The sequence below is a fragment of the Mesoplodon densirostris genome, unplaced genomic scaffold, assembly GCF_025265405.1.
Source record: "Mesoplodon densirostris isolate mMesDen1 unplaced genomic scaffold, mMesDen1 primary haplotype scaffold_35, whole genome shotgun sequence".
NCBI lineage: Eukaryota > Metazoa > Chordata > Mammalia > Artiodactyla > Ziphiidae > Mesoplodon > Mesoplodon densirostris.
In genome coordinates, this window is record NW_026778195.1 from 3,031,162 (window position 1) to 3,319,519 (window position 288,358).

Below are 288,358 nucleotides of genomic sequence, written 5' to 3' on the forward strand. Positions count from 1 at the left end.
ATTTTGATTTCACTGTGATGACAATAGCCTGAAGCATTATGATGATGGGCATGGTGCATTGTTATGACAGTGTTCATGGAGCATTGAGATGAAAAGGGGCATGGAGCATTGTGATTACAGGGGTCTTGGAGCATTGTGATGACAAGGGCATGGAGCATTGTGATGAGAAGTGCATGGAACATTCTGATGATATGCATCATGGAGCTTTGTGATGACAAGGGCAAGGAGCATTATGATTACAGTGGTCTTGGAGAACTGTGATGAAAAGGGCATGGATCATTGTGATGAAAAAGGCATGGAGCCTTGTCATGACAGAGTTCATGGAGCATACTGACGACAAGTGTCAGGGAGCATTGTGATGAAAAGAGTATTGAGAATTGTGATGACAAAGGTCATGGAGCCTTGTGATGAGAAGACCATGGATAATTGTGATGATGAGCGTCATGGGGTTTTGTGATGATAAGTGTTATGCAACATTGTGATCACCAGGGTTTGGAGCATTGTGATGACAGAGGTCATGGAGCATTTTGATTTCACTGTGATGACAATAGCCTGAAGCATTATGATGATGGGCATGGTGCATTGTTATGACAGTGTTCATGGAGCATTGAGATGAAAAGGGGCATGGAGCATTGTGATTACAGGGGTCTTGGAGCATTGTGATGACAAGGGCATGGAGCATTGTGATGAGAAGTGCATGGAACATTCTGATGATATGCATCATGGAGCTTTGTGATGACAAGGGCAAGGAGCATTATGATTACAGTGGTCTTGGAGCACTGTGATGAAAAGGGCATGGATCATTGTGATGAAAAAGGCATGGAGTCGTGTCATGACAGAGTTCATGGAGCATACTGACGACAAGTGTCAGGGAGCATTGTGATGAAAAGAGTATTGAGAATTGTGATGACAAAGTCATGGAGCCTAGCGATGAGAAGACCATGGATAATAGTGATGATTAGCGTCATGGGGTTTTGTGATGATAAGTGTTATGCAACATTGTGATCACCAGGGTTTGGAGCATTGTGATGACAGAGGTCATGGAGCATTTTGATTTCATTGTGATGACAATAGCCTGAAGCATTATGATGATGGGCATGGTTCATTGTGATGACAGGGTTCATGGAGCATTGTGATGAAAAGTGGCATGGAGCATTGTGATTACAGGAGTTTGGAGCATTGTGATGAGAAGGGTCATGGAGCCTTGTGATGACAGGGGTCATGGAGCATTGTGATGACCAGGGAATGGAGCATGGTGATGACAAGGTCTTGGAGCATTGTGATGAGTTGACCATGGAGACTTGTGATGAGAAATATCATGGAGCCTTCTGATGAAAAGGGGCATGGAGCATTGTGATTACGAGTGTCTTGGAGCATTGTGATGACAAGGGCAAGGAGCATTGTGAGGAGATGGCCATGGAACATTCTGATGACATGTGTCATGGAGGTTTGTGATGACAAGGGCATGGAGCATTGTGATTACATGGGTCTTGGAGCATTGTGATGACAATGGTCATGGAGCCTTGTGATCACAAGGCCGTGGAACATTGTGATGGCAGGGGGCATGGAGCATTGTTGATAGAGGTAATGGAGCATTTTGATGAGAAGGGCATTGAGCATTGGTCTGAAATGTTTCATGGATTATTGTGATGAGAGTGGGCTTGGAGCATTGTGATGACAAGGGCACGGTACACTGTGATACATGGGTCATGGAGGATTGTAATGACAAGGACATCGAGCATTATAATGAGAAGGGCATCGAGCATTGTGATGACAAGTGTCATGGAGATTTGTGATGACAAGGGCATGGAGCAATGTGAAGAGATTTTTCATGGAGCATTGTGATGACAATGACATGGAGCATTGTGATGCCAAGGGTCATGGAGCTTTGTGATGACAAAGGTCATGGAGCATTTTGATGACCAGCGTGTGGTGCATTGTTATGAGTAGGGCAGGGAGCATTTTGATGACAGGGTCATGCAGCAATTTGATGAAAAGTGCAATGGAACATTTTGATGACAGGGGTTATAGAACACTGTGATTCCAGGGGTCATGGAGCTTTGGGATGAAAAGGGTCATGGAGCATTTTGATGACAGTGGTTATGGAACATTGTGATGTCAGGGGTCATGGAACATTGTGCTGATAAGGGGATGTAGCATTGTGATAACAGGGGTCATGGAACATTGTGATAACAGGGTTGAGGGAGGAATGTGATGACTAGTGATGGAACATTGTGATATCTCATGTGAGAGAGCATTTGGATGAGAAGTGCATGGAGCATTGTGATTGCAGGGGTCTTGGAGCATTGCGATGAAAAGGCATGGATCATTGTGATGATAAAGGCATGGAGCCTTGTCATGACAGGGTTCATGGAGCATACTGACGACAAGTGTCAGGGAGCATTGTGATGAAAAGTGTATTGAGCATCGTGATGACAAAGATTATGGAGCATTGTGATGATAAAACCATGGATAATTGTGATGATGAGCGTCATGGGGTGCTGTGATGATAAGTTTTATGGAACATTGTGATCACAAGGGTTTGTAGCATTATGATGTCAGAGGTCATGGAGAATATTAATTTCATTGTGATGACAATAGACTGAAGTGTTATGATGATGGGCATCGTGCACTGTGATGACAGGGTTCAGGGAGCATTGAGATGAAAAGGGGCATGGAGCATTGTGATGACCAGGGTCATGGAACATTGTGCTGAGAAAGGCATAGAGCATTGTGATGACAAGGGTCAAAGAGCATTGTGATGAAAAGTTCATGGAGCATTGGGGTTAAAAATGTCACAGAGACTGTTGATGGTGAGGGCATGGACCACTGTGATGACAAAGTTCATGAAGCATTGTGATGACTGGAGTAACGGAGCATTGTGATGACAGGGGTCATGGAGCATTGTGATAACAAGGGCATGGAGCATTGTGATGACAAGGGCATGGAACATTGGTCTAATCACTTTCATGGATTGTTGCGATGACAGTTGGAATGGCCTATTGTGATGACAAGGGCATGGAGCATTGTGATGACCAGGTCATGCAGTATTGTGAAGATAAGTGTCAGGGAGCATTGTGATGACATATGTAATGGCCCATTGTGATGACAATGGCATGTAGCACTGTGATGCCAAGTGTCATGGAGGATTCTGATGAGAAAGGTAATGGAGCATTGTGATGACAAGGGTCCGGGAGCATTCTGATGACAAGCTTGTGGAGTATTTTGATGACAATGGTATGGAACATTGTGATGAAAATGGCATGGGACATTGTGATGAAAAAAGCATGGAGCCTTTTCGTGATGGGTTTCAAGGAGCATTCTGATGACAAGTGTCAGGGAGCATTGTGATCACAAGTGTATTGAGAATTGTGATGACAAAGGTCATGGAACATTGTGATGAAAAGGGCATGGAGTATTGTGATGACAGGCATCATGGAGCGTTGTGATGACAAGTGTTATGGAACAATGTGATCACAAGGGTTTGGAGCATTGTGATGACAGAGGTCATGGATCATTTTGATTTCAAGGAGCATGGAGCATTGTGATGACAAGGGCATGAAGCAATGTGATCCCAAAGTTGATGGAGGATTGTGATGACAATGGAAATGGAGTATTGTGATGACAAGTGCATAGAGGATTGTAATGACAAGGTCATTTAGCATTTTGCTGACAAAGACATGGAGCATTGTGATGAAAATGGCATGGAGCATTGTGATGCCAAGTGTCATGGAGGATTCTGATGACAATTGTAATGGAGCATTGTGATGACAATGGCTTGGAGCATTGTGATGACAAGGGTCAGGGAGCATTGTGCTGACAAGTGCATGGAGAATTGTGATGACAAGGGTCATGGAGCATTCTGATGACAAGCTTGTGTAGTATTTTGATGACAATGGCATGGAGCTTTGGGATGAAAACAGCATTGGGCTTTGTGATGAAAAAGGCATGGAGCCTTTTCGTCACAGGGTTCAAGGTGCATTCTGACGACAAGTGTCAGGGAGCATTGTGATGACAAGTGTATTGAGAATTGTGATGACAAAGGTCATGGAGCCTTGTGATGAGAAGACCATGGATAATTGTGATGATGAGCGTCATGGGGTATTGTGATGATAAGTGTTTTGCAACATTGTGATCACCAGGGTTTGGAGCATTGTGATGACAGAGGTCATGGAGCATTTTGATTTCACTGTGATGACAATAGCCTGAAGCATTATGATGATGGGCATGGTGCATTGTTATGACAGTGTTCATGGAGCATTGAGATGAAAAGGGGCATGGAGCATTGTGATTACAGGGGTCTTGGAGCATTGTGATGACAAGGGCATGGAGCATTGTGATGAGAAGTGCATGGAACATTCTGATGATATGCATCATGGAGCTTTGTGATGACAAGGGCATGGAGCATTATGATTACAGTGGTCTTGGAGCACTGTGATGAAAAGGGCATGGATCATTGTGATGAAAAAGGCATGGAGCCTTGTCATGACAGAGTTCATGGAGCATACTGACGACAAGTGTCAGGGAGCATTGTGATGAAAAGAGTATTGAGAATTGTGATGACAAAGGTCATGGAGCCTTGTGATGAGAAGACCATGGATAATAGTGATGATTAGCGTCATGGGGTTTTGTGATGATAAGTGTTATGCAGCATTGTGATCACCAGGGTTTGGAGCATTGTGATGACAGAGGTCATGGAGCATTTTGATTTCATTGTGATGACAATAGCCTGAAGCATTATGATGATGGGCATGGTTCATTGTGATGACAGGGTTCATGGAGCATTGTGATGAAAAGGGGCATGGAGCATTGTGATTACAGGGGTTTGGAGCATTGTGATGAGAAGGGTCATGGAGCCTTGTGATGACAGGGGTCATGGAGCATTGTGATGACCAGGGAATGGAGCATGGTGATGACAAGGTCTTGGAGCATTGCGATGAGATGACCATGGAGACTTGTGATGACAAGTCTCATGGAGCATTCTGATGAAAAGGGGCATGGAGCATTGTGATTACAAGGGTATGGAGCATTGTGATGACAAGGGCATCGAGCATTGTGAGGAGAAGGCCATGGAACATTCTGATGACATGTGTCATGGAGCTTTGTGATGACAAGGGCATGGAGCATTATGATTACAGTGGTCTTGGAGCACTGTGATGAAAAGGGCATGGATCATTGTGATGAAAAAGGCATGGAGTCGTGTCATGACAGAGTTCATGGAGCATACTGACGACAAGTGTCAGGGAGCATTGTGATGAAAAGAGTATTGAGAATTGTGATGACAAAGGTCATGGAGCCTAGCGATGAGAAGACCATGGATAATAGTGATGATTAGCGTCATGGGGTTTTGTGATGATAAGTGTTATGCAACATTGTGATCACCAGGGTTTGGAGCATTGTGATGACAGAGGTCATGGAGCATTTTGATTTCATTGTGATGACAATAGCCTGAAGCATTATGATGATGGGCATGGTTCATTGTGATGACAGGGTTCATGGAGCATTGTGATGAAAAGTGGCATGGAGCATTGTGATTACAGGAGTTTGGAGCATTGTGATGAGAAGGGTCATGGAGCCTTGTGATGACAGGGGTCATGGAGCATTGTGATGACCAGGGAATGGAGCATGGTGATGACAAGGTCTTGGAGCATTGTGATGAGTTGACCATGGAGACTTGTGATGAGAAATATCATGGAGCCTTCTGATGAAAAGGGGCATGGAGCATTGTGATTACGAGTGTCTTGGAGCATTGTGATGACAAGGGCAAGGAGCATTGTGAGGAGATGGCCATGGAACATTCTGATGACATGTGTCATGGAGGTTTGTGATGACAAGGGCATGGAGCATTGTGATTACATGGGTCTTGGAGCATTGTGATGACAATGGTCATGGAGCCTTGTGATCACAAGGCCGTGGAACATTGTGATGGCAGGGGGCATGGAGCATTGTTGATAGAGGTAATGGAGCATTTTGATGAGAAGGGCATTGAGCATTGGTCTGAAATGTTTCATGGATTATTGTGATGAGAGTGGGCTTGGAGCATTGTGATGACAAGGGCACGGTACACTGTGATACATGGGTCATGGAGGATTGTAATGACAAGGACATCGAGCATTATAATGAGAAGGGCATCGAGCATTGTGATGACAAGTGTCATGGAGATTTGTGATGACAAGGGCATGGAGCAATGTGAAGAGAGTTTTCATGGAGCATTGTGATGACAATGACATGGAGCATTGTGATGCCAAGGGTCATGGAGCTTTGTGATGACAAAGGTCATGGAGCATTTTGATGACCAGCGTGTGGTGCATTGTTATGAGTAGGGCAGGGAGCATTTTGATGACAGGGTCATGCAGCAATTTGATGAAAAGTGCAATGGAACATTTTGATGACAGGGGTTATAGAACACTGTGATTCCAGGGGTCATGGAGCTTTGGGATGAAAAGGGTCATGGAGCATTTTGATGACAGTGGTTATGGAACATTGTGATGTCAGGGGTCATGGAACATTGTGCTGATAAGGGGATGTAGCATTGTGATAACAGGGGTCATGGAACATTGTGATAACAGGGTTGAGGGAGGAATGTGATGACTAGTGATGGAACATTGTGATATCTCATGTGAGAGAGCATTTGGATGAGAAGTGCATGGAGCATTGTGATTGCAGGGGTCTTGGAGCATTGCGATGAAAAGGCATGGATCATTGTGATGATAAAGGCATGGAGCCTTGTCATGACAGGGTTCATGGAGCATACTGACGACAAGTGTCAGGGAGCATTGTGATGAAAAGTGTATTGAGCATCGTGATGACAAAGATTATGGAGCATTGTGATGATAAAACCATGGATAATTGTGATGATGAGCGTCATGGGGTGCTGTGATGATAAGTTTTATGGAACATTGTGATCACAAGGGTTTGTAGCATTATGATGTCAGAGGTCATGGAGAATATTAATTTCATTGTGATGACAATAGACTGAAGTGTTATGATGATGGGCATCGTGCACTGTGATGACAGGGTTCAGGGAGCATTGAGATGAAAAGGGGCATGGAGCATTGTGATGACCAGGGTCATGGAACATTGTGCTGAGAAAGGCATAGAGCATTGTGATGACAAGGGTCAAAGAGCATTGTGATGAAAAGTTCATGGAGCATTGGGGTTAAAAATGTCACAGAGACTGTTGATGGTGAGGGCATGGACCACTGTGATGACAAAGTTCATGAAGCATTGTGATGACTGGAGTAACGGAGCATTGTGATGACAGGGGTCATGGAGCATTGTGATAACAAGGGCATGGAGCATTGTGATGACAAGGGCATGGAACATTGGTCTAATCACTTTCATGGATTGTTGCGATGACAGTTGGAATGGCCTATTGTGATGACAAGGGCATGGAGCATTGTGATGACCAGGTCATGCAGTATTGTGAAGATAAGTGTCAGGGAGCATTGTGATGACATATGTAATGGCCCATTGTGATGACAATGGCATGTAGCACTGTGATGCCAAGTGTCATGGAGGATTCTGATGAGAAAGGTAATGGAGCATTGTGATGACAAGGGTCCGGGAGCATTCTGATGACAAGCTTGTGGAGTATTTTGATGACAATGGTATGGAACATTGTGATGAAAATGGCATGGGACATTGTGATGAAAAAAGCATGGAGCCTTTTCGTGATGGGTTTCAAGGAGCATTCTGATGACAAGTGTCAGGGAGCATTGTGATCACAAGTGTATTGAGAATTGTGATGACAAAGGTCATGGAACATTGTGATGAAAAGGGCATGGAGTATTGTGATGACAGGCATCATGGAGCGTTGTGATGACAAGTGTTATGGAACAATGTGATCACAAGGGTTTGGAGCATTGTGATGACAGAGGTCATGGATCATTTTGATTTCAAGGAGCATGGAGCATTGTGATGACAAGGGCATGAAGCAATGTGATCCCAAAGTTGATGGAGGATTGTGATGACAATGGAAATGGAGTATTGTGATGACAAGTGCATAGAGGATTGTAATGACAAGGTCATTTAGCATTTTGCTGACAAAGACATGGAGCATTGTGATGACAATGGCATGGAGCATTGTGATGCCAAGTGTCATGGAGGATTCTGATGACAATTGTAATGGAGCATTGTGATGACAATGGCTTGGAGCATTGTGATGACAAGGGTCAGGGAGCATTGTGCTGACAAGTGCATGGAGAATTGTGATGACAAGGGTCATGGAGCATTCTGATGACAAGCTTGTGTAGTATTTTGATGACAATGGCATGGAGCTTTGGGATGAAAACAGCATTGGGCTTTGTGATGAAAAAGGCATGGAGCCTTTTCGTCACAGGGTTCAAGGTGCATTCTGACGACAAGTGTCAGGGAGCATTGTGATGACAAGTGTATTGAGAATTGTGATGACAAAGGTCATGGAGCCTTGTGATGAGAAGACCATGGATAATTGTGATGATGAGCGTCATGGGGTATTGTGATGATAAGTGTTTTGCAACATTGTGATCACCAGGGTTTGGAGCATTGTGATGACAGAGGTCATGGAGCATTTTGATTTCACTGTGATGACAATAGCCTGAAGCATTATGATGATGGGCATGGTGCATTGTTATGACAGTGTTCATGGAGCATTGAGATGAAAAGGGGCATGGAGCATTGTGATTACAGGGGTCTTGGAGCATTGTGATGACAAGGGCATGGAGCATTGTGATGAGAAGTGCATGGAACATTCTGATGATATGCATCATGGAGCTTTGTGATGACAAGGGCATGGAGCATTATGATTACAGTGGTCTTGGAGCACTGTGATGAAAAGGGCATGGATCATTGTGATGAAAAAGGCATGGAGCCTTGTCATGACAGAGTTCATGGAGCATACTGACGACAAGTGTCAGGGAGCATTGTGATGAAAAGAGTATTGAGAATTGTGATGACAAAGGTCATGGAGCCTTGTGATGAGAAGACCATGGATAATAGTGATGATTAGCGTCATGGGGTTTTGTGATGATAAGTGTTATGCAGCATTGTGATCACCAGGGTTTGGAGCATTGTGATGACAGAGGTCATGGAGCATTTTGATTTCATTGTGATGACAATAGCCTGAAGCATTATGATGATGGGCATGGTTCATTGTGATGACAGGGTTCATGGAGCATTGTGATGAAAAGGGGCATGGAGCATTGTGATTACAGGGGTTTGGAGCATTGTGATGAGAAGGGTCATGGAGCCTTGTGATGACAGGGGTCATGGAGCATTGTGATGACCAGGGAATGGAGCATGGTGATGACAAGGTCTTGGAGCATTGCGATGAGATGACCATGGAGACTTGTGATGACAAGTCTCATGGAGCATTCTGATGAAAAGGGGCATGGAGCATTGTGATTACAAGGGTATGGAGCATTGTGATGACAAGGGCATCGAGCATTGTGAGGAGAAGGCCATGGAACATTCTGATGACATGTGTCATGGAGCTTTGTGATGACAAGGGCATGGAGCATTATGATTACAGTGGTCTTGGAGCACTGTGATGAAAAGGGCATGGATCATTGTGATGAAAAAGGCATGGAGTCGTGTCATGACACAGTTCATGGAGCATACTGACGACAAGTGTCAGGGAGCATTGTGATGAAAAGAGTATTGAGAATTGTGATGACAAAGGTCATGGAGCCTAGCGATGAGAAGACCATGGATAATAGTGATGATTAGCGTCATGGGGTTTTGTGATGATAAGTGTTATGCAACATTGTGATCACCAGGGTTTGGAGCATTGTGATGACAGAGGTCATGGAGCATTTTGATTTCATTGTGATGACAATAGCCTGAAGCATTATGATGATGGGCATGGTTCATTGTGATGACAGGGTTCATGGAGCATTGTGATGAAAAGTGGCATGGAGCATTGTGATTACAGGAGTTTGGAGCATTGTGATGAGAAGGGTCATGGAGCCTTGTGATGACAGGGGTCATGGAGCATTGTGATGACCAGGGAATGGAGCATGGTGATGACAAGGTCTTGGAGCATTGTGATGAGTTGACCATGGAGACTTGTGATGAGAAATATCATGGAGCCTTCTGATGAAAAGGGGCATGGAGCATTGTGATTACGAGTGTCTTGGAGCATTGTGATGACAAGGGCAAGGAGCATTGTGAGGAGATGGCCATGGAACATTCTGATGACATGTGTCATGGAGGTTTGTGATGACAAGGGCATGGAGCATTGTGATTACATGGGTCTTGGAGCATTGTGATGACAATGGTCATGGAGCCTTGTGATCACAAGGCCGTGGAACATTGTGATGGCAGGGGGCATGGAGCATTGTTGATAGAGGTAATGGAGCATTTTGATGAGAAGGGCATTGAGCATTGGTCTGAAATGTTTCATGGATTATTGTGATGAGAGTGGGCTTGGAGCATTGTGATGACAAGGGCACGGTACACTGTGATACATGGGTCATGGAGGATTGTAATGACAAGGACATCGAGCATTATAATGAGAAGGGCATCGAGCATTGTGATGACAAGTGTCATGGAGATTTGTGATGACAAGGGCATGGAGCAATGTGAAGAGAGTTTTCATGGAGCATTGTGATGACAATGACATGGAGCATTGTGATGCCAAGGGTCATGGAGCTTTGTGATGACAAAGGTCATGGAGCATTTTGATGACCAGCGTGTGGTGCATTGTTATGAGTAGGGCAGGGAGCATTTTGATGACAGGGTCATGCAGCAATTTGATGAAAAGTGCAATGGAACATTTTGATGACAGGGGTTATAGAACACTGTGATTCCAGGGGTCATGGAGCTTTGGGATGAAAAGGGTCATGGAGCATTTTGATGACAGTGGTTATGGAACATTGTGATGTCAGGGGTCATGGAACATTGTGCTGATAAGGGGATGTAGCATTGTGATAACAGGGGTCATGGAACATTGTGATAACAGGGTTGAGGGAGGAATGTGATGACTAGTGATGGAACATTGTGATATCTCATGTGAGAGAGCATTTGGATGAGAAGTGCATGGAGCATTGTGATTGCAGGGGTCTTGGAGCATTGCGATGAAAAGGCATGGATCATTGTGATGATAAAGGCATGGAGCCTTGTCATGACAGGGTTCATGGAGCATACTGACGACAAGTGTCAGGGAGCATTGTGATGAAAAGTGTATTGAGCATCGTGATGACAAAGATTATGGAGCATTGTGATGATAAAACCATGGATAATTGTGATGATGAGCGTCATGGGGTGCTGTGATGATAAGTTTTATGGAACATTGTGATCACAAGGGTTTGTAGCATTATGATGTCAGAGGTCATGGAGAATATTAATTTCATTGTGATGACAATAGACTGAAGTGTTATGATGATGGGCATCGTGCACTGTGATGACAGGGTTCAGGGAGCATTGAGATGAAAAGGGGCATGGAGCATTGTGATGACCAGGGTCATGGAACATTGTGCTGAGAAAGGCATAGAGCATTGTGATGACAAGGGTCAAAGAGCATTGTGATGAAAAGTTCATGGAGCATTGGGGTTAAAAATGTCACAGAGACTGTTGATGGTGAGGGCATGGACCACTGTGATGACAAAGTTCATGAAGCATTGTGATGACTGGAGTAACGGAGCATTGTGATGACAGGGGTCATGGAGCATTGTGATAACAAGGGCATGGAGCATTGTGATGACAAGGGCATGGAACATTGGTCTAATCACTTTCATGGATTGTTGCGATGACAGTTGGAATGGCCTATTGTGATGACAAGGGCATGGAGCATTGTGATGACCAGGTCATGCAGTATTGTGAAGATAAGTGTCAGGGAGCATTGTGATGACATATGTAATGGCCCATTGTGATGACAATGGCATGTAGCACTGTGATGCCAAGTGTCATGGAGGATTCTGATGAGAAAGGTAATGGAGCATTGTGATGACAAGGGTCCGGGAGCATTCTGATGACAAGCTTGTGGAGTATTTTGATGACAATGGTATGGAACATTGTGATGAAAATGGCATGGGACATTGTGATGAAAAAAGCATGGAGCCTTTTCGTGATGGGTTTCAAGGAGCATACTGACGACAAGTGTCAGGGAGCATTGTGATGAAAAGAGTATTGAGAATTGTGATGACAAAGGTCATGGAGCCTTGTGATGAGAAGACCATGGATAATAGTGATGATTAGCGTCATGGGGTTTTGTGATGATAAGTGTTATGCAGCATTGTGATCACCAGGGTTTGGAGCATTGTGATGACAGAGGTCATGGAGCATTTTGATTTCATTGTGATGACAATAGCCTGAAGCATTATGATGATGGGCATGGTTCATTGTGATGACAGGGTTCATGGAGCATTGTGATGAAAAGGGGCATGGAGCATTGTGATTACAGGGGTTTGGAGCATTGTGATGAGAAGGGTCATGGAGCCTTGTGATGACAGGGGTCATGGAGCATTGTGATGACCAGGGAATGGAGCATGGTGATGACAAGGTCTTGGAGCATTGCGATGAGATGACCATGGAGACTTGTGATGACAAGTCTCATGGAGCATTCTGATGAAAAGGGGCATGGAGCATTGTGATTACAAGGGTATGGAGCATTGTGATGACAAGGGCATCGAGCATTGTGAGGAGAAGGCCATGGAACATTCTGATGACATGTGTCATGGAGCTTTGTGATGACAAGGGCATGGAGCATTATGATTACAGTGGTCTTGGAGCACTGTGATGAAAAGGGCATGGATCATTGTGATGAAAAAGGCATGGAGTCGTGTCATGACAGAGTTCATGGAGCATACTGACGACAAGTGTCAGGGAGCATTGTGATGAAAAGAGTATTGAGAATTGTGATGACAAAGGTCATGGAGCCTAGCGATGAGAAGACCATGGATAATAGTGATGATTAGCGTCATGGGGTTTTGTGATGATAAGTGTTATGCAACATTGTGATCACCAGGGTTTGGAGCATTGTGATGACAGAGGTCATGGAGCATTTTGATTTCATTGTGATGACAATAGCCTGAAGCATTATGATGATGGGCATGGTTCATTGTGATGACAGGGTTCATGGAGCATTGTGATGAAAAGTGGCATGGAGCATTGTGATTACAGGAGTTTGGAGCATTGTGATGAGAAGGGTCATGGAGCCTTGTGATGACAGGGGTCATGGAGCATTGTGATGACCAGGGAATGGAGCATGGTGATGACAAGGTCTTGGAGCATTGTGATGAGTTGACCATGGAGACTTGTGATGAGAAATATCATGGAGCCTTCTGATGAAAAGGGGCATGGAGCATTGTGATTACGAGTGTCTTGGAGCATTGTGATGACAAGGGCAAGGAGCATTGTGAGGAGATGGCCATGGAACATTCTGATGACATGTGTCATGGAGGTTTGTGATGACAAGGGCATGGAGCATTGTGATTACATGGGTCTTGGAGCATTGTGATGACAATGGTCATGGAGCCTTGTGATCACAAGGCCGTGGAACATTGTGATGGCAGGGGGCATGGAGCATTGTTGATAGAGGTAATGGAGCATTTTGATGAGAAGGGCATTGAGCATTGGTCTGAAATGTTTCATGGATTATTGTGATGAGAGTGGGCTTGGAGCATTGTGATGACAAGGGCACGGTACACTGTGATACATGGGTCATGGAGGATTGTAATGACAAGGACATCGAGCATTATAATGAGAAGGGCATCGAGCATTGTGATGACAAGTGTCATGGAGATTTGTGATGACAAGGGCATGGAGCAATGTGAAGAGAGTTTTCATGGAGCATTGTGATGACAATGACATGGAGCATTGTGATGCCAAGGGTCATGGAGCTTTGTGATGACAAAGGTCATGGAGCATTTTGATGACCAGCGTGTGGTGCATTGTTATGAGTAGGGCAGGGAGCATTTTGATGACAGGGTCATGCAGCAATTTGATGAAAAGTGCAATGGAACATTTTGATGACAGGGGTTATAGAACACTGTGATTCCAGGGGTCATGGAGCTTTGGGATGAAAAGGGTCATGGAGCATTTTGATGACAGTGGTTATGGAACATTGTGATGTCAGGGGTCATGGAACATTGTGCTGATAAGGGGATGTAGCATTGTGATAACAGGGGTCATGGAACATTGTGATAACAGGGTTGAGGGAGGAATGTGATGACTAGTGATGGAACATTGTGATATCTCATGTGAGAGAGCATTTGGATGAGAAGTGCATGGAGCATTGTGATTGCAGGGGTCTTGGAGCATTGCGATGAAAAGGCATGGATCATTGTGATGATAAAGGCATGGAGCCTTGTCATGACAGGGTTCATGGAGCATACTGACGACAAGTGTCAGGGAGCATTGTGATGAAAAGTGTATTGAGCATCGTGATGACAAAGATTATGGAGCATTGTGATGATGAAACCATGGATAATTGTGATGATGAGCGTCATGGGGTGCTGTGATGATAAGTTTTATGGAACATTGTGATCACAAGGGTTTGTAGCATTATGATGTCAGAGGTCATGGAGAATATTAATTTCATTGTGATGACAATAGACTGAAGTGTTATGATGATGGGCATCGTGCACTGTGATGACAGGGTTCAGGGAGCATTGAGATGAAAAGGGGCATGGAGCATTGTGATGACCAGGGTCATGGAACATTGTGCTGAGAAAGGCATAGAGCATTGTGATGACAAGGGTCAAAGAGCATTGTGATGAAAAGTTCATGGAGCATTGGGGTTAAAAATGTCACAGAGACTGTTGATGGTGAGGGCATGGACCACTGTGATGACAAAGTTCATGAAGCATTGTGATGACTGGAGTAACGGAGCATTGTGATGACAGGGGTCATGGAGCATTGTGATAACAAGGGCATGGAGCATTGTGATGACAAGGGCATGGAACATTGGTCTAATCACTTTCATGGATTGTTGCGATGACAGTTGGAATGGCCTATTGTGATGACAAGGGCATGGAGCATTGTGATGACCAGGTCATGCAGTATTGTGAAGATAAGTGTCAGGGAGCATTGTGATGACATATGTAATGGCCCATTGTGATGACAATGGCATGTAGCACTGTGATGCCAAGTGTCATGGAGGATTCTGATGAGAAAGGTAATGGAGCATTGTGATGACAAGGGTCCGGGAGCATTCTGATGACAAGCTTGTGGAGTATTTTGATGACAATGGTATGGAACATTGTGATGAAAATGGCATGGGACATTGTGATGAAAAAAGCATGGAGCCTTTTCGTGATGGGTTTCAAGGAGCATTCTGATGACAAGTGTCAGGGAGCATTGTGATCACAAGTGTATTGAGAATTGTGATGACAAAGGTCATGGAACATTGTGATGAAAAGGGCATGGAGTATTGTGATGACAGGCATCATGGAGCGTTGTGATGACAAGTGTTATGGAACAATGTGATCACAAGGGTTTGGAGCATTGTGATGACAGAGGTCATGGATCATTTTGATTTCAAGGAGCATGGAGCATTGTGATGACAAGGGCATGAAGCAATGTGATCCCAAAGTTGATGGAGGATTGTGATGACAATGGAAATGGAGTATTGTGATGACAAGTGCATAGAGGATTGTAATGACAAGGTCATTTAGCATTTTGCTGACAAAGACATGGAGCATTGTGATGACAATGGCATGGAGCATTGTGATGCCAAGTGTCATGGAGGATTCTGATGACAATTGTAATGGAGCATTGTGATGACAATGGCTTGGAGCATTGTGATGACAAGGGTCAGGGAGCATTGTGCTGACAAGTGCATGGAGAATTGTGATGACAAGGGTCATGGAGCATTCTGATGACAAGCTTGTGTAGTATTTTGATGACAATGGCATGGAGCTTTGGGATGAAAACAGCATTGGGCTTTGTGATGAAAAAGGCATGGAGCCTTTTCGTCACAGGGTTCAAGGTGCATTCTGACGACAAGTGTCAGGGAGCATTGTGATGACAAGTGTATTGAGAATTGTGATGACAAAGGTCATGGAGCCTTGTGATGAGAAGACCATGGATAATTGTGATGATGAGCGTCATGGGGTGTTGTGATGATAAGTGTTTTGCAACATTGTGATCACCAGGGTTTGGAGCATTGTGATGACAGAGGTCATGGAGCATTTTGATTTCACTGTGATGACAATAGCCTGAAGCATTATGATGATGGGCATGGTGCATTGTTATGACAGTGTTCATGGAGCATTGAGATGAAAAGGGGCATGGAGCATTGTGATTACAGGGGTCTTGGAGCATTGTGATGACAAGGGCATGGAGCATTGTGATGAGAAGTGCATGGAACATTCTGATGATATGCATCATGGAGCTTTGTGATGACAAGGGCATGGAGCATTATGATTACAGTGGTCTTGGAGCACTGTGATGAAAAGGGCATGGATCATTGTGATGAAAAAGGCATGGAGCCTTGTCATGACAGAGTTCATGGAGCATACTGACGACAAGTGTCAGGGAGCATTGTGATGAAAAGAGTATTGAGAATTGTGATGACAAAGGTCATGGAGCCTTGTGATGAGAAGACCATGGATAATAGTGATGATTAGCGTCAAGGGGTTTTGTGATGATAAGTGTTATGCAGCATTGTGATCACCAGGGTTTGGAGCATTGTGATGACAGAGGTCATGGAGCATTTTGATTTCATTGTGATGACAATAGCCTGAAGCATTATGATGATGGGCATGGTTCATTGTGATGACAGGGTTCATGGAGCATTGTGATGAAAAGGGGCATGGAGCATTGTGATTACAGGGGTTTGGAGCATTGTGATGAGAAGGGTCATGGAGCCTTGTGATGACAGGGGTCATGGAGCATTGTGATGACCAGGGAATGGAGCATGGTGATGACAAGGTCTTGGAGCATTGCGATGAGATGACCATGGAGACTTGTGATGACAAGTCTCATGGAGCATTCTGATGAAAAGGGGCATGGAGCATTGTGATTACAAGGGTATGGAGCATTGTGATGACAAGGGCATCGAGCATTGTGAGGAGAAGGCCATGGAACATTCTGATGACATGTGTCATGGAGCTTTGTGATGACAAGGGCATGGAGCATTATGATTACAGTGGTCTTGGAGCACTGTGATGAAAAGGGCATGGATCATTGTGATGAAAAAGGCATGGAGTCGTGTCATGACAGAGTTCATGGAGCATACTGACGACAAGTGTCAGGGAGCATTGTGATGAAAAGAGTATTGAGAATTGTGATGACAAAGGTCATGGAGCCTAGCGATGAGAAGACCATGGATAATAGTGATGATTAGCGTCATGGGGTTTTGTGATGATAAGTGTTATGCAACATTGTGATCACCAGGGTTTGGAGCATTGTGATGACAGAGGTCATGGAGCATTTTGATTTCATTGTGATGACAATAGCCTGAAGCATTATGATGATGGGCATGGTTCATTGTGATGACAGGGTTCATGGAGCATTGTGATGAAAAGTGGCATGGAGCATTGTGATTACAGGAGTTTGGAGCATTGTGATGAGAAGGGTCATGGAGCCTTGTGATGACAGGGGTCATGGAGCATTGTGATGACCAGGGAATGGAGCATGGTGATGACAAGGTCTTGGAGCATTGTGATGAGTTGACCATGGAGACTTGTGATGAGAAATATCATGGAGCCTTCTGATGAAAAGGGGCATGGAGCATTGTGATTACGAGTGTCTTGGAGCATTGTGATGACAAGGGCAAGGAGCATTGTGAGGAGATGGCCATGGAACATTCTGATGACATGTGTCATGGAGGTTTGTGATGACAAGGGCATGGAGCATTGTGATTACATGGGTCTTGGAGCATTGTGATGACAATGGTCATGGAGCCTTGTGATCACAAGGCCGTGGAACATTGTGATGGCAGGGGGCATGGAGCATTGTTGATAGAGGTAATGGAGCATTTTGATGAGAAGGGCATTGAGCATTGGTCTGAAATGTTTCATGGATTATTGTGATGAGAGTGGGCTTGGAGCATTGTGATGACAAGGGCACGGTACACTGTGATACATGGGTCATGGAGGATTGTAATGACAAGGACATCGAGCATTATAATGAGAAGGGCATCGAGCATTGTGATGACAAGTGTCATGGAGATTTGTGATGACAAGGGCATGGAGCAATGTGAAGAGAGTTTTCATGGAGCATTGTGATGACAATGACATGGAGCATTGTGATGCCAAGGGTCATGGAGCTTTGTGATGACAAAGGTCATGGAGCATTTTGATGACCAGCGTGTGGTGCATTGTTATGAGTAGGGCAGGGAGCATTTTGATGACAGGGTCATGCAGCAATTTGATGAAAAGTGTAATGGAACATTTTGATGACAGGGGTTATAGAACACTGTGATTCCAGGGGTCATGGAGCTTTGGGATGAAAAGGGTCATGGAGCATTTTGATGACAGTGGTTATGGAACATTGTGATGTCAGGGGTCATGGAACATTGTGCTGATAAGGGGATGTAGCATTGTGATAACAGGGGTCATGGAACATTGTGATAACAGGGTTGAGGGAGGAATGTGATGACTAGTGATGGAACATTGTGATATCTCATGTGAGAGAGCATTTGGATGAGAAGTGCATGGAGCATTGTGATTGCAGGGGTCTTGGAGCATTGCGATGAAAAGGCATGGATCATTGTGATGATAAAGGCATGGAGCCTTGTCATGACAGGGTTCATGGAGCATACTGACGACAAGTGTCAGGGAGCATTGTGATGAAAAGTGTATTGAGCATCGTGATGACAAAGATTATGGAGCATTGTGATGATGAAACCATGGATAATTGTGATGATGAGCGTCATGGGGTGCTGTGATGATAAGTTTTATGGAACATTGTGATCACAAGGGTTTGTAGCATTATGATGTCAGAGGTCATGGAGAATATTAATTTCATTGTGATGACAATAGACTGAAGTGTTATGATGATGGGCATCGTGCACTGTGATGACAGGGTTCAGGGAGCATTGAGATGAAAAGGGGCATGGAGCATTGTGATGACCAGGGTCATGGAACATTGTGCTGAGAAAGGCATAGAGCATTGTGATGACAAGGGTCAAAGAGCATTGTGATGAAAAGTTCATGGAGCATTGGGGTTAAAAATGTCACAGAGACTGTTGATGGTGAGGGCATGGACCACTGTGATGACAAAGTTCATGAAGCATTGTGATGACTGGAGTAACGGAGCATTGTGATGACAGGGGTCATGGAGCATTGTGATAACAAGGGCATGGAGCATTGTGATGACAAGGGCATGGAACATTGGTCTAATCACTTTCATGGATTGTTGCGATGACAGTTGGAATGGCCTATTGTGATGACAAGGGCATGGAGCATTGTGATGACCAGGTCATGCAGTATTGTGAAGATAAGTGTCAGGGAGCATTGTGATGACATATGTAATGGCCCATTGTGATGACAATGGCATGTAGCACTGTGATGCCAAGTGTCATGGAGGATTCTGATGAGAAAGGTAATGGAGCATTGTGATGACAAGGGTCCGGGAGCATTCTGATGACAAGCTTGTGGAGTATTTTGATGACAATGGTATGGAACATTGTGATGAAAATGGCATGGGACATTGTGATGAAAAAAGCATGGAGCCTTTTCGTGATGGGTTTCAAGGAGCATTCTGATGACAAGTGTCAGGGAGCATTGTGATCACAAGTGTATTGAGAATTGTGATGACAAAGGTCATGGAACATTGTGATGAAAAGGGCATGGAGTATTGTGATGACAGGCATCATGGAGCGTTGTGATGACAAGTGTTATGGAACAATGTGATCACAAGGGTTTGTAGCATTGTGATGACAGAGGTCATGGATCATTTTGATTTCAAGGAGCATGGAGCATTGTGATGACAAGGGCATGAAGCAATGTGATCCCAAAGTTGATGGAGGATTGTGATGACAATGGAAATGGAGTATTGTGATGACAAGTGCATAGAGGATTGTAATGACAAGGTCATTTAGCATTTTGCTGACAAAGACATGGAGCATTGTGATGACAATGGCATGGAGCATTGTGATGCCAAGTGTCATGGAGGATTCTGATGACAATTGTAATGGAGCATTGTGATGACAATGGCTTGGAGCATTGTGATGACAAGGGTCAGGGAGCATTGTGCTGACAAGTGCATGGAGAATTGTGATGACAAGGGTCATGGAGCATTCTGATGACAAGCTTGTGTAGTATTTTGATGACAATGGCATGGAGCTTTGGGATGAAAACAGCATTGGGCTTTGTGATGAAAAAGGCATGGAGCCTTTTCGTCACAGGGTTCAAGGTGCATTCTGACGACAAGTGTCAGGGAGCATTGTGATGACAAGTGTATTGAGAATTGTGATGACAAAGGTCATGGAGCCTTGTGATGAGAAGACCATGGATAATTGTGATGATGAGCGTCATGGGGTATTGTGATGATAAGTGTTTTGCAACATTGTGATCACCAGGGTTTGGAGCATTGTGATGACAGAGGTCATGGAGCATTTTGATTTCACTGTGATGACAATAGCCTGAAGCATTATGATGATGGGCATGGTGCATTGTTATGACAGTGTTCATGGAGCATTGAGATGAAAAGGGGCATGGAGCATTGTGATTACAGGGGTCTTGGAGCATTGTGATGACAAGGGCATGGAGCATTGTGATGAGAAGTGCATGGAACATTCTGATGATATGCATCATGGAGCTTTGTGATGACAAGGGCATGGAGCATTATGATTACAGTGGTCTTGGAGCACTGTGATGAAAAGGGCATGGATCATTGTGATGAAAAAGGCATGGAGCCTTGTCATGACAGAGTTCATGGAGCATACTGACGACAAGTGTCAGGGAGCATTGTGATGAAAAGAGTATTGAGAATTGTGATGACAAAGGTCATGGAGCCTTGTGATGAGAAGACCATGGATAATAGTGATGATTAGCGTCATGGGGTTTTGTGATGATAAGTGTTATGCAGCATTGTGATCACCAGGGTTTGGAGCATTGTGATGACAGAGGTCATGGAGCATTTTGATTTCATTGTGATGACAATAGCCTGAAGCATTATGATGATGGGCATGGTTCATTGTGATGACAGGGTTCATGGAGCATTGTGATGAAAAGGGGCATGGAGCATTGTGATTACAGGGGTTTGGAGCATTGTGATGAGAAGGGTCATGGAGCCTTGTGATGACAGGGGTCATGGAGCATTGTGATGACCAGGGAATGGAGCATGGTGATGACAAGGTCTTGGAGCATTGCGATGAGATGACCATGGAGACTTGTGATGACAAGTCTCATGGAGCATTCTGATGAAAAGGGGCATGGAGCATTGTGATTACAAGGGTATGGAGCATTGTGATGACAAGGGCATCGAGCATTGTGAGGAGAAGGCCATGGAACATTCTGATGACATGTGTCATGGAGCTTTGTGATGACAAGGGCATGGAGCATTATGATTACAGTGGTCTTGGAGCACTGTGATGAAAAGGGCATGGATCATTGTGATGAAAAAGGCATGGAGTCGTGTCATGACAGAGTTCATGGAGCATACTGACGACAAGTGTCAGGGAGCATTGTGATGAAAAGAGTATTGAGAATTGTGATGACAAAGGTCATGGAGCCTAGCGATGAGAAGACCATGGATAATAGTGATGATTAGCGTCATGGGGTTTTGTGATGATAAGTGTTATGCAACATTGTGATCACCAGGGTTTGGAGCATTGTGATGACAGAGGTCATGGAGCATTTTGATTTCATTGTGATGACAATAGCCTGAAGCATTATGATGATGGGCATGGTTCATTGTGATGACAGGGTTCATGGAGCATTGTGATGAAAAGTGGCATGGAGCATTGTGATTACAGGAGTTTGGAGCATTGTGATGAGAAGGGTCATGGAGCCTTGTGATGACAGGGGTCATGGAGCATTGTGATGACCAGGGAATGGAGCATGGTGATGACAAGGTCTTGGAGCATTGTGATGAGTTGACCATGGAGACTTGTGATGAGAAATATCATGGAGCCTTCTGATGAAAAGGGGCATGGAGCATTGTGATTACGAGTGTCTTGGAGCATTGTGATGACAAGGGCAAGGAGCATTGTGAGGAGATGGCCATGGAACATTCTGATGACATGTGTCATGGAGGTTTGTGATGACAAGGGCATGGAGCATTGTGATTACATGGGTCTTGGAGCATTGTGATGACAATGGTCATGGAGCCTTGTGATCACAAGGCCGTGGAACATTGTGATGGCAGGGGGCATGGAGCATTGTTGATAGAGGTAATGGAGCATTTTGATGAGAAGGGCATTGAGCATTGGTCTGAAATGTTTCATGGATTATTGTGATGAGAGTGGGCTTGGAGCATTGTGATGACAAGGGCACGGTACACTGTGATACATGGGTCATGGAGGATTGTAATGACAAGGACATCGAGCATTATAATGAGAAGGGCATCGAGCATTGTGATGACAAGTGTCATGGAGATTTGTGATGACAAGGGCATGGAGCAATGTGAAGAGAGTTTTCATGGAGCATTGTGATGACAATGACATGGAGCATTGTGATGCCAAGGGTCATGGAGCTTTGTGATGACAAAGGTCATGGAGCATTTTGATGACCAGCGTGTGGTGCATTGTTATGAGTAGGGCAGGGAGCATTTTGATGACAGGGTCATGCAGCAATTTGATGAAAAGTGCAATGGAACATTTTGATGACAGGGGTTATAGAACACTGTGATTCCAGGGGTCATGGAGCTTTGGGATGAAAAGGGTCATGGAGCATTTTGATGACAGTGGTTATGGAACATTGTGATGTCAGGGGTCATGGAACATTGTGCTGATAAGGGGATGTAGCATTGTGATAACAGGGGTCATGGAACATTGTGATAACAGGGTTGAGGGAGGAATGTGATGACTAGTGATGGAACATTGTGATATCTCATGTGAGAGAGCATTTGGATGAGAAGTGCATGGAGCATTGTGATTGCAGGGGTCTTGGAGCATTGCGATGAAAAGGCATGGATCATTGTGATGATAAAGGCATGGAGCCTTGTCATGACAGGGTTCATGGAGCATACTGACGACAAGTGTCAGGGAGCATTGTGATGAAAAGTGTATTGAGCATCGTGATGACAAAGATTATGGAGCATTGTGATGATAAAACCATGGATAATTGTGATGATGAGCGTCATGGGGTGCTGTGATGATAAGTTTTATGGAACATTGTGATCACAAGGGTTTGTAGCATTATGATGTCAGAGGTCATGGAGAATATTAATTTCATTGTGATGACAATAGACTGAAGTGTTATGATGATGGGCATCGTGCACTGTGATGACAGGGTTCAGGGAGCATTGAGATGAAAAGGGGCATGGAGCATTGTGATGACCAGGGTCATGGAACATTGTGCTGAGAAAGGCATAGAGCATTGTGATGACAAGGGTCAAAGAGCATTGTGATGAAAAGTTCATGGAGCATTGGGGTTAAAAAGGTCACAGAGACTGTTGATGGTGAGGGCATGGACCACTGTGATGACAAAGTTCATGAAGCATTGTGATGACTGGAGTAACGGAGCATTGTGATGACAGGGGTCATGGAGCATTGTGATAACAAGGGCATGGAGCATTGTGATGACAAGGGCATGGAACATTGGTCTAATCACTTTCATGGATTGTTGCGATGACAGTTGGAATGGCCTATTGTGATGACAAGGGCATGGAGCATTGTGATGACCAGGTCATGCAGTATTGTGAAGATAAGTGTCAGGGAGCATTGTGATGACATATGTAATGGCCCATTGTGATGACAATGGCATGTAGCACTGTGATGCCAAGTGTCATGGAGGATTCTGATGAGAAAGGTAATGGAGCATTGTGATGACAAGGGTCCGGGAGCATTCTGATGACAAGCTTGTGGAGTATTTTGATGACAATGGTATGGAACATTGTGATGAAAATGGCATGGGACATTGTGATGAAAAAAGCATGGAGCCTTTTCGTGATGGGTTTCAAGGAGCATACTGACGACAAGTGTCAGGGAGCATTGTGATGAAAAGAGTATTGAGAATTGTGATGACAAAGGTCATGGAGCCTTGTGATGAGAAGACCATGGATAATAGTGATGATTAGCGTCATGGGGTTTTGTGATGATAAGTGTTATGCAGCATTGTGATCACCAGGGTTTGGAGCATTGTGATGACAGAGGTCATGGAGCATTTTGATTTCATTGTGATGACAATAGCCTGAAGCATTATGATGATGGGCATGGTTCATTGTGATGACAGGGTTCATGGAGCATTGTGATGAAAAGGGGCATGGAGCATTGTGATTACAGGGGTTTGGAGCATTGTGATGAGAAGGGTCATGGAGCCTTGTGATGACAGGGGTCATGGAGCATTGTGATGACCAGGGAATGGAGCATGGTGATGACAAGGTCTTGGAGCATTGCGATGAGATGACCATGGAGACTTGTGATGACAAGTCTCATGGAGCATTCTGATGAAAAGGGGCATGGAGCATTGTGATTACAAGGGTATGGAGCATTGTGATGACAAGGGCATCGAGCATTGTGAGGAGAAGGCCATGGAACATTCTGATGACATGTGTCATGGAGCTTTGTGATGACAAGGGCATGGAGCATTATGATTACAGTGGTCTTGGAGCACTGTGATGAAAAGGGCATGGATCATTGTGATGAAAAAGGCATGGAGTCGTGTCATGACAGAGTTCATGGAGCATACTGACGACAAGTGTCAGGGAGCATTGTGATGAAAAGAGTATTGAGAATTGTGATGACAAAGGTCATGGAGCCTAGCGATGAGAAGACCATGGATAATAGTGATGATTAGCGTCATGGGGTTTTGTGATGATAAGTGTTATGCAACATTGTGATCACCAGGGTTTGGAGCATTGTGATAACAGAGGTCATGGAGCATTTTGATTTCATTGTGATGACAATAGCCTGAAGCATTATGATGATGGGCATGGTTCATTGTGATGACAGGGTTCATGGAGCATTGTGATGAAAAGTGGCATGGAGCATTGTGATTACAGGAGTTTGGAGCATTGTGATGAGAAGGGTCATGGAGCCTTGTGATGACAGGGGTCATGGAGCATTGTGATGACCAGGGAATGGAGCATGGTGATGACAAGGTCTTGGAGCATTGTGATGAGTTGACCATGGAGACTTGTGATGAGAAATATCATGGAGCCTTCTGATGAAAAGGGGCATGGAGCATTGTGATTACGAGTGTCTTGGAGCATTGTGATGACAAGGGCAAGGAGCATTGTGAGGAGATGGCCATGGAACATTCTGATGACATGTGTCATGGAGGTTTGTGATGACAAGGGCATGGAGCATTGTGATTACATGGGTCTTGGAGCATTGTGATGACAATGGTCATGGAGCCTTGTGATCACAAGGCCGTGGAACATTGTGATGGCAGGGGGCATGGAGCATTGTTGATAGAGGTAATGGAGCATTTTGATGAGAAGGGCATTGAGCATTGGTCTGAAATGTTTCATGGATTATTGTGATGAGAGTGGGCTTGGAGCATTGTGATGACAAGGGCACGGTACACTGTGATACATGGGTCATGGAGGATTGTAATGACAAGGACATCGAGCATTATAATGAGAAGGGCATCGAGCATTGTGATGACAAGTGTCATGGAGATTTGTGATGACAAGGGCATGGAGCAATGTGAAGAGAGTTTTCATGGAGCATTGTGATGACAATGACATGGAGCATTGTGATGCCAAGGGTCATGGAGCTTTGTGATGACAAAGGTCATGGAGCATTTTGATGACCAGCGTGTGGTGCATTGTTATGAGTAGGGCAGGGAGCATTTTGATGACAGGGTCATGCAGCAATTTGATGAAAAGTGCAATGGAACATTTTGATGACAGGGGTTATAGAACACTGTGATTCCAGGGGTCATGGAGCTTTGGGATGAAAAGGGTCATGGAGCATTTTGATGACAGTGGTTATGGAACATTGTGATGTCAGGGGTCATGGAACATTGTGCTGATAAGGGGATGTAGCATTGTGATAACAGGGGTCATGGAACATTGTGATAACAGGGTTGAGGGAGGAATGTGATGACTAGTGATGGAACATTGTGATATCTCATGTGAGAGAGCATTTGGATGAGAAGTGCATGGAGCATTGTGATTGCAGGGGTCTTGGAGCATTGCGATGAAAAGGCATGGATCATTGTGATGATAAAGGCATGGAGCCTTGTCATGACAGGGTTCATGGAGCATACTGACGACAAGTGTCAGGGAGCATTGTGATGAAAAGTGTATTGAGCATCGTGATGACAAAGATTATGGAGCATTGTGATGATAAAACCATGGATAATTGTGATGATGAGCGTCATGGGGTGCTGTGATGATAAGTTTTATGGAACATTGTGATCACAAGGGTTTGTAGCATTATGATGTCAGAGGTCATGGAGAATATTAATTTCATTGTGATGACAATAGACTGAAGTGTTATGATGATGGGCATCGTGCACTGTGATGACAGGGTTCAGGGAGCATTGAGATGAAAAGGGGCATGGAGCATTGTGATGACCAGGGTCATGGAACATTGTGCTGAGAAAGGCATAGAGCATTGTGATGACAAGGGTCAAAGAGCATTGTGATGAAAAGTTCATGGAGCATTGGGGTTAAAAATGTCACAGAGACTGTTGATGGTGAGGGCATGGACCACTGTGATGACAAAGTTCATGAAGCATTGTGATGACTGGAGTAACGGAGCATTGTGATGACAGGGGTCATGGAGCATTGTGATAACAAGGGCATGGAGCATTGTGATGACAAGGGCATGGAACATTGGTCTAATCACTTTCATGGATTGTTGCGATGACAGTTGGAATGGCCTATTGTGATGACAAGGGCATGGAGCATTGTGATGACCAGGTCATGCAGTATTGTGAAGATAAGTGTCAGGGAGCATTGTGATGACATATGTAATGGCCCATTGTGATGACAATGGCATGTAGCACTGTGATGCCAAGTGTCATGGAGGATTCTGATGAGAAAGGTAATGGAGCATTGTGATGACAAGGGTCCGGGAGCATTCTGATGACAAGCTTGTGGAGTATTTTGATGACAATGGTATGGAACATTGTGATGAAAATGGCATGGGACATTGTGATGAAAAAAGCATGGAGCCTTTTCGTGATGGGTTTCAAGGAGCATTCTGATGACAAGTGTCAGGGAGCATTGTGATCACAAGTGTATTGAGAATTGTGATGACAAAGGTCATGGAACATTGTGATGAAAAGGGCATGGAGTATTGTGATGACAGGCATCATGGAGCGTTGTGATGACAAGTGTTATGGAACAATGTGATCACAAGGGTTTGGAGCATTGTGATGACAGAGGTCATGGATCATTTTGATTTCAAGGAGCATGGAGCATTGTGATGACAAGGGCATGAAGCAATGTGATCCCAAAGTTGATGGAGGATTGTGATGACAATGGAAATGGAGTATTGTGATGACAAGTGCATAGAGGATTGTAATGACAAGGTCATTTAGCATTTTGCTGACAAAGACATGGAGCATTGTGATGACAATGGCATGGAGCATTGTGATGCCAAGTGTCATGGAGGATTCTGATGACAATTGTAATGGAGCATTGTGATGACAATGGCTTGGAGCATTGTGATGACAAGGGTCAGGGAGCATTGTGCTGACAAGTGCATGGAGAATTGTGATGACAAGGGTCATGGAGCATTCTGATGACAAGCTTGTGTAGTATTTTGATGACAATGGCATGGAGCTTTGGGATGAAAACAGCATTGGGCTTTGTGATGAAAAAGGCATGGAGCCTTTTCGTCACAGGGTTCAAGGTGCATTCTGACGACAAGTGTCAGGGAGCATTGTGATGACAAGTGTATTGAGAATTGTGATGACAAAGGTCATGGAGCCTTGTGATGAGAAGACCATGGATAATTGTGATGATGAGCGTCATGGGGTGTTGTGATGATAAGTGTTTTGCAACATTGTGATCACCAGGGTTTGGAGCATTGTGATGACAGAGGTCATGGAGCATTTTGATTTCACTGTGATGACAATAGCCTGAAGCATTATGATGATGGGCATGGTGCATTGTTATGACAGTGTTCATGGAGCATTGAGATGAAAAGGGGCATGGAGCATTGTGATTACAGGGGTCTTGGAGCATTGTGATGACAAGGGCATGGAGCATTGTGATGAGAAGTGCATGGAACATTCTGATGATATGCATCATGGAGCTTTGTGATGACAAGGGCATGGAGCATTATGATTACAGTGGTCTTGGAGCACTGTGATGAAAAGGGCATGGATCATTGTGATGAAAAAGGCATGGAGCCTTGTCATGACAGAGTTCATGGAGCATACTGACGACAAGTGTCAGGGAGCATTGTGATGAAAAGAGTATTGAGAATTGTGATGACAAAGGTCATGGAGCCTTGTGATGAGAAGACCATGGATAATAGTGATGATTAGCGTCATGGGGTTTTGTGATGATAAGTGTTATGCAGCATTGTGATCACCAGGGTTTGGAGCATTGTGATGACAGAGGTCATGGAGCATTTTGATTTCATTGTGATGACAATAGCCTGAAGCATTATGATGATGGGCATGGTTCATTGTGATGACAGGGTTCATGGAGCATTGTGATGAAAAGGGGCATGGAGCATTGTGATTACAGGGGTTTGGAGCATTGTGATGAGAACGGTCATGGAGCCTTGTGATGACAGGGGTCATGGAGCATTGTGATGACCAGGGAATGGAGCATGGTGATGACAAGGTCTTGGAGCATTGCGATGAGATGACCATGGAGACTTGTGATGACAAGTCTCATGGAGCATTCTGATGAAAAGGGGCATGGAGCATTGTGATTACAAGGGTATGGAGCATTGTGATGACAAGGGCATCGAGCATTGTGAGGAGAAGGCCATGGAACATTCTGATGACATGTGTCATGGAGCTTTGTGATGACAAGGGCATGGAGCATTGTGATTACATGGCTCTTGGAGCATTGTGATGACAATGGTCATGGAGCCTTGTGATCACAAGGCCGTGGAACATTGTGATAGCAGGGGTCATGGAGCATTGTTGATAGAGGTAATGGAGCATTGTGATGAGAAGGGCATTGAGCATTGGTCTGAAATGTTTCATGGATTATTGTGATGAGAGTGGGCATGGAGCATTTTGATGACAAGGGCACGGTACACTGTGATACATGGTTCATGGAGGATTGTAATGACAAGGACATGGAGCATTATGATGAGAAGGGCATCGAGCATTGTGATGACAAGTGTCATGGAGATTTGTGATGACAAGGACATGGAGCAATGTGAAGAGAGGTTTCATGGAGCATTGTGATGACAATGACATGGAGCATTGTGATGCCAAGGGTCATGGAGCTTTGTGATGACAAAGGTCATGGAGCATTTTGATTTCACTGTGATGACAATAGCCTGAAGCATTATGATGATGGGCATGGTGCATTGTTATGACAGTGTTCATGGAGCATTGAGATGAAAAGGGGCATGGAGCATTGTGATTACAGGGGTCTTGGAGCATTGTGATGACAAGGGCATGGAGCATTGTGATGAGAAGTGCATGGAACATTCTGATGATATGCATCATGGAGCTTTGTGATGACAAGGGCAAGGAGCATTATGATTACAGTGGTCTTGGAGCACTGTGATGAAAAGGGCATGGATCATTGTGATGAAAAAGGCATGGAGCCTTGTCATGACAGAGTTCATGGAGCATACTGACGAAAAGTGTCAGGGAGCATTGTGATGAAAAGAGTATTGAGAATTGTGATGACAAAGGTCATGGAGCCTTGTGATGAGAAGACCATGGATAATAGTGATGATTAGCATCATGGGGTTTTGTGATGATAAGTGTTATGCAGCATTGTGATCACCAGGGTTTGGAGCATTGTGATGACAGAGGTCATGGAGCATTTTGATTTCATTGTGATGACAATAGCCTGAAGCATTATGATGATGGGCATGGTTCATTGTGATGACAGGGTTCATGGATCATTGTGATGAAAAGGGGCATGGAGCATTGTGATTACAGGAGTTTGGAGCATTGTGATGAGTTGACCATGGAGACTTGTGATGACAAGTCTCATGGAGCATTCTGATGAAAAGGGGCATGGAGCATTGTGATTACAAGGGTATGGAGAACTGTGATGACAAGGGCATCGAGCATTGTGAGGAGAAGGCCATGGAACATTCTGATGACATGTGTCATGGAGCTTTGTGATGACAAGGGCATGGAGCATTGTGATTACATGGCTCTTGGAGCATTGTGATGACAATGGTCATGGAGCCTTGTGATCACAAGGCCGTGGAACATTGTGATAGCAGGGGTCATGGAGCATTGTTGATAGAGGTAATGGAGCATTGTGATGAGAAGGGCATTGAGCATTGGTCTGAAATGTTTCATGGATTATTGTGATGAGAGTGGGCATGGAGCATTGTGATGACAAGGGCACGGTACACTGTGATACATGGGTCATGGAGGATTGTAATGACAAGGACATGGAGCATTATGATGAGAAGGGCATCGAGCATTGTGATGACAAGTGTCATGGAGATTTGTGATGACAAGGACATGGAGCAATGTGAAGAGAGGTTTCATGGAGCATTGTGATGACAATGACATGGAGCATTGTGATGCCAAGGGTCATGGAGCTTTGTGATGACAAAGGGCATGGAGCATTTTGATTTCACTGTGATGACAATAGCCTGAAGCATTATGATGATGGGCATGGTGCATTGTTATGACAGTGTTCATGGAGCATTGAGATGAAAAGGGGCATGGAGCATTGTGATTACAGGGGTCTTGGAGCATTGTGATGACAAGGGCATGGAGCATTGTGATGAGAAGTGCATGGAACATTCTGATGATATGCATCATGGACCTTTGTGATGACAAGGGCAAGGAGCATTATGATTACAGTGGTCTTGTAGCACTGTGATGAAAAGGGCATGGATCATTGTGATGAAAAAGGCATGGAGCCTTGTCATGACAGAGTTCATGGAGCATACTGACGACAAGTGTCAGGGAGCATTTTGATGACAAGGGAATGGAGCATGGTGATGACAAGGTCTTGGAGCATTGTGATGAGTTGACCATGGAGACTTGTGATGACAAATATCATGGAGCCTTCTGATGAAAAGGGGCATGGAGCATTGTGATTACGAGTGTCTTGGAGCAGTGTGATGACAAGGGCATGGAACATTGTGAGGAGATGGCCATGGAACATTCTGATGACATGTGTCATGGAGCTTTGTGATGACAAGGGCATGGAGCATTGTGATTACATGGGTCTTGGAGCATTGTGATGACAATGGTCATGGAGCCTTGTGATCACAAGGCCGTGGAACATTGTGATGGCAGGGGGCATGGGGCAATGTTGATAGAGGTAATGGAGCATTGTGATGAGAAGGGCATTGAGCATTGGTCTGAAATGTTTCATGGATTATTTTGATGAGAGTGGGCATGGAGCATTGTGATGACAAGGGCACGGTACACTGTGATACATGGGTCATGGAGGATTGTAATGACAAGGACATGGAGCATTATGATGAGAAGGGCATCGAGCATTGTGATGACAAGTGTCATGGAGATTTGTGATGACAAGGGCATGGAGCAATGTGAAGAGAGGTTTCATGGAGCATTGTGATGACAATGACATGGAGCATTGTGATGCCAAGGGTCATGGAGCTTTGTGATGACAAAGTCATGGAGCATTTTGATGACCAGCGTGTGGTGCATTGTTATGAGTAGGGCAGGGAGCATTTTGATGACAGGGTCATGCAGCAATTTGATGAAAAGTGTAAAGGAACATTTTGATGACAGGGGTTATAGAACACTGTGATTCCAGGGGTCATGGAGCTTTGGGATGAAAAGGGTCATGGAGCATTTTGATGACAGTGGTTATGGAACATTGTGATGTCAGGGGTCATGGAACATTGTGCTTATAAGGTGATGTAGCATTGTGATAACAGGGGTCATGGAACATTGTGATAACAGGGTTGAGGGAGGAATGTGATGACTAGTGATGGAACATTGTGATATCTCATGTGAGAGAGCATTTGGATGAGAAGTGCATGGAGCATTGTGATTGCAGGGGTCTTGGAGCATTGCGATGAAAAGGCATGGATCATTGTGATGATAAAGGCATGGAGCCTTGTCATGACAGGGTTCATGGAGCATACTGACGACAAGTGTCAGGGAGCATTGTGATGAAAAGTGTATTGAGCATCGTGATGACAAAGATCATGGAGCATTGTGATGATAAGACCATGGATAATTGTGATGATGAGCGTCATGGGGTGCTGTGATGATAAGTTTTATGGAACATTGTGATCACAAGGGTTTGTAGCATTATGATGTCAGAGGTCATGGAGAATATTAATTTCATTGTGATGACAATAGACTGAAGTATTATGATGATGGGCATCGTGCACTGTGATGACAGGGTTCAGGGAGAATTGAGATGAAAAGGGGCATGGAGCATTGTGATGACCAGGGTCATGGAGCATTTTGCTGAGAAAGGCATAGAGCATTGTGATGACAAGGGTCATGGAGCATTGTGATAACAAGTGCATGGAGCATTGTGATGACAAGGGCATGGAACATTGGTCTAATCACTTTCATGGTTTGTTGCGATGACAGTTGGAATGGCCTATTGTGATGACAAGGGCATGGAGCATTGTGATGACCAGGTCATGCAGTATTGTGAAGATAAGTGTCAGGGAGCATTGTGATGACATATGTAATGGCCCATTGTGATGACAATGGCATGTAGCACTGTGATGCCAAGTGTCATGGAGGATTCTGATGAGAAAGGTAATGGAGCATTGTGATGACAAGGGTCCGGGAGCATTCTGATGACAAGCTTGTGGAGTATTTTGATGACAATGGTATGGAACATTGTGATGAAAATGGCATGGGACATTGTGATGAAAAAAGCATGGAGCCTTTTCGTGATGGGTTTCAAGGAGCATTCTGATGACAAGTGTCAGGGAGCATTGTGATCACAAGTGTATTGAGAATTGTGATGACAAAGGTCATGGAGCATTGTGATGAAAAGGGCATGGAGTATTGTGATGACAGGCATCATGGAGCGTTGTGATGACAAGTGTTATGGAACAATGTGATCACAAGGGTTTGGAGCATTGTGATGACAGAGGTCATGGATAATTTTGATTTCAAGGAGCATGGAGCATTGTGATGACAAGGGCATGAAGCAATGTGATCCCAAGGTTGATGGAGGATTGTGATGACAATGGAAATGGAGTATTGTGATGACAAGCGCATAGAGGATTGTAATGACAAGGTCATTTAGCATTTTGCTGACAAAGACATGGAGCATTGTGATGACAATGGCATGGAGCATTGTGATGCCAAGTGTCATGGAGGATTCTGATGACAATTGTAATGGAGCATTGTGATGACAATGGCTTGGAGCATTGTGATGACAAGGGTCAGGGAGCATTGTGCTGACAAGTGCATGGAGAATTGTGATGACAAGGGTCATGGAGCATTCTGATGACAAGCTTGTGTAGTATTTTGATGACAATGGCATGGAGCTTTGGGATGAAAACAGCATGGGGCTTTGTGATGAAAAAGGCATGGAGCCTTTTCGTCACAGGGTTCAAGGTGCATTCTGACGACAAGTGTCAGGGAGCATTGTGATGACAAGTGTATTGAGAATTGTGATGACAAAGGTCATGGAGCATTGTGATGAGAAGACCATGGATAATTGTGATGATGAGCGTCATGGGGTGTTGTGATGATAAGTGTTTTGCAACATTGTGATCACCAGGGTTTGGAGCATTGTGATGACAGAGGTCATGGAGCATTTTGATTTCACTGTGATGACAATAGCCTGAAGCATTATGATGATGGGCATGGTGCATTGTTATGACAGTGTTCATGGAGCATTGAGATGAAAAGGGGCATGGAGCATTGTGATTACAGGGGTCTTGGAGCATTGTGATGACAAGGGCATGGAGCATTGTGATGAGAAGTGCATGGAACATTCTGATGATATGCATCATGGAGCTTTGTGATGACAAGGGCATGGAGCATTATGATTACAGTGGTCTTGGAGCACTGTGATGAAAAGGGCATGGATCATTGTGATGAAAAAGGCATGGAGCCTTGTCATGACAGAGTTCATGGAGCATACTGACGACAAGTGTCAGGGAGCATTGTGATGAAAAGAGTATTGAGAATTGTGATGACAAAGGTCATGGAGCCTTGTGATGAGAAGACCATGGATAATAGTGATGATTAGCGTCATGGGGTTTTGTGATGATAAGTGTTATGCAGCATTGTGATCACCAGGGTTTGGAGCATTGTGATGACAGAGGTCATGGAGCATTTTGATTTCATTGTGATGACAATAGCCTGAAGCATTATGATGATGGGCATGGTTCATTGTGATGACAGGGTTCATGGAGCATTGTGATGAAAAGGGGCATGGAGCATTGTGATTACAGGGGTTTGGAGCATTGTGATGACCAGGGAATGGAGCATGGTGATGACAAGGTCTTGGAGCATTGTGATGAGATGACCATGGAGACTTGTGATGACAAGTCTCATGGAGCATTCTGATGAAAAGGGGCATGGAGCATTGTGATTACAAGGGTATGGAGCATTGTGATGACAAGGGCATCGAGCATTGTGAGGAGAAGGCCATGGAACATTCTGATGACATGTGTCATGGAGCTTTGTGATGACAAGGGCATGGAGCATTGTGATTACATGGCTCTTGGAGCATTGTGATGACAATGGTCATGGAGCCTTGTGATCACAAGGCCGTGGAACATTGTGATAGCAGGGGTCATGGAGCATTGTTGATAGAGGTAATGGAGCATTGTGATGAGAAGGGCATTGAGCATTGGTCTGAAATGTTTCATGGATTATTGTGATGAGAGTGGGCATGGAGCATTGTGATGACAAGGGCACGGTACACTGTGATACATGGGTCATGGAGGATTGTAATGACAAGGACATGGAGCATTATGATGAGAAGGGCATCGAGCATTGTGATGACAAGTGTCATGGAGATTTGTGATGACAAGGACATGGAGCAATGTGAAGAGAGGTTTCATGGAGCATTGTGATGACAATGACATGGAGCATTGTGATGCCAAGGGTCATGGAGCTTTGTGATGACAAAGGTCATTGAGCATTTTGATTTCACTGTGATGACAATAGCCTGAAGCATTATGATGATGGGCATGGTGCATTGTTATGACAGTGTTCATGGAGCATTGAGATGAAAAGGGGCATGGAGCATTGTGATTACAGGGGTCTTGGAGCATTGTGATGACAAGGGCATGGAGCATTGTGATGAGAAGTGCATGGAACATTCTGATGATATGCATCATGGACCTTTGTGATGACAAGGGCAAGGAGCATTATGATTACAGTGGTCTTGGAGCACTGTGATGAAAAGGGCATGGATCATTGTGATGAAAAAGGCATGGAGCCTTGTCATGACAGAGTTCATGGAGCATACTGACGACAAGTGTCAGGGAGCATTGTGATGAAAAGAGTATTGAGAATTGTGATGACAAAGGTCATGGAGCCTTGGGATGAGAAGACCATGGATAATAGTGATGATTAGCATCATGGGGTTTTGTGATGATAAGTGTTATGCAACATTGTGATCACCAGGTTTTGGAGCATTGTGATGACAGAGGTCATGGAGCATTTTGATTTCATTGTGATGACAATAGCCTGAAGCATTATGATGATGGGCATGGTTCATTGTGATGACAGGGTTCATGGAGCATTGTGATGAAAAGGGGCATGGAGCATTGTGATTACAGGGGTTTGGAGCATTGTGATGAGAAGGGTCATGGAGCCTTGTGATGACAGGGGTCATGGAGCATTGTGATGACCAGGGAATGGAGCATGGTGATGACAAGGTCTTGGAGCATTGTGATGAGATGACCATGGAGACTTGTGATGACAAGTCTCATGGAGCATTCTGATGAAAAGGGGCATGGAGCATTGTGATTACAAGGGTATGGAGCATTGTGATGACAAGGGCATCGAGCATTGTGAGGAGAAGGCCATGGAACATTCTGATGACATGTGTCATGGAGCTTTGTGATGACAAGGGCATGGAGCATTGTGATTACATGGCTCTTGGAGCATTGTGATGACAATGGTCATGGAGCCTTGTGATCACAAGGCCGTGGAACATTGTGATAGCAGGGGTCATGGAGCATTGTTGATAGAGGTAATGGAGCATTGTGATGAGAAGGGCATTGAGCATTGGTCTGAAATGTTTCATGGATTATTGTGATGAGAGTGGGCATGGAGCATTGTGATGACAAGGGCACGGTACACTGTGATACATGGGTCATGGAGGATTGTAATGACAAGGACATGGAGCATTATGATGAGAAGGGCATCGAGCATTGTGATGACAAGTGTCATGGAGATTTGTGATGACAAGGACATGGAGCAATGTGAAGAGAGGTTTCATGGAGCATTGTGATGCCAAGGGTCATGGAGCTTTGTGATGACAAAGGTCATGGAGCATTTTGATTTCACTGTGATGACAATAGCCTGAAGCATTATGATGATGGGCATGGTGCATTGTTATGACAGTGTTCATGGAGCATTGAGATGAAAAGGGGCATGGAGCATTGTGATTACAGGGGTCTTGGAGCATTGTGATGACAACGGCATGGAGCATTGTGATGAGAAGTGCATGGAACATTCTGATGATATGCATCATGGAGCTTTGTGATGACAAGGGCAAGGAGCATTATGATTACAGTGGTCTTGGAGAACTGTGATGAAAAGGGCATGGATCATTGTGATGAAAAAGGCATGGAGCCTTGTCATGACAGAGTTCATGGAGCATACTGACGACAAGTGTCAGGGAGCATTGTGATGATAAGGGAATGGAGCATGGTGATGACAAGGTCTTGGAGCATTGTGATGAGTTGACCATGGAGACTTGTGATGACAAATATCATGGAGCCTTCTGATGAAAAGGGGCATGGAGCATTGTGATTACGAGTGTCTTGGAGCAGTGTGATGACAAGGGCATGGAACATTGTGAGGAGATGGCCATGGAACATTCTGATGACATGTGTCATGGAGCTTTGTGATGACAAGGGCATGGAGCATTGTGATTACATGGGTCTTGGAGCATTGTGATGACAATGGTCATGGAGCCTTGTGATCACAAGGCCGTGGAACATTGTGATGGCAGGGGGCATGGAGCATTGTTGATAGAGGTAATGGAGCATTGTGATGAGAAGGGCATTGAGCATTGGTCTGAAAAGTTTCATGGATTATTTTGATGAGAGTGGGCATGGAGCATTGTGATGACAAGGGCACGGTACACTGTGATACATGGGTCATGGAGGATTGTAATGACAAGGACATGGAGCATTATGATGAGAAGTGCATCGAGCATTGTGATGACAAGTGTCATGGAGATTTGTGATGACAAGGGCATGGAGCAATGTGAAGAGAGGTTTCATGGAGCATTGTGATGACAATGACATGGAGCATTGTGATGCCAAGGGTCATGGAGCTTTGTGATGACAAAGGTCATGGAGCATTTTGATGACCAGCGTGTGGTGCATTGTTATGAGTAGGGCAGGGAGAATTTTGATGACAGGGTCATGCAGCAATTTGATGAAAAGTGCAATGGAACATTTTGATGACAGTGGTTATAGAACACTGTGATTCCAGGGGTCATGGAGCTTTGGGATGAAAAGGGTCATGGAGCATTTTGATGACAGTGGTTATGGAACATTGTGATGTCAGGGGTCATGGAACATTGTGCTGATAAGGGGATGTAGCATTGTGATAACAGGGGTCATGGAACATTGTGATAACAGGGTTGAGGGAGGAATGTGATGACTAGTGATGGAACATTGTGATATCTCATGTGAGAGAGCATTTGGATGAGAAGTGCATGGAGCATTGTGATTGCAGGGGTCTTGGAGCATTGCGATGAAAAGGCATGGATCATTGTGATGATAAAGGCATGGAGCCTTGTCATGACAGGGTTCATGGAGCATACTGACGACAAGTGTCAGGGAGCATTGTGATGAAAAGTGTATTGAGCATCGTGATGACAAAGATCATGGAGCATTGTGATGATAAGACCATGGATAATTGTGATGATGAGCGTCATGGGGTGCTGTGATGATAAGTTTTATGGAACATTGTGATCACAAGAGTTTGTAGCATTATGATGTCAGAGGTCATGGAGGATATTAATTTCATTGTGATGACAATAGACTGAAGTATTATGATGATGGGCATCGTGCACTGTGATGACAGGGTTCAGGGAGCATTGAGATGAAAAGGGGCATGGAGCATTGTGATGACCAGGGTCATGGAGCATTTTGCTGAGAAAGGCATAGAGCATTGTGATGACAAGGGTCAAAGAGCATTGTGATGAAAAGTTCATGGAGCATTGGGGTTAAAAAGGTCACAGAGACTGTTGATGGTGAGGGCATGGACCACTGTGATGACAAAGTTCATGAAGCATTGTGATGACTGGAGTAACGGAGCATTGTGATGACAGGGGTCATGGAGCATTGTGATAACAAGGGCATGGAGCATTGTGATGACAAGGGCAAGGAACATTGGTCTAATCACTTTCATGGTTTGTTGCGATGACAGTTCGAATGGCCTATTGTGATAACAAGGGCATGGAGCATTGTGATGACCAGGTCATGCAGTATTGTGAAGATAAGTGTCAGGGAGCATTGTGATGACATATGTAATGGCCCATTGTGATGACAATGGCATGTAGCACTGTGATGCCAAGTGTAATGGAGGAATCTGATGAGAAAGGTAATGGAGCATTGTGATGACAAGGGTCCGGGAGCATTCTGATGACAAGCCTGTGGAGTATTTTGATGACAATGGTATGGAACATTGTGATGAAAATGGCATGGGGCATTGTGATGAAAAAAGCATGGAGCCTTTTCGTGATGGGTTTCAAGGAGCATTCTGATGACAAGTGTCAGGGAGCATTGTGATCACAAGTGTATTGAGAATTGTGATTACAAAGGTCATGGAGCATTGTGATGAAATGGGCATGGAGTATTGTGATGACAGGCATCATGGAGCGTTGTGATGACAAGTGTTATGGAACAATGTGATCACAAGGGTTTGGAGCATTGTGATGACAGAAGTCATGGATAATTTTGATTTCAAGGAGCATGGAACATTGTGATGACAAGGGCATGAAGCAATGTGATCCCAAGGTTGATGGAGGATTGTGATGACAATGGAAATGGAGTATTGTGATGAAAAGCGCATAGAGGATTGTAATGACAAGGTCATTTAGCATTTTGCTGACAAAGACATGGAGCATTGTGATGACAATGGCATGGAGCATTGTGATGCCAAGTGTCATGGAGGATTCTAATGACAATGGTAATGGAGCATTGTGATGACAATGGCTTGGAGCATTGTGATGACAAGGGTCAGGGAGCATTGTGCTGACAAGTGCATGGAGAATTGTGATGACAAGGGTCATGGAGCATTCTGATGACAAGCTTGTGTAGTATTTTGATGACAATGGCATGGAGCTTTGGGATGAAAACAGCATGGGGCTTTGTGATGAAAAATGCATGGAGCCTTTTCGTCACAGGGTTCAAGGTGCATTCTGACGACAAGTGTCAGGGAGCATTGTGATGACAAGTGTATTGAGAATTGTGATGACAAAGGTCATGGAGCATTGTGATGAGAAGACCATGGATAATTGTGATGATGAGCGTCATGGGGTGTTGTGATGATAAGTGTTTTGCAACATTGTGATCACCAGGGTTTGGAGCATTGTGATGACAGAGGTCATGGAGCATTTTGATTTCACTGTGATGACAATAGCCTGAAGCATTATGATGATGGGCATGGTGCATTGTTATGACAGTGTTCATGGAGCATTGAGATGAAAAGGGGCATGGAGCATTGTGATTACAGGGGTCTTGGAGCATTGTGATGACAAGGGCATGGAGCATTGTGATGAGAAGTGCATGGAACATTCTGAGGATATGCATCATGGAGCTTTGTGATGACAAGGGCAAGGAGCATTATGATTACAGTGGTCTTGGAGCACTGTGATGAAAAGGGCATGGATCATTGTGATGAAAAAGGCATGGAGCCTTGTCATGACAGAGTTCATGGAGCATACTGACGACAAGTGTCAGGGAGCATTGTGATGAAAAGAGTATTGAGAATTGTGATGACAAAGGTCATGGAGCCTTGTGATGAGAAGACCATGGATAATAGTGATGATTAGCGTCATGGGGTTTTGTGATGATAAGTGTTATGCAGCATTGTGATCACCAGGGTTTGGAGCATTGTGATGACAGAGGTCATGGAGCATTTTGATTTCATTGTGATGACAATAGCCTGAAGCATTATGATGATGGGCATGGTTCATTGTGATGACAGGGTTCATGGAGCATTGTGATGAAAAGGGGCATGGAGCATTGTGATTACAGGGGTTTGGAGCATTGTGATGACCAGGGAATGGAGCATGGTGATGACAAGGTCTTGGAGCATTGTGATGAGATGACCATGGAGACTTGTGATGACAAGTCTCATGGAGCATTCTGATGAAAAGGGGCATGGAGCATTGTGATTACAAGGGTATGGAGCATTGTGATGACAAGGGCATCGAGCATTGTGAGGAGAAGGCCATGGAACATTCTGATGACATGTGTCATGGAGCTTTGTGATGACAAGGGCATGGAGCATTGTGATTACATGGCTCTTGGAGCATTGTGATGACAATGGTCATGGAGCCTTGTGATCACAAGGCCGTGGAACATTGTGATAGCAGGGGTCATGGAGCATTTTTGATAGAGGTAATGGAGCATTGTGATGAGAAGGGCATTGAGCATTGGTCTGAAATGTTTCATGGATTATTGTGATGAGAGTGGGCATCGAGCATTGTGATGACAAGGGCAAGGTACACTGTGATACATGGGTCATGGAGGATTGTAATGACAAGGACATGGAGCATTATGATGAGAAGGGCATCGAGCATTGTGATGACAAGGGTCATGGAGATTTGTGATGACAAGGACATGGAGCAATGTGAAGAGAGGTTTCATGGAGCATTGTGATGACAATGACATGGAGCATTGAGATGCCAAGGGTCATGGAGCTTTGTGATGACAAATGTCATGGAGCATTTTGATTTCACTGTGATGACAATAGCCTGAAGCATTATGATGATGGGCATGGTGCATTGTTATGACAGTGTTCATGGAGCATTGAGATGAAAAGGGGCATGGAGCATTGTGATTACAGGGGTCTTGGAGCATTGTGATGACAAGGGCATGGAGCATTGTGATGAGAAGTGCATGGAACATTCTGATGATATGCATCATGGACCTTTGTGATGACAAGGGCAAGGAGCATTATGATTACAGTGGTCTTGGAGCACTGTGATGAAAAGGGCATGGATCATTGTGATGAAAAAGGCATGGAGCCTTGTCATGACAGAGTTCATGGAGCATACTGACGACAAGTGTCAGGGAGCATTGTGATGAAAAGAGTATTGAGAATTGTGATGACAAAGGTCATGGAGCCTTGTGATGAGAAGACCATGGATAATAGTGATGATTAGCATCATGGGGTTTTGTGATGATAAGTGTTATGCAACATTGTGATCACCAGGGTTTGGAGCATTGTGATGACAGAGGTCATGGAGCATTTTGATTTCATTGTGATGACAATAGCCTGAAGCATTATGATGATGGGCATGGTTCATTGTGATGACAGGGTTCATGGAGCATTGTGATGAAAAGGGGCATGGAGCATTGTGATTACATGGCTCTTGGAGCATTGTGATGACAATGGTCATGGAGCCTTGTGATCACAAGGCCGTGGAACATTGTGATAGCAGGGGTCATGGAGCATTTTTGATAGAGGTAATGGAGCATTGTGATGAGAAGGGCATTGAGCATTGGTCTGAAATGTTTCATGGATTATTGTGATGAGAGTGGGCATGGAGCATTGTGATGACAAGGGCACGGTACACTGTGATACATGGGTCATGGAGGATTGTAATGACAAGGACATGGAGCATTATGATGAGAAGGGCATCGAGCATTGTGATGACAAGTGTCATGGAGATTTGTGATGACAAGGACATGGAGCAATGTGAAGAGAGGTTTCATGGAGCATTGTGATGACAATGACATGGAGCATTGTGATGCCAAGGGTCATGGAGCTTTGTGATGACAAAGGTCATGGAGCATTTTGATTTCACTGTGATGACAATAGCCTGAAGCATTATGATGATGGGCATGGTGCATTGTTATGACAGTGTTCATGGAGCATTGAGATGAAAAGGGGCATGGAGCATTGTGATTACAGGGGTCTTGGAGAACTGTGATGAAAAGGGCATGGATCATTGTGATGAAAAAGGCATGGAGCCTTGTCATGACAGAGTTCATGGAGCATACTGACGACAAGTGTCAGGGAGCATTGTGATGACAAGGGAATGGAGCATGGTGATGACAAGGTCTTGGAGCATTGTGATGAGTTGACCATGGAGACTTGTGATGACAAATATCATGGAGCCTTCTGATGAAAAGGGGCATGGAGCATTGTGATTACGAGTGTCTTGGAGCAGTGTGATGACAAGGGCATGGAACATTGTGAGGAGATGGCCATGGAACATTCTGATGACATGTGTCATGGAGCTTTGTGATGACAAGGGCATGGAGCATTGTGATTACATGGGTCTTGGAGCATTGTGATGACAATGGTCATGGAGCCTTGTGATCACAAGGCCGTGGAACATTGTGATGGCAGGGGGCATGGAGCATTGTTGATAGAGGTAATGGAGCATTGTGATGAGAAGGGCATTGAGCATTGGTCTGAAATGTTTCATGGATTATTTTGATGAGAGTGGGCATGGAGCATTGTGATGACAAGGGCACGGTACACTGTGATACATGGGTCATGGAGGATTGTAATGACAAGGACATGGAGCATTATGATGAGAAGTGCATCGAGCATTGTGATGACAAGTGTCATGGAGATTTGTGATGACAAGGGCATGGAGCAATGTGAAGAGAGGTTTCATGGAGAATTGTGATGACAATGACATGGAGCATTGTGATGCCAAGGGTCATGGAGCTTTGTGATGACAAAGGTCATGGAGCATTTTGATGACCAGCGTGTGGTGCATTGTTATGAGTAGGGCAGGGAGAATTTTGATGACAGGGTCATGCAGCAATTTGATGAAAAGTGCAATGGAATATTTTGATGACAGTGGTTATAGAACACTGTGATTCCAGGGGTCATGGAGCTTTGGGATGAAAAGGGTCATGGAGCATTTTGATGACAGTGGTTATGGAACATTGTGATGTCAGGGGTCATGGAACATTGTGCTGATAAGGGGATGTAGCATTGTGATAACAGGGGTCATGGAACATTGTGATAACAGGGTTGAGGGAGGAATGTGATGACTAGTGATGGAACATTGTGATATCTCATGTGAGAGAGCATTTGGATGAGAAGTGCATGGAGCATTGTGATTGCAGGGGTCTTGGAGCATTGCGATGAAAAGGCATGGATCATTGTGATGATAAAGGCATGGAGCCTTGTCATGACAGGGTTCATGGAGCATACTGACGACAAGTGTCAGGGAGCATTGTGATGAAAAGTGTATTGAGCATCGTGATGACAAAGATCATGGAGCATTGTGATGATAAGACCATGGATAATTGTGATTATGAGCGTCATGGGGTTCTGTGATGATAAGTTTTATGGAACATTGTGATCACAAGGGTTTGTAGCATTATGATGTCAGAGGTCATGGAGAATATTAATTTCATTGTGATGACAATAGACTGAAGTATTATGATGATGGGCATCGTGCACTGTGATGACAGGGTTCAGGGTGCATTGAGATGAAAAGGGGCATGGAGCATTGTGATGACCAGGGTCATGGAACATTGTGCTGAGAAAGGCATAGAGCATTGTGATGACAAGGGTCAAAGAGCATTGTGATGAAAAGTTCATGGAGCATTGGGGTTAAAAAGGTCACAGAGACTGTTGATGGTGAGGGCATGGACCACTGTGATGACAAAGTTCATGAAGCATTGTGATGACTGGAGTAATGGAGCATTGTGATGACAGGGGTCATGGAGCATTGTGATAACAAGGGCATGGAGCATTGTGATGACAAGGGCATGGAACATTGGTCTAATCACTTTCATGGTTTGTTGCGATGACAGTTCGAATGGCCTATTGTGATAACAAGGGCATGGAGCATTGTGATGACCAGGTCATGCAGTATTGTGAAGATAAGTGTCAGGGAGCATTGTGATGACATATGTAATGGCCCATTGTGATGACAATGGCATGTAGCACTGTGATGCCAAGTGTCATGGAGGATTCTGATGAGAAAGGTAATGGAGCATTGTGATGACAAGGGTCCGGGAGCATTCTGATGACAAGCCTGTGGAGTATTTTGATGACAATGGTATGGAACATTGTGATGAAAATGGCATGGGGCATTGTGATGAAAAAAGCATGGAGCCTTTTCGTGATGGGTTTCAAGGAGCATTCTGATGACAAGTGTCAGGGAGCATTGTGATCACAAGTGTATTGAGAATTGTGATTACAAAGGTCATGGAGCATTGTGATGAAAAGGGCATGGAGTATTGTGATGACAGGCATCATGGAGCGTTGTGATGACAAGTGTTATGGAACAATGTGATCACAAGGGTTTGGAGCATTGTGATGACAGAAGTCATGGATAATTTTGATTTCAAGGAGCATGGAACATTGTGATGACAAGGGCATGAAGCAATGTGATCCCAAGGTTGATGGAGGATTGTGATGACAATGGAAATGGAGTATTGTGATGACAAGCGCATAGAGGATTGTAATGACAAGGTCATTTAGCATTTTGCTGACAAAGACATGGAGCATTGTGATGACAATGGCATGGAGCATTGTGATGCCAAGTGTCATGGAGGATTCTAATGACAATGGTAATGGAGCATTGTGATGACAATGGCTTGGAGCATTGTGATGACAAGGGTCAGGGAGCATTGTGCTGACAAGTGCATGGAGAATTGTGATGACAAGGGTCATGGAGCATTCTGATGACAAGCTTGTGTAGTATTTTGATGACAATGGCATGGAGCTTTGGGATGAAAACAGCATGGGGCTTTGTGATGAAAAATGCATGGATCCTTTTCGTCACAGGGTTCAAGGTGCATTCTGACGACAAGTGTCAGGGAGCATTGTGATGACAAGTGTATTGAGAATTGTGATGACAAAGGTCATGGAGCATTGTGATGAGAAGACCATGGATAATTGTGATGATGAGCGTCATGGGGTGTTGTGATGATAAGTGTTTTGCAACATTGTGATCACCAGGGTTTGGAGCATTGTGATGACAGAGGTCATGGAGCATTTTGATTTCACTGTGATGACAATAGCCTGAAGCATTATGATGATGGGCATGGTGCATTGTTATGACAGTGTTCATGGAGCATTGAGATGAAAAGGGGCATGGAGCATTGTGATTACAGGGGTCTTGGAGCATTGTGATGACAAGGGCATGGAGCATTGTGATGAGAAGTGCATGGAACATTCTGAGGATATGCATCATGGAGCTTTGTGATGACAAGGGCAAGGAGCATTATGATTACAGTGGTCTTGGAGCACTGTGATGAAAAGGGCATGGATCATTGTGATGAAAAAGGCATGGAGCCTTGTCATGACAGAGTTCATGGAGCATACTGACGACAAGTGTCAGGGAGCATTGTGATGAAAAGAGTATTGAGAATTGTGATGACAAAGGTCATGGAGCCTTGTGATGAGAAGACCATGGATAATAGTGATGATTAGCGTCATGGGGTTTTGTGATGATAAGTGTTATGCAACATTGTGATCACCAGGGTTTGGAGCATTGCGATTACAGAGGTCATGGAGCATTTTGATTTCATTGTGATGACAATAGCCTGAAGCATTATGATGATGGGCATGGTTCATTGTGATGACAGGGTTCATGGAGCATTGTGATGAAAAGTGGCATGGAGCATTTTGATTACAGGGGTTTGGAGCATTGTGATGAAAAGGGTCATGGAGCCTTGTGATGACAGGGGTCATGTAGCATTGTGATGACCAGGGAATGGACCACGGTGATGACAAGGTCTTGGAGCATTGTGATGAGATGACCATGGAGACTAGTGATGACAAGTCTCATGGAGCATTCTGATGAAAAGGGGCATGGAGCATTGTGATTACAAGGGTATGGAGCATTGTGATGACAAGGGCATCGAGCATTGTGAGGAGAAGGCCATGGAACATTCTGATGACATGTGTCATGGAGCTTTGTGATGACAAGGGCATGGAGCATTGTGATTACATGGCTCTTGGAGCATTGTGATGACAATGGTCATGGAGCCTTGTGATCACAAGGCCGTTGTACATTGTGATCAGAGGGGTCATGGAACATTTTTGATAGAGGTAATGGAGCATTGTGAGGAGAAGGGCATTGAGCATTGGTCTGAAATATTTCATGGATTATTGTGATGAGAGTGGGCATGGAGCATTGTTATGACAAGGGCACGGTACACTGTGATACATGGGTCATGGAGGATTGTAATGACAAGGACATGGAGCATTATGATGAGAAGGGCATCGAGTACTGTGATGACAAGTGTCATGGAGATTTGTGATGACAAGGACATGGAGCAATGTGAAGAGAGGTTTCATGGAGCATTGTGATGACAATGACATGAAGCATTGTGATGCCAAGGGTCATGGAGCTTTGTGATGACAAAGGTCATGGAGCATTTTGATTTCACTGTGATGACAATAGCCTGAAGCATTATGATGATGGGCATGGTGCATTGTTATGACAGTGTTCATGGAGCATTGAGATGAAAAGGGGCATGGAGCATTGTGATTACAGGGGTCTTGGAGCATTGTGATGACAAGGGCATGGAGCATTGTGATGAGAAGTGCATGGAACATTCTGATGATATGCATCATTGACCTTTGTGATGACAAGGGCAAGGAGCATTATGATTACAGTGGTCTTGGAGCACTGTGATGAAAAGGGCATGGATCATTGTGATGAAAAAGGCATGGAGCCTTGTCATGACAGAGTTCATGGAGCATACTGACGACAAGTGTCAGGGAGCATTGTGATGACAAGGGAATGGAGCATGGTGATGACAAGGTCTTGGAGCATTGTGATGAGTTGACCATGGAGACTTGTGATGAAAAATATCATGGAGCCTTCTGATGAAAAGGGGCATGGAGCATTGTGATTACGAGTGTCTTGGAGCATTGTGATGACAAGGGCATGGAGCATTGTGAGGAGATGGCCATGGAACATTCTGATGACATGTTTCATGGAGCTTTGTGATGACAAGGGCATGGAGCATTGTGATTTCATGGGTCTTGGAACATTGTGATGACAATGGTCATGGAGCCTTGTGATCACAAGGCCGTGGAACATTGTGATGGCAGGGGGCATGGAGCATTGTTGATAGAGGTAATGGAACATTGTGATGAGAAGGGCATTGAGCATTGGTCTGAAATATTTCATGGATTATTTTGATGAGAGTGGGCATGGAGCATTGTGATGACAAGGGCACGGTACACTGTGATACATGGGTCATGGAGGATTGTAATGACAAGGACATGGAGCATTATGATGAGAAGGGCATCGAACATTGTGATGACAAGTGTCATGGAGATTTGTGATGACAAGGGCATGGAGCAATGTGAAGAGAGGTTTCATGGAGCATTGTGATGACAATGACATGGAGCATTGTGATGCCAAGGGTCATGGAGCTTTGTGATGACAAAGGTCATGGAGCATTTTTATGACCAGCGTGTGATGCATTGTTATGAATAGGGCAGGGAGCATTTTGATGACAGGGTCATGCAGCAATTTGATGAAAAGTGCAATGGAACATTTTGATGACAGTGGTTATAGAACACTGTGATTCCAGGGGTCATGGAGCTTTGGGATGAAAAGGGTCATGGAGCATTTTGATGACAGTGGTTATGGAACATTGTGATGTCAGGGGTCATGGAACATTGTGCTGATAAGGGGATGTAGCATTGTGATAACAGGGGTCATGGAACATTGTGATAACAGGGTTGAGGGAGGAATGTGATGACTAGTGATGGAACATTGTGATATCTCATGTGAGAGAGCATTTGGATGAGAAGTGCATGGAGCATTGTGATTGCAGGGGTCTTGGAGCATTGCGATGAAAAGGCATGGATCATTGTGATGATAAAGGCATGGAGCCTTGTCATGACAGGGTTCATGGATCATACTGACGACAAGTGTCAGGGAGCATTTTGATGAAAAGTGTATTGAGCATCGTGATGACAAAGATCATGGAGCATTGTGATGATAAGACCATGGATAATTGTGATGATGAGCGTCCTGGGGTGCTGTGATGATAAGTTTTATGGAACATTGTGATCACAAGGGTTTGTAGCATTATGATGTCAGAGGTCATGGAGAATATTAATTTCATTGCGATGACAATAGACTGAAGTATTATGATGATGTGCATCGTGCACTGTGATGACAGGGTTCAGGGAGCATTGAGATGAAAAGGGGCATGGAGCATTGTGATGACCAGGGTCATGGAGCATTGTGCTGAGAAAGGCATAGAGCATTGTGATGGCAAGGGTCAAAGAGCATTGTGAAGAAATGTTCATTGAGATAGGGGTTAAAAAGGTCACAGAGACTGTTGATGGTGAGGGCATGGACCACTGTGATGACAAAGTTCATGAAGCATTGTGATGACTGGAGTAACGGAGCATTGTGATGACAGGGGTCATGGAGCATTGTGATAACAAGGGCATGGAGCATTGTGATGACAAGGGCATGGAACATTGGTCTAATCACTTTCATGGTTTGTTGCGATGACAGTTGGAATGGCCTATTGTGATGACAAGGGCATGGAGCATTGTGATGACCAGGTAATGCAGTATTGTGAAGATAAGTGTCAGCGAGCATTGTGATGACATATGTAATGGCCCATTGTGATGACAATGGCATGTAGCACTGTGATGCCAAGTGTCATGCAGGATTCTGATGAGAAAGGTAATGGAGCATTGTGATGACAAGGGTCCGGGAGCATTCTGATGACAAGCTTGTGGAGTATTTTGATGACAATGGTATTGAACATTGTGATGAAAATGGCATGGGCCATTGTGATGAAAAAAGCATGGAGCCTTTTCGTGATGGGTTTCAAGGAGCATTCTGATGACAAGTGTCAGGGAGCATTGTGATCACAAGTGTATTGAGAATTGTGATGACAAAGGTCATGGAGCACTGTGATGAAAAGGGCATGGAGTATTGTGATGACAGGCATCATGGAGCGTTGTGATGACAAGTGTTATGGAACAATGTGATCACAAGGGTTTGGAGCATTGTGATGACAGAGGTCATGGATAATTTTGATTTCAAGGAGCATGGAGCATTGTGATGACAAGGGCATGAAGCAATGTGATCCCAAGGTTGATGGAGGATTGTGATGACAATGGAAATGGAGTATTGTGATGACAAGCGCATAGAGGATTGTAATGACAAGGTCATTTAGCATTTTGCTGACAAAGACATGGAGCATTGTGATGATAATGGCATGGAGCATTGTGATGCCAAGTGTCATGGAGGATTCTGATGACAATGGTAATGGAGCATTGTGATGACAATGGCTTGGAGCATTGTGATGACAAGAGTCAGGGAGCATTGTGCTGACAAGTGCATGGAGAATTGTGATGACAAGGGTCATGGAGCATTCTGATAACAAGCCTGTGGTGTATTTTGATGACAATGGCATGCAGCATTGGGATGAAAACGGCATGTGGCTTTGTGATGAAAAAGACATGGAGCCTTTTTGTGACAGTGTTCAAGGAGCATTCTGACGACAAGTGTCAGCGAGCATTGTGATGACAAGTTTATTGAGAATTTTGATGACAAAGGTCATGGAGCCTTGTGATGAGACGACCATGGATCATTGTGATGATGAGCGTCATGGGGTGTTGTGATGATAAGAGTTATGCAACATTGTGATCACCAGGATTTTGAGCATTATGATGACAGAGGTCATGGAGCACTTTGATTTGATTGTGATGACAATTGCCTGAAGCATTATGATGATGGGCATTGTTCATTGTGCTGACAGGGTTCATAGGAGCATTGAGATGAAAAGGGGCATGGAGCATTGTGATTACAGGGGTCTTAGTGCTTTGTGATGACAAGAGCAGGGAGCATTGTGATGAGAAGTCCATGGAACATTCTGATGACATGAGTCATGGAGCTTTGGATGGCAAGGGCATAGAGCATTGTGATTACAGGGGTCTTGGAGCATTTTGATGAAAAAGGCATGGATCATTGTGATGAAAAAGGCATGGAGCCTTGTCATGACATGGTTCATGGAGCATACTGACGACAAGTGTCAGGGAGCACTGTGATGAAAAGTGTATTGAGAATTGTGATGACAAAGGGCATGGAGAATTGTGAAGAAAAGTGTTTGGAATATTGTGATGACAGGCATCTTGGAGCGTTGTGAGGACAAGTGTTATGGAACATTGTGATCACAAGGGTTTGGAGCATTGTGATGACAGAGGTCATGGATCATTTTGATTTCAAGGAGCATGTAGCATTGTGATGACTAGCCATGAAGCAATGTGATCCCAAGGTTCATGGAGGATTGTGATGACAATGGTAATCGAGTATTGTGATGACAATCGCATAGAGCATTGTAATGACAAGGTCATGTAGCATTTTGCTGACAAAGGCATGGAGCATTGTGATGACAGGTGTCATGGAGCACTGTGATGACAAGCGTCACGGAGCACTGTGAATACAGGGGTCATGGAACATTGGGATGACAAGGGCATGGATCATTGTGATGACAAGGGTCATGGAGCATTGGGCTGAAAATGTTCATGGAGTATTGTGATGACAGGAGTCATGGAGCATTGTGATTACAGGGGTCTTGGAGCATTGTGATGACAAGAGTCCCGGATCATTGTGTTGTCAGGTGTCATGGAGTGTTGTGATGACAGTGGTCATGGAGCATTGTGATGATATTTGTCATGGAGCATTGTGATGATAAGGTCATGGAGCATTGGGCTGAAAATGTTCATGGAGTATTGTGATGACAGGAGTCATGGAGCATTGTGATGACAAGGGAATGGAGCATGGTGATGACAAGGTCTTGGAGCATTGTGATGAGTTGACCATGGAGACTTGTGATGACAAATATCATGGAGCCTTCTGATGAAAAGGGGCATGGAGCATTGTGATTACGAGTGTCTTGGAGCATTGTGATGACAAGGGCATGGAGCATTGTGAGGAGAAGGCCATGGAACATTCTGATGACATGCGTCATGGAGCTCTGTGATGACAAGGGCATGGAGCATTGTGATTACATGGGTCTTGGAGCATTGTGATGACAATGGTCATTTAGTCTTGTGATCACAAGGCCGTGGAACATTGTGATGGCAGGGGTCATGGAGCATTTTTGACAGAGGTAATGGAGCATTGTGATGAGAAGTGCATTAAGCATTGGTCTGAAATGTTTCATGGATTATTGTGATGACAGTGGGCATGGCGCATTGTGATGACAAGGGCACGGTACACTGTGATACATGGGTCATGGAGGATTGTAATGACAAGGACATGGAGCATTGTGATGAGAAGGGCATCGAGCATTGTGATGACAAGTGTCATGGAGCTTTGTGATGACAAGAGCATGGGGCAATGTGATGAGAGGGTTCATGGAGCATTGTGATGTCCATGGCATGGAGCATTGTGATGCCAAGGGTCATGGATCTTAGTGATGACCATGGTCATGGAGCATTTTGATGACAAGTGTGTGGTGCATTGTGATGAGAAGGGCAGGGAGCATTTTGATGACAGGGTCATGCAGCAATTTGATGAAAAGTGTAATGTAATATTTTGATGACAGGAGTTATAGAACATTGTGATGCCAGGCGTCATAGAGCTTTGGGATGAAAATGGTCATGGAGCATTTTGATGAGAGGGGTTATGGAACATTGTGATGTCAGGGGTCATGGAAAATTGTGCTGATAAGGGGATGTAGCATTGTGATGACAGGGGTCATGGAACATTGTGATAACAGGGGTGAGGGAGGATTGTGATGACTAGTGATGGAACATTGTGATATCTCATGTGAGAGAGCATTTGGATGAGAAGTGCATGGAGCATTGTGATTACAAGGTTTATGGAGCATAGCGATGACAAGGTTGTGGCTCATTGTGATGAAAAGCACATGGCACATTGTGATGACAAGGGTCATGGAGCATTGTTCTGAAAAAGGCATGGAGCATTGTGATGACAAGGGTCACGGAGAATTGTGATGAAAAGTTCATGGAGCATTGGGTTACAAAGGTCACAGAGCCTTGCGATGACGCAGGCATGGACCGTTGTGATGACAAACGTTATGAAGCATTGTGATGACTGGAGTCACGGAGCATTGTGATGACAAGGGTCATGGAGCATTGTGATGACAAGGGCATGGAACATTGTGATGACAGGGGAATGGAGCATTGGTCTGACAAGTTTAATAGATTATTGTGATGACATTGGACATGGTGCATTGTGATGACAAGGGCATGGAGCATTGTGATGACAAGGGCATGGAGTATTGTGAAAACAGGTGTAAGGGGGCATTGTGATGACATATGTCATGGTCAATTTCAAAGACAATGGCATGGAGCATTGTGATGCCAAATGTCATGGTCCATTGCGATGACAGGGGCATGAAGCATTGTGATTACATGGGTCTTGGAGCATTAAGATGACAAAGGTCATGGAGCATTGTGATGAGAAATCCATGGAGCCTTCTGATGACATGTCATATGGAGCATTCTGATGAAAAGGGGCATGGAGCATTCTGATTACAGGGGTCTTGGAACATTGTGATAACAAGGGCAAGGAGCATTGGTTTAATAAGTTTCATGGATTATTGTGATGACATATGTAATGGCCCATTGTGATGACAATGACATGGAGCATTGTGATGCCAAGTGTCATGGAGGATTCTGATGACAAAGGTAATGGAGCATTGTGATGACAATGGCTTGGAGCATTGTGATGATAAGGGTCAGTGAGCATTTTGCTGACAAGTGCACGGAGAATTGTGATGACAAGCGTCATGGAGCATTCTGATGACAAGCTTGTGGAGTATTTTGATGACAATGGCATGGAGCACTAGGATGAAAACGGCATGTGGATTTGTGATGAAAATGGCATGGAGCCTTTTCGTGACACAGTTCAAGGAGCATTCTGACGACAAGTGTCAGGGAGCATTTTGATGACAAGTGTATGGAGAATTGTGATGACAAAGTTCATGGAGCATTGTGATGAAAAGGGCATGGAGTATTGTGATGACAGGCATCATGGAGCGTTGTGAGGACAAGTGTTATTGAACATTTTGATCACAAGGGTTTGGAGCATTGTGATGACAGAGATCATGGATCAATTTGATTTCAAGGAGCATGGAGCATTTTGATGACAAGGGCCTGAAGCAATGTGATCCCAAGGTTCCTGGAGGATTGTGATGACAATGGTAATGGAGTATTGTGATGACATGCGCATAGAGCATTGTAATGACAAGGTCATGTAGCATTTTGCTGACAAAGGCATGGAGCACTGTGATGACAGATGTCATGGAGCACTGTGATTACAAGCGTCATGGAACATTGGGATGACAAGTGCATGGATCATTGTGATGACAAGGGTCATGGAGCACTGGGCTGAAAATGTACATGGAGTATTGTGATGACAGGGGTCATGGAGCATTGTGATGACAAGGTCATGGAGCATTGTTATGACAGGGGCATGGAGCATTGGTCTTACAAGTTTCATAGATTATTGTGATGACAGTGGACATGGTGCATTGTGATGACAAGGGCATGGAGCATTGTGATGACAAGGGCATGGAGTATTGTGAAGACAGGTGTCAGGGGGCATTGTGATGAAATATGTCATGGTCCATTGCGATGACAATAGCATGGAGCATAGTGATGCCAAATGCAAGGGAGGATTGTGATGACAAATATAATGGAGCACTGTGATGACTAGGGCTTGGAGCATTATGAAGACAAGGGCCATTGAGAATTTTCATGACAATGTCGTGAACCATTGTGATGACAAGGTCCTGGAGCATTGTGATGAGAAAACCATGGAGCCTTGCGATGACAAGTCTCATGGAGCATACTGATGAAAAGTGGCATGGGGCATTCTGATTACAGGGGTCTTAAACATTGTGATAACAAGAGCATGGAGCAATGTGATGACAAGGGCATGGAGCATTCGTCTAATAAGTTTCATGGATTATTGTGATGACAGTTGGAATGGCGCATTATGAAGACAAGAGCATGGAGCATTGTGATGACCAGATCATGCAGTATTGTGAAGAGAGGTGTCAGGGAGCATTGTGATTACATATGTAATGGCCCATTGTGATGACAATGGCTTGGAGCATTGTGATTCCAAGTGTCATGGAGGATTCTAATGACAAAGGTAATGGAGCATTGTGATGACAATGGCTTGGATCATTGTGATGACAAGGGTCAGGGAGCATTGTGCTGACAAGTGCATGGAGAATTGTGATGACAAGGGTCATGGAGCATTCTGATGACAAGCATGTGTAGTATTTTGATGACAATGGCATGGAGCTTTGGGATGAAAACAGCATGGGGCTTTGTGATGAAAAAGGCATGGAGCCTTTTCGTCACAGGGTTCAAGGTGCATTCTGACGACAAGTGTCAGGGAGCATTGTGATGACAAGTGTATTGAGAATTGTGATGACAAAGGTCATGGAGCATTGTGATGAGAAGACCATGGATAATTGTGATGATGAGTGTCATGGGGTGTTGTGATGATAAGTGTTTTGCAACATTGTGATCACCAGGGTTTGGAGCATTGTGATGACAGAGGTCATGGAGCATTTTGATTTCACTGTGATGACAATAGCCTGAAGCATTATGATGATGGGCATGGTGCATTGTTATGACAGTGTTTATGGAGCATTGAGATGAAAAGGGGCATGGAGCATTGTGATTACAGGGGTCTTGGAGCATTGTGATGACAAGGGCATGGAGCATTGTGATGAGAAGTGCATGGAACATTCTGATGATATGCATCATGGAGCTTTGTGATGACAAGGGCAAGGAGCATTATGATTACAGTGGTCTTGGAGCACTGTGATGAAAAGGGCATGGATCATTGTGATGAAAAAGGCATGGAGCCTTGTCATGACAGAGTTCATGGAGCATACTGACGACAAGTGTCAGGGAGCATTGTGATGAAAAGAGTATTGAGAATTGTGATGACAAAGGTCATGGAGCCTTGTGATGAGAAGACCATGGATAATAGTGATGATTAGCGTCATGGGGTTTTGTGATGATAAGTGTTATGCAACATTGTGATCACCAGGGTTTGGAGCATTGTGATGACAGAGGTCATGGAGCATTTTGATTTAATTGTGATGACAATAGCCTGAAGCATTATGATGATGGGCATGGTTCATTGTGATGACAGGGTTCATGGAGCTTTGTGATGAAAAGGGGCATGGAGCATTGTGATTACAGGGGTTCGGAACATTGTGATGAGAAGGGTCATGGAGCCTTGTGATGACAGGGGTCATGGAGCATTGTGATGACCAGGGAATGGAGCATGGTGATGACAAGGTCTTGGAGCATTGTGATGAGATGACCATGGAGACTTGTGATGACAAGTCTCATGGAGCATTCTGATGAAAAGGGGCATGGAGCATTGTGATTACAAGGGTATGGAGCATTGTGATGACAAGGGCATCGAGCCTTGTGAGGAGAAGGCCATGGAACATTCTGATGACATGTGTCATGGAGCTTTGTGATGACAAGGTCATGGAGCATTGTGATTACATGGCTCTTGGAGCATTGTGATGACAATGGTCATGGAGCCTTGTGATCACAAGGCCGTGGAACATTGTGATGGCAGGGGTCATGGAGCATTGTTGATAGAGGTAATGGAGCATTGTGATGAGAAGGGCATTGAGCATTGGTCTGAAATGTTTCATGGATTATTGTGATGAGAGTGGGCATGGAGCATTTTGATGACAAGGGCACGGTACACTGTGATACATGGGTCATGGAGGATTGTAATGACAAGGACATGGAGCATTATGATGAGAAGGGCATCGAGAAATGTGATGACAAGGGTCATGGAGATTTGTGATGACAAGGACATGGAGCAATGTGAAGAGAGGTTTCATGGAGCATTGTGATGACAATGACATGGAGCATTGTGATGCCAAGGGTCATGGAGCTTTGTGATGACAAAGGTCATGGAGCATTTTGATTTCACTGTGATGACAATAGCCTGAAGCATTATGATGATGGGCATGGTGCATTGTTATGACAGTGTTCATGGAGCATTGAGATGAAAAGGGGCATGGAGCATTGTGATTACAGGGGTCTTGGAGCATTGTGATGACAAGGGCATGGAGCATTGTGATGAGAAGTGCATGGAACATTCTGATGATATGCATCATTGACCTTTGTGATGACAAGGGCAAGGAGCATTATGATTACAGTGGTCTTGGAGCACTGTGATGAAAAGGGCATGGATCATTGTGATGAAAAAGGCATGGAGCCTTGTCATGACAGAGTTCATGGAGCATACTGACGACAAGTGTCAGGGAGCATTGTGATGACAAGGGAATGGAGCATGGTGATGACAAGGTCTTGGAGCATTGTGATGAGTTGACCATGGAGACTTGTGATGAAAAATATCATGGAGCCTTCTGATGAAAAGGGGCATGGAGCATTGTGATTACGAGTGTCTTGGAGCATTGTGATGACAAGGGCATGGAGCATTGTGAGGAGATGGCCATGGAACATTCTGATGACATGTTTCATGGAGCTTTGTGATGACAAGGGCATGGAGCATTGTGATTTCATGGGTCTTGGAACATTGTGATGACAATGGTCATGGAGCCTTGTGATCACAAGGCCGTGGAACATTGTGATGGCAGGGGGCATGGAGCATTGTTGATAGAGGTAATGGAACATTGTGATGAGAAGGGCATTGAGCATTGGTCTGAAATATTTCATGGATTATTTTGATGAGAGTGGGCATGGAGCATTGTGATGACAAGGGCACGGTACACTGTGATACATGGGTCATGGAGGATTGTAATGACAAGGACATGGAGCATTATGATGAGAAGGGCATCGAACATTGTGATGACAAGTGTCATGGAGATTTGTGATGACAAGGGCATGGAGCAATGTGAAGAGAGGTTTCATGGAGCATTGTGATGACAATGACATGGAGCATTGTGATGCCAAGGGTCATGGAGCTTTGTGATGACAAAGGTCATGGAGCATTTTTATGACCAGCGTGTGATGCATTGTTATGAATAGGGCAGGGAGCATTTTGATGACAGGGTCATGCAGCAATTTGATGAAAAGTGCAATGGAACATTTTGATGACAGTGGTTATAGAACACTGTGATTCCAGGGGTCATGGAGCTTTGGGATGAAAAGGGTCATGGAGCATTTTGATGACAGTGGTTATGGAACATTGTGATGTCAGGGGTCATGGAACATTGTGCTGATAAGGGGATGTAGCATTGTGATAACAGGGGTCATGGAACATTGTGATAACAGGGTTGAGGGAGGAATGTGATGACTAGTGATGGAACATTGTGATATCTCATGTGAGAGAGCATTTGGATGAGAAGTGCATGGAGCATTGTGATTGCAGGGGTCTTGGAGCATTGCGATGAAAAGGCATGGATCATTGTGATGATAAAGGCATGGAGCCTTGTCATGACAGGGTTCATGGATCATACTGACGACAAGTGTCAGGGAGCATTTTGATGAAAAGTGTATTGAGCATCGTGATGACAAAGATCATGGAGCATTGTGATGATAAGACCATGGATAATTGTGATGATGAGCGTCCTGGGGTGCTGTGATGATAAGTTTTATGGAACATTGTGATCACAAGGGTTTGTAGCATTATGATGTCAGAGGTCATGGAGAATATTAATTTCATTGCGATGACAATAGACTGAAGTATTATGATGATGTGCATCGTGCACTGTGATGACAGGGTTCAGGGAGCATTGAGATGAAAAGGGGCATGGAGCATTGTGATGACCAGGGTCATGGAGCATTGTGCTGAGAAAGGCATAGAGCATTGTGATGGCAAGGGTCAAAGAGCATTGTGAAGAAATGTTCATTGAGATAGGGGTTAAAAAGGTCACAGAGACTGTTGATGGTGAGGGCATGGACCACTGTGATGACAAAGTTCATGAAGCATTGTGATGACTGGAGTAACGGAGCATTGTGATGACAGGGGTCATGGAGCATTGTGATAACAAGGGCATGGAGCATTGTGATGACAAGGGCATGCAACATTGGTCTAATCACTTTCATGGTTTGTTGCGATGACAGTTGGAATGGCCTATTGTGATGACAAGGGCATGGAGCATTGTGATGACCAGGTAATGCAGTATTGTGAAGATAAGTGTCAGCGAGCATTGTGATGACATATGTAATGGCCCATTGTGATGACAATGGCATGTAGCACTGTGATGCCAAGTGTCATGCAGGATTCTGATGAGAAAGGTAATGGAGCATTGTGATGACAAGGGTCCGGGAGCATTCTGATGACAAGCTTGTGGAGTATTTTGATGACAATGGTATTGAACATTGTGATGAAAATGGCATGGGCCATTGTGATGAAAAAAGCATGGAGCCTTTTCGTGATGGGTTTCAAGGAGCATTCTGATGACAAGTGTCAGGGAGCATTGTGATCACAAGTGTATTGAGAATTGTGATGACAAAGGTCATGGAGCACTGTGATGAAAAGGGCATGGAGTATTGTGATGACAGGCATCATGGAGCGTTGTGATGACAAGTGTTATGGAACAATGTGATCACAAGGGTTTGGAGCATTGTGATGACAGAGGTCATGGATCATTTTGATTTCAAGGAGCATGGAGCATTGTGATGACAAGGGCATGAAGCAATGTGATCCCAAGGTTGATGGAGGATTGTGATGACAATGGAAATGGAGTATTGTGATGACAAGCGCATAGAGGATTGTAATGACAAGGTCATTTAGCATTTTGCTGACAAAGACATGGAGCATTGTGATGATAATGGCATGGAGCATTGTGATGCCAAGTGTCATGGAGGATTCTGATGACAATGGTAATGGAGCATTGTGATGACAATGGCTTGGAGCATTGTGATGACAAGAGTCAGGGAGCATTGTGCTGACAAGTGCATGGAGAATTGTGATGACAAGGGTCATGGAGCATTCTGATAACAAGCCTGTGGTGTATTTTGATGACAATGGCATGCAGCATTGGGATGAAAACGGCATGTGGCTTTGTGATGAAAAAGACATGGAGCCTTTTTGTGACAGTGTTCAAGGAGCATTCTGACGACAAGTGTCAGCGAGCATTGTGATGACAAGTTTATTGAGAATTTTGATGACAAAGGTCATGGAGCCTTGTGATGAGACGACCATGGATCATTGTGATGATGAGCGTCATGGGGTGTTGTGATGATAAGAGTTATGCAACATTGTGATCACCAGGATTTTGAGCATTATGATGACAGAGGTCATGGAGCACTTTGATTTGATTGTGATGACAATTGCCTGAAGCATTATGATGATGGGCATTGTTCATTGTGCTGACAGGGTTCATAGGAGCATTGAGATGAAAAGGGGCATGGAGCATTGTGATTACAGGGGTCTTAGTGCTTTGTGATGACAAGAGCAGGGAGCATTGTGATGAGAAGTCCATGGAACATTCTGATGACATGAGTCATGGAGCTTTGGATGGCAAGGGCATAGAGCATTGTGATTACAGGGGTCTTGGAGCATTTTGATGAAAAAGGCATGGATCATTGTGATGAAAAAGGCATGGAGCCTTGTCATGACATGGTTCATGGAGCATACTGACGACAAGTGTCAGGGAGCACTGTGATGAAAAGTGTATTGAGAATTGTGATGACAAAGGGCATGGAGAATTGTGAAGAAAAGTGTTTGGAATATTGTGATGACAGGCATCTTGGAGCGTTGTGAGGACAAGTGTTATGGAACATTGTGATCACAAGGGTTTGGAGCATTGTGATGACAGAGGTCATGGATCATTTTGATTTCAAGGAGCATGTAGCATTGTGATGACAAGCCATGAAGCAATGTGATCCCAAGGTTCATGGAGGATTGTGATGACAATGGTAATCGAGTATTGTGATGACAATCGCATAGAGCATTGTAATGACAAGGTCATGTAGCATTTTGCTGACAAAGGCATGGAGCATTGTGATGACAGGTGTCATGGAGCACTGTGATGACAAGCGTCACGGAGCACTGTGAATACAGGGGTCATGGAACATTGGGATGACAAGGGCATGGATCATTGTGATGACAAGGGTCATGGAGCATTGGGCTGAAAATGTTCATGGAGTATTGTGATGACAGGAGTCATGGAGCATTGTGATTACAGGGGTCTTGGAGCATTGTGATGACAAGAGTCCCGGATCATTGTGTTGTCAGGTGTCATGGAGTGTTGTGATGACAGTGGTCATGGAGCATTGTGATGATATTTGTCATGGAGCATTGTGATGATAAGGTCATGGAGCATTGGGCTGAAAATGTTCATGGAGTATTGTGATGACAGGAGTCATGGAGCATTGTGATGACAAGGGAATGGAGCATGGTGATGACAAGGTCTTGGAGCATTGTGATGAGTTGACCATGGAGACTTGTGATGACAAATATCATGGAGCCTTCTGATGAAAAGGGGCATGGAGCATTGTGATTACGAGTGTCTTGGAGCATTGTGATGACAAGGGCATGGAGCATTGTGAGGAGAAGGCCATGGAACATTCTGATGACATGCGTCATGGAGCTCTGTGATGACAAGGGCATGGAGCATTGTGATTACATGGGTCTTGGAGCATTGTGATGACAATGGTCATTTAGTCTTGTGATCACAAGGCCGTGGAACATTGTGATGGCAGGGGTCATGGAGCATTTTTGACAGAGGTAATGGAGCATTGTGATGAGAAGTGCATTAAGCATTGGTCTGAAATGTTTCATGGATTATTGTGATGACAGTGGGCATGGCGCATTGTGATGACAAGGGCACGGTACACTGTGATACATGGGTCATGGAGGATTGTAATGACAAGGACATGGAGCATTGTGATGAGAAGGGCATCGAGCATTGTGATGACAAGTGTCATGGAGCTTTGTGATGACAAGAGCATGGGGCAATGTGATGAGAGGGTTCATGGAGCATTGTGATGTCCATGGCATGGAGCATTGTGATGCCAAGGGTCATGGATCTTAGTGATGACCATGGTCATGGAGCATTTTGATGACAAGTGTGTGGTGCATTGTGATGAGAAGGGCAGGGAGCATTTTGATGACAGGGTCATGCAGCAATTTGATGAAAAGTGTAATGTAATATTTTGATGACAGGAGTTATAGAACATTGTGATGCCAGGCGTCATAGAGCTTTGGGATGAAAATGGTCATGGAGCATTTTGATGAGAGGGGTTATGGAACATTGTGATGTCAGGGGTCATGGAAAATTGTGCTGATAAGGGGATGTAGCATTGTGATGACAGGGGTCATGGAACATTGTGATAACAGGGGTGAGGGAGGATTGTGATGACTAGTGATGGAACATTGTGATATCTCATGTGAGAGAGCATTTGGATGAGAAGTGCATGGAGCATTGTGATTACAAGGTTTATGGAGCATAGCGATGACAAGGTTGTGGCTCATTGTGATGAAAAGCACATGGCACATTGTGATGACAAGGGTCATGGAGCATTGTTCTGAAAAAGGCATGGAGCATTGTGATGACAAGGGTCACGGAGAATTGTGATGAAAAGTTCATGGAGCATTGGGTTACAAAGGTCACAGAGCCTTGCGATGACGCAGGCATGGACCGTTGTGATGACAAACGTTATGAAGCATTGTGATGACTGGAGTCACGGAGCATTGTGATGACAAGGGTCATGGAGCATTGTGATGACAAGGGCATGGAACATTGTGATGACAGGGGAATGGAGCATTGGTCTGACAAGTTTAATAGATTATTGTGATGACATTGGACATGGTGCATTGTGATGACAAGGGCATGGAGCATTGTGATGACAAGGGCATGGAGTATTGTGAAAACAGGTGTAAGGGGGCATTGTGATGACATATGTCATGGTCAATTTCAAAGACAATGGCATGGAGCATTGTGATGCCAAATGTCATGGTCCATTGCGATGACAGGGGCATGAAGCATTGTGATTACATGGGTCTTGGAGCATTAAGATGACAAAGGTCATGGAGCATTGTGATGAGAAATCCATGGAGCCTTCTGATGACATGTCATATGGAGCATTCTGATGAAAAGGGGCATGGAGCATTCTGATTACAGGGGTCTTGGAACATTGTGATAACAAGGGCAAGGAGCATTGGTTTAATAAGTTTCATGGATTATTGTGATGACATATGTAATGGCCCATTGTGATGACAATGACATGGAGCATTGTGATGCCAAGTGTCATGGAGGATTCTGATGACAAAGGTAATGGAGCATTGTGATGACAATGGCTTGGAGCATTGTGATGATAAGGGTCAGTGAGCATTTTGCTGACAAGTGCACGGAGAATTGTGATGACAAGCGTCATGGAGCATTCTGATGACAAGCTTGTGGAGTATTTTGATGACAATGGCATGGAGCACTAGGATGAAAACGGCATGTGGATTTGTGATGAAAATGGCATGGAGCCTTTTCGTGACACAGTTCAAGGAGCATTCTGACGACAAGTGTCAGGGAGCATTTTGATGACAAGTGTATGGAGAATTGTGATGACAAAGTTCATGGAGCATTGTGATGAAAAGGGCATGGAGTATTGTGATGACAGGCATCATGGAGCGTTGTGAGGACAAGTGTTATTGAACATTTTGATCACAAGGGTTTGGAGCATTGTGATGACAGAGATCATGGATCAATTTGATTTCAAGGAGCATGGAGCATTTTGATGACAAGGGCCTGAAGCAATGTGATCCCAAGGTTCCTGGAGGATTGTGATGACAATGGTAATGGAGTATTGTGATGACATGCGCATAGAGCATTGTAATGACAAGGTCATGTAGCATTTTGCTGACAAAGGCATGGAGCACTGTGATGACAGATGTCATGGAGCACTGTGATTACAAGCGTCATGGAACATTGGGATGACAAGTGCATGGATCATTGTGATGACAAGGGTCATGGAGCACTGGGCTGAAAATGTACATGGAGTATTGTGATGACAGGGGTCATGGAGCATTGTGATGACAAGGTCATGGAGCATTGTTATGACAGGGGCATGGAGCATTGGTCTTACAAGTTTCATAGATTATTGTGATGACAGTGGACATGGTGCATTGTGATGACAAGGGCATGGAGCATTGTGATGACAAGGGCATGGAGTATTGTGAAGACAGGTGTCAGGGGGCATTGTGATGAAATATGTCATGGTCCATTGCGATGACAATAGCATGGAGCATAGTGATGCCAAATGCAAGGGAGGATTGTGATGACAAATATAATGGAGCACTGTGATGACTAGGGCTTGGAGCATTATGAAGACAAGGGCCATTGAGAATTTTCATGACAATGTCGTGAACCATTGTGATGACAAGGTCCTGGAGCATTGTGATGAGAAAACCATGGAGCCTTGCGATGACAAGTCTCATGGAGCATACTGATGAAAAGTGGCATGGGGCATTCTGATTACAGGGGTCTTAAACATTGTGATAACAAGAGCATGGAGCAATGTGATGACAAGGGCATGGAGCATTCGTCTAATAAGTTTCATGGATTATTGTGATGACAGTTGGAATGGCGCATTATGAAGACAAGAGCATGGAGCATTGTGATGACCAGATCATGCAGTATTGTGAAGAGAGGTGTCAGGGAGCATTGTGATTACATATGTAATGGCCCATTGTGATGACAATGGCTTGGAGCATTGTGATTCCAAGTGTCATGGAGGATTCTAATGACAAAGGTAATGGAGCATTGTGATGACAATGGCTTGGATCATTGTGATGACAAGGGTCAGGGAGCATTGTGCTGACAAGTGCATGGAGAATTGTGATGACAAGGGTCATGGAGCATTCTGATGACAAGCTTGTGTAGTATTTTGATGACAATGGCATGGAGCTTTGGGATGAAAACAGCATGGGGCTTTGTGATGAAAAAGGCATGGAGCCTTTTCGTCACAGGGTTCAAGGTGCATTCTGACGACAAGTGTCAGGGAGCATTGTGATGACAAGTGTATTGAGAATTGTGATGACAAAGGTCATGGAGCATTGTGATGAGAAGACCATGGATAATTGTGATGATGAGTGTCATGGGGTGTTGTGATGATAAGTGTTTTGCAACATTGTGATCACCAGGGTTTGGAGCATTGTGATGACAGAGGTCATGGAGCATTTTGATTTCACTGTGATGACAATAGCCTGAAGCATTATGATGATGGGCATGGTGCATTGTTATGACAGTGTTTATGGAGCATTGAGATGAAAAGGGGCATGGAGCATTGTGATTACAGGGGTCTTGGAGCATTGTGATGACAAGGGCATGGAGCATTGTGATGAGAAGTGCATGGAACATTCTGATGATATGCATCATGGAGCTTTGTGATGACAAGGGCAAGGAGCATTATGATTACAGTGGTCTTGGAGCACTGTGATGAAAAGGGCATGGATCATTGTGATGAAAAAGGCATGGAGCCTTGTCATGACAGAGTTCATGGAGCATACTGACGACAAGTGTCAGGGAGCATTGTGATGAAAAGAGTATTGAGAATTGTGATGACAAAGGTCATGGAGCCTTGTGATGAGAAGACCATGGATAATAGTGATGATTAGCGTCATGGGGTTTTGTGATGATAAGTGTTATGCAACATTGTGATCACCAGGGTTTGGAGCATTGTGATGACAGAGGTCATGGAGCATTTTGATTTAATTGTGATGACAATAGCCTGAAGCATTATGATGATGGGCATGGTTCATTGTGATGACAGGGTTCATGGAGCTTTGTGATGAAAAGGGGCATGGAGCATTGTGATTACAGGGGTTCGGAACATTGTGATGAGAAGGGTCATGGAGCCTTGTGATGACAGGGGTCATGGAGCATTGTGATGACCAGGGAATGGAGCATGGTGATGACAAGGTCTTGGAGCATTGTGATGAGATGACCATGGAGACTTGTGATGACAAGTCTCATGGAGCATTCTGATGAAAAGGGGCATGGAGCATTGTGATTACAAGGGTATGGAGCATTGTGATGACAAGGGCATCGAGCCTTGTGAGGAGAAGGCCATGGAACATTCTGATGACATGTGTCATGGAGCTTTGTGATGACAAGGTCATGGAGCATTGTGATTACATGGCTCTTGGAGCATTGTGATGACAATGGTCATGGAGCCTTGTGATCACAAGGCCGTGGAACATTGTGATGGCAGGGGTCATGGAGCATTGTTGATAGAGGTAATGGAGCATTGTGATGAGAAGGGCATTGAGCATTGGTCTGAAATGTTTCATGGATTATTGTGATGAGAGTGGGCATGGAGCATTTTGATGACAAGGGCACGGTACACTGTGATACATGGGTCATGGAGGATTGTAATGACAAGGACATGGAGCATTATGATGAGAAGGGCATCGAGAAATGTGATGACAAGGGTCATGGAGATTTGTGATGACAAGGACATGGAGCAATGTGAAGAGAGGTTTCATGGAGCATTGTGATGACAATGACATGGAGCATTGTGATGCCAAGGGTCATGGAGCTTTGTGATGACAAAGGTCATGGAGCATTTTGATTTCACTGTGATGACAATAGCCTGAAGCATTATGATGATGGGCATGGTGCATTGTTATGACAGTGTTCATGGAGCATTGAGATGAAAAGGGGCATGGAGCATTGTGATTACAGGGGTCTTGGAGCATTGTGATGACAAGGGCATGGAGCATTGTGATGAGAAGTGCATGGAACATTCTGATGATATGCATCATGGAGCTTTGTGATGACAAGGGCAAGGAGCATTATGATTACAGTGGTCTTGTAGAACTGTGATGAAAAGGGCATGGATCATTGTGATGAAAATGGCATGGAGCCTTGTCATGACAGAGTTCATGGAGCATACTGACGACAAGTGTCAGGGAGCATTGTGATGACAAGGGAATGGAGCATGGTGATGACAAGGTCTTGGAGCATTGTGATGACTTGACCATGGAGACTTGTGATGAAAAATATCATGGAGCCTTCTGATGAAAAGGGGCATGGAGCATTGTGATTACGAGTGTCTTGGAGCATTGTGATGAGAAGGGCATGGAACATTGTGAGGAGATGGCCATGGAACATTCTGATGGCATGTGTCATGGAGCTTTGTGATGACAAGGGCATGGAGCATTGTGATTACATGGGTGTTGGAGCATTGTGATGACAATGGTCATGGAGCCTTGTGATCACAAGGCTGTGGAACATTGTGATGGCAGGGGGCATGGAGCATTGTTGATAGAGGTAATGGAGCATTGTGATGAGAAGGGCATTGAGCATTGGTCTGAAATGTTTCATGGATTATTTTGATGAGAGTGGGCATGGAGCATTGTGATGACAAGGGCACGGTACACTGTGATACATGGGTCATGGAGGATTGTAATGACAAGACATGGAGCATTATGATGAGAAGGGCATCGAGCATTGTGATGACAAGTGTCATGGAGATTTGTGATGACAAGGGCATGGAGCAATGTGAAGAGAGGTTTCATGGAGCATTGTGATGACAATGACATGGAGCATTGTGATGCCAAGGGTCATGGAGCTTTGTGATGACAAAGGTCATGGAGCATTTTGATGACCAGCGTGTGGTGCATTGTTATGAGTAGGGCAGGGAGCATTTTGATGACAGGGTCATGCAGCAATTTGATGAAAAGTGCAATGGAACATTTTGATGACAGTGGTTATAGAACACTGTGATTCCAGGGGTCATGGAGCTTTGGGATGAAAAGGGTCATGGAGCATTTTGATGACAGTGGTTATGGAACATTGTGATGTCAGGAGTCATGGAACATTGTGCTGATATGCGGATGTAGCATTGTGATAACAGGGGTCATGGAACATTGTGATAACGGGGTTGAGGGAGGAATGTGATGACTAGTGATGGAACATTGTGATATCCAATGTGAGAGAGCATTTGGATGAGAAGTGCATGGAGCATTGTGATTGCAGGGGTCTTGGAGCATTGCGATGAAAAGGCATGGATCATTGTGATGATAAAGGCATGGAGCCTTGTCATGACAGGGTTCATGGAGCATACTGACGACAAGTGTCAGGGAGCATTGTGATGAAAAGTGTATTGAGCATCGTGATGACAAAGATCATGGAGCATTGTGATGATAAGACCATGGATAATTGTGATGATGAGCGTCATGGGGTGCTGTGATGATAAGTTTTATGGAACATTGTGATCACAAGGGTTTGTAGCATTATGATGTCAGAGGTCATGGAGAATATTAATTTCATTGTGATGACAATAGACTGATGTATTATGATGATGGGCATCGTGCACTGTGATGACAGGGTACAGGGAGCATTGAGATGAAAAGGGGCATGGAGCATTGTGATGACCAGAGTCATGGAGCATTGTGCTGAGAAAGGCATAGAGCATTGTGATGACAAGGGTCAAAGAGCATTGTGATGAAAAGTTCATGGAGCATAGGGGTTAAAAAGGTCACAGAGACTGTTGATGGTGAGGGCATGGACCACTGTGATGACAAAGTTCATGAAGCATTGTGATGACTGGAGTAATGGAGCATTGTGATGACAGGGGTCATGGAGCATTGTGATAACAAGGGCATGGAGCATTGTGATGACAAGGGCATGGAACATTGGTCTAATCAATTTCATGGTTTGTTGCGATGACAGTTGGAATGGCCTATTGTGATAACAAGGGCATGGAGCATTGTGATGACCAGGTCATGCAGTATTGTGAAGATAAGTGTCAGGGAGCATTGTGATGACATATGTAATGGCCCATTGTGATGACAATGGCATGTAGCACTGTGATGCCAAGTGTCATGGAGGATTCTGATGAGAAAGGTAATGGAGCATTGTGATGACAAGTGTCCGGGAGCATTCTGATGACAAGCTTGTGGAGTATTTTGATGACAATGGTATGGAACATTGTGATGAAAATGGCATGGGGCATTGTGATGAAAAAAGCATGGAGCCTTTTCGTGACGGGTTTCAAGGAGCATTCTGATGACAAGTGTCAGGGAGCATTGTGATCACAAGTGTATTGAGAATTGTGATGACAAAGGTCATGGAGCATTGTGATGAAAAGGGCATGGAGTATTGTGATGACAGGCATCATGGAGCGTTGTGATGACAAGTGTTATGGAACAATGTGATCACAAGGGTTTGGAGCATTGTGATGACAGAGGTCATGGATAATTTTGATTTCAAGGAGCATGGAGCATTGTGATGACAAGGGCATGAAGCAATGTGATCCCAAGGTTGATGGAGGATTGTGATGACAATGGAAATGGAGTATTGTGATGACAAGCGCATAGAGGATTGTAATGACAAGGTCATTTAGCATTTTGCTGACAAAGGCATGGAGCATTGTGATGACAATGGCATGGAGCATTGTGATGACAAGGGTCAGGGAGCATTGTGCTGACAAGTGCATGGAGAATTGTGATGACAAGGGTCATGGAGCATTCTGATAACAAGCCTGTGGTGTATTTTGATGACAATGGCATGCAGCATTGGGATGAAAACGGCATGTGGCTTTGTGATGAAAAAGACATGGAGCCTTTTTGTGACAGGGTTCAAGGAGCATTCTGACGACAAGTGTCAGCGAGCATTGTGATGACAAGTTTATTGAGAATTTTGATGACAAATGTCATGGAGCCTTGTGATGAGACGACCATGGATCATTGTGATGATGAGCGTCATGGGGTGTTGTGATGATAAGAGTTATGCAACATTGTGATCACCAGGATTTTGAGCATTGTGATGACAGAGGTCATGGAGCATTTTGATTTGATTGTGATGACAATTGCCTGAAGCATTATGATGATGGGCATTGTTCATTGTGCTGACAGGGTTCATAGGAGCATTGAGATGAAAAGGGGCATGGAGCATTGTGATTACAGAGGTCTTAGTGCTTTGTGATGACAAGAGCAGGGAGCATTGTGATGAGAAGTCCATGGAACATTCTGATGACATGCGTCATGGAGCTTTGGATGGCAAGGGCATGGAGCATTGTGATTACAGGGCTCTTGGAGCATTGTGATGAAAAGGGCATGGATCATTGTGATGAAAAAGGCATGGAGCCTTGTCATGACAGGGTTCATGGAGCATACTGACGACAAGTGTCAGGGAGCACTGTGATGAAAAGTGTATTGAGAATTGTGATGACAAAGGGCATGGAGAATTGTGATGAAAAGTGTATGGAATATTGTGATGACAGGCATCTTGGAGCGTTGTGAGGACAAGTGTTATGGAACATTGTGATAACAAGGGTTTGGAGCATTGTGATGACAGAGGTCATGGATCATTTTGATTTCAAGGAGCATGTAGCATTGTGATGACAAGGGCATGAAGCAATGTGATACCAAGGTTCATGGAGGATTGTGATGACAATGGTAATTGAGTATTGTGATGACAATCGCATAGAGCATTGTAATGACAAGGTCATGTAGCATTTTGCTGACAAAGGCATGGAGCAATGTGCTGACAGGTGTCATGGAGCACTGTGATGACAAGCGTCATGGAGCACTGTGAATACAGGGGTCATGGAACATTGGGATGACAAGGGCATGGATCATTGTGATGACAAGTGTCATGGATCATTGGGCTGAAAATGTTCATGGAGTATTGTGATGACAGGAGTCATGGAGCATTGTGATTACAGGGGTCTTGGAGCATTGTGATGACAAGAGTCCCGGATCATTGTGTTGTCAGGTGTCATGGAGTGTTGTGATGACAGTGGTCATGGAGCATTGTGATGATATTGGTCATGGAGCATTGTGATGAGAAGGTCATGGAGCATTGGGCTGAAAATGCTCATGGTGTATTGTGATGACAAGAGTCATGGAGCATTGTGATGACAAGGGAATGGAGCATGGTGATGACAAGGTCTTGGAGCATTGTGATGAGTTGACCATGGAGACTTGTGATGACAAATATCATGGAGCCTTCTGATGAAAAGGGGCATGGTGCATTGTGATTACGAGTGTCTTGGAGCATTGTGATGACAAGGGCATGGAGCATTGTGAGGAGAAGGCCATGGGACATTCTGATGACATGCGTCATGGAGCTCTGTGATGACAAGGGCATGGAGCATTGTGATTACATGGGTCTTGGAGCATTGTGATGACAATGGTCATTTAGTCTTTTGATCACAAGGCCGTGGAACATTGTGATGGCAGGGGTCATGGAGCATTGTTCAAAGTGGTAATGGAGTATTGTGATGAGAAGTGCATTGAGCATTGGTCTGAAATGTTTCATGGATTATTGTGATAACAGTGGGCTGGCGCATTGTGATGACAAGGGCACGGTACACTGTGATACATGGGTCATGGAGGATTGTAATGACAAGGACATGGAGCATTATGATGAGAAGTGCATCGAGCATTGTGATGACAAGTGTCATGGAGATTTGTGATGACAAGGGCATGGAGCAATGTGAAGAGAGGTTTCATGGAGCATTGTGATGATAATGACATGGAGCACTGTGATGCCAATGGTCATGGAGCTTTGTGATGACAAAGGTCATGGAGCATTTTGATGACCAGCGTGTGGTGCATTGTTATGAGTAGGGCAGGGAGCATTTTGATGACAGGGTCATGCAGCAATTTGATGAAAAGTGCAATGGAACATTTTGATGACAGTGGTTATAGAACACTGTGATTCCAGGGGTCATGGAGCTTTGGGATGAAAAGGGTCATGGAGCATTTTGATGACAGTGGTTATGGAACATTGTGATGTCATGGGTCATGGAACATTGTGCTGATAAGGGGATGTAGCATTGTGATAACAGGGGTCATGGAACATTGTGATAACAGGGTTGAGGGAGGAATGTGATGACTAGTGATGGAACATTGTGATATCTCATGTGAGAGAGCATTTGGATGAGAAGTGCATGGAGCATTTTGATTGCAGGGGTCTTGGAGCATTGCGATGAAAAGGCATGGATCATTGTGATGATAAAGGCATGGAGCCTTGTCATGACAGGGTTCATGGAGCATACTGATGACAAGTGTCAGGGAGCATTGTGATGAAAAGTGTATTGAGCATCGTGATGACAAAGATCATGGAGCATTGTGATGATAAGACCATGGATAATTGTGATTATGAGCGTCATGGGGTGCTGTGATGATAAGTTTTATGGAACATTGTGATCACAAGGGTTTGTAGCATTATGATGTCAGAGGTCATGGAGAATATTAATTTCATTGTGATGACAATAGACTGATGTATTATGATGATGGGCATCGTGCACTGTGATGACAGGGTTCAGGGAGCATTGAGATGAAAAGGGGCATGGAGCATTGTGATGACCAGGGTCATGGAGCATTGTGCTGAGAAAGGCAGAGAGCATTGTGATGACAAGTGTCAAAGAGCATTGTGATGAAAAGTTCATGGAGCATAGGGGTTAAAAATGTCTCAGAGACTGTTGATGGTGAGGGCATGGACCACTGTGATGACAAAGTTCATGAAGCATTGTGATGACTGGAGTAATGGAGCATTGTGATGACAGGGGTCATGGATCATTGTGATAACAAGGGCATGGAGCATTGTGATGACAAGGGCATGGAACATTGGTCTAATCACTTTCATGGTTTGTTGCGATGACAGTTGGAATGGCCTATTGTGATAACAAGGGCATGGAGCATTGTGATGACCAGGTCATGCAGTATTGTGAAGATAAGTGTCAGGGAGCATTGTGATGACATATGTAATGGCCCATTGTGATGACAATGACATGTAACACTGTGATGCCAAGTGTCATGGAGGATTCTGATGAGAAAGGTAATGGAGCATTGTGATGACAAGGGTCCGGGAGCATTCTGATGACAAGCTTGTGGAGTATTTTGATGACAATGGTATGGAACATTGTGATGAAAATGGCATGGGGCATTGTGATGAAAAAAGCATGGAGCCTTTTCGTGATGGGTTTCAAGGAGCATTCTGATGACAAGTGTCAGGGAGCATTGTGATCACAAGTGTATTGAGAATTGTGATGACAAAGGTCATGGAGCATTGTGATGAAAAGGGCATGGAGTATTGTGATGACAGGCATCATGGAGCGTTGTGATGACAATTGTTATGGAACATGGTGATCAGAAGGGTTTGGAGCATTGTGATGACAGAGGTCATGGATAATTTTTATTTCAAGGAGCATGGAGCATTGTGATGACAAGGGCATGAAGCAATGTGATCCCAAGGTTGATGGAGGATTGTGATGACAATGGAAATGGAGTATTGTGATGACAAGTGCATAGAGGATTGTAATGACAAGGTCATTTAGCATTTTGCTGACAAAGACATAGAGCATTGTGATGACAATGGCATGGAGGATTCTGATGACAATGGTAATGGAGCATTGTGATGACAATGGCTTGGAGCATTGTGATGACAAGGGTCAGGGAGCATTGTGCTGACAAGTGCATGGAGAATTGTGATGACAAGGGTCATGGAGCATTCTGATAACAAACCTGTGGTGTATTTTGATGACAATGGCATGTAGCATTGGGATGAAAACGGCATGTGGCTTTGTGATGAAAAAGTCATGGAGCCTTTTTGTGACAGGGTTCAAGGAGCATTCTGACGACAAGTGTCAGCGAGCATTGTGATGACAAGTGTATTGAGAATTGTGATGACAAAGGTCATGGAGCCTTGTGATGAGACGACCATGGATCATTGTGATGATGAGCGTCATGGGGTGTTGTGATGATAAGAGTTATGCAACATTGTGATCACCAGGATTTTGAGCATTGTGATGACAGAGGTCATGGAGCATTTTGATTTGATTGTGATGACAATTGCCTGAAGCATTATGATGATGGGCATTGTTCATTGTGCTGACAGGGTTCATAGGAGCATTGAGATGAAAAGGGGCATGGAGCATTGTGATTACAGGGGTCTTAGTGCTTTGTGATGACAAGAGCAGGGAGCATTGTGATGAGAAGTCCATGGAACATTCTGATGACATGCGTCATGGAGCTTTGGATGGCAAGGGCATGGAGCATTGTGATTACAGGGCTCTTGGAGCATTGTGATGAAAAGGGCATGGATCATTGTGATGAAAAAGGCATGGAGCCTTGTCATGACAGGGTTCATGGAGCATACTGACGACAAGTGTCAGGGAGCACTGTGATGAAAAGTGTATTGAGAATTGTGATGACAAAGGGCATGGAGAATTGTGATGAAAAGTGTATGGAATATTGTGATGACAGGCATCTTGGAGCGTTGTGAGGACAAGTGTTATGGAACATTGTGATCACAAGAGTTTGGAGCATTGTGATGACAGAGGTCATGGATCATTTTGATTTCAAGGAGCATGTAGCATTGTGATGACAAGGGCATGAAGCAATGTGATCCCAAGGTTCATGGAGGATTGTGATGACAATGGTAATCGAGTATTGTGATGACAATCGCATAGAGCATTGTAATGACAAGGTCATGTAGCATTTTGCTGACAAAGGCATGGAGCATTGTAATGAGAGGTGTCATGGAGCACTGTGATGACAAGCGTCACGGAGCACTGTGAATACAGGGGTAATGGAACATTGGGATGACAAGGGCATGGAGCATTGTGATTACGAGGGTATGGAGCATTGTGATGACAAGGGCATGGAGCATTGTGAGGAGAAGGCCATGGAACATTCTGATGACATGCGTCATGGAGCTCTGTGATGACAAGGGCATGGAGAATTGTGATTACATGGGTCTTGGAGCATTGTGATGACAATGGTCATTTAGTCTTGTGATCACAAGGCCATGGAACATTGTGATGGCAGGGGTCATGGAGCATTGTTGACAGTGGTAATGGAGCATTGTGATGAGAAGTGCATTGAGCATTGGTCTGAAATGTTTCATGGATTATTGTGATGACAGTGGGCATGGCGCATTGTGATGACAAGGGCACGGTACACTGTGATACATGGGTGATGGAGGATTGTAATGACAAGGACATGGAGCATTGTGATGAGAAGGGCATCGAGCATTGTGATGACAATTGTCATGGAGCTTTGTGATGACAAGTGCATGGAGCAATGTGATGAGAGGGTTCATGGAGCACTGTGATGTCCATGGCATGGAGCATTGTGATGCCAAGGGTCATGGAGCTTTGTGATGACCATGGTCATGGAGCATTTTGATGACAAGTGTGTGGTGCATTGTGATGAGAAGGGCAGGGAGCATTTTGATGACAGGGTCATGCAGCAATTTGATGAAAAGTGTAATGTAATATTTTGATGACAGGGGTTATAGAACATTGTGATGCCAGGGGTCATAGAGCTTTGGGATGAATATGGTCATGGAGCATTTTGATGACAGGGGTTATGGAACATTGTGATGTCAGGGGTCATGGAAAATTGTGCTGATAAGGGGATGTAGCATTGTGATGACAGGGGTCATGGAACATTGTGATAACAGGGGTGAGGGAGGATTGTGATGACAAGTGATGGAACATTGTGATATCTCATGTGAGAGAGCATTTGGATGAGAAGTGCACGGAGCATTGTGATTTCAAGGTTTATGGAGCATAGCGATGACAAGGTTGTGGATCATTGTGATGAAAAGCACATGGCACATTGTGATGACAAGGGTCATGGAGCATTGTTCTGAAAAAGGCATGGAGCATTGTGATGACAAGGGTCACGGAGAATTGTGATGAAAAGTTCATGGAGCATTGTGGTTACAAAGGTCACAGAGCCTTGCGATGATGCAGGCATGGACCGTTGTGATGACAAACGTTATGAAGCATTGTGATGACTGGAGTCACGGAGCATTGTGATGACAAGGGTCATGGAGCATTGTGATGACAAGGGCATGGAACATTGTGATGACAGGGGCATGGAGCATTGGTCTGACAAGTTTAATAGATTATTGTGATGACATTGGACATGGTGCATTGTGATGACAAGGGCATGGAGCATTGTGATGACAAGGGCAGGGAGTATTGTGAAAACAGGTGTAAGGGGGCATTGTGATGACATATGTCATGGTCAATTTCAAAGACAATGGCATGGAGTATTGTGATGCCAAATGTCATGGTCCATTGCGATGACAGGGGCATGAAGCATTGTGATTACATGGGTCTTGGAGCATTGTGATGACAAAGGTCATGGAGCATTGTGATGAGAAATCCATGGAGCCTTCTGATGACATGTCATATGGAGCATTCTGATGAAAAGGGGCATGGAGCATTCTGATTACAGGGGTCTTGGAACATTGTGATAACAAGGGCAAGGAGCATTGGTCTAATAAGTTTCATGGATTATTGTGATGAGAGTTGGAATGGCACATTGTGATGACAAGGGCATGGAGCATTGTGATGACCAGGTTATGCAGTATTGTGAAGAGAGGTGTCAGGGAGCATTGTGATGACATATGTAATGGCCCATTGTGATGACAATGGCATGGAGCATTGTGATGCCAAGTGTCATGGAGGATTCTGATGACAAAGGTAATGGAGCATTGTGATGACAATGGCTTGGAGCATTGTGATGATAAGGGTCAGGGAGCATTTTGCTGACAAGTGCACGGAGAATTGTGATGACAAGCGTCATGGAGCATTCTGATGACAAGCTTGTGGAGTATTTTGATGACAATGGCATGGAGCACTGGGATGAAAACGGCATGTGGATTTGTGATGAAAATGGCATGGAGCCTTTTCGTGACACAGTTCAAGGAGCATTCTGACGACAAGTGTCAGGGAGCATTTTGATGACAAGTGTATGGAGAATTGTGATGACAAAGTTCATGGAGCATTGTGATGAAAAGGGCATGGAGTATTGTGATGACAGGCATCATGGAGCGTTGTGAGGACAAGTGTTATTGAACATTTTGATCACAAGGGTTTGGAGCATTGTGATGACAGAGGTCATGGATCATTTTGATTTCAAGGAGCATGGAGCATTTTGATGACAAGGGCCTGAAGCAATGTGATCCCAATGTTCCTGGAGGATTGTGATGACAATGGTAATGGAGTATTGTGATGACATGCACATAGAGCATTGTAATGACAAGGGCATGTAGCATTTTGCTGACAAAGGCATGGAGCACTGTGATGACAGATGTCATGGAGCACTGTGATTACAAGCGTCATGGAACATTGGGATGACAAGTGCATGGATCATTGTGATGACAAGGGTCATGGAGCACTGGGCTGAAAATGTACATGGAGTATTGTGATGACAGGGGTCATGGAGCATTGTGATGACAAGGTCATGGAGCATTGTTATGACAGGGGCATGGAGCATTGGTCTTACAAGTTTCATAGATTATTGTGATGACAGTGGACATGGTGCATTGTGATGACCAGGGCATGGAGCATTGTGATGACAAGGGCATGGAGTATTGTGAAGACAGGTGTCAGGGGGCATTGTGATGAAATATGTCATGGTCCATTGCGATGACAATAGCATGGAGCATAGTGATGCCAAATGCAAGGGAGGATTGTGATGACAAATATAATGGAGCACTGTGATGACTAGGGCTTGGAGCATTATGAAGACAAGGGCCATTGAGAATTTTCATGACAATGTCGTGAACCATTGTGATGACAAGGTCCTGGAGCATTGTGATGAGAAAACCATGGAGCCTTGCGATGACAAGTCTCATGGAGCATACTGATGAAAAGGGGCATGGGGCATTCTGATTACAGGGGTCTTAAACATTGTGATAACAAGAGCATGGAGCAATGTGATGACAAGGGCATGGAGCATTCGTCTAATAAGTTTCATGGATTATTGTGATGACAGTTGGAATGGCACATTATGAAGACAAGAGCATGGAGCATTGTGATGACCAGATCATGCAGTATTGTGAAGAGAGGTGTCAGGGAGCATTGTGATTACATATGTAATGGCCCATTGTGAAGACAATGGCTTGGAGCATTGTGATTCCAATTGTCATGGAGGATTCTAATGACAAAGGTAATGGAGCATTGTGATGACAATGGCTTGGATCATTGTGATGACAAGGGTCAGGGAGCATTGTGCTGACAAGTGCATGGAGAATTGTGATGACAAGGGTCATGGAGCATTCTGATGACAAGCTTGTGTAGTATTTTGATGACAATGGCATGGAGCTTTGGGATGAAAACAGCATGGGGCTTTGTGATGAAAATGGCATGGAGCCTTTTCGTCACAGGGTTCAAGGTGCATTCTGACGACAAGTGTCAGGGAGCATTGTGATGACAAGTGTATTGAGAATTGTGATGACAAAGGTCATGGAGCATTGTGATGAGAAGACCATGGATAATTGTGATGATGAGCGTCATGGGGTGTTGTGATGATAAGTGTTTTGCAACATTGTGATCACCAGGGTTTGGAGCATTGTGATGACAGAGGTCATGGAGCATTTTGATTTCACTGTGATGACAATAGCCTGAAGCATTATGATGATGGGCATGGTGCATTGTTATGACAGTGTTCATGGAGCATTGAGATGAAAAGGGGCATGGAGCATTGTGATTACAGGGGTCTTGGAGCATTGTGATGACAAGGGCATGGAGCATTGTGATGAGAAGTGCATGGAACATTCTGATGATATGCATCATGGAGCTTTGTGATGACAAGGGCAAGGAGCATTATGATTACAGTGGTCTTGGAGCACTGTGATGAAAAGGGCATGGATCATTGTGATGAAAAAGGCATGGAGCCTTGTCATGACAGAGTTCATGGAGCATACTGACGACAAGTGTCAGGGAGCATTGTGATGAAAAGAGTATTGAGAATTGTGATGACAAAGGTCATGGAGCCTTGTGATGAGAAGACCATGGTAATAGTGATGATTAGCGTCATGGGGTTTTGTGATGATAAGTGTTATGCAACATTGTGATCACCAGGGTTTGGAGCATTGTGATGACAGAGGTCATGGAGCATTTTGATTTCATTGTGATGACAATAGCCTGAAGCATTATGATGATGGGCATGGTTCATTGTGATGACAGGGTTCATGGAGCATTGTGATGAAAAGGGGCATGGAGCATTGTGATTACAGGAGTTTGGAGCATTGTGATGAGAAGGGTCACGGAGCCTTGTGATGACAAGTGTCATGGAGCTTTGTGATGACAAGTGCATGGAGCCATGTGATGAGAGGGTTCATGGAGCATTGTGATGTCCATGGCATGGAGCATTGTGATGCCAAGGGTCATGGAGCTTTGTGATGACCATGGTCATGGAGCATTTTGATGACAAGTGTGTGGTGCATTGTGATGAGAAGGGCAAGGAGCATTTTGATGACAGGGTCATGCAGCAATTTGATGAAAAGTGTAATGTAATATTTTGATGACAGTGGTTATAGAACATTGTGATGCCAGGGGTCATAGAGCTTTGGGATGAAAATGGTCATGGAGCATTTTGATGACAGGGGTTATGGAACATTGTGATGTCAGGGGTCATGGAAAATTGTGCTGATAAGGGGATGTAGCATTGTGATGACAGGGGTCATGGAACATTGTGATAACAGGGGTGAGGGAGGATTGTGATGACAAGTGATGGAACATTGTGATATCTCATGTGAGAGAGCATTTGGATGAGAAGTGCACGGAGCATTGTGATTACAAGGTTTATGGAGCATAGCGATGACAAGGTTGTGGATCATTGTGATGAAAAGCACATGGCACATTGTGATGACAAGGGTCATGGAGCATTGTTCTGAAAAAGGCATGGAACATTGTGATGACAAGGGTCACGGAGAATTGTGATGAAAAGTTCATGGAGCATTGTGGTTACAAAGGTCACAGAGCCTTGCGATGACGCAGGCATGGACCGTTGTGATGACAAACGTTATGAAGCATTGTGATGACTGGAGTCACGGAGCATTGTGATGACAAGGGTCATGGAGCATTGTGATGACAAGGGCATGGAACATTGTGATGACAGGGGCATGGAGCATTGGTCTGACAAGTTTAATAGATTATTGTGATGACATTGGACATGGTGCATTGTGATGACAAGGGCATGGAGCATTGTGATGACAAGGGCATGGAGTATTGTGAAAACAGGTGTAAGGGGGCATTGTGATGACATATGTCATGGTCAATTTCAAAGACAATGGCATGGAGTATTGTGATGCCAAATGTCATGGTCCATTGCGATGACAGGGGCATGAAGCATTGTGATTACATGGGTCTTGGAGCATTGTGATGACAAAGGTCATGGAGCATTGTGATGAGAAATCCATGGAGCCTTCTGATGACATGTCATATGGAGCATTCTGATGAAAAGGGGCATGGAGCATTCTGATTACAGGGGTCTTGGAACATTGTGATAACAAGGGCAAGGAGCATTGGTCTAATAAGTTTCATGGATTATTGTGATGAGAGTTGGAATGGCACATTGTGATGACAAGGGCATGGAGCATTGTGATGACCAGGTTATGCAGTATTGTGAAGAGAGGTGTCAGGGAGCATTGTGATGACATATGTAATGGCCCATTGTGATGACAATGGCATGGAGCATTGTGATGCCAAGTGTCATGGAGGATTCTGATGACAAAGGTAATGGAGCATTGTGATGACAATGGCTTGGAGCATTGTGATGACAAGGGTCAGGGAGCATTTTGCTGACAAGTGCACGGAGAATTGTGATGACAAGCGTCATGGAGCATTCTGATGACAAGCTTGTGGAGTATTTTGATGACAATGGCATGGAGCACTGGGATGAAAACGGCATGTGGATTTGTGATGAAAATGGCATGGAGCCTTTTCGTGACACAGTTCAAGGAGCATTCTGACGACAAGTGTCAGGGAGCATTTTGATGACAAGTGTATGGAGAATTGTGATGACAAAGTTCATGGAGCATTGTGATGAAAAGGGCATGGAGTATTGTGATGACAGGCATCATGGAGCGTTGTGAGTACAAGTGTTATTGAACATTTTGATCACAAGGGTTTGGAGCATTGTGATGACAGAGGTCATGGATCATTTTGATTTCAAGGAGCATGGAGCATTTTGATGACAAGGGCCTGAAGCAATGTGATCCCAATGTTCCTGGAGGATTGTGATGACAATGGTAATGGAGTATTGTGATGACATGCGCATAGAGCATTGTAATGACAAGGGCATGTAGCATTTTGCTGACAAAGGCATGGAGCACTGTGATGACAGATGTCATGGAGCACTGTGATTACAAGCGTCATGGAACATTGGGATGACAAGTGCATGGATCATTGTGATGAAAAGGGTCATGGAGCATTGGGCTGAAAATGTACATGGAGTATTGTGATGACAGGGGTCATGGAGCACTGTGATGACAAGGTCATGGAGCATTGTTATGACAGGGGCATGGAGCATTGGTCTTACAAGTTTCATAGATTATTGTGATGACAGTGGACATGGTGCATTGTGATGACCAGGGCATGGAGCATTGTGATGACAAGGGCATGGAGTATTGTGAAGACAGGTGTCAGGGGGCATTGTGATGAAATATGTCATGGTCCATTGCGATGACAATAGCATGGAGCATAGTGATGCCAAATGCAAGGGAGGATTGTGATGACAAATATAATGGAGCACTGTGATGACTAGGGCTTGGAGCATTATGAAGACAAGGGCCATTGAGAATTTTCATGACAATGTCGTGAACCATTGTGATGACAAGGTCCTGGAGCATTGTGATGAGAAAACCATGGAGCCTTGCGATGACAAGTCTCATGGAGCATACTGATGAAAAGGGGCATGGGGCATTCTGATTACAGGGGTCTTAAACATTGTGATAACAAGAGCATGGAGCAATGTGATGACAAGGGCATGGAGCATTCGTCTAATAAGTTTCATGGATTATTGTGATGACAGTTGGAATGGCACATTATGAAGACAAGAGCATGGAGCATTGTGATGACCAGATCATGCAGTATTGTGAAGAGAGGTGTCAGGGAGCATTGTGATTACATATGTAATGGCCCATTGTGAAGACAATGGCTTGGAGCATTGTGATTCCAATTGTCATGGAGGATTCTAATGACAAAGGTAATGGAGCATTGTGATGACAATGGCTTGGATCATTGTGATGACAAGGGTCAGGGAGCATTGTGCTGACAAGTGCATGGAGAATTGTGATGACAAGGGTCATGGAGCATTCTGATGACAAGCTTGTGTAGTATTTTGATGACAATGGCATGGAGCTTTGGGATGAAAACAGCATGGGGCTTTGTGATGAAAATGGCATGGAGCCTTTTCGTCACAGGGTTCAAGGTGCATTCTGACGACAAGTGTCAGGGAGCATTGTGATGACAAGTGTATTGAGAATTGTGATGACAAAGGTCATGGAGCATTGTGATGAGAAGACCATGGATAATTGTGATGATGAGCGTCATGGGGTGTTGTGATGATAAGTGTTTTGCAACATTGTGATCACCAGGGTTTGGAGCATTGTGATGACAGAGGTCATGGAGCATTTTGATTTCACTGTGATGACAATAGCCTGAAGCATTATGATGATGGGCATGGTGCATTGTTATGACAGTGTTCATGGAGCATTGAGATGAAAAGGGGCATGGAGCATTGTGATTACAGGGGTCTTGGAGCATTGTGATGACAAGGGCATGGAGCATTGTGATGAGAAGTGCATGGAACATTCTGATGATATGCATCATGGAGCTTTGTGATGACAAGGGCAAGGAGCATTATGATTACAGTGGTCTTGGAGCACTGTGATGAAAAGGGCATGGATCATTGTGATGAAAAAGGCATGGAGCCTTGTCATGACAGAGTTCATGGAGCATACTGACGACAAGTGTCAGGGAGCATTGTGATGAAAAGAGTATTGAGAATTGTGATGACAAAGGTCATGGAGCCTTGTGATGAGAAGACCATGGTAATAGTGATGATTAGCGTCATGGGGTTTTGTGATGATAAGTGTTATGCAACATTGTGATCACCAGGGTTTGGAGCATTGTGATGACAGAGGTCATGGAGCATTTTGATTTCATTGTGATGACAATAGCCTGAAGCATTATGATGATGGGCATGGTTCATTGTGATGACAGGGTTCATGGAGCATTGTGATGAAAAGGGGCATGGAGCATTGTGATTACAGGAGTTTGGAGCATTGTGATGAGAAGGGTCACGGAGCCTTGTGATGACAAGTGTCATGGAGCTTTGTGATGACAAGTGCATGGAGCCATGTGATGAGAGGGTTCATGGAGCATTGTGATGTCCATGGCATGGAGCATTGTGATGCCAAGGGTCATGGAGCTTTGTGATGACCATGGTCATGGAGCATTTTGATGACAAGTGTGTGGTGCATTGTGATGAGAAGGGCAAGGAGCATTTTGATGACAGGGTCATGCAGCAATTTGATGAAAAGTGTAATGTAATATTTTGATGACAGTGGTTATAGAACATTGTGATGCCAGGGGTCATAGAGCTTTGGGATGAAAATGGTCATGGAGCATTTTGATGACAGGGGTTATGGAACATTGTGATGTCAGGGGTCATGGAAAATTGTGCTGATAAGGGGATGTAGCATTGTGATGACAGGGGTCATGGAACATTGTGATAACAGGGGTGAGGGAGGATTGTGATGACAAGTGATGGAACATTGTGATATCTCATGTGAGAGAGCATTTGGATGAGAAGTGCACGGAGCATTGTGATTACAAGGTTTATGGAGCATAGCGATGACAAGGTTGTGGATCATTGTGATGAAAAGCACATGGCACATTGTGATGACAAGGGTCATGGAGCATTGTTCTGAAAAAGGCATGGAACATTGTGATGACAAGGGTCACGGAGAATTGTGATGAAAAGTTCATGGAGCATTGTGGTTACAAAGGTCACAGAGCCTTGCGATGACGCAGGCATGGACCGTTGTGATGACAAACGTTATGAAGCATTGTGATGACTGGAGTCACGGAGCATTGTGATGACAAGGGTCATGGAGCATTGTGATGACAAGGGCATGGAACATTGTGATGACAGGGGCATGGAGCATTGGTCTGACAAGTTTAATAGATTATTGTGATGACATTGGACATGGTGCATTGTGATGACAAGGGCATGGAGCATTGTGATGACAAGGGCATGGAGTATTGTGAAAACAGGTGTAAGGGGGCATTGTGATGACATATGTCATGGTCAATTTCAAAGACAATGGCATGGAGTATTGTGATGCCAAATGTCATGGTCCATTGCGATGACAGGGGCATGAAGCATTGTGATTACATGGGTCTTGGAGCATTGTGATGACAAAGGTCATGGAGCATTGTGATGAGAAATCCATGGAGCCTTCTGATGACATGTCATATGGAGCATTCTGATGAAAAGGGGCATGGAGCATTCTGATTACAGGGGTCTTGGAACATTGTGATAACAAGGGCAAGGAGCATTGGTCTAATAAGTTTCATGGATTATTGTGATGAGAGTTGGAATGGCACATTGTGATGACAAGGGCATGGAGCATTGTGATGACCAGGTTATGCAGTATTGTGAAGAGAGGTGTCAGGGAGCATTGTGATGACATATGTAATGGCCCATTGTGATGACAATGGCATGGAGCATTGTGATGCCAAGTGTCATGGAGGATTCTGATGACAAAGGTAATGGAGCATTGTGATGACAATGGCTTGGAGCATTGTGATGACAAGGGTCAGGGAGCATTTTGCTGACAAGTGCACAGAGAATTGTGATGACAAGCGTCATGGAGCATTCTGATGACAAGCTTGTGGAGTATTTTGATGACAATGGCATGGAGCACTGGGATGAAAACGGCATGTGGATTTGTGATGAAAATGGCATGGAGCCTTTTCGTGACACAGTTCAAGGAGCATTCTGACGACAAGTGTCAGGGAGCATTTTGATGACAAGTGTATGGAGAATTGTGATGACAAAGTTCATGGAGCATTGTGATGAAAAGGGCATGGAGTATTGTGATGACAGGCATCATGGAGCGTTGTGAGTACAAGTGTTATTGAACATTTTGATCACAAGGGTTTGGAGCATTGTGATGACAGAGGTCATGGATCATTTTGATTTCAAGGAGCATGGAGCATTTTGATGACAAGGGCCTGAAGCAATGTGATCCCAATGTTCCTGGAGGATTGTGATGACAATGGTAATGGAGTATTGTGATGACATGCGCATAGAGCATTGTAATGACAAGGGCATGTAGCATTTTGCTGACAAAGGCATGGAGCACTGTGATGACAGATGTCATGGAGCACTGTGATTACAAGCGTCATGGAACATTGGGATGACAAGTGCATGGATCATTGTGATGAAAAGGGTCATGGAGCATTGGGCTGAAAATGTACATGGAGTATTGTGATGACAGGGGTCATGGAGCACTGTGATGACAAGGTCATGGAGCATTGTTATGACAGGGGCATGGAGCATTGGTCTTACAAGTTTCATAGATTATTGTGATGACAGTGGACATGGTGCATTGTGATGACCAGGGCATGGAGCATTGTGATGACAAGGGCATGGAGTATTGTGAAGACAGGTGTCAGGGGGCATTGTGATGAAATATGTCATGGTCCATTGCGATGACAATAGCATGGAGCATAGTGATGCCAAATGCAAGGGAGGATTGTGATGACAAATATAATGGAGCACTGTGATGACTAGGGCTTGGAGCATTATGAAGACAAGGGCCATTGAGAATTTTCATGACAATGTCGTGAACCATTGTGATGACAAGGTCCTGGAGCATTGTGATGAGAAAACCATGGAGCCTTGCGATGACAAGTCTCATGGAGCATACTGATGAAAAGTGGCATGGGGCATTCTGATTACAGGGGTCTTAAACATTGTGATAACAAGAGCATGGAGCAATGTGATGACAAGGGCATGGAGCATTCGTCTAATAAGTTTCATGGATTATTGTGATGACAGTTGGAATGGCGCATTATGAAGACAAGAGCATGGAGCATTGTGATGACCAGATCATGCAGTATTGTGAAGAGAGGTGTCAGGGAGCATTGTGATTACATATGTAATGGCCCAATGTGATGAAAATGGCTTGGAGCATTGTGATTCCAATTGTCATGGAGGATTCTAATGACAAAGGTAATGGAGCATTGTGATGACAATGGCTTGGATCATTGTGATGACAAGGGTCAGGGAGCATTGTGCTGACAAGTGCATGGAGAATTGTGATGACAAGGGTCATGGAGCATTCTGATGACAAGCTTGTGTAGTATTTTGATGACAATGGCATGGAGCTTTGGGATGAAAACAGCATGTGGCTTTGTGATGAAAATGGCATGGAGCCTTTTCGTCACAGAGTTCAAGGTGCATTCTGACGACAAGTGTCAGGGAGCATTGTGATGACAAGTGTATTGAGAATTGTGATGAGAAAGGTCATGGAGCCTTGTGATGAGAAGACCATGGATAATTGTGATGATGAGCGTCATGGGGTGTTGTGATGATAAGTGTTTTGCAACATTGTGATCACCAGGGTTTGGAGCATTGTGATGACAGAGGTCATGGAGCATTTTGATTTCACTGTGATGACAATAGCCTGAAGCATTATGATGATGGGCATGGTGCATTGTTATGACAGTGTTCATGGAGCATTGAGATGAAAAGGGGCATGGAGCATTGTGATTACAGGGGTCTTGGAGCATTGTGATGACAAGGGCATGGAGCATTGTGATGAGAAGTGCATGGAACATTCTGATGATATGCATCATGGAGCTTTGTGATGACAAGGGCAAGGAGCATTATGATTACAGTGGTCTTGGAGCACTGTGATGAAAAGGGCATGGATCATTGTGATGAAAAAGGCATGGAGCCGTGTCATGACAGAGTTCATGTAGCATACTAACGACAAGTGTCAGGGAGCATTGTGATGAAAAGAGTATTGAGAATTGTGATGACAAAGGTCATGGAGCCTTGTGATGAGAAGACCATGGATAATAGTGATGATTAGCGTCATGGGGTTTTGTGATGATAAGTGTTATGCAACATTGTGATCACCAGGGTTTGGAGCATTGTGATGACAGAGGTCATGGAGCATTTTGATTTCATTGTGATGACAATAGCCTGAAGGATTATGATGATGGGCATGGTAAATTGTGATGACAGGGTTCATGGAGCATTGTGATGAAAAGGGGCATGGAGCATTGTGATTACAGGAGTTTGGAGCATTGTGATGAGAAGGGTCATGGAGCCTTGTGATGACAGGGGTCATGGAGCATTGTGATGACCAGGGAATGGAGCATGGTGATGACAAGGTCTTGGAGTATTGTCATGAGTTGACCATGGAGACTTGTGATGACAAATATCATGGAGCCTTCTGATGAAAAGGGGCATGGAGCATTGTGATTACGAGTGTCTTGGAGCATTGTGATGACAAGGGCAAGGAGCATTTTGAGGAGATGGCCATGGAACATTCTGATGACATGTGTCATGGAGCTTTGTGATGACAAGGGCATGGAGCAATGTGAAGAGAGGTTTCATGGAGCATTGTGATGACAATGACATGGAGCATTGTGATGCCAAGGGTCATGGAGCTTTGTGATGACAAAGGTCATGGAGCATTTTGATGACCAGCGTGTGGTGCATTGTTATGAGTAGGGCAGGGAGCATTTTGATGGCAGGGTCATGCAGCAATTTGATGAAAAGTGCAATGGAACATTTTGATGACAGTGGTTATAGAACACTGTGATTCCAGGGGTCATGGAGCTTTGGGATGAAAAGGGTCATGGAGCATTTTGATGACAGTGGTTATGGAACATTGTGATGTCAGGGGTCATGGAACATTGTGCTGATAAGGGGATGTAGCATTGTGATAACAGGGGTCATGGAACATTGTGATAACAGGGTTGAGGGAGGAATGTGATGACTAGTGATGGAACATTGTGATATCTCATGTGAGAGAGCATTTGGATGAGAAGTGCATGGAGCATTGTGATTGCAGGGGTCTTGGAGCATTGCGATGAAAAGGCATGGATCATTGTGATGATAAAGGCATGGAGCCTTGTCATGACAGGGTTCATGGAGCATACTGACGACAAGTGTCAGGGAGCATTGTGATGAAAAGTGTATTGAGCATCGTGATGACAAAGATCATGGAGCATTGTGATGATAAGACCATGGATAATTGTGATGATGAGCGTCATGGGGTGCTGTGATGATAAGTTTTATGGAACATTGTGATCACAAGGGTTTGTAGCATTATGATGTCAGAGGTCATGGAGAATATTAATTTCATTGTGATGACAATAGACTGATGTATTATGATGATGGGCATCGTGCACTGTGATGACAGGGTTCAGGGAGCATTGAGATGAAAAGGGGCATGGAGCATTGTGATGACCAGGGTCATGGAGCATTGTGCTGAGAAAGGCATAGAGCATTGTGATGACAAGGGTCAAAGAGCATTGTGATGAAAAGTTCATGGAGCATAGGGGTTAAAAAGGTCACAGAGACTGTTGATGGTGAGGGCATGGACCACTGTGATGACAAAGTTCATGAAGCATTGTGATGACTGGAGTAATGGAGCATTGTGATGACAGGGGTCATGGAGCATTGTGATAACAAGGGCATGGAGCATTGTGATGACAAGGGCATGGAACATTGGTCTAAACACTTTCATGGTTTGTTGCGATGACAGTTGGAATGGCCTATTGTGATAACAAGGGCATGGAGCATTGTGATGACCAGGTCATGCAGTATTGTGAAGATAAGTGTCAGGGAGCATTGTGATGACATATGTAATGGCCCATTGTGATGACAATGGCATGTAGCACTGTGATGCCAAGTGTCATGGAGGATTCTGATGAGAAAGGTAATGGAGCATTGTGATGACAAGGGTCCGGGAGCATTCTGATGACAAGCTTGTGGAGTATTTTGATGACAATGGTATGGAACATTGTGATGAAAATGGCATGGGGCATTGTGATGAAAAAAGCATGGAGCCTTTTCGTGATGGGTTTCAAGGAGCATTCTGATGACAAGTGTCAGGGAGCATTGTGATCACAAGTGTATTGAGAATTGTGATGACAAAGGTCATGGAGCATTGTGATGAAAAGGGCATGGAGTATTGTGATGACAGGCATCATGGAGCGTTGTGATGACAAGTGTTATGGAACAATGTGATCACAAGGGTTTGGAGCATTGTGATGACAGAGGTCATGGATAATTTTGATTTCAAGGAGCATGGAGCATTGTGATGACAAGGGCATGAAGCAATGTGATCCCAAGGTTGATGGAGGATTGTGATGACAATGGAAATGGAGTATTGTGATGACAAGCGCATAGAGGATTGTAATGACAAGGTCATTTAGCATTTTGCTGACAAAGGCATGGAGCATTGTGATGACAATGGCATGGAGCATTGTGATGACAAGGGTCAGGGAGCATTGTGCTGACCAGTGCATGGAGAATTGTGATGACAAGGGTCATGGAGCATTCTGATAACAAGCCTGTGGTGTATTTTGATGACAATGGCATGCAGCATTGGGATGAAAACGGCATGTGGCTTTGTGATGAAAAAGACATGGAGCCTTTTTGTGACAGGGTTCAAGGAGCATTCTGACGACAAGTGTCAGCGAGCATTGTGATGACAAGTTTATTGAGAATTTTGATGACAAATGTCATGGAGCCTTGTGATGAGACGACCATGGATCATTGTGATGATGAGCGTCATGGGGTGTTGTGATGATAAGAGTTATGCAACATTGTGATCACCAGGATTTTGAGCATTGTGATGACAGAGGTCATGGAGCATTTTGATTTGATTGTGATGACAATTGCCTGAAGCATTATGATGATGGGCATTGTTCATTGTGCTGACAGGGTTCATAGGAGCATTGAGATGAAAAGGGGCATGGAACATTGTGATTACAGGGGTCTTAGTGCTTTGTGATGACAAGAGCAGGGAGCATTGTGATGAGAAGTCCATGGAACATTCTGATGACATGCGTCATGGAGCTTTGGATGGCAAGGGCATGGAGCATTGTGATTACAGGGCTCTTGGAGCATTGTGATGAAAAGGGCATGGATCATTGTGATGAAAAAGGCATGGAGCCTTGTCATGACAGGGTTCATGGAGCATACTGACGACAAGTGTAAGGGAGCACTGTGATGAAAAGTGTATTGAGAATTGTGATGACAAAGGGCATGGAGAATTGTGATGAAAAGTGTATGGAATATTGTGATGACAGGCATCTTGGAGCGTTGTGAGGACAAGTGTTATGGAACATTGTGATAACAAGGGTTTGGAGCATTGTGATGACAGAGGTCATGGATCATTTTGATTTCAAGGAGCATGTAGCATTGTGATGACAAGGGCATGAAGCAATGTGATCCCAAGGTTCATGGAGGATTGTGATGACAATGGTAATTGAGTATTGTGATGACAATCGCATAGAGCATTGTAATGACAAGGTCATGTAGCATTTTGCTGACAAAGGCATGGAGCATTGTGCTGACAGGTGTCATGGAGCACTGTGATGACAAGCGTCATGGAGCACTGTGAATACAGGGGTCAGGGAACATTGGGATGACAAGGGCATGGATCATTGTAATGACAAGTGTCATGGAGCATTGGGCTGAAAATGTTCATGGAGTATTGTGATGACAGGAGTCATGGAGCATTGTGATTACAGGGGTCTTGGAGCATTGTGATGACAAGAGTCCCGGATCATTGTGTTGTCAGGTGTCATGGAGTGTTGTGATGAGAGTGGTCATGGAGCATTGTGATGATATTGGTCATGGAGCATTGTGATGAGAACTTCATGGAGCATTGGGCTGAAAATGCTCATGGCGTATTATGATGACAAGAGTCATGGAGCATTGTGATGACAAGGGAATGGAGCATGGTGATGACAAGGTCTTGGAGCATTGTGATGAGTTGACCATGGAGACTTGTGATGACAAATATCATGGAGCCTTCTGATGAAAAGGGGCATGGAGCATTGTGATTACGAGTGTCTTGGAGCATTGTGATGACAAGGGCATGGAGCATTGTGAGGAGAAGGCCATGGGACATTCTGATGACATGCGTCATGGAGCTCTGTGATGACAAGGGCATGGAGCATTGTGATTACATGGGTCTTGGAGCATTGTGATGACAATGGTCATTTAGTCTTTTGATCACAAGGCCGTGGAACATTGTGATGGCAGGGGTCATGGAGCATTGTTGACAGTGGTAATGGAGCATTGTGATGAGAAGTGCATTGAGCATTGGTCTGAAATGTTTCATGGATTATTGTGATAACAGTGGGCTGGCGCATTGTGATGACAAGGGCACGGTACACTGTGATACATGGGTCATGGAGGATTGTAATGACAAGGACATGGAGCATTATGATGAGAAGGGCATCGAGCATTGTGATGACAAGTGTCATGGAGCTTTGTGATGACAAGAGCATGGGGCAATGTGATGAGAGGGTTCATGGAGCATTGTGATGTCCATGGCATGGAGCATTGTGATGCCAAGGGTCATGGATCTTAGTGATGACCATGGTCATGGAGCATTTTGATGACAAGTGTGTGGTGCATTGTGATGAGAAGGGCAGGGAGCATTTTGATGACAGGGTCATGCAGCAATTTGATGAAAAGTGTAATGTAATATTTTGATGACAGGAGTTATAGAACATTGTGATGCCAGGCGTCATAGAGCTTTGGGATGAAAATGGTCATGGAGCATTTTGATGAGAGGGGTTATGGAACATTGTGATGTCAGGGGTCATGGAAAATTGTGCTGATAAGGGGATGTAGCATTGTGATGACAGGGGTCATGGAACATTGTGATAACAGGGGTGAGGGAGGATTGTGATGACTAGTGATGGAACATTGTGATATCTCATGTGAGAGAGCATTTGGATGAGAAGTGCATGGAGCATTGTGATTACAAGGTTTATGGAGCATAGCGATGACAAGGTTGTGGATCATTGTGATGAAAAGCACATGGCACATTGTGATGACAAGGGTCATGGAGCATTGTTCTGAAAAAGGCATGGAGCATTGTGATGACAAGGGTCACGGAGAATTGTGATGAAAAGTTCATGGAGCATTGGGTTACAAAGGTCACAGAGCCTTGCGATGACGCAGGCATGGACCGTTGTGATGACAAACGTTATGAAGCATTGTGATGACTGGAGTCACGGAGCATTGTGATGACAAGGGTCATGGAGCATTGTGATGACAAGGGCATGGAACATTGTGATGACAGGGGAATGGAGCATTGGTCTGACAAGTTTAATAGATTATTGTGATGACATTGGACATGGTGCATTGTGATGACAAGGGCATGGAGCATTGTGATGACAAGGGCATGGAGTATTGTGAAAACAGGTGTAAGGGGGCATTGTGATGACATATGTCATGGTCAATTTCAAAGACAATGGCATGGAGCATTGTGATGCCAAATGTCATGGTCCATTGCGATGACAGGGGCATGAAGCATTGTGATTACATGGGTCTTGGAGCATTAAGATGACAAAGGTCATGGAGCATTGTGATGAGAAATCCATGGAGCCTTCTGATGACATGTCATATGGAGCATTCTGATGAAAAGGGGCATGGAGCATTCTGATTACAGGGGTCTTGGAACATTGTGATAACAAGGGCAAGGAGCATTGGTTTAATAAGTTTCATGGATTATTGTGATGACATATGTAATGGCCCATTGTGATGACAATGGCATGGAGCATTGTGATGCCAAGTGTCATGGAGGATTCTGATGACAAAGGTAATGGAGCATTGTGATGACAATGGCTTGGAGCATTGTGATGATAAGGGTCAGGGAGCATTTTGCTGACAAGTGCACGGAGAATTGTGATGACAAGCGTCATGGAGCATTCTGATGACAAGCTTGTGGAGTATTTTGATGACAATGGCATGGAGCACTAGGATGAAAACGGCATGTGGATTTGTGATGAAAATGGCATGGAGCCTTTTCGTGACACAGTTCAAGGAGCATTCTGACGACAAGTGTCAGGGAGCATTTTGATGACAAGTGTATGGAGAATTGTGATGACAAAGTTCATGGAGCATTGTGATGAAAAGGGCATGGAGTATTGTGATGACAGGCATCATGGAGCGTTGTGAGGACAAGTGTTATTGAACATTTTGATCACAAGGGTTTGGAGCATTGTGATGACAGAGATCATGGATCAATTTGATTTCAAGGAGCATGGAGCATTTTGATGACAAGGGCCTGAAGCAATGTGATCCCAATGTTCCTGGAGGATTGTGATGACAATGGTAATGGAGTATTGTGATGACATGCGCATAGAGCATTGTAATGACAAGGTCATGTAGCATTTTGCTGACAAAGGCATGGAGCACTGTGATGACAGATGTCATGGAGCACTGTGATTACAAGCGTCATGGAACATTGGGATGACAAGTGCATGGATCATTGTGATGACAAGGGTCATGGAGCACTGGGCTGAAAATGTACATGGAGTATTGTGATGACAGGGGTCATGGAGCATTGTGATGACAAGGTCATGGAGCATTGTTATGACAGGGGCATGGAGCATTGGTCTTAAAAGTTTCATAGATTATTGTGATGACAGTGGACATGGTGCATTGTGATGACAAGGGCATGGAGCATTGTGATGACAAGGGCATGGAGTATTGTGAAGACAGGTGTCAGGGGGCATTGTGATGAAATATGTCATGGTCCATTGCGATGACAATAGCATGGAGCATAGTGATGCCAAATGCAAGGGAGGATTGTGATGACAAATATAATGGAGCACTGTGATGACTAGGGCTTGGAGCATTATGAAGACAAGGGCCATTGAGAATTTTCATGACAATGTCGTGAACCATTGTGATGACAAGGTCCTGGAGCATTGTGATGAGAAAACCATGGAGCCTTGCGATGACAAGTCTCATGGAGCATACTGATGAAAAGTGGCATGGGGCATTCTGATTACAGGGGTCTTAAACATTGTGATAACAAGAGCATGGAGCAATGTGATGACAAGGGCATGGAGCATTCGTCTAATAAGTTTCATGGATTATTGTGATGACAGTTGGAATGGCGCATTATGAAGACAAGAGCATGGAGCATTGTGATGACCAGATCATGCAGTATTGTGAAGAGAGGTGTCAGGGAGCATTGTGATTACATATGTAATGGCCCATTGTGATGACAATGGCTTGGAGCATTGTGATTCCAAGTGTCATGGAGGATTCTAATGACAAAGGTAATGGAGCATTGTGATGACAATGGCTTGGATCATTGTGATGACAAGGGTCAGGGAGCATTGTGCTGACAAGTGCATGGAGAATTGTGATGACAAGGGTCATGGAGCATTCTGATGACAAGCTTGTGTAGTATTTTGATGACAATGGCATGGAGCTTTGGGATGAAAACAGCATGGGACTTTGTGATGAAAAAGGCATGGAGCCTTTTCGTCACAGGGTTCAAGGTGCATTCTGACGACAAGTGTCAGGGAGCATTGTGATGACAAGTGTATTGAGAATTGTGATGACAAAGGTCATGGAGCATTGTGATGAGAAGACCATGGATAATTGTGATGATGAGTGTCATGGGGTGTTGTGATGATAAGTGTTTTGCAACATTGTGATCACCAGGGTTTGGAGCATTGTGATGACAGAGGTCATGGAGCATTTTGATTTCACTGTGATGACAATAGCCTGAAGCATTATGATGATGGGCATGGTGCATTGTTATGACAGTGTTCATGGAGCATTGAGATGAAAAGGGGCATGGAGCATTGTGATTACAGGGGTCTTGGAGCATTGTGATGACAAGGGCATGGAGCATTGTGATGAGAAGTGCATGGAACATTCTGATGATATGCATCATGGAGCTTTGTGATGACAAGGGCAAGGAGCATTATGATTACAGTGGTCTTGGAGCACTGTGATAAAAAGGGCATGGATCATTGTGATGAAAAAGGCATGGAGCCTTGTCATGACAGAGTTCATGGAGCATACTGACGACAAGTGTCAGGGAGCATTGTGATGAAAAGAGTATTGAGAATTGTGATGACAAAGGTCATGGAGCCTTGTGATGAGAAGACCATGGATAATAGTGATGATTAGCGTCATGGGGTTTTGTGATGATAAGTGTTATGCAACATTGTGATCACCAGGGTTTGGAGCATTGTGATGACAGAGGTCATGGAGCATTTTGATTTAATTGTGATGACAATAGCCTGAAGCATTATGATGATGGGCATGGTTCATTGTGATGACAGGGTTCATGGAGCTTTGTGATGAAAAGGGGCATGGAGCATTGTGATTACAGGGGTTTGGAACATTGTGATGAGAAGGGTCATGGAGCCTTGTGATGACAGGGGTCATGGAGCATTGTGATGACCAGGGAATGGAGCATGGTGATGACAAGGTCTTGGAGCATTGTGATGAGATGACCATGGAGACTTGTGATGACAAGTCTCATGGAGCATTCTGATGAAAAGGGGCATGGAGCATTGTGATTACAAGGGTATGGAGCATTGTGATGACAAGGGCATCGAGCCTTGTGAGGAGAAGGCCATGGAACATTCTGATGACATGTGTCATGGAGCTTTGTGATGACAAGGTCATGGAGCATTGTGATTACATGGCTCTTGGAGCATTGTGATGACAATGGTCATGGAGCCTTGTGATCACAAGGCCGTGGAACATTGTGATGGCAGGGGTCATGGAGCATTGTTGATAGAGGTAATGGAGCATTGTGATGAGAAGGGCATTGAGCATTGGTCTGAAATGTTTCATGGATTATTGTGATGAGAGTGGGCATGGAGCATTTTGATGACAAGGGCACGGTACACTGTGATACATGGGTCATGGAGGATTGTAATGACAAGGACATGGAGCATTATGATGAGAAGGGCATCGAGAAATGTGATGACAAGGGTCATGGAGATTTGTGATGACAAGGACATGGAGCAATGTGAAGAGAGGTTTCATGGAGCATTGTGATGACAATGACATGGAGCATTGTGATGCCAAGGGTCATGGAGCTTTGTGATGACAAAGGTCATGGAGCATTTTGATTTCACTGTGATGACAATAGCCTGAAGCATTATGATGATGGGCATGGTGCATTGTTATGACAGTGTTCATGGAGCATTGAGATGAAAAGGGGCATGGAGCATTGTGATTACAGGGGTCTTGGAGCATTGTGATGACAAGGGCATGGAGCATTGTGATGAGAAGTGCATGGAACATTCTGATGATATGCATCATGGAGCTTTGTGATGACAAGGGCAAGGAGCATTATGATTACAGTGGTCTTGTAGAACTGTGATGAAAAGGGCATGGATCATTGTGATGAAAATGGCATGGAGCCTTGTCATGACAGAGTTCATGGAGCATACTGACGACAAGTGTCAGGGAGCATTGTGATGACAAGGGAATGGAGCATGGTGATGACAAGGTCTTGGAGCATTGTGATGACTTGACCATGGAGACTTGTGATGAAAAATATCATGGAGCCTTCTGATGAAAAGGGGCATGGAGCATTGTGATTACGAGTGTCTTGGAGCATTGTGATGAGAAGGGCATGGAACATTGTGAGGAGATGGCCATGGAACATTCTGATGGCATGTGTCATGGAGCTTTGTGATGACAAGGGCGTGGAGCATTGTGATTACATGGGTGTTGGAGCATTGTGATGACAATGGTCATGGAGCCTTGTGATCACAAGGCCGTGGAACATTGTGATCGCAGGGGGCATGGAGCATTGTTGATAGAGGTAATGGAGCATTGTGATGAGAAGGGCATTGAGCATTGGTCTGAAATGTTTCATGGATTATTTTGATGAGAGTGGGCATGGAGCATTGTGATGACAAGGGCACGGTACACTGTGATACATGGGTCATGGAGGATTGTAATGACAAGACATGGAGCATTATGATGAGAAGGGCATCGAGCATTGTGATGAGAAGTGTCATGGAGATTTGTGATGACAAGGGCATGGAGCAATGTGAAGAGAGGTTTCATGGAGCATTGTGATGACAATGACATGGAGCATTGTGATGCCAAGGGTCATGGAGCTTTGTGATGACAAAGGTCATGGAGCATTTTGATGACCAGCGTGTGGTGCATTGTTATGAGTAGGGCAGGGAGCATTTTGATGACAGGGTCATGCAGCAATTTGATGAAAAGTGCAATGGAACATTTTGATGACATTGGTTATAGAACACTGTGATTCCAGGGGTCATGGAGCTTTGGGATGAAAAGGGTCATGGAGCATTTTGATGACAGTGGTTATGGAACATTGTGATGTCAGGAGTCATGGAACATTGTGCTGATATGCGGATGTAGCATTGTGATAACAGCGGTCATGGAACATTGTGATAACGGGGTTGAGGGAGGAATGTGATGACTAGTGATGGAACATTGTGATATCTCATGTGAGAGAGCATTTGGATGAGAAGTGCATGGAGCATTGTGATTGCAGGGGTCTTGGAGCATTGCGATGAAAAGGCATGGATCATTGTGATGATAAAGGCATGGAGCCTTGTCATGACAGGGTTCATGGAGCATACTGACGACAAGTGTCAGGGAGCATTGTGATGAAAAGTGTATTGAGCATCGTGATGACAAAGATCATGGAGCATTGTGATGATAAGACCATGGATAATTGTGATGATGAGCGTCATGGGGTGCTGTGATGATAAGTTTTATGGAACATTGTGATCACAAGGGTTTGTAGCATTATGATGTCAGAGGTCATGGAGAATATTAATTTCATTGTGATGACAATAGACTGATGTATTATGATGATGGGCATCGTGCACTGTGATGACAGGGTTCAGGGAGCATTGAGATGAAAAGGGGCATGGAGCATTGTGATGACCAGGGTCATGGAGCATTGTGCTGAGAAAGGCATAGAGCATTGTGATGACAAGGGTCAAAGAGCATTGTGATGAAAAGTTCATGGAGCATAGGGGTTAAAAAGGTCACAGAGACTGTTGATGGTGAGGGCATGGACCACTGTGATGACAAAGTTCATGAAGCATTGTGATGACTGGAGTAATGGAGCATTGTGATGACAGGGGTCATGGAGCATTGTGATAACAAGGGCATGGAGCATTGTGATGACAAGGGCATGGAACATTGGTCTAATCACTTTCATGGTTTGTTGCGATGACAGTTGGAATGGCCTATTGTGATAACAAGGGCATGGAGCATTGTGATGACCAGGTCATGCAGTATTGTGAAGATAAGTGTCAGGGAGCATTGTGATGACATATGTAATGGCCCATTGTGATGACAATGGCATGTAGCACTGTGATGCCAAGTGTCATGGAGGATTCTGATGAGAAAGGTAATGGAGCATTGTGATGACAAGGGTCCGGGAGCATTCTGATGACAAGCTTGTGGAGTATTTTGATGACAATGGTATGGAACATTGTGATGAAAATGGCATGGGGCATTGTGATGAAAAAAGCATGGAGCCTTTTCGTGACGGGTTTCAAGGAGCATTCTGATGACAAGTGTCAGGGAGCATTGTGATCACAAGTGTATTGAGAATTGTGATGACAAAGGTCATGGAGCATTGTGATGAAAAGGGCATGGAGTATTGTGATGACAGGCATCATGGAGCGTTGTGATGACAAGTGTTATGGAACAATGTGATCACAAGGGTTTGGAGCATTGTGATGACAGAGGTCATGGATAATTTTGATTTCAAGGAGCATGGAGCATTGTGATGACAAGGGCATGAAGCAATGTGATCCCAAGGTTGATGGAGGATTGTGATGACAATGGAAATGGAGTATTGTGATGACAAGCGCATAGAGGATTGTAATGACAAGGTCATTTAGCATTTTGCTGACAAAGGCATGGAGCATTGTGATGACAATGGCATGGAGCATTGTGATGACAAGGGTCAGGGAGCATTGTGCTGACAAGTGCATGGAGAATTGTGATGACAAGGGTCATGGAGCATTCTGATAACAAGCCTGTGGTGTATTTTGATGACAATGGCATGCAGCATTGGGATGAAAACGGCATGTGGCTTTGTGATGAAAAAGACATGGAGCCTTTTTGTGACAGGGTTCAAGGAGCATTCTGACGACAAGTGTCAGCGAGCATTGTGATGACAAGTTTATTGAGAATTTTGATGACAAATGTCATGGAGCCTTGTGATGAGACGACCATGGATCATTGTGATGATGAGCGTCATGGGGTGTTGTGATGATAAGAGTTATGCAACATTGTGATCACCAGGATTTTGAGCATTGTGATGACAGAGGTCATGGAGCATTTTGATTTGATTGTGATGACAATTGCCTGAAGCATTATGATGATGGGCATTGTTCATTGTGCTGACAGGGTTCATAGGAGCATTGAGATGAAAAGGGGCATGGAGCATTGTGATTACAGAGGTCTTAGTGCTTTGTGATGACAAGAGCAGGGAGCATTGTGATGAGAAGTCCATGGAACATTCTGATGACATGCGTCATGGAGCTTTGGATGGCAAGGGCATGGAGCATTGTGATTACAGGGCTCTTGGAGCATTGTGATGAAAAGGGCATGGATCATTGTGATGAAAAAGGCATGGAGCCTTGTCATGACAGGGTTCATGGAGCATACTGACGACAAGTGTCAGGGAGCACTGTGATGAAAAGTGTATTGAGAATTGTGATGACAAAGGGCATGGAGAATTGTGATGAAAAGTGTATGGAATATTGTGATGACAGGCATCTTGGAGCGTTGTGAGGACAAGTGTTATGGAACATTGTGATAACAAGGGTTTGGAGCATTGTGATGACAGAGGTCATGGATCATTTTGATTTCAAGGAGCATGTAGCATTGTGATGACAAGGGCATGAAGCAATGTGATACCAAGGTTCATGGAGGATTGTGATGACAATGGTAATTGAGTATTGTGATGACAATCGCATAGAGCATTGTAATGACAAGGTCATGTAGCATTTTGCTGACAAAGGCATGGAGCAATGTGCTGACAGGTGTCATGGAGCACTGTGATGACAAGCGTCATGGAGCACTGTGAATACAGGGGTCATGGAACATTGGGATGACAAGGGCATGGATCATTGTGATGACAAGTGTCATGGAGCATTGGGCTGAAAATGTTCATGGAGTATTGTGATGACAGGAGTCATGGAGCATTGTGATTACAGGGGTCTTGGAGCATTGTGATGACAAGAGTCCCGGATCATTGTGTTGTCAGGTGTCATGGAGTGTTGTGATGACAGTGGTCATGGAGCATTGTGATGATATTGGTCATGGAGCATTGTGATGAGAAGGTCATGGAGCATTGGGCTGAAAATGCTCATGGCGTATTGTGATGACAAGAGTCATGGAGCATTGTGATGACAAGGGAATGGAGCATGGTGATGACAAGGTCTTGGAGCATTGTGATGAGTTGACCATGGAGACTTGTGATGACAAATATCATGGAGCCTTCTGATGAAAAGGGGCATGGTGCATTGTGATTACGAGTGTCTTGGAGCATTGTGATGACAAGGGCATGGAGCATTGTGAGGAGAAGGCCATGGGACATTCTGATGACATGCGTCATGGAGCTCTGTGATGACAAGGGCATGGAGCATTGTGATTACATGGGTCTTGGAGCATTGTGATGACAATGGTCATTTAGTCTTTTGATCACAAGGCCGTGGAACATTGTGATGGCAGGGGTCATGGAGCATTGTTGACAGTGGTAATGGAGCATTGTGATGAGAAGTGCATTGAGCATTGGTCTGAAATGTTTCATGGATTATTGTGATAACAGTGGGCTGGCGCATGGTGATGACAAGGGCACGGTACACTGTGATACATGGGTCATGGAGGATTGTAATGACAAGGACATGGAGCATTATGATGAGAAGTGCATCGAGCATTGTGATGACAAGTGTCATGGAGATTTGTGATGACAAGGGCATGGAGCAATGTGAAGAGAGGTTTCATGGAGCATTGTGATGATAATGACATGGAGCATTGTGATGCCAAGGGTCATGGAGCTTTGTGATGACAAAGGTCATGGAGCATTTTGATGACCAGCGTGTGGTGCACTGTTATGAGTAGGGCAGGGAGCATTTTGATGACAGGGTCATGCAGCAATTTGATGAAAAGTGCAATGGAACATTTTGATGACAGTGGTTATAGAACACTGTGATTCCAGGGGTCATGGAGCTTTGGGATGAAAAGGGTCATGGAGCATTTTGATGACAGTGGTTATGGAACATTGTGATGTCATGGGTCATGGAACATTGTGCTGATAAGGGGATGTAGCATTGTGATAACAGGGGTCATGGAACATTGTGATAACAGGGTTGAGGGAGGAATGTGATGACTAGTGATGGAACATTGTGATATCTCATGTGAGAGAGCATTTGGATGAGAAGTGCATGGAGCATTGTGATTGCAGGGGTCTTGGAGCATTGCGATGAAAAGGCATGGATCATTGTGATGATAAAGGCATGGAGCCTTGTCATGACAGGGTTCATGGAGCATACTGATGACAAGTGTCAGGGAGCATTGTGATGAAAAGTGTATTGAGCATCGTGATGACAAAGATCATGGAGCATTGTGATGATAAGACCATGGATAATTGTGATTATGAGCGTCATGGGGTGCTGTGATGATAAGTTTTATGGAACATTGTGATCACAAGGGTTTGTAGCATTATGATGTCAGAGGTCATGGAGAATATTAATTTCATTGTGATGACAATAGACTGATGTATTATGATGATGGGCATCGTGCACTGTGATGACAGGGTTCAGGGAGCATTGAGATGAAAAGGGGCATGGAGCATTGTGATGACCAGGGTCATGGAGCATTGTGCTGAGAAAGGCAGAGAGCATTGTGATGACAAGTGTCAAAGAGCATTGTGATGAAAAGTTCATGGAGCATAGGGGTTAAAAATGTCTCAGAGACTGTTGATGGTGAGGGCATGGACCACTGTGATGACAAAGTTCATGAAGCATTGTGATGACTGGAGTAATGGAGCATTGTGATGACAGGGGTCATGGAGCATTGTGATAACAAGGGCATGGAGCATTGTGATGACAAGGGCATGGAACATTGGTCTAATCACTTTCATGGTTTGTTGCGATGACAGTTGGAATGGCCTATTGTGATAACAAGGGCATGGAGCATTGTGATGACCAGGTCATGCAGTATTGTGAAGATAAGTGTCAGGGAGCATTGTGATGACATATGTAATCGCCCATTGTGATGACAATGGCATGTAGCACTGTGATGCCAAGTGTCATGGAGGATTCTGATGAGAAAGGTAATGGAGCATTGTGATGACAAGGGTCCGGGAGCATTCTGATGACAAGCTTGTGGAGTATTTTGATGACAATGGTATGGAACATTGTGATGAAAATGGCATGGGGCATTGTGATGAAAAAAGCATGGAGCCTTTTCGTGATGGGTTTCAAGGAGCATTCTGATGACAAGTGTCAGGGAGCATTGTGATCACAAGTGTATTGAGAATTGTGATGACAAAGGTCATGGAGCATTGTGATGAAAAGGGCATGGAGTATTGTGATGACAGGCATCATGGAGCGTTGTGATGACAATTGTTATGGAACATGGTGATCAGAAGGGTTTGGAGCATTGTGATGACAGAGGTCATGGATAATTTTTATTTCAAGGAGCATGGAGCATTGTGATGACAAGGGCATGAAGCAATGTGATCCCAAGGTTGATGGAGGATTGTGATGACAATGGAAATGGAGTATTGTGATGACAAGTGCATAGAGGATTGTAATGACCAGGTCATTTAGCATTTTGCTGACAAAGACATGGAGCATTGTGATGACAATGGCATGGAGGATTCTGATGACAATGGTAATGGAGCATTGTGATGACAATGGCTTGGAGCATTGTGATGACAAGGGTCAGGGAGCATTGTGCTGACAAGTGCATGGAGAATTGTGATGACAAGGGTCATGGAGCATTCTGATAACAAACCTGTGGTGTATTTTGATGACAATGGCATGTAGCATTGGGATGAAAACGGCATGTGGCTTTGTGATGAAAAAGTCATGGAGCCTTTTTGTGACAGGGTTCAAGGAGCATTCTGACGACAAGTGTAAGGGAGCATTGTGATGACAAGTGTATTGAGAATTGTGATGACAAAGGTCATGGAGCCTTGTGATGAGACGACCATGGATCATTGTGATGATGAGCGTCATGGGGTGTTGTGATGATAAGAGTTATGCAACATTGTGATCACCAGGATTTTGAGCATTGTGATGACAGAGGTCATGGAGCATTTTGATTTGATTGTGATGACAATTGCCTGAAGCATTATGATGATGGGCATTGTTCATTGTGCTGACAGGGTTCATAGGAGCATTGAGATGAAAAGGGGCATGGAGCATTGTGATTACAGGGGTCTTAGTGCTTTGTGATGACAAGAGCAGGGAGCATTGTGATGAGAAGTCCATGGAACATTCTGATGACATGCGTCATGGAGCTTTGGATGGCAAGGGCATGGAGCATTGTGATTACAGGGCTCTTGGAGCATTGTGATGAAAAGGGCATGGATCATTGTGATGAAAAAGGCATGGAGCCTTGTCATGACAGGGTTCATGGAGCATACTGACGACAAGTGTCAGGGAGCACTGTGATGAAAAGTGTATTGAGAATTGTGATGACAAAGGGCATGGAGAATTGTGATGAAAAGTGTATGGAATATTGTGATGACAGGCATCTTGGAGCGTTGTGAGGACAAGTGTTATGGAACATTGTGATCACAAGAGTTTGGAGCATTGTGATGACAGAGGTCATGGATCATTTTGATTTCAAGGAGCATGTAGCATTGTGATGACAAGGGCATGAAGCAATGTGATCCCAAGGTTCATGGAGGATTGTGATGACAATGGTAATCGAGTATTGTGATGACAATCGCATAGAGCATTGTAATGACAAGGTCATGTAGCATTTTGCTGACAAAGGCATGGAGCATTGTAATGAGAGGTGTCATGGAGCACTGTGATGACAAGCGTCACGGAGCACTGTGAATACAGGGGTAATGGAACATTGGGATGACAAGGGCATGGAGCATTGTGATTACGAGGGTATGGAGCATTGTGATGACAAGGGCATGGAGCATTGTGAGGAGAAGGCCATGGAACATTCTGATGACATGCGTCATGGAGCTCTGTGATGACAAGGGCATGGAGAATTGTGATTACATGGGTCTTGGAGCATTGTGATGACAATGGTCATTTAGTCTTGTGATCACAAGGCCATGGAACATTGTGATGGCAGGGGTCATGGAGCATTGTTGACAGTGGTAATGGAGCATTGTGATGAGAAGTGCATTGAGCATTGGTCTGAAATGTTTCATGGATTATTGTGATGACAGTGGGCATGGCGCATTGTGATGACAAGGGCACGGTACACTGTGATACATGGGTGATGGAGGATTGTAATGACAAGGACATGGAGCATTGTGATGAGAAGGGCATCGAGCATTGTGATGACAATTGTCATGGAGCTTTGTGATGACAAGTGCATGGAGCAATGTGATGAGAGGGTTCATGGAGCACTGTGATGTCCATGGCATGGAGCATTGTGATGCCAAGGGTCATGGAGCTTTGTGATGACCATGGTCATGGAGCATTTTGATGACAAGTGTGTGGTGCATTGTGATGAGAAGGGCAGGGAGCATTTTGATGACAGGGTCATGCAGCAATTTGATGAAAAGTGTAATGTAATATTTTGATGACAGGGGTTATAGAACATTGTGATGCCAGGGGTCATAGAGCTTTGGGATGAATATGGTCATGGAGCATTTTGATGACAGGGGTTATGGAACATTGTGATGTCAGGGGTCATGGAAAATTGTGCTGATAAGGGGATGTAGCATTGTGATGACAGGGGTCATGGAACATTGTGATAACAGGGGTGAGGGAGGATTGTGATGACAAGTGATGGAACATTGTGATATCTCATGTGAGAGAGCATTTGGATGAGAAGTGCACGGAGCATTGTGATTTCAAGGTTTATGGAGCATAGCGATGACAAGGTTGTGGATCATTGTGATGAAAAGCACATGGCACATTGTGATGACAAGGGTCATGGAGCATTGTTCTGAAAAAGGCATGGAGCATTGTGATGACAAGGGTCACGGAGAATTGTGATGAAAAGTTCATGGAGCATTGTGGTTACAAAGGTCACAGAGCCTTGCGATGATGCAGGCATGGACCGTTGTGATGACAAACATTATGAAGCATTGTGATGACTGGAGTCACGGAGCATTGTGATGACAAGGGTCATGGAGCATTGTGATGACAAGGGCATGGAACATTGTGATGACAGGGGCATGGAGCATTGGTCTGACAAGTTTAATAGATTATTGTGATGACATTGGACATGGTGCATTGTGATGACAAGGGCATGGAGCATTGTGATGACAAGGGCAGGGAGTATTGTGAAAACAGGTGTAAGGGGGCATTGTGATGACATATGTCATGGTCAATTTCAAAGACAATGGCATGGAGTATTGTGATGCCAAATGTCATGGTCCATTGCGATGACAGGGGCATGAAGCATTGTGATTACATGGGTCTTGGAGCATTGTGATGACAAAGGTCATGGAGCATTGTGATGAGAAATCCATGGAGCCTTCTGATGACATGTCATATGGAGCATTCTGATGAAAAGGGGCATGGAGCATTCTGATTACAGGGGTCTTGGAACATTGTGATAACAAGGGCAAGGAGCATTGGTCTAATAAGTTTCATGGATTATTGTGATGAGAGTTGGAATGGCACATTGTGATGACAAGGGCATGGAGCATTGTGATGACCAGGTTATGCAGTATTGTGAAGAGAGGTGTCAGGGAGCATTGTGATGACATATGTAATGGCCCATTGTGATGACAATGGCATGGAGCATTGTGATGCCAAGTGTCATGGAGGATTCTGATGACAAAGGTAATGGAGCATTGTGATGACAATGGCTTGGAGCATTGTGATGATAAGGGTCAGGGAGAATTTTGCTGACAAGTGCACGGAGAATTGTGATGACAAGCGTCATGGAGCATTCTGATGACAAGCTTGTGGAGTATTTTGATGACAATGGCATGGAGCACTGGGATGAAAACGGCATGTGGATTTGTGATGAAAATGGCATGGAGCCTTTTCGTGACACAGTTCAAGGAGCATTCTGACGACAAGTGTCAGGGAGCATTTTGATGACAAGTGTATGGAGAATTGTGATGACAAAGTTCATGGAGCATTGTGATGAAAAGGGCATGGAGTATTGTGATGACAGGCATCATGGAGCGTTGTGAGGACAAGTGTTATTGAACATTTTGATCACAAGGGTTTGGAGCATTGTGATGACAGAGGTCATGGATCATTTTGATTTCAAGGAGCATGGAGCATTTTGATGACAAGGGCCTGAAGCAATGTGATCCCAATGTTCCTGGAGGATTGTGATGACAATGGTAATGGAGTATTGTGATGACATGCGCATAGAGCATTGTAATGACAAGGTCATGTAGCATTTTGCTGACAAAGGCATGGAGCACTGTGATGACAGATGTCATGGAGCACTGTGATTACAAGCGTCATGGAACATTGGGATGACAAGTGCATGGATCATTGTGATGACAAGGGTCATGGAGCACTGGGCTGAAAAGGTACATGGAGTATTGTGATGACAGGGGTCATGGAGCATTGTGATGACAAGGTCATGGAGCATTGTTATGACAGGGGCATGGAGCATTGGTCTTACAAGTTTCATAGATTATTGTGATGACAGTGGACATGGTGCATTGTGATGACCAGGGCATGGAGCATTGTGATGACAAGGGCATGGAGTATTGTGAAGACAGGTGTCAGGGGGCATTGTGATGAAATATGTCATGGTCCATTGCGATGACAATAGCATGGAGCATAGTGATGCCAAATGCAAGGGAGGATTGTGATGACAAATATAATGGAGCACTGTGATGACTAGGGCTTGGAGCATTATGAAGACAAGGGCCATTGAGAATTTTCATGACAATGTCGTGAACCATTGTGATGACAAGGTCCTGGAGCATTGTGATGAGAAAACCATGGAGCCTTGCGATGACAAGTCTCATGGAGCATACTGATGAAAAGGGGCATGGGGCATTCTGATTACAGGGGTCTTAAACATTGTGATAACAAGAGCATGGAGCAATGTGATGACAAGGGCATGGAGCATTCGTCTAATAAGTTTCATGGATTATTGTGATGACAGTTGGAATGGCGCATTATGAAGACAAGAGCATGGAGCATTGTGATGACCAGATCATGCAGTATTGTGAAGAGAGGTGTCAGGGAGCATTGTGATTACATATGTAATGGCCCATTGTGATGACAATGGCTTGGAGCATTGTGATTCCAAGTGTCATGGAGGATTCTAATGACAAAGGTAATGGAGCATTGTGATGACAATGGCTTGGATCATTGTGATGACAAGGGTCAGGGAGCATTGTGCTGACAAGTGCATGGAGAATTGTGATGACAAGGGTCATGGAGCATTCTGATGACAAGCTTGTGTAGTATTTTGATGACAATGGCATGGAGCTTTGGGATGAAAACAGCATGGGGCTTTGTGATGAAAAAGGCATGGAGCCTTTTCGTCACAGGGTTCAAGGTGCATTCTGACGACAAGTGTCAGGGAGCATTGTGATGACAAGTGTATTGAGAATTGTGATGACAAAGGTCATGGAGCATTGTGATGAGAAGACCATGGATAATTGTGATGATGAGCGTCATGGGGTGTTGTGATGATAAGTGTTTTGCAACATTGTGATCACCAGGGTTTGGAGCATTGTGATGACAGAGGTCATGGAGCATTTTGATTTCACTGTGATGACAATAGCCTGAAGCATTATGATGATGGGCATGGTGCATTGTTATGACAGTGTTCATGGAGCATTGAGATGAAAAGGGGCATGGAGCATTGTGATTACAGGGGTCTTGGAGCATTGTGATGACAAGGGCATGGAGCATTGTGATGAGAAGTGCATGGAACATTCTGATGATATGCATCATGGAGCTTTGTGATGACAAGGGCAAGGAGCATTATGATTACAGTGGTCTTGGAGCACTGTGATGAAAAGGGCATGGATCATTGTGATGAAAAAGGCATGGAGCCTTGTCATGACAGAGTTCATGGAGCATACTGACGACAAGTGTCAGGGAGCATTGTGATGAAAAGAGTATTGAGAATTGTGATGACAAAGGTCATGGAGCCTTGTGATGAGAAGACCATGGATAATAGTGATGATTAGCGTCATGGGGTTTTGTGATGATAAGTGTTATGCAACATTGTGATCACCAGGGTTTGGAGCATTGTGATGACAGAGGTCATGGAGCATTTTGATTTAATTGTGATGACAATAGCCTGAAGCATTATGATGATGGGCATGGTTCATTGTGATGACAGGGTTCATGGAGCATTGTGATGAAAAGGGGCATGGAGCATTGTGATTACAGGGGTTTGGAACATTGTGATGAGAAGGGTCATAGAGCCTTGTGATGACAGGGGTCATGGAGCATTGTGATGACCAGGGAATGGAGCATGGTGATGACAAGTTCTTGGAGCATTGTGATGAGATGACCATGGAGACTTGTGATGACAAGTCTCATGGAGCATTCTGATGAAAAGGGGCATGGAGCATTGTGATTACAAGGGTATGGAGCATTGTGATGACAAGGGCATCGAGCCTTGTGAGGAGAAGGCCATGGAACATTCTGATGACATGTGTCATGGAGCTTTGTGATGACAAGGGCATGGAGCATTGTGATTACATGGCTCTTGGAGCATTGTGATGACAATGGTCATGCAGCCTTGTGATCACAAGGCCGTGGAACATTGTGATGGCAGGGGGCATGGAGCATTGTTGATAGAGGTAATGGAGCATTGTGATGAGAAGGGCATTGAGCATTGGTCTGAAATGTTTCATGGATTATTGTGATGAGAGTGGGCATGGATCATTGTGATGACAAGGGCACGGTACACTGTGATACATGGGTCATGGAGGATTGTAATGACAAGGACATGGAGCATTATGATGAGAAGGGCATCGAGCAATGTGATGACAAGGGTCATGGAGATTTGTGATGACAAGGACATAGAGGAATGTGAAGCGAGGTTTCATGGAGCATTGTGATGACAATGACATGGAGCATTGTGATGCCAAGGGTCATGGAGCTTTGTGATGACAAAGGTCATGGAGCATTTTGATTTCACTGTGATGACAATAGCCTGAAGCATTATGATGATGGGCATGGTGCATTGTTATGACAGTGTTCATGGAGCATTGAGATGAAAAGGGGCATGGAGCATTGTGATTACAGGGGTCTTGGAGCATTGTGATGACAAGGGCATGGAGCATTGTGATGAGAAGTGCATGGAACATTCTGATGATATGCATCATGGAGCTTTGTGATGACAAGGGCAAGGAGCATTATGATTACAGTGGTCTTGTAGAACTGTGATGAAAAGGGCATGGATCATTGTGATGAAAATGGCATGGAGCCTTGTCATGACAGAGTTCATGGAGCATACTGACGACAAGTGTCAGGGAGCATTGTGATGACAAGGGAATGGAGCATGGTGATGACAAGGTCTTGGAGCATTGTGATGACTTGACCATGGAGACTTGTGATGAAAAATATCATGGAGCCTTCTGATGAAAAGGGGCATGGAGCATTGTGATTACGAGTGTCTTGGAGCATTGTGATGAGAAGGGCATGGAACATTGTGAGGAGATGGCCATGGAACATTCTGATGGCATGTGTCATGGAGCTTTGTGATGACAAGGGCGTGGAGCATTGTGATTACATGGGTGTTGGAGCATTGTGATGACAATGGTCATGGAGCCTTGTGATCACAAGGCCGTGGAACATTGTGATGGCAGGGGGCATGGAGCATTGTTGATAGAGGTAATGGAGCATTGTGATGAGAAGGGCATTGAGCATTGGTCTGAAATGTTTCATGGATTATTTTGATGAGAGTGGGCATGGAGCATTGTGATGACAAGGGCACGGTACACTGTGATACATGGGTCATGGAGGATTGTAATGACAAGGACATGGAGCATTATGAGGAGAAGGGCATCGAGCATTGTGATGACAAGTGTCATGGAGCTTTGTGATGACAAGGGCATGGAGCAATGTGAAGAGAGGTTTCATGGAGCATTGTGATGACAATGACATGGAGCATTGTGATGCCAAGGGTCATGGAGCTTTGTGATGACAAAGGTCATGGAGCATTTTGATGACCAGCGTGTGGTGCATTGTTATGAGTATGGCAGGGAGCATTTTGATGACAGGGTCATGCAGCAATTTGATGAAAAGTGCAATGGAACATTTTGATGACAGTGGTTATAGAACACTGTGATTCCAGGGGTCATGGAGCTTTGGGATGAAAAGGGTCATGGAGCATTTTGATGACAGTGGTTATGGAACATTGTGATGTCAGGGGTCATGGAACATTGTGCTGATAAGGGGATGTAGCATTGTGATAACAGGGGTCATGGAACATTGTGATAACAGGGTTGAGGGAGGAATGTGATGACTAGTGATGGAACATTGTGATATCTCATGTGAGAGAGCATTTGGATGAGAAGTGCATGGAGCATTGTGATTGCAGGGGTCTTGGAGCATTGCGATGAAAAGGCATGGATCATTGTGATGATAAAGGCATGGAGCCTTGTCATGACAGGGTTCATGGAGCATACTGACGACAAGTGTCAGGGAGCATTGTGATGAAAAGTGTATTGAGCATCGTGATGACAAAGATCATGGAGCATTGTGATGATAAGACCATGGATAATTGTGATGATGAGCGTCATGGGGTGCTGTGATGATAAGTTTTATGGAACATTGTGATCACAAGGGTTTGTAGCATTATGATGTCAGAGGTCATGGAGAATATTAATTTCATTGTGATGACAATAGACTGATGTATTATGATGATGGGCATCGTGCACTGTGATGACAGGGTTCAGGGAGCATTGAGATGAAAAGGGGCATGGAGCATTGTGATGACCAGGGTCATGGAGCATTGTGCTGAGAAAGGCATAGAGCATTGTGATGACAAGGGTCAAAGAGCATTGTGATGAAAAGTTCATGGAGCATAGGGGTTAAAAAGGTCACAGAGACTGTTGATGGTGAGGGCATGGACCACTGTGATGACAAAGTTCATGAAGCATTGTGATGACTGGAGTAATGGAGCATTGTGATGACAGGGGTCATGGAGCATTGTGATAACAAGGGCATGGAGCATTGTGATGACAAGGGCATGGAACATTGGTCTAATCACTTTCATGGTTTGTTGCGATGACAGTTGGAATGGCCTATTGTGATAACAAGGGCATGGAGCATTGTGATGACCAGGTCATGCAGTATTGTGAAGATAAGTGTCAGGGAGCATTGTGATGACATATGTAATGGCCCATTGTGATGACAATGGCATGTAGCACTGTGATGCCAAGTGTCATGGAGGATTCTGATGAGAAAGGTAATGGAGCATTGTGATGACAAGGGTCCGGGAGCATTCTGATGACAAGCTTGTGGAGTATTTTGATGACAATGGTATGGAACATTGTGATGAAAATGGCATGGGGCATTGTGATGAAAAAAGCATGGAGCCTTTTCGTGATGGGTTTCAAGGAGCATTCTGATGACAAGTGTCAGGGAGCATTGTGATCACAAGTGTATTGAGAATTGTGATGACAAAGGTCATGGAGCATTGTGATGAAAAGGGCATGGAGTATTGTGATGACAGGCATCATGGAGCGTTGTGATGACAAGTGTTATGGAACAATGTGATCACAAGGGTTTGGAGCATTGTGATGACAGAGGTCATGGATAATTTTGATTTCAAGGAGCATGGAGCATTGTGATGACAAGGGCATGAAGCAATGTGATCCCAAGGTTGATGGAGGATTGTGATGACAATGGAAATGGAGTATTGTGATGACAAGCGCATAGAGGATTGTAATGACAAGGTCATTTAGCATTTTGCTGACAAAGGCATGGAGCATTGTGATGACAATGGCATGGAGCATTGTGATGACAAGGGTCAGGGAGCATTGTGCTGACAAGTGCATGGAGAATTGTGATGACAAGGGTCATGGAGCATTCTGATAACAAGCCTGTGGTGTATTTTGATGACAATGGCATGCAGCATTGGGATGAAAACGGCATGTGGCTTTGTGATGAAAAAGACATGGAGCCTTTTTGTGACAGGGTTCAAGGAGCATTCTGACGACAAGTGTCAGCGAGCATTGTGATGACAAGTTTATTGAGAATTTTGATGACAAATGTCATGGAGCCTTGTGATGAGACGACCATGGATCATTGTGATGATGAGCGTCATGGGGTGTTGTGATGATAAGAGTTATGCAACATTGTGATCACCAGGATTTTGAGCATTGTGATGACAGAGGTCATGGAGCATTTTGATTTGATTGTGATGACAATTGCCTGAAGCATTATGATGATGGGCATTGTTCATTGTGCTGACAGGGTTCATAGGAGCATTGAGATGAAAAGGGGCATGGAGCATTGTGATTACAGGGTTCTTAGTGCTTTGTGATGACAAGAGCAGGGAGCATTGTGATGAGAAGTCCATGGAACATTCTGATGGCATGCGTCATGGAGCTTTGGATGGCAAGGGCATGGAGCATTGTGATTACAGGGCTCTTGGAGCATTGTGATGAAAAGGGCATGGATCATTGTGATGAAAAAGGCATGGAGCCTTGTCATGACAGGGTTCATGGAGCATACTGACGACAAGTGTAAGGGAGCACTGTGATGAAAAGTGTATTGAGAATTGTGATGACAAAGGGCATGGAGAATTGTGATGAAAAGTGTATGGAATATTGTGATGACAGGCATCTTGGAGCGTTGTGAGGACAAGTGTTATGGAACATTGTGATAACAAGGGTTTGGAGCATTGTGATGACAGAGGTCATGGATCATTTTGATTTCAAGGAGCATGTAGCATTGTGATGACAAGGGCATGAAGCAATGTGATCCCAAGTTTCATGGAGGATTGTGATGACAATGGTAATTGAGTATTGTGATGACAATCGCATAGAGCATTGTAATGACAAGGTCATGTAGCATTTTGCTGACAAAGGCATGGAGCATTGTGCTGACAGGTGTCATGGAGCACTGTGATGACAAGCGTCATGGAGCACTGTGAATACAGGGGTCAGGGAACATTGGGATGACAAGGGCATGGATCATTGTAATGACAAGTGTCATGGAGCATTGGGCTGAAAATGTTCATGGAGTATTGTGATGACAGGAGTCATGGAGCATTGTGATTACAGGGGTCTTGGAGCATTGTGATGACAAGAGTCCCGGATCATTGTGTTGTCAGGTGTCATGGAGTGTTGTGATGAGAGTGGTCATGGAGCATTGTGATGATATTGGTCATGGAGCATTGTGATGAGAACTTCATGGAGCATTGGGCTGAAAATGCTCATGGCGTATTGTGATGACAAGAGTCATGGAGCATTGTGATGACAAGGGAATGGAGCATGGTGATGACAAGGTCTTGGAGCATTGTGATGAGTTGACCATGGAGACTTGTGATGACAAATATCATGGAGCCTTCTGATGAAAAGGGGCATGGAGCATTGTGATTACGAGTGTCTTGGAGCATTGTGATGACAAGGGCATGGAGCATTGTGAGGAGAAGGCCATGGGACATTCTGATGACATGCGTCATGGAGCTCTGTGATGACAAGGGCATGGAGTATTGTGATTACATGGGTCTTGGAGCATTGTGATGACAATGGTCATTTAGTCTTTTGATCACAAGGCCGTGGAACATTGTGATGGCAGGGGTCATGGAGCATTGTTGACAGTGGTAATGGAGCATTGTGATGAGAAGTGCATTGAGCATTGGTCTGAAATGTTTCATGGATTATTGTGATAACAGTGGGCTGGCGCATTGTGATGACAAGGGCACGGTACACTGTGATACATGGGTCATGGAGGATTGTAATGACAAGGACATGGAGCATTATGATGAGAAGGGCATCGAGCATTGTGATGACAAGTGTCATGGAGATTTGTGATGACAAGGGCATGGAGCAATGTGAAGAGAGGTTTCATGGAGCATTGTGATGACAATGACATGGAGCATTGTGATGCCAAGGGTCATGGAGCTTTGTGATGACAAAGGTCATGGAGCATTTTGATGACCAGCGTGTGGTGCATTGTTATGAGTATGGCAGGGAGCATTTTGATGACAGGGTCATGCAGCAATTTGATGAAAAGTGCAATGGAACATTTTGATGACAGTGGTTATAGAACACTGTGATTCCAGGGGTCATGGAGCTTTGGGATGAAAAGGGTCATGGAGCATTTTGATGACAGTGGTTATGGAACATTGTGATGTCAGGGGTCATGGAACATTGTGCTGATAAGGGGATGTAGCATTGTGATAACAGGGGTCATGGAACATTGTGATAACAGGGTTGAGGGAGGAATGTGATGACTAGTGATGGAACATTGTGATATCTCATGTGAGAGAGCATTTGGATGAGAAGTGCATGGAGCATTGTGATTGCAGGGGTCTTGGAGCATTGCGATGAAAAGGCATGGATCATTGTGATGATAAAGGCATGGAGCCTTGTCATGACAGGGTTCATGGAGCATACTGACGACAAGTGTCAGGGAGCATTGTGATGAAAAGTGTATTGAGCATCGTGATGACAAAGATCATGGAGCATTGTGATGATAAGACCATGGATAATTGTGATGATGAGCGTCATGGGGTGCTGTGATGATAAGTTTTATGGAACATTGTGATCACAAGGGTTTGTAGCATTATGATGTCAGAGGTCATGGAGAATATTAATTTCATTGTGATGACAATAGACTGATGTATTATGATGATGGGCATCGTGCACTGTGATGACAGGGTTCAGGGAGCATTGAGATGAAAAGGGGCATGGAGCATTGTGATGACCAGGGTCATGGAGCATTGTGCTGAGAAAGGCATAGAGCATTGTGATGACAAGGGTCAAAGAGCATTGTGATGAAAAGTTCATGGAGCATAGGGGTTAAAAAGGTCACAGAGACTGTTGATGGTGAGGGCATGGACCACTGTGATGACAAAGTTCATGAAGCATTGTGATGACTGGAGTAATGGAGCATTGTGATGACAGGGGTCATGGAGCATTGTGATAACAAGGGCATGGAGCATTGTGATGACAAGGGCATGGAACATTGGTCTAATCACTTTCATGGTTTGTTGCGATGACAGTTGGAATGGCCTATTGTGATAACAAGGGCATGGAGCATTGTGATGACCAGGTCATGCAGTATTGTGAAGATAAGTGTCAGGGAGCATTGTGATGACATATGTAATGGCCCATTGTGATGACAATGGCATGTAGCACTGTGATGCCAAGTGTCATGGAGGATTCTGATGAGAAAGGTAATGGAGCATTGTGATGACAAGGGTCCGGGAGCATTCTGATGACAAGCTTGTGGAGTATTTTGATGACAATGGTATGGAACATTGTGATGAAAATGGCATGGGGCATTGTGATGAAAAAAGCATGGAGCCTTTTCGTGATGGGTTTCAAGGAGCATTCTGATGACAAGTGTCAGGGAGCATTGTGATCACAAGTGTATTGAGAATTGTGATGACAAAGGTCATGGAGCATTGTGATGAAAAGGGCATGGAGTATTGTGATGACAGGCATCATGGAGCGTTGTGATGACAAGTGTTATGGAACAATGTGATCACAAGGGTTTGGAGCATTGTGATGACAGAGGTCATGGATAATTTTGATTTCAAGGAGCATGGAGCATTGTGATGACAAGGGCATGAAGCAATGTGATCCCAAGGTTGATGGAGGATTGTGATGACAATGGAAATGGAGTATTGTGATGACAAGCGCATAGAGGATTGTAATGACAAGGTCATTTAGCATTTTGCTGACAAAGGCATGGAGCATTGTGATGACAATGGCATGGAGCATTGTGATGACAAGGGTCAGGGAGCATTGTGCTGACAAGTGCATGGAGAATTGTGATGACAAGGGTCATGGAGCATTCTGATAACAAGCCTGTGGTGTATTTTGATGACAATGGCATGCAGCATTGGGATGAAAACGGCATGTGGCTTTGTGATGAAAAAGACATGGAGCCTTTTTGTGACAGGGTTCAAGGAGCATTCTGACGACAAGTGTCAGCGAGCATTGTGATGACAAGTTTATTGAGAATTTTGATGACAAATGTCATGGAGCCTTGTGATGAGACGACCATGGATCATTGTGATGATGAGCGTCATGGGGTGTTGTGATGATAAGAGTTATGCAACATTGTGATCACCAGGATTTTGAGCATTGTGATGACAGAGGTCATGGAGCATTTTGATTTGATTGTGATGACAATTGCCTGAAGCATTATGATGATGGGCATTGTTCATTGTGCTGACAGGGTTCATAGGAGCATTGAGATGAAAAGGGGCATGGAGCATTGTGATTACAGGGTTCTTAGTGCTTTGTGATGACAAGAGCAGGGAGCATTGTGATGAGAAGTCCATGGAACATTCTGATGGCATGCGTCATGGAGCTTTGGATGGCAAGGGCATGGAGCATTGTGATTACAGGGCTCTTGGAGCATTGTGATGAAAAGGGCATGGATCATTGTGATGAAAAAGGCATGGAGCCTTGTCATGACAGGGTTCATGGAGCATACTGACGACAAGTGTAAGGGAGCACTGTGATGAAAAGTGTATTGAGAATTGTGATGACAAAGGGCATGGAGAATTGTGATGAAAAGTGTATGGAATATTGTGATGACAGGCATCTTGGAGCGTTGTGAGGACAAGTGTTATGGAACATTGTGATAACAAGGGTTTGGAGCATTGTGATGACAGAGGTCATGGATCATTTTGATTTCAAGGAGCATGTAGCATTGTGATGACAAGGGCATGAAGCAATGTGATCCCAAGTTTCATGGAGGATTGTGATGACAATGGTAATTGAGTATTGTGATGACAATCGCATAGAGCATTGTAATGACAAGGTCATGTAGCATTTTGCTGACAAAGGCATGGAGCATTGTGCTGACAGGTGTCATGGAGCACTGTGATGACAAGCGTCATGGAGCACTGTGAATACAGGGGTCAGGGAACATTGGGATGACAAGGGCATGGATCATTGTAATGACAAGTGTCATGGAGCATTGGGCTGAAAATGTTCATGGAGTATTGTGATGACAGGAGTCATGGAGCATTGTGATTACAGGGGTCTTGGAGCATTGTGATGACAAGAGTCCCGGATCATTGTGTTGTCAGGTGTCATGGAGTGTTGTGATGAGAGTGGTCATGGAGCATTGTGATGATATTGGTCATGGAGCATTGTGATGAGAACTTCATGGAGCATTGGGCTGAAAATGCTCATGGCGTATTGTGATGACAAGAGTCATGGAGCATTGTGATGACAAGGGAATGGAGCATGGTGATGACAAGGTCTTGGAGCATTGTGATGAGTTGACCATGGAGACTTGTGATGACAAATATCATGGAGCCTTCTGATGAAAAGGGGCATGGAGCATTGTGATTACGAGTGTCTTGGAGCATTGTGATGACAAGGGCATGGAGCATTGTGAGGAGAAGGCCATGGGACATTCTGATGACATGCGTCATGGAGCTCTGTGATGACAAGGGCATGGAGTATTGTGATTACATGGGTCTTGGAGCATTGTGATGACAATGGTCATTTAGTCTTTTGATCACAAGGCCGTGGAACATTGTGATGGCAGGGGTCATGGAGCATTGTTGACAGTGGTAATGGAGCATTGTGATGAGAAGTGCATTGAGCATTGGTCTGAAATGTTTCATGGATTATTGTGATAACAGTGGGCTGGCGCATTGTGATGACAAGGGCACGGTACACTGTGATACATGGGTCATGGAGGATTGTAATGACAAGGACATGGAGCATTATGATGAGAAGGGCATCGAGCATTGTGATGACAAGTGTCATGGAGATTTGTGATGACAAGGGCATGGAGCAATGTGAAGAGAGGTTTCATGGAGCATTGTGATGACAATGACATGGAGCATTGTGATGCCAAGGGTCATGGAGCTTTGTGATGACAAAGGTCATGGAGCATTTTGATGACCAGCGTGTGGTGCATTGTTATGAGTAGGGCAGGGAACATTTTGATGACAGGGTCATGCAGCAATTTGTTGAAAAGTGCAATGGAACATTTTGATGACAGTGGTTATAGAACACTGTGATTCCAGGGGTCATGGAGCTTTGGGATGAAAAGGGTCATGGAGCATTTTGATGACAGTGGTTATGGAACATTGTGATGTCATGGGTCATGGAACATTGTGCTGATAAGGGGATGTAGCATTGTGATAACAGGGGTCATGGAACATTGTGATAACAGGGTTGAGGGAGGAATGTGATAACTAGTGATGGAACATTGTGATATCTCATGTGAGAGAGCATTTGGATGAGAAGTGCATGGAGCATTGTGATTGCAGGGGTCTTGGAGCATTGCGATGAAAAGGCATGGATCATTGTGATGATAAAGGCATGGAGCCTTGTCATGACAGGGTTCATGGAGCATACTGATGACAAGTGTCAGGGAGCATTGTGATGAAAAGTGTATTGAGCATCGTGATGACAAAGATCATGGAGCATTGTGATGATAAGACCATGGATAATTGTGATTATGAGCGTCATGGGGTGCTGTGATGATAAGTTTTATGGAACATTGTGATCACAAGGGTTTGTAGCATTATGATGTCAGAGGTCATGGAGAATATTAATTTCATTGTGATGACAATAGACTGATGTATTATGATGATGGGCATCGTGCACTGTGATGACAGGGTTCAGGGAGCATTGAGATGAAAAGGGGCATGGAGCATTGTGATGACCAGGGTCATGGAGCATTGTGCTGAGAAAGGCAGAGAGCATTGTGATGACAAGTGTCAAAGAGCATTGTGATGAAAAGTTCATGGAGCATAGGGGTTAAAAATGTCTCAGAGACTGTTGATGGTGAGGGCATGGACCACTGTGATGACAAAGTTCATGAAGCATTGTGATGACTGGAGTAATGGAGCATTGTGATGACAGGGGTCATGGAGCATTGTGATAACAAGGGCATGGAGCATTGTGATGACAAGGGCATGGAACATTGGTCTAATCACTTTCATGGTTTGTTGCGATGACAGTTGGAATGGCCTATTGTGATAACAAGGGCATGGAGCATTGTGATGACCAGGTCATGCAGTATTGTGAAGATAAGTGTCAGGGAGCATTGTGATGACATATGTAATGGCCCATTGTGATGACAATGGCATGTAGCACTGTGATGCCAAGTGTCATGGAGGATTCTGATGAGAAAGGTAATGGAGCATTGTGATGACAAGGGTCCGGGAGCATTCTGATGACAAGCTTGTGGAGTATTTTGATGACAATGGTATGGAACATTGTGATGAAAATGGCATGGGGCATTGTGATGAAAAAAGCATGGAGCCTTTTCGTGATGGGTTTCAAGGAGCATTCTGATGACAAGTGTCAGGGAGCATTGTGATCACAAGTGTATTGAGAATTGTGATGACAAAGGTCATGGAGCATTGTGATGAAAAGGGCCTGGAGTATTGTGATGACAGGCATCATGGAGCGTTGTGATGACAAGTGTTATGGAACATGGTGATCAGAAGGTTTTGGAGCATTGTGATGACAGAGGTCATGGATAATTTTTATTTCAAGGAGCATGGAGCATTGTGATGACAAGGGCATGAAGCAATGTGATCCCAAGGTTGATGGAGGATTGTGATGACAATGGAAATGGAGTATTGTGATGACAAGTGCATAGAGGATTGTAATGACAAGGTCATTTAGCATTTTGCTGACAAAGACATGGAGCATTGTGATGACAATGGCATGGAGGATTCTGATGACAATGGTAATGGAGCATTGTGATGACAATGGCTTGGAGCATTGTGATGACAAGGGTCAGGGAGCATTGTGCTGACAAGTGCATGGAGAATTGTGATGACAAGGGTCATGGAGCATTCTGATAACAAACCTGTGGTGTATTTTGATGACAATGGCATGTAGCATTGGGATGAAAACGGCATGTGGCTTTGTGATGAAAAAGTCATGGAGCCTTTTTGTGACAGGGTTCAAGGAGCATTCTGACGACAAGTGTCAGCGAGCATTGTGATGACAAGTGTATTGAGAATTGTGATGACAAAGGTCATGGAGCCTTGTGATGAGACGACCATGGATCATTGTGATGATGAGCGTCATGGGGTGTTGTGATGATAAGAGTTATGCAACATTGTGATCACCAGGATTTTGAGCATTGTGATGACAGAGGTCATGGAGCATTTTGATTTGATTGTGATGACAATTGCCTGAAGCATTATGATGATGGGCATTGTTCATTATGCTGACAGGGTTCATAGGAGCATTGAGATGAAAAGGGGCATGGAGCATTGTGATTACAGGGGTCTTAGTGCTTTGTGATGACAAGAGCAGGGAGCATTGTGATGAGAAGTCCATGGAACATTCTGATGACATGCGTCATGGAGCTTTGGATGGCAAGGGCATGGAGCATTGTGATTACAGGGCTCTTGGAGCATTGTGATGAAAAGGGCATGGATGATTGTGATGAAAAAGGCATGGAGCCTTGTCATGACAGGGTTCATGGAGCATACTGACGACAAGTGTCAGGGAGCACTGTGATGAAAAGTGTATTGAGAATTGTGATGACAAAGGGCATGGAGAATTGTGATGAAAAGTGTATGGAATATTGTGATGACAGGCATCTTGGAGCGTTGTGAGGACAAGTGTTATGGAACATTGTGATCACAAGAGTTTGGAGCATTGTGATGACAGAGGTCATGGATCATTTTGATTTCAAGGAGCATGTAGCATTGTGATGACAAGGGCATGAAGCAATGTGATCCCAAGGTTCATGGAGGATTGTGATGACAATGGTAATCGAGTATTGTGATGACAATCGCATAGAGCATTGTAATGACAAGGTCATGTAGCATTTTGCTGACAAAGGCATGGAGCATTGTGATGAGAGGTGTCATGGAGCACTGTGATGACAAGCGTCACGGAGCACTGTGAATACAGGGGTAATGGAACATTGGGATGACAAGGGCATGGAGCATTGTGATTACGAGGGTATGGAGCATTGTGATGACAAGGGCATGGAGCATTGTGTTTACATGGGTCTTGGAGCATTGTGATGACAATGGTCATTTAGTCTTGTGATCACAAGGCCATGGAACATTGTGATGGCAGGGGTCATGGAGCATTGTTGACAGTGGTAATGGAGCATTGTGATGAGAAGTGCATTGAGCATTGGTCTGAAATGTTTCATGGATTATTGTGATGACAGTGGGCATGGCGCATTGTGATGACAAGGGCACGGTACACTGTGATACATGGGTGATGGAGGATTGTAATGACAAGGACATGGAGCATTGTGATGAGAAGGGCATCGAGCATTGTGATGACAATTGTCATGGAGCTTTGTGATGACAAGTGCATGGAGCAATGTGATGAGAGGGTTCATGGAGCATTGTGATGTCCATGGCATGGAGCATTGTGATGCCAAGGGTCATGGAGCTTTGTGATGACCATGGTCATGGAGCATTTTGATGACAAGTGTGTGGTGCATTGTGATGAGAAGGGCAGGGAGCATTTTGATGACAGGGTCATGCAGCAATTTGATGAAAAGTGTAATGTAATATTTTGATGACAGGGGTTATAGAACATTGTGATGCCAGGGGTCATAGAGCTTTGGGATGAATATGGTCATGGAGCATTTTGATGACAGGGGTTATGGAACATTGTGATGTCAGGGGTCATGGAAAATTGTGCTGATAAGGGGATGTAGCATTGTGATGACAGGGGTCATGGAACATTGTGATAACAGGGGTGAGGGAGGATTGTGATGACAAGTGATGGAACATTGTGATATCTCATGTGAGAGAGCATTTGGATGAGAAGTGCACGGATCATTGTGATTACAAGGTTTATGGAGCATAGCGATGACAAGGTTGTGGATCATTGTGATGAAAAGCACATGGCACATTGTGATGACAAGGGTCATGGAGCATTGTTCTGAAAAAGGCATGGAGCATTGTGATGACAAGGGTCACGGAGAATTGTGATGAAAAGTTCATGGAGCATTGTGGTTACAAAGGTCACAGAGCCTTGCGATGATGCAGGCATGGACCGTTGTGATGACAAACGTTATGAAGCATTGTGATGACTGCAGTCACGGAGCATTGTGATGACAAGGGTCATGGAGCATTGTGATGACAAGGGCATGGAACATTGTGATGACAGGGGCATGGAGCATTGGTCTGACAAGTTTAATAGATTATTGTGATGACATTGTACATGGTGCATTGTGATGACAAGGGCATGGAGCATTGTGATGACAAGGGCATGGAGTATTGTGAAAACAGGTGTAAGGGGGCATTGTGATGACATATGTCATGGTCAATTTCAAAGACAATGGCATGGAGTATTGTGATGCCAAATGTCATGGTCCATTGCGATGACAGGGGCATGAAGCATTGTGATTACATGGGTCTTGGAGCATTGTGATGACAAAGGTCATGGAGCATTGTGATGAGAAATCCATGGAGCCTTCTGATGACATGTCATATGGAGCATTATGATGAAAAGGGGCATGGAGCATTCTGATTACAGGGGTCTTGGAACATTGTGATAACAAGGGCAAGGAGCATTGGTCTAATAAGTTTCATGGATTATTGTGATGAGAGTTGGAATGGCACATTGTGATGACAAGGGCATGGAGCATTGTGATGACCAGGTTATGCAGTATTGTGAAGAGAGGTGTCAGGGAGCATTGTGATGACATATGTAATGGCCCATTGTGATGACAATGGCATGGAGCATTGTGATGCCAAGTGTCATGGAGGATTCTGATGACAAAGGTAATGGAGCATTGTGATGACAATGGCTTGGAGCATTGTGATGATAAGGGTCAGGGAGCATTTTGCTGACAAGTGCACGGAGAATTGTGATGACAAGCGTCATGGAGCATTCTGATGACAAGCTTGTGGAGTATTTTGATGACAATGGCATGGAGCACTGGGATGAAAACGGCATGTGGATTTGTGATGAAAATGGCATGGAGCCTTTTCGTGACACAGTTCAAGGAGCATTCTGACGACAAGTGTCAGGGAGCATTTTGATGACAAGTGTATGGAGAATTGTGATGACAAAGTTCATGGAGCATTGTGATGAAAAGGGCATGGAGTATTGTGATGACAGGCATCATGGAGCGTTGTGAGGACAAGTGTTATTGAACATTTTGATCACAAGGGTTTGGAGCATTGTGATGACAGAGGTCATGGATCATTTTGATTTCAAGGAGCATGGAGCATTTTGATGACAAGGGCCTGAAGCAATGTGATCCCAATGTTCCTGGAGGATTGTGATGACAATGGTAATGGAGTATTGTGATGACATGCACATAGAGCATTGTAATGACAAGGGCATGTAGCATTTTGCTGACAAAGGCATGGAGCACTGTGATGACAGATGTCATGGAGCACTGTGATTACAAGCGTCATGGAACATTGGGATGACAAGTGCATGGATCATTGTGATGACAAGGGTCATGGAGCACTGGGCTGAAAATGTACATGGAGTATTGTGATGACAGGGGTCATGGAGCATTGTGATGACAAGGTCATGGAGCATTGTTATGACAGGGGCATGGAGCATTGGTCTTACAAGTTTCATAGATTATTGTGATGACAGTGGACATGGTGCATTGTGATGACCAGGGCATGGAGCATTGTGATGACAAGGGCATGGAGTATTGTGAAGACAGGTGTCAGGGGGCATTGTGATGAAATATGTCATGGTCCATTGCGATGACAATAGCATGGAGCATAGTGATGCCAAATGCAAGGGAGGATTGTGATGACAAATATAATGGAGCACTGTGATGACTAGGGCTTGGAGCATTATGAAGACAAGGGCCATTGAGAATTTTCATGACAATGTCGTGAACCATTGTGATGACAAGGTCCTGGAGCATTGTGATGAGAAAACCATGGAGCCTTGCGATGACAAGTCTCATGGAGCATACTGATGAAAAGGGGCATGGGGCATTCTGATTACAGGGGTCTTAAACATTGTGATAACAAGAGCATGGAGCAATGTGATGACAAGGGCATGGAGCATTCGTCTAATAAGTTTCATGGATTATTGTGATGACAGTTGGAATGGCACATTATGAAGACAAGAGCATGGAGCATTGTGATGACCAGATCATGCAGTATTGTGAAGAGAGGTGTCAGGGAGCATTGTGATTACATATGTAATGGCCCATTGTGAAGACAATGGCTTGGAGCATTGTGATTCCAATTGTCATGGAGGATTCTAATGACAAAGGTAATGGAGCATTGTGATGACAATGGCTTGGATCATTGTGATGACAAGGGTCAGGGAGCATTGTGCTGACAAGTGCATGGAGAATTGTGATGACAAGGGTCATGGAGCATTCTGATGAAAAGCTTGTGTAGTATTTTGATGACAATGGCATGGAGCTTTGGGATGAAAACAGCATGGGGCTTTGTGATGAAAATGGCATGGAGCCTTTTCGTCACAGGGTTCAAGGTGCATTCTGACGACAAGTGTCAGGGAGCATTGTGATGACAAGTGTATTGAGAATTGTGATGACAAAGGTCATGGAGCATTGTGATGAGAAGACCATGGATAATTGTGATGATGAGCGTCATGGGGTGTTGTGATGATAAGTGTTTTGCAACATTGTGATCACCAGGGTTTGGAGCATTGTGATGACAGAGGTCATGGAGCATTTTGATTTCACTGTGATGACAATAGCCTGAAGCATTATGATGATGGGCATGGTGCATTGTTATGACAGTGTTCATGGAGCATTGAGATGAAAAGGGGCATGGAGCATTGTGATTACAGGGGTCTTGGAGCATTGTGATGACAAGGGCATGGAGCATTGTGATGAGAAGTGCATGGAACATTCTGATGATATGCATCATGGAGCTTTGTGATGACAAGGGCAAGGAGCATTATGATTACAGTGGTCTTGGAGCACTGTGATGAAAAGGGCATGGATCATTGTGATGAAAAAGGCATGGAGCCTTGTCATGACAGAGTTCATGGAGCATACTGACGACAAGTGTCAGGGAGCATTGTGATGAAAAGAGTATTGAGAATTGTGATGACAAAGGTCATGGAGCCTTGTGATGAGAAGACCATGGTAATAGTGATGATTAGCGTCATGGGGTTTTGTGATGATAAGTGTTATGCAACATTGTGATCACCAGGGTTTGGAGCATTGTGATGACAGAGGTCATGGAGCATTTTGATTTCACTGTGATGACAATAGCCTGAAGCATTATGATGATGGGCATGGTTCATTGTGATGACAGGGTTCATGGAGCATTGTGATGAAAAGGGGCATGGAGCATTGTGATTACAGGAGTTTGGAGCATTGTGATGAGAAGGGTCACGGAGCCTTGTGATGACAAGTGTCATGGAGCTTTGTGATGACAAGTGCATGGAGCCATGTGATGAGAGGGTTCATGGAGCATTGTGATGTCCATGGCATGGAGCATTGTGATGCCAAGGGTCATGGAGCTTTGTGATGACCATGGTCATGGAGCATTTTGATGACAAGTGTGTGGTGCATTGTGATGAGAAGGGCAAGGAGCATTTTGATGACAGGGTCATGCAGCAATTTGATGAAAAGTGTAATGTAATATTTTGATGACAGTGGTTATAGAACATTGTGATGCCAGGGGTCATAGAGCTTTGGGATGAAAATGGTCATGGAGCATTTTGATGACAGGGGTTATGGAACATTGTGATGTCAGGGGTCATGGAAAATTGTGCTGATAAGGGGATGTAGCATTGTGATGACAGGGGTCATGGAACATTGTGATAACAGGGGTGAGGGAGGATTGTGATGACAAGTGATGGAACATTGTGATATCTCATGTGAGAGAGCATTTGGATGAGAAGTGCACGGAGCATTGTGATTACAAGGTTTATGGAGCATAGCGATGACAAGGTTGTGGATCATTGTGATGAAAAGCACATGGCACATTGTGATGACAAGGGTCATGGAGCATTGTTCTGAAAAAGGCATGGAACATTGTGATGACAAGGGTCACGGAGAATTGTGATGAAAAGTTCATGGAGCATTGTGGTTACAAAGGTCACAGAGCCTTGCGATGACGCAGGCATGGACCGTTGTGATGACAAACGTTATGAAGCATTGTGATGACTGGAGTCACGGAGCATTGTGATGACAAGGGTCATGGAGCATTGTGATGACAAGGGCATGGAACATTGTGATGACAGGGGCATGGAGCATTGGTCTGACAAGTTTAATAGATTATTGTGATGACATTGGACATGGTGCATTGTGATGACAAGGGCATGGAGCATTGTGATGACAAGGGCATGGAGTATTGTGAAAACAGGTGTAAGGGGGCATTGTGATGACATATGTCATGGTCAATTTCAAAGACAATGGCATGGAGTATTGTGATGCCAAATGTCATGGTCCATTGCGATGACAGGGGCATGAAGCATTGTGATTACATGGGTCTTGGAGCATTGTGATGACAAAGGTCATGGAGCATTGTGATGAGAAATCCATGGAGCCTTCTGATGACATGTCATATGGAGCATTCTGATGAAAAGGGGCATGGAGCATTCTGATTACAGGGGTCTTGGAACATTGTGATAACAAGGGCAAGGAGCATTGGTCTAATAAGTTTCATGGATTATTGTGATGAGAGTTGGAATGGCACATTGTGATGACAAGGGCATGGAGCATTGTGATGACCAGGTTATGCAGTATTGTGAAGAGAGGGGTCAGGGAGCATTGTGATGACATATGTAATGGCCCATTGTGATGACAATGGCATGGAGCATTGTGATGCCAAGTGTCATGGAGGATTCTGATGACAAAGGTAATGGAGCATTGTGATGACAATGGCTTGGAGCATTGTGATGACAAGGGTCAGGGAGCATTTTGCTGACAAGTGCACGGAGAATTGTGATGACAAGCGTCATGGAGCATTCTGATGACAAGCTTGTGGAGTATTTTGATGACAATGGCATGGAGCACTGGGATGAAAACGGCATGTGGATTTGTGATGAAAATGGCATGGAGCCTTTTCGTGACACAGTTCAAGGAGCATTCTGACGACAAGTGTCAGGGAGCATTTTGATGACAAGTGTATGGAGAATTGTGATGACAAAGTTCATGGAGCATTGTGATGAAAAGGGCATGGAGTATTGTGATGACAGGCATCATGGAGCGTTGTGAGGACAAGTGTTATTGAACATTTTGATCACAAGGGTTTGGAGCATTGTGATGACAGAGGTCATGGATCATTTTGATTTCAAGGAGCATGGAGCATTTTGATGACAAGGGCCTGAAGCAATGTGATCCCAATGTTCCTGGAGGATTGTGATGACAATGGTAATGGAGTATTGTGATGACATGCGCATAGAGCATTGTAATGACAAGGGCATGTAGCATTTTGCTGACAAAGGCATGGAGCACTGTGATGACAGATGTCATGGAGCACTGTGATTACAAGCGTCATGGAACATTGGGATGACAAGTGCATGGATCATTGTGATGAAAAGGGTCATGGAGCATTGGGCTGAAAATGTACATGGAGTATTGTGATGACAGGGGTCATGGAGCACTGTGATGACAAGGTCATGGAGCATTGTTATGACAGGGGCATGGAGCATTGGTCTTACAAGTTTCATAGATTATTGTGATGACAGTGGACATGGTGCATTGTGATGACCAGGGCATGGAGCATTGTGATGACAAGGGCATGGAGTATTGTGAAGACAGGTGTCAGGGGGCATTGTGATGAAATATGTCATGGTCCATTGCGATGACAATAGCATGGAGCATAGTGATGCCAAATGCAAGGGAGGATTGTGATGACAAATATAATGGAGCACTGTGATGACTAGGGCTTGGAGCATTATGAAGACAAGGGCCATTGAGAATTTTCATGACAATGTCGTGAACCATTGTGATGACAAGGTCCTGGAGCATTGTGATGAGAAAACCATGGAGCCTTGCGATGACAAGTCTCATGGAGCATACTGATGAAAAGTGGCATGGGGCATTCTGATTACAGGGGTCTTAAACATTGTGATAACAAGAGCATGGAGCAATGTGATGACAAGGGCATGGAGCATTCGTCTAATAAGTTTCATGGATTATTGTGATGACAGTTGGAATGGCGCATTATGAAGACAAGAGCATGGAGCATTGTGATGACCAGATCATGCAGTATTGTGAAGAGAGGTGTCAGGGAGCATTGTGATTACATATGTAATGGCCCAATGTGATGAAAATGGCTTGGAGCATTGTGATTCCAATTGTCATGGAGGATTCTAATGACAAAGGTAATGGAGCATTGTGATGACAATGGCTTGGATCATTGTGATGACAAGGGTCAGGGAGCATTGTGCTGACAAGTGCATGGAGAATTGTGATGACAAGGGTCATGGAGCATTCTGATGACAAGCTTGTGTAGTATTTTGATGACAATGGCATGGAGCTTTGGGATGAAAACAGCATGTGGCTTTGTGATGAAAATGGCATGGAGCCTTTTCGTCACAGAGTTCAAGGTGCATTCTGACGACAAGTGTCAGGGAGCATTGTGATGACAAGTGTATTGAGAATTGTGATGAGAAAGGTCATGGAGCCTTGTGATGAGAAGACCATGGATAATTGTGATGATGAGCGTCATGGGGTGTTGTGATGATAAGTGTTTTGCAACTTTGTGATCACCAGGGTTTGGAGCATTGTGATGACAGAGGTCATGGAGCATTTTGATTTCACTGTGATGACAATAGCCTGAAGCATTATGATGATGGGCATGGTGCATTGTTATGACAGTGTTCATGGAGCATTGAGATGAAAAGGGGCATGGAGCATTGTGATTACAGGGGTCTTGGAGCATTGTGATGACAAGGGCATGGAGCATTGTGATGAGAAGTGCATGGAACATTCTGATGATATGCATCATGGAGCTTTGTGATGACAAGGGCAAGGAGCATTATGATTACAGTGGTCTTGGAGCACTGTGATGAAAAGGGCATGGATCATTGTGATGAAAAAGGCATGGAGCCGTGTCATGACAGAGTTCATGTAGCATACTAACGACAAGTGTCAGGGAGCATTGTGATGAAAAGAGTATTGAGAATTGTGATGACAAAGGTCATGGAGCCTTGTGATGAGAAGACCATGGATAATAGTGATGATTAGCGTCATGGGGTTTTGTGATGATAAGTGTTATGCAACATTGTGATCACCAGGGTTTGGAGCATTGTGATGACAGAGGTCATGGAGCATTTTGATTTCATTGTGATGACAATAGCCTGAAGGATTATGATGATGGGCATGGTTCATTGTGATGACAGGGTTCATGGAGCATTGTGATGAAAAGGGGCATGGAGCATTGTGATTACAGGAGTTTGGAGCATTGTGATGAGAAGGGTCATGGAGCCTTGTGATGACAGGGGTCATGGAGCATTGTGATGACCAGGGAATGGAGCATGGTGATGACAAGGTCTTGGAGTATTGTCATGAGTTGACCATGGAGACTTGTGATGACAAATATCATGGAGCCTTCTGATGAAAAGGGGCATGGAGCATTGTGATTACGAGTGTCTTGGAGCATTGTGATGACAAGGGCAAGGAGCATTTTGAGGAGATGGCCATGGAACATTCTGATGACATGTGTCATGGAGCTTTGTGATGACAAGGGCATGGAGCAATGTGAAGAGAGGTTTCATGGAGCATTGTGATGACAATGACATGGAGCATTGTGATGCCAAGGGTCATGGAGCTTTGTGATGACAAAGGTCATGGAGCATTTTGATGACCAGCGTGTGGTGCATTGTTATGAGTAGGGCAGGGAGCATTTTGATGGCAGGGTCATGCAGCAATTTGATGAAAAGTGCAATGGAACATTTTGATGACAGTGGTTATAGAACACTGTGATTCCAGGGGTCATGGAGCTTTGGGATGAAAAGGGTCATGGAGCATTTTGATGACAGTGGTTATGGAACATTGTGATGTCAGGGGTCATGGAACATTGTGCTGATAAGGGGATGTAGCATTGTGATAACAGGGGTCATGGAACATTGTGATAACAGGGTTGAGGGAGGAATGTGATGACTAGTGATGGAACATTGTGATATCTCATGTGAGAGAGCATTTGGATGAGAAGTGCATGGAGCATTGTGATTGCAGGGGTCTTGGAGCATTGCGATGAAAAGGCATGGATCATTGTGATGATAAAGGCATGGAGCCTTGTCATGACAGGGTTCATGGAGCATACTGACGACAAGTGTCAGGGAGCATTGTGATGAAAAGTGTATTGAGCATCGTGATGACAAAGATCATGGAGCATTGTGATGATAAGACCATGGATAATTGTGATGATGAGCGTCATGGGGTGCTGTGATGATAAGTTTTATGGAACATTGTGATCACAAGGGTTTGTAGCATTATGATGTCAGAGGTCATGGAGAATATTAATTTCATTGTGATGACAATAGACTGATGTATTATGATGATGGGCATCGTGCACTGTGATGACAGGGTTCAGGGAGCATTGAGATGAAAAGGGGCATGGAGCATTGTGATGACCAGGGTCATGGAGCATTGTGCTGAGAAAGGCATAGAGCATTGTGATGACAAGGGTCAAAGAGCATTGTGATGAAAAGTTCATGGAGCATAGGGGTTAAAAAGGTCACAGAGACTGTTGATGGTGAGGGCATGGACCACTGTGATGACAAAGTTCATGAAGCATTGTGATGACTGGAGTAATGGAGCATTGTGATGACAGGGGTCATGGAGCATTGTGATAACAAGGGCATGGAGCATTGTGATGACAAGGGCATGGAACATTGGTCTAATCACTTTCATGGTTTGTTGCGATGACAGTTGGAATGGCCTATTGTGATAACAAGGGCATGGAGCATTGTGATGACCAGGTCATGCAGTATTGTGAAGATAAGTGTCAGGGAGCATTGTGATGACATATGTAATGGCCCATTGTGATGACAATGGCATGTAGCACTGTGATGCCAAGTGTCATGGAGGATTCTGATGAGAAAGGTAATGGAGCATTGTGATGACAAGGGTCCGGGAGCATTCTGATGACAAGCTTGTGGAGTATTTTGATGACAATGGTATGGAACATTGTGATGAAAATGGCATGGGGCATTGTGATGAAAAAAGCATGGAGCCTTTTCGTGATGGGTTTCAAGGAGCATTCTGATGACAAGTGTCAGGGAGCATTGTGATCACAAGTGTATTGAGAATTGTGATGACAAAGGTCATGGAGCATTGTGATGAAAAGGGCATGGAGTATTGTGATGACAGGCATCATGGAGCGTTGTGATGACAAGTGTTATGGAACAATGTGATCACAAGGGTTTGGAGCATTGTGATGACAGAGGTCATGGATCATTTTGATTTCAAGGAGCATGGAGCATTGTGATGACAAGGGCATGAAGCAATGTGATCCCAAGGTTGATGGAGGATTGTGATGACAATGGAAATGGAGTATTGTGATGACAAGCGCATAGAGGATTGTAATGACAAGGTCATTTAGCATTTTGCTGACAAAGGCATGGAGCATTGTGATGACAATGGCATGGAGCATTGTGATGACAAGGGTCAGGGAGCATTGTGCTGACAAGTGCATGGAGAATTGTGATGACAAGGGTCATGGAGCATTCTGATAACAAGCCTGTGGTGTATTTTGATGACAATGGCATGCAGCATTGGGATGAAAACGGCATGTGGCTTTGTGATGAAAAAGACATGGAGCCTTTTTGTGACAGGGTTCAAGGAGCATTCTGACGACAAGTGTCAGCGAGCATTGTGATGACAAGTTTATTGAGAATTTTGATGACAAATGTCATGGAGCCTTGTGATGAGACGACCATGGATCATTGTGATGATGAGCGTCATGGGGTGTTGTGATGATAAGAGTTATGCAACATTGTGATCACCAGGATTTTGAGCATTGTGATGACAGAGGTCATGGAGCATTTTGATTTGATTGTGATGACAATTGCCTGAAGCATTATGATGATGGGCATTGTTCATTGTGCTGACAGGGTTCATAGGAGCATTGAGATGAAAAGGGGCATGGAGCATTGTGATTACAGGGGTCTTAGTGCTTTGTGATGACAAGAGCAGGGAGCATTGTGATGAGAAGTCCATGGAACATTCTGATGACATGCGTCATGGAGCTTTGGATGGCAAGGGCATGGAGCATTGTGATTACAGGGCTCTTGGAGCATTGTGATGAAAAGGGCATGGATCATTGTGATGAAAAAGGCATGGAGCCTTGTCATGACAGGGTTCATGGAGCATACTGACGACAAGTGTAAGGGAGCACTGTGATGAAAAGTGTATTGAGAATTGTGATGACAAAGGGCATGGAGAATTGTGATGAAAAGTGTATGGAATATTGTGATGACAGGCATCTTGGAGCGTTGTGAGGACAAGTGTTATGGAACATTGTGATAACAAGGGTTTGGAGCATTGTGATGACAGAGGTCATGGATCATTTTGATTTCAAGGAGCATGTAGCATTGTGATGACAAGGGCATGAAGCAATGTGATCCCAAGGTTCATGGAGGATTGTGATGACAATGGTAATTGAGTATTGTGATGACAATCGCATAGAGCATTGTAATGACAAGGTCATGTAGCATTTTGCTGACAAAGGCATGGAGCATTGTGCTGACAGGTGTCATGGAGCACTGTGATGACAAGCGTCATGGAGCACTGTGAATACAGGGGTCAGGGAACATTGGGATGACAAGGGCATGGATCATTGTAATGACAAGTGTCATGGAGCATTGGGCTGAAAATGTTCATGGAGTATTGTGATGACAGGAGTCATGGAGCATTGTGATTACAGGGGTCTTGGAGCATTGTGATGACAAGAGTCCCGGATCATTGTGTTGTCAGGTGTCATGGAGTGTTGTGATGAGAGTGGTCATGGAGCATTGTGATGATATTGGTCATGGAGCATTGTGATGAGAACTTCATGGAGCATTGGGCTGAAAATGCTCATGGCGTATTGTGATGACAAGAGTCATGGAGCATTGTGATGACAAGGGAATGGAGCATGGTGATGACAAGGTCTTGGAGCATTGTGATGAGTTGACCATGGAGACTTGTGATGACAAATATCATGGAGCCTTCTGATGAAAAGGGGCATGGAGCATTGTGATTACGAGTGTCTTGGAGCATTGTGATGACAAGGGCATGGAGCATTGTGAGGAGAAGGCCATGGGACATTCTGATGACATGCGTCATGGAGCTCTGTGATGACAAGGGCATGGAGCATTGTGATTACATGGGTCTTGGAGCATTGTGATGACAATGGTCATTTAGTCTTTTGATCACAAGGCCGTGGAACATTGTGATGGCAGGGGTCATGGAGCATTGTTGACAGTGGTAATGGAGCATTGTGATGAGAAGTGCATTGAGCATTGGTCTGAAATGTTTCATGGATTATTGTGATAACAGTGGGCTGGCGCATTGTGATGACAAGGGCACGGTACACTGTGATACATGGGTCATGGAGGATTGTAATGACAAGGACATGGAGCATTATGATGAGAAGGGCATCGAGCATTGTGATGACAAGTGTCATGGAGATTTGTGATGACAAGGGCATGGAGCAATGTGAAGAGAGGTTTCATGGAGCATTGTGATGACAATGACATGGAGCATTGTGATGCCAAGGGTCATGGAGCTTTGTGATGACAAAGGTCATGGAGCATTTTGATGACCAGCGTGTGGTGCATTGTTATGAGTAGGGCAGGGAGCATTTTGATGACAGGGTCATGCAGCAATTTGATGAAAAGTGCAATGGAACATTTTGATGACAGTGGTTATAGAACACTGTGATTCCAGGGGTCATGGAGCTTTGGGATGAAAAGGGTCATGGAGCATTTTGATGACAGTGGTTATGGAACATTGTGATGTCATGGGTCATGGAACATTGTGCTGATAAGGGGATGTAGCATTGTGATAACAGGGGTCATGGAACATTGTGATAACAGGGTTGAGGGAGGAATGTGATAACTAGTGATGGAACATTGTGATATCTCATGTGAGAGAGCATTTGGATGAGAAGTGCATGGAGCATTGTGATTGCAGGGGTCTTGGAGCATTGCGATGAAAAGGCATGGATCATTGTGATGATAAAGGCATGGAGCCTTGTCATGACAGGGTTCATGGAGCATACTGATGACAAGTGTCAGGGAGCATTGTGATGAAAAGTGTATTGAGCATCGTGATGACAAAGATCATGGAGCATTGTGATGATAAGACCATGGATAATTGTGATTATGAGCGTCATGGGGTGCTGTGATGATAAGTTTTATGGAACATTGTGATCACAAGGGTTTGTAGCATTATGATGTCAGAGGTCATGGAGAATATTAATTTCATTGTGATGACAATAGACTGATGTATTATGATGATGGGCATCGTGCACTGTGATGACAGGGTTCAGGGAGCATTGAGATGAAAAGGGGCATGGAGCATTGTGATGACCAGGGTCATGGAGCATTGTGCTGAGAAAGGCAGAGAGCATTGTGATGACAAGTGTCAAAGAGCATTGTGATGAAAAGTTCATGGAGCATAGGGGTTAAAAATGTCTCAGAGACTGTTGATGGTGAGGGCATGGACCACTGTGATGACAAAGTTCATGAAGCATTGTGATGACTGGAGTAATGGAGCATTGTGATGACAGGGGTCATGGAGCATTGTGATAACAAGGGCATGGAGCATTGTGATGACAAGGGCATGGAACATTGGTCTAATCACTTTCATGGTTTGTTGCGATGACAGTTGGAATGGCCTATTGTGATAACAAGGGCATGGAGCATTGTGATGACCAGGTCATGCAGTATTGTGAAGATAAGTGTCAGGGAGCATTGTGATGACATATGTAATGGCCCATTGTGATGACAATGGCATGTAGCACTGTGATGCCAAGTGTCATGGAGGATTCTGATGAGAAAGGTAATGGAGCATTGTGATGACAAGGGTCCGGGAGCATTCTGATGACAAGCTTGTGGAGTATTTTGATGACAATGGTATGGAACATTGTGATGAAAATGGCATGGGGCATTGTGATGAAAAAAGCATGGAGCCTTTTCGTGATGGGTTTCAAGGAGCATTCTGATGACAAGTGTCAGGGAGCATTGTGATCACAAGTGTATTGAGAATTGTGATGACAAAGGTCATGGAGCATTGTGATGAAAAGGGCCTGGAGTATTGTGATGACAGGCATCATGGAGCGTTGTGATGACAAGTGTTATGGAACATGGTGATCAGAAGGTTTTGGAGCATTGTGATGACAGAGGTCATGGATAATTTTTATTTCAAGGAGCATGGAGCATTGTGATGACAAGGGCATGAAGCAATGTGATCCCAAGGTTGATGGAGGATTGTGATGACAATGGAAATGGAGTATTGTGATGACAAGTGCATAGAGGATTGTAATGACAAGGTCATTTAGCATTTTGCTGACAAAGACATGGAGCATTGTGATGACAATGGCATGGAGGATTCTGATGACAATGGTAATGGAGCATTGTGATGACAATGGCTTGGAGCATTGTGATGACAAGGGTCAGGGAGCATTGTGCTGACAAGTGCATGGAGAATTGTGATGACAAGGGTCATGGAGCATTCTGATAACAAACCTGTGGTGTATTTTGATGACAATGGCATGTAGCATTGGGATGAAAACGGCATGTGGCTTTGTGATGAAAAAGTCATGGAGCCTTTTTGTGACAGGGTTCAAGGAGCATTCTGACGACAAGTGTCAGCGAGCATTGTGATGACAAGTGTATTGAGAATTGTGATGACAAAGGTCATGGAGCCTTGTGATGAGACGACCATGGATCATTGTGATGATGAGCGTCATGGGGTGTTGTGATGATAAGAGTTATGCAACATTGTGATCACCAGGATTTTGAGCATTGTGATGACAGAGGTCATGGAGCATTTTGATTTGATTGTGATGACAATTGCCTGAAGCATTATGATGATGGGCATTGTTCATTGTGCTGACAGGGTTCATAGGAGCATTGAGATGAAAAGGGGCATGGAGCATTGTGATTACAGGGGTCTTAGTGCTTTGTGATGACAAGAGCAGGGAGCATTGTGATGAGAAGTCCATGGAACATTCTGATGACATGCGTCATGGAGCTTTGGATGGCAAGGGCATGGAGCATTGTGATTACAGGGCTCTTGGAGCATTGTGATGAAAAGGGCATGGATGATTGTGATGAAAAAGGCATGGAGCCTTGTCATGACAGGGTTCATGGAGCATACTGACGACAAGTGTCAGGGAGCACTGTGATGAAAAGTGTATTGAGAATTGTGATGACAAAGGGCATGGAGAATTGTGATGAAAAGTGTATGGAATATTGTGATGACAGGCATCTTGGAGCGTTGTGAGGACAAGTGTTATGGAACATTGTGATCACAAGAGTTTGGAGCATTGTGATGACAGAGGTCATGGATCATTTTGATTTCAAGGAGCATGTAGCATTGTGATGACAAGGGCATGAAGCAATGTGATCCCAAGGTTCATGGAGGATTGTGATGACAATGGTAATCGAGTATTGTGATGACAATCGCATAGAGCATTGTAATGACAAGGTCATGTAGCATTTTGCTGACAAAGGCATGGAGCATTGTGATGAGAGGTGTCATGGAGCACTGTGATGACAAGCGTCACGGAGCACTGTGAATACAGGGGTAATGGAACATTGGGATGACAAGGGCATGGAGCATTGTGATTACGAGGGTACGGAGCATTGTGATGACAAGGGCATGGAGCATTGTGTTTACATGGGTCTTGGAGCATTGTGATGACAATGGTCATTTAGTCTTGTGATCACAAGGCCATGGAACATTGTGATGGCAGGGGTCATGGAGCATTGTTGACAGTGGTAATGGAGCATTGTGATGAGAAGTGCATTGAGCATTGGTCTGAAATGTTTCATGGATTATTGTGATGACAGTGGGCATGGCGCATTGTGATGACAAGGGCACGGTACACTGTGATACATGGGTGATGGAGGATTGTAATGACAAGGACATGGAGCATTGTGATGAGAAGGGCATCGAGCATTGTGATGACAATTGTCATGGAGCTTTGTGATGACAAGTGCATGGAGCAATGTGATGAGAGGGTTCATGGAGCATTGTGATATCCATGGCATGGAGCATTGTGATGCCAAGGGTCATGGAGCTTTGTGATGACCATGGTCATGGAGCATTTTCATGACAAGTGTGTGGTGCATTGTGATGAGAAGGGCAGGGAGCATTTTGATGACAGGGTCATGCAGCAATTAGATGAAAAGTGTAATGTAATATTTTGATGACAGGGGTTATAGAACATTGTGATGCCAGGGGTCATAGAGCTTTGGGATGAATATGGTCATGGAGCATTTTGATGACAGGGGTTATGGAACATTGTGATGTCAGGGGTCATGGAAAATTGTGCTGATAAGGGGATGTAGCATTGTGATGACAGGGGTCATGGAACATTGTGATAACAAGGGTGAGGGAGGATTGTGATGACAAGTGATGGAACATTGTGATATCTCATGTGAGAGAGCATTTGGATGAGAAGTGCACGGAGCATTGTGATTACAAGGTTTATGGAGCATAGCGATGACAAGGTTGTGGATCATTGTGATGAAAAGCACATGGCACTTTGTGATGACAAGGGTCATGGAGCATTGTTCTGAAAAAGGCATGGAGCATTGTGATGACAAGTGTCACGGAGAATTGTGATGAAAAGTTCATGGAGCATTGTGGTTACAAAGGTCACAGAGCCTTGCGATGATGCAGGCATGGACCGTTGTGATGACAAACGTTATGAAGCATTGTGATGACTGGAGTCACGGAGCATTGTGATGACAAGGGTCATGGAGCATTGTGATGACAAGGGCATGGAACATTGTGATGACAGGGGCATGGAGCATTGGTCTGACAAGTTTAATAGATTATTGTGATGACATTGTACATGGTGCATTGTGATGACAAGGGCATGGAGCATTGTGATGACAAGGGCATGGAGTATTGTGAAAACAGGTGTAAGGGGGCATTGTGATGACATATGTCATGGTCAATTTCAAAGACAATGGCATGGAGTATTGTGATGCCAAATGTCATGGTCCATTGCGATGACAGGGGCATGAAGCATTGTGATTACATGGGTCTTGGAGCATTGTGATGACAAAGGTCATGGAGCATTGTGATGAGAAATCCATGGAGCCTTCTGATGACATGTCATATGGAGCATTATGATGAAAAGGGGCATGGAGCATTCTGATTACAGGGGTCTTGGAACATTGTGATAACAAGGGCAAGGAGCATTGGTCTAATAAGTTTCATGGATTATTGTGATGAGAGTTGGAATGGCACATTGTGATGACAAGGGCATGGAGCATTGTGATGACCAGGTTATGCAGTATTGTGAAGAGAGGTGTCAGGGAGCATTGTGATGACATATGTAATGGCCCATTGTGATGACAATGGCATGGAGCATTGTGATGCCAAGTGTCATGGAGGATTCTGATGACAAAGGTAATGGAGCATTGTGATGACAATGGCTTGGAGCATTGTGATGATAAGGGTCAGGGAGCAATTTGCTGACAAGTGCACGGAGAATTGTGATGACAAGCGTCATGGAGCATTCTGATGACAAGCTTGTGGAGTATTTTGATGACAATGGCATGGAGCACTGGGATGAAAACGGCATGTGGATTTGTGATGAAAATGGCATGGAGCCTTTTCGTGACACAGTTCAAGGAGCATTCTGACGACAAGTGTCAGGGAGCATTTTGATGACAAGTGTATGGAGAATTGTGATGACAAAGTTCATGGAGCATTGTGATGAAAAGGGCATGGAGTATTGTGATGACAGGCATCATGGAGCGTTGTGAGGACAAGTGTTATTGAACATTTTGATCACAAGGGTTTGGAGCATTGTGATGACAGAGGTCATGGATCATTTTGATTTCAAGGAGCATGGAGCATTTTGATGACAAGGGCCTGAAGCAATGTGATCCCAATGTTCCTGGAGGATTGTGATGACAATGGTAATGGAGTATTGTGATGACATGCACATAGAGCATTGTAATGACAAGGGCATGTAGCATTTTGCTGACAAAGGCATGGAGCACTGTGATGACAGATGTCATGGAGCACTGTGATTACAAGCGTCATGGAACATTGGGATGACAAGTGCATGGATCATTGTGATGACAAGGGTCATGGAGCACTGGGCTGAAAATTTACATGGAGTATTGTGATGACAGGGGTCATGGAGCATTGTGATGACAAGGTCATGGAGCATTGTTATGACAGGGGCATGGAGCATTGGTCTTACAAGTTTCATAGATTATTGTGATGACAGTGGACATGGTGCATTGTGATGACCAGGGCATGGAGCATTGTGATGACAAGGGCATGGAGTATTGTGAAGACAGGTGTCAGGGGGCATTGTGATGAAATATGTCATGGTCCATTGCGATGACAATAGCATGGAGCATAGTGATGCCAAATGCAAGGGAGGATTGTGATGACAAATATAATGGAGCACTGTGATGACTAGGGCTTGGAGCATTATGAAGACAAGGGCCATTGAGAATTTTCATGACAATGTCGTGAACCATTGTGATGACAAGGTCCTGGAGCATTGTGATGAGAAAACCATGGAGCCTTGCGATGACAAGTCTCATGGAGCATACTGATGAAAAGGGGCATGGGGCATTCTGATTACAGGGGTCTTAAACATTGTGATAACAAGAGCATGGAGCAATGTGATGACAAGGGCATGGAGCATTCGTCTAATAAGTTTCATGGATTATTGTGATGACAGTTGGAATGGCACATTATGAAGACAAGAGCATGGAGCATTGTGATGACCAGATCATGCAGTATTGTGAAGAGAGGTGTCAGGGAGCATTGTGATTACATATGTAATGGCCCATTGTGATGACAATGGCTTGGAGCATTGTGATTCCAATTGTCATGGAGGATTCTAATGACAAAGGTAATGGAGCATTGTGATGACAATGGCTTGGATCATTGTGATGACAAGGGTCAGGGAGCATTGTGCTGACAAGTGCATGGAGAATTGTGATGACAAGGGTCATGGAGCATTCTGATGACAAGCTTGTGTAGTATTTTGATGACAATGGCATGGAGCTTTGGGATGAAAACAGCATGGGGCTTTGTGATGAAAATGGCATGGAGCCTTTTCGTCACAGGGTTCAAGGTGCATTCTGACGACAAGTGTCAGGGAGCATTGTGATGACAAGTGTATTGAGAATTGTGATGACAAAGGTCATGGAGCATTGTGATGAGAAGACCATGGATAATTGTGATGATGAGCGTCATGGGGTGTTGTGATGATAAGTGTTTTGCAACATTGTGATCACCAGGGTTTGGAGCATTGTGATGACAGAGGTCATGGAGCATTTTGATTTCACTGTGATGACAATAGCCTGAAGCATTATGATGATGGGCATGGTGCATTGTTATGACAGTGTTCATGGAGCATTGAGATGAAAAGGGGCATGGAGCATTGTGATTACAGGGGTCTTGGAGCATTGTGATGACAAGGGCATGGAGCATTGTGATGAGAAGTGCATGGAACATTCTGATGATATGCATCATGGAGCTTTGTGATGACAAGGGCAAGGAGCATTATGATTACAGTGGTCTTGGAGCACTGTGATGAAAAGGGCATGGATCATTGTGATGAAAAAGGCATGGAGCCTTGTCATGACAGAGTTCATGGAGCATACTGACGACAAGTGTCAGGGAGCATTGTGATGAAAAGAGTATTGAGAATTGTGATGACAAAGGTCATGGAGCCTTGTGATGAGAAGACCATGGTAATAGTGATGATTAGCGTCATGGGGTTTTGTGATGATAAGTGTTATGCAACATTGTGATCACCAGGGTTTGGAGCATTTTGATGACAGAGGTCATGGAGCATTTTGATTTCATTGTGATGACAATAGCCTGAAGCATTATGATGATGGGCATGGTTCATTGTGATGACAGGGTTCATGGAGCATTGTGATGAAAAGGGGCATGGAGCATTGTGATTACAGGAGTTTGGAGCATTGTGATGAGAAGGGTCACGGAGCCTTGTGATGACAAGTGTCATGGAGCTTTGTGATGACAAGTGCATGGAGCCATGTGATGAGAGGGTTCATGGAGCATTGTGATGTCCATGGCATGGAGCATTGTGATGCCAAGGGTCATGGAGCTTTGTGATGACCATGGTCATGGAGCATTTTGATGACAAGTGTGTGGTGCATTGTGATGAGAAGGGCAAGGAGCATTTTGATGACAGGGTCATGCAGCAATTTGATGAAAAGTGTAATGTAATATTTTGATGACAGTGGTTATAGAACATTGTGATGCCAGGGGTCATAGAGCTTTGGGATGAAAATGGTCATGGAGCATTTTGATGACAGGGGTTATGGAACATTGTGATGTCAGGGGTCATGGAAAATTGTGCTGATAAGGGGATGTAGCATTGTGATGACAGGGGTCATGGAACATTGTGATAACAGGGGTGAGGGAGGATTGTGATGACAAGTGATGGAACATTGTGATATCTCATGTGAGAGAGCATTTGGATGAGAAGTGCACGGAGCATTGTGATTACAAGGTTTATGGAGCATAGCGATGACAAGGTTGTGGATCATTGTGATGAAAAGCACATGGCACATTGTGATGACAAGGGTCATGGAGCATTGTTCTGAAAAAGGCATGGAACATTGTGATGACAAGGGTCACGGAGAATTGTGATGAAAAGTTCATGGAGCATTGTGGTTACAAAGGTCACAGAGCCTTGCGATGACGCAGGCATGGACCGTTGTGATGACAAACGTTATGAAGCATTGTGATGACTGGAGTCACGGAGCATTGTGATGACAAGGGTCATGGAGCATTGTGATGACAAGGGCATGGAACATTGTGATGACAGGGGCATGGAGCATTGGTCTGACAAGTTTAATAGATTATTGTGATGACATTGGACATGGTGCATTGTGATGACAAGGGCATGGAGCATTGTGATGACAAGGGCATGGAGTATTGTGAAAACAGGTGTAAGGGGGCATTGTGATGACATATGTCATGGTCAATTTCAAAGACAATGGCATGGAGTATTGTGATGCCAAATGTCATGGTCCATTGCGATGACAGGGGCATGAAGCATTGTGATTACATGGGTCTTGGAGCATTGTGATGACAAAGGTCATGGAGCATTGTGATGAGAAATCCATGGAGCCTTCTGATGACATGTCATATGGAGCATTCTGATGAAAAGGGGCATGGAGCATTCTGATTACAGGGGTCTTGGAACATTGTGATAACAAGGGCAAGGAGCATTGGTCTAATAAGTTTCATGGATTATTGTGATGAGAGTTGGAATGGCACATTGTGATGACAAGGGCATGGAGCATTGTGATGACCAGGTTATGCAGTATTGTGAAGAGAGGGGTCAGGGAGCATTGTGATGACATATGTAATGGCCTATTGTGATGACAATGGCATGGAGCATTGTGATGCCAAGTGTCATGGAGGATTCTGATGACAAAGGTAATGGAGCATTGTGATGACAATGGCTTGGAGCATTGTGATGATAAGGGTCAGGGAGCATTTTGCTGACAAGTGCACGGAGAATTGTGATGACAAGCGTCATGGAGCATTCTGATGACAAGCTTGTGGAGTATTTTGATGACAATGGCATGGAGCACTGGGATGAAAACGGCATGTGGATTTGTGATGAAAATGGCATGGAGCCTTTTCGTGACACAGTTCAAGGAGCATTCTGACGACAAGTGTCAGGGAGCATTTTGATGACAAGTGTATGGAGAATTGTGATGACAAAGTTCATGGAGCATTGTGATGAAAAGGGCATGGAGTATTGTGATGACAGGCATCATGGAGCGTTGTGAGGACAAGTGTTATTGAACATTTTGATCACAAGGGTTTGGAGCATTGTGATGACAGAGGTCATGGATCATTTTGATTTCAAGGAGCATGGAGCATTTTGATGACAAGGGCCTGAAGCAATGTGATCCCAATGTTCCTGGAGGATTGTGATGACAATGGTAATGGAGTATTGTGATGACATGCGCATAGAGCATTGTAATGACAAGGGCATGTAGCATTTTGCTGACAAAGGCATGGAGCACTGTGATGACAGATGTCATGGAGCACTGTGATTACAAGTGTCATGGAACATTGGGATGACAAGTGCATGGATCATTGTGATGACAAGGGTCATGGAGCATTGGGCTGAAAATGTACATGGAGTATTGTGATGACAGGGGTCATGGAGCACTGTGATGACAAGGTCATGGAGCATTGTTATGACAGGGGCATGGAGCATTGGTCTTACAAGTTTCATAGATTATTGTGATGACAGTGGACATGGTGCATTGTGATGACCAGGGCATGGAGCATTGTGATGACAAGGGCATGGAGTATTGTGAAGACAGGTGTCAGGGGGCATTGTGATGAAATATGTCATGGTCCATTGCGATGACAATAGCATGGAGCATAGTGATGCCAAATGCAAGGGAGGATTGTGATGACAAATATAATGGAGCACTGTGATGACTAGGGCTTGGAGCATTATGAAGACAAGGGCCATTGAGAATTTTCATGACAATGTCGTGAACCATTGTGATGACAAGGTCCTGGAGCATTGTGATGAGAAAACCATGGAGCCTTGCGATGACAAGTCTCATGGAGCATACTGATGAAAAGTGGCATGGGGCATTCTGATTACAGGGGTCTTAAACATTGTGATAACAAGAGCATGGAGCAATGTGATGACAAGGGCATGGAGCATTCGTCTAATAAGTTTCATGGATTATTGTGATGACAGTTGGAATGGCGCATTATGAAGACAAGAGCATGGAGCATTGTGATGACCAGATCATGCAGTATTGTGAAGAGAGGTGTCAGGGAGCATTGTGATTACATATGTAATGGCCCAATGTGATGAAAATGGCTTGGAGCATTGTGATTCCAATTGTCATGGAGGATTCTAATGACAAAGGTAATGGAGCATTGTGATGACAATGGCTTGGATCATTGTGATGACAAGGGTCAGGGAGCATTGTGCTGACAAGTGCATGGAGAATTGTGATGACAAGGGTCATGGAGCATTCTGATGACAAGCTTGTGTAGTATTTTGATGACAATGGCATGGAGCTTTGGGATGAAAACAGCATGGGGCTTTGTGATGAAAAAGGCATGGAGCCTTTTCGTCACAGGGTTCAAGGTGCATTCTGACGACAAGTGTCAGGGAGCATTGTGATGACAAGTGTATTGAGAATTGTGATGAGAAAGGTCATGGAGCCTTGTGATGAGAAGACCATGGATAATTGTGATGATGAGCGTCATGGGGTGTTGTGATGATAAGTGTTTTGCAACATTGTGATCACCAGGGTTTGGAGCATTGTGATGACAGAGGTCATGGAGCATTTTGATTTCACTGTGATGACAATAGCCTGAAGCATTATGATGATGGGCATGGTGCATTGTTATGACAGTGTTCATGGAGCATTGAGATGAAAAGGGGCATGGAGCATTGTGATTACAGGGGTCTTGGAGCATTGTGATGACAAGGGCATGGAGCATTGTGATGAGAAGTGCATGGAACATTCTGATGATATGCATCATGGAGCTTTGTGATGACAAGGGCAAGGAGCATTATGATTACAGTGGTCTTGGAGCACTGTGATGAAAAGGGCATGGATCATTGTGATGAAAAAGGCATGGAGCCGTGTCATGACAGAGTTCATGTAGCATACTGACGACAAGTGTCAGGGAGCATTGTGATGAAAAGAGTATTGAGAATTGTGATGACAAAGGTCATGGAGCCTTGTGATGAGAAGACCATGGATAATAGTGATGATTAGCGTCATGGGGTTTTGTGATGATAAGTGTTATGCAACATTGTGATCACCAGGGTTTGGAGCATTGTGATGACAGAGGTCATGGAGCATTTTGATTTCATTGTGATGACAATAGCCTGAAGGATTATGATGATGGGCATGGTTCATTGTGATGACAGGGTTCATGGAGCATTGTGATGAAAAGGGGCATGGAGCATTGTGATTACAGGAGTTTGGAGCATTGTGATGAGAAGGGTCATGGAGCCTTGTGATGACAGGGGTCATGGAGCATTGTGATGACCAGGGAATGGAGCATGGTGATGACAAGGTCTTGGAGCATTGTGATGAGTTGACCATGGAGACTTGTGATGAGAAATATCATGGAGCCTTCTGATGAAAAGGGGCATGGAGCATTGTGATTACGAGTGTCTTGGAGCATTGTGATGACAAGGGCAAGGAGCATTTTGAGGAGATGGCCATGGAACATTCTGATGACATGTGTCATGGAGCTTTGTGATGACAAGGTCATGGAGCATTGTGATTACATGGCTCTTGGAGCATTGTGATGACAAGTGTCATGGAGATTTGTGATGACAAGGACATGGAGCAATGTGAAGAGAGGTTTCATGGAGCTTTGTGATGACAATGACATGGAGCATTGTGATGCCAAGGGTCATGGAGCTTTGTGATGACAAATGTCATGGAGCATTTTGATTTCACTGTGATGACAATAGCCTGAAGCATTATGATGATGGGCATGGTGCATTGTTAAGACAGTGTTCATGGAGCATTGAGATTAAAAGGGGCATGGAGCATTGTGATTACAGGGGTCTTGGAGCATTGTGATGACAAGGGCATGGAGCATTGTGATGAGAAGTGCATGGAACATTCTGATGATATGCATCATGGAGCTTTGTGATGACAAGGGCAAGGAGCATTATGATTACAGTGGTCTTGGAGAACTGTGATGAAAAGGGCATGGATCATTGTGATGAAAAAGGCATGGAGCCTTGTCATGACAGAGTTCATGGAGCATACTGACGACAAGTGTCAGGGAGCATTGTGATGACAAGGGAATGGAGCATGGTGATTACATGGGTCTTGGAGCATTGTGATGACAATGGTCATGGAGCCTTGTGATCACAAGGCCGTGGAACATTGTGATGGCAGGGGTCATGGAGCATTGTTGATAGAGGTAATGGAGCATTGTGATGAGAAGGGCATTGAGCATTGGTCTGAAATGTTTCATGGATTATTGTGATGAGAGTGGGCATGGAGCATTGTGAAGACAAGGGCACGGTACACTGTGATACATGGGTCATGGAGGATTGTAATGACAAGGACATGGAGCATTATGATGAGAAGGGCATCGAGCATTGTGATGACAAGTGTCATGGAGATTTGTGATGACAAGGGCATGGAGCAATGTGAAGAGAGGTTTCATGGAGCATTGTGATGACAATGACATGGAGCATTGTGATGCCAAGGGTCATGGAGCTTTGTGATGACAAATGTCATGGAGCATTTTGATGACCAGCGTGTGGTGCATTGTTATGAGTAGGGCAGGGAGCATTTTGATGACAGGGTCATGCAGCAATTTGATGAAAAGTGTAAAGGAAAATTTTGATGACAGGGGTTATAGAACACTGTGATTCCAGGGGTCATGGAGCTTTGGGATGAAAAGGGTCATGGAGCATTTTGATGACAGTGGTTATGGAACATTGTGATGTCAGGGGTCATGGAACATTGTGCTGATAAGGGGATGTAGCATTGTGATAACAGGGGTCATGGAACATTGTGATAACAGGGTTGAGGGAGGAATGTGATGACTAGTGATGGAACATTGTGATATCTCATGTGAGAGAGCATTTGGATGAGAAGTGCATGGAGCATTGTGATTGCAGGGGTCTTGGAGCATTGCGATGAAAAGGCATGGATCATTGTGATGATAAAGGCATGGAGCCTTGTCATGACAGGGTTCATGGAGCATACTGACGACAAGTGTCAGGGAGCATTGTGATGAAAAGTGTATTGAGCATCGTGATGACAAAGATCATGGAGCATTGTGATGAGAAGACCATGGAAAATTGTGATGATGAGCGTCATGGGGTGCTGTGATGATAAGTTTTATGGAACATTGTGATCACAAGGGTTTGTAGCATTATGATGTCAGAGGTCATGGAGAATATTAATTTCATTGTGATGACAATAGACTGAAGTATTATGATGATGGGCATCGTGCACTGTGATGACAGGGTTCAGGGAGCATTGAGATGAAAAGGGGCATGGAGCATTGTGATGACCAGGGTCATGGAGCATTGTGCTGAGAAAGGCATAGAGCATTGTGATGACAAGGGTCAAAGAGCATTGTGATGAAAAGTTCATGGAGCATAGGGGTTAAAAAGGTCACAGAGACTGTTGATGGTGAGGGCATGGACCATTGTGATGACAAAGTTCATGAAGCATTGTAATGACTGGAGTAACGGAGCATTGTGATGACAGGGGTCATGGAGCATTGTGATAACAAGGGCATGGAGCATTGTGATGACAAGGGCATGGAACATTGGTCTAATAACTTTCATGGTTTGTTGCGATGACAGTTGGAATGGCCTATTGTGATGACAAGGGCATGGAGCATTGTGATGACCAGGTTATGCAGTATTGTGAAGATAAGTGTCAGGGAGCATTGTGTTGACATATGTAATGGCCCATTGTGATGACAATGGCATGTAGCACTGTGATGCCAAGTGTCCTGGAGGATTCTGATGAGAAAGGTAATGTAGCATTGTGATGACAAGGGTCCGGGAGCATTCTGATGACAAGCTTGTGGAGTATTTTGATGACAATGTTATGGAACATTGTGATGAAAATGGCATGGGGCATTGTGATGAAAAAAGCATGGAGCCTTTTGGTGATGGGTTTCAAGGAGCATTCTGATGACAAGTGTCAGGGAGCATTGTGATCACAAGTGTATTGAGAATTGTGATGACAAAGGTCATGGAGCATTGTGATGAAAAGGGCATGGAGTATTGTGATGACAGGCATCATGGAGCGTTGTGATGACAAGTGTTATGGAACAATGTGATCACAAGTGTTTGGAGCACTGTGATGACAGAGGTCATGGATCATTTTGATTTCAAGGAGCATGGAGCATTGTGATGACAAGGGCATGAAGCAATGTGATCCCAAAGTTGATGGAGGATTGTGATGACAATGGAAATGGAGTATTGTGATGACAAGCGCATAGAGGATTGTAATGAAAAGGTCATTTAGCATTTTGCTGACAAAGACATGGAGCATTGTGATGACAATGGCATGGAGCATTGTGATGCCAAGTGTCATGGAGGATTCTGATGACAATGGTAATGGAGCATTGTGATGACAATGGCTTGGAGCATTGTGATGACAAGGGTCAGGGAGCATTGTGCTGACAAGTGCATGGAGAATTGTGATGACAAGGGTCATGGAGCATTCTGATAACAAGCCTGTGGTGTATTTTGATGACAATGGCATGCAGCATTGGGATGAAAACGGCATGTGGCTCTGTGATGAAAAAGACATGGAGCCTTTTTGTGACAGGGTTCCAGGAGCATTCTGACGACAAGTGTCAGCGAGCATTGTGATGACAAGTTTATTGAGAATTTTGATGACAAAGGTCATGGAGCCTTGTGATGAGACCACCATGGATCATTGTGATGATGAACGTCATGGGGTGTTGTGATGATAAGAGTTAGGCAACATTGTGATCACCAGGATTTTGAGCATTGTGATGACAGAGGTCATGGAGCATTTTGATTTGATTGTGATGACAATTGCCTGAAGCATTATGATGATGGGCATTGTTCATTGTGCTGTCAGGGTTAATAGGAGCATTGAGATGAAAAGGGGCATGGAGCATTGTGTTTACAGGGGTCTTAGTGCTTTGTGATGACAAGAGCAGGGAGCATTGTGATGAGAAGTCCATGGAACATTCTGATGACATGCGTCATGGAGCTTTGGATGGCAAGGGCATGGAGCATTGTGATTACAGGGCTCTTGGAGCATTGTGATGAAAAGTGCATGGAACATTGTGATGAAAAAGGCATGGAGCCTTGTCATGACAGGGTTCATGGAGCATACTGACGACAAGTGTCAGGGAGCACTGTGATGAAAAGTGTATTGAGAATTGTGATGACAAAGGTCATGGAGAATTGTGATGAAAAGTGTATGGAGTATTGTGATGACAGGCATCATGGAGCGTTGTGAGGACAAGTGTTATGGAACATTGTGATCACAAGGGTTTGGAGCATTGTGATGACAGAGGTCATGGATCATTTTGATTTCAAGGTGCATGTAGCATTGTGATGACAAGGGCATGAAGCAATGTGATCCCAAGGTTCATGGAGGATTGTGATGACAATGGTAATCGAGTATTGTGATGACAATCGCATAGAGCATTGTAATGACAAGGTCATGTAGCATTTTGCTGACAAAGGCATGGAGCATTGTGATGACAGGTGTCATGGAGCACTGTGATGACAAGCGTCATGGAGCACTGTGAATACAGGCGTCATGGAACATTGGGATGACAAGGGCATGGATCATTGTGATGACAAGGGTCATGGAGCATTGGGCTGAAAATGTTCATGGAATATTTTGATGACAGGGGTCATGGAGCATTGTGATTACAGGGGTCTTGGAGCATTGTGATGACAAGAGTCCCGGATCATTGTGTTGTCAGGTGTCATGGAGTGTTGTCATGACAGTGGTCATGGAGCATTGTGATGATATTGGTCATGGAGCATTGTGATGAGAAGGTCATGGAGCATTGGGCTGAAAATATTCATGGAGTATTGTGATGACAGGAGTCATGGAGCATTGTGATGACAAGGGAATGGAGCATGGTGATGACAAGGTCTTGGAGCATTGTGATGAGTTGACCATGGAGACTTGTGATGACAAATATCATGGAGCCTTCTGATGAAAAGGGGCAAGGAGCATTGTGATTACGAGTGTCTTGGAGCATTTTGATGACAAGGGCATGGAGCATTGTGAGGAGAAGGCCATGGAACATTCTGATGACATGCGTCATGGAGCTCTGTGATGACAAGGGCATGGAGCATTGTGATTACATGGGTCTTGGAGCATTGTGATGACAATGGTCATGGAGTCTTGTGATCACAAGGCCGTGGAACATTGTGATGGCAGGGGTCATGGAGCATTGTTGACAGTGGTAATGGAGCATTGTGATGAGAAGTGCAATGAGCATTGGTCTGAAATGTTTCATGGATTATTGTGATGACAGTGGGCATGGCGAATTGTGATGACAAGGGCACGGTACACTGTGATACATGGGTGATGGAGGATTGTATTGACAAGGACATGGAGCATTGTGATGAGAAGGGCATCTAGCATTGTGATGACAAGTGTCATGTTGCTTTGTGATGACAAGTGCATGGAGCAATGTGATGAGAGGGTTCATGGAGCATTGTGATGTCCATGGCATGGAGCATTGTGATGCCAAGGGTCATGGAACTTAGTGATGGCCATGGTCATGGAGCATTTTGATGACAAGTGTGTGGTGCATTGTGATGAGAAGGGCAGGGAGCATTTTGATGACAGGGTCATGCAGCAATTTGATGAAAAGTGTAAGGTAATATTTTGATGACAGGGGTTATAGAACATTGTGATGCCAGGTGTCATAGAGCTTTGGGATGAAAATGGTCATGGAGCATTTTGATGACAGGGGTTATGGAACATTGTGACGTCAGGGGTCATGGAAAATTGTGCTGATAAGGGGATGTAGCATTGTGATGACAGGGGTCATGGAACATTGTGATAACAGGGGTGAGGGAGGATTGTGATGACTAGTGGTGGAACATTGTGATATCTCATGTGAGAGAGCATTTGGATGAGAAGTGCATGGAGCATTGTGATTACAAGGTTTATGGAGCATAGCGATGACAAGGTTGTGGATCATTGTGATGAAAAGCACATGGCACATTGTGATGACAAGGGCATGAAGCAATGTGATCCCAAAGTTGATGGAGGATTGTGATGACAATGGAAATGGAGTATTGTGATGACAAGCGCATAGAGGATTGTAATGACAAGGTCATTTAGCATTTTGCTGACAAAGACATGGAGCATTGTGATGACAATGGCATGGAGCATTGTGATGCCAAGTGTCATGGAGGATTCTGATGACAATGGTAATGGAGCATTGTGATGACAATGGCTTGGAGCATTGTGATGACAAGGGTCAGGGAGCATTGTGCTGACAAGTGCATGGAGAATTGTGATGACAAGGGTCATGGAGCATTCTGATAACAAGCCTGTGGTGTATTTTGATGACAATGGCATGCAGCATTGGGATGAAAACGGCATGTGGCTCTGTGATGAAAAAGACATGGAGCCTTTTTGTGACAGGGTTCAAGGAGCATTCTGACGACAAGTGTCAGCGAGCATTGTGATGACAAGTTTATTGAGAATTTTGATGACAAAGGTCATGGAGCCTTGTGATGAGACCACCATGGATCATTGTGATGATGAACGTCATGGGGTGTTGTGATGATAAGAGTTAGGCAACATTGTGATCACCAGGATTTTGAGCATTGTGATGACAGAGGTCATGGAGCATTTTGATTTGATTGTGATGACAATTGCCTGAAGCATTATGATGATGGGCATTGTTCATTGTGCTGTCAGGGTTAATAGGAGCATTGAGATGAAAAGGGGCATGGAGCATTGTGTTTACAGGGGTCTTAGTGCTTTGTGATGACAAGAGCAGGGAGCATTGTGATGAGAAGTCCATGGAACATTCTGATGACATGCGTCATGGAGCTTTGGATGGCAAGGGCATGGAGCATTGTGATTACAGGGCTCTTGGAGCATTGTGATGAAAAGTGCATGGAACATTGTGATGAAAAAGGCATGGAGCCTTGTCATGACAGGGTTCATGGAGCATACTGACGACAAGTGTCAGGGAGCACTGTGATGAAAAGTGTATTGAGAATTGTGATGACAAAGGTCATGGAGAATTGTGATGAAAAGTGTATGGAGTATTGTGATGACAGGCATCATGGAGCGTTGTGAGGACAAGTGTTATGGAACATTGTGATCACAAGGGTTTGGAGCATTGTGATGACAGAGGTCATGGATCATTTTGATTTCAAGGTGCATGTAGCATTGTGATGACAAGGGCATGAAGCAATGTGATCCCAAGGTTCATGGAGGATTGTGATGACAATGGTAATCGAGTATTGTGATGACAATCGCATAGAGCATTGTAATGACAAGGTCATGTAGCATTTTCCTGACAAAGGCATGGAGCATTGTGATGACAGGTGTCATGGAGCACTGTGATGACAAGCGTCATGGAGCACTGTGAATACAGGCGTCATGGAACATTGGGATGACAAGGGCATGGATCATTGTGATGACAAGGGTCATGGAGCATTGGGCTGAAAATGTTCATGGAATATTTTGATGACAGGGGTCATGGAGCATTGTGATTACAGGGGTCTTGGAGCATTGTGATGACAAGAGTCCCGGATCATTGTGTTGTCAGGTGTCATGGAGTGTTGTCATGACAGTGGTCATGGAGCATTGTGATGATATTGGTCATGGAGCATTGTGATGAGAAGGTCATGGAGCATTGGGCTGAAAATATTCATGGAGTATTGTGATGACAGGAGTCATGGAGCATTGTGATGACAAGGGAATGGAGCATGGTGATGACAAGGTCTTGGAGCATTGTGATGAGTTGACCATGGAGACTTGTGATGACAAATATCATGGAGCCTTCTGATGAAAAGGGGCAAGGAGCATTGTGATTACGAGTGTCTTGGAGCATTTTGATGACAAGGGCATGGAGCATTGTGAGGAGAAGGCCATGGAACATTCTGATGACATGCGTCATGGAGCTCTGTGATGACAAGGGCATGGAGCATTGTGATTACATGGGTCTTGGAGCATTGTGATGACAATGGTCATGGAGTCTTGTGATCACAAGGCCGTGGAACATTGTGATGGCAGGGGTCATGGAGCATTGTTGACAGTGGTAATGGAGCATTGTGATGAGAAGTGCAATGAGCATTGGTCTGAAATGTTTCATGGATTATTGTGATGACAGTGGGCATGGCGAATTGTGATGACAAGGGCACGGTACACTGTGATACATGGGTGATGGAGGATTGTATTGACAAGGACATGGAGCATTGTGATGAGAAGGGCATCGAGCATTGTGATGACAAGTGTCATGTTGCTTTGTGATGACAAGTGCATGGAGCAATGTGATGAGAGGGTTCATGGAGCATTGTGATGTCCATGGCATGGAGCATTGTGGTGCCAAGGGTCATGGAACTTAGTGATGGCCATGGTCATGGAGCATTTTGATGACAAGTGTGTGGTGCATTGTGATGAGAAGGGCAGGGAGCATTTTGATGACAGGGTCATGCAGCAATTTGATGAAAAGTGTAAGGTAATATTTTGATGACAGGGGTTATAGAACATTGTGATGCCAGGTGTCATAGAGCTTTGGGATGAAAATGGTCATGGAGCATTTTGATGACAGGGGTTATGGAACATTGTGACGTCAGGGGTCATGGAAAATTGTGCTGATAAGGGGATGTAGCATTGTGATGACAGGGGTCATGGAACATTGTGATAACAGGGGTGAGGGAGGATTGTGATGACTAGTGGTGGAACATTGTGATATCTCATGTGAGAGAGCATTTGGATGAGAAGTGCATGGAGCATTGTGATTACAAGGTTTATGGAGCATAGCGATGACAAGGTTGTGGATCATTGTGATGAAAAGCACATGGCACATTGTGATGACAAGGGCATGAAGCAATGTGATCCCAAAGTTGATGGAGGATTGTGATGACTATGGAAATGGAGTATTGTGATGACAAGCGCATAGAGGATTGTAATGACAAGGTCATTTAGCATTTTGCTGACAAAGACATGGAGCATTGTGATGACAATGGCATGGAGCATTGTGATGCCAAGTGTCATGGAGGATTCTGATGACAATGGTAATGGAGCATTGTGATGACAATGGCTTGGAGCATTGTGATGACAAGGGTCAGGGAGCATTGTGCTGACAAGTGCATGGAGAATTGTGATGACAAGGGTCATGGAGCATTCTGATAACAAGCCTGTGGTGTATTTTGATGACAATGGCATGCAGCATTGGGATGAAAACGGCATGTGGCTCTGTGATGAAAAAGACATGGAGCCTTTTTGTGACAGGGTTCAAGGAGCATTCTGACGACAAGTGTCAGCGAGCATTGTGATGACAAGTTTATTGAGAATTTTGATGACAAAGGTCATGGAGCCTTGTGATGAGACCACCATGGATCATTGTGATGATGAACGTCATGGGGTGTTGTGATGATAAGAGTTAGGCAACATTGTGATCACCAGGATTTTGAGCATTGTGATGACAGAGGTCATGGAGCATTTTGATTTGATTGTGATGACAATTGCCTGAAGCATTATGATGATGGGCATTGTTCATTGTGCTGTCAGGGTTAATAGGAGCATTGAGATGAAAAGGGGCATGGAGCATTGTGTTTACAGGGGTCTTAGTGCTTTGTGATGACAAGAGCAGGGAGCATTGTGATGAGAAGTCCATGGAACATTCTGATGACATGCGTCATGGAGCTTTGGATGGCAAGGGCATGGAGCATTGTGATTACAGGGCTCTTGGAGCATTGTGATGAAAAGTGCATGGAACATTGTGATGAAAAAGGCATGGAGCCTTGTCATGACAGGGTTCATGGAGCATACTGACGACAAGTGTCAGGGAGCACTGTGATGAAAAGTGTATTGAGAATTGTGATGACAAAGGTCATGGAGAATTGTGATGAAAAGTGTATGGAGTATTGTGATGACAGGCATCATGGAGCGTTGTGAGGACAAGTGTTATGGAACATTGTGATCACAAGGGTTTGGAGCATTGTGATGACAGAGGTCATGGATCATTTTGATTTCAAGGTGCATGTAGCATTGTGATGACAAGGGCATGAAGCAATGTGATCCCAAGGTTCATGGAGGATTGTGATGACAATGGTAATCGAGTATTGTGATGACAATCGCATAGAGCATTGTAATGACAAGGTCATGTAGCATTTTCCTGACAAAGGCATGGAGCATTGTGATGACAGGTGTCATGGAGCACTGTGATGACAAGCGTCATGGAGCACTGTGAATACAGGCGTCATGGAACATTGGGATGACAAGGGCATGGATCATTGTGATGACAAGGGTCATGGAGCATTGGGCTGAAAATGTTCATGGAATATTTTGATGACAGGGGTCATGGAGCATTGTGATTACAGGGGTCTTGGAGCATTGTGATGACAAGAGTCCCGGATCATTGTGTTGTCAGGTGTCATGGAGTGTTGTCATGACAGTGGTCATGGAGCATTGTGATGATATTGGTCATGGAGCATTGTGATGAGAAGGTCATGGAGCATTGGGCTGAAAATATTCATGGAGTATTGTGATGACAGGAGTCATGGAGCATTGTGATGACAAGGGAATGGAGCATGGTGATGACAAGGTCTTGGAGCATTGTGATGAGTTGACCATGGAGACTTGTGATGACAAATATCATGGAGCCTTCTGATGAAAAGGGGCAAGGAGCATTGTGATTACGAGTGTCTTGGAGCATTTTGATGACAAGGGCATGGAGCATTGTGAGGAGAAGGCCATGGAACATTCTGATGACATGCGTCATGGAGCTCTGTGATGACAAGGGCATGGAGCATTGTGATTACATGGGTCTTGGAGCATTGTGATGACAATGGTCATGGAGTCTTGTGATCACAAGGCCGTGGAACATTGTGATGGCAGGGGTCATGGAGCATTGTTGACAGTGGTAATGGAGCATTGTGATGAGAAGTGCAATGAGCATTGGTCTGAAATGTTTCATGGATTATTGTGATGACAGTGGGCATGGCGAATTGTGATGACAAGGGCACGGTACACTGTGATACATGGGTGATGGAGGATTGTATTGACAAGGACATGGAGCATTGTGATGAGAAGGGCATCGAGCATTGTGATGACAAGTGTCATGTTGCTTTGTGATGACAAGTGCATGGAGCAATGTGATGAGAGGGTTCATGGAGCATTGTGATGTCCATGGCATGGAGCATTGTGATGCCAAGGGTCATGGAACTTAGTGATGGCCATGGTCATGGAGCATTTTGATGACAAGTGTGTGGTGCATTGTGATGAGAAGGGCAGGGAGCATTTTGATGACAGGGTCATGCAGCAATTTGATGAAAAGTGTAAGGTAATATTTTGATGACAGGGGTTATAGAACATTGTGATGCCAGGTGTCATAGAGCTTTGGGATGAAAATGGTCATGGAGCATTTTGATGACAGGGGTTATGGAACATTGTGACGTCAGGGGTCATGGAAAATTGTGCTGATAAGGGGATGTAGCATTGTGATGACAGGGGTCATGGAACATTGTGATAACAGGGGTGAGGGAGGATTGTGATGACTAGTGGTGGAACATTGTGATATCTCATGTGAGAGAGCATTTGGATGAGAAGTGCATGGAGCATTGTGATTACAAGGTTTATGGAGCATAGCGATGACAAGGTTGTGGATCATTGTGATGAAAAGCACATGGCACATTGTGATGACAAGGGCATGAAGCAATGTGATCCCAAAGTTGATGGAGGATTGTGATGACAATGGAAATGGAGTATTGTGATGACAAGCGCATAGAGGATTGTAATGACAAGGTCATTTAGCATTTTGCTGACAAAGACATGGAGCATTGTGATGACAATGGCATGGAGCATTGTGATGCCAAGTGTCATGGAGGATTCTGATGACAATGGTAATGGAGCATTGTGATGACAATGGCTTGGAGCATTGTGAGGACAAGGGTCAGGGAGCATTGTGCTGACAAGTGCATGGAGAATTGTGATGACAAGGGTCATGGAGCATTCTGATAACAAGCCTGTGGTGTATTTTGATGACAATGGCATGCAGCATTGGGATGAAAACGGCATGTGGCTCTGTGATGAAAAAGACATGGAGCCTTTTTGTGACAGGGTTCAAGGAGCATTCTGACGACAAGTGTCAGCGAGCATTGTGATGACAAGTTTATTGAGAATTTTGATGACAAAGGTCATGGAGCCTTGTGATGAGACGACCATGGATCATTGTGATGATGAACGTCATGGGGTGTTGTGATGATAAGAGTTATGCAACATTGTGATCACCAGGATTTTGAGCATTGTGATGACAGAGGTCATGGAGCATTTTGATTTGATTGTGATGACAATTGCCTGAAGCATTATGATGATGGGCATTGTTCATTGTGCTGACAGGGTTCATAGGAGCATTGAGATGAAAAGGGGCATGGAGCATTGTGATTACAGGGGTCTTAGTGCTTTGTGATGACAAGAGCAGGGAGCATTGTGATGAGAAGTCCATGGAACATTCTGATGACATGCGTCATGGAGCTTTGGATGGCAAGGGCATGGAGCATTGTGATTACAGGGGTCTTGGAGCATTGTGATGAAAAGGGCATGGAACATTGTGATGAAAAAGGCATGGAGCCTTGTCATGACAGGGTTCATGGAGCATACTGACGACAAGTGTCAGGGAGCACTGTGATGAAAAGTGTATTGAGAATTGTGATGACAAAGTCATGGAGAATTGTGATGAAAAGTGTATGGAGTATTGTGATGACAGGCATCATGGAGCGTTGTGAGGACAAATGTTATGGAACATTGTGATCACAAGGGTTTGGAGCATTGTGATGACAGAGGTCATGGATCATTTTGATTTCAAGGAGCATGTAGCATTGTGATGACAAGGGCATGAAGCAATGTGATCCCAAGGTTCATGGAGGATTGAGATGACAATGGTAATCGAGTATTGTGATGACAATCGCATAGAGCATTGTAATGACAAGGCCATGTAGCATTTTGCTGACAAAGGCATGGAGCATTGTGATGACAGGTGTCATGGAGCACTGTGATGATGAGCGTCACGGATCACTGTGAATACAGGGTTCATGGAACATTGGGATGACAAGGGCATGGATCATTGTGATGACAAGGGTCATGGAGCATTGGGCTGAAAATGTTCATGGAATATTGTGATGACAGGGGTCATGGAGCATTGTGATTACAGGGGTCTTGGAACATTGTGATGACAAGAGTCCCGGATCATTGTGTTGTCAGGTGTCATGGAGTGTTGTGATGACAGTGGGCATGGAGCATTGTGATGATATTGGTCATGGAGCATTTTGATGAGAAGGTCATGGAGCATTGGGCTGAAAATGTTCATGGAGTATTGTGATGACAGGAGTCATGGAGCATTGTGATGACAAGGGAATGGAGCATGGTGATGACAAGGTCTTGGAGCATTGTGATGAGTTGACCATGGAGACTTCTGATGACAAATATCATGGAGCCTTCTGATTAAAAGGGGCATGGAGCATTGTGATTACGAGTGTCTTGGAGCATTGTGATGACAAGGGCATGGAGCATTGTGAGGAGAAGGCCATGGAACATTCTGATGACATGCGTCATGGAGCTCTGTGATGACAAGGGCATGGAGCATTGTGATTACATGGGTCTTGGAGCATTGTGATGACAATGGTCATTTAGTCTTGTGATCACAAGGCCGTGGAACATTGTGATGGCAGGGGTCATGGAGCATTGTTGACAGAGGTAATGGAGCATTGTGATGAGAAGTGCATTGAGCATTGGTCTGAAATGTTTCATGGATTATTGTGATGACAGTGGGCATGGCGCATTGTGATGACAAGGGCACGGTACATTGTGATACATGGGTGATGGAGGAATATAATGACAAGGACATGGAGCATTGTGATGAGAAGGGCATCGAGCATTGTGATGACAAGTGTCATGGAGCTTTGTGATGACAAGTGCATGGAGCAATGTGATGAGAGGGTTCATGGAGCATTGTGATGTCCATGGCATGGAGCATTGTGATGCCAATGGTCATGGAGCTTAGTGATGACCATGGTCATGGAGCATTTTCATGACAAGTGTGTGGTGCATTGTGATGAGAAGGGCAGGGAGCATTTTGATGACAGGGTCATGCAGCAATTTGATGAAAAGTGTAATGTAATATTTTGATGACAGGGGTTATAGAACATTGTGATGCCAGGGGTCATAGAGCTTTGGGATGAAAATGATCATGGAGCATTTTGATGACAGGGGTTATGGAACATTGTGATGTCAGGATCATGGAAAATTGTGCTGATAAGGGGATGTAGCATTGTGATGACAGGGGTCATGGAACATTGTGATAACAGGGGTGAGGGAGGATTGTGATGACAAGTGATGGAACATTGTGATATCTCATGTGAGAGAGCATTTGGATGAGAAGTGCATGGAGAATTGTGATTACAAGGTTTATGGAACATAGCGATGACAAGGTTGTTGATCATTGTGATGAAAAGCACATGGCACATTGTGATGACAAGGGTCATGTAGCATTGTTCTGAAAAAGGCATGGAGCTTTGTGATGACAAGGGCCACGGAGAATTGTGATGAAAAGTTCATGGAGCATTGTGGTTACAAAGGTCACAGAGCCTTGCGATGACGCAGGCATGGACCGTTGTGATGACAAACGTTATGAAGCATTGTGATGACTGGAGTCACGGAGCATTGTGATGACAAGGGTCTTGGAGCAATGTGATGACAAGGGCATGGACCATTGGTCTAATAAGTTTCATGGATTATTGTGATGACAGTTGGAATGGCGCATTATGAAGACAAGAGCATGGAGCATTGTGATGACCAGATCATGCAGTTTTGTGAAGAGAGGTGTCAGGGAGCATTGTGATTACATATGTAATGGCCCATTGTGATGACAATGGCTTGGATCATTGTGATTCCAAGTGTCATGGAGGATTCTAGTGACAAAGGTAATGGAGCATTGTGATGACAATGGCTTGGATCATTGTGATGACAAGGGTCAAGGAGCATTCTGCTGACAAGTGCATGGAGAATTGTGATGACAAGGGTCATGGAGCATTCGAATGACAAGCTTGTGTAGTATTTTGATGACAATGGCATGGAGCTTTGGGATGAAAACAGCATGGGGCTTTGTGATGAAAAAGGCAAGGAGCCTTTTCGTCACAGGGTTCAAGGTGCATTCTGACAACAAGTGTCAGGGAGCATTGTGATGACAAGTGTATTGAGAATTGTGATGAAAAAGGTCATGGAGCCTTGTGATTACAGGGGTTTGGAGCATTGTGATGAGAACGGTCATGGAGCCTTGTGATGACAGGGGTCATGGAGCATTGTGATGACCAGGGAATGGAGCATGGTGATGACAAGGTCTTGGAGCATTGTGATGAGATGACCATGGAGACATGTGATGACAAGTCTCATGGAGCATTCTGATGAAAAGGGGCATGGAGCATTGTGATTACTAGGGTATGGAGCATTGTGATGACAAGGGCATCGAGCATTGTGAGGAGAAGGCCATGGAACATTCTGATGACATGTGTCATGGAGCTTTGTGATGACAAGGGCATGGAGCATTGTGATTACATGGCTCTTGGAGCATTTTGATGACAATGGTCATGGAGCCTTGTGATCACAAGGCCGTGGAACATTGTGATAGCAGGGGTCATGGAGCATTGTTGATAGAGGTAATGGAGCATTGTGATGAGAAGGGCATTGAGCATTGGTCTGAAATGTTTCATGGATTATTGTGATGAGAGTGGGCATGGAGCATTGTGATGACAAGGGCACGGTACACTGTGATACATGGGTCATGGAGGATTGTAATGACAAGGACATGGAGCATTATGATGAGAAGGGCATCGAGCATTGTGATGACAAGTGTCATGGAGATTTGTGATGACAAGGACATGGAGCAATGTGAAGAGAGGTTTCATGGAGCATTGTGATGACAATGACATGGAGCATTGTGATGCCAAGGGTCATGGAGCTTTGTGATGACAAAGGTCATGGAGCATTTTGATTTCACTGTGATGACAATAGCCTGAAGCATTATGATGATGGGCATGGTGCATTGTTATGACAGTGTTCATGGAGCATTGAGATGAAAAGGGGCATGGAGCATTGTGATTACAGGGGTCTTGGAGCATTGTGATGACAAGGGCATGGAGCATTGTGATGAGAAGTGCATGGAACATTCTGATGATATGCATCATGGAGCTTTGTGATGACAAGGGCAAGGAGCATTATGATTACAGTGGTCTTGGAGAACTGTGATGAAAAGGGCATGGATCATTGTGATGAAAAAGGCATGGAGCCTTGTCATGACAGAGTTCATGGAGCATACTGACGACAAGTGTCAGGGAGCATTGTGATGAAAAGAGTATTGAGAATTGTGATGACAAAGGTCATGGAGCCTTGTGATGAGAAGACCATGGATAATTGTGATGATGAGCGTCATGGGGTTTTGTGATGATAAGTGTTATGCAACATTGTGATCACCAGGGTATGGAGCATTGTGATGACAGAGGTCATGGAGCATTTTGATTTCACTGTGATGACAATAGCCTGAAGCATTATGATGATGGGCATGGTGCATTGTTATGACAGTGTTCATGGAGCATTGAGATGAAAAGGGGCATGGAGCATTGTGATTACAGGGGTCTTGGAGCATTGTGATGACAAGGGCATGGAGCATTGTGATGAGAAGTGCATGGAACATTCTGATGATATGCATCATGGAGCTTTGTGATGACAAGGGCAAGGAGCATTATGATTACAGTGGTCTTGGAGCACTGTGATGAAAAGGGCATGGATCATTGTGATGAAAAAGGCATGGAGTCGTGTCATGACAGAGTTCATGGAGCATACTGACGACAAGTGTCAGGGAGCATTGTGATGAAAAGAGTATTGAGAATTGTGATGACAAAGGTCATGGAGCCTAGCGATGAGAAGACCATGGATAATAGTGATGATTAGCGTCATGGGGTTTTGTGATGATAAGTGTTATGCAACATTGTGATCACCAGGGTTTGGAGCATTGTGATGACAGAGGTCATGGAGCATTTTGATTTCATTGTGATGACAATAGCCTGAAGCATTATGATGATGGGCATGGTTCATTGTGATGACAGGGTTCATGGAGCATTGTGATGAAAAGTGGCATGGAGCATTGTGATTACAGGAGTTTGGAGCATTGTGATGAGAAGTGTCATGGAGCCTTGTGATGACAGGGGTCATGGAGCATTGTGATGACCAGGGAATGGAGCATGGTGATGACAAGGTCTTGGAGCATTGTGATGAGTTGACCATGGAGAATTGTGATGACAAATATCATGGAGCCTTCTGATGAAAAGGGGCATGGAGCATTGTGATTACGAGTGTCTTGGAGCATTGTGATGACAAGGGCAAGGAGCATTGTGAGGAGATGGCCATGGAACATTCTGATGACATGTGTCATGGAGCTTTGTGATGACAAGGGCATGGAGCATTGTGATTACATGGGTCTTGGAGCATTGTGATGACAATGGTCATGGAGTCTTGTGATCACAAGGCCGTGGAACATTGTGATGGCAGGGGGCATGGAGCATTGTTGATAGAGGTAATGGAGCATTTTGATGAGAAGGGCATTGAGCATTGGTCTGAAATGTTTCATGGATTATTGTGATGAGAGTGGGCTTGGAGCATTGTGATGACAAGGGCACGGTACACTGTGATACATGGGTCATGGAGGATTGTAATGACAAGGACATCGAGCATTATGATGAGAAGGGCATCGAGCATTGTGATGACAAGTGTCATGGAGATTTGTGATGACAAGGGCATGGAGCAATGTGAAGAGAGTTTTCATGGAGCATTGTGATGACAATGACATGGAGCATTGTGATGCCAAGGGTCATGGAGCTTTGTGATGACAAAGGTCATGGAGCATTTTGATGACCAGCGTGTGGTGCATTGTTATGAGTAGGGCAGGGAGCATTTTGATGACAGGGTCATGCAGCAATTTGATGAAAAGTGCAATGGAACATTTTGATGACAGGGGTTATAGAACACTGTGATTCCAGGGGTCATGGAGCTTTGGGATGAAAAGGGTCATGGAGCATTTTGATGACAGTGGTTATGGAACATTGTGATGTCAGGGGTCATGGAACATTGTGCTGATAAGGGGATGTAGCATTGTGATAACAGGGGTCATGGAACATTGTGATAACAGGGTTGAGGGAGGAATGTGATGACTAGTGATGGAACATTGTGATATCTCATGTGAGAGAGCATTTGGATGAGAAGTGCATGGAGCATTGTGATTGCAGGGGTCTTGGAGCATTGCGATGAAAAGGCATGGATCATTGTGATGATAAAGGCATGGAGCCTTGTCATGACAGGGTTCATGGAGCATACTGACGACAAGTGTCAGGGAGCATTGTGATGAAAAGTGTATTGAGCATCGTGATGACAAAGATTATGGAGCATTGTGATGATAAAACCATGGATAATTGTGATGATGAGCGTCATGGGGTGCTGTGATGATAAGTTTTATGGAACATTGTGATCACAAGGGTTTGTAGCATTATGATGTCAGAGGTCATGGAGAATATTAATTTCATTGTGATGACAATAGACTGAAGTGTTATGATGATGGGCATCGTGCACTGTGATGACAGGGTTCAGGGAGCATTGAGATGAAAAGGGGCATGGAGCATTGTGATGACCAGGCTCATGGAACATTGTGCTGAGAGGGGAATAGATCATTGTGATCACAAGGTTGAAAGAGCATTGTGATGAAAAGTTCATGGAGCATTGGGGTTAAAAAGGTCACAGAGACTGTTGATGGTGAGGGCATGGACCACTGTGATGACAAAGTTCATGAAACATTGTGATCACTGGAGTAACGGAGCATTGTGATGACAGGGGTCATGGAGCATTGTGATAACAAGGGCATGGAGCATTGTGATGACAAGGGCATGGAACATTGGTCTAATCACTTTCATGGATTGTTGCGATGACAGTTGGAATGGCCTATTGTGATGACAAGGGCATGGAGCATTGTGATGACCAGGTCATGCAGTATTGTGAAGATAAGTGTCAGGGAGCATTGTGATGACATATGTAATGGCCCATTGTGATGACAATGGCATGTAGCACTGTGATGCCAAGTGTCATGGAGGATTCTGATGAGAAAGGTAATGGAGCATTGTGATGACAAGGGTCCGGGAGCATTCTGATGACAAGCTTGTGGAGTATTTTGATGACAATGGTATGGAACATTGTGATGAAAATGGCATGGGACATTGTGATGAAAAAAGCATGGAGCCTTTTCGTGATGGGTTTCAAGGAGCATTCTGATGACAAGTGTCAGGGAGCATTGTGATCACAAGTGTATTGAGAATTGTGATGACAAAGGTCATGGAACATTGTGATGAAAAGGGCATGGAGTATTGTGATGACAGGCATCATGGAGCGTTGTGATGACAAGTGTTATGGAACAATGTGATCACAAGGGTTTGGAGCATTGTGATGACAGAGGTCATGGATCATTTTGATTTCAAGGAGCATGGAGCATTGTGATGACAAGGGCATGAAGCAATGTGATCCCAAAGTTGATGGAGGATTGTGATGACAATGGAAATGGAGTATTGTGATGACAAGTGCATAGAGGATTGTAATGACAAGGTCATTTAGCATTTTGCTGACAAAGACATGGAGCATTGTGATGACAATGGCATGGAGCATTGTGATGCCAAGTGTCATGGAGGATTCTGATGACAATTATAATGGAGCATTGTGATGACAATGGCTTGGAGCATTGTGATGACAAGGGTCAGGGAGCATTGTGCTGACAAGTGCATGGAGAATTGTGATGACAAGGGTCATGGAGCATTCTGATGACAAGCTTGTGTAGTATTTTGATGACAGTGGCATGGAGCTTTGGGATGAAAACAGCATTGGGCTTTGTGATGAAAAAGGCATGGAGCCTTTTCGTCACAGGGTTGAAGGTGCATTCTGACGACAAGTGTCAGGGAGCATTGTGATGACAAGTGTATTGAGAATTGTGATGACAAAGGTCATGGAGCCTTGTGATGAGAAGACCATGGATAATTGTGATGATGAGCGTCATGGGGTGTTGTGATGATAAGTGTTTTGCAACATTGTGATCACCAGGGTTTGGAGCATTGTGATGACAGAGGTCATGGAGCATTTTGATTTCACTGTGATGACAATAGCCTGAAGCATTATGATGATGGGCATGGTGCATTGTTATGACAGTGTTCATGGAGCATTGAGATGAAAAGGGGCATTGAGCATTGTGATTACAGGGGTCTTGGAGCATTGTGATGACAAGGGCATGGAGCATTGTGATGAGAAGTGCATGGAACATTCTGATGATATGCATCATGGAGCTTTGTGATGACAAGGGCATGGAGCATTATGATTACAGTGGTCTTGGAGCACTGTGATGAAAAGGGCATGGATCATTGTGATGAAAAAGGCATGGAGCCTTGTCATGACAGAGTTCATGGAGCATACTGACGACAAGTGTCAGGGAGCATTGTGATGAAAAGAGTATTGAGAATTGTGATGACAAAGGTCATGGAGCCTTGTGATGAGAAGACCATGGATAATAGTGATGATTAGCGTCATGGGGTTTTGTGATGATAAGTGTTATGCAGCATTGTGATCACCAGGGTTTGGAGCATTGTGATGACAGAGGTCATGGAGCATTTTGATTTCATTGTGATGACAATAGCCTGAAGCATTATGATGATGGGCATGGTTCATTGTGATGACAGGGTTCATGGAGCATTGTGATGAAAAGGGGCATGGAGCATTGTGATTACAGGGGTTTGGAGCATTGTGATGAGAAAGGTCATGGAGCCTTGTGATGACAGGGGTCATGGAGCATTGTGATGACCAGGGAATGGAGCATGGTGATGACAAGGTCTTGGAGCATTGCGATGAGATGACCATGGAGACTTGTGATGACAAGTCTCATGGAGCATTCTGATGAAAAGGGGCATGGAGCATTGTGATTACAAGGGTATGGAGCATTGTGATGACAAGGGCATCGAGCATTGTGAGGAGAAGGCCATGGAACATTCTGATGACATGTGTCATGCAGCTTTGTGATGACAAGGGCATGGAGCATTGTGATTACATGGCTCTTGGAGCATTGTGATGACAATGGTCATGGAGCCTTGTGATCACAAGGCCGTGGAACATTGTGATAGCAGGGGTCATGGAACATTGTTGATAGAGGTAATGGAGCATTGTGATGAGAAGGGCATTGAGCATTGGTCTGAAATGTTTCATGGATTATTGTGATGAGAGTGGGCATGGAGCATTGTGATGACAAGGGCACGGTACACTGTGATACATGGGTCATGGAGGATTGTAATGACAAGGACATGGAGCATTATGATGAGAAGGGCATCGAGCATTGTGATGACAAGTGTCATGGAGATTTGTGATGACAAGGACATGGAGCAATGTGAAGAGAGGTTTCATGGAGCATTGTGATGACAATGACATGGAGCATTGTGATGCCAAGGGTCATGGAGCTTTGTGATGACAAAGGTCATGGAGCATTTTGATTTCACTGTGATGACAATAGCCTGAAGCATTATGATGATGGGCATGGTGCATTGTTATGACAGTGTTCATGGAGCATTGAGATGAAAAGGGGCATGGAGCATTGTGATTACAGGGGTCTTGGAGCATTGTGATGACAAGGGCATGGAGCATTGTGATGAGAAGTGCATGGAACATTCTGATGATATGCATCATGGAGCTTTGTGATGACAAGGGCAAGGAGCATTATGATTACAGTGGTCTTGGAGAACTGTGATGAAAAGGGCATGGATCATTGTGATGAAAAAGGCATGGAGCCTTGTCATGACAGAGTTCATGGAGCATACTGACGACAAGTGTCAGGGAGCATTGTGATGACAAGGGAATTGAGCATGGTGATGACAAGGTCTTGGAGCATTCTGATGAGTTGACCATGGAGACTTGTGATGAAAAATATCATGGAGCCTTCTGATGAAAAGGGGCATGGAGCATTGTGATTACGAGTGTCTTGGAGCATTGTGATGACAAGGGCATGGAGCATTGTGAGGAGATGGCCATGGAACATTCTGATGATATGTGTCATGGAGCTTTGTGATGACAAGGGCATGGAGCATTGTGATTACATGGGTCTTGGAGCATTGTGATGACAATGGTCATGGAGCCTTGTGATCACAAGGCCGTGGAACATTGTGATGGCAGGGGTCATGGAGCATTGTTGATAGACGTAATGGAGCATTGTGATGAGAAGGGCATTGAGCATTGGTCTGAAATGTTTCATGGATTATTGTGATGAGAGTGGGCATGGAGCATTTTGATGACAAGGGCACGGTACACTGTGATACATGGGTCATGGAGGATTGTAATGACAAGGACATGGAGCATTATGATGAGAAGGGCATCGAGCATTGTGATGACAAGTGTCATGGAGATTTGTGATGACAAGGGCATGGAGCAATGTGAAGAGAGGTTTCATGGAGCATTGTGATGACAATGACATGGAGCATTGTGATGCCAAGGGTCATGGAGCTTTGTGATGACAAATGTCATGGAGCATTTTGATGACCAGCGTGTGGTGCATTGTTATGAGTAGGGCAGGGAGCATTTTGATGACAGGGTCATGCAGCAATTTGATGAAAAGTGTAAAGGAACATTTTGATGACAGGGGTTATAGAACACTGTGATTCGAGGGGTCATGGAGCTTTGGCATGAAAAGGGTCATGGAGCATTTTGATGACAGTGGTTATGGAACATTGTGATGTCAGGGGTCATGGAACATTGTGCTGATAAGGGGATGTAGCATTGTGATAACAGGGGTCATGGAACATTGTGATAACAGGGTTGAGGGAGGAATGTGATGACTAGTGATGGAACATTGTGATATCTCATGTGAGAGAGCATTTGGATGAGAAGTGCATGGAGCATTGTGATTGCAGGGGTCTTGGAGCATTGCGATGAAAAGGCATGGATCATTGTGATGATAAAGGCATGGAGCCTTGTCATGACAGGGTTCATGGAGCATACTGACGACAAGTGTCAGGGAGCATTGTGATGAAAAGTGTATTGAGCATCGTGATGACAAAGATCATGGAGCATTGTGATGAGAAGACCATGGATAATTGTGATGATGAGCGTCATGGGGTGCTGTGATGATAAGTTTTATGGAACATTGTGATCACAAGGGTTTGTAGCATTATGATGTCAGAGGTCATGGAGAATATTAATTTCATTGTAATGACAATAGACTGAAGTATTATGATGATGGGCATCGTGCACTGTGATGACAGGGTTCAGGGAGCATTGAGATGAAAAGGGGCATGGAGCATTGTGATGACCAGGGTCATGGAGCATTGTGCTGAGAAAGGCATAGAGCATTGTGATGACAAGGGTCAAAGAGCATTGTGATGAAAAGTTCATGGAGCATAGGGGTTAAAAAGGTCACAGAGACTGTTGATGGTGAGGGCATGGACCATTGTGATGACAAAGTTCATGAAGCATTGTGATGACTGGAGTAACGGAGCATTGTGATGACAGGGGTCATGGAGCATTGTGATAACAAGGGCATGGAGAATTGTGATGACAAGGGCATGGAACATTGGTCTAATAACTTTCATGGTTTGTTGCGATGACAGTTGGAATGGCCTATTGTGATGACAAGGGCATGGAGCATTGTGATGACCAGGTCATTCAGTATTGTGAAGATAAGTGTCAGGGAGCATTGTGTTGACATATGTAATGGCCCATTGTGATGACAATGGCATGTAGCACTGTGATGCCAAGTGTCATGGAGGATTCTGATGAGAAAGGTAATGGAGCATTGTGATGACAAGGGTCCGGGAGCATTCTGATGACAAGCTTGTGGAGTATTTTGATGACAATGGTATGGAACATTGTGATGAAAATGGCATGGGGCATTGTGATGAAAAAAGCATGGAGCCTTTTCGTGATGGGTTTCAAGGAGCATTCTGATGACAAGTGTCAGGGAGCATTGTGATCACAAGTGTATTGAGAATTGTGATGACAAAGGTCATGGAGCATTGTGATGAAAAGGGCATGGAGTATTGTGATGACAGGCATCATGGAGCGTTGTGATGACAAGTGTTATGGAACAATGTGATCACAAGGGTTTGGAGCATTGTGATGACAGAGGTCATGGATCATTTTGATTTCAAGGAGCATGGAGCATTGTGATGACAAGGGCATGAAGCAATGTGATCCCAAAGTTGATGGAGGATTGTGATGACAATGGAAATGGAGTATTGTGATGACAAGCGCATAGAGGATTGTAATGACAAGGTCATTTAGCATTTTGCTGACAAAGACATGGAGCATTGTGATGACAATGGCATGGAGCATTGTGATGCCAAGTGTCATGGAGGATTCTGATGACAATGGTAATGGAGCATTGTGATGACAATGGCTTGGAGCATTGTGAGGACAAGGGTCAGGGAGCATTGTGCTGACAAGTGCATGGAGAATTGTGATGACAAGGGTCATGGAGCATTCTGATAACAAGCCTGTGGTGTATTTTGATGACAATGGCATGCAGCATTGGGATGAAAACGGCATGTGGCTCTGTGATGAAAAAGACATGGAGCCTTTTTGTGACAGGGTTCAAGGAGCATTCTGACGACAAGTGTCAGCGAGCATTGTGATGACAAGTTTATTGAGAATTTTGATGACAAAGGTCATGGAGCCTTGTGATGAGACGACCATGGATCATTGTGATGATGAACGTCATGGGGTGTTGTGATGATAAGAGTTATGCAACATTGTGATCACCAGGATTTTGAGCATTGTGATGACAGAGGTCATGGAGCATTTTGATTTGATTGTGATGACAATTGCCTGAAGCATTATGATGATGGGCATTGTTCATTGTGCTGACAGGGTTCATAGGAGCATTGAGATGAAAAGGGGCATGGAGCATTGTGATTACAGGGGTCTTAGTGCTTTGTGATGACAAGAGCAGGGAGCATTGTGATGAGAAGTCCATGGAACATTCTGATGACATGCGTCATGGAGCTTTGGATGGCAAGGGCATGGAGCATTGTGATTACAGGGGTCTTGGAGCATTGTGATGAAAAGGGCATGGAACATTGTGATGAAAAAGGCATGGAGCCTTGTCATGACAGGGTTCATGGAGCATACTGACGACAAGTGTCAGGGAGCACTGTGATGAAAAGTGTATTGAGAATTGTGATGACAAAGTCATGGAGAATTGTGATGAAAAGTGTATGGAGTATTGTGATGACAGGCATCATGGAGCGTTGTGAGGACAAATGTTATGGAACATTGTGATCACAAGGGTTTGGAGCATTGTGATGACAGAGGTCATGGATCATTTTGATTTCAAGGAGCATGTAGCATTGTGATGACAAGGGCATGAAGCAATGTGATCCCAAGGTTCATGGAGGATTGAGATGACAATGGTAATCGAGTATTGTGATGACAATCGCATAGAGCATTGTAATGACAAGGCCATGTAGCATTTTGCTGACAAAGGCATGGAGCATTGTGATGACAGGTGTCATGGAGAACTGTGATGATGAGCGTCACGGATCACTGTGAATACAGGGTTCATGGAACATTGGGATGACAAGGGCATGGATCATTGTGATGACAAGGGTCATGGAGCATTGGGCTGAAAATGTTCATGGAATATTGTGATGACAGGGGTCATGGAGCATTGTGATTACAGGGGTCTTGGAACATTGTGATGACAAGAGTCCCGGATCATTGTGTTGTCAGGTGTCATGGAGTGTTGTGATGACAGTGGGCATGGAGCATTGTGATGATATTGGTCATGGAGCATTTTGATGAGAAGGTCATGGAGCATTGGGCTGAAAATGTTCATGGAGTATTGTGATGACAGGAGTCATGGAGCATTGTGATGACAAGGGAATGGAGCATGGTGATGACAAGGTCTTGGAGCATTGTGATGAGTTGACCATGGAGACTTCTGATGACAAATATCATGGAGCCTTCTGATTAAAAGGGGCATGGAGCATTGTGATTACGAGTGTCTTGGAGCATTGTGATGACAAGGGCATGGAGCATTGTGAGGAGAAGGCCATGGAACATTCTGATGACATGCGTCATGGAGCTCTGTGATGACAAGGGCATGGAGCATTGTGATTACATGGGTCTTGGAGCATTGTGATGACAATGGTCATTTAGTCTTGTGATCACAAGGCCGTGGAACATTGTGATGGCAGGGGTCATGGAGCATTGTTGACAGAGGTAATGGAGCATTGTGATGAGAAGTGCATTGAGCATTGGTCTGAAATGTTTCATGGATTATTGTGATGACAGTGGGCATGGCGCATTGTGATGACAAGGGCACGGTACATTGTGATACATGGGTGATGGAGGAATATAATGACAAGGACATGGAGCATTGTGATGAGAAGGGCATCGAGCATTGTGATGACAAGTGTCATGGAGCTTTGTGATGACAAGTGCATGGAGCAATGTGATGAGAGGGTTCATGGAGCATTGTGATGTCCATGGCATGGAGCATTGTGATGCCAATGGTCATGGAGCTTAGTGATGACCATGGTCATGGAGCATTTTGATGACAAGTGTGTGGTGCATTGTGATGAGAAGGGCAGGGAGCATTTTGATGACAGGGTCATGCAGCAATTTGATGAAAAGTGTAATGTAATATTTTGATGACAGGGGTTATAGAACATTGTGATGCCAGGGGTCATAGAGCTTTGGGATGAAAATGATCATGGAGCATTTTGATGACAGGGGTTATGGAACATTGTGATGTCAGGATCATGGAAAATTGTGCTGATAAGGGGATGTAGCATTGTGATGACAGGGGTCATGGAACATTGTGATAACAGGGGTGAGGGAGGATTGTGATGACAAGTGATGGAACATTGTGATATCTCATGTGAGAGAGCATTTGGATGAGAAGTGCATGGAGAATTGTGATTACAAGGTTTATGGAACATAGCGATGACAAGGTTGTTGATCATTGTGATGAAAAGCACATGGCACATTGTGATGACAAGGGTCATGTAGCATTGTTCTGAAAAAGGCATGGAGCCTTGTGATGACAAGGGCCACGGAGAATTGTGATGAAAACTTCATGGAGCATTGTGGTTACAAAGGTCACAGAGCCTTGCGATGACGCAGGCATGGACCGTTGTGATGACAAACGTTATGAAGCATTGTGATGACTGGAGTCACGGAGCATTGTGATGACAAGGGTCATGGAGCAATGTGATGACAAGGGCATGGACCATTGGTCTAATAAGTTTCATGGATTATTGTGATGACAGTTGGAATGGCGCATTATGAAGACAAGAGCATGGAGCATTGTGATGACCAGATCATGCAGTTTTGTGAAGAGAGGTGTCAGGGAGCATTGTGATTACATATGTAATGGCCCATTGTGATGACAATGGCTTGGATCATTGTGATTCCAAGTGTCATGGAGGATTCTAGTGACAAAGGTAATGGAGCATTGTGATGACAATGGCTTGGATCATTGTGATGACAAGGGTCAAGGAGCATTCTGCTGACAAGTGCATGGAGAATTGTGATGACAAGGGTCATGGAGCATTCGAATGACAAGCTTGTGTAGTATTTTGATGACAATGGCATGGAGCTTTGGGATGAAAACAGCATGGGGCTTTGTGATGAAAAAGGCAAGGAGCCTTTTCGTCACAGGGTTCAAGGTGCATTCTGACAACAAGTGTCAGGGAGCATTGTGATGACAAGTGTATTGAGAATTGTGATGAAAAAGGTCATGGAGCCTTGTGATTACAGGGGTTTGGAGCATTGTGATGAGAACGGTCATGGAGCCTTGTGATGACAGGGGTCATGGAGCATTGTGATGACCAGGGAATGGAGCATGGTGATGACAAGGTCTTGGAGCATTGTGATGAGATGACCATGGAGACATGTGATGACAAGTCTCATGGAGCATTCTGATGAAAAGGGGCATGGAGCATTGTGATTACTAGGGTATGGAGCATTGTGATGACAAGGGCATCGAGCATTGTGAGGAGAAGGCCATGGAACATTCTGATGACATGTGTCATGGAGCTTTGTGATGACAAGGGCATGGAGCATTGTGATTACATGGCTCTTGGAGCATTTTGATGACAATGGTCATGGAGCCTTGTGATCACAAGGCCGTGGAACATTGTGATAGCAGGGGTCATGGAGCATTGTTGATAGAGGTAATGGAGCATTGTGATGAGAAGGGCATTGAGCATTGGTCTGAAATGTTTCATGGATTATTGTGATGAGAGTGGGCATGGAGCATTGTGATGACAAGGGCACGGTACACTGTGATACATGGGTCATGGAGGATTGTAATGACAAGGACATGGAGCATTATGATGAGAAGGGCATCGAGCATTGTGATGACAAGTGTCATGGAGATTTGTGATGACAAGGACATGGAGCAATGTGAAGAGAGGTTTCATGGAGCATTGTGATGACAATGACATGGAGCATTGTGATGCCAAGGGTCATGGAGCTTTGTGATGACAAAGGTCATGGAGCATTTTGATTTCACTGTGATGACAATAGCCTGAAGCATTATGATGATGGGCATGGTGCATTGTTATGACAGTGTTCATGGAGCATTGAGATGAAAAGGGGCATGGAGCATTGTGATTACAGGGGTCTTGGAGCATTGTGATGACAAGGGCATGGAGCATTGTGATGAGAAGTGCATGGAACATTCTGATGATATGCATCATGGAGCTTTGTGATGACAAGGGCAAGGAGCATTATGATTACAGTGGTCTTGGAGAACTGTGATGAAAAGGGCATGGATCATTGTGATGAAAAAGGCATGGAGCCTTGTCATGACAGAGTTCATGGAGCATACTGACGACAAGTGTCAGGGAGCATTGTGATGAAAAGAGTATTGAGAATTGTGATGACAAAGGTCATGGAGCCTTGTGATGAGAAGACCATGGATAATTGTGATGATGAGCGTCATGGGGTTTTGTGATGATAAGTGTTATGCAACATTGTGATCACCAGGGTATGGAGCATTGTGATGACAGAGGTCATGGAGCATTTTGATTTCACTGTGATGACAATAGCCTGAAGCATTATGATGATGGGCATGGTGCATTGTTATGACAGTGTTCATGGAGCATTGAGATGAAAAGGGGCATGGAGCATTGTGATTACAGTGGTCTTGGAGCATTGTGATGACAAGGGCATGGAGCATTGTGATGAGAAGTGCATGGAACATTCTGATGATATGCATCATGGAGCTTTGTGATGACAAGGGCAAGGAGCATTATGATTACAGTGGTCTTGGAGCACTGTGATGAAAAGGGCATGGATCATTGTGATGAAAAAGGCATGGAGTCGTGTCATGACAGAGTTCATGGAGCATACTGACGACAAGTGTCAGGGAGCATTGTGATGAAAAGAGTATTGAGAATTGTGATGACAAAGGTCATGGAGCCTAGCGATGAGAAGACCATGGATAATAGTGATGATTAGCGTCATGGGGTTTTGTGATGATAAGTGTTATGCAACATTGTGATCACCAGGGTTTGGAGCATTGTGATGACAGAGGTCATGGAGCATTTTGATTTCATTGTGATGACAATAGCCTGAAGCATTATGATGATGGGCATGGTTCATTGTGATGACAGGGTTCATGGAGCATTGTGATGAAAAGTGGCATGGAGCATTGTGATTACAGGAGTTTGGAGCATTGTGATGAGAAGGGTCATGGAGCCTTGTGATGACAGGGGTCATGGAGCATTGTGATGACCAGGGAATGGAGCATGGTGATGACAAGGTCTTGGAGCATTGTGATGAGTTGACCATGGAGACTTGTGATGACAAATATCATGGAGCCTTCTGATGAAAAGGGGCATGGAGCATTGTGATTACGAGTGTCTTGGAGCATTGTGATGACAAGGGCAAGGAGCATTGTGAGGAGATGGCCATGGAACATTCTGATGACATGTGTCATGGAGCTTTGTGATGACAAGGGCATGGAGCATTGTGATTACATGGGTCTTGGAGCATTGTGATGACAATGGTCATGGAGTCTTGTGATCACAAGGCCGTGGAACATTGTGATGGCAGGGGGCATGGAGCATTGTTGATAGAGGTAATGGAGCATTTTGATGAGAAGGGCATTGAGCATTGGTCTGAAATGTTTCATGGATTATTGTGATGAGAGTGGGCTTGGAGCATTGTGATGACAAGGGCACGGTACACTGTGATACATGGGTCATGGAGGATTGTAATGACAAGGACATCGAGCATTATGATGAGAAGGGCATCGAGCATTGTGATGACAAGTGTCATGGAGATTTGTGATGACAAGTGCATGGAGCAATGTGAAGAGAGTTTTCATGGAGCATTGTGATGACAATGACATGGAGCATTGTGATGCCAAGGGTCATGGAGCTTTGTGATGACAAAGGTCATGGAGCATTTTGATGACCAGCGTGTGGTGCATTGTTATGAGTAGGGCAGGGAGCATTTTGATGACAGGGTCATGCAGCAATTTGATGAAAAGTGCAATGGAACATTTTGATGACAGGGGTTATAGAACACTGTGATTCCAGGGGTCATGGAGCTTTGGGATGAAAAGGGTCATGGAGCATTTTGATGACAGTGGTTATGGAACATTGTGATGTCAGGGGTCATGGAACATTGTGCTGATAAGGGGATGTAGCATTGTGATAACAGGGGTCATGGAACATTGTGATAACAGGGTTGAGGGAGGAATGTGATGACTAGTGATGGAACATTGTGATATCTCATGTGAGAGAGCATTTGGATGAGAAGTGCATGGAGCATTGTGATTGCAGGGGTCTTGGAGCATTGTGATGAAAAGGCATGGATCATTGTGATGATAAAGGCATGGAGCCTTGTCATGACAGGGTTCATGGAGCATACTGACGACAAGTGTCAGGGAGCATTGTGATGAAAAGTGTATTGAGCATCGTGATGACAAAGATTATGGAGCATTGTGATGATAAAACCATGGATAATTGTGATGATGAGCGTCATGGGGTGCTGTGATGATAAGTTTTATGGAACATTGTGATCACAAGGGTTTGTAGCATTATGATGTCAGAGGTCATGGAGAATATTAATTTCATTGTGATGACAATAGACTGAAGTGTTATGATGATGGGCATCGTGCACTGTGATGACAGGGTTCAGGGAGCATTGAGATGAAAAGGGGCATGGAGCATTGTGATGACCAGGCTCATGGAACATTGTGCTGAGAGGGGAATAGATCATTGTGATCACAAGGTTGAAAGAGCATTGTGATGAAAAGTTCATGGAGCATTGGGGTTAAAAAGGTCACAGAGACTGTTGATGGTGAGTGCATGGACCACTGTGATGACAAAGTTCATGAAACATTGTGATCACTGGAGTAACGGAGCATTGTGATGACAGGGTTCATGGAGCATTGTGATAACAAGGGCATGGAGCATTGTGATGACAAGGGCATGGAACATTGGTCTAATCACTTTCATGGATTGTTGCGATGACAGTTGGAATGGCCTATTGTGATGACAAGGGCATGGAGCATTGTGATGACCAGGTCATGCAGTATTGTGAAGATAAGTGTCAGGGAGCATTGTGATGACATATGTAATGGCCCATTGTGATGACAATGGCATGTAGCACTGTGATGCCAAGTGTCATGGAGGATTCTGATGAGAAAGGTAATGGAGCATTGTGATGACAAGGGTCCGGGAGCATTCTGATGACAAGCTTGTGGAGTATTTTGATGACAATGGTATGGAACATTGTGATGAAAATGGCATGGGACATTGTGATGAAAAAAGCATGGAGCCTTTTCGTGATGGGTTTCAAGGAGCATTCTGATGACAAGTGTCAGGGAGCATTGTGATCACAAGTGTATTGAGAATTGTGATGACAAAGGTCATGGAACATTGTGATGAAAAGGGCATGGAGTATTGTGATGACAGGCATCATGGAGCGTTGTGATGACAAGTGTTATGGAACAATGTGATCACAAGGTTTTGGAGCATTGTGATGACAGAGGTCATGGATCATTTTGATTTCAAGGAGCATGGAGCATTGTGATGACAAGGGCATGAAGCAATGTGATCCCAAAGTTGATGGAGGATTGTGATGACAATGGAAATGGAGTATTGTGATGACAAGTGCATAGAGGATTGTAATGACAAGGTCATTTAGCATTTTGCTGACAAAGACATGGAGCATTGTGATGACAATGGCATGGAGCATTGTGATGCCAAGTGTCATGGAGGATTCTGATGACAATTATAATGGAGCATTGTGATGACAATGGCTTGGAGCATTGTGATGACAAGGGTCAGGGAGCATTGTGCTGACAAGTGCATGGAGAATTGTGATGACAAGGGTCATGGAGCATTCTGATGACAAGCTTGTGTAGTATTTTGATGACAATGGCATGGAGCTTTGGGATGAAAACAGCATTGGGCTTTGTGATGAAAAAGGCATGGAGCCTTTTCGTCACAGGGTTGAAGGTGCATTCTGACGACAAGTGTCAGGGAGCATTGTGATGACAAGTGTATTGAGAATTGTGATGACAAAGGTCATGGAGCCTTGTGATGAGAAGACCATGGATAATTGTGATGATGAGCGTCATGGGGTGTTGTGATGATAAGTGTTTTGCAACATTGTGATCACCAGGGTTTGGAGCATTGTGATGACAGAGGTCATGGAGCATTTTGATTTCACTGTGATGACAATAGCCTGAAGCATTATGATGATGGGCATGGTGCATTGTTATGACAGTGTTCATGGAGCATTGAGATGAAAAGGGGCATTGAGCATTGTGATTACAGGGGTCTTGGAGCATTGTGATGACAAGGGCATGGAGCATTGTGATGAGAAGTGCATGGAACATTCTGATGATATGCATCATGGAGCTTTGTGATGACAAGGGCATGGAGCATTATGATTACAGTGGTCTTGGAGCACTGTGATGAAAAGGGCATGGATCATTGTGATGAAAAAGGCATGGAGCCTTGTCATGACAGAGTTCATGGAGCATACTGACGACAAGTGTCAGGGAGCATTGTGATGAAAAGAGTATTGAGAATTGTGATGACAAAGGTCATGGAGCCTTGTGATGAGAAGACCATGGATAATAGTGATGATTAGCGTCATGGGGTTTTGTGATGATAAGTGTTATGCAGCATTGTGATCACCAGGGTTTGGAGCATTGTGATGACAGAGGTCATGGAGCATTTTGATTTCATTGTGATGACAATAGCCTGAAGCATTATGATGATGGGCATGGTTCATTGTGATGACAGGGTTCATGGAGCATTGTGATGAAAAGGGGCATGGAGCATTGTGATTACAGGGGTTTGGAGCATTGTGATGAGAAAGGTCATGGAGCCTTGTGATGACAGGGGTCATGGAACATTGTGATGACCAGGGAATGGAGCATGGTGATGACAAGGTCTTGGAGCATTGCGATGAGATGACCATGGAGACTTGTGATGACAAGTCTCATGGAGCATTCTGATGAAAAGGGGCATGGAGCATTGTGATTACAAGGGTATGGAGCATTGTGATGACAAGGGCATCGAGCATTGTGAGGAGAAGGCCATGGAACATTCTGATGACATGTGTCATGCAGCTTTGTGATGACAAGGGCATGGAGCATTGTGATTACATGGCTCTTGGAGCATTGTGATGACAATGGTCATGGAGCCTTGTGATCACAAGGCCGTGGAACATTGTGATAGCAGGGGTCATGGAGCATTGTTGATAGAGGTAATGGAGCATTGTGATGAGAAGGGCATTGAGCATTGGTCTGAAATGTTTCATGGATTATTGTGATGAGAGTGGGCATGGAGCATTGTGATGACAAGGGCACGGTACACTGTGATACATGGGTCATGGAGGATTGTAATGACAAGGACATGGAGCATTATGATGATAAGGGCATCGAGCATTGTGATGACAAGTGTCATGGAGATTTGTGATGACAAGGACATGGAGCAATGTGAAGAGAGGTTTCATGGAGCATTGTGATGACAATGACATGGAGCATTGTGATGCCAAGGGTCATGGAGCTTTGTGATGACAAAGGTCATGGAGCATTTTGATTTCACTGTGATGACAATAGCCTGAAGCATTATGATGATGGGCATGGTGCATTGTTATGACAGTGTTCATGGAGCATTGAGATGAAAAGGGGCATTGAGCATTGTGATTACAGGGGTCTTGGAGCATTGTGATGACAAGGGCATGGAGCATTGTGATGAGAAGTGCATGGAACATTCTGATGATATGCATCATGGAGCTTTGTGATGACAAGGGCATGGAGCATTATGATTACAGTGGTCTTGGAGCACTGTGATGAAAAGGGCATGGATCATTGTGATGAAAAAGGCATGGAGCCTTGTCATGACAGAGTTCATGGAGCATACTGACGACAAGTGTCAGGGAGCATTGTGATGAAAAGAGTATTGAGAATTGTGATGACAAAGGTCATGGAGCCTTGTGATGAGAAGACCATGGATAATAGTGATGATTAGCGTCATGGGGTTTTGTGATGATAAGTGTTATGCAGCATTGTGATCACCAGGGTTTGGAGCATTGTGATGACAGAGGTCATGGAGCATTTTGATTTCATTGTGATGACAATAGCCTGAAGCATTATGATGATGGGCATGGTTCATTGTGATGACAGGGTTCATGGAGCATTGTGATGAAAAGGGGCATGGAGCATTGTGATTACAGGGGTTTGGAGCATTGTGATGAGAAAGGTCATGGAGCCTTGTGATGACAGGGGTCATGGAGCATTGTGATGACCAGGGAATGGAGCATGGTGATGACAAGGTCTTGGAGCATTGCGATGAGATGACCATGGAGACTTGTGATGACAAGTCTCATGGAGCATTCTGATGAAAAGGGGCATGGAGCATTGTGATTACAAGGGTATGGAGCATTGTGATGACAAGGGCATCGAGCATTGTGAGGAGAAGGCCATGGAACATTCTGATGACATGTGTCATGCAGCTTTGTGATGACAAGGGCATGGAGCATTGTGATTACATGGCTCTTGGAGCATTGTGATGACAATGGTCATGGAGCCTTGTGATCACAAGGCCGTGGAACATTGTGATAGCAGGGGTCATGGAGCATTGTTGATAGAGGTAATGGAGCATTGTGATGAGAAGGGCATTGAGCATTGGTCTGAAATGTTTCATGGATTATTGTGATGAGAGTGGGCATGGAGCATTGTGATGACAAGGGCACGGTACACTGTGATACATGGGTCATGGAGGATTGTAATGACAAGGACATGGAGCATTATGATGATAAGGGCATCGAGCATTGTGATGACAAGTGTCATGGAGATTTGTGATGACAAGGACATGGAGCAATGTGAAGAGAGGTTTCATGGAGCATTGTGATGACAATGACATGGAGCATTGTGATGCCAAGGGTCATGGAGCTTTGTGATGACAAAGGTCATGGAGCATTTTGATTTCACTGTGATGACAATAGCCTGAAGCATTATGATGATGGGCATGGTGCATTGTTATGACAGTGTTCATGGAGCATTGAGATGAAAAGGGGCATGGAGCATTGTGATTACAGGGGTCTTGGAGCATTGTGATGACAATGGCATGGAGCATTGTGATGAGAAGTGCATGGAACATTCTGATGATATGCATCATGGAGCTTTGTGATGACAAGGGCAAGGAGCATTATGATTACAGTGGTCTTGGAGCACTGTGATGAAAAGGGCATGGATCATTGTGATGAAAAAGGCATGGAGCCTTCTCATGACAGAGTTCATGGAGCATACTGACGAAAAGTGTCAGGGAGCATTGTGATGAAAAGAGTATTGAGAATTGTGATGACAAAGGTCATGGAGCCTTGTGATGAGAAGACCATGGATAATAGTGATGATTAGCATCATGGGGTTTTGTGATGATAAGTGTTATGCAGCATTGTGATCACCAGGGTTTGGAGCATTGTGATGACAGAGGTCATGGAGCATTTTGATTTCATTGTGATGACAATAGCCTGAAGCATTATGATGATGGGCATGGTTCATTGTGATGACAGGGTTCATGGATCATTGTGATGAAAAGGGGCATGGAGCATTGTGATTAGAGGAGTTTGGAGCATTGTGATGAGTTGACCATGGAGACTTGTGATGACAAGTCTCATGGAGCATTCTGATGAAAAGGGGCATGGAGCATTGTGATTACAAGGGTATGGAGAACTGTGATGACAAGGGCATCGAGCATTGTGAGGAGAAGGCCATGGAACATTCTGATGACATGTGTCATGGAGCTTTGTGATGACAAGGGCATGGAGCATTGTGATTACATGGCTCTTGGAGCATTGTGATGACAATGGTCATGGAGCCTTGTGATCACAAGGCCGTGGAACATTGTGATAGCAGGGGTCATGGAGCATTGTTGATAGAGGTAATGGAGCATTGTGATGAGAAGGGCATTGAGCATTGGTCTGAAATGTTTCATGGATTATTGTGATGAGAGTGGGCATGGAGCATTGTGATGACAAGGGCACGGTACACTGTGATACATGGGTCATGGAGGATTGTAATGACAAGGACATGGAGCATTATGATGAGAAGGGCATCGAGCATTGTGATGACAAGTGTCATGGAGATTTGTGATGACAAGGACATGGAGCAATGTGAAGAGAGGTTTCATGGAGCATTGTGATGACAATGACATGGAGCATTGTGATGCCAAGGGTCATGGAGCTTTGTGATGACAAAGGTCATGGAGCATTTTGATTTCACTGTGATGACAATAGCCTGAAGCATTATGATGATGGGCATGGTGCATTGTTATGACAGTGTTCATGGAGCATTGAGATGAAAAGGGGCATGGAGCATTGTGATTACAGGGGTCTTGGAGCATTGTGATGACAAGGGCATGGAGCATTGTGATGAGAAGTGCATGGAACATTCTGATGATATGCATCATGGACCTTTGTGATGACAAGGGCAAGGAGCATTATGATTACAGTGGTCTTGGAGCACTGTGATGAAAAGGGCATGGATCATTGTGATGAAAAAGGCATGGAGCCTTGTCATGACAGAGTTCATGGAGCATACTGACGACAAGTGTCAGGGAGCATTGTGATGATAAGGGAATGGAGCATGGTGATGACAAGGTCTTGGAGCATTGTGATGAGTTGAACATGGAGACTTGTGATGACAAATATCATGGAGCCTTCTGATGAAAAGGGGCATGGAGCATTGTGATTACGAGTGTCTTGGAGCAGTGTGATGACAAGGGCATGGAACATTGTGAGGAGATGGCCATGGAACATTCTGATGACATGTGTCATGGAGCTTTGTGATGACAAGGGCATGGAGCATTGTGATTACATGGGTCTTGGAGCATTGTGATGACAATGGTCATGGAGCCTTGTGATCACAAGGCCGTGGAACATTGTGATGGCAGGGGGCATGGGGCAATGTTGATAGAGGTAATGGAGCATTGTGATGAGAAGGGCATTGAGCATTGGTCTGAAATGTTTCATGGATTATTTTGATGAGAGTGGGCATGGAGCATTGTGATGACAAGGGCACGGTACACTGTGATACATGGGTCATGGAGGATTGTAATGACAAGGACATGGAGCATTATGATGAGAAGGGCATCGAGCATTTTGATGACAAGTGTCATGGAGATTTGTGATGACAAGGGCATGGAGCAATGTGAAGAGAGGTTTCATGGAGCATTGTGATGACAATGACATGGAGCATTGTGATGCCAAGGGTCATGGAGCTTTGTGATGACAAAGGTCATGGAGCATTTTGATGACCAGCGTGTGGTGCATTGTTATAAGTAGGGCAGGGAGCATTTTGATGACAGGGTCATGCAGCAATTTGATGAAAAGTGTAATGGAACATTTTGATGACAGGGGTTATAGAACACTGTGATTCCAGGGGTCATGGAGCTTTGGGATGAAAAGGGTCATGGAGCATTTTGATGAGAGTGGTTATGGAACATTGTGATGTCAGGGGTCATGGAACATTGTGCTTATAAGGGGATGTAGCATTGTGATAACAGGGGTCATGGAACATTGTGATAACAGGGTTGAGGGAGGAATGTGATGACTAGTGATGGAACATTGTGATATCTCATGTGAGAGAGCATTTGGATGAGAAGTGCATGGAGCATTGTGATTGCAGGGGTCTTGGAGCATTGCGATGAAAAGGCATGGATCATTGTGATGATAAAGGCATGGAGCCTTGTCATGACAGGGTTCATGGAGCATACTGACGACAAGTGTCAGGGAGCATTGTGATGAAAAGTGTATTGAGCATCGTGATGACAAAGATCATGGAGCATTGTGATGATAAGACCATGGATAATTGTGATGATGAGCGTCATGGGGTGCTGTGATGATAAGTTTTATGGAACATTGTGATCACAAGGGTTTGTAGCATTATGATGTCAGAGGTCATGGAGAATATTAATTTCATTGTGATGACAATAGACTGAAGTATTATGATGATGGGCATCGTGCACTGTGATGACAGGGTTCAGGGAGAATTGAGATGAAAAGGGGCATGGAGCATTGTGATGACCAGGGTCATGGAGCATTTTGCTGAGAAAGGCATAGAGCATTGTGATGACAAGGGTCATGGAGCATTGTGATAACAAGTGCATGGAGCATTGTGATGACAAGGGCATGGAACATTGGTCTAATCATTTTCATGGTTTGTTGCGATGACAGTTGGAATGGCCTATTGTGATGACAAGGGCATGGAGCATTGTGATGACCAGGTCATGCAGTATTGTGAAGATAAGTGTCAGGGAGCATTGTGATGACATATGTAATGGCCCATTGTGATGACAATGGCATGTAGCACTGTGATGCCAAGTGTCATGCAGGATTCTGATGAGAAAGGTAATGGAGCATTGTGATGACAAGGGTCCGGGAGCATTCTGATGACAAGCTTGTGGAGTATTTTGATGACAATGGTATGGAACATTGTGATGAAAATGGCATGGGGCATTGTGATGAAAAAAGCATGGAGCCTTTTCGTGATGGGTTTCAAGGAGCATTCTGATGACAAGTGTCAGGGAGCATTGTGATCACAAGTGTATTGAGAATTGTGATGACAAAGGTCATGGAGCATTGTGATGAAAAGGGCATGGAGTATTGTGATGACAGGCATCATGGAGCGTTGTGATGACAAGTGTTATGGAACAATGTGATCACAAGGGTTTGGAGCATTGTGATGACAGAGGTCATGGATAATTTTGATTTCAAGGAGCATGGAGCATTGTGATGACAAGGGCATGAAGCAATGTGATCCCAAGGTTGATGGAGGATTGTGATGACAATGGAAATGGAGTATTGTGATGACAAGCGCATAGAGGATTGTAATGACAAGGTCATTTAGCATTTTGCTGACAAAGACATGGAGCATTGTAATGACAATGGCATGGAGCATTGTGATGCCAAGTGTCATGGAGGATTCTGATGACAATTGTAATGGAGCATTGTGATGACAATGGCTTGGAGCATTGTGATGACAAGGGTCAGGGAGCATTGTGCTGACAAGTGCATGGAGAATTGTGATGACAAGGGTCATGGAGCATTCTGATGACAAGCTTGTGTAGTATTTTGATGACAATGGCATGGAGCTTTGGGATGAAAACAGCATGGGGCTTTGTGATGAAAAAGGCATGGAGCCTTTTCGTCACAGGGTTCAAGGTGCATTCTGACGACAAGTGTCAGGGAGCATTGTGATGACAAGTGTATTGAGAATTGTGATGACAAAGGTCATGGAGCATTGTGATGAGAAGACCATGGATAATTGTGATGATGAGCATCATGGGGTGTTGTGATGATAAGTGTTTTGCAACATTGTGATCACCAGGGTTTGGAGCATTGTGATGACAGAGGTCATGGAGCATTTTGATTTCACTGTGATGACAATAGCCTGAAGCATTATGATGATGGGCATGGTGCATTGTTATGACAGTGTTCATGGAGCATTGAGATGAAAAGGGGCATTGAGCATTGTGATTACAGGGGTCTTGGAGCATTGTGATGACAAGGGCATGGAGCATTGTGATGAGAAGTGCATGGAACATTCTGATGATATGCATCATGGAGCTTTGTGATGACAAGGGCATGGAGCATTATGATTACAGTGGTCTTGGAGCACTGTGATGAAAAGGGCATGGATCATTGTGATGAAAAAGGCATGGAGCCTTGTCATGACAGAGTTCATGGAGCATACTGACGACAAGTGTCAGGGAGCATTGTGATGAAAAGAGTATTGAGAATTGTGATGACAAAGGTCATGGAGCCTTGAGATGAGAAGACCATGGATAATAGTGATGATTAGCGTCATGGGGTTTTGTGATGATAAGTGTTATGCAGCATTGTGATCACCAGGGTTTGGAGCATTGTGATGACAGAGGTCATGGAGCATTTTGATTTCATTGTGATGACAATAGCCTGAAGCATTATGATGATGGGCATGGTTCATTGTGATGACAGGGTTCATGGAGCATTGTGATGAAAAGGGGCATGGAGCATTGTGATTACAGGGGTTTGGAGCATTGTGATGAGAAGGGTCATGGAGCCTTGTGATGACAGGGGTCATGGAGCATTGTGATGACAAGGGCATGGAGCATTGTGATTGCAGGGGTCTTGGAGCATTGCGATGAAAAGGCATGGATCATTGTGATGATAAAGGCATGGAGCCTTGTCATGAAAGGGTTCATGGAGCATACTGACGACAAGTGTCAGGGAGCATTGTGATGAAAAGTGTATTGAGCATCGTGATGACAAAGATCATGGAGCATTGTGATGATAAGTCCATGGATAATTGTGATGATGAGCGTCACGGGGTGCTGTGATGATAAGTTTTATGGAACATTGTGATCACAAGGGTTTGTAGCATTATGATGTCAGAGGTCATGGAGGATATTAATTTCATTGTGATGACAATAGACTGAAGTATTATGATGATGGGCATCGTGCACTGTGATGACAGGGTTCAGGGAGCATTGAGATGAAAAGGGGCATGGAGCATTGTGATGACCAGGGTCATGGAGCATTTTGCTGAGAAAGGCATAGAGCATTGTGATGACAAGGGTCAAAGAGCATTGTGATGAAAAGTTCATGGAGCATTGGGGTTAAAAAGGTCACAGAGACTGTTGATGGTGAGGGCATGGACCACTGTGATGACAAAGTTCATGAAGCATTGTGATGACTGGAGTAACGGAGCATTGTGATGACAGGGGTCATGGAGCATTGTGATAACAAGGGCATGGAGCATTGTGATGACAAGGGCATGGAACATTGGTCTAATCACTTTCATGGTTTGTTGCGATGACAGTTCGAATGGCCTATTGTGATGAGAAGGGCATGGAGCATTGTGATGACCAGGTCATGCAGTATTGTGAAGATAAGTGTCAGGGATCATTGTGATGACATATGTAATGGCCCATTGTGATGACAATGGCATGTAGCACTGTGATGCCAAGTGTAATGGAGGAATCTGATGAGAAAGGTAATGGAGCATTGTGATGACAAGGGTCCGGGAGCATTCTGATGACAAGCCTGTGGAGTATTTTGATGACAATGGTATGGAACATTGTGATGAAAATGGCATGGGGCATTGTGATGAAAAAAGCATGGAGCCTTTTCGTGATGGGTTTCAAGGAGCATTCTGATGACAAGTGTCAGGGAGCATTGTGATCACAAGTGTATTGAGAATTGTGATTACAAAGGTCATGGAGCATTGTGATGAAAAGGGCATGGAGTATTGTGATGACAGGCATCATGGAGCGTTGTGATGACAAGTGTTATGGAACAATGTGATCACAAGGGTTTGGAGCATTGTGATGACAGAAGTCATGGATAATTTTGATTTCAAGGAGCATGGAACTTTGTGATGACAAGGGCATGAAGCAATGTGATCCCAAGGTTGATGGAGGATTGTGATGACAATGGAAATGGAGTATTGTGATGACAAGCGCATAGAGGATTGTAATGACAAGGTCATTTAGCATTTTGCTGACAAAGACATGGAGCATTGTGATGACAATGGCATGGAGCATTGTGATGCCAAGTGTCATGGAGGATTCTAATGACAATGGTAATGGAGCATTGTGATGACAATGGCTTGGAGCATTGTGATGACAAGGGTCAGGGAGCATTGTGCTGACAAGTGCATGGAGAATTGTGATGACAAGGGTCATGGAGCATTCTGATGACAAGCTTGTGTAGTATTTTGATGACAATGGCATGGAGCTTTGGGATGAAAACAGCATGGGGCTTTTTGATGAAAAATGCATGGAGCCTTTTCGTCACAGGGTTCAAGGTGCATTCTGACGACAAGTGTCAGGGAGCATTGTGATGACAAGTGTATTGAGAATTGCGATGACAAAGGTCATGGAGCATTGTGATGAGAAGACCATGGATAATTGTGATGATGAGCGTCATGGGGTGTTGTGATGATAAGTGTTTTGCAACATTGTGATCACCAGGGTTTGGAGCATTGTGATGACAGAGGTCATGGAGCATTTTGATTTCACTGTGATGACAATAGCCTGAAGCATTATGATGATGGGCATGGTGCATTGTTATGACAGTGTTCATGGAGCATTGAGATGAAAAGGGGCATGGAGCATTGTGATTACAGGGGTATTGGAGCATTGTGATGACAAGGGCATGGAGCATTGTGATGAGAAGTGCATGGAACATTCTGAGGATATGCATCATGGAGCTTTGTGATGACAAGGGCAAGGAGCATTATGATTACAGTGGTCTTGGAGCACTGTGATGAAAAGGGCATGGATCATTGTGATGAAAAAGGCATGGAGCCTTGTCATGACAGAGTTCATGGAGCATACTGACGACAAGTGTCAGGGAGCATTGTGATGAAAAGAGTATTGAGAATTGTGATGACAAAGGTCATGGAGCCTTGTGATGAGAAGACCATGGATAATAGTGATGATTAGCGTCATGGGGTTTTGTGATGATAAGTGTTATGCAGCATTGTGATCACCAGGGTTTGGCGCATTGTGATGACAGAGGTCATGGAGCATTTTGATTTCATTGTGATGACAATAGCCTGAAGCATTTTGATGATGGGCATGGTTCATTGTGATGACAGGGTTCATGGAGCATTGTGATGAAAAGGGGCATGGAGCATTGTGATTACAGGGGTTTGGAGCATTGTGATGACCAGGGAATGGAGCATGGTGATGACAAGGTCTTGGAGCATTGTGATGAGATGACCATGGAGACTTGTGATGACAAGTCTCATGGAGCATTCTGATGAAAAGGGGCATGGAGCATTGTGATTACAAGGGTATGGAGCATTGTGATGACAAGGGCATCGAGCATTGTGAGGAGAAGGCCATGGAACATTCTGATGACATGTGTCATGGAGCTTTGTGATGACAAGGGCATGGAGCATTGTGATTACATGGCTCTTGGAGCATTGTGATGACAATGGTCATGGAGCCTTGTGATCACAAGGCCGTGGAACATTGTGATAGCAGGGGTCATGGAGCATTGTTGATAGAGGTAATGGAGCATTGTGATGAGAAGGGCATTGAGCATTGGTCTGAAATGTTTCATGGATTATTGTGATGAGAGTGGGCATGGAGCATTGTGATGACAAGGGCATGGTACACTGTGATACATGGGTCATGGAGGATTGTAATGACAAGGACATGGAGCATTATGATGAGAAGGGCATCGAGCATTGTGATGACAAGTGTCATGGAGATTTGTGATGACAAGGACATGGAGCAATGTGAAGAGAGGTTTCATGGAGCATTGTGATGACAATGACATGGAGCATTGTGATGCCAAGGGTCATGGAGCTTTGTGATGACAAAGGTCATGGAGCATTTTGATTTCACTGTGATGACAATAGCCTGAAGCATTATGATGATGGGCATGGTGCATTGTTATGACAGTGTTCATGGAGCATTGAGATGAAAAGGGGCATGGAGCATTGTGATTACAGGGGTCTTGGAGCATTGTGATGACAAGGGCATGGAGCATTGTGATGAGATGTGCATGGAACATTCTGATGATATGCATCATGGACCTTTGTGATGACAAGGGCAAGGAGCATTATGATTACAGTGGTCTTGGAGCACTGTGATGAAAAGGGCATGGATCATTGTGATGAAAAAGGCATGGAGCCTTGTCATGACAGAGTTCATGGAGCATACTGACGACAAGTGTCAGGGAGCATTGTGATGAAAAGAGTATTGAGAATTGTGATGACAAAGGTCATGGAGCCTTGTGATGAGAAGACCATGGATAATAGTGATGATTAGCATCATGGGGTTTTGTGATGATAAGTGTTATGCAACATTGTGATCACCAGGGTTTGGAGCATTGTGATGACAGAGGTCATGGAGCATTTTGATTTCATTGTGATGACAATAGCCTGAAGCATTATGATGATGGGCATGGTTCATTGTGATGACAGGGTTCATGGAGCATTGTGATGAAAAGGGGCATGGAGCATTGTGATTACAGGGGTTTGGAGCATTGTGATGAGAAGGGTCATGGAGCCTTGTGATGACAGGGGTCATGGAGCATTGTGATGACCAGGGAATGGAGCATGGTGATGACAAGGTCTTGGAGCATTGTGATGAGATGACCATGGAGACTTGTGATGACAAGTCTCATGGAGCATTCTGATGAAAAGGGGCATGGAGCATTGTGATTACAAGGGTATGGAGCATTGTGATGACAAGGGCATCGAGCATTGTGAGGAGAAGGCCATGGAACATTCTGATGACATGTGTCATGGAGCTTTGTGATGACAAGGGCATGGAGCATTGTGATTACATGGCTCTTGGAGCATTGTGATGACAATGGTCATGGAGCCTTGTGATCACAAGGCCGTGGAACATTGTGATAGCAGGGGTCATGGAGCATTGTTGATAGAGGTAATGGAGCATTGTGATGAGAAGGGCATTGAGCATTGGTCTGAAATGTTTCATGGATTATTGTGATGAGAGTGGGCATGGAGCATTGTGATGACAAGGGCACGGTACACTGTGATACATGGGTCATGGAGGATTGTAATGACAAGGACATGGAGCATTATGATGAGAAGGGCATCGAGCATTGTGATGACAAGTGTCATGGAGATTTGTGATGACAAGGACATGGAGCAATGTGAAGAGAGGTTTCATGGAGCATTGTGATGACAATGACATGGAGCATTGTGATGCCAAGGGTCATGGAGCTTTGTGATGACAAAGGTCATGGAGCATTTTGATTTCACTGTGATGACAATAGCCTGAAGCATTATGATGATGGGCATGGTGCATTGTTATGACAGTGTTCATGGAGCATTGAGATGAAAAGGGGCATGGAGCATTGTGATTACAGGGGTCTTGGAGCATTGTGATGACAACGGCATGGAGCATTGTGATGAGAAGTGCATGGAACATTCTGATGATATGCATCATGGAGCTTTGTGATGACAAGGGCAAGGAGCATTATGATTACAGTGGTCTTGGAGAACTGTGATGAAAAGGGCATGGATCATTGTGATGAAAAAGGCATGGAGCCTTGTCATGACAGAGTTCATGGAGCATACTGACGACAAGTGTCAGGGAGCATTGTGATGACAAGGGAATGGAGCATGGTGATGACAAGGTCTTGGAGCATTGTGATGAGTTGACCATGGAGACTTGTGATGACAAATATCATGGAGCCTTCTGATGAAAAGGGGCATGGAGCATTGTGATTACGAGTGTCTTGGAGCAGTGTGATGACAAGGGCATGGAACATTGTGAGGAGATGGCCATGGAACATTCTGATGACATGTGTCATGGAGCTTTGTGATGACAAGGGCATGGAGCATTGTGATTACATGGGTCTTGGAGCATTGTGATGACAATGGTCATGGAGCCTTGTGATCACAAGGCCGTGGAACATTGTGATGGCAGGGGGCATGGAGCATTGTTGATAGAGGTAATGGAGCATTGTGATGAGAAGGGCATTGAGCATTGGTCTGAAATGTTTCATGGATTATTTTGATGAGAGTGGGCATGGAGCATTGTGATGACAAGGGCACGGTACACTGTGATACATGGGTCATGGAGGATTGTAATGACAAGGACATGGAGCATTATGATGAGAAGTGCATCGAGCATTGTGATGACAAGTGTCATGGAGATTTGTGATGACAAGGGCATGGAGCAATGTGAAGAGAGGTTTCATGGAGCATTGTGATGACAATGACATGGAGCATTGTGATGCCAAGGGTCATGGAGCTTTGTGATGACAAAGGTCATGGAGCATTTTGATGACCAGCGTGTGGTGCATTGTTATGAGTAGGGCAGTGAGAATTTTGATGACAGGGTCATGCAGCAATTTGATGAAAAGTGCAATGGAACATTTTGATGACAGTGGTTATAGAACACTGTGATTCCAGGGGTCATGGAGCTTTGGGATGAAAAGGGTCATGGAGCATTTTGATGACAGTGGTTATGGAACATTGTGATGTCAGGGGTCATGGAACATTGTGCTGATAAGGGGATGTAGCATTGTGATAACAGGGGTCATGGAACATTGTGATAACAGGGTTGAGGGAGGAATGTGATGACTAGTGATGGAACATTGTGATATCTCATGTGAGAGAGCATTTGGATGAGAAGTGCATGGAGCATTGTGATTGCAGGGGTCTTGGAGCATTGCGATGAAAAGGCATGGATCATTGTGATGATAAAGGCATGGAGCCTTGTCATGACAGGGTTCATGGAGCATACTGACGACAAGTGTCAGGGAGCATTGTGATGAAAAGTGTATTGAGCATCGTGATGACAAAGATCATGGAGCATTGTGATGATAAGACCATGGATAATTGTGATGATGAGCGTCATGGGGTGCTGTGATGATAAGTTTTATGGAACATTGTGATCACAAGGGTTTGTAGCATTATGATGTCAGAGGTCATGGAGGATATTAATTTCATTGTGATGACAATAGACTGAAGTATTATGATGATGGGCATCGTGCACTGTGATGACAGGGTTCAGGGAGCATTGAGATGAAAACTGGCATGGAGCATTGTGATGACCAGGGTCATGGAGCATTTTGCTGAGAAAGGCATAGAGCATTGTGATGACAAGGGTCAAAGAGCATTGTGATGAAAAGTTCATGGAGCATTGGGGTTAAAAAGGTCACAGAGACTGTTGATGGTGAGGGCATGGACCACTGTGATGACAAAGTTCATGAAGCATTGTGATGACTGGAGTAACGGAGCATTGTGATGACAGGGGTCATGGAGCATTGTGATAACAAGGGCATGGAGCATTGTGATGACAAGGGCATGGAACATTGGTCTAATCACTTTCATGGTTTGTTGCGATGACAGTTGGAATGGCCTATTGTGATGAGAAGGGCATGGAGCATTGTGATGACCAGGTCATGCAGTATTGTGAAGATAAGTGTCAGGGAGCATTGTGTTGACATATGTAATGGCCCATTGTGATGACAATGGCATGTAGCACTGTGATGCCAAGTGTCCTGGAGGATTCTGATGAGAAAGGTAATGTAGCATTGTGATGACAAGTGTCCGGGAGCATTCTGATGACAAGCCTGTGGAGTATTTTGATGACAATGGTATGGAACATTGTGATGAAAATGGCATGGGGCATTGTGATGAAAAAAGCATGGAGCCTTTTCGTGATGGGTTTCAAGGAGCATTCTGATGACAAGTGTCAGGGAGCATTGTGATCACAAGTGTATTGAGAATTGTGATGACAAAGGTCATGGAGCATTGTGATGAAAAGGGCATGGAGTATTGTGATGACAGGCATCATGGAGCGTTGTGATGACAAGTGTTATGGAACAATGTGATCACAAGGGTTTGGAGCATTGTGATGACAGAAGTCATGGATAATTTTGATTTCAAGGAGCATGGAACATTGTGATGACAAGGGCATGAAGCAATGTGATCCCAAGGTTGATGGAGGATTGTGATGACAATGGAAATGGAGTATTGTGATGACAAGCGCATAGAGGATTGTAATGACAAGGTCATTTAGCATTTTGCTGACAAAGACATGGAGCATTGTGATGACAATGGCATGGAGCATTGTGATGCCAAGTGTCATGGAGGATTCTAATGACAATGGTAATGGAGCATTGTGATGACAATGGCTTGGAGCATTGTGATGACAAGGGTCAGGGAGCATTGTGCTGACAAGTGCATGGAGAATTGTGATGACAAGGGTCATGGAGCATTCTGATGACAAGCTTGTGTAGTATTTTGATGACAATGGCATGGAGCTTTGGGATGAAAACAGCATGGGGCTTTGTGATGAAAAATGCATGGAGCCTTTTCGTCACAGGGTTCAAGGTGCATTCTGACGACAAGTGTCAGGGAGCATTGTGATGACAAGTGTATTGAGAATTGTGATGACAAAGGTCATGGAGCATTGTGATGAGAAGACCATGGATAATTGTGATGATGAGCGTCATGGGGTGTTGTGATGATAAGTGTTTTGCAACATTGTGATCACCAGGGTTTGGAGCATTGTGATGACAGAGGTCATGGAGCATTTTGATTTCACTGTGATGACAATAGCCTGAAGCATTATGATGATGGGCATGGTGCATTGTTATGACAGTGTTCATGGAGCATTGAGATGAAAAGGGGCATGGAGCATTGTGATTACAGGGGTCTTGGAGCATTGTGATGACAAGGGCATGGAGCATTGTGATGAGAAGTGCATGGAACATTCTGAGGATATGCATCATGGAGCCTTGTGATGACAAGGGCAAGGAGCATTATGATTACAGTGGTCTTGGAGCACTGTGATGAAAAGGGCATGGATCATTGTGATGAAAAAGGCATGGAGCCTTGTCATGACAGAGTTCATGGAGCATACTGACGACAAGTGTCAGGGAGCATTGTGATGAAAAGAGTATTGAGAATTGTGATGACAAAGGTCATGGAGCCTTGTGATGAGAAGACCATGGATAATAGTGATGATTAGCGTCATGGGGTTTTGTGATGATAAGTGTTATGCAACATTGTGATCACCAGGGTTTGGAGCATTGCGATTACAGAGGTCATGGAGCATTTTGATTTCATTGTGATGACAATAGCCTGAAGCATTATGATGATGGGCATGGTTCATTGTGATGACAGGGTTCATGGAGCATTGTGATGAAAAGGGGCATGGAGCATTTTGATTACAGGGGTTTGGAGCATTGTGATGAAAAGGGTCATGGAGCCTTGTGATGACAGGGGTCATGGAGCATTGTGATGACCAGGGAATGGAGCATGGTGATGACAAGGTCTTGGAGCATTGTGATGAGATGACCATGGAGACTTGTGATGACAAGTCTCATGGAGCATTCTGATGAAAAGGGGCATGGAGCATTGTGATTACAAGGGTATGGAGCATTGTGATGACAAGGGCATCGAGCATTGTGAGGAGAAGGCCATGGAACATTCTGATGACATGTGTCATGGAGCTTTGTGATGACAAGGGCATGGAGCATTGTGATTACATGGCTCTTGGAGCATTGTGATGACAATGGTCATGGAGCCTTGTGATCACAAGGCCGTGGAACATTGTGATCAGAGGGGTCATGGAACATTGTTGATAGAGGTAATGGAGCATTGTGAGGAGAAGGGCATTGAGCATTGGTCTGAAATATTTCATGGATTATTGTGATGAGAGTGGGCATGGAGCATTGTTATGACAAGGGCACGGTACACTGTGATACATGGGTCATGGAGGATTGTAATGACAAGGACATGGAGCATTATGATGAGAAGGGCATCGAGTATTGTGATGACAAGTGTCATGGAGATTTGTGATGACAAGGACATGGAGCAATGTGAAGAGAGGTTTCATGGAGCATTGTGATGACAATGACATGAAGCATTGTGATGCCAAGGGTCATGGAGCTTTGTGATGACAAAGGTCATGGAGCATTTGATTTCACTGTGATGACAATAGCCTGAAGCATTATGATAATGGGCATGGTGCATTGTTATGACAGTGTTCATGGAGCATTGAGATGAAAAGGGGCATGGAGCATTGTGATTACAGGGGTCTTGGAGCATTGTGATGACAAGGGCATGGAGCAATGTGATGAGAAGTGCATGGAACATTCTGATGATATGCATCATGGACCTTTGTGATGACAAGGGCAAGGAGCATTATGATTACAGTGGTCTTGGAGCACTGAGATGAAAAGGGCATGGATCATTGTGATGAAAAAGGCATGGAGCCTTGTCATGACAGAGTTCATGGAGCATACTGACGACAAGTGTCAGGGAGCATTGTGATGACAAGGGAATGGAGCATGGTGATGACAAGGTCTTGGAGCATTGTGATGAGTTGACCATGGAGACTTGTGATGACAAATATCATGGAGCCTTCTGATGAAAAGGGGCATGGAGCATTGTGATTACGAGTGTCTTGGAGCATTGTGATGACAAGGGCATGGAGCATTGTGAGGAGATGGCCATGGAACATTCTGATGACATGTGTCATGGAGCTTTGTGATGACAATGGCATGGAGCATTGTGATTACATGGGTCTTGGAACATTGTGATAACAATGGTCATGGAGCCTTTTGATCACAAGGCCGTGGAACATTGTGATGGCAGGGGGCATGGAGCATTGTTGATAGAGGTAATGGAGCATTGTGATGAGAAGGGCATTGAGCATTGGTCTGAAATGTTTCATGGATTATTTTGATGAGAGTGGGCATGGAGCATTGTGATGACAAGGGCACAGTACACTGTGATACATGGGTCATGGAGGATTGTAATGACAAGGACATGGAGCATTATGATGAGAAGTGCATCGAGCATTGTGATGACAAGTGTCATGGAGATTTGTGATGACAAGGGCATGGAGCAATGTGAAGAGAGGTTTCATGGAGCATTGTGATGACAATGACATGGAGCATTGTGATGCCAAGGGTCATGGAGCTTTGTGATGACAAAGGTCATGGAGCATTTTGATGACCAGCGTGTGGTGCATTGTTATGAGTAGGGCAGGGAGAATTTTGATGACAGGGTCATGCAGCAATTTGATGAAAAGTGCAATGGAACATTTTGATGACAGTGGTTATAGAACACTGTGATTCCAGGGGTCATGGAGCTTTGGGATGAAAAGGGTCATGGAGCATTTTGATGACAGTGGTTATGGAACATTGTGATGGCAGGGGTCATGGAACATTGTGCTGATAAGGGGATGTAGCATTGTGATAACAGGGGTCATGGAACATTGTGATAACAGGGTTGAGGGAGGAATGTGATGACTAGTGATGGAACATTGTGATATCTCATGTGAGAGAGCATTTGGATGAGAAGTGCATGGAGCATTGTGATTGCAGGGGTCTTGGAGCATTGCGATGAAAAGGCATGGATCATTGTGATGATAAAGGCATGGAGCCTTGTCATGACAGGGTTCATGGAGCATACTGACGACAAGTGTCAGGGAGCATTGTGATGAAAAGTGTATTGAGCATCGTGATGACAAAGATCATGGAGCATTGTGATGATAAGACCATGGATAATTGTGATTATGAGCGTCATGGGGTGCTGTGATGATAAGTTTTATGGAACATTGTGATCACAAGGGTTTGTAGCATTATGATGTCAGAGGTCATGGAGAATATTAATTTCATTGCGATGACAATAGACTGAAGTATTATGATGATGGGCATCGTGCACTGTGATGACAGGGTTCAGGGAGCATTGAGATGAAAAGGGGCATGGAGCATTGTGATGACCAGGGTCATGGAGCATTGTGCTGAGAAAGGCATAGAGCATTGTGATGGCAAGGGTCAAAGAGCATTGTGAAGAAATGGTCATGGAGAATAGGGGTTAAAAAGGTCACAGAGACTGTTGATGGTGAGGACATGGACCACTGTGATGACAAAGTTCATGAAGCATTGTGATGACTGGAGTAACGGAGCATTGTGATGACAGGGGTCATGGAGCATTGTGATAACAAGGGCATGGAGCATTGTGAAGACAAGGGCATGGAACATTGGTCTAATCACTTTCATGGTTTGTTGCGATGACAGTTGGAATGGCCTATTGTGATGACAAGGGCATGGAGCATTGTGATGACCAGGTCATGCAGTATTGTGAAGATAAGTGTCAGGGAGCATTGTGATGACATATGTAATGGCCCATTGTGATGACAATGGCATGTAGCACTGTGATGCCAAGTGTCATGCAGGATTCTGATGAGAAAGGTAATGGAGCATTGTGATGACAAGGGTCCGGGAGCATTCTGATGACAAGCTTGTGGAGTATTTTGATGACAATGGTATGGAACATTGTGATGAAAATGGCATGGGCCATTGTGATGAAAAAAGCATGGAGCCTTTTCGTGATGGGTTTCAAGGAGCATTCTGATGACAAGTGTCAGGGAGCATTGTGATCACAAGTGTATTGAGAATTGTGATGACAAAGGTCATGGAGCATTGTGATGAAAAGGGCATGGAGTATTGTGATGACAGGCATCATGGAGCGTTGTGATGACAATTGTTATGGAACAATGTGATCACAAGGGTTTGGAGCATTGTGATGACAGAGGTCATGGAGCATTTTGATTTCACTGTGATGACAATAGACTGAAGCATTATGATGATGGGCATGGTGCATTGTTATGACAGTGTTCATGGAGCATTGAGATGAAAAGGGGCATGGAGCATTGTGATTACAGGGGTCTTGGAGCATTGTGATGACAAGGGCATGGAGCATTGTGATGAGAAGTGCATGGAACATTCTGATGATATGCATCATGGAGCTTTGTGATGACAAGGGCAAGGAGCATTATGATTACAGTGGTCTTGGAGCACTGTGATGAAAAGGGCATGGATCATTGTGATGAAAAAGGCATGGAGCCTTGTCATGACAGAGTTCATGGAGCATACTGACGACAAGTGTCAGGGAGCATTGTGATGAAAAGAGTATTGAGAATTGTGATGACAAAGGTCATGGAGCCTTGTGATGAGAAGACCATAGATAATAGTGATGATTAGCGTCATGGGGTTTTGTGATGATAAGTGTTATGCAACATTGTGATCACCAGGGTTTGGAGCATTGTGATGACAGAGGTCATGGAGCATTTTGATTTAATTGTGATGACAATAGCCTGAAGCATTATGATGATGGGCATGGTTCATTGTGATGACAGGGTTCATGGAGCATTGTGATGAAAAGGGGCATGGAGCATTGTGATTACAGGGGTTTGGAACATTGTGATGAGAAGGGTCATGGAGCCTTGTGATGACAGGGGTCATGGAGCATTGTGATGACCAGGGAATGGAGCATGGTGATGACAAGTTCTTGGAGCATTGTGATGAGATGACCATGGAGACTTGTGATGACAAGTCTCATGGAGCATTCTGATGAAAAGGGGCATGGAGCATTGTGATTACAAGGGTATGGAGCATTGTGATGACAAGGGCATCGAGCCTTGTGAGGAGAAGGCCATGGAACATTCTGATGACATGTGTCATGGAGCTTTGTGATGACAAGGGCATGGAGCATTGTGATTACATGGCTCTTGGAGCATTGTGATGACAATGGTCATGGAGCCTTGTGATCACAAGGCCGTGGAACATTGTGATGGCAGGGGTCATGGAGCATTGTTGATAGAGGTAATGGAGCATGGTGCTGAGAAGGGCATTGAGCATTGGTCTGAAATATTTCATGGATTATTGTGATGAGAGTGGGCATGGAGCATTGTGATGACAAGGGCACGGTACACTGTGATACATGGGTCATGGAGGATTGTAATGACAAGGACATGGAGCATTATGATGAGAAGGGCATCGAGCAATGTGATGACAAGGGTCATGGAGATTTGTGATGACAAGGACATAGAGCAATGTGAAGAGAGGTTTCATGGAGCATTGTGATGACAATGACATGGAGCATTGTGATGCCAAGGGTCATGGAGCTTTGTGATGACAAAGGTCATGGAGCATTTTGATTTCACTGTGATGACAATAGCCTGAAGCATTATGATGATGGGCATGGTGCATTGTTATGACAGTGTTCATGGAGCATTGAGATGAAAAGGGGCATGGAGCATTGTGATTACAGGGGTCTTGGAGCATTGTGATGACAAGGGCATGGAGCATTGTGATGAGAAGTGCATGGAACATTCTGATGATATGCATCATGGAGCTTTGTGATGACAAGGGCAAGGAGCATTATGATTACAGTGGTCTTGTAGAACTGTGATGAAAAGGGCATGGATCATTGTGATGAAAATGGCATGGAGCCTTGTCATGACAGAGTTCATGGAGCATACTGACGACAAGTGTCAGGGAGCATTGTGATGACAAGGGAATGGAGCATGGTGATGACAAGGTCTTGGAGCATTGTGATGAGTTGACCATGGAGACTTGTGATGAAAAATATCATGGAGCCTTCTGATGAAAAGGGGCATGGAGCATTGTGATTACGAGTGTCTTGGAGCATTGTGATGAGAAGGGCATGAAGCATTGTGAGGAGAAGGCCATGGGACATTCTGATGACATGCATCATGGAGCTCTGTGATGACAAGGGCATGGAGCATTGTGATTACATGGGTCTTGGAGCATTGTGATGACAATGGTCATTTAGTCTTTTGATCACAAGGCCGTGGAACATTGTGATGGCAGGGGTCATGGAGCATTGTTGACACTGGTAATGGAGCATTGTGATGAGAAGTGCATTGAGCATTGGTCTGAAATATTTCATGGATTATTGTGATAACAGTGGGCTGGCGCATTGTGATGACAAGGGCACGGTACACTGTGATACATGGGTCATGGAGGATTGTAATGACAAGGACATGGAGCATTATGATGAGAAGTGCATCGAGCATTGTGATGACAAGTGTCATGGAGATTTGTGATGACAAGGGCATGGAGCAATGTGAAGAGAGGTTTCATGGAGCATTGTGATGACAATGACATGGATCATTGTGACGCCAAGGGTCATGGAGCTTTGTGATGACAAAGGTCATGGAGCATTTTGATGACCAGCGTGTGGTGCATTGTTATGAGTAGGGCAGGGAGCATTTTGATGACAGGGTCATGCAGCAATTTGATGAAAAGTGCAATGGAACATTTTCATGACAGTGGTTATAGAACACTGTGATTCCAGGGGTCATGGAGCTTTGGGATGAAAAGGGTCATGGAGCATTTTGATGACAGTGGTTATGGAACATTGTGATGTCATGGGTCATGGAACATTGTGCTGATAAGGGGATGTAGCATTGTGATAACAGGGGTCATGGAACATTGTGATAACAGGGTTGAGGGAGGAATGTGATGACTAGTGATGGAACATTGTGATATCTCATGTGAGAGAGCATTTGGATGAGAAGTGCATGGAGCATTGTGATTGCAGGGGTCTTGGAGCATTGCGATGAAAAGGCATGGATCATTGTGATGATAAAGGCATGGAGCCTTGTCATGACAGGGTTCATGGAGCATACTGATGACAAGTGTCAGGGAGCATTGTGATGAAAAGTGTATTGAGCATCGTGATGACAAAGATCATGGAGCATTGTGATGATAAGACCATGGATAATTGTGATTATGAGCGTCATGGGGTGCTGTGATGATAAGTTTTATGGAACATTGTGATCACAAGGGTTTGTAGCATTATGATGTCAGAGGTCATGGAGAATATTAATTTCATTGTGATGACAATAGACTGATGTATTATGATGATGGGCATCGTGCACTGTGATGACAGGGTTCAGGGAGCATTGAGATGAAAAGGGGCATGGAGCATTGTGATGACCAGGGTCATGGAGCATTGTGCTGAGAAAGGCAGAGAGCATTGTGATGACAAGTGTCAAAGAGCATTGTGATGAAAAGTTCATGGAGCATAGGGGTTAAAAATGTCTCAGAGACTGTTGATGGTGAGGGCATGGACCACTGTGATGACAAAGTTCATGAAGCATTGTGATGACTGGAGTAATGGAGCATTGTGATGACAGGGGTCATGGAGCATTGTGATAACAAGGGCATGGAGCATTGTGATGACAAGGGCATGGAACATTGGTCTAATCACTTTCATGGTTTGTTGCGATGACAGTTGGAATGGCCTATTGTGATAACAAGGGCATGGAGCATTGTGATGACCAGGTCATGCAGTATTGTGAAGATAAGTGTCAGGGAGCATTGTGATGACATATGTAATGGCCCATTGTGATGACAATGGCATGTAGCACTGTGATGCCAAGTGTCATGGAGGATTCTGATGAGAAAGGTAATGGAGCATTGTGATGACAAGGGTCCGGGAGCATTCTGATGACAAGCTTGTGGAGTATTTTGATGACAATGGTATGGAACATTGTGATGAAAATGGCATGGGGCATTGTGATGAAAAAAGCATGGAGCCTTTTCGTGATGGGTTTCAAGGAGCATTCTGATGACAAGTGTCAGGGAGCATTGTGATCACAAGTGTATTGAGAATTGTGATGACAAAGGTCATGGAGCATTGTGATGAAAAGGGCATGGAGTATTGTGATGACAGGCATCATGGAGCGTTGTGATGACAATTGTTATGGAACATGGTGATCAGAAGGGTTTGGAGCATTGTGATGACAGAGGTCAGGGATAATTTTTATTTCAAGGAGCATGGAGCATTGTGATGACAAGGGCATGAAGCAATGTGATCCCAAGGTTGATGGAGGATTGTGATGACAATGGAAATGGAGTATTGTGATGACAAGTGCATAGAGGATTGTAATGACAAGGTCATTTAGCATTTTGCTGACAAAGACATGGAGCATTGTGATGACAATGGCATGGAGGATTCTGATGACAATGGTAATGGAGCATTGTGATGACAATGGCTTGGAGCATTGTGATGACAAGGGTCAGGGAGCATTGTGCTGACAAGTGCATGGAGAATTGTGATGACAAGGGTCATGGAGCATTCTGATAACAAACCTGTGGTGTATTTTGATGACAATGGCATGTAGCATTGGGATGAAAACGGCATGTGGCTTTGTGATGAAAAAGTCATGGAGCCTTTTTGTGACAGGGTTCAAGGAGCATTCTGACGACAAGTGTCAGCGAGCATTGTGATGACAAGTGTATTGAGAATTGTGATGACAAAGGTCATGGAGCCTTGTGATGAGACGACCATGGATCATTGTGATGATGAGCGTCATGGGGTGTTGTGATGATAAGAGTTATGCAACATTGTGATCACCAGGATTTTGAGCATTGTGATGACAGAGGTCATGGAGCACTTTGATTTGATTGTGATGACAATTGCCTGAAGCATTATGATGATGGGCATTGTTCATTGTGCTGACAGGGTTCATAGGAGCATTGAGATGAAAAGGGGCATGGAGCATTGTGATTACAGGGGTCTTAGTGCTTTGTGATGACAAGAGCAGGGAGCATTGTGATGAGAAGTCCATGGAACATTCTGATGACATGAGTCATGGAGCTTTGGATGGCAAGGGCATAGAGCATTGTGATTACAGGGGTCTTGGAGCATTTTGATGAAAAAGGCATGGATCATTGTGATGAAAAAGGCATGGAGCCTTGTCATGACAGGGTTCATGGAGCATACTGACGACAAGTGTCAGGGAGCACTGTGATGAAAAGTGTATTGAGAATTGTGATGACAAAGGGCATGGAGAATTGTGATGAAAAGTGTTTGGAATATTGTGATGACAGGCATCTTGGAGCGTTGTGAGGACAAGTGTTATGGAACACTGTGATCACAAGGGTTTGGAGCATTGTGATGACAGAGGTCATGGATCATTTTGATTTCAAGGAGCATGTAGCAATGTGATGACAAGCCATGAAGCAATGTGATCCCAAGGTTCATGGAGGATTGTGATGACAATGGTAATCGAGTATTGTGATGACAATCGCATAGAGCATTGTAATGACAAGGTCATGTAGCATTTTGCTGACAAAGGCATGGAGCATTGTGATGACAGGTGTCATGGAGCACTGTGATGACAAGCGTCACGGAGCACTGTGAATACAGGGGTCATGGAACATTGGGATGACAAGGGCATGGATCATTGTGATGACAAGGGTCATGGAGCATTGGGCTGAAAATGTTCATGGAGTATTGTGATGACAGGAGTCATGGAGCATTGTGATTACAGGGGTCTTGGAGCATTGTGATGACAAGAGTCCCGGATCATTGTGTTGTCAGGTGTCATGGAGTGTTGTGATGACAGTGGTCATGGAGCATTGTGATGATATTGGTCATGGAGCATTGTGATGATAAGGTCATGGAGCATTGGGCTGAAAATGTTCATGGAGTATTGTGATGACAGGAGTCATGGAGCATTGTGATGACAAGGGAATGGAGCATGGTGATGACAAGGTCTTGGAGCATTGTGATGAGTTGACCATGGAGACTTGTGATGACAAATATCATGGAGCCTTCTGATGAAAAGGGGCATGGAGCATTGTGATTACGAGTGTCTTGGAGCATTGTGATGACAAGGGCATGGAGCATTGTGAGGAGAAGGCCATGGAACATTCTGATGACATGCGTCATGGAGCTCTGTGATGACAAGGGCATGGAGCATTGTGATTACATGGGTCTTGGAGCATTGTGATGACAATGGTCATTTAGTCTTGTGATCACAAGGCCGTGGAACATTGTGATGGCAGGGGTCATGGAGCATTGTGATGACAAGGGCATGGAGCATTGTGATTGCAGGGGTCTTGGAGCATTGCGATGAAAAGGCATGGATCATTGTGATGATAAAGGCATGGAGCCTTGTCATGAAAGGGTTCATGGAGCATACTGACGACAAGTGTCAGGGAGCATTGTGATGAAAAGTGTATTGAGCATCGTGATGACAAAGATCATGGAGCATTGTGATGATAAGACCATGGATAATTGTGATGATGAGCGTCATGGGGTGCTGTGATGATAAGTTTTATGGAACATTGTGATCACAAGGGTTTGTAGCATTATGATGTCAGAGGTCATGGAGGATATTAATTTCATTGTGATGACAATAGACTGAAGTATTATGATGATGGGCATCGTGCACTGTGATGACAGGGTTCAGGGAGCATTGAGATGAAAAGGGGCATGGAGCATTGTGATGACCAGGGTCATGGAGCATTTTGCTGAGAAAGGCATAGAGCATTGTGATGACAAGGGTCAAAGAGCATTGTGATGAAAAGTTCATGGAGCATTGGGGTTAAAAAGGTCACAGAGACTGTTGATGGTGAGGGCATGGACCACTGTGATGACAAAGTTCATGAAGCATTGTGATGACTGGAGTAACGGAGCATTGTGATGACAGGGGTCATGGAGCATTGTGATGACAAGGGCATGGAACATTGGTCTAATCACTTTCATGGTTTGTTGCGATGACAGTTCGAATGGCCTATTGTGATAACAAGGGCATGGAGCATTGTGATGACCAGGTCATGCAGTATTGTGAAGATAAGTGTCAGGGATCATTGTGATGACATATGTAATGGCCCATTGTGATGACAATGGCATGTAGCACTGTGATGCCAAGTGTAATGGAGGAATCTGATGAGAAAGGTAATGGAGCATTGTGATGACAAGGGTCCGGGAGCATTCTGATGACAAGCCTGTGGAGTATTTTGATGACAATGGTATGGAACATTGTGATGAAAATGGCATGGGGCATTGTGATGAAAAAAGCATGGAGCCTTTTCGTGATGGGTTTCAAGGAGCATTCTGATGACAAGTGTCAGGGAGCATTGTGATCACAAGTGTATTGAGAATTGTGATTACAAAGGTCATGGAGCATTGTGATGAAAAGGGCATGGAGGATTGTGATGACAGGCATCATGGAGCGTTGTGATGACAAGTGTTATGGAACAATGTGATCACAAGGGTTTGGAGCATTGTGATGACAGAAGTCATGGATAATTTTGATTTCAAGGAGCATGGAACATTGTGATGACAAGGGCATGAAGCAATGTGATCCCAAGGTTGATGGAGGATTGTGATGACAATGGAAATGGAGTATTGTGATGACAAGCGCATAGAGGATTGTAATGACAAGGTCATTTAGCATTTTGCTGACAAAGACATGGAGCATTGTGATGACAATGGCATGGAGCATTGTGATGCCAAGTGTCATGGAGGATTCTAATGACAATGGTAATGGAGCATTGTGATGACAATGGCTTGGAGCATTGTGATGACAAGGGTCAGGGAGCATTGTGCTGACAAGTGCATGGAGAATTGTGATGACAAGGGTCATGGAGCATTCTGATGACAAGCTTGTGTAGTATTTTGATGACAATGGCATGGAGCTTTGGGATGAAAACAGCATGGGGCTTTTTGATGAAAAATGCATGGAGCCTTTTCGTCACAGGGTTCAAGGTGCATTCTGACGACAAGTGTCAGGGAGCATTGTGATGACAAGTGTATTGAGAATTGCGATGACAAAGGTCATGGAGCATTGTGATGAGAAGACCATGGATAATTGTGATGATGAGCGTCATGGGGTGTTGTGATGATAAGTGTTTTGCAACATTGTGATCACCAGGGTTTGGAGCATTGTGATGACAGAGGTCATGGAGCATTTTGATTTCACTGTGATGACAATAGCCTGAAGCATTATGATGATGGGCATGGTGCATTGTTATGACAGTGTTCATGGAGCATTGAGATGAAAAGGGGCATGGAGCATTGTGATTACAGGGGTATTGGAGCATTGTGATGACAAGGGCATGGAGCATTGTGATGAGAAGTGCATGGAACATTCTGAGGATATGCATCATGGAGCTTTGTGATGACAAGGGCAAGGAGCATTATGATTACAGTGGTCTTGGAGCACTGTGATGAAAAGGGCATGGATCATTGTGATGAAAAAGGCATGGAGCCTTGTCATGACAGAGTTCATGGAGCATACTGACGACAAGTGTCAGGGAGCATTGTGATGAAAAGAGTATTGAGAATTGTGATGACAAAGGTCATGGAGCCTTGTGATGAGAAGACCATGGATAATAGTGATGATTAGCGTCATGGGGTTTTGTGATGATAAGTGTTATGCAGCATTGTGATCACCAGGGTTTGGCGCATTGTGATGACAGAGGTCATGGAGCATTTTGATTTCATTGTGATGACAATAGCCTGAAGCATTTTGATGATGGGCATGGTTCATTGTGATGACAGGGTTCATGGAGCATTGTGATGAAAAGGGGCATGGAGCATTGTGATTACAGGGGTTTGGAGCATTGTGATGACCAGGGAATGGAGCATGGTGATGACAAGGTCTTGGAGCATTGTGATGAGATGACCATGGAGACTTGTGATGACAAGTCTCATGGAGCATTCTGATGAAAAGGGGCATGGAGCATTGTGATTACAAGGGTATGGAGCATTGTGATGACAAGGGCATCGAGCATTGTGAGGAGAAGGCCATGGAACATTCTGATGACATGTGTCATGGAGCTTTGTGATGACAAGGGCATGGAGCATTGTGATTACATGGCTCTTGGAGCATTGTGATGACAATGGTCATGGAGCCTTGTGATCACAAGGCCGTGGAACATTGTGATAGCAGGGGTCATGGAGCATTGTTGATAGAGGTAATGGAGCATTGTGATGAGAAGGGCATTGAGCATTGGTCTGAAATGTTTCATGGATTATTGTGATGAGAGTGGGCATGGAGCATTGTGATGACAAGGGCATGGTACACTGTGATACATGGGTCATGGAGGATTGTAATGACAAGGACATGGAGCATTATGATGAGAAGGGCATCGAGCATTGTGATGACAAGTGTCATGGAGATTTGTGATGACAAGGACATGGAGCAATGTGAAGAGAGGTTTCATGGAGCATTGTGATGACAATGACATGGAGCATTGTGATGCCAAGGGTCATGGAGCTTTGTGATGACAAAGGTCATGGAGCATTTTGATTTCACTGTGATGACAATAGCCTGAAGCATTATGATGATGGGCATGGTGCATTGTTATGACAGTGTTCATGGAGCATTGAGATGAAAAGGGGCATGGAGCATTGTGATTACAGGGGTCTTGGAGCATTGTGATGACAAGGGCATGGAGCATTGTGATGAGAAGTGCATGGAACATTCTGATGATATGCATCATGGACCTTTGTGATGACAAGGGCAAGGAGCATTATGATTACAGTGGTCTTGGAGCACTGTGATGAAAAGGGCATGGATCATTGTGATGAAAAAGGCATGGAGCCTTGTCATGACAGAGTTCATGGAGCATACTGACGACAAGTGTCAGGGAGCATTGTGATGAAAAGAGTATTGAGAATTGTGATGACAAAGGTCATGGAGCCTTGTGATGAGAAGACCATGGATAATAGTGATGATTAGCATCATGGGGTTTTGTGATGATAAGTGTTATGCAACATTGTGATCACCAGGGTTTGGAGCATTGTGATGACAGAGGTCATGGAGCATTTTGATTTCATTGTGATGACAATAGCCTGAAGCATTATGATGATGGGCATGGTTCATTGTGATGACAGGGTTCATGGAGCATTGTGATGAAAAGGGGCATGGAGCATTGTGATTACAGGGGTTTGGAGCATTGTGATGAGAAGGGTCATGGAGCCTTGTGATGACAGGGGTCATGGAGCATTGTGATGACCAGGGAATGGAGCATGGTGATGACAAGGTCTTGGAGCATTGTGATGAGATGACCATGGAGACTTGTGATGACAAGTCTCATGGAGCATTCTGATGAAAAGGGGCATGGAGCATTGTGATTACAAGGGTATGGAGCATTGTGATGACAAGGGCATCGAGCATTGTGAGGAGAAGGCCATGGAACATTCTGATGACATGTGTCATGGAGCTTTGTGATGACAAGGGCATGGAGCATTGTGATTACATGGCTCTTGGAGCATTGTGATGACAATGGTCATGGAGCCTTGTGATCACAAGGCCGTGGAACATTGTGATAGCAGGGGTCATGGAGCATTGTTGATAGAGGTAATGGAGCATTGTGATGAGAAGGGCATTGAGCATTGGTCTGAAATGTTTCATGGATTATTGTGATGAGAGTGGGCATGGAGCATTGTGATGACAAGGGCACGGTACACTGTGATACATGGGTCATGGAGGATTGTAATGACAAGGACATGGAGCATTATGATGAGAAGGGCATCGAGCATTGTGATGACAAGTGTCATGGAGATTTGTGATGACAAGGACATGGAGCAATGTGAAGAGAGGTTTCATGGAGCATTGTGATGACAATGACATGGAGCATTGTGATGCCAAGGGTCATGGAGCTTTGTGATGACAAAGGTCATGGAGCATTTTGATTTCACTGTGATGACAATAGCCTGAAGCATTATGATGATGGGCATGGTGCATTGTTATGACAGTGTTCATGGAGCATTGAGATGAAAAGGGGCATGGAGCATTGTGATTACAGGGGTCTTGGAGCATTGTGATGACAACGGCATGGAGCATTGTGATGAGAAGTGCATGGAACATTCTGATGATATGCATCATGGAGCTTTGTGATGACAAGGGCAAGGAGCATTATGATTACAGTGGTCTTGGAGAACTGTAATGAAAAGGGCATGGATCATTGTGATGAAAAAGGCATGGAGCCTTGTCATGACAGAGTTCATGGAGCATACTGACGACAAGTGTCAGGGAGCATTGTGATGACAAGGGAATGGAGCATGGTGATGACAAGGTCTTGGAGCATTGTGATGAGTTGACCATGGAGACTTGTGATGACAAATATCATGGAGCCTTCTGATGAAAAGGGGCATGGAGCATTGTGATTACGAGTGTCTTGGAGCAGTGTGATGACAAGGGCATGGAACATTGTGAGGAGATGGCCATGGAACATTCTGATGACATGTGTCATGGAGCTTTGTGATGACAAGGGCATGGAGCATTGTGATTACATGGGTCTTGGAGCATTGTGATGACAATGGTCATGGAGCCTTGTGATCACAAGGCCGTGGAACATTGTGATGGCAGGGGGCATGGAGCATTGTTGATAGAGGTAATGGAGCATTGTGATGAGAAGGGCATTGAGCATTGGTCTGAAATGTTTCATGGATTATTTTGATGAGAGTGGGCATGGAGCATTGTGATGACAAGGGCACGGTACACTGTGATACATGGGTCATGGAGGATTGTAATGACAAGGACATGGAGCATTATGATGAGAAGTGCATCGAGCATTGTGATGACAAGTGTCATGGAGATTTGTGATGACAAGGGCATGGAGCAATGTGAAGAGAGGTTTCATGGAGCATTGTGATGACAATGACATGGAGCATTGTGATGCCAAGGGTCATGGAGCTTTGTGATGACAAAGGTCATGGAGCATTTTGATGACCAGCGTGTGGTGCATTGTTATGAGTAGGGCAGTGAGAATTTTGATGACAGGGTCATGCAGCAATTTGATGAAAAGTGCAATGGAACATTTTGATGACAGTGGTTATAGAACACTGTGATTCCAGGGGTCATGGAGCTTTGGGATGAAAAGGGTCATGGAGCATTTTGATGACAGTGGTTATGGAACATTGTGATGTCAGGGGTCATGGAACATTGTGCTGATAAGGGGATGTAGCATTGTGATAACAGGGGTCATGGAACATTGTGATAACAGGGTTGAGGGAGGAATGTGATGACTAGTGATGGAACATTGTGATATCTCATGTGAGAGAGCATTTGGATGAGAAGTGCATGGAGCATTGTGATTGCAGGGGTCTTGGAGCATTGCGATGAAAAGGCATGGATCATTGTGATGATAAAGGCATGGAGCCTTGTCATGACAGGGTTCATGGAGCATACTGACGACAAGTGTCAGGGAGCATTGTGATGAAAAGTGTATTGAGCATCGTGATGACAAAGATCATGGAGCATTGTGATGATAAGACCATGGATAATTGTGATGATGAGCGTCATGGGGTGCTGTGATGATAAGTTTTATGGAACATTGTGATCACAAGGGTTTGTAGCATTATGATGTCAGAGGTCATGGAGGATATTAATTTCATTGTGATGACAATAGACTGAAGTATTATGATGATGGGCATCGTGCACTGTGATGACAGGGTTCAGGGAGCATTGAGATGAAAAGGGGCATGGAGCATTGTGATGACCAGGGTCATGGAGCATTTTGCTGAGAAAGGCATAGAGCATTGTGATGACAAGGGTCAAAGAGCATTGTGATGAAAAGTTCATGGAGCATTGGGGTTAAAAAGGTCACAGAGACTGTTGATGGTGAGGGCATGGACCACTGTGATGACAAAGTTCATGAAGCATTGTGATGACTGGAGTAACGGAGCATTGTGATGACAGGGGTCATGGAGCATTGTGATAACAAGGGCATGGAGCATTGTGATGACAAGGGCATGGAACATTGGTCTAATCACTTTCATGGTTTGTTGCGATGACAGTTGGAATGGCCTATTGTGATGAGAAGGGCATGGAGCATTGTGATGACCAGGTCATGCAGTATTGTGAAGATAAGTGTCAGGGAGCATTGTGTTGACATATGTAATGGCCCATTGTGATGACAATGGCATGTAGCACTGTGATGCCAAGTGTCCTGGAGGATTCTGATGAGAAAGGTAATGTAGCATTGTGATGACAAGTGTCCGGGAGCATTCTGATGACAAGCCTGTGGAGTATTTTGATGACAATGGTATGGAACATTGTGATGAAAATGGCATGGGGCATTGTGATGAAAAAAGCATGGAGCCTTTTCGTGATGGGTTTCAAGGAGCATTCTGATGACAAGTGTCAGGGAGCATTGTGATCACAAGTGTATTGAGAATTGTGATGACAAAGGTCATGGAGCATTGTGATGAAAAGGGCATGGAGTATTGTGATGACAGGCATCATGGAGCGTTGTGATGACAAGTGTTATGGAACAATGTGATCACAAGGGTTTGGAGCATTGTGATGACAGAAGTCATGGATAATTTTGATTTCAAGGAGCATGGAACATTGTGATGACAAGGGCATGAAGCAATGTGATCCCAAGGTTGATGGAGGATTGTGATGACAATGGAAATGGAGTATTGTGATGACAAGCGCATAGAGGATTGTAATGACAAGGTCATTTAGCATTTTGCTGACAAAGACATGGAGCATTGTGATGACACTGGCATGGAGCATTGTGATGCCAAGTGTCATGGAGGATTCTAATGACAATGGTAATGGAGCATTGAGATGACAATGGCTTGGAGCATTGTGATGACAAGGGTCAGGGAGCATTGTGCTGACAAGTGCATGGAGAATTGTGATGACAAGGGTCATGGAGCATTCTGATGACAAGCTTGTGTAGTATTTTGATGACAATGGCATGGAGCTTTGGGATGAAAACAGCATGGGGCTTTGTGATGAAAAATGCATGGAGCCTTTTCGTCACAGGGTTCAAGGTGCATTCTGACGACAAGTGTCAGGGAGCATTGTGATGACAAGTGTATTGAGAATTGTGATGACAAAGGTCATGGAGCATTGTGATGAGAAGACCATGGATAATTGTGATGATGAGCGTCATGGGGTGTTGTGATGATAAGTGTTTTGCAACATTGTGATCACCAGGGTTTGGAGCATTGTGATGACAGAGGTCATGGAGCATTTTGATTTCACTGTGATGACAATAGCCTGAAGCATTATGATGATGGGCATGGTGCATTGTTATGACAGTGTTCATGGAGCATTGAGATGAAAAGGGGCGTGGAGCATTGTGATTACAGGGGTCTTGGAGCATTGTGATGACAAGGGCATGGAGCATTGTGATGAGAAGTGCATGGAACATTCTGAGGATATGCATCATGGAGCCTTGTGATGACAAGGGCAAGGAGCATTATGATTACAGTGGTCTTGGAGCACTGTGATGAAAAGGGCATGGATCATTGTGATGAAAAAGGCATGGAGCCTTGTCATGACAGAGTTCATGGAGCATACTGACGACAAGTGTCAGGGAGCATTGTGATGAAAAGAGTATTGAGAATTGTGATGACAAAGGTCATGGAGCCTTGTGATGAGAAGACCATGGATAATAGTGATGATTAGCGTCATGGGGTTTTGTGATGATAAGTGTTATGCAACATTGTGATCACCAGGGTTTGGAGCATTGCGATTACAGAGGTCATGGAGCATTTTGATTTCATTGTGATGACAATAGCCTGAAGCATTATGATGATGGGCATGGTTCATTGTGATGACAGGGTTCATGGAGCATTGTGATGAAAAGGGGCATGGAGCATTTTGATTACAGGGGTTTGGAGCATTGTGATGAAAAGGGTCATGGAGCCTTGTGATGACAGGGGTCATGGAGCATTGTGATGACCAGGGAATGGAGCATGGTGATGACAAGGTCTTGGAGCATTGTGATGAGATGACCATGGAGACTTGTGATGACAAGTCTCATGGAGCATTCTGATGAAAAGGGGCATGGAGCATTGTGATTACAAGGGTATGGAGCATTGTGATGACAAGGGCATCGAGCATTGTGAGGAGAAGGCCATGGAACATTCTGATGACATGTGTCATGGAGCTTTGTGATGACAAGGGCATGGAGCATTGTGATTACATGGCTCTTGGAGCATTGTGATGACAATGGTCATGGAGCCTTGTGATCACAAGGCCGTGGAACATTGTGATCAGAGGGGTCATGGAACATTGTTGATAGAGGTAATGGAGCATTGTGAGGAGAAGGGCATTGAGCATTGGTCTGAAATATTTCATGGATTATTGTTATGAGAGTGGGCATGGAGCATTGTTATGACAAGGGCACGGTACACTGTGATACATGGGTCATGGAGGATTGTAATGACAAGGACATGGAGCATTATGATGAGAAGGGCATCGAGTATTGTGATGACAAGTGTCATGGAGATTTGTGATGACAAGGACATGGAGCAATGTGAAGAGAGGTTTCATGGAGCATTGTGATGACAATGACATGAAGCATTGTGATGCCAAGGGTCATGGAGCTTTGTGATGACAAAGGTCATGGAGCATTTGATTTCACTGTGATGACAATAGCCTGAAGCATTATGATAATGGGCATGGTGCATTGTTATGACAGTGTTCATGGAGCATTGAGATGAAAAGGGGCATGGAGCATTGTGATTACAGGGGTCTTGGAGCATTGTGATGACAAGGGCATGGAGCAATGTGATGAGAAGTGCATGGAACATTCTGATGATATGCATCATGGACCTTTGTGATGACAAGGGCAAGGAGCATTATGATTACAGTGGTCTTGGAGCACTGAGATGAAAAGGGCATGGATCATTGTGATGAAAAAGGCATGGAGCCTTGTCATGACAGAGTTCATGGAGCATACTGACGACAAGTGTCAGGGAGCATTGTGATGACAAGGGAATGGAGCATGGTGATGACAAGGTCTTGGAGCATTGTGATGAGTTGACCATGGAGACTTGTGATGACAAATATCATGGAGCCTTCTGATGAAAAGGGGCATGGAGCATTGTGATTACGAGTGTCTTGGAGCATTGTGATGACAAGGGCATGGAGCATTGTGAGGAGATGGCCATGGAACATTCTGATGACATGTGTCATGGAGCTTTGTGATGACAATGGCATGGAGCATTGTGATTACATGGGTCTTGGAACATTGTGATAACAATGGTCATGGAGCCTTGTGATCACAAGGCCGTGGAACATTGTGATGGCAGGGGGCATGGAGCATTGTTGATAGAGGTAATGGAGCATTGTGATGAGAAGGGCATTGAGCATTGGTCTGAAATGTTTCATGGATTATTTTGATGAGAGTGGGCATGGAGCATTGTGATGACAAGGGCACAGTACACTGTGATACATGGGTCATGGAGGATTGTAATGACAAGGACATGGAGCATTATGATGAGAAGTGCATCGAGCATTGTGATGACAAGTGTCATGGAGATTTGTGATGACAAGGGCATGGAGCAATGTGAAGAGAGGTTTCATGGAGCATTGTGATGACAATGACATGGAGCATTGTGATGCCAAGGGTCATGGAGCTTTGTGATGACAAAGGTCATGGAGCATTTTGATGACCAGCGTGTGGTGCATTGTTATGAGTAGGGCAGGGAGAATTTTGATGACAGGGTCATGCAGCAATTTGATGAAAAGTGCAATGGAACATTTTGATGACAGTGGTTATAGAACACTGTGATTCCAGGGGTCATGGAGCTTTGGGATGAAAAGGGTCATGGAGCATTTTGATGACAGTGGTTATGGAACATTGTGATGGCAGGGGTCATGGAACATTGTGCTGATAAGGGGATGTAGCATTGTGATAACAGGGGTCATGGAACATTGTGATAACAGGGTTGAGGGAGGAATGTGATGACTAGTGATGGAACATTGTGATATCTCATGTGAGAGAGCATTTGGATGAGAAGTGCATGGAGCATTGTGATTGCAGGGGTCTTGGAGCATTGCGATGAAAAGGCATGGATCATTGTGATGATAAAGGCATGGAGCCTTGTCATGACAGGGTTCATGGAGCATACTGACGACAAGTGTCAGGGAGCATTGTGATGAAAAGTGTATTGAGCATCGTGATGACAAAGATCATGGAGCATTGTGATGATAAGACCATGGATAATTGTGATTATGAGCGTCATGGGGTGCTGTGATGATAAGTTTTATGGAACATTGTGATCACAAGGGTTTGTAGCATTATGATGTCAGAGGTCATGGAGAATATTAATTTCATTGCGATGACAATAGACTGAAGTATTATGATGATGGGCATCGTGCACTGTGATGACAGGGTTCAGGGAGCATTGAGATGAAAAGGGGCATGGAGCATTGTGATGACCAGGGTCATGGAGCATTGTGCTGAGAAAGGCATAGAGCATTGTGATGGCAAGGGTCAAAGAGCATTGTGAAGAAATGGTCATGGAGAATAGGGGTTAAAAAGGTCACAGAGACTGTTGATGGTGAGGACGTGGACCACTGTGATGACAAAGTTCATGAAGCATTGTGATGACTGGAGTAACGGAGCATTGTGATGACAGGGGTCATGGAGCATTGTGATAACAAGGGCATGGAGCATTGTGAAGACAAGGGCATGGAACATTGGTCTTATCACTTTCATGGTTTGTTGCGATGACAGTTGGAATGGCCTATTGTGATGACAAGGGCATGGAGCATTGTGATGACCAGGTCATGCAGTATTGTGAAGATAAGTGTCAGGGAGCATTGTGATGACATATGTAATGGCCCATTGTGATGACAATGGCATGTAGCACTGTGATGCCAAGTGTCATGCAGGATTCTGATGAGAAAGGTAATGGAGCATTGTGATGACAAGGGTCCGGGAGCATTCTGATGACAAGCTTGTGGAGTATTTTGATGACAATGGTATGGAACATTGTGATGAAAATGGCATGGGCCATTGTGATGAAAAAAGCATGGAGCCTTTTCGTGATGGGTTTCAAGGAGCATTCTGATGACAAGTGTCAGGGAGCATTGTGATCACAAGTGTATTGAGAATTGTGATGACAAAGGTCATGGAGCATTGTGATGAAAAGGGCATGGAGTATTGTGATGACAGGCATCATGGAGCGTTGTGATGACAATTGTTATGGAACAATGTGATCACAAGGGTTTGGAGCATTGTGATGACAGAGGTCATGGAGCATTTTGATTTCACTGTGATGACAATAGACTGAAGCATTATGATGATGGGCATGGTGCATTGTTATGACAGTGTTCATGGAGCATTGAGATGAAAAGGGGCATGGAGCATTGTGATTACAGGGGTCTTGGAGCATTGTGATGACAAGGGCATGGAGCATTGTGATGAGAAGTGCATGGAACATTCTGATGATATGCATCATGGAGCTTTGTGATGACAAGGGCAAGGAGCATTATGATTACAGTGGTCTTGGAGCACTGTGATGAAAAGGGCATGGATCATTGTGATGAAAAAGGCATGGAGCCTTGTCATGACAGAGTTCATGGAGCATACTGACGACAAGTGTCAGGGAGCATTGTGATGAAAAGAGTATTGAGAATTGTGATGACAAAGGTCATGGAGCCTTGTGATGAGAAGACCATGGATAATAGTGATGATTAGCGTCATGGGGTTTTGTGATGATAAGTGTTATGCAACATTGTGATCACCAGGGTTTGGAGCATTGTGATGACAGAGGTCATGGAGCATTTTGATTTAATTGTGATGACAATAGCCTGAAGCATTATGATGATGGGCATGGTTCATTGTGATGACAGGGTTCATGGAGCATTGTGATGAAAAGGGGCATGGAGCATTGTGATTACAGGGGTTTGGAACATTGTGATGAGAAGGGTCATGGAGCCTTGTGATGACAGGGGTCATGGAGCATTGTGATGACCAGGGAATGGAGCATGGTGATGACAAGTTCTTGGAGCATTGTGATGAGATGACCATGGAGACTTGTGATGACAAGTCTCATGGAGCATTCTGATGAAAAGGGGCATGGAGCATTGTGATTACAAGGGTATGGAGCATTGTGATGACAAGGGCATCGAGCCTTGTGAGGAGAAGGCCATGGAACATTCTGATGACATGTGTCATGGAGCTTTGTGATGACAAGGGCATGGAGCATTGTGATTACATGGCTCTTGGAGCATTGTGATGACAATGGTCATGGAGCCTTGTGATCACAAGGCCGTGGAACATTGTGATGGCAGGGGTCATGGAGCATTGTTGATAGAGGTAATGGAGCATGGTGCTGAGAAGGGCATTGAGCATTGGTCTGAAATATTTCATGGATTATTGTGATGAGAGTGGGCATGGAGCATTGTGATGACAAGGGCACGGTACACTGTGATACATGGGTCATGGAGGATTGTAATGACAAGGACATGGAGCATTATGATGAGAAGGGCATCGAGCAATGTGATGACAAGGGTCATGGAGATTTGTGATGACAAGGACATAGAGCAATGTGAAGAGAGGTTTCATGGAGCATTGTGATGACAATGACATGGAGCATTGTGATGCCAAGGGTCATGGAGCTTTGTGATGACAAAGGTCATGGAGCATTTTGATTTCACTGTGATGACAATAGCCTGAAGCATTATGATGATGGGCATGGTGCATTGTTATGACAGTGTTCATGGAGCATTGAGATGAAAAGGGGCATGGAGCATTGTGATTACAGGGGTCTTGGAGCATTGTGATGACAAGGGCATGGAGCATTGTGATGAGAAGTGCATGGAACATTCTGATGATATGCATCATGGAGCTTTGTGATGACAAGGGCAAGGAGCATTATGATTACAGTGGTCTTGTAGAACTGTGATGAAAAGGGCATGGATCATTGTGATGAAAATGGCATGGAGCCTTGTCATGACAGAGTTCATGGAGCATACTGACGACAAGTGTCAGGGAGCATTGTGATGACAAGGGAATGGAGCATGGTGATGACAAGGTCTTGGAGCATTGTGATGAGTTGACCATGGAGACTTGTGATGAAAAATATCATGGAGCCTTCTGATGAAAAGGGGCATGGAGCATTGTGATTACGAGTGTCTTGGAGCATTGTGATGAGAAGGGCATGAAGCATTGTGAGGAGAAGGCCATGGGACATTCTGATGACATGCATCATGGAGCTCTGTGATGACAAGGGCATGGAGCATTGTGATTACATGGGTCTTGGAGCATTGTGATGACAATGGTCATTTAGTCTTTTGATCACAAGGCCGTGGAACATTGTGATGGCAGGGGTCATGGAGCATTGTTGACACTGGTAATGGAGCATTGTGATGAGAAGTGCATTGAGCATTGGTCTGAAATATTTCATGGATTATTGTGATAACAGTGGGCTGGCGCATTGTGATGACAAGGGCACGGTACACTGTGATACATGGGTCATGGAGGATTGTAATGACAAGGACATGGAGCATTATGATGAGAAGTGCATCGAGCATTGTGATGACAAGTGTCATGGAGATTTGTGATGACAAGGGCATGGAGCAATGTGAAGAGAGGTTTCATGGAGCATTGTGATGACAATGACATGGATCATTGTGATGCCAAGGGTCATGGAGCTTTGTGATGACAAAGGTCATGGAGCATTTTGATGACCAGCGTGTGGTGCATTGTTATGAGTAGGGCAGGGAGCATTTTGATGACAGGGTCATGCAGCAATTTGATGAAAAGTGCAATGGAACATTTTCATGACAGTGGTTATAGAACACTGTGATTCCAGGGGTCATGGAGCTTTGGGATGAAAAGGGTCATGGAGCATTTTGATGACAGTGGTTATGGAACATTGTGATGTCATGGGTCATGGAACATTGTGCTGATAAGGGGATGTAGCATTGTGATAACAGGGGTCATGGAACATTGTGATAACAGGGTTGAGGGAGGAATGTGATGACTAGTGATGGAACATTGTGATATCTCATGTGAGAGAGCATTTGGATGAGAAGTGCATGGAGCATTGTGATGACAAGGGCATGAAGCAATGTGATCCCAAGGTTGATGGAGGATTGTGATGACAATGGAAATGGAGTATTGTGATGACAAGTGCATAGAGGATTGTAATGACAAGGTCATTTAGCATTTTGCTGACAAAGACATGGAGCATTGTGATGACAATGGCATGGAGGATTCTGATGACAATGGTAATGGAGCATTGTGATGACAATGGCTTGGAGCATTGTGATGACAAGGGTCAGGGAGCATTGTGCTGACAAGTGCATGGAGAATTGTGATGACAAGGGTCATGGAGCATTCTGATAACAAACCTGTGGTGTATTTTGATGACAATGGCATGTAGCATTGGGATGAAAACGGCATGTGGCTTTGTGATGAAAAAGTCATGGAGCCTTTTTGTGACAGGGTTCAAGGAGCATTCTGACGACAAGTGTCAGCGAGCATTGTGATGACAAGTGTATTGAGAATTGTGATGACAAAGGTCATGGAGCCTTGTGATGAGACGACCATGGATCATTGTGATGATGAGCGTCATGGGGTGTTGTGATGATAAGAGTTATGCAACATTGTGATCACCAGGATTTTGAGCATTGTGATGACAGAGGTCATGGAGCACTTTGATTTGATTGTGATGACAATTGCCTGAAGCATTATGATGATGGGCATTGTTCATTGTGCTGACAGGGTTCATAGGAGCATTGAGATGAAAAGGGGCATGGAGCATTGTGATTACAGGGGTCTTAGTGCTTTGTGATGACAAGAGCAGGGAGCATTGTGATGAGAAGTCCATGGAACATTCTGATGACATGAGTCATGGAGCTTTGGATGGCAAGGGCATGGAGCATTGTGATTACAGGGGTCTTGGAGCATTTTGATGAAAAAGGCATGGATCATTGTGATGAAAAAGGCATGGAGCCTTGTCATGACAGGGTTCATGGAGCATACTGACGACAAGTGTCAGGGAGCACTGTGATGAAAAGTGTATTGAGAATTGTGATGACAAAGGGCATGGAGAATTGTGATGAAAAGTGTTTGGAATATTGTGATGACAGGCATCTTGGAGCGTTGTGAGGACAAGTGTTATGGAACACTGTGATCACAAGGGTTTGGAGCATTGTGATGACAGAGGTCATGGATCATTTTGATTTCAAGGAGCATGTAGCAATGTGATGACAAGCCATGAAGCAATGTGATCCCAAGGTTCATGGAGGATTGTGATGACAATGGTAATCGAGTATTGTGATGACAATCGCATAGAGCATTGTAATGACAAGGTCATGTAGCATTTTGCTGACAAAGGCATGGAGCATTGTGATGACAGGTGTCATGGAGCACTGTGATGACAAGCGTCACGGAGCACTGTGAATACAGGGGTCATGGAACATTGGGATGACAAGGGCATGGATCATTGTGATGACAAGGGTCATGGAGCATTGGGCTGAAAATGTTCATGGAGTATTGTGATGACAGGAGTCATGGAGCATTGTGATTACAGGGGTCTTGGAGCATTGTGATGACAAGAGTCCCGGATCATTGTGTTGTCAGGTGTCATGGAGTGTTGTGATGACAGTGGTCATGGAGCATTGTGATGATATTGGTCATGGAGCATTGTGATGATAAGGTCATGGAGCATTGGGCTGAAAATGTTCATGGAGTATTGTGATGACAGGAGTCATGGAGCATTGTGATGACAAGGGAATGGAGCATGGTGATGACAAGGTCTTGGAGCATTGTGATGAGTTGACCATGGAGACTTGTGATGACAAATATCATGGAGCCTTCTGATGAAAAGGGGCATGGAGCATTGTGATTACGAGTGTCTTGGAGCATTGTGATGACAAGGGCATGGAGCATTGTGAGGAGAAGGCCATGGAACATTCTGATGACATGCGTCATGGAGCTCTGTGATGACAAGGGCATGGAGCATTGTGATTACATGGGTCTTGGAGCATTGTGATGACAATGGTCATTTAGTCTTGTGATCACAAGGCCGTGGAACATTGTGATGGCAGGGGTCATGGAGCATTTTTGACAGAGGTAATGGAGCATTGTGATGAGAAGTGCATTGAGCATTGGTCTGAAATGTTTCATGGATTATTGTGATGACAGTGGGCATGGCGCATTGTGATGACAAGGGCACAGTACACTGTGATACATGGGTCATGGAGGATTGTAATGACAAGGACATGGAGCATTGTGATGAGAAGGGCATCGAGCATTGTGATGACAAGTGTCATGGAGCTTTGTGATGACAAGAGCATGGGGCAATGTGATGAGAGGGTTCATGGAGCATTGTGATGTCCATGGCATGGAGCATTGTGATGCCAAGGGTCATGGATCTTAGTGATGACCATGGTCATGGAGCATTTTGATGACAAGTGTGTGGTGCATTGTGATGAGAAGGGCAGGGAGCATTTTGATGACAGGGTCATGCAGCAATTTGATGAAAAGTGTAATGTAATATTTTGATGACAGGAGTTATAGAACATTGTGATGCCAGGCGTCATAGAGCTTTGGGATGAAAATGGTCATGGAGCATTTTGATGACAGGGGTTATGGAACATTGTGACGTCAGGGGTCATGGAAAATTGTGCTGATAAGGGGATGTAGCATTGTGATGACAGGGGTCATGGAACATTGTGATAACAGGGGTGAGGGAGGATTGTGATGACTAGTGATGGAACATTGTGATATCTCATGTGAGAGAGCATTTGGATGAGAAGTGCATGGAGCATTGTGATTACAAGGTTTATGGAGCATAGCGATGACAAGGTTGTGGATCATTGTGATGAAAAGCACATGGCACATTGTGATGACAAGGGTCATGGAGCATTTTTCTGAAAAAGGCATGGAGCATTGTGATGACAAGGGTCACGGAGAATTGTGATGAAAAGTTCATGGAGCATTGGGTTACAAAGGTCACAGAGCCTTGCGATGACGCAGGCATGGACCGTTGTGATGACAAACGTTATGAAGCATTGTGATGACTGGAGTCACGGAGCATTGTGATGACAAGGGTCATGGAGCATTGTGATGACAAGGGCATGGAACATTGTGATGACAGGGGAATGGAGCATTGGTCTGACAAGTTTAATAGATTATTGTGATGACATTGGACATGGTGCATTGTGATGACAAGGGCATGGAGCATTGTGATGACAAGGGCATGGAGTATTGTGAAAACAGGTGTAAGGGGGCATTGTGATGACATATGTCATGGTCAATTTCAAAGACAATGGCATGGAGCATTGTGATGCCAAATGTCATGGTCCATTGCGATGACAGGGGCATGAAGCATTGTGATTACATGGGTCTTGGAGCATTAAGATGACAAAGGTCATGGAGCATTGTGATGAGAAATCCATGGAGCCTTCTGATGACATGTCATATGGAGCATTCTGATGAAAAGGGGCATGGAGCATTCTGATTACAGGGGTCTTGGAACATTGTGATAACAAGGGCAAGGAGCATTGGTTTAATAAGTTTCATGGATTATTGTGATGACATATGTAATGGCCCATTGTGATGACAATGGCATGGAGCATTGTGATGCCAAGTGTCATGGAGGATTCTGATGACAAAGGTAATGGAGCATTGTGATGACAATGGCTTGGAGCATTGTGATGATAAGGGTCAGGGAGCATTTTGCTGACAAGTGCACGGAGAATTGTGATGACAAGCGTCATGGAGCATTCTGATGACAAGCTTGTGGAGTATTTTGATGACAATGGCATGGAGCACTAGGATGAAAACGGCATGTGGATTTGTGATGAAAATGGCATGGAGCCTTTTCGTGACACAGTTCAAGGAGCATTCTGACGACAAGTGTCAGGGAGCATTTTGATGACAAGTGTATGGAGAATTGTGATGACAAAGTTCATGGAGCATTGTGATGAAAAGGGCATGGAGTATTGTGATGACAGGCATCATGGAGCGTTGTGAGGACAAGTGTTATTGAACATTTTGATCACAAGGGTTTGGAGCATTGTGATGACAGAGGTCATGGATCAATTTGATTTCAAGGAGCATGGAGCATTTTGATGACAAGGGCCTGAAGCAATGTGATCCCAAGGTTCCTGGAGGATTGTGATGACAATGGTAATGGAGTATTGTGATGACATGCGCATAGAGCATTGTAATGACAAGGTCATGTAGCATTTTGCTGACAAAGGCATGGAGCACTGTGATGACAGATGTCATGGAGCACTGTGATTACAAGCGTCATGGAACATTGGGATGACAAGTGCATGGATCATTGTGATGACAAGGGTCATGGAGCACTGGGCAGAAAATGTACATGGAGTATTGTGATGACAGGGGTCATGGAGCATTGTGATGACAAGGTCATGGAGCATTGTTATGACAGGGGCATGGAGCATTGGTCTTACAAGTTTCATAGATTATTGTGATGACAGTGGACATGGTGCATTGTGATGACAAGGGCATGGAGCATTGTGATGACAAGGGCATGGAGTATTGTGAAGACAGGTGTCAGGGGGCATTGTGATGAAATATGTCATGGTCCATTGCGATGACAATAGCATGGAGCATAGTGATGCCAAATGCAAGGGAGGATTGTGATGACAAATATAATGGAGCACTGTGATGACTAGGGCTTGGAGCATTATGAAGACAAGGGCCATTGAGAATTTTCATGACAATGTCGTGAACCATTGTGATGACAAGGTCCTGGAGCATTGTGATGAGAAAACCATGGAGCCTTGCGATGACAAGTCTCATGGAGCATACTGATGAAAAGTGGCATGGGGCATTCTGATTACAGGGGTCTTAAACATTGTGATAACAAGAGCATGGAGCAATGTGATGACAAGGGCATGGAGCATTCGTCTAATAAGTTTCATGGATTATTGTGATGACAGTTGGAATGGCGCATTATGAAGACAAGAGCATGGAGCATTGTGATGACCAGATCATGCAGTATTGTGAAGAGAGGTGTCAGGGAGCATTGTGATTACATATGTAATGGCCCATTGTGATGACAATGGCTTGGAGCATTGTGATTCCAAGTGTCATGGAGGATTCTAATGACAAAGGTAATGGAGCATTGTGATGACAATGGCTTGGATCATTGTGATGACAAGTGTCAGGGAGCATTGTGCTGACAAGTGCATGGAGAATTGTGATGACAAGGGTCATGGAGCATTCTGATGACAAGCTTGTGTAGTATTTTGATGACAATGGCATGGAGCTTTGGGATGAAAACAGCATGGGGCTTTGTGATGAAAAAGGCATGGAGCCTTTTCGTCACAGGGTTCAAGGTGCATTCTGACGACAAGTGTCAGGGAGCATTGTGATGACAAGTGTATTGAGAATTGTGATGACAAAGGTCATGGAGCATTGTGATGAGAAGACCATGGATAATTGTGATGATGAGTGTCATGGGGTGTTGTGATGATAAGTGTTTTGCAACATTGTGATCACCAGGGTTTGGAGCATTGTGATGACAGAGGTCATGGAGCATTTTGATTTCACTGTGATGACAATAGCCTGAAGCATTATGATGATGGGCATGGTGCATTGTTATGACAGTGTTCATGGAGCATTGAGATGAAAAGGGGCATGGAGCATTGTGATTACAGGGGTCTTGGAGCATTGTGATGACAAGGGCATGGAGCATTGTGATGAGAAGTGCATGGAACATTCTGATGATATGCATCATGGAGCTTTGTGATGACAAGGGCAAGGAGCATTATGATTACAGTGGTCTTGGAGCACTGTGATGAAAAGGGCATGGATCATTGTGATGAAAAAGGCATGGAGCCTTGTCATGACAGAGTTCATGGAGCATACTGACGACAAGTGTCAGGGAGCATTGTGATGAAAAGAGTATTGAGAATTGTGATGACAAAGGTCATGGAGCCTTGTGATGAGAAGACCATAGATAATAGTGATGATTAGCGTCATGGGGTTTTGTGATGATAAGTGTTATGCAACATTGTGATCACCAGGGTTTGGAGCATTGTGATGACAGAGGTCATGGAGCATTTTGATTTAATTGTGATGACAATAGCCTGAAGCATTATGATGATGGGCATGGTTCATTGTGATGACAGGGTTCATGGAGCTTTGTGATGAAAAGGGGCATGGAGCATTGTGATTACAGGGGTTTGGAACATTGTGATGAGAAGGGTCATGGAGCCTTGTGATGACAGGGGTCATGGAGCATTGTGATGACCAGGGAATGGAGCATGGTGATGACAAGGTCTTGGAGCATTGGGATGAGATGACCATGGAGACTTGTGATGACAAGTCTCATGGAGCATTCTGATGAAAAGGGGCATGGAGCATTGTGATTACAAGGGTATGGAGCATTGTGATGACAAGGGCATCGAGCCTTGTGAGGAGAAGGCCATGGAACATTCTGATGACATGTGTCATGGAGCTTTGTGATGACAAGGTCATGGAGCATTGTGATTACATGGCTCTTGGAGCATTGTGATGACAATGGTCATGGAGCCTTGTGATCACAAGGCCGTGGAACATTGTGATGGCAGGGGTCATGGAGCATTGTTGATAGAGGTAATGGAGCATTGTGATGAGAAGGGCATTGAGCATTGGTCTGAAATGTTTCATGGATTATTGTGATGAGAGTGGGCATGGAGCATTGTGATGACAAGGGCACGGTACACTGTGATACATGGGTCATGGAGGATTGTAATGACAAGGACATGGAGCATTATGATGAGAAGGGCATCGAGCAATGTGATGACAAGGGTCATGGAGATTTGTGATGACAAGGACATGGAGCAATGTGAAGAGAGGTTTCATGGAGCATTGTGATGACAATGACATGGAGCATTGTGATGCCAAGGGTCATGGAGCTTTGTGATGACAAAGGTCATGGAGCATTTTGATTTCACTGTGATGACAATAGCCTGAAGCATTATGATGATGGGCATGGTGCATTGTTATGACAGTGTTCATGGAGCATTGAGATGAAAAGTGGCATGGAGCATTGTGATTACAGGGGTCTTGGAGCATTGTGATGACAAGGGCATGGAGCATTGTGATGAGAAGTGCATGGAACATTCGGATGATATGCATCATGGAGCTTTGTGATGACAAGGGCAAGGAGCATTATGATTACAGTGGTCTTGTAGAACTGTGATGAAAAGGGCATGGATCATTGTGATGAAAATGGCATGGAGCCTTGTCATGACAGAGTTCATGGAGCATACTGACGACAAGTGTCAGGGAGCATTGTGATGACAAGGGAATGGAGCATGGTGATGACAAGGTCTTGGAGCATTGTGATGACTTGACCATGGAGACTTGTGATGAAAAATATCATGGAGCCTTCTGATGAAAAGGGGCATGGAGCATTGTGATTACGAGTGTCTTGGAGCATTGTGATGAGAAGGGCATGGAACATTGTGAGGAGATGGCCATGGAACATTCTGATGGCATGTGTCATGGAGCTTTGTGATGACAAGGGCGTGGAGCATTGTGATTACATGGGTGTTGGAGCATTGTGATGACAATGGTCATGGAGCCTTGTGATCACAAGGCCGTGGAACATTGTGATGGCAGGGGGCATGGAGCATTGTTGATAGAGGTAATGGAGCATTGTGATGAGAAGGGCATTGAGCATTGGTCTGAAATGTTTCATGGATTATTTTGATGAGAGTGGGCATGGAGCATTGTGATGACAAGGGCACGGTACACTGTGATACATGGGTCATGGAGGATTGTAATGACAAGACATGGAGCATTATGATGAGAAGGGCATCGAGCATTGTGATGACAAGTGTCATGGAGATTTGTGATGACAAGGGCATGGAGCAATGTGAAGAGAGGTTTCATGGAGCATTGTGATGACAATGACATGGAGCATTGTGATGCCAAGGGTCATGGAGCTTTGTGATGACAAAGGTCATGGAGCATTTTGATGACCAGCGTGTGGTGCATTGTTATGAGTAGGGCAGGGAGCATTTTGATGACAGGGTCATGCAGCAATTTGATGAAAAGTGCAATGGAACATTTTGATGACAGTGGTTATAGAACACTGTGATTCCAGGGGTCATGGAGCTTTGGGATGAAAAGGGTCATGGAGCATTTTGATGACAGTGGTTATGGAACATTGTGATGTCAGGAGTCATGGAACATTGTGCTGATATGCGGATGTAGCATTGTGATAACAGGGGTCATGGAACATTGTGATAACGGGGTTGAGGGAGGAATGTGATGACTAGTGATGGAACATTGTGATATCTCATGTGAGAGAGCATTTGGATGAGAAGTGCATGGAGCATTGTGATTGCAGGGGTCTTGGAGCATTGCGATGAAAAGGCATGGATCATTGTGATGATAAAGGCATGGAGCCTTGTCATGACAGGGTTCATGGAGCATACTGACGACAAGTGTCAGGGAGCATTGTGATGAAAAGTGTATTGAGCATCGTGATGACAAAGATCATGGAGCATTGTGATGATAAGACCATGGATAATTGTGATGATGAGCGTCATGGGGTGCTGTGATGATAAGTTTTATGGAACATTGTGATCACAAGGGTTTGTAGCATTATGATGTCAGAGGTCATGGAGAATATTAATTTCATTGTGATGACAATAGACTGATGTATTATGATGATGGGCATCGTGCACTGTGATGACAGGGTTCAGGGAGCATTGAGATGAAAAGGGGCATGGAGCATTGTGATGACCAGGGTCATGGAGCATTGTGCTGAGAAAGGCATAGAGCATTGTGATGACAAGGGTCAAAGAGCATTGTGATGAAAAGTTCATGGAGCATAGGGGTTAAAAAGGTCACAGAGACTGTTGATGGTGAGGGCATGGACCACTGTGATGACAAAGTTCATGAAGCATTGTGATGACTGGAGTAATGGAGCATTGTGATGACAGGGGTCATGGAGCATTGTGATAACAAGGGCATGGAGCATTGTGATGACAAGGGCATGGAACATTGGTCTAATCACTTTCATGGTTTGTTGCGATGACAGTTGGAATGGCCTATTGTGATAACAAGGGCATGGAGCATTGTGATGACCAGGTCATGAAGTATTGTGAAGATAAGTGTCAGGGAGCATTGTGATGACATATGTAATGGCCCATTGTGATGACAATGGCATGTAGCACTGTGATGCCAAGTGTCATGGAGGATTCTGATGAGAAAGGTAATGGAGCATTGTGATAACAAGGGTCCGGGAGCATTCTGATGACAAGCTTGTGGAGTATTTTGATGACAATGGTATGGAACATTGTGATGAAAATGGCATGGGGCATTGTGATGAAAAAAGCATGGAGCCTTTTCGTGACGGGTTTCAAGGAGCATTCTGATGACAAGTGTCAGGGAGCATTGTGATCACAAGTGTATTGAGAATTGTGATGACAAAGGTCATGGAGCATTGTGATGAAAAGGGCATGGAGTATTGTGATGACAGGCATCATGGAGCGTTGTGATGACAAGTGTTATGGAACAATGTGATCACAAGGGTTTGGAGCATTGTGATGACAGAGGTCATGGATAATTTTGATTTCAAGGAGCATGGAGCATTGTGATGACAAGGGCATGAAGCAATGTGATCCCAAGGTTGATGGAGGATTGTGATGACAATGGAAATGGAGTATTGTGATGACAAGCGCATAGAGGATTGTAATGACAAGGTCATTTAGCATTTTGCTGACAAAGGCATGGAGCATTGTGATGACAATGGCATGGAGCATTGTGATGACAAGGGTCAGGGAGCATTGTGCTGACAAGTGCATGGAGAATTGTGATGACAAGGGTCATGGAGCATTCTGATAACAAGCCTGTGGTGTATTTTGATGACAATGGCATGCAGCATTGGGATGAAAACGGCATGTGGCTTTGTGATGAAAAAGACATGGAGCCTTTTTGTGACAGGGTTCAAGGAGCATTCTGACGACAAGTGTCAGCGAGCATTGTGATGACAAGTTTATTGAGAATTTTGATGACAAATGTCATGGAGCCTTGTGATGAGACGACCATGGATCATTGTGATGATGAGCGTCATGGGGTGTTGTGATGATAAGAGTTATGCAACATTGTGATCACCAGGATTTTGAGCATTGTGATGACAGAGGTCATGGAGCATTTTGATTTGATTGTGATGACAATTGCCTGAAGCATTATGATGATGGGCATTGTTCATTGTGCTGACAGGGTTCATAGGAGCATTGAGATGAAAAGGGGCATGGAGCATTGTGATTACAGAGGTCTTAGTGCTTTGTGATGACAAGAGCAGGGAGCATTGTGATGAGAAGTCCATGGAACATTCTGATGACATGCGTCATGGAGCTTTGGATGGCAAGGGCATGGAGCATTGTGATTACAGGGCTCTTGGAGCATTGTGATGAAAAGGGCATGGATCATTGTGATGAAAAAGGCATGGAGCCTTGTCATGACAGGGTTCATGGAGCATACTGACGACAAGTGTCAGGGAGCACTGTGATGAAAAGTGTATTGAGAATTGTGATGACAAAGGGCATGGAGAATTGTGATGAAAAGTGTATGGAATATTGTGATGACAGGCATCTTGGAGCGTTGTGAGGACAAGTGTTATGGAACATTGTGATAACAAGGGTTTGGAGCATTGTGATGACAGAGGTCATGGATCATTTTGATTTCAAGGAGCATGTAGCATTGTGATGACAAGGGCATGAAGCAATGTGATACCAAGGTTCATGGAGGATTGTGATGACAATGGTAATTGAGTATTGTGATGACAATCGCATAGAGCATTGTAATGACAAGGTCATGTAGCATTTTGCTGACAAAGGCATGGAGCAATGTGCTGACAGGTGTCATGGAGCACTGTGATGACAAGCGTCATGGAGCACTGTGAATACAGGGGTCATGGAACATTGGGATGACAAGGGCATGGATCATTGTGATGACAAGTGTCATGGAGCATTGGGCTGAAAATGTTCATGGAGTATTGTGATGACAGGAGTCATGGAGCATTGTGATTACAGGGGTCTTGGAGCATTGTGATGACAAGAGTCCCGGATCATTGTGTTGTCAGGTGTCATGGAGTGTTGTGATGACAGTGGTCATGGAGAATTGTGATGATATTGGTCATGGAGCATTGTGATGAGAAGGTCATGGAGCATTGGGCTGAATATGCTCATGGCGTATTGTGATGACAAGGTCTTGGAGCATTGTGATGAGTTGACCATGGAGACTTGTGATGACAAATATCATGGAGCCTTCTGATGAAAAGGGGCATGGAGCATTGTGATTACGAGTGTCTTGGAGCATTGTGATGACAAGGGCATGGAGCATTGTGAGGAGAAGGCCATGGGACATTCTGATGACATGCGTCATGGAGCTCTGTGATGACAAGGGCATGGAGCATTGTGATTACATGGGTCTTGGAGCATTGGGATGACAATGGTCATTTAGTCTTTTGATCACAAGGCCGTGGAACATTGTGATGGCAGGGGTCATGGAGCATTGTTGACAGTGGTAATGGAGCATTGTGATGAGAAGTGCATTGAGCATTGGTCTGAAATGTTTCATGGATTATTGTGATAACAGTGGGCTGGCGCATGGTGATGACAAGGGCACGGTACACTGTGATACATGGGTCATGGAGGATTGTAATGACAAGGACATGGAGCATTATGATGAGAAGTGCATCGAGCATTGTGATGACAAGTGTCATGGAGATTTGTGATGACAAGGGCATGGAGCAATGTGAAGAGAGGTTTCATGGAGCATTGTGATGATAATGACATGGAGCATTGTGATGCCAAGGGTCATGGAGCTTTGTGATGACAAAGGTCATGGAGCATTTTGATGACCAGCGTGTGGTGCACTGTTATGAGTAGGGCAGGGAGCATTTTGATGACAGGGTCATGCAGCAATTTGATGAAAAGTGCAATGGAACATTTTGATGACAGTGGTTATAGAACACTGTGATTCCAGGGGTCATGGAGCTTTGGGATGAAAAGGGTCATGGAGCATTTTGATGACAGTGGTTATGGAACATTGTGATGTCATGGGTCATGGAACATTGTGCTGATAAGGGGATGTAGCATTGTGATAACAGGGGTCATGGAACATTGTGATAACAGGGTTGAGGGAGGAATGTGATGACTAGTGATGGAACATTGTGATATCTCATGTGAGAGAGCATTTGGATGAGAAGTGCATGGAGCATTGTGATTGCAGGGGTCTTGGAGCATTGCGATGAAAAGGCATGGATCATTGTGATGATAAAGGCATGGAGCCTTGTCATGACAGGGTTCATGGAGCATACTGATGACAAGTGTCAGGGAGCATTGTGATGAAAAGTGTATTGAGCATCGTGATGACAAAGATCATGGAGCATTGTGATGATAAGACCATGGATAATTGTGATTATGAGCGTCATGGGGTGCTGTGATGATAAGTTTTATGGAACATTGTGATCACAAGGGTTTGTAGCATTATGATGTCAGAGGTCATGGAGAATATTAATTTCATTGTGATGACAATAGACTGATGTATTATGATGATGGGCATCGTGCACTGTGATGACAGGGTTCAGGGAGCATTGAGATGAAAAGGGGCATGGAGCATTGTGATGACCAGGGTCATGGAGCATTGTGCTGAGAAAGGCAGAGAGCATTGTGATGACAAGTGTCAAAGAGCATTGTGATGAAAAGTTCATGGAGCATAGGGGTTAAAAATGTCTCAGAGACTGTTGATGGTGAGGGCATGGACCACTGTGATGACAAAGTTCATGAAGCATTGTGATGACTGGAGTAATGGAGCATTGTGATGACAGGGGTCATGGAGCATTGTGATAACAAGGGCATGGAGCATTGTGATGACAAGGGCATGGAACATTGGTCTAATCACTTTCATGGTTTGTTGCGATGACAGTTGGAATGGCCTATTGTGATGACAAGGGCATGGAGCATTGTGATGACCAGGTCATGCAGTATTGTGAAGATAAGTGTCAGGGAGCATTGTGATGACATATGTAATGGCCCATTGTGATGACAATGGCATGTAGCACTGTGATGCCAAGTGTCATGGAGGATTCTGATGAGAAAGGTAATGGAGCATTGTGATGACAAGGGTCCGGGAGCATTCTGATGACAAGCTTGTGGAGTATTTTGATGACAATGGTATGGAACATTGTGATGAAAATGGCATGGGGCATTGTGATGAAAAAAGCATGGAGCCTTTTCGTGATGGGTTTCAAGGAGCATTCTGATGACAAGTGTCAGGGAGCATTGTGATCACAAGTGTATTGAGAATTGTGATGACAAAGGTCATGGAGCATTGTGATGAAAAGGGCCTGGAGTATTGTGATGACAGGCATCATGGAGCGTTGTGATGACAATTGTTATGGAACATGGTGATCAGAAGGGTTTGGAGCATTGTGATGACAGAGGTCATGGATAATTTTTATTTCAAGGAGCATGGAGCATTGTGATGACAAGGGCATGAAGCAATGTGATCCCAAGGTTGATGGAGGATTGTGATGACAATGGAAATGGAGTATTGTGATGACAAGTGCATAGAGGATTGTAATGACAAGGTCATTTAGCATTTTGCTGACAAAGACATGGAGCATTGTGATGACAATGGCATGGAGGATTCTGATGACAATGGTAATGGAGCATTGTGATGACAATGGCTTGGAGCATTGTGATGACAAGGGTCAGGGAGCATTGTGCTGACAAGTGCATGGAGAATTGTGATGACAAGGGTCATGGAGCATTCTGATAACAAACCTGTGGTGTATTTTGATGACAATGGCATGTAGCATTGGGATGAAAACGGCATGTGGCTTTGTGATGAAAAAGTCATGGAGCCTTTTTGTGACAGGGTTCAAGGAGCATTCTGACGACAAGTGTCAGCGAGCATTGTGATGACAAGTGTATTGAGAATTGTGATGACAAAGGTCATGGAGCCTTGTGATGAGACGACCATGGATCATTGTGATGATGAGCGTCATGGGGTGTTGTGATGATAAGAGTTATGCAACATTGTGATCACCAGGATTTTGAGCATTGTGATGACAGAGGTCATGGAGCATTTTGATTTGATTGTGATGACAATTGCCTGAAGCATTATGATGATGGGCATTGTTCATTGTGCTGACAGGGTTCATAGGAGCATTGAGATGAAAAGGGGCATGGAGCATTGTGATTACAGGGGTCTTAGTGCTTTGTGATGACAAGAGCAGGGAGCATTGTGATGAGAAGTCCATGGAACATTCTGATGACATGCGTCATGGAGCTTTGGATGGCAAGGGCATGGAGCATTGTGATTACAGGGCTCTTGGAGCATTGTGATGAAAAGGGCATGGATCATTGTGATGAAAAAGGCATGGAGCCTTGTCATGACAGGGTTCATGGAGCATACTGACGACAAGTGTCAGGGAGCACTGTGATGAAAAGTGTATTGAGAATTGTGATGACAAAGGGCATGGAGAATTGTGATGAAAAGTGTATGGAATATTGTGATGACAGGCATCTTGGAGCGTTGTGAGGACAAGTGTTATGGAACATTGTGATCACAAGAGTTTGGAGCATTGTGATGACAGAGGTCATGGATCATTTTGATTTCAAGGAGCATGTAGCATTGTGATGACAAGGGCATGAAGCAATGTGATCCCAAGGTTCATGGAGGATTGTGATGACAATGGTAATCGACTATTGTGATGACAATCGCATAGAGCATTGTAATGACAAGGTCATGTAGCATTTTGCTGACAAAGGCATGGAGCATTGTAATGAGAGGTGTCATGGAGCACTGTGATGACAAGCGTCACGGAGCACTGTGAATACAGGGGTAATGGAACATTGGGATGACAAGGGCATGGAGCATTGTGATTACGAGGGTATGGAGCATTGTGATGACAAGGGCATGGAGCATTGTGAGGAGAAGGCCATGGAACATTCTGATGACATGCGTCATGGAGCTCTGTGATGACAAGGGCATGGAGAATTGTGATTACATGGGTCTTGGAGCATTGTGATGACAATGGTCATTTAGTCTTGTGATCACAAGGCCATGGAACATTGTGATGGCAGGGGTCATGGAGCATTGTTGACAGTGGTAATGGAGCATTGTGATGAGAAGTGCATTGAGCATTGGTCTGAAATGTTTCATGGATTATTGTGATGACAGTGGGCATGGCGCATTGTGATGACAAGGGCACGGTACACTGTGATACATGGGTGATGGAGGATTGTAATGACAAGGACATGGAGCATTGTGATGAGAAGGGCATCGAGCATTGTGATGACAATTGTCATGGAGCTTTGTGATGACAAGTGCATGGAGCAATGTGATGAGAGGGTTCATGGAGCACTGTAATGTCCATGGCATGGAGCATTGTGATGCCAAGGGTCATGGAGCTTTGTGATGACCATGGTCATGGAGCATTTTGATGACAAGTGTGTGGTGCATTGTGATGAGAAGGGCAGGGAGCATTTTGATGACAGGGTCATGCAGCAATTTGATGAAAAGTGTAATGTAATATTTTGATGACAGGGGTTATAGAACATTGTGATGCCAGGGGTCATAGAGCTTTGGGATGAATATGGTCATGGAGCATTTTGATGACAGGGGTTATGGAACATTGTGATGTCAGGGGTCATGTAAAATTGTGCTGATAAGGGGATGTAGCATTGTGATGACAGGGGTCATGGAACATTGTGATAACAGGGGTGAGGGAGGATTGTGATGACAAGTGATGGAACATTGTGATATCTCATGTGAGAGAGCATTTGGATGAGAAGTGCACGGAGCATTGTGATTTCAATGTTTATGGAGCATAGCGATGACAAGGTTGTGGATCATTGTGATGAAAAGCACATGGCACATTGTGATGACAAGGGTCATGGAGCATTGTTCTGAAAAAGGCATGGAGCATTGTGATGACAAGGGTCACGGAGAATTGTGATGAAAAGTTCATGGAGCATTGTGGTTACAAAGGTCACAGAGCCTTGCGATGATGCAGGCATGGACCGTTGTGATGACAAACATTATGAAGCATTGTGATGACTGGAGTCACGGAGCATTGTGATGACAAGGGTCATGGAGCATTGTGATGACAAGGGCATGGAACATTGTGATGACAGGGGCATGGAGCATTGGTCTGACAAGTTTAATAGATTATTGTGATGACATTGGACATGGTGCATTGTGATGACAAGGGCATGGAGCATTGTGATGACAAGGGCAGGGAGTATTGTGAAAACAGGTGTAAGGGGGCATTGTGATGACATATGTCATGGTCAATTTCAAAGACAATGGCATGGAGTATTGTGATGCCAAATGTCATGGTCCATTGCGATGACAGGGGCATGAAGCATTGTGATTACATGGGTCTTGGAGCATTGTGATGACAAAGGTCATGGAGCATTGTGATGAGAAATCCATGGAGCCTTCTGATGACATGTCATATGGAGCATTCTGATGAAAAGGGGCATGGAGCATTCTGATTACAGGGGTCTTGGAACATTGTGATAACAAGGGCAAGGAGCATTGGTCTAATAAGTTTCATGGATTATTGTGATGAGAGTTGGAATGGCACATTGTGATGACAAGGGCATGGAGCATTGTGATGAACAGGTTATGCAGTATTGTGAAGAGAGGTGTCAGGGAGCATTGTGATGACATATGTAATGGCCCATTGTGATGACAATGGCATGGAGCATTGTGATGCCAAGTGTCATGGAGGATTCTGATGACAAAGATAATGGAGCATTGTGATGACAATGGCTTGGAGCATTGTGATGATAAGGGTCAGGGAGCATTTTGCTGACAAGTGCACGGAGAATTGTGATGACAAGCGTCATGGAGCATTCTGATGACAAGCTTGTGGAGTATTTTGATGACAATGGCATGGAGCACTGGGATGAAAACGGCATGTGGATTTGTGATGAAAATGGCATGGAGCCTTTTCGTGACACAGTTCAAGGAGCATTCTGACGACAAGTGTCAGGGAGCATTTTGATGACAAGTGTATGGAGAATTGTGATGACAAAGTTCATGGAGCATTGTGATGAAAAGGGCATGGAGTATTGTGATGACAGGCATCATGGAGCGTTGTGAGGACAAGTGTTATTGAACATTTTGATCACAAGGGTTTGGAGCATTGTGATGACAGAGGTCATGGATCATTTTGATTTCAAGGAGCATGGAGCATTTTGATGACAAGGGCCTGAAGCAATGTGATCCCAATGTTCCTGGAGGATTGTGATGACAATGGTAATGGAGTATTGTGATGACATGCGCATAGAGCATTGTAATGACAAGGTCATGTAGCATTTTGCTGACAAAGGCATGGAGCACTGTGATGACAGATGTCATGGAGCACTGTGATTACAAGCGTCATGGAACATTGGGATGACAAGTGCATGGATCATTGTGATGACAAGGGTCATGGAGCACTGGGCTGAAAAGGTACATGGAGTATTGTGATGACAGGGGTCATGGAGCATTGTGATGACAAGGTCATGGAGCATTGTTATGACAGGGGCATGGAGCATTGGTCTTACAAGTTTCATAGATTATTGTGATGACAGTGGACATGGTGCATTGTGATGACCAGGGCATGGAGCATTGTGATGACAAGGGCATGGAGTATTGTGAAGACAGGTGTCAGGGGGCATTGTGATGAAATATGTCATGGTCCATTGCGATGACAATAGCATGGAGCATAGTGATGCCAAATGCAAGGGAGGATTGTGATGACAAATATAATGGAGCACTGTGATGACTAGGGCTTGGAGCATTATGAAGACAAGGGCCATTGAGAATTTTCATGACAATGTCGTGAACCATTGTGATGACAAGGTCCTGGAGCATTGTGATGAGAAAACCATGGAGCCTTGCGATGACAAGTCTCATGGAGCATACTGATGAAAAGGGGCATGGGGCATTCTGATTACAGGGGTCTTAAACATTGTGATAACAAGAGCATGGAGCAATGTGATGACAAGGGCATGGAGCATTCGTCTAATAAGTTTCATGGATTATTGTGATGACAGTTGGAATGGCGCATTATGAAGACAAGAGCATGGAGCATTGTGATGACCAGATCATGCAGTATTGTGAAGAGAGGTGTCAGGGAGCATTGTGATTACATATGTAATGGCCCATTGTGATGACAATGGCTTGGAGCATTGTGATTCCAAGTGTCATGGAGGATTCTAATGACAAAGGTAATGGAGCATTGTGATGACAATGGCTTGGATCATTGTGATGACAAGGGTCAGGGAGCATTGTGCTGACAAGTGCATGGAGAATTGTGATGACAAGGGTCATGGAGCATTCTGATGACAAGCTTGTGTAGTATTTTGATGACAATGGCATGGAGCTTTGGGATGAAAACAGCATGGGGCTTTGTGATGAAAAAGGCATGGAGCCTTTTCGTCACAGGGTTCAAGGTGCATTCTGACGACAAGTGTCAGGGAGCATTGTGATGACAAGTGTATTGAGAATTGTGATGACAAAGGTCATGGAGCATTGTGATGAGAAGACCATGGATAATTGTGATGATGAGCGTCATGGGGTGTTGTGATGATAAGTGTTTTGCAACATTGTGATCACCAGGGTTTGGAGCATTGTGATGACAGAGGTCATGGAGCATTTTGATTTCACTGTGATGACAATAGACTGAAGCATTATGATGATGGGCATGGTGCATTGTTATGACAGTGTTCATGGAGCATTGAGATGAAAAGGGGCATGGAGCATTGTGATTACAGGGGTCTTGGAGCATTGTGATGACAAGGGCATGGAGCATTGTGATGAGAAGTGCATGGAACATTCTGATGATATGCATCATGGAGCTTTGTGATGACAAGGGCAAGGAGCATTATGATTACAGTGGTCTTGGAGCACTGTGATGAAAAGGGCATGGATCATTGTGATGAAAAAGGCATGGAGCCTTGTCATGACAGAGTTCATGGAGCATACTGACGACATGTGTCAGGGAGCATTGTGATGAAAAGAGTATTGAGAATTGTGATGACAAAGGTCATGGAGCCTTGTGATGAGAAGACCATGGATAATAGTGATGATTAGCGTCATGGGGTTTTGTGATGATAAGTGTTATGCAACATTGTGATCACCAGGGTTTGGAGCATTGTGATGACAGAGGTCATGGAGCATTTTGATTTAATTGTGATGACAATAGCCTGAAGCATTATGATGATGGGCATGGTTCATTGTGATGACAGGGTTCATGGAGCATTGTGATGAAAAGGGGCATGGAGCATTGTGATTACAGGGGTTTGGAACATTGTGATGAGAAGGGTCATAGAGCCTTGTGATGACAGGGGTCATGGAGCATTGTGATGACCAGGGAATGGAGCATGGTGATGACAAGTTCTTGGAGCATTGTGATGAGATGACCATGGAGACTTGTGATGACAAGTCTCATGGAGGATTCTGATGAAAAGGGGCATGGAGCATTGTGATTACAAGGGTATGGAGCATTGTGATGACAAGGGCATCGAGCCTTGTGAGGAGAAGGCCATGGAACATTCTGATGACATGTGTCATGGAGCTTTGTGATGACAAGGGCATGGAGCATTGTGATTACATGGCTCTTGGAGCATTGTGATGACAATGGTCATGCAGCCTTGTGATCACAAGGCCGTGGAACATTGTGATGGCAGGGGGCATGGAGCATTGTTGATAGAGGTAATGGAGCATTGTGATGAGAAGGGCATTGAGCATTGGTCTGAAATGTTTCATGGATTATTGTGATGAGAGTGGGCATGGAGCATTGTGATGACAAGGGCACGGTACACTGTGATACATGGGTCATGGAGGATTGTAATGACAAGGACATGGAGCATTATGATGAGAAGGGCATCGAGCAATGTGATGACAAGGGTCATGGAGATTTGTGATGACAAGGACATAGAGGAATGTGAAGCGAGGTTTCATGGAGCATTGTGATGACAATGACATGGAGCATTGTGATGCCAAGGGTCATGGAGCTTTGTGATGACAAAGGTCATGGAGCATTTTGATTTCACTGTGATGACAATAGCCTGAAGCATTATGATGATGGGCATGGTGCATTGTTATGACAGTGTTCATGGAGCATTGAGATGAAAAGGGGCATGGAGCATTGTGATTACAGGGGTCTTGGAGCATTGTGATGACAAGGGCATGGAGCATTGTGATGAGAAGTGCATGGAACATTCTGATGATATGCATCATGGAGCTTTGTGATGACAAGGGCAAGGAGCATTATGATTACAGTGGTCTTGTAGAACTGTGATGAAAAGGGCATGGATCATTGTGATGAAAATGGTATGGAGCCTTGTCATGACAGAGTTCATGGAGCATACTGACGACAAGTGTCAGGGAGCATTGTGATGACAAGGGAATGGAGCATGGTGATGACAAGGTCTTGGAGCATTGTGATGACTTGACCATGGAGACTTGTGATGAAAAATATCATGGAGCCTTCTGATGAAAAGGGGCATGGAGCATTGTGATTACGAGTGTCTTGGAGCATTGTGATGAGAAGGGCATGGAACATTGTGAGGAGATGGCCATGGAACATTCTGATGGCATGTGTCATGGAGCTTTGTGATGACAAGGGCGTGGAGCATTGTGATTACATGGGTGTTGGAGCATTGTGATGACAATGGTCATGGAGCCTTGTGATCACAAGGCCGTGGAACATTGTGATGGCAGGGGGCATGGAGCATTGTTGATAGAGGTAATGGAGCATTGTGATGAGAAGGGCATTGAGCATTGGTCTGAAATGTTTCATGGATTATTTTGATGAGAGTGGGCATGGAGCATTGTGATGACAAGGGCACGGTACACTGTGATACATGGGTCATGGAGGATTGTAATGACAAGGACATGGAGCATTATGAGGAGAAGGGCATCGAGCATTGTGATGACAAGTGTCATGGAGCTTTGTGATGACAAGGGCATGGAGCAATGTGAAGAGAGGTTTCATGGAGCATTGTGATGACAATGACATGGAGCATTGTGATGCCAAGGGTCATGGAGCTTTGTGATGACAAAGGTCATGGAGCATTTTGATGACCAGCGTGTGGTGCATTGTTATGAGTATGGCAGGGAGCATTTTGATGACAGGGTCATGCAGCAATTTGATGAAAAGTGCAATGGAACATTTTGATGACAGTGGTTATAGAACACTGTGATTCCAGGGGTCATGGAGCTTTGGGATGAAAAGGGTCATGGAGCATTTTGATGACAGTGGTTATGGAACATTGTGATGTCAGGGGTCATGGAACATTGTGCTGATAAGGGGATGTAGCATTGTGATAACAGGGGTCATGGAACATTGTGATAACAGGGTTGAGGGAGGAATGTGATGACTAGTGATGGAACATTGTGATATCTCATGTGAGAGAGCATTTGGATGAGAAGTGCATGGAGCATTGTGATTGCAGGGGTCTTGGAGCATTGCGATGAAAAGGCATGGATCATTGTGATGATAAAGGCATGGAGCCTTGTCATGACAGGGTTCATGGAGCATACTGACGACAAGTGTCAGGGAGCATTGTGATGAAAAGTGTATTGAGCATCGTGATGACAAAGATCATGGAGCATTGTGATGATAAGACCATGGATAATTGTGATGATGAGCGTCATGGGGTGCTGTGATGATAAGTTTTATGGAACATTGTGATCACAAGGGTTTGTAGCATTATGATGTCAGAGGTCATGGAGAATATTAATTTCATTGTGATGACAATAGACTGATGTATTATGATGATGGGCATCGTGCACTGTGATGACAGGGTTCAGGGAGCATTGAGATGAAAAGGGGCATGGAGCATTGTGATGACCAGGGTCATGGAGCATTGTGCTGAGAAAGGCATAGAGCATTGTGATGACAAGGGTCAAAGAGCATTGTGATGAAAAGTTCATGGAGCATAGGGGTTAAAAAGGTCACAGAGACTGTTGATGGTGAGGGCATGGACCACTGTGATGACAAAGTTCATGAAGCATTGTGATGACTGGAGTAATGGAGCATTGTGATGACAGGGGTCATGGAGCATTGTGATAACAAGGGCATGGAGCATTGTGATGACAAGGGCATGGAACATTGGTCTAATCACTTTCATGGTTTGTTGCGATGACAGTTGGAATGGCCTATTGTGATAACAAGGGCATGGAGCATTGTGATGACCAGGTCATGCAGTATTGTGAAGATAAGTGTCAGGGAGCATTGTGATGACATATGTAATGGCCCATTGTGATGACAATGGCATGTAGCACTGTGATGCCAAGTGTCATGGAGGATTCTGATGAGAAAGGTAATGGAGCATTGTGATGACAAGGGTCCGGGAGCATTCTGATGACAAGCTTGTGGAGTATTTTGATGACAATGGTATGGAACATTGTGATGAAAATGGCATGGGGCATTGTGATGAAAAAAGCATGGAGCCTTTTCGTGATGGGTTTCAAGGAGCATTCTGATGACAAGTGTCAGGGAGCATTGTGATCACAAGTGTATTGAGAATTGTGATGACAAAGGTCATGGAGCATTGTGATGAAAAGGGCCTGGAGTATTGTGATGACAGGCATCATGGAGCGTTGTGATGACAAGTGTTATGGAACAATGTGATCACAAGGGTTTGGAGCATTGTGATGACAGAGGTCATGGATAATTTTGATTTCAAGGAGCATGGAGCATTGTGATGACAAGGGCATGAAGCAATGTGATCCCAAGGTTGATGGAGGATTGTGATGACAATGGAAATGGAGTATTGTGATGACAAGCGCATAGAGGATTGTAATGACAAGGTCATTTAGCATTTTGCTGACAAAGGCATGGAGCATTGTGATGACAATGGCATGGAGCATTGTGATGACAAGGGTCAGGGAGCATTGTGCTGACAAGTGCATGGAGAATTGTGATGACAAGGGTCATGGAGCATTCTGATAACAAGCCTGTGGTGTATTTTGATGACAATGGCATGCAGCATTGGGATGAAAACGGCATGTGGCTTTGTGATGAAAAAGACATGGAGCCTTTTTGTGACAGGGTTCAAGGAGCATTCTGACGACAAGTGTCAGCGAGCATTGTGATGACAAGTTTATTGAGAATTTTGATGACAAATGTCATGGAGCCTTGTGATGAGACGACCATGGATCATTGTGATGATGAGCGTCATGGGGTGTTGTGATGATAAGAGTTATGCAACATTGTGATCACCAGGATTTTGAGCATTGTGATGACAGAGGTCATGGAGCATTTTGATTTGATTGTGATGACAATTGCCTGAAGGATTATGATGATGGGCATTGTTCATTGTGCTGACAGGGTTCATAGGAGCATTGAGATGAAAAGGGGCATGGAGCATTGTGATTACAGGGTTCTTAGTGCTTTGTGATGACAAGAGCAGGGAGCATTGTGATGAGAAGTCCATGGAACATTCTGATGGCATGCGTCATGGAGCTTTGGATGGCAAGGGCATGGAGCATTGTGATTACAGGGCTCTTGGAGCATTGTGATGAAAAGTGCATGGATCATTGTGATGAAAAAGGCATGGAGCCTTGTCATGACAGGGTTCATGGAGCATACTGACGACAAGTGTAAGGGAGCACTGTGATGAAAAGTGTATTGAGAATTGTGATGACAAAGGGCATGGAGAATTGTGATGAAAAGTGTATGGAATATTGTGATGACAGGCATCTTGGAGCGTTGTGAGGACAAGTGTTATGGAACATTGTGATAACAAGGGTTTGGAGCATTGTGATGACAGAGGTCATGGATCATTTTGATTTCAAGGAGCATGTAGCATTGTGATGACAAGGGCATGAAGCAATGTGATCCCAAGGTTCATGGAGGATTGTGATGACAATGGTAATTGAGTATTGTGATGACAATCGCATAGAGCATTGTAATGACAAGGTCATGTAGCATTTTGCTGACAAAGGCATGGAGCATTGTGCTGACAGGTGTCATGGAGCACTGTGATGACAAGCGTCATGGAGCACTGTGAATACAGGGGTCAGGGAACATTGGGATGACAAGGGCATGGATCATTGTAATGACAAGTGTCATGGAGCATTGGGCTGAAAATGTTCATGGAGTATTGTGATGACAGGAGTCATGGAGCATTGTGATTACAGGGGTCTTGGAGCATTGTGATGACAAGAGTCCCGGATCATTGTGTTGTCAGGTGTCATGGAGTGTTGTGATGAGGGTGGTCATGGAGCATTGTGATGATATTGGTCATGGAGCATTGTGATGAGAACTTCATGGAGCATTGGGCTGAAAATGCTCATGGCGTATTGTGATGACAAGAGTCATGGAGCATTGTGATGACAAGGGAATGGAGCATGGTGATGACAAGGTCTTGGAGCATTGTGATGAGTTGACCATGGAGACTTGTGATGACAAATATCATGGAGCCTTCTGATGAAAAGGGGCATGGAGCATTGTGATTACGAGTGTCTTGGAGCATTGTGATGACAAGGGCATGGAGCATTGTGAGGAGAAGGCCATGGGACATTCTGATGACATGCGTCATGGAGCTCTGTGATGACAAGGGCATGGAGCATTGTGATTACATGGGTCTTGGAGCATTGTGATGACAATGGTCATTTAGTCTTTTGATCACAAGGCCGTGGAACATTGTGATGGCAGGGGTCATGGAGCATTGTTGACAGTGGTAATGGAGCATTGTGATGAGAAGTGCATTGAGCATTGGTCTGAAATGTTTCATGGATTATTGTGATAACAGTGGGCTGGCGCATTGTGATGACAAGGGCACGGTACACTGTGATACATGGGTCATGGAGGATTGTAATGACAAGGACATGGAGCATTATGATGAGAAGGGCATCGAGCATTGTGATGACAAGTGTCATGGAGATTTGTGATGACAAGGGCATGGAGCAATGTGAAGAGAGGTTTCATGGAGCATTGTGATGACAATGACATGGAGCATTGTGATGCCAAGGGTCATGGAGCTTTGTGATGACAAAGGTCATGGAGCATTTTGATGACCAGCGTGTGGTGCATTGTTATGAGTAGGGCAGGGAGCATTTTGATGACAGGGTCATGCAGCAATTTGTTGAAAAGTGCAATGGAACATTTTGATGACAGTGGTTATAGAACACTGTGATTCCAGGGGTCATGGAGCTTTGGGATGAAAAGGGTCATGGAGCATTTTGATGACAGTGGTTATGGAACATTGTGATGTCATGGGTCATGGAACATTGTGCTGATAAGGGGATGTAGCATTGTGATAACAGGGGTCATGGAACATTGTGATAACAGGGTTGAGGGAGGAATGTGATAACTAGTGATGGAACATTGTGATATCTCATGTGAGAGAGCATTTGGATGAGAAGTGCATGGAGCATTGTGATTGCAGGGGTCTTGGAGCATTGCGATGAAAAGGCATGGATCATTGTGATGATAAAGGCATGGAGCCTTGTCATGACAGGGTTCATGGAGCATACTGATGACAAGTGTCAGGGAGCATTGTGATGAAAAGTGTATTGAGCATCGTGATGACAAAGATCATGGAGCATTGTGATGATAAGACCATGGATAATTGTGATTATGAGCGTCATGGGGTGCTGTGATGATAAGTTTTATGGAACATTGTGATCACAAGGGTTTGTAGCATTATGATGTCAGAGGTCATGGAGAATATTAATTTCATTGTGATGACAATAGACTGATGTATTATGATGATGGGCATCGTGCACTGTGATGACAGGGTTCAGGGAGCATTGAGATGAAAAGGGGCATGGAGCATTGTGATGACCAGGGTCATGGAGCATTGTGCTGAGAAAGGCAGAGAGCATTGTGATGACAAGTGTCAAAGAGCATTGTGATGAAAAGTTCATGGAGCATAGGGGTTAAAAATGTCTCAGAGACTGTTGATGGTGAGGGCATGGACCACTGTGATGACAAAGTTCATGAAGCATTGTGATGACTGGAGTAATGGAGCATTGTGATGACAGGGGTCATGGAGCATTGTGATAACAAGGGCATGGAGCATTGTGATGACAAGGGCATGGAACATTGGTCTAATCACTTTCATGGTTTGTTGCGATGACAGTTGGAATGGCCTATTGTGATAACAAGGGCATGGAGCATTGTGATGACCAGGTCATGCAGTATTGTGAAGATAAGTGTCAGGGAGCATTGTGATGACATATGTAATGGCCCATTGTGATGACAATGGCATGTAGCACTGTGATGCCAAGTGTCCTGGAGGATTCTGATGAGAAAGGTAATGGAGCATTGTGATGACAAGGGTCCGGGAACATTCTGATGACAAGCTTGTGGAGTATTTTGATGACAATGGTATGGAACATTGTGATGAAAATGGCATGGGGCATTGTGATGAAAAAAGCATGGAGCCTTTTCGTGATGGGTTTCAAGGAGCATTCTGATGACAAGTGTCAGGGAGCATTGTGATCACAAGTGTATTGAGAATTGTGATGACAAAGGTCATGGAGCATTGTGATGAAAAGGGCCTGGAGTATTGTGATGACAGGCATCATGGAGCGTTGTGATGACAATTGTTATGGAACATGGTGATCAGAAGGGTTTGGAGCATTGTGATGACAGAGGTCATGGATAATTTTTATTTCAAGGAGCATGGAGCATTGTGATGACAAGGGCATGAAGCAATGTGATCCCAAGGTTGATGGAGGATTGTGATGACAATGGAAATGGAGTATTGTGATGACAAGTACATAGAGGATTGTAATGACAAGGTCATTTAGCATTTTGCTGACAAAGACATGGAGCATTGTGATGACAATGGCATGGAGGATTCTGATGACAATGGTAATGGAGCATTGTGATGACAATGGCTTGGAGCATTGTGATGACAAGGGTCAGGGAGCATTGTGCTGACAAGTGCATGGAGAATTGTGATGACAAGGGTCATGGAGCATTCTGATAACAAACCTGTGGTGTATTTTGATGACAATGGCATGTAGCATTGGGATGAAAACGGCATGTGGCTTTGTGATGAAAAAGTCATGGAGCCTTTTTGTGACAGGGTTCAAGGAGCATTCTGACGACAAGTGTCAGCGAGCATTGTGATGACAAGTGTATTGAGAATTGTGATGACAAAGGTCATGGAGCCTTGTGATGAGACGACCATGGATCATTGTGATGATGAGCGTCATGGGGTGTTGTGATGATAAGAGTTATGCAACATTGTGATCACCAGGATTTTGAGCATTGTGATGACAGAGGTCATGGAGCATTTTGATTTGATTGTGATGACAATTGCCTGAAGCATTATGATGATGGGCATTGTTCATTGTGCTGACAGGGTTCATAGGAGCATTGAGATGAAAAGGGGCATGGAGCATTGTGATTACAGGGGTCTTAGTGCTTTGTGATGACAAGAGCAGGGAGCATTGTGATGAGAAGTCCATGGAACATTCTGATGACATGCGTCATGGAGCTTTGGATGGCAAGGGCATGGAGCATTGTGATTACAGGGCTCTTGGAGCATTGTGATGAAAAGGGCATGGATCATTGTGATGAAAAAGGCATGGAGCCTTGTCATGACAGGGTTCATGGAGCATACTGACGACAAGTGTCAGGGAGCACTGTGATGAAAAGTGTATTGAGAATTGTGATGACAAAGGGCATGGAGAATTGTGATGAAAAGTGTATGGAATATTGTGATGACAGGCATCTTGGAGCGTTGTGAGGACAAGTGTTATGGAACATTGTGATCACAAGAGTTTGGAGCATTGTGATGACAGAGGTCATGGATCATTTTGATTTCAAGGAGCATGTAGCATTGTGATGACAAGGGCATGAAGCAATGTGATCCCAAGGTTCATGGAGGATTGTGATGACAATGGTAATCGAGTATTGTGATGACAATCGCATAGAGCATTGTAATGACAAGGTCATGTAGCATTTTGCTGACAAAGGCATGGAGCATTGTAATGAGAGGTGTCATGGAGCACTGTGATGACAAGCGTCACGGAGCACTGTGAATACAGGGGTAATGGAACATTGGGATGACAAGGGCATGGAGCATTGTGATTACGAGGGTATGGAGCATTGTGATGACAAGGGCATGGAGCATTGTGAGGAGAAGGCCATGGAACATTCTGATGACATGCGTCATGGAGCTCTGTGATGACAAGGGCATGGAGAATTGTGATTACATGGGTCTTGGAGCATTGTGATGACAATGGTCATTTAGTCTTGTGATCACAAGGCCATGGAACATTGTGATGGCAGGGGTCATGGAGCATTGTTGACAGTGGTAATGGAGCATTGTGATGAGAAGTGCATTGAGCATTGGTCTGAAATGTTTCATGGATTATTGTGATGACAGTGGGCATGGCGCATTGTGATGACAAGGGCACGGTACACTGTGATACATGGGTGATGGAGGATTGTAATGACAAGGACATGGAGCATTGTGATGAGAAGGGCATCGAGCATTGTGATGACAATTGTCATGGAGCTTTGTGATGACAAGTGCATGGAGCAATGTGATGAGAGGGTTCATGGAGCACTGTGATGTCCATGGCATGGAGCATTGTGATGCCAAGGGTCATGGAGCTTTGTGATGACCATGGTCATGGAGCATTTTGATGACAAGTGTGTGGTGCATTGTGATGAGAAGGGCAGGGAGCATTTTGATGACAGGGTCATGCAGCAATTTGATGAAAAGTGTAATGTAATATTTTGATGACAGGGGTTATAGAACATTGTGATGCCAGGGGTCATAGAGCTTTGGGATGAATATGGTCATGGAGCATTTTGATGACAGGGGTTATGGAACATTGTGATGTCAGGGGTCATGGAAAATTGTGCTGATAAGGGGATGTAGCATTGTGATGACAGGGGTCATGGAACATTGTGATAACAGGGGTGAGGGAGGATTGTGATGACAAGTGATGGAACATTGTGATATCTCATGTGAGAGAGCATTTGGATGAGAAGTGCACGGAGCATTGTGATTTCAAGGTTTATGGAGCATAGCGATGACAAGGTTGTGGATCATTGTGATGAAAAGCACATGGCACATTGTGATGACAAGGGTCATGGAGCATTGTTCTGAAAAAGGCATGGAGCATTGTGATGACAAGGGTCACGGAGAATTGTGATGAAAAGTTCATGGAGCATTGTGGTTACAAAGGTCACAGAGCCTTGCGATGATGCAGGCATGGACCGTTGTGATGACAAACGTTATGAAGCATTGTGATGACTGGAGTCACGGAGCATTGTGATGACAAGGGTCATGGAGCATTGTGATGACAAGGGCATGGAACATTGTGATGACAGGGGCATGGAGCATTGGTCTGACAAGTTTAATAGATTATTGTGATGACATTGGACATGGTGCATTGTGATGACAAGGGCATGGAGCATAGTGATGACAAGGGCATGAAGTATTGTGAAAACAGGTGTAAGGGGGCATTGTGATGACATATGTCATGGTCAATTTCAAAGACAATGGCATGGAGTATTGTGATGCCAAATGTCATGGTCCATTGCGATGACAGGGGCATGAAGCATTGTGATTACATGGGTCTTGGAGCATTGTGATGACAAAGGTCATGGAGCATTGTGATGAGAAATCCATGGAGCCTTCTGATGACATGTCATATGGAGCATTCTGATGAAAAGGGGCATGGAGCATTCTGATTACAGGGGTCTTGGAACATTGTGATAACAAGGGCAAGGAGCATTGGTCTAATAAGTTTCATGGATTATTGTGATGAGAGTTGGAATGGCACATTGTGATGACAAGGGCATGGAGCATTGTGATGAACAGGTTATGCAGTATTGTGAAGAGAGGTGTCAGGGAGCATTGTGATGACATATGTAATGGCCCATTGTGATGACAATGGCATGGAGCATTGTGATGCCAAGTGTCATGGAGGATTCTGATGACAAAGGTAATGGAGCATTGTGATGACAATGGCTTGGAGCATTGTGATGATAAGGGTCAGGGAGCATTTTGCTGACAAGTGCACGGAGAATTGTGATGACAAGCGTCATGGAGCATTCTGATGACAAGCTTGTGGAGTATTTTGATGACAATGGTATGGAGCACTGGGATGAAAACGGCATGTGGATTTGTGATGAAAATGGCATGGAGCCTTTTCGTGACACAGTTCAAGGAGCATTCTGACGACAAGTGTCAGGGAGCATTTTGATGACAAGTGTATGGAGAATTGTGATGACAAAGTTCATGGAGCATTGTGATGAAAAGGGCATGGAGTATTGTGATGACAGGCATCATGGAGCGTTGTGAGGACAAGTGTTATTGAACATTTTGATCACAAGGGTTTGGAGCATTGTGATGACAGAGGTCATGGATCATTTTGATTTCAAGGAGCATGGAGCATTTTGATGACAAGGGCCTGAAGCAATGTGATCCCAATGTTCCTGGAGGATTGTGATGACAATGGTAATGGAGTATTGTGATGACATGCGCATAGAGCATTGTAATGACAAGGGCATGTAGCATTTTGCTGACAAAGGCATGGAGCACTGTGATGACAGATGTCATGGAGCACTGTGATTACAAGCGTCATGGACCATTGGGATGACAAGTGCATGGATCATTGTGATGACAAGGGTCATGGAGCACTTGGCTGAAAATGTACATGGAGTATTGTGATGACAGGGGTCATGGAGCATTGTGATGACAAGGTCATGGAGCATTGTTATGACAGGGGCATGGAGCATTGGTCTTACAAGTTTCATAGATTATTGTGATGACAGTGGACATGGTGCATTGTGATGACCAGGGCATGGAGCATTGTGATGACAAGGGCATGGAGTATTGTGAAGACAGGTGTCAGGGGGCATTGTGATGAAATATGTCATGGTCCATTGCGATGACAATAGCATGGAGCATAGTGATGCCAAATGCAAGGGAGGATTGTGATGACAAATATAATGGAGCACTGTGATGACTAGGGCTTGGAGCATTATGAAGACAAGGGCCATTGAGAATTTTCATGACAATGTCGTGAACCATTGTGATGACAAGGTCCTGGAGCATTGTGATGAGAAAACCATGGAGCCTTGCGATGACAAGTCTCATGGAGCATACTGATGAAAAGGGGCATGGGGCATTCTGATTACAGGGGTCTTAAACATTGTGATAACAAGAGCATGGAGCAATGTGATGACAAGGGCATGGAGCATTCGTCTAATAAGTTTCATGGATTATTGTGATGACAGTTGGAATGGCGCATTATGAAGACAAGAGCATGGAGCATTGTGATGACCAGATCATGCAGTATTGTGAAGAGAGGTGTCAGGGAGCATTGTGATTACATATGTAATGGCCCATTGTGATGACAATGGCTTGGAGCATTGTGATTCCAAGTGTCATGGAGGATTCTAATGACAAAGGTAATGGAGCATTGTGATGACAATGGCTTGGATCATTGTGATGACAAGGGTCAGGGAGCATTGTGCTGACAAGTGCATGGAGAATTGTGATGACAAGGGTCATGGAGCATTCTGATGACAAGCTTGTGTAGTATTTTGATGACAATGGCATGGAGCTTTGGGATGAAAACAGCATGGGGCTTTGTGATGAAAAAGGCATGGAGCCTTTTCGTCACAGGGTTCAAGGTGCATTCTGACGACAAGTGTCAGGGAGCATTGTGATGACAAGTGTATTGAGAATTGTGATGACAAAGGTCATGGAGCATTGTGATGAGAAGACCATGGATAATTGTGATGATGAGCGTCATGGGGTGTTGTGATGATAAGTGTTTTGCAACATTGTGATCACCAGGGTTTGGAGCATTGTGATGACAGAGGTCATGGAGCATTTTGATTTCACTGTGATGACAATAGACTGAAGCATTATGATGATGGGCATGGTGCATTGTTATGACAGTGTTCATGGAGCATTGAGATGAAAAGGGGCATGGAGCATTGTGATTACAGGGGTCTTGGAGCATTGTGATGACAAGGGCATGGAGCATTGTGATGAGAAGTGCATGGAACATTCTGATGATATGCATCATGGAGCTTTGTGATGACAAGGGCAAGGAGCATTATGATTACAGTGGTCTTGGAGCACTGTGATGAAAAGGGCATGGATCATTGTGATGAAAAAGGCATGGAGCCTTGTCATGACAGAGTTCATGGAGCATACTGACGACAAGTGTCAGGGAGCATTGTGATGAAAAGAGTATTGAGAATTGTGATGACAAAGGTCATGGAGCCTTGTGATGAGAAGACCATGGATAATAGTGATGATTAGCGTCATGGGGTTTTGTGATGATAAGTGTTATGCAACATTGTGATCACCAGGGTTTGGAGCATTGTGATGACAGAGGTCATGGAGCATTTTTATTTAATTGTGATGACAATAGCCTGAAGCATTATGATGATTGGCATGGTTCATTGTGATGACAGGGTTCATGGAGCATTGTGATGAAAAGGGGCATGGAGCATTGTGATTACAGGGGTTTGGAACATTGTGATGAGAAGGGTCATGGAGCCTTGTGATGACAGGGGTCATGGAGCATTGTGATGACCAGGGAATGGAGCATGGTGATGACAAGTTCTTGGAGCATTGTGATGAGATGACCATGGAGACTTGTGATGACAAGTCTCATGGAGCATTCTGATGAAAAGGGGCATGGAGCATTGTGATTACAAGGGTATGGAGCATTGTGATGACAAGGGCATCGAGCCTTGTGAGGAGAAGGCCATGGAACATTCTGATGACATGTGTCATGGAGCTTTGTGATGACAAGGGCATGGAGCATTGTGATTACATGGCTCTTGGAGCATTGTGATGACAATGGTCATGGAGCCTTGTGATCACAAGGCCATGGAACATTGTGATGGCAGGGGTCATGGAGCATTGTTGATAGAGGTAATGGAGCATGGTGCTGAGAAGGGCATTGAGCATTGGTCTGAAATATTTCATGGATTATTGTGATGAGAGTGGGCATGGAGCATTGTGATGACAAGGGCACGGTACACTGTGATACATGGGTCATGGAGGATTGTAATGACAAGGACATGGAGCATTATGATGAGAAGGGCATCGAGCAATGTGATGAGAAGGGTCATGGAGATTTGTGATGACAAGGACATAGAGCAATGTGAAGAGAGGTTTCATGGAGCATTGTGATGACAATGACATGGAGCATTGTGATGCCAAGGGTCATGGAGCTTTGTGATGACAAAGGTCATGGAGCATTTTGATTTCACTGTGATGACAATAGCCTGAAGCATTATGATGATGGGCATGGTGCATTGTTATGACAGTGTTCATGGAGCATTGAGATGAAAAGGGGCATGGAGCATTGTGATTACAGGGGTCTTGGAGCATTGTGATGACAAGGGCATGGAGCATTGTGATGAGAAGTGCATGGAACATTCTGATGATATGCATCATGGAGCTTTGTGATGACAAGGGCAAGGAGCATTATGATTACAGTGGTCTTGTAGAACTGTGATGAAAAGGGCATGGATCATTGTGATGAAAATGGCATGGAGCCTTGTCATGACAGAGTTCATGGAGCATACTGACGACAAGTGTCAGGGAGCATTGTGATGACAAGGGAATGGAGCATGGTGATGACAAGGTCTTGGAGCATTGTGATGAGTTGACCATGGAGACTTGTGATGAAAAATATCATGGAGCCTTCTGATGAAAAGGGGCATGGAGCATTGTGATTACGAGTGTCTTGGAGCATTGTGATGAGAAGGGCATGGAGCATTGTGAGGAGAAGGCCATGGGACATTCTGATGACATGCATCATGGAGCTCTGTGATGACAAGGGCATGGAGCATTGTGATTACATGGGTCTTGGAGCTTTGTGATGACAATGGTCATGGAGCCTTGTGATCACAAGGCCGTGGAACATTGTGATGGCAGGGGGCATGGAGCATTGTTGATAGAGGTAATGGAGCATTGTGATGAGAAGGGCATTGAGCATTGGTCTGAAATGTTTCATGGATTATTTTGATGAGAGTGGGCATGGAGCATTGTGATGACAAGGGCACGGTACACTGTGATACATGGGTCATGGAGGATTGTAATGACAAGGACATGGAGCATTATGATGAGAAGGGCATCGAGCATTGTGATGACAAGTGTCATGGAGATTTGTGATGACATGGGCATGGAGCAATGTGAAGAGAGGTTTCATGGAGCATTGTGATGACAATGACATGGAGCATTGTGATGCCAAGGGTCATGGAGCTTTGTGATGACAAAGTCATGGAGCATTTTGATGACCATCGTGTGGTGCATTGTTATGAGTAGGGCAGGGAGCATTTTGATGACAGGGTCATGCAGCAATTTGATGAAAAGTGTAATGGAACATTTTGATGACAGTGGTTATAGAACACTGTGATTCCAGGGGTCATGGAGCTTTGGGATGAAATGGGTCATGGAGCATTTTGATGACAGTGGTTATGGAACATTGTGATGTCAGGGGTCATGGAACATTGTGCTGATAAGGGGATGTAGCATTGTGATAACAGGGGTCATGGAACATTGTGATAACAGGGTTGAGGGAGGAATGTGATGACTAGTGATGGAACATTGTGATATCTCATGTGAGAGAGCATTTGGATGAGAAGTGCATGGAGCATTGTGATTGCAGGGGTCTTGGAGCATTGCGATGAAAAGGCATGGATCATTGTGATGATAAAGGCATGGAGCCTTGTCATGACAGGGTTCTTGGAGCATACTGACGACAAGTGTCAGGGAGCATTGTGATGAAAAGTGTATTGAGCATCGTGATGACAAAGATCATGGAGCATTGTGATGATAAGACCATGGATAATTGTGATGATGAGCGTCATGGGGTGCTGTGATGATAAGTTTTATGGAACATTGTGATCACAAGGGTTTGTAGCATTATGATGTCAGAGGTCATGGAGAATATTAATTTCATTGTGATGACAATAGACTGATGTATTATGATGATGGGCATCGTGCACTGTGATGACAGGGTTCAGGGAGCATTGAGATGAAAAGGGGCATGGAGCATTGTGATGACCAGGGTCATGGAGCATTGTGCTGAGAAAGGCATAGAGCATTGTGATGACAAGGGTCAAAGAGCATTGTGATGAAAAGTTCATGGAGCATAGGGGTTAAAAAGGTCACAGAGACTGTTGATGGTGAGGGCATGGACCACTGTGATGACAAAGTTCATGAAGCATTGTGATGACTGGAGTATTGGAGCATTGTGATGACAGGGGTCATGGAGCATTGTGATAACAAGGGCATGGAGCATTGTGATGACAAGGGCATGGAACATTGGTCTAATCACTTTCATGGTTTGTTGCGATGACAGTTGGAATGGCCTATTGTGATAACAAGGGCATGGAGCATTGTGATGACCAGGTCATGCAGTATTGTGAAGATAAGTGTCAGGGAGCATTGTGATGACATATGTAATCGCCCATTGTGATGACAATGGCATGTAGCACTGTGATGCCAAGTGTCATGGAGGATTCTGATGAGAAAGGTAATGGAGCATTGTGATGACAAGGGTCCGGGAGCATTCTGATGACAAGCTTGTGGAGAATTTGATGACAATGGTATGGAACATTGTGATGAAAATGGCATGGGGCATTGTGATGAAAAAAGCATGGAGCCTTTTCGTGATGGGTTTCAAGGAGCATTCTGATGACAAGTGTCAGGGAGCATTGTGATCACAAGTGTATTGAGAATTGTGATGACAAAGGTCATGGAGCATTGTGATGAAAAGGGCATGGAGTATTGTGATGACAGGCATCATGGAGCGTTGTGATGACAAGTGTTATGGAACAATGTGATCACAAGGGTTTGGAGCATTGTGATGACAGAGGTCATGGATAATTTTGATTTCAAGGAGCATGGAGCATTGTGATGACAAGGGCATGAAGCAATGTGATCCCAAGGTTGATGGAGGATTGTGATGACAATGGAAATGGAGTATTGTGATGACAAGCGCATAGAGGATTGTAATGACAAGGTCATTTAGCATTTTGCTGACAAAGGCATGGAGCATTGTGATGACAATGGCATGGAGCATTGTGATGACAAGGGTCAGGGAGCATTGTGCTGACAAGTGCATGGAGAATTGTGATGACAAGGGTCATGGAGCATTCTGATAACAAGCCTGTGGTGTATTTTGATGACAATGGCATGCAGCATTGGGATGAAAACGGCATGTGGCTTTGTGATGAAAAAGACATGGAGCCTTTTTGTGACAGGGTTCAAGGAGCATTCTGACGACAAGTGTCAGCGAGCATTGTGATGACAAGTTTATTGAGAATTTTGATGACAAATGTCATGGAGCCTTGTGATGAGACGACCATGGATCATTGTGATGATGAACGTCATGGGGTGTTGTGATGATAAGAGTTATGCAACATTGTGATCACCAGGATTTTGAGCATTGTGATGACAGAGGTCATGGAGCATTTTGATTTGATTGTGATGACAATTGCCTGAAGCATTATGATGATGGGCATTGTTCATTGTGCTGACAGGGTTCATAGGAGCATTGAGATGAAAAGGGGCATGGAGCATTGTGATTACAGGGGTCTTAGTGCTTTGTGATGACAAGAGCAGGGAGCATTGTGATGAGAAGTCCATGGAACATTCTGATGACATGCGTCATGGAGCTTTGGATGGCAAGGGCATGGAGCATTGTGATTACAGGGCTCTTGGAGCATTATGATGAAAAGGGCATGGATCATTGTGATGAAAAAGGCATGGAGCCTTGTCATGACAGGGTTCATGGAGCATACTGACGACAAGTGTAAAGGAGCACTGTGATGAAAAGTGTATTGAGAATTGTGATGACAAAGGGCATGGAGAATTGTGATGAAAAGTGTATGGAATATTGTGATGACAGGCATCTTGGAGCGTTGTGAGGACAAGTGTTATGGAACATTGTGATAACAAGGGTTTGGAGCATTGTGATGACAGAGGTCATGGATCATTTTGATTTCAAGGAGCATGTAGCATTGTGATGACAAGGGCATGAAGCAATGTGATCCCAAGGTTCATGGAGGATTGTGATGACAATGGTAATTGAGTATTGTGATGACAATCGCATAGAGCATTGTAATGACAAGGTCATGTAGCATTTTGCTGACAAAGGCATGGAGCATTGTGCTGACAGGTGTCATGGAGCACTGTGATGACAAGCGTCATGGAGCACTGTGAATACAGGGGTCATGGAACATTGGGATGACAAGGGCATGGATCATTGTGATGACAAGTGTCATGGAGCATTGGGCTGAAAATGTTCATGGAGTATTGTGATGACAGGAGTCATGGAGCATTGTGATTACAGGGGTCTTGGAGCATTGTGATGACAAGAGTCCCGGATCATTGTGTTGTCAGGTGTCATGGAGTGTTGTGATGAGAGTGGTCATGGAGCATTGTGATGATATTGGTCATGGAGCATTGTGATGAGAAGGTCATGGAGCATTGGGCTGAAAATGCTCATGGCGTATTGTGATGACAAGAGTCATGGAGCATTGTGATGACAAGGGAATGGAGCATGGTGATGACAAGGTCTTGGAGCATTGTGATGAGTTGACCATGGAGACTTGTGATGAAAAATATGATGGAGACTTCTGATGAAAAGGGGCATGGAGCATTGTGATTACGAGTGTCTTGGAGCATTGTGATGACAAGGGCATGGAGCATTGTGAGGAGAAGGCCATGGGACATTCTGATGACATGCGTCATGGAGCTCTGTGATGACAAGGGCAAGGAGCATTGTGATTACATGGGTCTTGGAGCATTGTGATGACAATGGTCATTTAGTCTTTTGATCACAAGGCCGTGGAACATTGTGATGGCAGGGGTCATGGAGCATTGTTGACAGTGGTAATGGAGCATTCTGATGAGAAGTGCATTGAGCATTGGTCTGAAATGTTTCATGGATTATTGTGATAACAGTGGGCTGGCGCATTGTGATGACAAGGGCACGGTACACTGTGATACATGGGTCATGGAGGATTGTAATGACAAGGACATGGAGCATTATGATGAGAAGGGCATCGAGCATTGTGATGACAAGTGTCATGGAGATTTGTGATGACAAGGGCATGGAGCAATGTGAAGAGAGGTTTCATGGAGCATTGTGATGACAATGACATGGAGCATTGTGATGCCAAGGGTCATGGAGCTTTGTGATGACAAAGGTCATGGAGCATTTTGATGACCAGCGTGTGGTGCATTGTTATGAGTAGGGCAGGGAGCATTTTGATGACAGGGTCATGCAGCAATTTGATGAAAAGTGCAATGGAACATTTTGATGACAGTGGTTATAGAACACTGTGATTCCAGGGGTCATGGAGCTTTGGGATGAAAAGGGTCATGGAGCATTTTGATGACAGTGGTTATGGAACATTGTGATGTCATGGGTCATGGAACATTGTGCTGATAAGGGGATGTAGCATTGTGATAACAGGGGTCATGGAACATTGTGATAACAGGGTTGAGGGAGGAATGTGATAACTAGTGATGGAACATTGTGATATCTCTTGTGAGAGAGCATTTGGATGAGAAGTGCATGGAGCATTGTGATTGCAGGGGTCTTGGAGCATTGCGATGAAAAGGCATGGATCATTGTGATGATAAAGGCATGGAGCCTTGTCATGACAGGGTTCATGGAGCATACTGATGACAAGTGTCAGGGAGCATTGTGATGAAAAGTGTATTGAGCATCGTGATGACAAAGATCATGGAGCATTGTGATGATAAGACCATGGATAATTGTGATTATGAGCGTCATGGGGTGCTGTGATGATAAGTTTTATGGAACATTGTGATCACAAGGGTTTGTAGCATTATGATGTCACAGGTCATGGAGAATATTAATTTCATTGTGATGACAATAGACTGATGTATTATGATGATGGGCATCGTGCACTGTGATGACAGGGTTCAGGGAGCATTGAGATGAAAAGGGGCATGGAGCATTGTGATGACCAGGGTCATGGAGCATTGTGCTGAGAAAGGCAGAGAGCATTGTGATGACAAGTGTCAAAGAGCATTGTGATGAAAATTTCATGGAGCATAGGGGTTAAAAATGTCTCAGAGACTGTTGATGGTGAGGGCATGGACCACTGTGATGACAAAGTTCATGAAGCATTGTGATGACTGGAGTAATGGAGCATTGTGATGACAGGGGTCATGGAGCATTGTGATAACAAGGGCATGGAGCATTGTGATGACAAGGGCATGGAACATTGGTCTAATCACTTTCATGGTTTGTTGCGATGACAGTTGGAATGGCCTATTGTGATAACAAGGGCATGGAGCATTGTGATGACCAGGTCATGCAGTATTGTGAAGATAAGTGTCAGGGAGCATTGTGATGACATATGTAATGGCCCATTGTGATGACAATGGCATGTAGCACTGTGATGCCAAGTGTCATGGAGGATTCTGATGAGAAAGGTAATGGAGCATTGTGATGACAAGGGTCCGGGAGCATTCTGATGACAAGCTTGTGGAGTATTTTGATGACAATGGTATGGAACATTGTGATGAAAATGGCATGGGGCATTGTGATGAAAAAAGCATGGAGCCTTTTCGTGATGGGTTTCAAGGAGCATTCTGATGACAAGTGTCAGGGAGCATTGTGATCACAAGTGTATTGAGAATTGTGATGACAAAGGTCATGGAGCATTGTGATGAAAAGGGCCTGGAGTATTGTGATGACAGGCATCATGGAGCGTTGTGATGACAAGTGTTATGGAACATGGTGATCAGAAGGTTTTGGAGCATTGTGATGACAGAGGTCATGGATAATTTTTATTTCAAGGAGCATGGAGCATTGTGATGACAAGGGCATGAAGCAATGTGATCCCAAGGTTGATGGAGGATTGTGATGACAATGGAAATGGAGTATTGTGATGACAAGTGCATAGAGGATTGTAATGACAAGGTCATTTAGCATTTTGCTGACAAAGACATGGAGCATTGTGATGACAATGGCATGGAGGATTCTGATGACAATGGTAATGGAGCATTGTGATGACAATGGCTTGGAGCATTGTGATGACAAGGGTCAGGGAGCATTGTGCTGACAAGTGCATGGAGAATTGTGATGACAAGGGTCATGGAGCATTCTGATAACAAACCTGTGGTGTATTTTGATGACAATGGCATGTAGCATTGGGATGAAAACGGCATGTGGCTTTGTGATGAAAAAGTCATGGAGCCTTTTTGTGACAGGGTTCAAGGAGCATTCTGACGACAAGTGTCAGCGAGCATTGTGATGACAAGTGTATTGAGAATTGTGATGACAAAGGTCATGGAGCCTTGTGATGAGACGACCATGGATCATTGTGATGATGAGCGTCATGGGGTGTTGTGATGATAAGAGTTATGCAACATTGTGATCACCAGGATTTTGAGCATTGTGATGACAGAGGTCATGGAGCATTTTGATTTGATTGTGATGACAATTGCCTGAAGCATTATGATGATGGGCATTGTTCATTGTGCTGACAGGGTTCATAGGAGCATTGAGATGAAAAGGGGCATGGAGCATTGTGATTACAGGGGTCTTAGTGCTTTGTGATGACAAGAGCAGGGAGCATTGTGATGAGAAGTCCATGGAACATTCTGATGACATGCGTCATGGAGCTTTGGATGGCAAGGGCATGGAGCATTGTGATTACAGGGCTCTTGGAGCATTGTGATGAAAAGGGCATGGATCATTGTGATGAAAAAGGCATGGAGCCTTGTCATGACAGGGTTCATGGAGCATACTGACGACAAGTGTCAGGGAGCACTGTGATGAAAAGTGTATTGAGAATTGTGATGACAAAGGGCATGGAGAATTGTGATGAAAAGTGTATGGAATATTGTGATGACAGGCATCTTGGAGCGTTGTGAGGACAAGTGTTATGGAACATTGTGATCACAAGAGTTTGGAGCATTGTGATGACAGAGGTCATGGATCATTTTGATTTCAAGGAGCATGTAGCATTGTGATGACAAGGGCATGAAGCAATGTGATCCCAAGGTTCATGGAGGATTGTGATGACAATGGTAATCGAGTATTGTGATGACAATCGAATAGAGCATTGTAATGACAAGGTCATGTAGCATTTTGCTGACAAAGGCATGGAGCATTGTGATGAGAGGTGTCATGGAGCACTGTGATGACAAGCGTCACGGAGCACTGTGAATACAGGGGTAATGGAACATTGGGATGACAAGGGCATGGAGCATTGTGATTACGAGGGTATGGAGCATTGTGATGACAAGGGCATGGAGCATTGTGTTTACATGGGTCTTGGAGCATTGTGATGACAATGGTCATTTAGTCTTGTGATCACAAGGCCATGGAACATTGTGATGGCAGGGGTCATGGAGCATTGTTGACAGTGGTAATGGAGCATTGTGATGAGAAGTGCATTGAGCATTGGTCTGAAATGTTTCATGGATTATTGTGATGACAGTGGGCATGGCGCATTGTGATGACAAGGGCACGGTACACTGTGATACATGGGTGATGGAGGATTGTAATGACAAGGACATGGAGCATTGTGATGAGAATGGCATCGAGCATTGTGATGACAATTGTCATGGAGCTTTGTGATGACAAGTGCATGGAGCAATGTGATGAGAGGGTTCATGGAGCATTGTGATGTCCATGGCATGGAGCATTGTGATGCCAAGGGTCATGGAGCTTTGTGATGACCATGGTCATGGAGCATTTTGATGACAAGTGTGTGGTGCATTGTGATGAGAAGGGCAGGGAGCATTTTGATGACAGGGTCATGCAGCAATTTGATGAAAAGTGTAATGTAATATTTTGATGACAGGGGTTATAGAACATTGTGATGCCAGGGGTCATAGAGCTTTGGGATGAATATGGTCATGGAGCATTTTGATGACAGGGGTTATGGAACATTGTGATGTCAGGGGTCATGGAAAATTGTGCTGATAAGGGGATGTAGCATTGTGATGACAGGGGTCATGGAACATTGTGATAACAGGGGTGAGGGAGGATTGTGATGACAAGTGATGGAACATTGTGATATCTCATGTGAGAGAGCATTTGGATGAGAAGTGCACGGAGCATTGTGATTACAAGGTTTATGGAGCATAGCGATGACAAGGTTGTGGATCATTGTGATGAAAAGCACATGGCACATTGTGATGACAAGGGTCATGGAGCATTGTTCTGAAAAAGGCATGGAGCATTGTGATGACAAGGGTCACGGAGAATTGTGATGAAAAGTTCATGGAGCATTGTGGTTACAAAGGTCACAGAGCCTTGCGATGATGCAGGCATGGACCGTTGTGATGACAAACGTTATGAAGCATTGTGATGACTGCAGTCACGGAGCATTGTGATGACAAGGGTCATGGAGCATTGTGATGACAAGGGCATGGAACATTGTGATGACAGGGGCATGGAGCATTGGTCTGACAAGTTTAATAGATTATTGTGATGACATTGTACATGGTGCATTGTGATGACAAGGGCATGGAGCATTGTGATGACAAGGGCATGGAGTATTGTGAAAACAGGTGTAAGGGGGCATTGTGATGACATATGTCATGGTCAATTTCAAAGACAATGGCATGGAGTATTGTGATGCCAAATGTCATGGTCCATTGCGATGACAGGGGCATGAAGCATTGTGATTACATGGGTCTTGGAGCATTGTGATGACAAAGGTCATGGAGCATTGTGATGAGAAATCCATGGAGCCTTCTGATGACATGTCATATGGAGCATTCTGATGAAAAGGGGCATGGAGCATTCTGATTACAGGGGTCTTGGAACATTGTGATAACAAGGGCAAGGAGCATTGGTCTAATAAGTTTCATGGATTATTGTGATGAGAGTTGGAATGGCACATTGTGATGACAAGGGCATGGAGCATTGTGATGACCAGGTTATGCAGTATTGTGAAGAGAGGTGTCAGGGAGCATTGTGATGACATATGTAATGGCCCATTGTGATGACAATGGCATGGAGCATTGTGATGCCAAGTGTCATGGAGGATTCTGATGACAAAGGTAATGGAGCATTGTGATGACAATGGCTTGGAGCATTGTGATGATAAGGGTCAGGGAGCATTTTGCTGACAAGTGCACGGAGAATTGTGATGACAAGCGTCATGGAGCATTCTGATGACAAGCTTGTGGAGTATTTTGATGACAATGGCATGGAGCACTGGGATGAAAACGGCATGTGGATTTGTGATGAAAATGGCATGGAGCCTTTTCGTGACACAGTTCAAGGAGCATTCTGACGACAAGTGTCAGGGAGCATTTTGATGACAAGTGTATGGAGAATTGTGATGACAAAGTTCATGGAGCATTGTGATGAAAAGGGCATGGAGTATTGTGATGACAGGCATCATGGAGCGTTGTGAGTACAAGTGTTATTGAACATTTTGATCACAAGGGTTTGGAGCATTGTGATGACAGAGGTCATGGATCATTTTGATTTCAAGGAGCATGGAGCATTTTGATGACAAGGGCCTGAAGCAATGTGATCCCAATGTTCCTGGAGGATTGTGATGACAATGGTAATGGAGTATTGTGATGACATGCGCATAGAGCATTGTAATGACAAGGTCATGTAGCATTTTGCTGACAAAGGCATGGAGCACTGTGATGACAGATGTCATGGAGCACTGTGATTACAAGCGTCATGGAACATTGGGATGACAAGTGCATGGATCATTGTGATGACAAGGGTCATGGAGCACTGGGCTGAAAATGTACATGGAGTATTGTGATGACAGGGGTCATGGAGCATTGTGATGACAAGGTCATGGAGCATTGTTATGACAGGGGCATGGAGCATTGGTCTTACAAGTTTCATAGATTATTGTGATGACAGTGGACATGGTGCATTGTGATGACCAGGGCATGGAGCATTGTGATGACAAGGGCATGGAGTATTGTGAAGACAGGTGTCAGGGGGCATTGTGATGAAATATGTCATGGTCCATTGCGATGACAATAGCATGGAGCATAGTGATGCCAAATGCAAGGGAGGATTGTGATGACAAATATAATGGAGCACTGTGATGACTAGGGCTTGGAGCATTATGAAGACAAGGGCCATTGAGAATTTTCATGACAATGTCGTGAACCATTGTGATGACAAGGTCCTGGAGCATTGTGATGAGAAAACCATGGAGCCTTGCGATGACAAGTCTCATGGAGCATACTGATGAAAAGGGGCATGGGGCATTCTGATTACAGGGGTCTTAAACATTGTGATAACAAGAGCATGGAGCAATGTGATGACAAGGGCATGGAGCATTCGTCTAATAAGTTTCATGGATTATTGTGATGACAGTTGGAATGGCACATTATGAAGACAAGAGCATGGAGCATTGTGATGACCAGATCATGCAGTATTGTGAAGAGAGGTGTCAGGGAGCATTGTGATTACATATGTAATGGCCCATTGTGATGACAATGGCTTGGAGCATTGTGATTCCAATTGTCATGGAGGATTCTAATGACAAAGGTAATGGAGCATTGTGATGACAATGGCTTGGATCATTGTGATGACAAGGGTCAGGGAGCATTGTGCTGACAAGTGCATGGAGAATTGTGATGACAAGGGTCATGGAGCATTCTGATGACAAGCTTGTGTAGTATTTTGATGACAATGGCATGGAGCTTTGGGATGAAAACAGCATGGGGCTTTGTGATGAAAATGGCATGGAGCCTTTTCGTCACAGGGTTCAAGGTGCATTCTGACGACAAGTGTCAGGGAGCATTGTGATGACAAGTGTATTGAGAATTGTGATGACAAAGGTCATGGAGCATTGTGATGAGAAGACCATGGATAATTGTGATGATGAGCGTCATGGGGTGTTGTGATGATAAGTGTTTTGCAACATTGTGATCACCAGGGTTTGGAGCATTGTGATGACAGAGGTCATGGAGCATTTTGATTTCACTGTGATGACAATAGCCTGAAGCATTATGATGATGGGCATGGTGCATTGTTATGACAGTGTTCATGGAGCATTGAGATGAAAAGGGGCATGGAGCATTGTGATTACAGGGGTCTTGGAGCATTGTGATGACAAGGGCATGGAGCATTGTGATGAGAAGTGCATGGAACATTCTGATGATATGCATCATGGAGCTTTGTGATGACAAGGGCAAGGAGCATTATGATTACAGTGGTCTTGGAGCACTGTGATGAAAAGGGCATGGATCATTGTGATGAAAAAGGCATGGAGCCTTGTCATGACAGAGTTCATGGAGCATACTGACGACAAGTGTCAGGGAGCATTGTGATGAAAAGAGTATTGAGAATTGTGATGACAAAGGTCATGGAGCCTTGTGATGAGAAGACCATGGTAATAGTGATGATTAGCGTCATGGGGTTTTGTGATGATAAGTGTTATGCAACATTGTGATCACCAGGGTTTGGAGCATTGTGATGACAGAGGTCATGGAGCATTTTGATTTCATTGTGATGACAATAGCCTGAAGCATTATGATGATGCGCATGGTTCATTGTGATGACAGGGTTCATGGAGCATTGTGATGAAAAGGGGCATGGAGCATTGTGATTACAGGAGTTTGGAGCATTGTGATGAGAAGGGTCACGGAGCCTTGTGATGACAAGTGTCATGGAGCTTTGTGATGACAAGTGCATGGAGCCATGTGATGAGAGGGTTCATGGAGCATTGTGATGTCCATGGCATGGAGCATTGTGATGCCAAGGGTCATGGAGCTTTGTGATGACCATGGTCATGGAGCATTTTGATGACAAGTGTGTGGTGCATTGTGATGAGAAGGGCAAGGAGCATTTTGATGACAGGGTCATGCAGCAATTTGATGAAAAGTGTAATGTAATATTTTGATGACAGTGGTTATAGAACATTGTGATGCCAGGGGTCATAGAGCTTTGGGATGAAAATGGTCATGGAGCATTTTGATGACAGGGGTTATGGAACATTGTGATGTCAGGGGTCATGGAAAATTGTGCTGATAAGGGGATGTAGCATTGTGATGACAGGGGTCATGGAACATTGTGATAACAGGGGTGAGGGAGGATTGTGATGACAAGTGATGGAACATTGTGATATCTCATGTGAGAGAGCATTTGGATGAGAAGTGCACGGAGCATTGTGATTACAAGGTTTATGGAGCATAGCGATGACAAGGTTGTGGATCATTGTGATGAAAAGCACATGGCACATTGTGATGACAAGGGTCATGGAGCATTGTTCTGAAAAAGGCATGGAACATTGTGATGACAAGGGTCACGGAGAATTGTGATGAAAAGTTCATGGAGCATTGTGGTTACAAAGGTCACAGAGCCTTGCGATGACGCAGGCATGGACCGTTGTGATGACAAACGTTATGAAGCATTGTGATGACTGGAGTCACGGAGCATTGTGATGACAAGGGTCATGGAGCATTGTGATGACAAGGGCATGGAACATTGTGATGACAGGGGCATGGAGCATTGGTCTGACAAGTTTAATAGATTATTGTGATGACATTGTACATGGTGCATTGTGATGACAAGGGCATGGAGCATTGTGATGACAAGGGCATGGAGTATTGTGAAAACAGGTGTAAGGGGGCATTGTGATGACATATGTCATGGTCAATTTCAAAGACAATGGCATGGAGTATTGTGATGCCAAATGTCATGGTCCATTGCGATGACAGGGGCATGAAGCATTGTGATTACATGGGTCTTGGAGCATTGTGATGACAAAGGTCATGGAGCATTGTGATGAGAAATCCATGGAGCCTTCTGACGACATGTCATATGGAGCATTCTGATGAAAAGGGGCATGGAGCATTCTGATTACAGGGGTCTTGGAACATTGTGATAACAAGGGCAAGGAGCATTGGTCTAATAAGTTTCATGGATTATTGTGATGAGAGTTGGAATGGCACATTGTGATGACAAGGGCATGGAGCATTGTGATGACCAGGTTATGCAGTATTGTGAAGAGAGGGGTCAGGGAGCATTGTGATGACATATGTAATGGCCCATTGTGATGACAATGGCATGGAGCATTGTGATGCCAAGTGTCATGGAGGATTCTGATGACAAAGGTAATGGAGCATTGTGATGACAATGGCTTGGAGCATTGTGATGACAAGGGTCAGGGAGCATTTTGCTGACAAGTGCACGGAGAATTGTGATGACAAGCGTCATGGAGCATTCTGATGACAAGCTTGTGGAGTATTTTGATGACAATGGCATGGAGCACTGGGATGAAAACGGCATGTGGATTTGTGATGAAAATGGCATGGAGCCTTTTCGTGACACAGTTCAAGGAGCATTCTGACGACAAGTGTCAGGGAGCATTTTGATGACAAGTGTATGGAGAATTGTGATGACAAAGTTCATGGAGCATTGTGATGAAAAGGGCATGGAGTATTGTGATGACAGGCATCATGGAGCGTTGTGAGGACAAGTGTTATTGAACATTTTGATCACAAGGGTTTGGAGCATTGTGATGACAGAGGTCATGGATCATTTTGATTTCAAGGAGCATGGAGCATTTTGATGACAAGGGCCTGAAGCAATGTGATCCCAATGTTCCTGGAGGATTGTGATGACAATGGTAATGGAGTATTGTGATGACATGCGCATAGAGCATTGTAATGACAAGGGCATGTAGCATTTTGCTGACAAAGGCATGGAGCACTGTGATGACAGATGTCATGGAGCACTGTGATTACAAGCGTCATGGAACATTGGGATGACAAGTGCATGGATCATTGTGATGACAAGGGTCATGGAGCATTGGGCTGAAAATGTACATGGAGTATTGTGATGACAGGGGTCATGGAGCATTGTGATGACAAGGTCATGGAGCATTGTTATGACAGGGGCATGGAGCATTGGTCTTACAAGTTTCATAGATTATTGTGATGACAGTGGACATGGTGCATTGTGATGACCAGGGCATGGAGCATTGTGATGACAAGGGCATGGAGTATTGTGAAGACAGGTGTCAGGGGGCATTGTGATGAAATATGTCATGGTCCATTGCGATGACAATAGCATGGAGCATAGTGATGCCAAATGCAAGGGAGGATTGTGATGACAAATATAATGGAGCACTGTGATGACTAGGGCTTGGAGCATTATGAAGACAAGGGCCATTGAGAATTTTCATGACAATGTCGTGAACCAATGTGATGACAAGGTCCTGGAGCATTGTGATGAGAAATCCATGGAGCCTTGCGATGACAAGTCTCATGGAGCATACTGATGAAAAGGGGCATGGGGCATTCTGATTACAGGGGTCTTAAACATTGTGATAACAAGAGCATGGAGCAATGTGATGACAAGGGCATGGAGCATTCGTCTAATAAGTTTCATGGATTATTGTGATGACAGTTGGAATGGCGCATTATGAAGACAAGAGCATGGAGCATTGTGATGACCAGATCATGCAGTATTGTGAAGAGAGGTGTCAGGGAGCATTGTGATTACATATGTAATGGCCCAATGTGATGACAATGGCTTGGAGCATTGTGATTCCAATTGTCATGGAGGATTCTAATGACAAAGGTAATGGAGCATTGTGATGACAATGGCTTGGATCATTGTGATGACAAGGGTCAGGGAGCATTGTGCTGACAAGTGCATGGAGAATTGTGATGACAAGGGTCATGGAGCATTCTGATGACAAGCTTGTGTAGTATTTTGATGACAATGGCATGGAGCTTTGGGATGAAAACAGCATGGGGCTTTGTGATGAAAATGGCATGGAGCCTTTTCGTCACAGGGTTCAAGGTGCATTCTGACGACAAGTGTCAGGGAGCATTGTGATGACAAGTGTATTGAGAATTGTGATGAGAAAGGTCATGGAGCATTGTGATGAGAAGACCATGGATAATTGTGATGATGAGCGTCATGGGGTGTTGTGATGATAAGTGTTTTGCAACATTGTGATCACCAGGGTTTGGAGCATTGTGATGACAGAGGTCATGGAGCATTTTGATTTCACTGTGATGACAATAGCCTGAAGCATTATGATGATGGGCATGGTGCATTGTTATGACAGTGTTCATGGAGCATTGAGATGAAAAGGGGCATGGAGCATTGTGATGACAGGGGCATGGAGCATTGTGATGAGAAGTGCATGGAACATTCTGATGATATGCATCATGGAGCTTTGTGATGACAAGGGCAAGGAGCATTATGATTACAGTGGTCTTGGAGCACTGTGATGAAAAGGGCATGGATCATTGTGATGAAAAAGGCATGGAGCCTTGTCATGACAGAGTTCATGGAGCATACTGACGACAAGTGTCAGGGAGCATTGTGATGAAAAGAGTATTGAGAATTGTGATGACAAAGGTCATGGTGCCTTGTGATGAGAAGACCATGGATAATAGTGATGATTAGCGTCATGGGGTTTTGTGATGATAAGTGTTATGCAACATTGTGATCACCAGGGTTTGGAGCATTGTGATGACAGAGGTCATGGAGCATTTTGATTTCATTGTGATGACAATAGCCTGAAGCATTATGATGATGGGCATGGTTCATTGTGATGACAGGGTTCATGGAGCATTGTGATGAAAAGGGGCATGGAGCATTGTGATTACAGGGGTTTGGAGCATTGTGATGAGAAGGGTCATGGAGCCTTGTGATGACAGGTGTCATGGAGCATTGTGATGACCACGGAATGGAGCATGGTGATGACAAGGTCTTGGAGCATTGTGATGAGATGACCATGGAGACTTGTGATGACAAGTCTCATGGAGCATTCTGATGAAAAGGGGCATGGAGCATTTTGATTACGAGGGTATGGAGCATTGTGATGACAAGGGCATGGAGCATTGTGAGGAGAAGGCCATGGAACATTCTGATGACATGTGTCATGGAGCTTTGTGATGACAAGGGCATGGAGCATTGTGATTACATGGCTCTTGGAGCATTGTGATGACAATGGTCATGGAGCCTTGTGATCACAAGGCCATGGAACATTTTGATGGCAGGGGTCATGGAGCATTGTTGATAGAGGTAATGGAGCAATGTGATGAGAAGGGCATTGAGCATTGGTCTGAAATGTTTCATGGATTATTGTGATGAGAGTGGGCATGGAGCATTGTGATGACAAGGGCACGGTACACTGTGATACATGGGTCATGGAGGATTGTAATGACAAGGACATGGAGCATTATGATGAGAAGGGCATCGAGCATTGTGATGACAAGTGTCATGGAGATTTGTGATGACAAGGACATGGAGCAATGTGAAGAGAGGTTTCATGGAGCATTGTGATGACAATGACATGGAGCATTGTGATGCCAAGGGTCATGGAGCTTTGTGATGACAAAGGTCATGGAGCATTTTGATTTCACTGTGATGACAATAGCCTGAAGCATTATGATGATGGGCATGGTGCATTGTTATGACAGTGTTCATGGAGCATTGAGATGAAAAGGGGCATGGAGCATTGTGATTACAGGGGTCTTGGAGCATTGTGATGACAAGGGCATGGAGTATTGTGAAGACAGGTGTCAGGGGGCATTGTGATGAAATATGTCATGGTCCATTGCGATGACAATAGCATGGAGCATAGTGATGCCAAATGCAAGGGAGGATTGTGATGACAAATATAATGGAGCACTGTGATGACTAGGGCTTGGAGCATTATGAAGACAAGGGCCATTGAGAATTTTCATGACAATGTCGTGAACCATTGTGATGACAAGGTCCTGGAGCATTGTGATGAGAAAACCATGGAGCCTTGCGATGACAAGTCTCATGGAGCATACTGATGAAAAGGGGCATGGGGCATTCTGATTACAGGGGTCTTAAACATTGTGATAACAAGAGCATGGAGCAATGTGATGACAAGGGCATGGAGCATTCGTCTAATAAGTTTCATGGATTATTGTGATGACAGTTGGAATGGCGCATTATGAAGACAAGAGCATGGAGCATTGTGATGACCAGATCATGCAGTATTGTGAAGAGAGGTGTCAGGGAGCATTGTGATTACATATGTAATGGCCCATTGTGATGACAATGGCTTGGAGCATTGTGATTCCAATTGTCATGGAGGATTCTAATGACAAAGGTAATGGAGCATTGTGATGACAATGGCTTGGATCATTGTGATGACAAGGGTCAGGGAGCATTGTGCTGACAAGTGCATGGAGAATTGTGATGACAAGGGTCATGGAGCATTCTGATGACAAGCTTGTGTAGTATTTTGATGACAATGGCATGGAGCTTTGGGATGAAAACAGCATGGGGCTTTGTGATGAAAATGGCATGGAGCCTTTTCGTCACAGGGTTCAAGGTGCATTCTGACGACAAGTGTCAGGGAGCATTGTGATGACAAGTGTATTGAGAATTGTGATGACAAAGGTCATGGAGCATTGTGATGAGAAGACCATGGATAATTGTGATGATGAGCGTCATGGGGTGTTGTGATGATAAGTGTTTTGCAACATTGTGATCACCAGGGTTTGGAGCATTGTGATGACAGAGGTCATGGAGCATTTTGATTTCACTGTGATGACAATAGCCTGAAGCATTATGATGATGGGCATGGTGCATTGTTATGACAGTGTTCATGGAGCATTGAGATGAAAAGGGGCATGGAGCATTGTGATTACAGGGGTCTTGGAGCATTGTGATGACAAGGGCATGGAGCATTGTGATGAGAAGTGCATGGAACATTCTGATGATATGCATCATGGAGCTTTGTGATGACAATGGCAAGGAGCATTATGATTACAGTGGTCTTGGAGCACTGTGATGAAAAGGGCATGGATCATTGTGATGAAAAAGGCATGGAGCCTTGTCATGACAGAGTTCATGGAGCATACTGACGACAAGTGTCAGGGAGCATTGTGATGAAAAGAGTATTGAGAATTGTGATGACAAAGGTCATGGAGCCTTGTGATGAGAAGACCATGGTAATAGTGATGATTAGCGTCATGGGGTTTTGTGATGATAAGTGTTATGCAACATTGTGATCACCAGGGTTTGGAGCATTGTGATGACAGAGGTCATGGAGCATTTTGATTTCATTGTGATGACAATAGCCTGAAGCATTATGATGATGCGCATGGTTCATTGTGATGACAGGGTTCATGGAGCATTGTGATGAAAAGGGGCATGGAGCATTGTGATTACAGGAGTTTGGAGCATTGTGATGAGAAGGGTCACGGAGCCTTGTGATGACAAGTGTCATGGAGCTTTGTGATGACAAGTGCATGGAGCCATGTGATGAGAGGGTTCATGGAGCATTGTGATGTCCATGGCATGGAGCATTGTGATGCCAAGGGTCATGGAGCTTTGTGATGACCATGGTCATGGAGCATTTTGATGACAAGTGTGTGGTGCATTGTGATGAGAAGGGCAAGTAGCATTTTGATGACAGGGTCATGCAGCAATTTGATGAAAAGTGTAATGTAATATTTTGATGACAGTGGTTATAGAACATTGTGATGCCAGGGGTCATAGAGCTTTGGGATGAAAATGGTCATGGAGCATTTTGATGACAGGGGTTATGGAACATTGTGATGTCAGGGGTCATGGAAAATTGTGCTGATAAGGGGATGTAGCATTGTGATGACAGGGGTCATGGAACATTGTGATAACAGGGGTGAGGGAGGATTGTGATGACAAGTGATGGAACATTGTGATATCTCATGTGAGAGAGCATTTGGATGAGAAGTGCACGGAGCATTGTGATTAAAAGGTTTATGGAGCATAGCGATGACAAGGTTGTGGATCATTGTGATGAAAAGCACATGGCACATTGTGATGACAAGGGTCATGGAGCATTGTTCTGAAAAAGGCATGGAACATTGTGATGACAAGGGTCACGGAGAATTGTGATGAAAAGTTCATGGAGCATTGTGGTTACAAAGGTCACAGAGCCTTGCGATGACGCAGGCATGGACCGTTGTGATGACAAACGTTATGAAGCATTGTGATGACTGGAGTCACGGAGCATTGTGATGACAAGGGTCATGGAGCATTGTGATGACAAGGGCATGGAACATTGTGATGACAGGGGCATGGAGCATTGGTCTGACAAGTTTAATAGATTATTGTGATGACATTGTACATGGTGCATTGTGATGACAAGGGCATGGAGCATTGTGATGACAAGGGCATGGAGTATTGTGAAAACAGGTGTAAGGGGGCATTGTGATGACATATGTCATGGTCAATTTCAAAGACAATGGCATGGAGTATTGTGATGCCAAATGTCATGGTCCATTGCGATGACAGGGGCATGAAGCATTGTGATTACATGGGTCTTGGAGCATTGTGATGACAAAGGTCATGGAGCATTGTGATGAGAAATCCATGGAGCCTTCTGATGACATGTCATATGGAGCATTCTGATGAAAAGGGGCATGGAGCATTCTGATTACAGGGGTCTTGGAACATTGTGATAACAAGGGCAAGGAGCATTGGTCTAATAAGTTTCATGGATTATTGTGATGAGAGTTGGAATGGCACATTGTGATGACAAGGGCATGGAGCATTGTGATGACCAGGTTATGCAGTATTGTGAAGAGAGGGGTCAGGGAGCATTGTGATGACATATGTAATGGCCCATTGTGATGACAATGGCATGGAGCATTGTGATGCCAAGTGTCATGGAGGATTCTGATGACAAAGGTAATGGAGCATTGTGATGACAATGGCTTGGAGCATTGTGATGACAAGGGTCAGGGAGCATTTTGCTGACAAGTGCACGGAGAATTGTGATGACAAGCGTCATGGAGCATTCTGATGACAAGCTTGTGGAGTATTTTGATGACAATGGCATGGAGCACTGGGATGAAAACGGCATGTGGATTTGTGATGAAAATGGCATGGAGCCTTTTCGTGACACAGTTCAAGGAGCATTCTGACGACAAGTGTCAGGGAGCATTTTGATGACAAGTGTATGGAGAATTGTGATGACAAAGTTCATGGAGCATTGTGATGAAAAGGGCATGGAGTATTGTGATGACAGGCATCATGGAGCGTTGTGAGGACAAGTGTTATTGAACATTTTGATCACAAGGGTTTGGAGCATTGTGATGACAGAGGTCATGGATCATTTTGATTTCAAGGAGCATGGAGCATTTTGATGACAAGGGCCTGAAGCAATGTGATCCCAATGTTCCTGGAGGATTGTGATGACAATGGTAATGGAGTATTGTGATGACATGCGCATAGAGCATTGTAATGACAAGGGCATGTAGCATTTTGCTGACAAAGGCATGGAGCACTGTGATGACAGATGTCATGGAGCACTGTGATTACAAGCGTCATGGAACATTGGGATGACAAGTGCATGGATCATTGTGATGACAAGGGTCATGGAGCATTGGGCTGAAAATGTACATGGAGTATTGTGATGACAGGGGTCATGGAGCATTGTGATGACAAGGTCATGGAGCATTGTTATGACAGGGGCATGGAGCATTGGTCTTACAAGTTTCATAGATTATTGTGATGACAGTGGACATGGTGCATTGTGATGACCAGGGCATGGAGCATTGTGATGACAAGGGCATGGAGTATTGTGAAGACAGGTGTCAGGGGGCATTGTGATGAAATATGTCATGGTCCATTGCGATGACAATAGCATGGAGCATAGTGATGCCAAATGCAAGGGAGGATTGTGATGACAAATATAATGGAGCACTGTGATGACTAGGGCTTGGAGCATTATGAAGACAAGGGCCATTGAGAATTTTCATGACAATGTCGTGAACCAATGTGATGACAAGGTCCTGGAGCATTGTGATGAGAAAACCATGGAGCCTTGCGATGAAAAGTCTCATGGAGCATACTGATGAAAAGGGGCATGGGGCATTCTGATTACAGGGGTCTTAAACATTGTGATAACAAGAGCATGGAGCAATGTGATGACAAGGGCATGGAGCATTCGTCTAATAAGTTTCATGGATTATTGTGATGACAGTTGGAATGGCGCATTATGAAGACAAGAGCATGCAGCATTGTGATGACCAGATCATGCAGTATTGTGAAGAGAGGTGTCAGGGAGCATTGTGATTACATATGTAATGGCCCAATGTGATGACAATGGCTTGGAGCATTGTGATTCCAATTGTCATGGAGGATTCTAATGACAAAGGTAATGGAGCATTGTGATGACAATGGCTTGGATCATTGTGATGACAAGGGTCAGGGAGCATTGTGCTGACAAGTGCATGGAGAATTGTGATGACAAGGGTCATGGAGCATTCTGATGACAAGCTTGTGTAGTATTTTGATGACAATGGCATGGAGCTTTGGGATGAAAACAGCATGGGGCTTTGTGATGAAAATGGCATGGAGCCTTTTCGTCACAGGGTTCAAGGTGCATTCTGACGACAAGTGTCAGGGAGCATTGTGATGACAAGTGTATTGAGAATTGTGATGACAAAGGTCATGGAGCATTGTGATGAGAAGACCATGGATAATTGTGATGATGAGCGTCATGGGGTGTTGTGATGATAAGTGTTTTGCAACATTGTGATCACCAGGGTTTGGAGCATTGTGATGACAGAGGTCATGGAGCATTTTGATTTCACTGTGATGACAATAGCCTGAAGCATTATGATGATGGGCATGGTGCATTGTTATGACAGTGTTCATGGAGCATTGAGATGAAAAGGGGCATGGAGCATTGTGATGACAGGGGCATGGAGCATTGTGATGAGAAGTGCATGGAACATTCTGATGATATGCATCATGGAGCTTTGTGATGACAAGGGCAAGGAGCATTATGATTACAGTGGTCTTGGAGCACTGTGATGAAAAGGGCATGGATCATTGTGATGAAAAAGGCATGGAGCCTTGTCATGACAGAGTTCATGGAGCATACTGACGACAAGTGTCAGGGAGCATTGTGATGAAAAGAGTATTGAGAATTGTGATGACAAAGGTCATGGTGCCTTGTGATGAGAAGACCATGGATAATAGTGATGATTAGCGTCATGGGGTTTTGTGATGATAAGTGTTATGCAACATTGTGATCACCAGGGTTTGGAGCATTGTGATGACAGAGGTCATGGAGCATTTTGATTTCATTGTGATGACAATAGCCTGAAGCATTATGATGATGGGCATGGTTCATTGTGATGACAGGGTTCATGGAGCATTGTGATGAAAAGGGGCATGGAGCATTGTGATTACAGGGGTTTGGAGCATTGTGATGAGAAGGGTCATGGAGCCTTGTGATGACAGGGGTCATGGAGCATTGTGATGACCACGGAATGGAGCATGGTGATGACAAGGTCTTGGAGCATTGTGATGAGATGACCATGGAGACTTGTGATGACAAGTCTCATGGAGCATTCTGATGAAAAGGGGCATGGAGCATTGTGATTACGAGGGTATGGAGCATTGTGATGACAAGGGCATGGAGCATTGTGAGGAGAAGGCCATGGAACATTCTGATGACATGTGTCATGGAGCTTTGTGATGACAAGGGCATGGAGCATTGTGATTACATGGCTCTTGGAGCATTGTGATGACAATGGTCATGGAGCCTTGTGATCACAAGGCCATGGAACATTTTGATGGCAGGGGTCATGGAGCATTGTTGATAGAGGTAATGGAGCAATGTGATGAGAAGGGCATTGAGCATTGGTCTGAAATGTTTCATGGATTATTGTGATGAGAGTGGGCATGGAGCATTGTGATGACAAGGGCACGGTACACTGTGATACATGGGTCATGGAGGATTGTAATGACAAGGACATGGAGCATTATGATGAGAAGGGCATCGAGCATTGTGATGACAAGTGTCATGGAGATTTGTGATGACAAGGACATGGAGCAATGTGAAGAGAGGTTTCATGGAGCATTGTGATGACAATGACATGGAGCATTGTGATGCCAAGGGTCATGGAGCTTTGTGATGACAAAGGTCATGGAGCATTTTGATTTCACTGTGATGACAATAGCCTGAAGCATTATGATGATGGGCATGGTGCATTGTTATGACAGTGTTCATGGAGCATTGAGATGAAAAGGGGCATGGAGCATTGTGATTACAGGGGTCTTGGAGCATTGTGATGACAAGGGCATGGAGTATTGTGAAGACAGGTGTCAGGGGGCATTGTGATGAAATATGTCATGTTCCATTGCGATGACAATAGCATGGAGCATAGTGATGCCAAATGCAAGGGAGGATTGTGATGACAAATATAATGGAGCACTGTGATGACTAGGGCTTGGAGCATTATGAAGACAAGGGCCATTGAGAATTTTCATGACAATGTCGTGAACCATTGTGATGACAAGGTCCTGGAGCATTGTGATGAGAAAACCATGGAGCCTTGCGATGACAAGTCTCATGGAGCATACTGATGAAAAGGGGCATGGGGCATTCTGATTACAGGGGTCTTAAACATTGTGATAACAAGAGCATGGAGCAATGTGATGACAAGGGCATGGAGCATTCGTCTAATAAGTTTCATGGATTATTGTGATGACAGTTGGAATGGCGCATTATGAAGACAAGAGCATGGAGCATTGTGATGACCAGATCATGCAGTATTGTGAAGAGAGGTGTCAGGGAGCATTGTGATTACATATGTAATGGCCCATTGTGATGACAATGGCTTGGAGCATTGTGATTCCAATTGTCATGGAGGATTCTAATGACAAAGGTAATGGAGCATTGTGATGACAATGGCTTGGATCATTGTGATGACAAGGGTCAGGGAGCATTGTGCTGACAAGTGCATGGAGAATTGTGATGACAAGGGTCATGGAGCATTCTGATGACAAGCTTGTGTAGTATTTTGATGACAATGGCATGGAGCTTTGGGATGAAAACAGCATGGGGCTTTGTGATGAAAATGGCATGGAGCCTTTTCGTCACAGGGTTCAAGGTGCATTCTGACGACAAGTGTCAGGGAGCATTGTGATGACAAGTGTATTGAGAATTGTGATGACAAAGGTCATGGAGCATTGTGATGAGAAGACCATGGATAATTGTGATGATGAGCGTCATGGGGTGTTGTGATGATAAGTGTTTTGCAACATTGTGATCACCAGGGTTTGGAGCATTGTGATGACAGAGGTCATGGAGCATTTTGATTTCACTGTGATGACAATAGCCTGAAGCATTATGATGATGGGCATGGTGCATTGTTATGACAGTGTTCATGGAGCATTGAGATGAAAAGGGGCATGGAGCATTGTGATTACAGGGGTCTTGGAGCATTGTGATGACAAGGGCATGGAGCATTGTGATGAGAAGTGCATGGAACATTCTGATGATATGCATCATGGAGCTTTGTGATGACAAGGGCAAGGAGCATTATGATTACAGTGGTCTTGGAGCACTGTGATGAAAAGGGCATGGATCATTGTGATGAAAAAGGCATGGAGCCTTGTCATGACAGAGTTCATGGAGCATACTGACGACAAGTGTCAGGGAGCATTGTGATGAAAAGAGTATTGAGAATTGTGATGACAAAGGTCATGGAGCCTTGTGATGAGAAGACCATGGTAATAGTGATGATTAGCGTCATGGGGTTTTGTGATGATAAGTGTTATGCAACATTGTGATCACCAGGGTTTGGAGCATTGTGATGACAGAGGTCATGGAGCATTTTGATTTCATTGTGATGACAATAGCATGAAGCATTATGATGATGGGCATGGTTCATTGTGATGACAGGGTTCATGGAGCATTGTGATGAAAAGGGGCATGGAGCATTGTGATTACAGGAGTTTGGAGCATTGTGATGAGAAGGGTCACGGAGCCTTGTGATGACAAGTGTCATGGAGCTTTGTGATGACAAGTGCATGGAGCCATGTGATGAGAGGGTTCATGGAGCATTGTGATGTCCATGGCATGGAGCATTGTGATGCCAAGGGTCATGGAGCTTTGTGATGACCATGGTCATGGAGCATTTTGATGACAAGTGTGTGGTGCATTGTGATGAGAAGGGCAAGGAGCATTTTGATGACAGGGTCATGCAGCAATTTGATGAAAAGTGTAATGTAATATTTTGATGACAGTGGTTATAGAACATTGTGATGCCAGGGGTCATAGAGCTTTGGGATGAAAATGGTCATGGAGCATTTTGATGACAGGGGTTATGGAACATTGTGATGTCAGGGGTCATGGAAAATTGTGCTGATAAGGGGATGTAGCATTGTGATGACAGGGGTCATGGAACATTGTGATAACAGGGGTGAGGGAGGATTGTGATGACAAGTGATGGAACATTGTGATATCTCATGTGAGAGAGCATTTGGATGAGAAGTGCAGGGGAGCATTGTGATTACAAGGTTTATGGAGCATAGCGATGACAAGGTTGTGGATCATTGTGATGAAAAGCACATGGCACATTGTGATGACAAGGGTCATGGAGCATTGTTCTGAAAAAGGCATGGAACATTGTGATGACAAGGGTCACGGAGAATTGTGATGAAATATTCATGGAGCATTGTGGTTACAAAGGTCACAGAGCCTTGCAATGACGCAGGCATGGACCGTTGTGATGACAAACGTTATGAAGCATTGTGATGACTGGAGTCACGGAGCATTGTGATGACAAGGGTCATGGAGCATTGTGATGACAAGGGCATGGAACATTGTGATGACAGGGGCATGGAGCATTGGTCTGACAAGTTTAATAGATTATTGTGATGACATTGGACATGGTGCATTGTGATGACAAGGGCATGGAGCATTGTGATGACAAGGGCATGGAGTATTGTGAAAACAGGTGTAAGGGGGCATTGTGATGACATATGTCATGGTCACTTTCAAAGACAATGGTATGGAGTATTGTGATGCCAAATGTCATGGTCCATTGCGATGACAGGGGCATGAAGCATTGTGATTACATGGGTCTTGGAGCATTGTGATGACAAAGGTCATGGAGCATTGTGATGAGAAATCCATGGAGCCTTCTGATGACATGTCATATGGAGCATTCTGATGAAAAGGGGCATGGAGCATTCTGATTACAGGGGTCTTGGAACATTGTGATAACAAGGGCAAGGAGCATTGGTCTAATAAGTTTCATGGATTATTGTGATGAGAGTTGGAATGGCACATTGTGATGACAAGGGCATGGAGCATTGTGATGACCAGGTTATGCAGTATTGTGAAGAGAGGGGTCAGGGAGCATTGTGATGACATATGTAATGGCCTATTGTGATGACAATGGCATGGAGCATTGTGATGCCAAGTGTCATGGAGGATTCTGATGACAAAGGTAATGGAGCATTGTGATGACAATGGCTTGGAGCATTGTGATGATAAGGGTCAGGGAGCATTTTGCTGACAAGTGCACGGAGAATTGTGATGACAAGCGTCATGGAGCATTCTGATGACAAGCTTGTGGAGTATTTTGATGACAATGGCATGGAGCACTGGGATGAAAACGGCATGTGGATTTGTGATGAAAATGGCATGGAGCCTTTTCGTGACACAGTTCAAGGAGCATTCTGACGACAAGTGTCAGGGAGCATTTTGATGACAAGTGTATGGAGAATTGTGATGACAAAGTTCATGGAGCATTGTGATGAAAAGGGCATGGAGTATTGTGATGACAGGCATCATGGAGCGTTGTGAGGACAAGTGTTATTGAACATTTTGATCACAAGTGTTTGGAGCATTGTGATGACAGAGGTCATGGATCATTTTGATTTCAAGGAGCATGGAGCATTTTGATGACAAGGGCCTGAAGCAATGTGATCCCAATGTTCCTGGAGGATTGTGATGACAATGGTAATGGAGTATTGTGATGACATGCGCATAGAGCATTGTAATGACAAGGGCATGTAGCATTTTGCTGACAAAGGCATGGAGCACTGTGATGACAGATGTCATGGAGCACTGTGATTACAAGCGTCATGGAACATTGGGATGACAAGTGCATGGATCATTGTGATGACAAGGGTCATGGAGCATTGGGCTGAAAATGTACATGGAGTATTGTGATGACAGGGGTCATGGAGCATTGTGATGACAAGGTCATGGAGCATTGTTATGACAGGGGCATGGAGCATTGGTCTTACAAGTTTCATAGATTATTGTGATGACAGTGGACATGGTGCATTGTGATGACCAGGGCATGGAGCATTGTGATGACAAGGGCATGGAGTATTGTGAAGACAGGTGTCAGGGGGCATTGTGATGAAATATGTCATGGTCCATTGCGATGACAATAGCATGGAGCATAGTGATGCCAAATGCAAGGGAGGATTGTGATGACAAATATAATGGAGCACTGTGATGACTAGGGCTTGGAGCATTATGAAGACAAGGGCCATTGAGAATTTTCATGACAATGTCGTGAACCATTGTGATGACAAGGTCCTGGAGCATTGTGATGAGAAAACCATGGAGCCTTGCGATGACAAGTCTCATGGAGCATACTGATGAAAAGGGGCATGGGGCATTCTGATTACAGGGGTCTTAAACATTGTGATAACAAGAGCATGGAGCAATGTGATGACAAGGGCATGGAGCATTCGTCTAATAAGTTTCATGGATTATTGTGATGACAGTTGGAATGGCGCATTATGAAGACAAGAGCATGGAGCATTGTGATGACCAGATCATGCAGTATTGTGAAGAGAGGTGTCAGGGAGCATTGTGATTACATATGTAATGGCCCAATGTGATGAAAATGGCTTGGAGCATTGTGATTCCAATTGTCATGGAGGATTCTAATGACAAAGGTAATGGAGCATTGTGATGACAATGGCTTGGATCATTGTGATGACAAGGGTCAGGGAGCATTGTGCTGACAAGTGCATGGAGAATTGTGATGACAAGGGTCATGGAGCATTCTGATGACAAGCTTGTGTAGTATTTTGATGACAATGGCATGGAGCTTTGGGATGAAAACAGCATGGGGCTTTGTGATGAAAATGGCATGGAGCCTTTTCGTCACAGAGTTCAAGGTGCATTCTGACGACAAGTGTCAGGGAGCATTGTGATGACAAGTGTATTGAGAATTATGATGAGAAAGGTCATGGAGCCTTGTGATGAGAAGACCATGGATAATTGTGATGATGAGCGTCATGGGGTGTTGTGATGATAAGTGTTTTGCAACATTGTGATCACCAGGGTTTGGAGCATTGTGATGACAGAGGTCATGGAGCATTTTGATTTCACTGTGATGACAATAGCCTGAAGCATTATGATGATGGGCATGGTGCATTGTTATGACAGTGTTCATGGAGCATTGAGATGAAAAGGGGCATGGAGCATTGTGATTACAGGGGTCTTGGAGCATTGTGATGACAAGGGCATGGAGCATTGTGATGAGAAGTGCATGGAACATTCTGATGATATGCATCATGGAGCTTTGTGATGACAAGGGCAAGGAGCATTATGATTACAGTGGTCTTGGAGCACTGTGATGAAAAGGGCATGGATCATTGTGATGAAAAAGGCATGGAGCCTTGTCATGACAGAGTTCATGGAGCATACTGACGACAAGTGTCAGGGAGCATTGTGATGAAAAGAGTATTGAGAATTGTGATGACAAAGGTCATGGTGCCTTGTGATGAGAAGACCATGGATAATAGTGATGATTAGCGTCATGGGGTTTTGTGATGATAAGTGTTATGCAACATTGTGATCACCAGGGTTTGGAGCATTGTGATGACAGAGGTCATGGAGCATTTTGATTTCATTGTGATGACAATAGCCTGAAGCATTATGATGATGGGCATGGTTCATTGTGATGACAGGGTTCATGGAGCATTGTGATGAAAAGGGGCATGGAGCATTGTGATTACAGGGGTTTGGAGCATTGTGATGAGAAGGGTCATGGAGCCTTGTGATGACAGGGGTCATGGAGCATTGTGATGACCACGGAATGGAGCATGGTGATGACAATGTCTTGGAGCATTGTGATGAGATGACCATGGAGACTTGTGATGACAAGTCTCATGGAGCATTCTGATGAAAAGGGGCATGGAGCATTGTGATTACGAGGGTATGGAGCATTGTGATGACAAGGGCATGGAGCATTGTGAGGAGAAGGCCATGGAACATTCTGATGACATGTGTCATGGAGCTTTGTGATGACAAGGGCATGGAGCATTGTGATTACATGGCTCTTGGAGCATTGTGATGACAATGGTCATGGAGCCTTGTGATCACAAGGCCATGGAACATTTTGATGGCAGGGGTCATGGAGCATTGTTGATAGAGGTAATGGAGCAATGTGATGAGAAGGGCATTGAGCATTGGTCTGAAGTGTTTCATGGATTATTGTGATGAGAGTGGGCATGGAGCATTGTGATGACAAGGGCACGGTACACTGTGATACATGGGTCATGGAGGATTGTAATGACAAGGACATGGAGCATTATGATGAGAAGGGCATCGAGCATTGTGATGACAAGTGTCATGGAGATTTGTGATGACAAGGACATGGAGCAATGTGAAGAGAGGTTTCATGGAGCATTGTGATGACAATGACATGGAGCACTGTGATGCCAAGGGTCATGGAGCTTTGTGATGACAAAGGTCATGGAGCATTTTGATTTCACTGTGATGACAATAGCCTGAAGCATTATGATGATGGGCATGGTGAATTGTTATGACAGTGTTCATGGAGCATTGAGATGAAAAGGGGCATGGAGCATTGTGATTACAGGGGTCTTGGAGCATTGTGATGACAAGGGCATGGAGCATTGTGATGAGAAGTGCATGGAACATTCTGATGATATGCATCATGGAGCTTTGTGATGACAAGGGCAAGGAGCATTATGATTACAGTGGTCTTGGAGCACTGTGATGAAAAGGGCACGGATCATTGTGATGAAAATGCATGGAGCCTTGTCATGACAGAGTTCATGGAGCATACTGACGACAAGTGTCAGGGAGCATTGTGATGAAAAGAGTATTGAGAATTGTGATGACAAAGGTCATGGTGCCTTGTGATGAGAAGACCATGGATAATAGTGATGATTAGCGTCATGGGGTTTTGTGATGATAAGTGTTATGCAACATTGTGATCACCAGGGTTTGGAGCATTGTGATGACAGAGGTCATGGAGCATTTTGATTTCATTGTGATGACAATAGCCTGAAGCATTATGATGATGGGCATGGTTCATTGTGATGACAGGGTTCATGGAGCATTGTGATGAAAAGGGGCATGGAGCATTGTGATTACGAGGGTATGGAGCATTGTGATGACAAGGGCATGGAGCATTGTGAGGAGAAGGCCATGGAACATTCTGATGACATGTGTCATGAGCTTTGTGAACACAAGGGCATGGAGCATTGTGATTACATGGCTCTTGGAGCATTGTGATGACAATGGTCATGGAGCCTTGTGATCACAAGGCCGTGGAACATTGTGATGGCAGGGGTCATGGAGCATTGTTGATAGAGGTAATGGAGCAATGTGATGAGAAGGGCATTGAGCATTGGTCTGAAATGTTTCATGGATTATTGTGATGAGAGTGGGCATGGAGCATTGTGATGACAAGGGCACGGTACACTGTGATACATGGGTCATGGAGGATTGTAATGACAAGGACATGGAGCATTATGATGAGAAGGGCATCGAGCATTGTGATGACAAGTGTCATGGAGATTTGTGATGACAAGGACATGGAGCAATGTGAAGAGAGGTTTCATGGAGCATTGTGATGACAATGACATGGAGCATTGTGATGCCAAGGGTCATGGAGCTTTGTGATGACAAAGGTCATGGAGCATTTTGATTTCACTGTGATGACAATAGCCTGAAGCATTATGATGATGGGCATGGTGCATTGTTATGACAGTGTTCATGGAGCATTGAGATGAAAAGGGGCATGGAGCATTGTGATTACAGGGGTCTTGGAGCATTGTGATGACAAGGGCATGGAGCATTGTGATGAGAAGTGCATGGAACATTCTGATGATATGCATCATGGAGCTTTGTGATGACAAGGGCAAGGAGCATTATGATTACAGTGGTCTTGGAGCACTGTGATGAAAAGGGCATGGATCATTGTGATGAAAAAGGCATGGAGCCTTGTCATGACAGAGTTCATGGAGCATACTGACGACAAGTGTCAGGGAGCATTGTGATGACAAGGGAATGGAGCATGGTGATGACAAGGTCTTGGAGCATTGTGATGAGTTGACCATGGAGACTTGTGATGACAAATATCATGGAGCCTTCTGATGAAAAGGGGCATGGAGCATTGTGATTACGTGTGTCTTGGAGCATTGTGATGACAAGGGCATGGAACATTGTGAGGAGATGGCCATGGAACATTCTGATGACATGTGTCATGGAGCTTTGTGATGACAAGGGCATGGAGCATTGTGATTACATGGGTCTTGGAGCATTGTGATGACAATGGTCATGGAGCCTTGTGATCACAAGGCCGTGGAACATTGTGATGGCAGGGGGCATGGAGCATTGTTGATAGAGGTAATGGAGCATTGTGATGAGAAGGGCATTGTGCATTGGTCTGAAATGTTTCATGGATTATTTTGATGAGAGTGGGCAAGGAGCATTGTGATGACAGGGGCACGGTACACTGTGATACATGGGTCATGGAGGATTGTAATGACAAGGACATGGAGCATTATGATGAGAAGGGCATCGAGCATTGTGATGACAAGGGTCATGGAGATTTGTGATGACAAGGGCATGGAGCAATGTGAAGAGAGGTTTCATGGAGCATTGTGATGACAATGACATGGAGCATTGTGATGCCAAGGGTCATGGAGCATTGTGATGACAAAGGTCATGGAGCATTTTGATGACCAGCGTGTGGTGCATTGTTATGAGTAGGGCAGGGAGCATTTTGATGAGAGGGTCATGCAGCAATTTGATGAAAAGTGCAATGGAACATTTTGAAGACAGTGGTTATAGAACACTGTGATTCCAGGGGTCATGGAGCTTTGGGATGAAAAGGGTCATGGAGCATTTTGATGACAGTGGTTATGGAACATTGTGATGTCAGGGGTCATGGAACATTGTGCTGATAAGGGGATGTAGCATTGTGATAACAGAGGTCATGGAACATTGTGATAACAGGGTTGAGGGAGGAATGTGATGACTAGTGATGGAACATTGTGATATCTCATGTGAGAGAGCATTTGGATGAGAAGTGCATGGAGCATTGTGATTGCAGGGGTCTTGTAGCATTACGATGAAAAGGCATGGATCATTGTGATGATAAAGGCATGGAGCCTTGTCATGACAGGGTTCATGGAGCATACTGACGACAAGTGTCAGGGAGCATTGTGATGAAAAGTGTATTGAGCATCGTGATGACAAAGATCATGGAGCATTGTGATGATAAGACCATGGATAATTGTGATGATGAGCGTCATGGGGTGCTGTGATGATAAGTTTTATGGAACATTGTGATCACAAGGGTTTGTAGCATTATGATGTCAGAGGTCATGGAGAATATTAATTTCATTGTGATGACAATAGACTGAAGTATTATGATGATGGGCATCGTGCACTGTGATGACAGGGTTCAGGGAGCATTGAGATGAAAAGGGGCATGGAGCATTGTGATGACCAGGGTCATGGAGCATTGTGCTGAGAAAGGAATAGATCATTGTGATCACAAGGGTCAAAGAGCATTGTGATGAAAAGTTCATGGAGCATTGGGGTGAAAAAGGTCACAGAGACTGTTGATGGTGAGGGCATGGACCACTGTGATGACAAAGTTCATGAAGCATTGTGATGACTGGAGTAACGGAGCATTGTGATGACAGGGGTCATGGAGCATTGTGATAACAAGGGCATGGAGCATTGTGATGACAAGGGCATGGAACATTGGTCTAATCACTTTCATGGTTTGTTGCGATGACAGTTGGAATGGCCTATTGTGATGACAAGGGCATGGAGCATTGTGATGACCAGGTCATGCAGTATTGTGAAGATAAGTGTCAGGGAGCATTGTGATGACATATGTAATGGCCCATTGTGATGACAATGGCATGTAGCACTGTGATGCCAAGTGTCATGGAGGATTCTGATGAGAAAGGTAATGGAGCATTGTGATGACAAGGGTCCGGGAGCATTCTGATGACAAGCTTGTGGAGTATTTTGATGACAATGTTATGGAACATTGTGATGAAAATGGCATGGGGCATTGTGATGAAAAAAGCATGGAGCCTTTTCATGATGGGTTTCAAGGAGCATTCTGATGACAAGTGTCAGGGAGCATTGTGATCACAAGTGTATTGAGAATTGTGATGACAAAGGTCATGGAGCACTGTGATGAAAAGGGCATGGAGTATTGTGATGACAGGCATCATGGAGCGTTGTGTTGACAAGTGTTATGGAACAATGTGATCACAAGGGTTTGGAGCATTGTGATGACAGAGGTCATGGATAATTTTTATTTCAAGGAGCATGGAGCATTGTGATGACAAGGGCATGAAGCAATGTGATCCCAAGGTTGATGGAGGATTGTGATGACAATGGAATTGGAGTATTGTGATGACAAGTGCATAGAGGATTGTAATGACAAGGTCATTTAGCATTTTGCTGACAAAGACATGGAGCATTGTGATGACAATGGCATGGAGGATTCTGATGACAATGGTAATGGAGCATTGTGATGACAATGGCTTGGAGCATTGTGATGACAAGGGTCAGGGAGCATTGTGCTGACAAGTGCATGGAGAATTGTGATGACAAGGGTCATGGAGCATTCTGATAACAAACTTGTGGTGTATTTTGATGACAATGGCATGTAGCATTGGGATGAAAACGGCATGTGGCTTTGTGATGAAAAAGTCATGGAGCCTTTTTGTGACAGGGTTCAAGGAGCATTCTGACGACAAGTGTCAGCGAGCATTGTGATGACAAGTTTATTGAGAATTTTGATGACAAAGGTCATGGAGCCTTGTGATGAGACGACCATGGATCATTGTGATGATGAGCGTCATGGGGTGTTGTGATGATAAGAGTTATGCAACATTGTGATCACCAGGATTTTGAGCATTGTGATGACAGAGGTCATGGAGCATTTTGATTTGATTGTGATGACAATTGCCTGAAGCATTATGATGATGGGCATTGTTCATTGTGCTGACAGGGTTCATAGGAGCATTGAGATGAAAAGGGGCATGGAGCATTGTGATTACAGGGGTCTTAGTGCTTTGTGATGACAAGAGCAGGGAGCATTGTGATGAGAAGTCCATGGAACATTCTGATGACATGCGTCATGGAGCTTTGGATGGCAAGGGCATGGAGCATTGTGATTACAGGGGTCTTGGTGCATTGTGATGAAAAGTGCATGGATCATTGTGATGAAAAAGGCATGGAGCCTTGTCATGACAGGGTTCATGGAGCATACTGACGACAAGTGTCAGGGAGCACTGTGATGAAAAGTGTATTGAGAACTGTGATGACAAAGGGCATGGAGAATTGTGATGAAAAGTGTATGGAATATTGTGATGACAGGAATCTTGGAGCGTTGTGAGGACAAGTGTTATGGAACATTGTGATCACAACGGTTTGGAGCATTGTGATGACAGAGGTCATGGATCATTTTGATTTCAAGGAGCATGGAGCATTGTGATGACAAGGGCATGAAGCAATGTGATCCCAAGGTTCATGGAGGATTGTGATGACAATGGTAATCGAGTATTGTGATGACAATCGCATAGAGCATTGTAATGACAAGGTCATGTAGCATTTTGCTGACAAAGGCATGGAGCATTGTGATGAGAGGTGTCATGGAGCACTGTGATGACAAGCGTCACAGAGCACTGTGAATACAGGGGTCATGGAACATTGGGATGACAAGGGCATGGAGCATTGTGATTACGAGGGTATGGAGCATTGTGATGACAAGGGCATGGAGCATTGTGAGGAGAAGGCCATGGAACATTCTGATGACATGCGTCATGGAGCTCTGTGATGACAAGGGCATGGAGCATTGTGATTACATGGGTCTTGGAGCATTGTGATGACAATGGTCATTTAGTCTTGTGATCACAAGGCCATGGAACATTGTGATGGCAGGTGTCATGGAGCATTGTTGACAGTGGTAATGGAGCATTGTGATGAGAAGTGCATTGAGCATTGTTCTGAAATGTTTCATGGATTATTGTGATGACAGTGGGCATGGCGCATTGTGATGACAAGGGCAAGGTACACTGTGATACATGGGTGATGGAGGATTGTAATTTCAAGGACATGGAGCATTGTGATGAGAAGGGCATCGAGCATTGTGATGACAATTGTCATGGAGCTTTGTGATGACAAGTGCATGGAGCAATGTGATGAGAGGGTTCATGGAGCATTGTGATGTCCATGGCATGGAGCATTGTGATGCCAAGGGTCATGGAGCTTTGTGATGACCATGGTCATGGAGCATTTTGATGACAAGTGTGTGGTGCATTGTGATGAGAAGGGCAGGGAGCATTTTGATGACAGGTCATGCAGCAATTTGATGAAAAGTGTAATGTAATATTTTGATGACAGGGGTTATAGAACATTGTGATGCCAGGGGTCATAGAGCTTTGGGATGAATATGGTCATGGAGCATTTTGATGACAGGGTTTATGGAACATTGTGATGTCAGGGGTCATGGAAAATTGTGCTGATAAGGGGATGTAGCATTGTGATGACAGGGGTCATGGAACATTGTGATAACAGGGGTGAGGGAGGATTGTGATGACAAGTGATGGAACATTGTGATATCTCATGTGAGAGAGCATTTGGATGAGAAGTGCACGGAGCATTGTGATTACAAGGTTTATGGAGCATAGCGATGACAAGGTTGTGGATCATTGTGATGAAAAGCACATGGCACATTGTGATGACAAGGGTCATGGAGCATTGTTCTGAAAAAGGCATGGAGCATTGTGATGACAAGGGTCACGGAGAATTGTGATGAAAAGTTCATGGAGCATTGTGGTTACAAAGGTCACAGAGCCTTGCGATGACGCAGGCATGGACCGTTGTGATGACAAACGTTATGAAGCATTGTGATGACTGGAGTCACGGAGCATTGTGATGACAAGGGTCATGGAGCATTGTGATGACAAGGGCAAGGAACATTGTGATGACAGGGGCATGGAGCATTGGTCTGACAAGTTTAATAGATTATTGTGATGACATTGGACATGGTGCATTGTGATGACAAGGGCATGGAGCATTGTGATGACAAGGGCATGCAGTATTGTGAAAACAGGTGTAAGGGGGCATTGTGATGACATATGTCATGGTCAATTTCAAAGACAATGGCATGGAGTATTGTGATGCCAAATGTCATGGTCCACTGCGATGACAGGGGCATGAAGCATTGTGATTACATGGGTCTTGGAGCATTGTGATGACAAAGGTCATGGAACATTGTGATGAGAAATCCATGGAGCCTTCTGATGACATGTCATATGGAGCATTCTGATGAAATGGGGCATGGAGCATTCTGATTACAGGGGTCTTGGAACATTGTGATAACAAGGGCAAGGAGCATTGGTCTAATAAGTTTCATTGATTATTGTGATGAGAGTTGGAATGGCACATTGTGATGACAAGGGCATGGAGCATTGTGATGACCAGGTTATGCAGTATTGTGAAGAGAGGTGTCAGGGAGCATTGTGATGACATATGTAATGGCCCATTGTGATGACAATGGCATG